This window comes from Carassius auratus, chromosome 12, assembly GCF_003368295.1.
Source record: "Carassius auratus strain Wakin chromosome 12, ASM336829v1, whole genome shotgun sequence".
Lineage (NCBI taxonomy): Eukaryota > Metazoa > Chordata > Actinopteri > Cypriniformes > Cyprinidae > Carassius > Carassius auratus.
Genome location: NC_039254.1, coordinates 2,622,522 through 2,827,608, shown reverse-complemented (window position 1 = coordinate 2,827,608; position 205,087 = coordinate 2,622,522). Strand labels below are relative to the sequence as shown.

Below are 205,087 nucleotides of genomic sequence, written 5' to 3'. Positions count from 1 at the left end.
TATCAACCCTGGATGTTGTAAATATACGAATCGTCTATGATGTCACTATTCCATACCATGAAATATATGGAAGTGTGGATAAACTGAGATGCCATCAATACAACCAAAGACACAGCTTGCTTGTTTTTCATTTCTTTACACATGATGACCAAGTACCACTTAAGAATACCCTGAAATATGGTGCGACATTTTCAATGAATAGTGTGCAGACGTGCAGAGATGCAGCTAGTGTAAGAACAGTCCATTTCTGCATAATCACCCACAAGTTTCCATATATATATATATATATATATATATATATATATATATATATATATATATATATATATATATATATATATATATATATACATAAATATATATATATATTATATCTTGTCTTGTATTCTTATCCACGAAAATGCAGAGTAGAGGCAAAGTAAATCTTCAGCCACTATTCACTAAGATTCGCTCAGGAGTAATTTACAGTAAAGAGCTTTTGCTGTTACCTTGCTCCTCAAGACAGTGTTTTTTTCTCATGCAAAGGCAAATTAGCAAACTTTTCTGGATGCTCATAGTATGTGGTCTCTCTTTTGCCCTGTAGTTTGGTGTATGATTTATTTGTGATATAACTCAGGGGATAAAGCTTTGTGAATATGGCTCCTTGACCATACACAACTAACCTCCACTGGGACAATGTGAGATTTCACCAGATCTGTTGAAGAGCAAAGAGAACGCTAAAGGGGTAGAAAGATTGTGTTATACCAACAAGGTATACTTTAAAGAAAGAAAAAAAGACATTGAAAATGAATGCATAATGTGTCAAAAAATATTCTGTAAATATTATGAAATAAACTGGAACATGCACTGATATGGTGTCCATTTGTCTGATTTGGTGAATATTTCTAAAATTATACACTAATTATGCTTTCACTCAAAATCGGAGGTGCATAAGCAGAGATCAATGAGGCTTACGATCAATAAGCATTAAGAAGAAATGCATAATAAGTTGATAAGAACACTGAATCCAAGATTTGGTAATAATATAACAATGAGGGTAAAAATAAAGGCTGGTCATTTTTTTGACCAGAAATACCAAATCATATAAAGTAAAAATTTTAGCACAGCAAAAGTGTTAAATTGGATTACAGTCAGTATAATCAGATATCAAATAGAAATATTTTGTAACATGTAAATTTTTTTTACATAATTTGTAACATTCATTTCTGCTTGGTGAGCGGAAGATAATTATATATATATATATATATATATATATATATATATATATATATATATATATATATATATATATATATATATATAATCTTAGGGTTAAAAAATGTTGGGGCATTTTGATTTTTCTTTTTATTGATTTGTTCAAAAGTATGTTTTATGATGATCTCTTATAATAGATCTCTCTCTCTCTCTCTCTCTCAATTCATTCAACTTATAGCAACAATAGTTGGTTTTGACAAAAGTGCTGTTTTAAAACTCTCATCTGTTATCCCCTAATTCCCCCACCCCACTTCCGACCCTTTGTGTCTTTTCTCTATCACATGCATACGCTCAGTGAGAGATGCACTTCTCTCAAGTTCACAGGATGGCCCGCCCATCCGCTCAAAACCACATGCTCTCCGTGAAGAGCTCAGTACTCTCTCTTTTCTTTCTCCCCTTCTCTTTTCTCTCTCTCTCTCTCTTTCTTTTTCTTTCTTGACAGACTGACACAAACACACATCACACAGGAAAATGCCTCCACCTCAAACATTTCAGCAGATATGGGTCAAATGTAGGTTTTAGAGAGACTAATTAAAATTTAATCACAAAGGGAAATCAAAGCCAAGTTGATTTATGAATTATAATTAATTTCAAACATTACTGTAAGTACAAACTGTAATGTGTTTATTGATTTGGGGAAGTTAATAAGATTGCCTTAAATAGTTTTACATTTTTGTTGCCATTATTTATGCCTAAATCTATAATAATTAACTGTTGAGAACAGTGGGAAGAATCTATCGTCAAAAAATAAATAAATAAATAAATAAATAAACACATTCAAAGCCTTTTCTCTGACGTTCATGGGAAAAAGCAGAAACAACTTGATAGACCACGATAAGAGTTCAGCGTTAGTGGTTAACACAAATAGATATTTTCTGATGTGCTGCTGCCGTCATCTTCACACTTTTCTTATGGCCTTACACTAAATAACTAAAGTTCTCAAACGTTAACAATTGGATAAATCCTGAAACGTTTTGTGAAGGCGGCTTGGCGTATATATACATTAGTATCTCTATGGATTTAAAAAAAAAAAATCAACATATGCACAATCTTTTCATAACCTAAAATATGTGGAATCCAAAAACCACATCAATAGGTGCTTGTTGAACATTTAATCCCAAAACCACTGGAGTTACTAATGAGTTGGTCCTACCTTTGCTGCTGTATCTTTTCAAACCCTTTTCAAACACAAAAGTTTCAGTGAGGTCCTTGAATCACAGTCAGCATCTAAATTCATCCCAATTCATTCATTGCTGTTCGTGTTTGGGTCTTTTGCAAAATTTTCTTATTTCTTAGGCATATTGTCATAATGGAACAGTAAAAATACACAAAAAGTGATTTATTATATGCTAGTAATGGGGGCTATAATGATGAAACCATTATAACTTCCATGTATGAATGCCTTCAGGTTTTGAACTCAAACTTTGATTTTCTTGCTTGATAATCAAATCCTTTTTAGCAAAATCTAAAAGGTACATCTTTAAGCCTTATTTACCCCTAAATGCTAAATATTATGTAATAACTTAAATGTACATATTAGTACTTTAAAAGTGCATATTAGTACCTAAAGTGTATATACTAACTTTTTAAAGTGTACCACCCCAGTTTTGTACTGTTTTATCTCAGGACATCAATCTCAGAGAAAAAAAAAAAAAACTGGAGTGCCACCTTATCAAAAGGTACTGTCCATAAACTCTGAGTACAAATATGCACCTGTAAGTTACTAGAATGGGCTAAATAAGTTACAAAGGTGTACATTTTGAAAGAGTAGCACCCCAGTGCCAGCTTTTTAAGGGTATTCAAAAAGCTTTGTGTTTCATTCAGTGCTACTTACACTATACAGTAGGCCTAAAAAGAAAAGAAAATTTGAAAATGCATTACAGGAACTATAAAATATGTTGCATGTTTTGTTTTGCCGCTGAGCTTTGACCTGGCAACCCTGGTCAAAAATAAACTGACTGCATGCTGTCTAACAATATCACTATGCAACTATCTGTTTCCTTAATACCATGCAGTTTAACTAGCCAAATAGTTTACGTTAGCAACATACAACATCTCATGCGTTATCCCATTTGCTTCTGTAACCCTGTGTATCCCGCATTTTCCACTAGATGGCCAGGAAGATCACAAGAACAAGCTCTTTCATCATCCATATGTAACACTTTAGGCCAAGGAGTATAGATAGATAGATAGATAGATAGATAGATAGATAGATAGATAGATAGATAGATAGATAGATAGATAGATAGATAGATAGATAGATAGATAGATAGATAGATAGATAGATAGATAGATAGATAGATAGATAGATAGATAGAGATCATATTGTTGTATACTTGTCATAATTGTCATAATTTATAAGCATTTATGAACAACAAAACAATAATTCAAACACCAAATATGTAATTGGTAGCATTATTCTTATACTATTCAAACAACAAGTACATTGGATTTCCCCTGTAAGTGCCCATATTTCTTGCATTTAAAACAAAATGATTTTGATAGTACACCCCAGGATCAAACAGAGCATGGATCAAACAGTGAGAAGCAGAAGTCAATCTGTTTGTGCAATGAACCAATCAGAGCAGAGAAGGACATCAACGTGAAGCATGAAGTTGTGACCTGCTTTTGAACTGCTGACCTGTGTAACTCACTCCTATTGATGACGGGACGTGCACTACCACACTTACAACATAACGCTTCAGCAAGCACAGTTAGGCCCCGGGGGGAGAGGGACGGAGAGGGGGGCAATGGGAAAGGAAAGGGCAACAGTGTAGTGTTTGTAAGGATGTTTTTTGTAGTGTTTTACACTGAGATGAAGCCAAGTCACTCTTCTCTGCATTTCTGGCCTGGCCTGTGTGGTAAGAAATATTAACAAAAATATATATATATAAAGGAAAAGATAATGTGTAGCGTTGATGACGAGGCATCTGTTATTGATAAGTGAGTCAATTATTTTCAGGATCAGTTATTCATCCATGACTGATGTTCCTTTGACCTCAATTATACAACTAAACACATCAGTGGGGAGAGGGGTGTTTAAAGATTTCCGGCCATTTCCTGGTTTGCTCAAAATAAATGACAAAATATTCTCTGTACATCTTGTACTACATTTTCATTTTGTTTTCCAAAATACCTGACTTCATTTTGCTTCTCAAATAAATATTTATTGATTTAAGAACATTTATTTGTACTGGAAAACAAGACAAAAACAATGAATAAGAAAAGCACTTTCTGCACATAATATGCCGGAAATGTTGCACAATGCACTTGTATAAAAGAAACCTCCTCATGCTCAAACCTTTACCCAGGTGACCCCATTTTTCTACCAACAATATGACCTCATCAAAGACATATATATTGTAGCATGCGTGCCTCTTATTTGCAATATCCACAAATCACACAACAAGAAACAAACATCGTATCACATTAACGTGTCAGCTGCACAATTTCTAAATCTAAAACGTTGGTTTCTGAAGCAGATTAGAGGTCTGGTCCATAGATGAAATCAATATCTGTAGAAACCATAGTGTTTTCATTAGGCTTTGCGGTGGCACATTGCAGGCTCTGTGGTTTTTTCACAAACCCCCTTTTCTTGTTGGTGACACACTAGCATGCGTAGAGTTAGAGTTAGTGTGACCATGAGTTTGTTTCCACTAACAGGAAGACTGACTCACAGTCCCAAGTCATGACTGAAAAAAAAAATGTGTTGCAAACTGAACTATTACATATTTTTCTCTAACATTTCTCTAGTTTAAAAAACTTTTAGCATTCAGCCAGGTGTTTTTGTAAGTTGGCTACATTTGTTCTTGTGACCGGTATCGCGGCGGTATCTGTCAGGATGCATTTCAGCTCAGTTTTTGGCAGACATGTAGCACAGTTTAGCAGCGCTCATCATTAGCTGTTGCCGCATGGCAAACGGGTGGCGCAGACCTTTTTTCCATGCGGCAGTATCACAGCTCCGATCTGTCACCCTTTGCTTGCCTTAATGTGTGAAAGTAAGACGTGTTGCGCCTATTAGCACTTTCTGGCAAGGCTGGCATGCTGATCTGTCCTCCCTGGGGAGCCAGGCAATATGGTGGCCCGCACTCTGGGCCTGGCAGACAGGGCGCCCACTGTCACTCCACATCAGCTTGACATTAACTTCCCAGTCAGGCAGCTTTAAACGCACACACACACACAAACATAAAAACCAAAACGGAATTAATTCCTACAAACAATTTCAGTATAATCAAATTATTAGGTTCTAGTGATATAGAAATGGGATTACGTTGTAATTACATTACATTACAATCCCGATAAAAGGGATTGGTTTCTTTTACATTTCTATGAAATTTTCATACAATTTATCAGTACAATATCAGTCAGTAAAAAAAATTTCACATACGGACATCTATATACTATATATCTTGTCATATTGTTTTGTTTGTTTGTTTGTTTATGTTTTTTAAATAGTAAATACTCAGTAAATGTAAAAGAAATAAATATTATGGAAATACACTATAAGTTTATTCTTTGAATTTAGTTAAGAGGTCAATGTGACATGTCATGATCATGGCTGTGCTGTACTAATTCACTACAAAAAAAAAAAATTGTTTCAATTTTGATTTAATCGTGGTCATGATTTAACTAATCACAGCCTTGAGTAAAATAGTAATTGGAACTATTTTACATTTGGCCTCCATATAAAAAAAAAAAAACAAAAAAAAAAACATAATAACATAAAAAAACTTTGAATTGAGTTCTGTTGATTTACTTGTGCAAATAATTCACACATCAATTATTGTGTGAAAATGCTATAGCACTTTTAAGGTCTATGCACTCCAAATCAGAGTTCATGGTGTTTGAGTCAGTGGTGTGAAAAGGTTAAGTACCTGCCAGTGAGGTTAGCAACCCTGAACTCAGCATGCAAGACCTGATCGTGAACTGCTACTGAGCAGAAACACTCAGCAGATCTCCCGTAATTTTACTGGAAAGGTCAAGAGTGGTAAAAACGTCAAATTACATCATCTTCCAACACCATTTGACCTAACGCATCGGGAGTCACTTTAAAAGGCCACAAATATTTTGCGTTTGCTGACAGCACCACACATGCGATTCACAGGTTTGTTTATTAATCACATCGTGGTGCACGCAGACTCTCTAAAAGATCAAAAAATGGAGTCATATGTGGTGATAAAGCGACTCGCAGCTGTAAATAATCCCCACGCTTGTCATGTGTTATTCTGTTAATTTGATGTTACACTTCCTTCCAGTGATCCCCAGTGGGCAGGTGAGGTATCATAGCCTGGTGCCAGGGATCGGTTGGTTTTTGACCTGAAATTAATTTAAGATTAAGCGAGCTAGATAGGTAGCAGGGATGAAGGGATGCTGGGAGCGGAAGTGTGAGGGGGCAGGGCTGTCTGCCGATCTGTCACAGCTCCACGCCTGGATGCTCAAGTTCATATTAGCAGTGACGAGACAAAGGGGTGACACGTCCCAGCCCGCAGGGGCTGGCGCAGACACACACGCGCACAAAACCTCCACAGAGACACAAGCACACAACACAATCCACATAAATCCACCTAAATATCCCTACAGGGTTGAGAGGGTCAATTTCAGGGTACAATTGGGATGAACTGAATCAATTAAATTGACCTTTACTGGACACATTCAATGTTTCAAATCCATTCACACAGATATGTAAAAAAAATCAGGTGGGTGAAGCAGCTGGGACTATGTGTTCAGGAATGAAGGAGCAGTGAGCGCATCGCATACACATAAATGTGCTTACACACAGACACACACATATCATAATGGTTCACAAACAGCTCGGTTGATGGATAGAGGGTGGCAGAAAGCGATGCCTGAGCATGACAAGATTGAACTTTGGGACATCTCAGCACTCGACAGCTTCAACAAGAAGAGGGCAGCAGGCGGTCACCAGGGGCATTGCTGCGGTCACCAGGGAATGACACGGTGTAGGAGAGGGATCTGGAGAAGCAGAGGAGAAACAGAGGGAGGGAATATAGGAGGCATCACAATGTCACTGCACTGCCAGGCCATGTCACTTGCAATCAGCATTGGATGTAATTTTCTGAGCAATTAGAGCACTTATATTCAGAGATCTGGCTGGCAAACAGGAGGTCCTATAGCAGTCATTCAGGCATTAACACAGGCCAGACAGACACACACACACACACACACACACACACATACCATTTACATAGCTATATATTTGGAAGTATTTAAGCAAACTAAAATTTAATTAAATTAAATGACCAATCACAAATGAACCATAATGCAAGCCCTACTTATAAGAAAAATGTAACATTTTTGAAAAAGAAAACAAGAAATAGTATTATTTTAGTGTGTGCACATTCTATATTTAATTCAGTATAGATAGATAGATAGATAGATAGATAGATAGATAGATAGATAGATAGATAGATAGATAGATAGATAGATAGATAGATAGATAGATAGATAGATAGATAGATAGATAGATAGATCAAATCAACCATGTAACATATTTTAGCTTAGTTTTTCTTATCTATCAGACAATCATACATTTCCTTCCATTTTTCACACCTCTGTGTGAAAGCTAATATTTTCATCCGATTTATTTCTCATCTGTCAGTCAATGAAAAGTATGTGAAATCTTATTATGCACTACTTTATAAAACTTTAATTTCTCTAATCTGCTGGTTGTTTGAATTGACCTATATAGAGGGGGTGCTGGTCAGCTGTTAACTGTAACTGTGGGTGTGATCTCTGGAAACACTGAGCAAGGGGGTGAAGGATGTGTTGTAGTGCAGGTTACTGGTTCTGTCACCACAAAAGGTAATTTTTCTCCACCTCCACCCAAGGGGGCTCTTTAGAATGATGGCAACCCCACAGTGTGTCTTGCCCCACTTTCCATAGTTGTTTATTGATGAGTGAAACTTCAAAATGACAGAATTAACAGGCAATGTTCCATCTCTGTCATTACACATTATACAATTGATCAGCTTTTGCTGGGGCAAGAAATAACAACAAATAACTAATCGTTCTTTAATTAATGCACACAATAACTGTTAATCAGCAATAACTATTAAACTATAACCACCTCATTCCAAACATGTTTAGACTTTTTGTCCTCAATACTTGGATATAAAAGAATACAGGTCTGAATTGTGAGATAAAAGTCAGAATGCAAGATTATAGATTACATGAAAAATGTAAAATAACCATTATTTATTTTTTATTTATGTACTTTTTTATTTTGTTGCAAAAGTGGGCTTCCATAGTTACTTGCCATTTTTCTGTAATTATTAGTGAAATTTACTAGCAAGTAATATATATATATATATATATATATATATATATATATATATATATATATATATATATATAAACAATTAAAATGGTTAATTATTGATTAAAAAGTGTTGAAAAATAATTTAGAAATAACAGCAGCATGTGAGAGTGATATATATATCTTTTTTTCTTTTTTTTTACATTGATAATTATGGAATGTTACTGTAATGGTAGATATTTTGAATTTAATTGTCATGCTGAAATTTTTATTTGTAATGAACACTGTGTTTAATTAGATAATAACATAAACAACAAAAATGAACGCAACAGCAAGAAATTCATAACACAGGACAGAATGAGTCACAATGGGTGCAAGGGCAGGAAGGAGTGATATGAAATGAAACAGGAAAGACAATTAAAGTCTGCCAAAAAAGAGACTGTTGGTGAAGGGTGCGAGAGTTCATAAGAAATTAGGTGATTTAAACATCAGATTTCCTTCCTCTGAATATACACTTCCACACCAAACCATGCCACTTTTGTGCTTCCTGCCCGATTGAGTCAGAAGACACCAGCAGGGCAGATCTGGAGATGTCTGCTTTCAGCTGCAATGTCAGCCTCAGCCTCGATCCAGCTGCATTCATTCAGGTTGAGACCTTCATAGAGGCTTAACATCTACTGGACCAGAGGGTGTCGGACCATGTCAGCCCCTGTGTTACTGACACATGTCTTTTCGGGTCCTGGGCTCATATTCCCCACTTCATCTGGCCTGTCTACTCCTGTTGGAAGGACCCACATCAGCAGCTATCCTACTGCCTGAGCCGAGAGCCACTCAGCTGGGGCAAAAGGATTTGTCATATTCAGAGTTAACACTCACATGCACATATAAAAAGATTAAATGACAAGAACACATTAAAGGCCTCAGTCACAGTCACAGATAGGGATACACAGAGAAGTTAGATGCTGCTGTAACCAAACGAATGGCAAACAAGGCAGATTTTTTTATTTATTTAATTATTACAAAATAATAAAAATTTATTTTTTATTCAGCAAAAAAAACAAGAAATTGATCAAAGTGACTCTGACATTGACACAAACAGCTGTTTTTTTTTTTAATTATTTTTTTTTTACTTTCTATTCATTAAATTCAGGAAAAATAAATTCAGGAAAAATAACAAGCTCAAAAGCAACACTTTTCAGTATTGATTTGATTTCAATAATGACTTCTGAAGAATCATGTCATGATGAATGTTTAGCTAGAATATTTAGCTTTGCAGGAATCACAGGAATGACATTCCTGTGTATATGTATATGTATATATGTATATTAAAATAGAAAACATTTATAATTTATTTTTATTTTGATATGTAGCCTTGGTGAGCATAGGAAACTTCCTTCAAACGCAGCAAAACAAACTTTTTATGGGTAGTATTTATTATTATTAATCAAACAAGAATGGAACATATACATATTGTACATACGTAAATGTATGAACACACCACAAATGAAGGAAAGAACTCAAAAGTTTGTTTCGTCTGTCTAGTCACATTGATATCAATAGACACTTTATTCTGTCCCACACCAGCAACCATTGGTCTATTTGTTCAGTTTGTCTATTTTTCTCTCTTTATGTGTCTCTCACTTCCTCTCTGTCCCCAGTGTTTTGTCTTTTGTTCTCATCTTATATGTCCTCCCATCTTCCCCTCTTGCTTTCTATCTTGTCCTCCCTCTCCATCCTCCCATCTGGACTGATAGTGGTTGTGATGGCTGGGGTGTGAGGCGCTGCCTGGGTCCAGTTCCATTCTGGTCTCATCCACACCATGTGTACCATAGGTGCGTGAAGTATAAATACCGTGAGCCCCGTGGCTATGCTCATCCCAGCAGGACCCTCTCTGGCCCTCTACCCCCCTCCCTGCTCCCCTTCAGTTTTTCTGTCCCTAATTAGGATCTTAGGCTCGTTAGGGCCTGAGACCCTCAGGCCTGCTGATACAAAGTTGATTCTATCTGACGTAACAAGTCAATGCTAAGGGGATAGATGCTAATTTTAATTAATAGAATGTAAGGGTCAGTTTGTGCTAAAATGCTAGTGGAGAGTGTAGAGAACAAAATACCAAGAGGTAAACCACAACAACAATCACCATCAAAATGAAATGCCCTGAACAGAGACCAAAATGCATCAGTCCTGGAGTTTGTGACCTTTTGGAAACAGAAGACTTGGAAGAACCTGTTGACAACCCTAAAATTTACCCTTTCAACAAGCTAGCTGTACATAAACTGCACAGTATGTATATATGATTTAAAGTAGAGTTTTCCAAAAGGCAGTTTGTGAATTGATAATGAGACTAAAAATTAATTTTCAATGCAACAATGGGGGCTCTTAGATTGAAGAGTGGCACTGTGTTCATTCACACATGTGCTTCTTATAATAATGTGTTATCAGAGCAGCTTACTTCACAGTAAATGCAGTTTCTCATAAATGTTTCTCATGCAATTCAGTTTTGTGTATGAAACCAATTCAAACTGAAGTCGTTATTTACTTAAAGACGGAATATCCACCCTAATTCTCATAGTTTTCCCTTGCTTACAAGAATTTGCATGCAAACTTTACTGGTTTCAAGTTGTGATACATTTTTCAGAATGTCTCACTAACTAAGGGTGCAGCCTAAAGGTGCCAATGGTGAGTCCTTGTGCAAAAAAAAAAAAAAATTCCGTTGTCTATTGTCAATAGAGGTGTCTGAAGCACAACTCACACAAGACACTTTCGACGCAATCAGCTTTCTGTTTGTAACCACTGCAAATTAATGTGGCCAACTTGAACCCAATGCAAAATCTGCTTAAGGAAATCTTTTGCCCTCAAGCGAAACTGCTGAGATTTCAAGTTTTACCATGAAAACTCAAAAGTATATGTGATAATACCTTATAATACCTTATAATATCCGTGCCATTGAAAACGAAGACAAACGAGTAACATGGAAGTCAAACGAAATATGCATAGTTTTCATTTTTAGGTAGACTGTCCCTTTAAATAGATCTCATGCTGATCATTTAAAGAAACAGTTCGCAAAATTTTTTAGGTAAAAACATTTTTTTAGGTAAACCATTAATTTAAGCATAGTGGTTAACTAATTTTCCCCTTCATGTCCCCAGCTCATGAAACCTGCGTGATGAATGTGAGAAGAAGACTGTTAGTACGCGCTCCTATTAGAGCCAATGTAATAGAGCAGCGAGAGCCAGATGACTGTCTCTGCGTGCGGAGGAACCCAGCTGTGACTTCCTCTAGTGTTCTGCCATAACTGATGATGCCAAATAGAGCCCTTAAACTAATAGTGGTATTGTTTTGTCTCCTGCCTCATCTGTTTTCTCAGTATGAACTGAGATGCTTTATATGTAGCTATATAGCGGGGCTGCAGTTGGTACTGCACACCCACTGCGAAGTAATTTAGGCTTTAGAATTTATAGCGATGTCAATTTATGTATATTTAGTGTATTAGTAAATAAATGTGCCATAAAGGGTTAGGTTTAACCCTCCTCCTCCACCGATTGACCTTTAGCATCTGCTCCTCCTGCACACCATACACCCTACCTGTGTCTTTTTTAAAGTAATGCAAATGCTTAACATTTGCTCTGTGTTCTACTCGCCCTCATCTTCATCACTGTTTCCTCAACATGTCCCTCTGTGCTCTCCAGCATTCATGCATGTAACACCCTCCCCCTCTTTTTTTCTGACCTAGATTTAGCAGTTGCTCCGGACTGGAAGGTTAACCCCTAGAGGGAGCACCTTGTCAGCCCTCCACCCCATCAGTTCACACACAAAGGGCACCCTTTGTCACTTCACATTTCCAGGCTTTCCTTGCCTTACTGTCGGCTCCATTGTAATGGTCAATCTGCCATCAGGCCTCAGTCTCACCTTTGGCCCAAGCGCAGGTATTGAAATCCTCTCAAAATCTTTGGTCCAAAAAAGATACAGAATCTTAAAAATCAAGATTTGAAATAAACGGCCTGTGGTTGAGAGATTAAGGTTAATGTGAAAAAATAAAAATAAAAATAAAAAGAGGCACTTAATTTCTGTCATTACTGCAGACGATTCATAAGGAAATGTTTTTTTTTGTTTGTTTTTTTTTTTGCACAAAATGAAATAACTTCCTCTGAAATAATCTAAAAAGTTATGTTCAAATGCAAATACTTAATTTCTGTGTGTATTGGGAGGTATGAGTTGTAGTGCAATTCTGTGATATCAGTTTTAAATCAGAACCATTAATAAAAAGTTCTAAAGAACACATTTGAATTGAAATGTGTCTTTTTTTGTAACTTTAGAAAGGTTTTTACTGTCACTGTTGATCAATTTAATGCTTTCTTGCTTAATATATTACTGACGCCAAGACAAAATCACGTCAGACAGAAATACCTCAGATATCAAACTCAATCAGGACAATTTCACTATGCATGGTGACAAACAGGTGTTTAGGAAGTATAGCAGTGGCTTCTGTTGCTATTCAGTATAGAAGAAAATAATTCAAAAAGGCCTTTTACCCATGATAACCTACAAAGTTCTGGCTATGGAAATGTTATGAAATCACTGAAATATTTACCTATGCTTGGTTGAATGAGGACTTTTCTGTTCACAACACACAGATCTCTCTCAGCTTTTCACCTCTATTGAACTAGCTTATGGAGCCACTTTCAGAACAGCTTTAAAAAGATCTTGCTTGCCGTGTATGTAACACACAGCATGAGTGAGTGGTGCCAGGGTGTGAGCGCTAGTGACAGGAGGGGAGCTTAGGTTGGTTATGGCCCTCCCAGGGGTCAGCACCCATCATGCACCGGACCCTAATGCTGCTGATGAGAGAAAGACCACCCTGCAGGCCTGCAGTCCCTCGAGGAGTGGGCATTCAGCATCAACATAACCTGAGCCGACAGAAACAAACACACACAAAAGCAAGAACGTGTACACTCACAAACACACGGACATGAATCTGACACATACAGACACACAAGCACAAAGACACACACATATCAAAACACACACTGCAAGATTAGCACAACATTACATGACACAGACACGTAGGTTTCTCACTAAAGAAAGCACAACGGAATTAATGTGGCACACACTGAAAAGTACACTTTAAAATAGTCTTTTATGACTACACACACACACACACATGCACAAACACACATATTTCCATGTTTTAGACATTCCATAGGCATAATGGTTTAAATACTGTACACACTGTATTTTCTATCGCCCTACACTTTAACCCACCCCTCACAGGAATTTTTTGATTTTCAAAAAACTTAATTCTGTATGATTTATAAACTTGTTTCTTCATGGAGACCTTAAAAAATGTCCCCACAAGGTCAAAATTTACTGGTATTACTATCCTTGTGGAGATATTTGGTCCCCATAATGTCATACATTTTTGTCAAAAAAAAAAAAAATACCAGGTACCCACACACACACACACACACACACACACACACACACACCTACACTGACAATTCAATGACATCCCTACTCTTGAATATTTTTCCACATTTAAATGTAACAGAAAATTCATTTAAAACTATGAAATAACACACATAAAAATATAAGAATTACATAGTGACAACATTTTTTACATTTAAATAAGATGTAAGAAGTATAATGAGAAATATGTATTATAATTATTATTATTATTATTATTATTCATGTCATTTTTTGCAACAAAAAACATGCAAAAAGTTTTGCAAATAAATGTCAGTGTATAATAATTATAATAATAATAATTTAAAGATTTGACTAAAATCAATTATTATTATAAAAATATTCCGTTTTGTAAAGACATTTGTAAATCATTATAATAATAATAAATACAGATAAAAGTAAAAGTAATATTTAGTATTATTTTTTATTAATATTATCATTTTAGACTTTACTTTTTACACTTTGTTTTAAAGAAATTTGTACAGTTAATGACATATTTTGAAATATATTTCACTAATTACAGACTTTATGAAAAAGAAATTCAGCCATGTGTGTCCCAATTTCTGACTGGTATTGTGGTATAGAAAGATCATGCTCATCATAAGTAAGACATCAGATTCACTCATGCACTTGTCAGCACTGTCTGTGAACATGCATGGAGCTAGCAGTCTGCGCTCAAGCAAACTAACAGCCCTCAAATTAGCACAGTCTTTCCTCACCTTCCCTCAGCACAGCTGCCGCGTGTTAAGCAGAAGGACGCAGACTCCCTGCCAGCGCCTTCTTCAGGTGTGCTGTACATCTGAGGTGCTGCAAAACACACCTCCGTCGGATTTCCCATGAGGATCTGTAAATATGTCACGTCAAAGCAGCAACAGAACACTTAATTAGACTGATAAGCTCATCAAGTGTGATTAGACCTCATACACATAACTGACATTTACTTTCATAATAATCCATTTGTTTTTGTTTGTTTAACATCTTGTTAACCTCCAATGGATCTTTTAATTGCTAATCGACTGATTTCTCCAGAAACTTCTGACCTAGGAATATGGGTGGTTGCAAAATGCTTTAATATATAACTTATAAACTCTTTTTTCTTTCATAATTATATAATGTATGTTTTATATGTATAATCAGTGGTGTACCATTAAATGATTTATGTTGTACACTATAAAAAGTATTTTTATAAAAAGTTGTAAATAAAACTGATTTTTGGAGAATGTTTTACAAGAACTTCCATAGTCTCCACTTCAGATTTTCATATTTACTTTGATGTATTACTTGCGGTTAATTATTTGAAGAATCAGTCAAAATTGTTTCTGCACCAACATGTTTTCAGTGTAATATAGTTCATAATGCTTTATGAGACAAAATATCAGATTATATTGAGGGGTTTCAAACATTTTTTTTTTCTTTTTTTTTTTACTTTAGGATAACATCTGTAATATGATTAATCTCTGATTTGCTTGGTTCTTTAATCTAAACTCTTAAATGATGGATTTTTTTTATTAATGCCTACAGTATATTGAGAAAATGGATGGAAATACTGAAAAAAATAATGAGGCAACCTATTTGATGAAACCTTCATGGTTGCTGCATTTTCTCATTTTTTATTATTATTATTATTATTATTATTTTTATCAAAATGATCCCCTATATATCACATTTTAGGAGCCATTATAAAGTAAAAGAAGAAATATTTATCCATTTATCATCGTATTATTATTATTTAACAATATAATTATAACTATATATTACATTTTAATTTACAAGTTTAGTTTTGCAAACAGGTTTGTATATATACATTTTATAATCCTAATAATATGAGAATAATATAATTATACTATTATACTAAAATTACAATTATTTTTACTATTATTATTATTCATAACAATACACTTTGTAGCAGGCTGAGTCTTATAGACAGTATTATGGTTAAACCTGCAATACGTGTGACATCAAAGGTCATTCCGTCTGTTATTTCTTCTCAGTATTCATCCATCAGCAATACAATTCCATGATTGCATTACCTTTATTCTTATGAACAACAATGGAGTTCTTGGTAAAGACCGCTCTATAGAGTAATACAATAGTGAAACCTAACCAGTTGACTTGACAAATCAAGCTTCAGCACTGAATATTGACCCAGTATGCCTGTACTCATCACTACCCTGTAGGATCCCTTAACAGGGTCTTGACCCTCTTAATTTACACCCGCTGCCAACAGTCTGCCAGCAGCAAGCATTTTAACCTCCTTAACCCAACATTGCAAGAAATGCATGTTCAGAGCTTTCTCTTAGCCATGATCATATAATCAACAATAAACAAAATTATGAAAATATACAAAATACCGAATTCGACACATATACCTTAACTTGTTTCTTAGTTTTATTTCATGCATTTTATGAGGGCACTAAAAATAACCCTCTAAAAATGTCATAAATGTGTGTACGTGGTGGTTATTGATCATAACACGCACTAAGGCGTCTATGGAAAATTGGCCGCAGCACTATTACAACCTTAATTAGGCTTGCTTACGAGACAAGAAAGGCAAGCATGTGTGTTTGTGTGTTGTAAAGCAGAGTAGCTGAAGGGGTTAGCAGGCAGGGGAGCTGAAAGGAAACACCGTCGTGTTGATCTTTAGGAATGCAGCATGCCAGAGGCCTGGCTCGGCTGGCACCAAACCCAAATACCTTGCCCGCCCCTCTTCCTGTGCCTGTTCCCTTTCTTCCTCGTCTCTCCAGAGAGCCAGTGCTACACTCCTTCTCCCAAACTGCTGCCCCCCACCCCTTGTGAAATGGGAGAGCCCTCGTCTCCACTTCCTCCGAACGGCAACCACCCTCCCCCCCAGCTGCATTCGTGCCCTGGCGTTGCTGTTGCTGGCCGGCTGTCACAACTGGCCGGCCAGAATAGCTCTGTGACGTCTGCTGAGTTACTAGAAAATTGAACTCTCCCAAGAACCCCGGGAACAAGGATACGTAAACGGACAAAATGTATCTGTCCACTTGTGGCCGAGCAGTCTCTGACACAGACACAGCTGTTCAGGTGCACTAGGGTCAAAATATACACAGAGACACACATGCATAGTGTTACGTGATGATTCGGTGGCGTTTCTACTTTAATTAGAGAAGAAGGTTATGCGTTTAGTGGTGGCAACCTAAATATCTATGTATGAGTACAACATACATGAACAAGACTGTGATGACGCATTCAGCATCATAAATCCTCAAAAGATTTTTTTTTTAAATGTATGTACATTTATAACACTAAACTATGTATTATATTACCTTTGCATCATATTATGAAAAACTAGTTAATATTAATGCAAGGGTTTTTCTAATGCAGCGTCTATGGGAGGGATGGTAAATTTGGCATCGTTCTCTCTTCTGACTGCCGTTATGAGATAATAGGAATGCTAAAAATATTTATATTTTTAGGGTATTTGCTCATTAACTGCCGTCGAAGTTTGCCCAACTGCTGAAAAACCCGGAAATGTGAAAAAGTTTGATGCCATGTTTTAACAAGAGGATAATATAAATACCAAATTATGAAACAAAATTATAAGGTCTGTGATTCCTACAAACTGTAAATGTTTGTTGTTGTTCTTTAGAATGACAAATAATAGCTCCTGTAAGCAAAAGGGATCTGGTTTCATCAGCCATGTTTTGCTGTGCAATTAATGACAATGAATGTTAATAATAATAATTATAATACATTTATTACATAATAACACATGTACAAAAATAATATGCTTTTTGTGTATTTTAATGAGTGTGAATTTTATGTATGTATGTATGTATGTACAGAGAGAGATTTTTTGATGTTATATTATTGTGTTTACTTTTAATAAACACTGTAACAAATATTGGTGTATGTTTTACAAGAAAATATTATTTTAGTCTTTCTACATCCAGATTTCTTGTTTATTGCAGTGCATAAATGGCCAATTCTTTGTAATTAATTGTGAAATTTATTAACAATTTTTGAGTGTAAATTGTTTCTACAATATATATTTTTTGTTTTAGTGTTGCCTACGCTAAGAACTGACCAGGGACTAACTTACGGCTGACAATTAGCCTTTAAGGTTAAATCGGACATCGAGATATCAAAGAGTTTAATATCTCACGCATGTATGCATGATAGCACATAGACAGTCCACAGAGACATTTAATTGCTATCTGATTGTTGATAAATCTGGAAAACAAATGTTTGCAAGTTAACAAATGTAACTATAGACGGACTGATGCAGCATGTTTGCTTACCTGTCTATCATCTGCAAAAAAAGTTTGTAGAATAAGCAGTAGTGCAGCCGTTTTGTCAGTGTGATTGATTGATTACTGATCAGCTCAACATGAAGTAGGATCAAAGTTCTAACCATCTTCATAAGTTTCTGTAACTCTCAAGGCCATATGACCTAAAATGGCCTATGTGACTGAGTTTTATAAAACATCAAGTCGCTCTCTACAAAAACACTTCAACAGACCGTCTGATAAACATTCACTTTCCACTTCGAAAGTACATTCTGACACAAGGAATCCAAAATACGGCCTGACCTCAACACGCTTCACATAAAGATCCTCACAACAAAAGTGAAAACGCTCTTTTAGAGCGTCTGAGGGAGCGTGACACCGCAGCTCAGCTCTGTGTCAGAAGGAATGATGCATGTTGACTGTAGCCCTGCGTTTGTCAGACGAGGTGTCTGTCGTAAAATTGCCAAAGCCGGCAGATTGACACTCATTAGCAGGCCGCTGCGAGCCATTGCCCGGGGAAGCAGCGCAGAGACCATATCCCACTAAAAATAAATGATTCAAATGATTGGTACTGATAAAACCGGACGAATTGGAAATAGAAGACAGCTCAGGCAAGACCTCTGGTTGGCAAGCTGTTGTCACATGAAAGGCCGCTTAAAGCCTCCATGACACCCACCACCCCCAGCCTCTTAGCGCTGGTGTCGGCCACCCTTAAGCTGAGCCCGCTCTTCCTGCTGCCACTCACAGGCACACAAATACTGTAAATTATGCACGCCCACACACACACACATACACATCAATGTCTGCTTCATGCCACAGCTTAAAAGCAGGAGTGACCAATGCCAAATCCTGGAGGGTGAACTGAGTAACACACCCCCTCGTACACGCATTTGCCTTCGCACTCCAAGCATACGCCATCATGAACGTCCTGCCCCGGTCTTTATGCCTAAGTCCTTTGCACTTTATATGGCTTCACAGGCAGAAAGGGCACCTGTCCATCACTGCATTTGCTCACCATCCCTAAATTAAGTCATTCATCATTATGCATGTCTTAGTCTGTCAATCATTCAATCAATTGGAAGATTATTACAGTAATTTAAGAATCAGGGCCTCCAGCACAGAAAGAAGAAAGAGATGAAAGAAACTTTGAAACTTTTTGTGAATGGTATTATTTTGCATATGTTTGTATATATATATTTAATCAATTGTTTATTGTTTTTATTATGCATATTTATGTATATTGTTTTTTGTTTACAGCATTTACTTGGGTAGAGATTCAAAATCAATAATTTATTTGTTCAGCTTGGTATTCCTCAACTCAACATTTCACTAGTTAGCAATATTTAATTTTATTTATTTGTATAACATCCCCAAAATTACATTTTGAAAGGTTTTGAATTCAATTAAATTAAAAATTTAATTTATGCATTTAGCAGATGCTTTTATCCAAAGCGACTTACAGTGCATTCAGGCTATCAATTTTTGTCTGATTTATTGCACTTCTGGATACATATGTATGTATATGTAAAGTTCAATTGAATATGTATAATTAAATATAATTGTAGACTAACTCAGAAATACAGCAAGACTAAATAATGTGTTGAACAAATCACAAAAGCAACTCAAAGAAAAGGCAGAGGAGAAAGAATAGAAGACGACACATGTTTCGTTACAGGATATGCTCCCTTTTTCTGAGCCCCTAAATGCATCTGTGTGCTCTCTGAAGGTCCGTTTTCCCACAGTGATCCTTCCTGGATGTGGACTAAATATCCTGCACCCACCCTGCCAAAGTGTTTCTGATCCAGTCCAAATGTGGCAGGCTTCAAACCTGTGCCAAGTGTGTCACCATCAAAGGTCAGTATTCAGAAGCTACACTGAAACTAAAGTCCAGTGTCACAACAGGAAAACAACAACCGCTGCCACCCTCAGTTGCTCATAAATCTGTCAAAATTTGTAATGATTTTAGGAGTAAAAAAAAAAAAAAAATTCAGTAACATTACATTGACATTTGTACTTTTTCACATTCTGAGATTTGGAGGCCGATAGTCTTAAACCTTTTATCATGTATAAATTATTATAACAATTATAAAGGCATGGATTTTTTTTTTTTTATGGAATATTTCTTACATAAATTCTTGCAGCCATACTCTTTAATAGCCTTTGTTTATACAGTTAATAAATAGCTAACAAACCAATAGCTATGAAAAATGTCTGTCAAATTACAGTAAACTGTCTTTATCGGTCAAATCATTCCTGTGAATTTTTCATTCCATTTACGACTCCCCTTTAACCTGTCACAAGACTGTCAAAGCAGAGAGAGTGAGACGTATTTCACTTTAACCATCCGTGTTGCCCACTCAGCTGCTAGCCAAGTAAATCTTCCTATATGGATATTGTATATGCATATTATGTGAAATTAATATATTCTTTAAAAAACTTTACAATAAGTGCAATATGCATATATTGTGCAATACAATATTAATATAATCACAGTGATGATAATAATATTTCATAAAGTGAAGCAAATAGGTGATGAGAAGAAAATGCCAAGAAACCAGATGCGTTAGCCTTGTTTGTGTGTGTGTGTGTGTGTTCCTCAGATATAAAAATATTAATTTTATTGAAAAATGTTATGACTATCATGAGGTGGAAAATGATTAAATGTTAACTGAATGGTAGGAAAGATGCATCAGAAGAATCTTTTTTTTTAAACCAATCTGCTTTTATTTGCCTAAGAGCTTGTATTAATCAGATTTCCCAATTTCCACTTTTTATGTGCCTTTAGTTCTGTCCTTCCCTACGTTTGCTTGCACATTGCCCAGCAACAATCCATTTCTGCTCTGTCTTTTTCCACACTATCTCTATGTCCTGTTTCCCTCCTGTCACTCCCTCCCAGCATGTATTAAGATACAAAACTCTTCCTGCTCATATTGCCTTGTTACAGTCCACATACCAAAGTGGATTTAATGGGCTTTTGCAGTGATTTATGGCTGTCACGGCTCACCAACGCAAATGAGACTTGACACTGGCCCACATACTTTTTCCAGGCTACGAGCCAACTGATACAGACAGAGACACACTATTGCTCATTCATGATTTCAGTCAGAGGAGACGCGGTGGGGCACGTTAGATCTCTTATGCGGTTTTTAACATCTTTAAGAGTCAGCTTTCTCCAAGTGGCCCTGCTGGTCGATTCCCAAGAGGCTGCTGATTCTGCATTACATGCGATGACCCCTGTCTGACAGTAGACATGACAGTGGTGATGATTTCTTAATGTTCGCCAAGTGGGCGGCAGTGGGGGGCCCGTTTTTGACATTGAGGAGTGATGGAGTGGAAAGCAGATTGTACGGTTCTTTGGCCAATAAGAGGAACCCATGCTTTGGTGGGGGGGGTGATCATTTGGGGCCTGCGAAGCAAGCCAGAGGAATGCGGGAGAACACAGCTGTCTTCTTCTGTCAAACGCAGACCCTAAACTGTCTGAAGAATAGATAAGCTTGGCATTTCGTCTGCAGGACCCCTCCTCACCTTCTCAGGCCAGACTGGTGGGCCGCATACTACAGTTCTACATGTTCAGGGTGTGCTAAGCATTTCCCATCATTCACTGGAGCAACATTCCTGATGAAATGCTTAAATGACATGAAAATGTGCCTTCATTTCCTTTAAGTCAGTGCAATTTGCATTTAAAAATATATTTTACTTTTATAATCTAACAGAATTTTGAGTGAAGTAGAGCCAGATTGAATACATTCTGGATAAAAGCTCTCTAAACAGCTATTTGGCTATTGCTTAACTCAGTAACTCATTCAGTAGCCTGCATGTGTAGGAGGAAGAATTCATTTTGAAGAAAGTTACTTTAATAGAGGAAAAAAAATCATTTTAAGTTATTAAATTCTGAATATTTATTTAAATTTAAATAAAGTTATTGCATTTCAATTTTAGATAAAAAAAAAATTATAAAGACAAATAACATTTAATCATTCACAATAAAGAATATGCACACAAAAATAGCGATAGTTTGCACAAAAATTAAGGTTCTTTCATCAAAACGGAATTATTATTTTTTTAAGAAAATAAAATAAAATAGTATAACATTTACTGTATACACAAACACAGAGAGAAAGATAGCATTTTTTTCAGTATAGAATATAAATAGAATAAAATAAAATGTTACTTTATTTGTATTTATTATTTATTTAAAAAAATTAAGCAACTAAAATAACCATTTGTTCTTGACGGTTAGAACTGATACACACACAGACACACACACACACACACACATAAAGTATTTTTATTAAGACTTCTCAGCTTTTTTTATCTTCAAGAAGACTTGCAGTAGGAAAGGTCATGTCTGGAGCCCTTGATACGTCTCCATGTGGTTCGCTCCCTTCCATGTTTAACCATGTACAACTTAGCGCCTCAAGCTTGCACTCGGTCACTGCGTTTATGGAGGTGACACAGGGTTCAGAGGCTGCTTGCAGAATGCCAACCCCAAAACAAGAGCAGATGCGCATTCAAAAATGAATGTGCACGTGGAAAATCCCTTTTGATGGATGATGCCGTCTTTATTGTTATGTTAAAAAAGTAGGTCTCAACTCTCATTTTTAATGCAACGATCCACCACACGTGTCCTGGAAGACTTAAGGACATAAATCGCAAAACTTCTGATTGAAACACCTTATGGACATTGACAAGTCTTCTCCCCTTTCCAAGAGACTCAGCATTGATTACCAGCTAATTATAAACGAAGGAAGTGGCAGCTTGTTTGTTTCTAGGGTTGCAGTGGAATACATTTGCACTTCTGCAGGAGATCATGTGATATCAAGTGAGAATTCCGCAGAGCACTAAGTGCTACCTTCTCCGCTCCCTTCTTCTCCTTCACTCTAGTTGTCTGTCTCTCACTCATCTAACGCTCTCTCTCTACACCTTTTAATTCTGCCGCCTTTCCAACGACCCCCCTGCCCGCGTTCACAGCCCCTGTAGGTGGTGCCTCCCAAAAGCCTTCTTTCACACCCAAAGTGGGGTTTCAAATAAACATATGTTGCGTTAATTAGGTCCCCGTGCCTGACAGGAAGGCCTAGTGTAAGGGCTGACTTGAAGAAACATATGCTGCTAAGTCTCTCTAATCAGAGCTATTCACACGGTGATTATTAGACATGTTATACTCATGTCCTCATCCAGCTCCCCGTATTCACCTACAATGAACACCAGTCAAACTATGTATTCTCTTTGGAGTTCATGATAAAATCACATATTAAAGTATCACTATCTGAAAGTGTATAGTGTGATATTGCTAATGAGATGATATGGAATTAATTTTTTTTTAACAAGATTAAGTGAAAATATACATATTTGTGCGTACTTTTAGACGTTGCAAATGGTCAACATTTTTTTATTTTTTACAAGTTCATTTAAATAGTCCTACGATGTGACAATGAATCTTTTAAAAATAGAAGTATATCACACCATAGGACTATTTTGACACAGCAGCAAAACACAGAAGTCAAGTTTGAACTAATTATATGCTTATTAATCGGGAAATTCCTCTTTCTATTATGTGGATGTGTCATACTGCAAGAACGAAGGCATTTAAACATAAATATTACAAAATGAATTAGTGGTAGGATGCAAAGCTCAAGCTTGAAAATATTTCATTTACTTCCTGTTGGGGTCCTGATGAGCAACTTTTGCGAGGATCCCCAAGAGATTGCCTATTTAGAAGTGGATATTGTGAGTAAATCCAGAAGTCTTAATAATCTGAAACAAATTGATTCATGTATTTTTTAGGTTTATTCAGCGATATGAAATTCAATGGTTACTTATTTTAAAGAATTGTCCAAAAATAGATAATGCTAATGTTTTTAAATCCACATTTATCATTTTGAAACACTTCTGAATATCAGTGTTCTTAATGGCAATGGTCATAATTTAAATTTCTAAAGTACACTAAGAATAGATCATTTAATAAACAAAATGTGTGTTCTTTGCTTTCAAAAATAAAAATAAAAAATAAAAACAAATCAGAAAAAGCATTTTTTTTTTATACAATGAAATTACAAAATAAAACAGGCACATTTAGGCTTGCAATGTTAATTATTTGTTGTAAAAAAATTAGAGTAAAGTTCAAAATGAAGTAAATAGGAAAAGGAAGTGAGACTTGACATTTTACAAGAGCTGCTCTGACAACAAGGGTACCACATATCATGACTGACGGAGGGCAGGCATGGTCTGAGAACATCAGCGCATTAGGCACACTCAGGTTTCCGTGGGGCCTTCAACTAGCCCCTATGTCCTCCTCCTTCCTCCGTAACACTGAGACAAGAGTCATACGCTGTTGTGGAAAGAAAGAGCACGCACTGAAACTAACACAGCTGCATGTAGCATGTAAGGTATATTACTTAACAGATCATCGTTACTGATGGAAAATCTCAAAAGTATAGATAAAACATTAGCACAGGATGAGTCAGAATAACATCTCATTACACTAACCCACCACATGAAAACTCTCAACCCATGAAACTGCAGCAAGGAGAAGTGTGATTAAGAAATCCAATCTTTCACATCACTCTCTGTTTGATCGTCAACTGAAAAGACATGATTTTAGGAGAGCTTGACTTTCAAAACCAAACATATCTCACCAAATCTAAAAGGAAGTCGGATCACATCGTACATCTGTCACTCTGACCACAGAGATGAATATGACCTCATAAAATTCTGCTGCAAGCGTTTACGCCTTGTACAATAGATAACCGAGTGAACACCAACGCACAATTCAGAAAAGAAGAAATGAATAATTATTGCTACAATAAAAATGCAGCTTTTGCATATAGAGCTACATATAGAAACTTCTCCAAAGAAGAGCCGAGCTAATATAAAATCTCTCCTCCCACATACTGTGAACAGAGAACTGCCATCCACCTGTGACAACTGCGCCAACTAGATTTGAGAATGCGTGGCATTCAAAGCCGCTGCGTAAATGCTTAAAAGGCTGCCAGGCAGCGTGTTGCATGTGAAGTGTGATTTATTTAATTGCTGATACAATAGATGAGGGGTGTTTGTGCGTACCATTTGTCTTCCAGTCGTGGTGAACATCGCCTGTGGGAGATCAGCTTAACTAAGGCCTAAAAGGTACCTGTCATCCCCCACAGGGCAGGTGGAGAGTATAACCGCTCGGCCTTGTGGACATGTCACTGGGGACAATACGCTATCATCCGGGGTGTCAACACCAATGAGTTCAGCTGCTGACCTTGTGAGTTCACCTTGCTAGGAGAGACACAGGAAGTTGAATTAGAGAAATGACAGTGTGGAAAGGCAATTGTGTCATACCTACACTGGGGGACACTGAGTAAGTGTGTGTGCATGTGTGTGTGTGTGTGTGTGTGTGTGAATGTGGGTGTTATATTTGGTTGAATGTTGGCTGAATGGGGAATTGTGATTTTCTTTGTTTACTATTTCACACTTTTCTATGAATGCACACTATTTTGTGCAAATGATATGTACAGTGTGACTTCAGTGCAACTGAACTAATAAATTAGAAAAAAAGACTGTCAACACAAGACTAACATTTTCACATTCCAAGTAAAGTGAGACAACTAAAACATTTTTTAACTGTAAATTGCTCATACAATAAAAAAAAAAAAAACATTTAACAGGACAATAAATATGATTTTATTATTTTTTTATTTAATTGTTTTTTTATATATATATAATAGAATGAAATTAAGCCACTACATATTCTTTCAAATAATGTTTTTTAAGTAAAAATATTGCTTTTGTAGTTTATTAAAAGATGCATTCCCAGAATACCCTGAACATACCATAACATTTTGGAATCTATTAAAAAAAGTTTGTTTATTTTCATTTTTATTTTTTTATTATTATTTCTTAAATTCTCATCTTCAAAAGTCGTACATAATTCGTATTGTATGTGGCATTTTACATTATTTGTATTTACTGCATTATTTTATTGTCATGTGTTTTATGTTGATGTTCTTTTGTGTTTATTTTTATAAATATTGCAAGTTGTTGGAAAGTTTGCAGCAGTTGTTGGAAAATACACTTGTAGTGTAATTTAAGGCATCGTGTGTGCAGTTACTAAAATGTCATATAATAATGCTGGTAACATCATCATATAACTTAATTTTGTATATTTACAATGGAATGGTTAATACAAATAAACAAATTAATTAATTTTAAAAACCAGTGCACTTATTTACAGTGATGTATTTTTTCATATGTAAAACTTCAGTAAAATGCTCTCATAGTGGACACACACACACACACACACACACACACAAAAACTGTTTCCGTGAGTGGAATTGATTGTTATAAACGTAAGTTTTAAAAAGAAAAATAATACTATTGCAATAGTATTCCACATATTATTTATCAACACATGCAAACAAATCTAATGAGTTATCCTTTGAAATTAGTATAATACAGCTCTGCTTTTTAGTTAGTTGAAGGCTAATTGTTTACATTAAAAACTAATACAAAATACATGATTCACAACACTTACCGACACAAATACCTTTATAGGCGCCTACAAATTACTTTTTAAAATTAGTACACTCTGTGAATATACATTATAAAGACTGTTCAGTTCTATTAAGCGAATATCAAACTGAAGCCCCCGTAAACAGGGGAAGGCCCGTGCTCGCGTATCGAGCCTATCACGCCCATTCTGAGTGTAAAGACCACCTCCTGACCAATTACCATTCGAGATATGGATATATCATAGAGTCTTATCATGTGTTTGAAGTCCGATTCCTATTCCAAAAACATAGTGGCAATGTCTTCAACATATTAAGATAAATCAAAGTGAAGATTTCCCTAGAAGTTTACAACTAGATTAGGATTCGCTTTGCAGACAAGCTCCACAACTTGCAGTCTATAAAGAGTTTGTGTTGGAGTCTTAATTTAAATGTTAACGCATACGGACGCTGAACTTATGACACCTCTAGTGAGCTCGAACCGGTGCTGCAGATGGGCGGCATAAGCAGGAATTTGTATCTCAATATGTTGAATGGAACAGAGGCGCAAAGTTTTGCCAAAGACCCTGAATTGAACAGCCACCTTCACCGAAACCGCGACTTACCGGACTTCAAAATGGGCATCCAAGACACGAGGTTTTACTACCAGGACTCGATTCCAAACGGACAGGACAGTTTGACGTTGCCGTTCCACGCTGAACACCACCAAAGCGCCGGAGCGCAGGCAGGGAGGTTTTACGCACCGGCTCCGCTCGGCAGCTGTCACTTCACCAGCCGGAGCGGGACGGGACATACTTACGTTCCAGCCGGAGCCGATGCGTATTCTTCAGCCAACGGTAAAGACGTGTTTCCGAGCAGCGCAGACGGCTACCCGGCGTCTTTTCAGCACGGGTATCCACGAGCACCGATGTACTCTTTACCTGGTCTACAGGTGTCTGGGAAGACTCAAGTGCTCCTCAACAACTACCCGCTGTGGGCAAAGTTCCACAAGTACCAGACAGAGATGATCATAACGAAACAAGGACGGTAAGGAGCATAAAGGATTGCCACTATTTATTATCGCATTAGCCTTAACCTCGTTATCGTGGTAAAGTTTTTTGTACGAGATAACAGCATGGATCATAATAAGAAACTGAATGTTATGTAGGCTACTTATCTAAATTCCAGCTGTGCCAGCCAGGGCAGGTGGGTATGGAAAGTGTTTTAAATTTAGAAGCCTAATTACAGAGATCTTTTGTTCAGATTTTTTTTTTCTCCAGACCGCGACCTGGTTTCAGTTATTGTCAAAAGTAAACAAATACTGCAATTTGTCAAATTTTTCTCACTGTACCTAGACGCACTCTGACAAATCTTTGAAAGTGAAATGCCTCACTGTCTTGAACCATTCTGAAAGGACTTTTCGAATTCTGATGATGTTTTGGATACGTTATTTTTAAATCCTGAGAATAATGACGACAGTGTTATGAAAGAACGTGACGATCAAACTTAGTTATCATGTTTATAGTGCGAGTAATAATAATACAAATAAGAAATAAAATAAAAATACGCACTTGTTCATTTAAAATGTGCTTTATAAACCGCTGGTGGTGTTCCCTAGGGACCCCAGAGAGGGAGGAAAATGCTTTTAGGGACGTTTGGCAGGTCACCCAGCATTAATATCTTAACATGTCTCTGATGATTATAATCTACAGATGTGCAACACTTCCATTTTAGAATTGCTTTCAAGACATACTTTAGATAGTCATTGCATAATACAGATTTAAAATGTTGATAGAGACAGCTACATAATTGTTTCTAAGTAGGCCCTCATAAGTCAGTTTGATGAAAATATTTATCACAGATTCTTAAATATGTTCTAATGAATAACACTTAAAACGGTTGCACTGACCTATAATATCTAAGCTGCTAACACCTGTCACCATAAAAAGGATTCCTGTTAAAATATATGAGAATTGACAGCAGGTGAAACACTTAATAACAAGCAGGGAGGGGGTGTTGAGGGGGGGGGTTAACATGTTAAATGCATAGAAAGAGTAATTTAAAAATTATTCACAAAAAGACAAAATGTTACCCTTGTAGTCTGGAATTTATTTAGCATTCTAAGTATGCATATATGATATATATTAATTTAGATTTTAAGAAATACTATTTTAAATTTGGTATTGGAAGCAGGCGTATCCTTGAAATGGAAAATTCACTTAATGTTTTTTCTCTCAATGTTTTAGCTACTAACTGAGTTTCACAAAATACTTCTACACCGATATTATATTTTATCTTATAGCAGTAAAATCCTGACCACGATATTGCCTTTGAAATTCCCACTGATGTCATGGTCATCACTTATAACTTTCATTATTTTATTTGGCACTGTACTGTACTGTATGCACCATCTAAAACTAATCCTTCAAGTCTACATACATAGTTATGTATTTATTTTTTTCTTAATATTATTATTATTTTTAAATTGGTAGCTTTTCCGCAGATATGCGTGAATCTGTGTACAGTACATTTGTTTGTGCGGGTGTTCGTGTGTGAATGCACGCTTTTGTAACCTGTAACCTACTGACAGGTGCCTTTGCCTTTTGCAAAGCGTCTATACAGCGGTGTTCAACGCATTCAGAATAAATACATTCAGAAAGAATGAAATTCAACGGTGCAAGTATTATGTTGTAGATTAATGGTATACATTAATCTAATATCAAAGATGTAACATATACAATACTTCTATTCACCTGTATGTGCCAGTAACAATTAAACTGACTATTTGTGAGATTTAATCGTTAACTTACTCAAGAAAACCTTGTTCGTTTTGAATCAGCATATTGATGATTAATTCTTGGCCTCTGAATCCTGGTTGTATCTAATCTAATGAAGTAATGTTCTCACATGCTTCAGATTGCATCGGTTTGAGTCAGTTTATTTAAATACACAATATATTGTTTTTGTGAATTATTTTTTACATTCTGGTTTGTACGATCTACAACATGAGGGTTATTTTTATTGGTTCTCATTGCAAGTGAGTGTCAGAGCTCAGGTAATTCTGCCCAAGACAGGAAGTGGAAAAGTAAGGAGGTGGGGGTGGTACGTTTGGGGGTAAAGCTGGTGAGCACCGCTGAGACTCTGATGGCCATACACATCAGTGAAGGCAGCTTTGAAGTGCAGGAAATGAAGGAAGGCACTTTCTTCCTCTCTCTCGCTCTCTATCTCGCTTTTTCTTTGCTCTCTCTCCTCTGGTCTGGTACCTTGTGAGCGCAGTGATGCACGTTTCCTCAGAAGTCGAGGTGTAGTCCGAGTCGAGGCTTTGAAATGCACCGTAAGGCCCATAGCTTGAGACGAGAGCAGAGGTCTTCGGCCCTTTTCAAGTCGAACTCTAAAACTAGCCCCTAACCTCACCCCTGCCACCAGGTTTCACAAACTTAAACAGGCATGGGGCCACGAGCTCTAAACATAGATTTGTTTAGTTGAGCGTTGTCTTGCTTTTATGCTAGTCTGCGATCCAAATAAGGGAACAAGCACCTGTCAGACTAATAACTGGAATGAAATTCATGAAAGATGTTGTTTCACAGAAAGTCAGTGGGAGAGATATGAAACCACAGGTAATCCATTCCACTGCATGCTCCGTGGCTGATAATGTCTTGTCAATGCCTCTGCAACATGCCTGAAAAGAGGAACTAGGGTTTCTTGCTGTCATTATAAAAGTCAAAGATAAAAGATATATTCTGGTCTCAGGTGCTTGTATAGGAGATGTGAATCAGTAGGTTCTTCGTAAGCTTGGTGGAAGAGTCATGGGTCAATGCATTACATGTAAATTTCTGCTTCAGTGGATTCACATGTCTCATATTTAACACCACAAAAGCTAGAAACTTTTCAAGCATTTGCTTATGCCTATGAAGTCTAAAATTGTTTGGTGAAACTCTTAGGAACTTCTTTACACTTTTTATCTTCACACACATCATGGTATAGCGAAATATACGGCATAATGAAATCATGCAGCAAAGCAACAAGTTGGACATAATTTATCTGGCATTCATTTTCCCTCCCTTAAATTGGTTACTAGCATTTTTCAAAATATCTTTTTTGTGTGTTCTGCAGAAGGAATAAAGAATTACATTTTGGGGTGAACTATCCTTTTAACAATGCATTAATTGCATTAATTGAATTGCCTACACTGTAAAAATTATTTTTCGCAGTGGTAAATAAAGATTATTGGAGTGCATTTTACAGGAAAATCATATTTCAGTTGTTTCACTTTAACATTTAGTCCATTACCATTTATTTTGTAATTATCTGTGAAATGCATTTGCATTTTCTGAGGGAAAATGCTTTCAAAGTAAAAAAAAAAATCTAGTGTACAATAAAAAAAAGGATAGCAAAACCAAGTGGCATCTGCAAACACTCAGAACTAGCTTTTTTTCTGGACAAATTTTCTTTCTTTACATTTTTCAATTACTAACAGATGTCAAGGTGATTTTAGTAGATTTAAAACGTTCACTAAAATCCCATAACAGAGTAATACCCGATCACATGACCCAAGTTCCAGCAAAAAGTGTTCAAAAAATGATTTAGTGTTAATATAAAACTTAACAATGTTTTTGTTTGTTTTGAGCTTGAAAAGTGCTATATTTCTTAAAAAACGCTAAAGATAAAATGCTTACAATATTATTATATAATAATACATTTTAAGGTGCGCTACTTTTGGGGGCCACTTTGTATATGCATTTGTAAAGATTTGCAGCTAGAGCAACCCGTGCAATAATTTTATTAATATTCTTGAGGTCTTCCAGGCTCTGCATAAAATGCAATCTCTCCCCCTGCACCACTCGATGTCTCTCTGCCTGTAGCCTTTGAGCTTTCTGTCTTTCTTTTTTTTTTCAACTAGCAATCACTTCCTGTTCAGCTGTATATGGTAGCATGGAGTGTGCAGTTTTGCTGCAAAAAGCCAGACCTCAGAAGCAGCAAACTTGTTGAATCGTCTTTGCTCACTGCAGGACAGACCTATGGCTGTGTACATGATTCCAGCAGAATCCCATCAAGCAGCTCTGACAGAAACAGATGAGCTGTGACAGTAGCACATCAGTAGAACGCCATCAAGATCAAAGGGATCGCATGTAACTGTGGTTGCTGGCTGCTCCATTTCCAGCCGCTGTTTTTCAGCAGCCGTGCTACAAACTCATCACTACAGCTATGACGGTTCTCCAACATCAGCAAATATATAGTGGTTTCTGAAAGTAACCACATTCGCATAATAGCATACAATAACCACGTAAACACGCCGTACTTACTGTACATCTCAATTTGCTTGTGTCATGTTTGATATTTTACCTTTACGTGTAAAAAAAAAAGTGAGCTAGCAGCCGCAGACTGGCATGTTTTTAGAAGACTAGGAGGATGACATAAACTGGACTTGAACTTCTGTCCTGGCGAATTAGTGACCACCAGTCGATATCCAGACAGTTTGTTTTTTTTGGGGGGGTGTCCCTTCCTGTCTTTCATACTGAGCAATGTTGCCTTGATCACATCAAGCAGTTCTTCTGCTTAGGGGAAACACATGTATGGAAAACTGTACCTTCCTAAAGTCCTAGACAGCAGAGGAGGCACTTTTCTTTGGCAACCACCTACTAGCGTGTTCACGGCTCCATCACTGAGTCAAGGAGTGGCAGATAAGTTTCCAAAGGTTAACCTCTAACTTTTTGTCGTAAACCCTAACCTCCCACTCATGCAAAACATTCCTCTCAGTGGCAAACCCACTGGTTTCCCCCTCTCCAGGTACTGATTTCTTATAAATGTCTCGTTTTAAATAAGTATGACAATTTCTGAGGCTCAGTCAGAAGAGGAAAGTGACTGCTACAGGCGGTATGGTTATAACTCAGTGCGAGGAGGCAGCAGTATGAGCGTTGAATGATACAAAGACGATTCTGGTTTCTGTTTTCACTTATATTGACAACTGATGTGGAAGAAGAAACCCTTCACCTGCTCGGTCTCTTCACCACCACAAGGCCCCACAATGCCAGGGGTACATCTGAGAATGATGATTGATTACAGCTGCCCGTGGGTGGGCAGTCCATCCGCTTGTGCTATGCCGTCCTGTAGCAAACGAGCGTCATCATCGCCCTCGTCCTCTGATCCTCGATAGGTGTCCTTTACCCTACTTGAAAAGAGAAATTGTGAAACTGAGCTTATTTCAGGTCAAAATATCTCTTAATTCTCTCTTTCAAAGCAGTCATTTTCTTTTTTTATTCTCTTTCCACTTGCTGAAGTAAAATAAGATATTTAGTAGAATGTGCAAACTGCACTTTAGAATAAAACAAAAGTAAACTATGGCTATAAGTTGTTTAATGTCAAAACATTTTAAAAAGTACAGACAATGTAATGTAAGTTACTTAAAAAATATAAATATTTTAAATATAATATTTTTGTATCAGTGTAAAAGGTTTTTCTGCCACTTTTGATCACAATTTAATGCGTCCTTGCTGAATTAAAGTATTCATTTATTTATTTTTTATAAATAGATTTTATACAATCTTAAAAATAAAGGTCCTTTATTGGCATCAACGGTTCCACAAAGCACCTTTACCTTTTTCATTCCACAAAAGGTTCATTAGATTATAAAAATGATCTTCACACTAAGAAAAAAAATGGTTCTTTTAAGAACTGTTCAGTTAAAGGTTCTTTTGGGAACCAAAACTGGTTCTTCTATGGCATCTCTGTGAAAATCCCATTTTGGATCCTTTATTTTTAAAAGTGTACATGTACGTTATTTTACTATAAAAAATGCTAAGTTAAATACAATACACTATAACTTAAAAATGACTATATTTCCTGCTTAAAATATACCCAAAATAGGTTGTAAATTAACATTTATTAATATGTAAAATAAAAGATTTTTTTTAATAAGTTTAATAAACAATAATTAAATAATTAAAAATTGTTAAATGTCCTTTTGATTATTGCTGAAGTCTCTAGTAATTAATTTTGGGTTAATTATAAGTCTGCCAAATAGTACATTTTTAAACAATAGTTGAAATAAAACCACCCAGAAGATTGGGATTTATATATATATATATATATATATATATATATATATATATATATATATATATATATATATATATATATATATATATATATATATATATATATATATATATATATATATATATATATATATATATATATATATATATAAAGCCGGACTTATTCTAAAAATCTGCCCCTCATATGCTCTCAAAGGTGTACAGTTTCGCTCAGCAAGCTCACAAGCACAGGAGACAGAACAAGATAGAGAGTGAGAGATTTTTTATAAACATACTCACAACCTAAATCCATTCTGAGCCATATACAAATTATTTGGTTTGTATCCAATTCATGGAATTGATACAAGACACAGATATGAGCAGACAACTGCACTCGAGTGTCACCTGACAGGAGCATCCTGCTGAGGGGAAACATGCGAGCTTGAGCAGTAGCCTGCAACTGTTGAATCTATTGAATGAGAGGCAGCCGTGTGGCATAGACGTCATCTCTGGAGTGTATCAGTGAGACCGAAAGCGTCATAGTATTGGGTGAGGTTGAGTTAAAGCCAGCATGCCTTATGTCAGAGGTTTGTTTTAACACAACAAGTGGTGCCAAGGCAGGATGGCACAGAAAAACAGAAGCTGCACATTTCATACGGGGTCTATTGAGTCTTAAGTCACATTTTTGTAAACTTCACTCTGCCATGGGACACAGTGACCTCCCAGTTACCTCCTCTCCATCTCTGTACCGTGATCAAAATCTGTCTAGCAAGGAAAACTACAGCAATCAAGCAGATGCATCTCCCGGCATGTTTTATTAATTTTCATATTAAAGATTCACACACAGCCTGCTCCCAGTTGCCTTTCTATCATAATGTCTGTGCCTTCATAACTATTGCTTACCACAGAATACTACCGGCCTTCAAATGAGCATGTCGAAATGCATGATTTATTGGGATCATATCAAATGAATTACATTTATTGTATCCAATGATTTTTGACATTTGTTTTAAAGCATTTCTGCATATCTTTAGATTGCAATCATCTAGCATGACCTTAGCATAAAGGATACCGTAAAATTGTGGCATATTAAATGAATATTTGACAAAAAAATACATCACATGAATTAATACATATTACAGTATTACATTGTTAAAGTTACCTCATTTAGTAATATTTTCATTATATACTAAAGAAAAAATATTCAAAATACTATTCTAGCCTAGTGTTTCTTTATCTAAACCACTTGCTTTTCATTTCCTAAATATGGCACTTATACCATTCTAATATAATAAAATATATAAAATAACAAAATAAAATTTATTACAATACAAAATATAAAAAATGTTAACAAATACATAAATAAATAAATAATATATTTAAAAAATTAACATTGCATTAAAAATTTATAATCAGTAATTTTTTTTTATTTTATTTTTTTTAGGAAATACATTTTTTAACAAGCAAAAATGCATTAAATTGTAGCATCATTGCACCCCTAATAATGTGATCTTATCTTGTGTTTTCTGATCTGTCTGTCAACAGGAGGATGTTCCCTTTCCTCAGCTTCAACATTAGCTCATTGGACCCCTCGGCTCATTATAACATATACGTGGATGTGGTTCTTGCAGACCAGCATCACTGGAGGTACCAAGGAGGCAAATGGGTCCAGTGCGGCAAGGCAGAAGGCAACATGCCAGGTACCCAACAGTCACACAGTGCCCTTTTCTGCCCACTATCTACTTTTAAACCCTACAAACAAGATAAATGTCTTTATCTGCATTGTGGTTTTCACAGTGTGTGTCTTTTCTGAGAAAGTGCAGAAAACTTCACATGCCAATAGCTCTTGTCTTTTTGTGGCTAGAAATGCATGAGTTTTTTGATACCACTGTATGCCACAATCAGAGGAACCTAAGCATGTGGCCCACCACAACAGCAACAGCACTGCAACTGCTGTTCAAGGCAGGCGGCACGGTAGTGCGAGTGTGAAACATTTGACATTGACATTTGACATTGCACTCTTAATTGGCTCGTACCAATCAGTTTACAAAGTGCATTTAAATACTCATACTTCTGCCTGACTCAACCTAGTTTTTCTCTACCTAAACTCCTGACCTGTCCTTACCTAAATATGTATAATTATAATAATTATATAATATAATGAAATGTATAAAATATACCAATACTGTATAATTGTTAATAATAATTAACAAAAAAAATACACTACCCTTAACATTTTGGGGTCAGTAAATGTTTTTAAATATATATTTTAACTAATCAAGGATGCATTAAATTGATCAAAAGTGACAGTAAAGACTGCTAATAAGAAAATTGCTACAAAACTTTTTTGTTTCAAATATTTAAAAAAATGAAGCCTTGGTGAGCATAAGAGACTTCTTTCAAAAACATTAGAATATCATACTGACCCCAAACCTAAATGCTATTTTAAATGGTGTATATCAATAAAATACTGTGTCGTTGACAGTAAAATATGGTTTAAAGACATGAATATTTAAACTGCATTCAGTACCTATATATTTATGCTTAAGTGATTAATTTTTTATTTTCATTTTTACAGGAAACAGAATGTATATGCACCCAGACTCTCCCAACACTGGGAATCATTGGATGAGACAGGAAGTTTCCTTTGGCAAACTGAAACTCACCAATAACAAAGGCAGCTCTAACAATGTAGCACAGGTAATTGAATATAATAATAAACTCCTACATTAAAGCCGACTTACTGCAACATACCCAAACCTGAGTCATCTCTGTCAACATTGGTTGTAGTCAAAAAGAGATTATGGTTATCATTTAGGTATCACCATAGCAAATCTGCACTATTTCTCTAACAATTACATTGCTTGGAATACAGATGATAGTGCTGCAGTCGCTCCATAAATACCAACCACGTCTTCACATCGTGGAGGTGAAAGAGGATGGAACAGAGGACCCCTTTCTGACCTCGAAAACTCAGACGTTAGTCTTCCCTGAGACTCAGTTCATTGCCGTCACTGCCTACCAGAATGCAGATGTAAGTCACGTCATCTGAATGCATCATGCTGTGGGATATTTTCTTATTAATCAGATTGCAACTGCCACATAACCACTGCTTACAGCAAACAAAAATAGATGTCATCACAGTGTGGAATGACCCAGATCAGAGAGTTGTGTTATGTTCGCACTTTGAGTCTGTGATGTTTGTAAAGTGTTGTGTATTTGCAGAAGATGTTCAGTCTGACTGTAGGAAAAAGTATGGGTGTAATTCATGAATTATTTCATAATGGCAGTGATCTACCAGTCTGCCTGACTAAGCTTCCTGTACCCATGTGACTTTACTCTTACCCTCTCTCTCTCTCTCTCTGCCCTTTCTCCAACCTCTTCCTCTGCCATTTCTTTCACAGATCACTCAGCTGAAAATAGATCATAACCCTTTTGCTAAAGGTTTCCGGGACAATTATGACACGTAAGTAAGCCTGAAGTAAATTAAATACATGACTACTTGTCATTTACATCCATCCATCCATCTATCTATCTATCTATCTATCTATCTATCTATCTATCTATCTATCTATCTATCTATCTATCTATCTATCTATCTATCTATCTATCTATCTATCTATCTTCAATCCTGTAAACCTTCAAACTTCAAGCCTTTTAATTCATTTTTTTATAATAAAAAAGGACTGTCAAACCAACATTCAATTCTGCATTTTGTTTGCTACAGAAATTCGAATAAAATTCAGGAACTTCATTCTAAGTTTAATTAATGGTGCAACATTATTAACACTACCGTTTTTCTCAATAGATCTGACATATTTCTGCAAACTCAGTTCACTGTTCTCCAAACGGTAAACACTGTGAGCTGCACACTTTGTAACAGTCCTGACCAGATTGTACATTTTCCTTTATTTCATACAAATTACAAATCATGCCAATAATTTTCTGAAAACACTGTGAACAAAATGTTCAAATGTTTTCATAATGGTTAGTAAAACCAACCAATACTTTAAAATATCTGAAAAAAATTATTACACAAGTCACAAAGACTTTTGTACCATTTGTCCAAACAACAAACAAAACATGTAATTTGTCATATCATCAAATGCACAATGGTATATTTTCAGTTTCCCCCCAAACTAATAACTGCTCACTTAATAACGCACAGCACAGTAAACACAGTTTTTCAAATTTTTTACACATTTATCATAAATGCTTTGACTGTAAATGAGAAAAGGAGAGAAAGAATATGCAAACAAACAAACAAATAAATAAATGAATAAATAATGGTCAGTATGTATAGTATGTATGTATATATATACATATGTATTAGTTTTTCACGTGGGTTCACATGGGTTTTGGAATTAGATAAAAAAAAAAATTATTTTGTTTAGATATACACAGTATATATAAAACAAAACTCGCTTTTAAAGAATTGCAAAAAACATGAATTTTCATTAGTGTATTTAGGCATACAGCAGACTATGTTTCATTACCATTAGAGAACAAACATATAGCTTTGATGTAAATATTTACTTAATTTCTATAAAATTATTTTTATATATTTATATATATATTTATTATTTATAATATTATATTATTATATTTATTCATAATGTGTTCCTGTAGCTCAAGTGGTAGAGTATTGCGTTAGCAAGCGCAAGGTTGGGGGTTCGATTCCCCAGGAACACATGATAGGTAAAAATTGATAGCCTGTGTCTGCTAAATGCATAAATTCAATTTTTTATTTAATTGTAATATCTAATTAACGCATTACTAGAAAAAATACCAGTGCTTCATTTGGTGGTAAAATGTAACTGTTTGGATAAGATAAGTTTGTGCTTAGATTGCTGTAATAACTGTTTTGAGAACAATTACATTACATTGGAGAAAAGTTTCAAATCTATGGAGAAAAACTGTAACATATTAACATTTCAGAAGGGGTTGTCTCTGTTGAAGATGACCTTTGATCCATTTTATTTTCTCATGTAGGCTCTATGCACCTCCTGACTCAGACCGCCTTACGCCTTCCCCAACCGAGAGCCAGCAGCTCCTCCCAGGCAGTTGTTACCCTCACCAGCCATACCTGTCTGATCAATACATGAGCCCCATGCCTCAGAGTCGTTTCTACAGCCGCGAGCCGGTCAGCATGACCCAGCAGTGCCCCAAAGACCCTGCCGCCAGCCCTCACAGCCGCTTTTACCTGCCCAGCCAGCAGGGGGTGCCACCGAACCGCCTCGACTTTAACGCATACGAGAGCGAATACACTTCCAACAACCTCTACAAGCCGTTTCCAATTCAGACGTCCCCACACCACCCTCTGGGCTACTACTCTGACAGCCACTTCGCTTCCGGGCCGGTTTCTGGCGCCAGCGCAGGAGCATGGAGCTCCGGACGGCCCTCAACACAGTACCTTAATCACCCACACCACAGTAAACCCGGGTCTAGTCTCGGCTGGTTCCGAACCATCTCGACCCCAGCCGCGTCTTCATCTCCCTCAGCGGTGAACTCACGCTTCCATTCCTCCCCATCGCTCCTGGATCTCCAGCGCCAGCCGCTGCTCCAAGACAAGTCCAAAGAGTCCGGGGAGGACACCTGGATGGAAGCCCCCTCGGTTAAATCAGTGGACTCAGCTGACTCAGGTTTGTTCGAGGGAGGAGAGAGCAAGAAGAGGCGCGTGTCGCCCTACACGTCCAGCACAGAAAATTCCCCTCCCAACCGCAGTGCAGAGGCTTGCGAAAAGGACAATTGCAGTGACGCGGGCTACTACGGCTTCTACACCCACTGAAGACTAGCACTCAGACTGTGCTCCTGCTGTCTTCCACCCACCATCTGTCTGCATGGCCCGAGACGCAGGGATTGAGCTCTCTGTGATAGTAGCCACAGTGCCATGTGTTAGGTGGCCCCTCTGTGCTTTGTGTTCCCTGTGTTAGATGTTTGGGGGTCATGTGGAGGTGTTCTGAAGGTCACTGTCACACAAAAGCAGAAAGACGATGTGACTGCGCTGAGACACTGGCCTGGAGACACACAGACAGACAGACCTGTGTGACTTTAGCAGCTTAAGATTTCACAGCACACCTGCTGACACTCCCCCAAAGGAACTGTCTCTGTCCCCCTCGTCAGCCACAGACATGAAAACACCTCACGCACCACAAGCACACTCAAACAAACAATCAAATCGTTTTGATCAGATTCACATCTATCTTGAAAAAATTGACTTAGAGGTATAGTCTGTTATTAACTCTCTGTATGCATAACTTCAAAAACAACTGGATTGTTGCACACAAATCCTTTCATTGGTCTCTAAATGCCATGAAATCGACTTGCTTAAGATGTGATGCTGTGGACCTGTAAGCATGTGCTGATATAACATCTTCAGATCAGTTGCTCTGACATAGTTGTTATTTGATGGATGATCTCATTGGAAAACACATCAGCAATTTACATATTAAGCAGATGATTTATATTTAAACAAAGCAATGTTGCATGCACTTGAGTGCTACATAAAAAATTTGCACAATACAAATGTAATACATTGCGCATTTGAATGTGAGCCTTTATTACAGTGCAACATTTCTATGTCCATTCAATCCTAAAATGCACTCCTACAGGGAGCACAACCAATAAGCACATTAAAGTCCAGGCCACTCAGACAACACATGCTGGAAATAAAATAGCTATGATGTCTAACAGATCATGGCTATATGCACCAGCTGGAATTCCATCCTTTAATAGATAGACATAATAAAGCTTGACAGAATGCTTGACAATTATTAAATATTATAAGTATAAATAAAACAAATGGGGGACTAATATATCAATCATAAGACTCGTACCATTGTTACAAAATTATTTATTAAAATTAATTATCATTATTATTTTAAAATTTCTATTGTTGTTTTCACAAAAATATTAAGCTGTTTTCAACATGATAAGAACAGTCAAGCAGCAAATCATCAAATTAGAATGATTTCTAAAGGAGTTTGAGACACTGAAGACTGAAGTATGGCTTCTAAGAAATTAAAAACAAAATATGATCAGGTTTATGATCAAATAAATGCAGCCTTCATGACTATAAAGAATTATTTTCGAAATATTGCAAAAGTCTTTAAAACAAAAAATGCACTGCTTCAGATATACACAACAACACACAGGTGAAGGTTAATAAATGTTACATTTAAAATGCAAAACTGAGACATGTAGTAATTATATCCTGATTACTCTAAAGTTTTATGATTCTGAAAGAGAGAAAGAAAAAAAAATGTTTTACTTTTCATACTGTAGACTGGCAACTTATGTTATGGCGATTGTTTGAGACAGGGCCTTCTCAGGTTTCATTTAGCTAAAGTCCACGAGTTAAGATAAACACACCAGTGTCAAGCTGATGACCTGTAACAGGACATACTTAAACCAACAGCATCATGTCTTGAGGCGTCGCACATGACGGTATACAGATAGACAGGGTGGAAAAATGGACACCTGGCAGGGGCTTCAGACTGACTATACATCATCTTTATTCAAACAACAGAGTAACATGCAGACAGCCCACACACAGACATCAGTGACACAGAGGAAGAATGAGCCTTCAGTCTAAGCCTATCAGGCACCGCTGGCATTCAAAGGTGAGAATGACCTCAGACAGATAAGTGGGTGACAAGATGTCACTGCAGAAGACACACACAGACTTCTGGAACAAACCGGAAACCTGTGAACTGTCCATTTATAGAAGCTTCCTGCATCTTCTGATCACAAATATGCACACAGACATAGGCATATGGTCTGTGTTCTAATATGAAACCATTGTAAAATAAAACCATTAAAAATGATGACTATTCGTTAAAATGCATTGCCATCTGTGTTCAAAGAAGTTTTCGAGAAATTGTAAAGTGCTGCAAAAACCAACATGGCATCAATATTCTGTGGCCACACTGTGGTCACAGGATTTTTTTTTTTTGTTTTTTGTTTCTAAGTCAGCAAATTTTTCATACATGTATTTTGATGCGAAAGCAAATGAAACAAGAGTAATATGGTTAAGACTACATTATTTTAAAATGCCATTACTGTATTAGAAACTCATTTTCAGATACCATGCTTAGTTATTTAGCATATACCATGCAATTTAGATGCTGGGAAATTTGTAATATTTTACAAATGTAATTCATTAATTTGCTTATGGGTTTATTAAGGTTAGTTATTGGGAATTTGTCAATGATAAACAAAAAAACATAAATGATAAACAAAAAAATATTTAACTGACAATCAACATTAAAGAACAAATTAGTATTTTAAAGTGCAATTAAAGTGTTTCTATGTTAATTTAATGTAATGTTTATGTTTGGTTTCTTTTTATACACTGAAATGCACTGAGAAGTTTGTTACTGTTGATGTGAACTGAAAATAATGAACAAATTGTCTGTTGTTGTCATATTAGCAGTCAATCCATGTTTTGGCTGACCCCTGGTGGACATTATGCTCCTCATATCTTAGAGTGTCAATAGCAGGGACCTATTTAGGTTATTCTCTCAGACTGGCACCATCCTTGTCTATCAATTTAAGTAATGTTACTAATAATAAAAGAGGTGCTTCTGTAGTAAGTTTCCTCAGCCAAGCAAACTGAGCCTCAGATACAGCTGTCAAAACACTGTATATAATATTAAATGATGTTTTTGATTCATTCTAAATGTAATAAAGACTGAACTATACAATTTTTTTTTTTTATTATTCTTTAATATTGTACATGTTATTGCGGTTTTAAATAACTATACAAGTGATGACTTGAAAGTTGTACTGTACACTGATTTTTGTTTTATCCAAGCCTACACAAAATGCTCCTTTAGACTGAAACTGTGAGATTAATTCATACTTAAATCGCAATAAATACAATACCATTGCCTAAAATCAAAATATGACATTTAGTTCATAAAAAAAAAAAAAAAAAAAGTGCAATATAAAAGTGATGTGGCCAAGTTTCAGAAACCACCTTCAGCACAAGTCAACAAGGGCCCAAATTACAGTTAATGCTCAATCCTGCTCAGGTTGAGACATGGGAAACTGATGAGTTTATGGAAGAAAAAGTTAGTTAATATTCCTCTGAATATTACACATGATCAAATAATAATTTCCACCGGTCACGTAAGTACTTACATAAAGTGAAAGTAACTCAAAAATTGTCCATAGAAATGTGCGTGTGTGTAATTGTTAAAACTAAACATCTCCAGAACTTGCATACATTCTTGTTTACCTTTTGGCTTGTATTTTTTCCAAAGTGGAAGACAAGGTCAAACTGTCCACCAAGTTTTGGTGTCGTTAACCATAAATTAAACAGAAATGCTCAAAATGTATCCGTCCTCTTGCTGTTTGGTAAAAGCATCATCCTTGCTCAGTGGATTTGGTTTAGTACGAAAACCTTTGGCAATTCATCGTTGCTCCCAAAAGCTCCAAGTCGTTCAAAAACTGTATGCAAACTGAATTTATCACAGGCATTCAGTGTCCACAGTGTTGCAGCAATCTGCCTTCTTCACCATAATTCCAGGTTTTTAATATTGGCAAAACCAGGATTATCCCTGATCTTCCAATATGTTCCGTTGTAAATCCAAACTTCCCTTCCAGCATCATCCAAAGTTTTCCTTTAAGATGGGAATATTTTAACATTCCAACTCTAATTCATATGAAGAAATCACTTGTAGGGTTGATGTCAACTCACCTGAAGAAGCGAGGGATATGCTCCTCTCCTTTCTTGGCTAGAATTTTCCTCCTTTCTCTTTGCTTTTCCTCCACTTCATCCTTCTTTTTATCGGTCTCCTCTATTTTCCCCTCCTCAAGAAGCCTAACAACACCAACACAGAGCAAACTTTAAACAGACAATCTAAAAAAAGCATTTCATGGCCTTTCATGGACATGGAGAGAATCCATTTATCTAATACTCTTAGATCCTTCTGGCTCAAACATCTGTCTATGTATCATTGTCTATTAAGAAGGTCTCACTTTTGGTCAGGGCGCAAGCGTGTATCTGTAGGGGGCAGCAGGGGCTTAAGGTCAGGGGTCAGCTCATTCATCTCCATTGCAAAGCTAGAGAAGCCATAGTAAATCAAGTAGTTCTTGGGCTGTGGGTCTGTAAGGAAGCACAGATATTCTGACAACATCTGCCAATACAAAGATACATCTTTCATTTATTTGTTTTGTCAGACACACCAGTGACAAAATAAAAAATGATCCCATTCAGCATTGACTCAATACATTCCTGGTCTTCTTGTGAACAATGAACCTATTTCACAGTGATGACATTTTTCCAGATATTAACATTGTAAATCTATTTTTTTATATGTTTTCGGTTTAACAAATTTAATGTTCATTTATAACTATACTTTGTGTTTTTTAACTTGGCATTCATTTACAGAAAACTAGTAAATGCTACTGTGTGACTGTTTCTAATAAAACAGCTGAGGGAGTTCCTGAGGGCTGATCATTGACTTAAATATAAATAAATCAGTATTCAATAAAACGAATGAAAGATGACTACTCACTTGGCTTCCAGATACACTGTGGATTTGGAAGGGTGTCACAGAAGATGCCTTCATGCCAAAATCCACCAAAACGATGAATGACATTACCAGTCTGGTCTAGAACTTGACCCTGCACTTCGTTTTTGGAACCATCTGAACCCCAGTAACGTGACTGAGAGGGGAAAAAATTCAGCATTTGTACAAAGACTTCATCTATATATACTCAAATGAACAAAATTTGCTATCAAAATCAAACACACCTTGACAAATGTGATCTTACAGGTGCAGACCGAACTTTTCAGGTTGCGAATAATGACTTCGCCATAGTGCTCAAGGTATCGCTGCTGAGTGAGGACATTGTGGATGCACGTCACCACTTTGTTCCATTCGTAGTGGTCTCCGTATCTACAATTAAAGAAAATCAAACATCAGAATTCTTCAGAATTAAGATTCCACTCCACCGACACCGAAGCAGATACTTGCTTTTTTAGAGTCACATTCACCATCCCTGTTGGCATAATCTCCAAAGATTTGCCCCAAAACTTGTTCTTCCATCTCTGGTCTGCTCTCAGCATGTAGAATACAAAAAAAAAAAAAGGAAAGAATGAGATTCAAATTCAAACAGACAGTACATTAAGACATCATCACATAGGCCTTAAAACATACCCTGCCAGAAGTTGAAATTGTTTGACTCTGCATGACACGCAGATATTGGAGGATGATGGGAAACCTGAGGGCAAATAAAACCACAGAATAAACAACTGCTTTATCGCAATTTATCTGATATATAATTAAATGTGATTATTAATTACCTGTTCACTGATGTAGCGGAAGCCTCGGTCTTCTCTGAGACACTCAAATGTCTCTCCCAGAACTGGATTAAAAGGTTTGTAACGGTTGCGATACTGAGCTGTGGCATAGCCAGATATGGCAAAAGCAGCAATATAAACCTTTATAAAGGACAAAAACAGAATTTTCTAAATATAAAGAAGTTCACTACTGTTCAAAAATTTGGTGTGTTATGTGTGTGTGGGGGGGGGCTGTTTTTGTGACATATCAGGACCCAACTCTGTATAATCACATGGGTATGACACAGGTATTACAAGGAGAGGGTGACTTATGAGGACATAACCCATGTCCCCATTTTTCAAAACGCTTATAAACCATACAGAAAGAGTTTTTTGAGAAAGTAAAAATGCACAAAGTTTCCTGTGAGGGTTAGGGTTAGGTGTAGGGTTGGTGTAGGGCCATAGAATATACAGTTTGTACAGTATAAAAACTATTACGCCTATGGGATGTCCCCACTTTTCACAAAAACAATTGTGTGTGTGTGTGTGTGCGTGCGTGTGTGTGTGTGTGTGTGTGTTTTTTTTTACTTAAATCAGCACCAAATCAGCTTATTAGATTGATTTCTGAAGGATCATGTGACACTGAAGACTGGATTAATGGCTGCTGAAAAAAAAAGCTTTTCCATCACGGGATTAAATTACAATGGAAAATAGATTCATATAGAAAAAAAAAACATTTTAAATTGCAATAATATTTCACAATATTATTGTTTTTGGTTGGATCAATTAAAAGCAGCCTTCTTTAAAAAAAAAAAACTTTATAGTATACAGATAAATTAATAGTTAACTATATCATTTATACACTTCTAAATTAATCATTCCTTTTGTGATCATTCGGACATATACAGTTTTGCTGAAGTTTCTGTAATTATTACCATCCTCTGGTAGGGGTCATCGGTATGATTGGCAGTGTCTAGTAGGTCAGAGTATTCCAGCTCCTCACAGAGTCTCTGCAGCAGGCACACTGGCTCATTCAGAGCTGCTGGCATGGAGACACGGGAAAGATCCTTCCCTATGTTGTTGTAGAGGATAGTCATCAATCCGACGTGGCTGTTGTCAGGGCAGACTGCAGGCAGAGTGGTACGACGTCCGGTGTTCTTTACGCTGTTCAATTTTGGCGCTGCCTTTGAAAGGCTGGCCCTGTACTTGCGTGAAGCCATTGCTGTTGAGTTCATGAGAAAAAGATAATGTTGTAACACAATGTAATAGATTTACATGAACAGAACTAAATTACAATTAAAAAAGAAATTGGGGTTGATACAGTTTTTTGTCTCTTAAGCTGCAATAGTTTGATCAAGAATAAACCACAGACAAATACTGTGAAATAATAATTTTTACATTTGTAATTTATTCCTGGCATGCTAAAAAAATTAATTTTCAGCAGCCATTACTCCAGTATTCAGTGTCACATGATCCTTTAAAAATAATAAATGAACTGAGCACAAACTTTAGAGTGGTAATAAATATGGACACCTAAACACCACACACATACTATATGTGCCTACAAAGAATTTATAATTTTACTAACCACGAGCCTCATCAGGCTCTGAATTACTGGATCCATCACTCAAACCGGACTCGTCGGACATCTCAGAAGAGCTGGCACACATAAGCTCATCACATGCGTCAAAATACTCTGCCGCTGAGTCAGCCACCGAGGGTGCACGGAAAGACAAACTACGGCCTGAGCCAGACTGAGTGAAACAGAGACAGACATGTAGGTAGTCAGAAACTGTAAGCTTTATTCTACCATACTGCTATGACAATAAAAATATGAGATGACGAAAGAGCCTGGCGGCATATGAAGTAGGTGAAACCCATCAACCTATATACAGAATTAAGAAAGCAGAGGGTGGAGGAGAGAAAGAAAGAGTTGAAAATTGGAACAGGATGAGTAGGTTCTGGGCAGAAAGAGACACACCTTCCTTTGTAGCACAGTACGGAAGGACTCTTCTGAGGAGTCGGAGGACACTGACAGTTTGTGGATTTTGGTGTGACGGGACTTAACATCTAACTGAAGATACACATACACACACACACATCTATGCAGTAAAACATAACATGTAATGCACTGAAAATAAACTATTAAACCAGTGGTTCTCAACCATTTGGATTTAAAGGCCCCTCATTGTCCACAACGACATTCAAAGACCCCATAACTTGTGAAAATCAGCCACAAACTGTTCCAAATCTGTGCAAGTTTCTTTTTTCTGACAAACATAAAAGAAGATATTTTGAAAGATATGGGTAACCAAACAGCTTTTGGTCCCCATTGATTTCCATGATATGGAAAAAGTACTTGTTAATGGGGACCAGTGACTGTTTGATCACCAGCATTCTTCAAAATACCTTCTCAAAAAGAAACCCAAACAGGTTTGGAAAAACTTAAGGGTGAGTAAAAGATCACAGAATATTTATTTTTGGATGAACTACTCCTTAATAACTATGAAATAATCAGCAAATCAGTTATTTATTTAGCATATTTTAATGCTTGTTTTAAATCATTTCAAATCATCTTGAACTTTTTTAGAAATCTGTTGAGGCCCCTGATTAAGAACCACTTTATTAAAGCATTTACTAGCAGGGGAGTTTGTTTTTAAGCTCTATAAGCTTAAAGCATCTTTAATAACAAGATAAGCTATAGTAAATCTATTCTCTTGAGAAAATTTCAAGGCAATACTGCAGCACTTTGTGCTTTTCAATAAATAATATAAGTCCGTGTCACCTCAGCCAGGCTGCAGAGGTTGTTGATCTGGGCAGAGGTGGTCTGGTGAAGCTCCCTGCTGGACCAGGTCTCCTGCAGCCTTTGGCGCTCCTGAGCAAGTGCCTCATGTGCAGTACGCAAAGAGGCATGGACTATAAAGAAAAAAAAGACACAGTTCTGACCTTATATAACTAATACAGCAATAAGCATAAACTGGGTTTAATTTCAACTGTAAAAACATGAAGGTGTTATCCTTCCATACCTTTCAAGGACATGGAGCAGATGTCTTGGTGGAGTTTCTTGCTTTCTGCTGAGGTGGAGGCTGGTGGGGTTGCCTGGGTGGAGACATAATCAGGGATTGAAGGGACAGAGGTTCCCAGGTGGGCAGAACTGGACAGGTGGCTTGATGATAGCTACATTAAAAAAGTGGGTAGAAAAAAAATAGGTAACATTCAGAAGCTATAGTACATGTACTAAAATACAATTTAGACTACCATTCAGTGAATTAATTTTATGTAGAAAGGATGTATTCGATTGATCAAAAGTGAGAGAGAGACAAATAATAAAAATTTCAAATAAATGCTGTTCTTTTGAACTTTCTATTTATCAAAAAATCTTGATTTTTTTATTATTATTTTTAATTGCAATGATATTTAACAATAAGTAAGAGACTTAGAAAAATAAACAATTTTGTGGAAATATACAATATGAGAAAGGCAATAGAACCACCATTTGGTGTAAAGCTTTTTGCTACTTGGTATGTGTCGAAAGTTACAAGGAATTTACAATCAGTGTTTCTTGTGCTGACTTACCGATTTAGTAATCCCGCGAAATGGCTTCAAGTAAAAAAGGAGTTGACTAAATTAATGGCGGTTTTGTAGCTCTAATGCTCACTATAGAGTAGCACAACACAAATGCCTGACTGCGGTATGCAAAAATAAAATGAAATAAAAAATACACAGAGATCTTTGGGATGACACTGCACAAGAATATGGAATAAATTGCATTATGGTTTCCAAACCTTTGTGGAAAACATGAAATAATCCCAATGGCAGGGTGATCCCTATAGGCAAAGATTCAAATTGCTTCCAAGGCTTTATCTCAGATATCCTAATATCAAGTAGAAGAACATGTAAACTGAGCATCCTCACCGTTCCAAGAGCCTCAACTCGAGACAGAGTGCGTGAATGACCCCAAATCTTTCCACTCTTCTTTTTGTGCTTGTCGAGAAGGAGATTCTATGGGTCAAACACATGTGGAAACAGTTACTTGCAAGTTATTTTAGTAAAGGCCTGTCTTCACCCTGCTGCTTTTACTAACTTGCATGCTGATCATTCTCTGGAGATCTCCGTTATCGACCGTTTGGCCAGACTCAAGAGAGTGCAACTTTTGGACCAGCCGTTGCAGCTCATTCATCTCCATTTGACAACGGGTAAGCTCTGGAAAACAACCCACAGCGGTGCATCTTATTCTGTGCTCATGCATCCGTTTATTACAGTTTCACTAGTCTTTAAAAGCAGAGCTGTACCTTGTGCACAGATGTCAGGTTCTTGGGTCTGTAGCCAAGCTGACACTTTCCCATTAACGGCACGATTGACACATGGCAGAGGTTCACCCACATAAGACGTGCCCTAGAATTGTTCATAAGACATTCATTTGTAACTTCCCTCAGACAAATAAACAATTACATCACCGACGCATCTATTAGTGTACATTTACAGATAAAACCACCATCTGGGACACTGAGATCTAATCACTAATTCATCTTGTACTTAAACTGTGAGGACACATTCTCCTAATCCCTGGTGATTTAGAGGGCAGCAGGAAGTCAATGTAGAAACCACTTTACTCACCATGTCCTGCATGGGACTGTTTTTGTGAGATAAATGACTGCTCTGGGACAGGGCCTGGAGGAAGCCATTGTGAACGTGTGCAGCCTCGTTTTTCTTATACATCCTGTGGGCACTCAGCTTGGTGACCCATAAGTAATATAAATCTGGAGTCTTGGCCTAGTTAGAAAAGTAAATTACTTTTTTGACAGTGAATTTATTTGTTAACTTGATTAAATAATAGCATAATTTGTTGGATGAAGGAAAGGTAGTCACATGACATGCAGGTAAACAAATGAAAAACTTAATCCTTTTTAGAATGTTTTATTTTGATTGTTTTTATTTTCAAATGATGGATTTAGCTCTTCATAAACTCTTGAACCCACTGCATTTCCTTTAAAAACCTTAAGGGTTTTGTGAACCCCAGTTTGGATGATCCTGGACTAGTGCTTAAGAATTCATCTTATGGAAGCCCATTTTAGTCAAAGAATTAAAAATAATAATAATTCATTGCAACTTCTCAAAAGTTGGATTTTTTTACTTGCAATTATGAGAGGTTAAAATCAGGATTGCAAAATATAAACTGACTTTTATTCTTGCAATTCTGAGTTTAACTCTAATTCTAAGATTGTATCTTACAGTTCTGAAATTATCCCTCAGAATTCAAAGTTTACATCTCAGAATTCTAACTTTATTATTTTATATTGTGTTTACATTTTGCAATCTGTAAAAAGTCTTAATTGTGAGATATGAACTCACATTGTAATTGAGGAAAAAATCTGAACTGTGAAAGTCACATGTACCATTTAATTTTGTTTTTATCCCATGGCAAAAACAAGCTTCCATAAAACCAAAGATCATATTAGCTTTAAAACAAAAATGTATACATTTCATTCAATTAAGGCAAGAAATTTGCAATAACTTACTTTCATGTGATACAGAATGTCTCCAGCATCCAGATCTATGCGCCTTGCTTTTTTGTTCACTGACATAACTGCAAGACTGACATCTAGTGAACCGTGCATTTTCCCTTTGGAAAACTGTAAAAAAAAAAAAAAAAAAAGGCTAGATCCAACATCTGCCGTTTCTGGTAAGGAAAAAGAACATTAGCATACTCACATCATGATGGTTTTTTGAATATCGCAGGATCCCTTTATCCAAGACAAAGTATCTCTGTAAGAAAGTATAACTTTAAAGTTCATTCCATTTTACACTGTTCTACAACTATCTCTACAACTATTAAGAAAAAGATTACATGAAACACATTTTTTTCTCATACCTTATGCCACCCGTTAAGAGGCCACTTTCTCCTCTTCATCAAATAGCCGTCACAGACTCCTGGAGTGTTCGCATCCTGCATGTTTTCTCCAGGGAAGGTCACATCCACAGGAAAGTCATTCATTACTTCCCAATCTTTAATGTTCTATTTGGAACAGAGGGAAAAATGCAATCACAGTTGATGTACAACAGGGCGTCTCTTATTTAAAACATGTAATCCCTGAACGAAACATAACTGTTGAACTTGTCAAGACACATAAACTTGTTGGTTTGGCTTTCACGCCATCTGATTGGACACTTGTTAGGTGTTGAGCAACTGGTTTCAAAAACGCAAAAGGGCAGAACTATTACTGCTAGCTTTTCACATATGTACTTGTAAGGAAAATATTTAGGTGTGTCCAAAAACCAGTTGAAGAAACCAGAGTTTGAGTGTGTTTATGTCTAGCATATGGTACAAACCAGCCGTGAGTGACGTGAGGATGCTGTGCTGCTGCTCCTGGAATGAGTGGGCTTCTGCCAGCTGCTAGACACCTTCTCCACACCACCCAGCTGGGACTGGACGTGGTCCAGTGAAGACCCATGGGAGTCCATTTTGAAAATGTCCTCTTGTGCACTTATTAGTCGAGATTGGTGTGAAAATACACTCTGCTAGAGACTCCTTATCATTGTACACTAAAGCACAATATGTCTGCAAAGCAAGGAGTTTGCATTATTGGATTATTAGAAAGACAAATCATTTATTGGTTAGTCAGACAAGCATGTGTTAGGGTTGCTAAGAAAGTCAATTGTATACCATATTATGCAGAAGGGTTAGGAAAACATTTAGTCATATTGTCGAAAAAATACCATGAAAACACTATAATTTTTTTTATACCGTTTAGATTTTTAGTACAGTGGAACTATAAAAGACAATTACTTAATTTTGAAAATAACGTCTTTGTGATACTGCACTTATTTTTTTTATTCAAACAGTACATGAAAATATAGGTTTGCCTTTGTTTCCGGGCTACTTTTATGGACGTTTTGTACAATTAAATGCCATAATAGCCAGTGCAGTGGGCTAACAGGTACAGTGACAGCAAACAAAAACAGAAGCAAAACAGTGTCCAGAGAACACCTCTAATTTAGTTATCTAACAGCAGGGATCTGCCTTAGCCAACACTTCCTAAGCATGACTTTTTAACTTCTGCCCTTTACTAGATCACATTGGTTCATTGGTCTCATAAAAACTTTAAATGGCTTAATATGAAACACAACAAGATCACAGTGATGCAAATTAAAGAAATCAAAATAATACACTCATAATTACATAACAGTCTAATCATTTAGACCAACGAAACACCTGTATTGCTGTTTATTCTTAATTACATACCGACAGATTATTGAAAAATAAATATTCCTGGATATAATCCGAATGGAATGTCATCAGAAGGGTGTGACAGAAACCAAACATGTTTTCTGGAATCTCGTATCGTCTTGACAACACTGACAAGCTCATACATGCTCATTAAACTGGAATGAGGGCAAATTATATTTTTTGCAAACAGCTGAAATTGCAGTAAAGTAATGAACTATTTGATTACATAATTGGCAGTAAATATCTGTGGTAAAAGCAATTGCCATTTTTTCAATCATTACCAAAAATCATCATTCATCATGTAAGTTTTAAATTGTTTTAGATATCCTTTTTTATGGAAGGCATAATATGTACAGTAACACATGCTTATGGTTCGTAACCTCACAAAGGTAACAGTCCCGGGAGAGGCTTAGCGTCATTGATAATTGGCTTTGAAGAACCCTTTATAGCAGCCCTTAGCTTGAATAGCTTTTCACCGTGAGCATGCTGACAGGTCACAGTAAATATGATGTACAGCATCAGGAAAACACAGTGTGACATACACAAAATAGCATAGAAATATCATCTAGTAATTAACAGTATGGCTTATTCATTTTACTTGACTCTAGATTTCACTGTCAATTATGATTTTAAAAATGTATAATTAAACAGGTTTGGTCAGACAAAGTAGCCATTCCTCATTGTCTAGTATGTGAAGCATCATCAAGCTTGTTGAGAAACTTTATTTTTATTAAACAATATCAATTTACAGACTCAAATGGGGAACAATAAAATGCATGTGACAAAATATGCACTCTTCCAATTACATCTCATTCATATATAAATGTCCATCTGTGTATTACTGAGAAACTAAATAGCCTAGTTTAGCTGAAGACTTGCTCTTTATAATTGAAAGTTAAGATGAACTCTACAGAATAGAAAACTATATTGTACAGTTCCTACTGTACCTATCACCCCATGATCACAAGATGCCGATGCCAATAAAATTAATTAATGTCCATCTAAGAAATGTAACTCTTGGATGTGCTTTAAAACTATCGTGTTTGAACAACTGATATATATATATATATATATATATATATATATATATATATATATATATATATATATAGTTACAGGCAATTCAGGCTTGTGTTTTTGTTACTTCTCCAGTTAGGTTCACCATGCACTTAATACATGCTGCTTTCCATACACATCCGTTTCCAAACAGTAAATATACAAATCCACTTCAAACATATACTTCTACTGCTACCAGCATTTAAAACCACAAAGTTTCTTTAAGTATTGTAACTCAAGCTCTTACCTGAGGTGCCTGCTCTTGGCCAGCAGCGTGTGGTGTATCTCTGAGTGATTCCTTACAAGCACCTGAGTTTGACGTTCCCCCATTTGTATAACTTTGCGTCACTCTACTCTCAGAACAGGAAACCAGTTCAACCACTTTCTACTAAAAATGCATGAATGAAGATTTTTCATGAGCATACCAGACCGATGTATGGCGGACAGCTCACAAACTATCCTCCACTGGTGACTAAACATCCTCCAAATCCATCTGAGGCTCACGTCCAACTCATTATCCGCATTAGTCTCTTAAAAACTGTTGGAATTACAGGCATTTCACTGACAGCCAGCCATTCAGATGCATTACATCTGAAACTATTGAAATGCTCTGCCATTACCTGTTAAGTGAGATGAGATAACCTCCAAATGTAGTCATATTCAACTGGGTAACCCTCTATTGGTTCATATATTACCACACACAGAGCACCTACATTTAATTAATAGAGAGGTTTTACAAATTCACATGATCTTTGTAATTGTAAAACTGGCTTAAAATAAACTCAAAATATGAAGAACAGAAGCACTTCTACACTGAACCCAGAGTTATAACCATAAAGGACTAAATGACCTAGATTAACATAAAGTAATCCAGAGATTAGCACTAATCAGGATCCGTGACCACTAGCTAGTGTTTATTTTGGCAGTACAAACACGTTTCTCTTGGCTTTTTAACTTACAAATCAGTTCAAATACACTTTAAATTGTTTAAATATACAAAGGGGCATAGGTCGCCATGATTTTGCCAGGGAAGACATGTTCCTGGATCAACATTATGGTCCAAAAATATAGACTTAACCCAATCCCTAACCCTACCCATAATTTATTCCTAGAATCAGTGGGAAATGATAGCTGATTAACAAGGGTATAAAACACCTAACCCTAATCGTAAGCCTAAAACGGATATTTTCTGAAAATGTATATCTCAATTCTGATTGGTTGGTTGGAATGTTGTTCCAGGATCAACAAGGTGGTTGATCCAGGAACATGTTGTACTTGGTGAAATCATACTTACCGGGCCTCTACCCTGCTCCAGGAGAGCTACTGTCCCACAGAGTTCAACTCCAGTCCTAACCAAACACACACAAACAAGCAAGCCAAGGTGTTCAGGGTTACCTGAAAATTACAGGTGTACTGGAGCAGGATTGGAATTGAAGTCTGCAGGATTGGAGATCCCTTGCAAAAAAAGAAAAAGAGACAAAAAAAAAAAAAAATAGGCACATTGACATTTGGTGCCAAGCTTTATGGGGTATGTTGTCACAAAGGAACCTGCCATTAAATAGCCTATTAGTGGCTCTTCAGAAACATTTAACAGTAAAACAATTATTAACAAATATACATAGCGAATATTGTTATTCTTAAATTGTATAAGATTACAAAATGTCATTGAAATTTTACTTTGAAAAAATTACAGAATTATTGCTAGTATTATTCTCATTTAATGTTTTTAATTAGTCATTTTAAACCAACATACAAAATCACTGCTAGAGAACACAGCTGAGATGTTGTCTTTATCAAATATAGCCCGTCTTCACATTATGAACAGTCACAAACAAAAAATTCACCTCCAACTATAGCATATACAAGACCAAATAAGAAACTTTAAATAACTCAATTTTATTGTGTGTATTTTATGTCAACCATACACAGCTGTTCATTTATTTTATACAATTCAAGCTGCTGCTTCCTGTATTGTTGAAGTATCTTTATCTGTAACAGCATTTGTGGAGTCCCCAGAGCCTTGCTGTTTGACGTACTGCTGAAGGAGGGCGGAAAGGTGAGCTGGATGGTGACGCAGCATTGAGACAGTCCGTGAAGTCATCATGGTTAGACCACCAACTATCTCACCCTGGATAGTGGTCATAGACGGGAGTCTGGAGTAACTGAGAATGCCTTGATATGAAAGCAATGTGTTCTCTATACAAGCGCCTGAAAGGAAATGGTTCAGAAAGCCTGTGAGACAATACCAACAATTTTTAGAAGATTTTTAAAGGAATAGTTTACTCAGAAATGAAACAAAAATGCTTGATCAGTGCTTATTTTTCTGCCGGTTTAGATGAGACACCTTTTTCACTTTTCACTTGAGAATGCAGTATTATGTGGAATAGAGGACTATTTTAGCACGAAGCAATGATTTGAAGTTAAAAAAAAAAAAAAAAGCATGCTACTTTTTATTCACAAAACATTTATTGCCTAGAGGTCATGTGGATTACTTTTTTTTTATCAGCTGTTTGAATTCTCATTCTGACGAAACTCCTTTACTGCAGAGGATCCATTTTGAGTGAACCATTCCTTTAAGAATGCAAGTTCATGCTTAAGAAACACTCACCTAACAGCACCATCTGAGGACTGTGTTTTAACGCTTGGAGCATCTCTTTAACTTTTGGCTCTTTACTAACAAATATCACAGTCTGGCCAACAAATAGAGGCAACAGGTTACTGTAAATGCTGTTGCTGAGAAAGGACCTTGTCACCTGAAAAGAAACACAAAAAATTGTCACAAAGCAGTAGCGCACATCTCAAAAGCGGTAAGCATCACTATAGTCTGGCATTACCTGGTTTGGGAAGAACTTGACACTGATATTGTGTCTGTTCAGTTTGTGTTTCAGCACCATGAGGTCCTCTGCATTGATTGCATTGTTTTGGACCACAGCAATCATCTTACATTCCTTAAACAAGTTTTCTAGGTCTTTCCTCAACAAAACTGCCAGAGCACTTTCCTAAAAGGAAAGAGAGTATAGATATATCACTTAAACACTTAAAATGATGCACTTGAAGCATTGTAAGATAATGTTTAGTATGTAGGCTATGGCAATGATTGACCTCTTCAGTCTTTCTGACTCGTGGAGCCAAAGCAGCAGGAGGAGCTGCAGGTGTGGGGGGAATGTACTCTGTGACAGCCATCAGCTTCTGCTTCAGAAAGTGTACTGGCTTTCTGTGACGAGTAACAGCTTTGGAGCCATGACGAACACTCTGGCTTAATGGCAGCCATCCTGTAGGTTATAATATATAAATATTAATAAGAATAACATTAATGCTAGAATATACACATTACTATTTAAATAACACTATGAATGTTAAGGATGCCACAAATGATTCACTAATATCAATGAAACCATCACATCTGGTGTTTTAATCATGAAAACAAATACAAGGGCTTGCCGAAAATCCCAAATGCATACATAACAAATGCTAAACATGAAGAGATGTAGCAAATAACATTAAGTACCTCACATATGAATTGTTTATTCTCTGATAGATGATGGTTATGCTGTACAGTACCACAAATAGCAATTTACATGGTTGTAAATGACAGGTATTGTCATTTTATATATGTTATTTACGTATAATATTGCAATGATATCAAACCATACTCTTACCCGATTTCGGGAAAAGCCTGCTACACAAGGTCGCTGCCATCTTGATCCGGATTTGACGTGGGTTTTGTTGAATCGTACTTACAAAATAAAAGTCTTTATGGTTCCGTTAAAAAAATTGATATAGATAGATTTTTTTACTATCTATACCACACAATTATATTTTTATTTAAGGTAATTAAAATCTATATTAATTTAGAATATCAAATTAATGATTGGTTGATTAACTTATTTTTTTCCATATTTTATTCATTCCTAAATTAATTCCAAAAATAAGTGGTTAGTTACAAAACCGACTGCTTTTCATAACATTTTATGTAAGAGCATGAACGTGATGACGCACTTTGGAGTTGCAGGCATGACACGTCTATTGCGCTTCTGCACGTCCAGGATCGTCGGCGATATTGTGAAGTTTATTGAACCCAGTGTTACCCTGAAAGTCCGCCGTACTTCGTTATTTACCTCGTTTTTCTGCAGGAATTTTACTGACAGCGGCACCGACATGGATCTGAGCAACATGAGAAAGAGCTATAAGAGCGATCAGGAGGTGGGATACGTATATTTTAGGTTGTGAGTGTTTTTATTTCAGGTATATGTATGACCATTACCTGAGACCCTATTCAAAGGACATATTATACAGAGTATCATTTCATGATTTTTACATCAAAAAGCTAGATATGCAGAGCTGGCATTTTCTGTGTTATTGTATAAAACCTGGTCAGTGTGCTTTTACATTGTTGGTCATTTTTTGTATTATCTGCAGCTAAATTGCATGCTTGCCAAATGCCTTTTCAAAAATCCATGCATTTTCGGTTGACCTTGACTCACATCAATCACTTACTTATTAAGATGATGTAAAAGGAGTCAACACAATTATGAGACAGCCTTTGACCATCAACCATGCTTTCCATATCATTGATGCATGGGTTGGTGTTACCGTAATAGCATACTTGTTAACGATCCTACTGGCTAAACACAGTAACAGCACAGTAAAAGACACTGTAATAGTTCAGCTATGGGGTATTTAAACCTACTTTGCCATATACAGTATGTCACAGAAAGATAAGTAATGCTTAAATGTATTCATTTTCTTATTTATCATTTTCATCCTACAGTGTTTTGAGGAGGATCAGCTTGCTTCTTTAGATCCAATTAAGCAATTCGGCACCTGGTTTGATCAAGCCACTAAATGCCCTGAGGTGGGAGAAGCCAATGCAATGTGTCTTGCAACAGCCACCAAGTAAGAATGGATGTTGTGTGGTTCATCAATAGGCTGCTTGATGAATAAACAGAGCAATTTAAATATATTGCATATACGTACTTAATTTGCTTTCTAAATTTGGCCAAAATATCCCTTTCTCATGTTATCAAAAGGGATGGTCGGCCCTCTGCACGCATGGTTCTTCTAAAAGGCTACAGCGAGGAGGGATTTCGCTTCTTTACCAACTATGAGAGTCGGAAAGGTACAGAGCTGGTGAGTCTTTAAATTAAAACCAGATTTTGTTTAGAAAATGTCCTTGCGTGTTTATCTTCTCATCTTTTTCACATCTTGTATTATTAAAATGAATTTATTTATTTTGCAATCAAATAGGAGAGCAATCCCCATGCCTGTCTTGTGTTTTACTGGGAGCCATTAAACAGACAGGTAAGGGTTTTTTGGGGGGGAGGGGGGAGCTCAACTTCAGCTAATTCTTTGGATAATCTTTTACATATTTCATCTTAAATTGCATTTAATTGAATGTAGTTTTTGACCCCATTGTATTTTGTTGTTGTATCCTAACAGATTCGCATCGAAGGCACTGTAGAGAGAATCCCATATGAGATTTCATGTGATTATTTCCACTCAAGGCCCAAGAGCAGTCAGATCGGTGCTGTTGTTAGCAGGCAGAGCACATTAATACCAAGCCGACAAGTGAGTCTTATCCTTAATTAAAACTATTAAAAAAAAAAAAAAACATTTTTGCTAATTGAAATAAAGCTGAAATAAAGTAATATATAAATATTAAATAAAAACCATAAACTAATTGAACTAATTAAGTTGACTTGAAAACTAACTGAAATATGTTTAAGTACTAAAATTACTAACTGTAAATAAATAATAAAAATAAGTTACATCCAAAAAAAAAAACTAATACAATTGACAAAAGCACATAACAAAAATAAAATTTAAATAAAAATTTAAAATTTAAAAAATAAAAGCTAATTCAAACTGCAAATAAAAATTATATATATATATATATATATATATATATATATATATATATATATATATATATATATATATATATATATATATATATAAAATAATGCAATTAACACAGCCACAAATCAACTTCAGCTTTCAGCTAAACACTCATAATGATAATTATACACAATTAATGTTAATTATTTTCCTGGTTTGGTGCAACACCTGATTTATTAATAAGTTGTTGTGCGTGTCCCTTAAAGTACCTGACAGACAAGAATGCAGAGCTTGAGGAAAAGTATACGAACACTACTGTACCGATGCCAGATTACTGGTGAGTAATTTTTGTTTTATTAATATCAAACCCCTTTGTATGAAGACAGTTATATTTTAGTTTCATTTATTTTTATGGATAAATATATTTTTGCAGGGGTGGATACATTGTGAAACCCCACCTGATTGAGTTCTGGCAGGGTCAGACCAATAGATTACATGACCGAATAGTCTTTTTGCGGCCAAAAGAGGGAGAGACTGAGCTGGGGGATATGCAGCATCAAGCTGAGGGAGGCTGGATATACCAACGCTTATCCCCCTAATAGAGGACATGCTGTGAAATCCACATCATCGTCTGTGACATCAATACATCATCATTACTTGACAGCTACTGTCGCTGATAGTGCCACCAGGGCATCAACTGACTAATGAAGACTTATCTCTCCATATTCGTCCTGCATTCGTATCGTCTTAACCAAAACCAGGAGGGAGATTTATATGTTGATAACTGTATACATGATTTTATGAATATAAATCATATTGCATTACAAAATGGTGCATTGTTGCAGCATTTTTAAATCTTCAAGACTGACTTTAACACATTCTTAATCTATTACTTGTAAGTGCAAAGTCTGATGTTTATTAATTAGACTTTGGACTTCTGTCACAACTAAAAACACCCAACATGTTGCTCTGTTTGATGTTTTGCACATCTTTAAATGTGTTCATGATAAACAACACATATTCTACATGACAAATGTGAAATCTGTTTAGAATGTGTGTTGTAAATGTGCCGGATGTAATGTTGACCTAAAATAACTGTCTGAATTTGGCTGTAATATTGTAAGGGATGGTGAATTTTTCCTGTAAATGTGAAGTAATAAACCCGTTGAATTTTTTGCAGCAGTGCTCATTGTGTTTTTTTGCCAGCAGATGGCAGTGGTGTTCAAAACTCTTTTTGTACTTCTCCACAATTTAACACGTTATCAGCAAGGCGATTAAAAAAAAAAATCTTTATTTTGAATATTTTAACAATAGGGACTGCAGTAAACAAAAGACAAGTACATATTAAACTAGACAAATTTAACTTGTAGTTGTGGAGTTGTGGAGAACCCCTAACGTGCAGTGCCTTTTAACTCTCCTTACCCTAATTGAAACCCTTTTATGATAAATTATCAAATCAGAAATATGCACAACTGAGCGTCCACAACAACAAAAAAACAAAATAAAAAAAACACGTGATCGAGTGCTAAACGGATTTGTGTGATTTATAAATGAAAGTGGATAAGATTTCTGTGCCTTCCTTGTCAGGGTTTTCCCACAGTGATGATAACGCATTTTATGAGCATGACAATATTGTGTTTATGATTTACAGGAAACACTAACTCCTTAATAATCATCTTGGGGTTGCTTTTCAATTAAAGTATGGCTGGTAAAAAATAATTTTCTGTTCCAGTATCTTCGCTGCGTCAATAGTAACTCAATCAACATGAAGACTTTCAAATAATAATGAGTCAAAATTAGTTTGTATTTAGGCTGCAAACGATGTGCTTCGTCTGGAAGTTATTTTTCCACATGGTTTTTGTCAGTCCGAGCAGGTTCGGGGAAAAGGCTTGGATTTTCTGCCAGAGTCGCGCGAATCTTCTTCTTCTCTTTAAACCGACCAGAATGGGAGACTTTTACATGACGGCCCTTGGTGGCAGATTTATCCACTATTTTTTCCAGTCTGGCGTCTAAATTGCTGTCTGCGTTGTCGTTGCCCAGGTCTTTATTCGCATTGTTGGTGCTGAAGTCGGGTGGTATTTCATACAGGACCTTTGGCTCTGACTTCTTTTTCTTCAGGAAGGTGATCTTCCACCAGGCAGGGTCGGCCATGACAGCTGCGAAGGGAAGATAGCAAAGTAGACCTGCAACACGAATGCAGATTTGTTAGGGAGATGAAAGACACTTAGCAATGTTTCAAAATACAGATTCCAACTCCTAATTTAACAGTGCATCTGCAAGCTGCTTATAAAGGCTCATTTGCATACTTAAGCACATTGTAAGCAGCAACACTAGTTCTCTGTGTCTCTCCTCATTAGAATAACAAGAGAACACCTGACTCCTGCTCAGCTGTTTAATTAATGAACAGCACCACTGGATCCCCTGTCACTCACTTGAGATCTGATATGCACCGAAATAACATTGTGTGAACCAAGACACTTGAACATCTTCTTGATGGATAACTTAGTATTTCGACCTACTCTGATAGAGTATCGTTTGTTATGTAATATTGGCCAGAGTGTATAGCTATTGTACACATCACAAAGGCTGTACAATGATTTGCCCATGTGATAGCAACCAGTGTAAACACTGAAGACTCACACACCTAGTAATGATAATGTGTCATCTGGTACCTTGTCATAGTCATCTCTAAATGGAATTTATCAGTGAACATGTGATGGGTCATCCAGCATATGCAGCAGGTTTTATAGCATGGTGTGCGATAAGATTTTAAGTATCAGACCTGAAGTGATCTTTAGAAAGTTCTAGTAAACCCACCCTTCACTTGGCCGGTGCCACCCAATATACTTTAAACTTTCTGGTAGGGTTTGTGAAACAAGAAGGATCTCCATGTGAATATACTTTTTATGGCGAATTTCACTAAAACGTGACAAGCTCCTTTTCTGATTTCTGGGTGCAATTCATTTTTGGCACAATAAAGAAACTGGATTTAGATCTAGAGATCAGGCCAAAAATATTAGATGAGTTTTAGCTATCTATCTATCTATCTGTCTGTCTGTCTGTCTGTCTGTCTGTCTGTCTGTCTGTCTGTCTGTCTGTCTGTCTATCTGAATATTTAATATATGCTATGTAAGTGTAAATATTTTTATTTTATTTTAAAATAATTGTTTAAAATAATCGTTTGTACTTTGTATCTTTCTATATTGCTTATTGTGAGTTGTAAGTTTTGTCTCTGCAATACTACTTTGGAACAATATTTATTGTGTAAAATGCAAACACCTGGCATTATCTGGGTAGAAAAAAATATATATATTTAAAATTTGAAATATTTTTGTCATCAGTAAAATATCAGTATTAAAAGCCAGTTTTTAAAACTTTGCAAAAGATGTTTTTACAAAGGAAAAACAACATTCTTACTCATTTTTATTATTTATTTAGTTTTTTTTTTTTTTTTTTTTCACAATAGGAGGTCACTTGCATGGAGATTATCATATTTGGAGGACATTGAAACCACTGCCAGAAATGTTCTGAGACAAAAACAACAGCCTTAATGCAACACATCAAACGTTTTCATGTAATGTTGCAGTGTTTAGAAGATAAGAAGGCATTTCTAACACAAGAGAATATGGCCATTTTATGGGGAAACAGAGACTCTCCAGTCTCCACTGGATTTGTCACTGATCTTCTGCAATTACATAATGACAGGATTCAGTCGCTTTTTGAAGCAGCTACTACTCTTTCACCTTAATTGCACTCTGAAAAAGACTGTAAAGTTTAATCCTGGGAGAGTCAGGTGCTTTCCTCAGCTTGGGTGGTATGAAGGTTCATTTAATGGTTTTATTGTTCATGTTTATTGATTATGACTTGTTTATGCTGAATTGTGAGTCACAGCCTCATACTGAAATGTGCCAGACTGGATGTGCTTTACAGACCAGCTAGGGAAAAAATTAAATATTAATTTCTGAGATATTAAAATGCAATAAAATAATTTTCATATATTGAATTATTATTCTGAAATATATATATATATATATATATATATATATATATATATATATATATATATATATACACATACATACATACATACATACATATATATATATATATATATATATATATATATATATATATATATATATATATATATATATATATATATATATATATCTTTATCTTTTGCAGCAGTTTCTTGAAAGTCACCTGACCTTCTACAAGACGTTCTGATACTCAGAAGGTATCCTTAGAGCTAGATAATAAGTTACTTTATTTTCCTCCTTGTGTGACTAAGCATCACTAAGAACTTAAAAGATCACAGGGAGAGTACACTGTGCCTGTCTAAACCTAGGAAATCACTAACCAAGTTCAAAGCCTTCCCGGTGATATAAATGTTTGAGGAGAGGAGAGGTTAACTCAAGGGCAGCCAGGCCCTGCCGTATTCAGAGGCCTGGACATCATACTGCTGCCGTTTGTGTCCTAAATGTTATTCTCTCTCTTCTGGGCCTGTAACACAGCATATCAAGCTTCCCAGGTGGCCTTCAGTCTCTCAAGGCCTTCATAGAGCATTTGTTCATAACGGGCTCTGTTAGGAGAATTCATGATTTATGAACACAAGTGCATATTCCTCTCATCTGCGTTCAAAACTATACATGTTTGTTCATTTGACTTTAAATTCATTGCTCATTAGAGCAGTGTTACTACTTTAGTATCACATCATTATAGTTTTTATATATACACATATTTTATTATATATTCAGCTTTCATGTAAATTTCAGTTTAATTTGAGTAATTTTGTTGTGCATTTTTGTCATTTTTTATTAGGACTTTTTTTTAAATGTCTATATAGTTTTCATCATTTAATGTTTTTCTATACATTATAAGGTTTCTATATTTTATGATTTTCTGAGACTTCTTGAAATATTTCATTTTATACTTTTGGCTGACTTTACATTCATTTTATATTTTGTTTAATCTAATTCATTTTATTTTTATTTTATCTTATTTTAGATAATGTTTTATGCATTTAATTTAAGTTTAAAATATCCTCATGCTTTTTTATTTTTTTAACTAAATCGGCTAAAAATTAAGAATGTGAACTCTAATGTTCTTAAATATGCACACACACAAAAGAAAATACACATTCACAAACACTATTTTAACAAATTCACTTCAAAACACAAAAAGGAGCAATTGATCAGTTCTCACCTGACAAGCTGTGTTCACTTCTTTCAAAAGTGCTCTTGGTTCAGAAGAACAGGTGTCCAGAAGAAGTTAAACCATTGTCGCGTTGACAGCCTTGCCCCCTGTGTTCACTTAGTAACTTCACTTTACCGCTCAAGTTCAGTTAGCTGAGAGCTGCTAATACCTTCTCACCTTTTTGCTTCCCCTTCTCTTAATTAATCTCTCTACTGAATGTCTGCTTTGAGTGCAGTGTCTCATGCTACAGGTGTTCTCTCTTGGTCCCTCCCTTACTCCCTCTCTCTTTATCAGTCTCGTTTTATCTCCCTCTCCTGCTCAGACAGCAGCCTAACCTCACACAAACACACTGTTTCACTCCAAGCTGAACATTAGGTCCAACCCAATGCAACATGAGTAAATGTTACAGCCATGTGATCGAAAGAGGGAGGGCAAACCGATTGAACAAACTCATGGGAGCGTGAAGTTGGTTTAACATTTGCATGGTCAATCAAATAGGTGCTCACCTTACCAAATCAAGATAGATTGCAGAGAAACTTTATCAGTAAATAAATGGAGCCTATGTTTTTTATCTATATATTTATCTATCTAACTATCTGTCTAGAGCATTGAATGCAAAGTAAAAAAAAAATAAAAAAATTATTTTCTATGACAATTAAAGGCTATATGAGATATTATATGGGTCAGTAGAGTTTTGTGAATTTTTACTTTACATTCTCAAATAAATGTCTAGACTTAAATCTTTTGACAAAGAAAATATAATTGTTCATATGTTTGCTCTGGTTTAGTTTAATACTGCAAATGCAAAAGTCAGTGGTTTGTGTTCACACATAGTTTGCATTCTTGAATATGGTTTTATAAAGGATTTTTTTCGGATTGTAGGGGGTTTTAACAACAGAAGGATGCTTTCCACCTGAGCTTGTTCACAATTTTGCCTCTGATGTTTAATTTCGCAAGGCTGCCGGACAGATGATGCCCACATTTGCATAATGTGGGGAAATCACAGACAGACACTGGATCCCCAGCTGAGATAGGAGCAGGTCTGAATGTCATTCAAAAATATGAAAATAAAGCATTGCCTATATGGCTCCCTTTAACTGTTACAGCCATTGTGCTTCACAAGACTATAAAAGAGCTTATCCGATTCAGGATTAAAATTCTGATTCCTGCTCTCAGCAAGGGTGCTGAAATGGTCTTTGGAGTGATTAAAAGTTCTCTGTTTGGAGTACAATGCAAGTTTCTTTTCAAAGGCCTCTTCTGTGTAAGCTGGTTATTAAGTGTAGTGTTACTAGAGTTGCCCAAGATATCCAAACTTTAAGAAACAGAACTACAATGCTATCTTTGATTTTAACATTGCATAATAGTATCATACTGACCTTTATTTCAAAGTTTCTGCTTTGTTTCTTTGCTGATTTTAGATTTTTCTGTCAACTGTATACGGGAGGAGTTTGATGGAAACACCTGAGACACCTGCAGTCATATTAACAGTCAAAGTCCCAATGGCAGGCACTTTAGATAAGGAGTGCTGTGATCTGGCAAACAGAAGAATCTTTAAACCACTTTGTTCAAATAAAACTGAGAAAAGAGCAGGATATTTACCATAAATTCATGTCCACATAAAGTGCGTGTTCAAGTATTTTAAGAATTATGCAAGCAGCTCAATAGAAAGGAAGCACAAATGCAATGCATGTGGTATTATAAAACGCAAAATTACTATTTAATGTTGTTAGTGCCAGCCCTGTTTATAAGTAAGAAAAACTGTAATATGTCACGCTATTTTTTTAAAGGAAATCGCGCCATCTAGTGGACATACCGTTTCTGCTGTTTGTCACTCAAAGGAAAGCGAATAGCTTATTTGACGTAATAAAACCATATGCGTTTACCTTTTGAAAAGTGAGCAAATTAATATATCTTCTTCTTCCTTTGTATATATACGAAAATGACCATGATAAGAAAAATAAATAGGCTACAAATGATCAAACACCATTTAACAGTTTGATATTTGCCGTTGCATTGAAGGAACTTTTCTGAATAATAATAATAATAATAATAATATGTTGAATTTACAGCTTTTTGAATATTATTTAAATAACCTGATATAAATAACCTTTTATTGCCAGATTCGTAATTATGGAAAACAGTGTGATAAAATGCAAAGTATTAAGAGATAATGATCAGGTAATAATAAAAACTTATTATTAATTGATATATATATGATTATTACATGGATATACTTAAAATGAATAATTAAATAATTAATAATTGACATTTTTTTAACCATCTTAATTTGATGAAATAAAATTAGTTGAATATCCACAACATCTGAAAACGTGTATTAAGATTCCCGTACATTTGTAGACTTTAAGAAAAAATTCAATTTACAGTCAATTTCAGATATGTTTGGGTTCACGGAAAATCCATAAAAGCTATTTCTAGTGACTTTTATTTTGACTTTACAAGGAAGTGATTAACGGTTCTTCTATTCTTGTAGTTCATTGGTCTTTCAGCAGGCTGCGCGTGAGACCCAGCAGTGTCGCGTGTGCTGACTGGTCGGTTGTGCATGTACGTGTCAGTGGAAATTGTAAACTTGAGCCATATCTCATCGGTTTGATTTACAGGCATGGAGTAGCTTTAGATTTTATTTTATCAAAATAACGACAACCACGATTGAAATGGAGGTAAAACAAAACATTCTTTGGTTAAATTAAGTGTCACTGTTTTTTATGTCTTGCTCTCTTTGTGTAAAGAAACGTTAGCATGCTTATTGACATTGATCAAAATCCATTTCAAATAGTATTATTGTGCATCATCAATGCATACTTATGTGTTTCTATTAATATAAAGCCTGAATTATTATTAACTTGGCTTAAAAATTTTCATTGCCTATACATTAAGATTATAAGACTTTAATAATGTGCAAAAGGTTTACGTGAGTGTTATTACAGTGTGTATAATTTACCTTTGTAATAAAAATCTGATTTAGCAGAACATCCAGAATGTCCCAATTGACATCCAAACCAGTAAACTCTTAGGTAAGACAGTTTTACAGTCATTTATGCATACACCATTCTTAAACATATGGTTTGAAGTGATGTAGCTTGACTTCTACACACTGTAGTTTAGATCTTGAAAAAAAAAATCTATTTTATATTGTGCTTTTGTCTCTATCATTCAGACTGGCTGGTGGACCGGAGACACTGCACGCTGAAATGGCAAAGTGCAGTGATGATAATTAGAGAGAAAATCAATGCCGCCATTCAGGATATGCCGGAGAATGAGGAGATCAAACAACTGCTCTCAGGCTCATGTAAAACATTATAATAATGCAAACATACTTATTTTTGTTTGAATTTGATTACTCATACATTGTTCCGTTTGCAGATATCCACTATTTCCATTGCTTGCGTATAATCGAAATATTAAAAGGAACAGAAGCGTCCACCAAAAATATTTTTGGCAGATATTCATCACAAAGGATGAAGGTGAGGATGCATCTCTCTGCTGTTAATTATTCTTTGAATGTAGTAAAAAATAATACGCTATGTTAATTTTTTTCAACAGGATTGGCAAGAAATAGTGTCCTTGTATGAAAAAGACAATGTCTACTTAGGTAAATAATCATCATTTAATAATTTAAGCCTTTTACACAAACACAATGACATGATTATGTGTATGTGTGTTTTTAACCCTAGCTGAAGTGGCCAGTATATTGATTCGTAGTGTAAGCTATGAAGGTCCTGCTCTGAGGAAACAGGTGTCTAAAGCGCAGCAGCTGCAGCAGGAGTTGAGCCGAAGAGAACTGGAGTGTCAGAGCGGGGCCACCGACATGAGGGAACGCTATTATGCTGCCTGTAAACAGTATGGGATACAGGTCAGACAACAAAAAATTACAACATATTTTACATCGTTCGATGCTGATTACCGATACTAACCTATAATATTTCACAGGGGGAAAATGTGGCAAGGGAGTTACAAGCACTCGTTAAGGATCTGCCTGTAGTTTTAGAAAAAACTGGTAAAAAAGCAGCCTGTCTGGATGAAGCTATAAACTTTTATGCAGCCTTCATAAACTTTGTTAGTGATTGGTGAGTGCGACTTCTTGTTGTTTCTAATGCTGCATTGATTAGATTTCTGAAATCATGCCTGTGATTGAACTCCAACATAACCCTTACATGATGTTCGCCTAAGTTCAATTTTTTTTTTTTTTCTTTAGGTCTGGAGAAGTCCTGCCCACTCTAACATTTGTCCAGAGGAAAGGAAACACAACTGTATATGAGTGGAAGACAGGAAATGTGCCCACAGTTGTAGAGAAACCTGTAATGGAGGAAGCCCCACCTGATGTTGTCACAGAGGAGACTGTAAGTGTGATAAGACTCCATGATTTGAGTTTTAAGCATCTGTCTGTTATCTATCTATCATTCTTGTTTTGTGCAGATTGACTGGGGTAACCTTGGTGTTGGTGCTGATACTGAAGAGGTGAATTTTGGGATTTCTGTTGAGGATGGTGTCGACTTGGGTATTAGTCTCGAGTCTGGCACAGAGGTAAGAGACTTAATATTTAGTACAACTATAAAGTCTTTGGATATCTCATTTTGAGACAGAATTAAAACAGTCTACCAATCAACTTCAGGAAACCAGTGCTGGTGGTATTGACTGGGGAGGCTCTGAACCTGTGGAAATTGAAATTGTGGATGATGGCACAGACTGTAAGTGTGTAGGGATTTACTGAAATATATATATATATATATATAAGAAGCACTGTTTTTAAGAGTGATTACCAAAGGACCATGACACAACAAAAAAAGATTGGTGCACCACAAAAAATTTACATTTTATAATATATAAAAATAGAAAACTTATTTAAAGGCTTACTTTAAAAGCATTAAAAAAAAAAAAGATTACCGTATTTTTTGGACTATAAGTCACACCTGAGTATAAGTAGCATCAGTCCAAAAATACGTCATGGTGAGAAAAAAAAAAACATATATAAGTTGTACTGGACTATAAGTCGCATTTATTTAGAACCAAGAACCAAGAGAAAACATTACCGTCTACAGCCGCGAGAGGGCGCTCTATTCTGCTCAGTGTAGACTACAGGAGCACTGAGCAGCATAGAGCGCCCTCTCCCAGCTGGAGACGGTAATGTTTTCTATTGGTTCATTTCTCTCGGTTCATTTCTCTTGGTTCATGTCAAATTAATTTTGATAAATAAGTCGCACCTGACTATAAGTCGCAGGACCAACCAAACTATGAATAAAAGTGTGACTTATAGTCCGTAAAATACGGTAATCAAAAAGATCACCTAGAGCTAATTTGGTAAAATGATAGAATTACACACAGGCACACACAATCCTATTTAAAACACATTTATATATGCTGAATAATTGTACTTTTGCAGGTCCTGATGGTGTTGCCAGAGGTGAAGATGCGCTTTCACTTCTAGAAAACTCACAGACACGTGGCGAGTTCATCAATGAGCTGAAGGAGGTACAACAGTTAATATTTTAAGACTGTTAGATAGAATCTTTAGTCCTCATCCAAACCAAACTCTTTTTCTGTGTTTCTTTGGGTCAGTTGGAAATGTTCCTGTGTCAGCGGCTCAGTGAGATGCGTGAAGAAGGCGACTTGGTGACCATGAGTCAGTTCCAGCTCGCTCCCTCAATGATTCAGGCCCAGACTCCCGGGCGTGTGGAGGCCATGCTGGCAGACGTGCGTGACCTGCTAAACGGGCTCACTTCAGTACGAATGCAGCACCTCTTCATGATCCAGGCATCACCACGGTAACTACAAACTCATACCTTTCATATGAAGAAATGCATTTTATATCTGTCATATATCATCATATCTGAAATTGTTCACCCAAAAATGAAAATCCACTGAAAGTGTACTCACCTTCCAGTCATCCAAGATGTAGATGAGTTTCTTCAATTGAAAAGAAATCCATCACTGAATTGTTTTTAATAGAGATAATTCACCCAAAAATGAAAATTCAGTCATTAAGTACTCACACTCATGTCGTTCCAAAAACGTAAGGCCTTCATTCTTCTTTAAAACACAAATTAAGATATTTTTGATGAAATCCGAGAGCTTTCTGACCTGTATAGACAGCAACACAACCGAAATGTGCCCAGGCCCAGAAAAGGTAAGTGGAAAAAAAAACAAAAATAATGATTTAATTCTAAAAATTTTCTCCTCAAAATCACATCTTCCGCCATTATCGAGAGTAACTCTGCACGGAAACAATGCATGTGTCTTGGTACTCTCCATAATGGCACCTAGGGTGTCGCAAAGGAGAAAAATTGTTGAATAAGTTGTTTAGTTTTCTTTTCAGACAAAATTTTTCTCATAGCTTTATAAAATTGCGGTTCATTAATACTGCCACACTGAGTATTTTACCAAAGTCCTTAGTACGTTTCTGGGTCTGGGAACATTTCAGTTGCATTGCTGTCTATGCAGGGTCAGAAATGTGTGTTCTGATATTGATCTAACAGTATTATGGCTTATGGATTAATTGATGGACTGGAGTTGAGTGGATAATTGTGATTTTCCTTTTTTATTTACCATTCCTTGAAGCTATTAGCCACATAAAAAAACACTTAACAGTTATCTATAGTTGTAATGTTGATGTAGCTGAAATCTTGTAGTAATAATGATAAATCTGGTGTTGTCTCTCAGCTACGTGGAGCGTGTTTCAGAGTTACTGCGGCAGAAACTCAAGCAGGCTGATATCTTGGTGTTAAAGCGTGGCACACTGGCTGAAAAACGACAAGAGGCTCTGGAAGAACAGGCCAGGCTGGAGCCCCGCATTGATCTGCTGGCTGCTCGCACCAAGGAGCTCCAGAAACTGGTACAGTAAACCTGTTATAATGATGTGTCTGTGTTGTCTCTCTGCAAAAGTGAAACTGGCACCTTAGCAAACCTTTAAATTCCTGTTCACACGCATCCCCTATTTGCAAAAAGAGCCAATGCTTGGCAGTATTAAATTTAAAAAGAGATGAGGTTAATAGAGCAAAAAAGCTGGACTAAGGTTGTTAAATGGTGGTGGACATAACTTTTATTGAAAAGTAAATTGTGTATTGGCGGAGAATATGAAAAAAAGCTTCCTCTTTATCTCTCTCTCTCAAAAACAGATTGAAGCTGACATCTCCAAAAGATACAACAACCGGCCTGTCAACCTCATGGGAGTAAATGTGTGACCAAGAGTATTTACATGCTGCACAGATGTATCATTTCATAAATATATTTTTTTCCACGGTGATTCCTTTTTATGGTGGAATAAAATTGTTGCAGTCACAGTGCTTTGAATATTCAAAGAAGGCTGTAAATAACTTGCGCACAGCTGGCCTCATTAGACTGAAGTGCTGAATTCAGTGAACGAACTGTCTTAAGAGGCCAACATTTAAATATACAATTGCTAACCCTAATTTCTGTAAAGAAAAGCATGAGGCATTTTCCATGGATAGGATATCAGAACTCGAAAGAAAAAAGAAACGGTCAGAAAAATATTTTTATTAAAATATTATTTTCATTTGTTTTTTGAAGAGTTCAGTGCGAAACCCTCTAAATGCCATTTGAAATTCTTTTAAAATCGTTTTTTTTTTTCAGTGTCCTATGTGTCTGTTCAGTAATTTTACTTTAATGACAATATGCAGATTATTTTCATTGCCATTAAGGTGAAGATAAACGTAGAAGCCTGATAAAAATGCTAATTTTAGAATAAAATTTTAGATCGCAGTTAGAGGCTCTTGCAACTGAACTCTTTATATCTAACTAGGGTTACTAGTTTTAAGACTGAGTTTGATGCCCTCAAAAATTGCATAACAGCTTATTAGATTTTTAAATGATTTTTTGTTTTACTACAATAAAATGAATGTTGTCAACAGATCATCATGATTTCAGTTGAAACAGTAGTCTGAGGTGGAATATGCAAACAACACCATTTCAAGGGGGAGATACAGACAGATGATGCATTTTACTCTTATTTGTTGTGATGTTTACAAAAAAAACTGTTTTTAAAATGTGTGGGGTCATGTAAAATAGAAATTTCTTTCAGCAAGGAGACATTAAACTGATTAAAAGTGACAGTAAAGACTTTACATTGTCCAAAAAATCCCGAAAAATATAATGGTTTCCACAAAGGTATTAAATAGCATAACTGTTTTTAAAGGGATAGTTCACCCAAAAATTTACATTTGATGTTTATCTGCTTACCCCCATGGCATCCAAGATGTATGATCAAGTGAACCAATTACACATCAATGTATCATCACGAGCCGCATGGTTTAACTTAGTTTTGTTTGTGTAAGCTTTTTTTATTGTAGATTTAGCATTGATTCCCGTTCACCTCCATCATGAGACTGACAGACTGCAACAGTTTGTTTTAAAAATCTCAGTTAGTGTTCTACTTTAGAAACAAAGTCACCTACATCTTTGATGCCCTTGGGTTAAGCAGATAAACATCAGTTTTTAATTTTGAGGTGAACTACCCCTTTAACACTGATTAAAGTACACAAGCTCTTACTTTCAATTACTACATTACAATCACATCAAATGTATTGTTTAATTTATTAAAATTTATTCATGTGATGCAAAGCTGAGTTATATATATATTAAATAATGTAATGACATTTGATTCCAGACCTGAACTTGTGTACATTACATTAAAAGCTGATGTATTCCATTAATGTATTCTATAGTAAACTTATATTGAAATATAATTACTTTATAACATGATTATCATAGGAACTGCAGCTCAACTCATCTAAAACTCAAGCCATACATCTCCCCTGATGTTTCATCACTGTGTTGTCTCTGTTTTGCCCTGGGGCAGCTGGTATAATCACATGGCAAAAACACATTATGCTCACAAGATTGAGGATCTAATGAAGATGATTTTTGCACACCCCCTACATCTAAGGCAAGGAACAGTGAAGCATTACAGCTCAATTTCAGACCCAAGTTTTATACCATATTGGTATTGTAGACTTTGTGTCGTCGATCATGGCGACATTTAACCAAGATATTATCTGTGGCGCATTCTCACGTCATTGGTTTGCAAAATGCACACGCATCCATTTTTTCTTTTGTCTGTCTCTGCCTTTCCCCCCACTGTCTCTGATGAAGCTATGATAAGTAGAGGGTTGTGCTCGGCCCAATCATCGCCTGTGCCATCAATCAGGCCAGACAGGCCCGTTTACTGATACAGAAGCTCTAAAGAACAGCCATTACAAAACACTTTGTTTTCCGCCCAGTCGACAAGAGCAGAAAAACAATACGAAGGTCTGAGCATTTATCAAATATTCCACCATAACATCATAGTGATGATCAAACGAAGACTGCCACTGGGTGACAGACCTAATCTCTTTTTGGGCCCTAAAAGCTTTTTGCCTTTCATTTGTTTGTCAAAAATCCCCCTCATCCCTGCAGCGGGCAGATGCTCGGAGGCGATGGCCAGGGTGAGACCCAGACTGCTGTGGCCCAGAAGACTGAGGTTGCCAAGACAACTGGCCCAGCACCCCTGCTGTTGTCACTCTGCCTGTGTCGCTCAGTCATTGATTCTCTCCATCTCACCAGCTCTCCACATGCAGCTTGCATTGTTCTCAATGGCCCTCATTGAGAAGCCATTGTACACGATAATACACCTACCAACTCTCCCACATCCATTTCATCGTGTCACATTAACAACCAAAAATCATATTGAATAAAAAACTGAAAAGCTAATACCAATAAGCAGACCTGCGTTTTCAGCATTTAATAACAAAAAAAACTACATACATAAAGCTGTTGTCATATAGACCAAAAAACATCATCAAATAAGAAATACATTGAAAATACAATGTAAATAATGGTCACACCCTATTACGCTCTGCGCACAATGGTACATCTTGAAATCCTACATCTGTTAAATACAAAGTATTAAAAAAACAGACGTTCACAGAGACACACCATTAATTCATTAATATCTAAACATCTCGATATCTAAGCGTCGACTGTGCTCGATGCAGCCAGAGGCTTTCGTGAATGCAACATTTGGACTTCGCTAATTTGCATTTTCACATCAGAGACGCCAGAACTGTCAAGCGCTGAATGGCAGCTGCAAGACATCTTTGTGGCTTTCTTTGAAGACTATTATCAACGCACATCAATTTCACTTGAGTCCAGGACTTTAATTGTAAGTAACACCGAATAAAGCTAATTTAATGGAGTACACGCAATTAATATCCACGTTTCAATTCTGGTCGATCGTATCTAACGGTACATTGAAACCTCTACAGCTCAGCCTGGACCCTGATTCGGCCATTGCCCATTCACAATGGCCGGAGGAGAACGCACATCTGGTATCAAAGCATCTGCCTCGGTGGGTGCCTGCGCCGTGCCTTGAGAATCTGGGGTAGCAAGAGAGGTCCCATTGTTCCCATTTGACCACATCTGGGTCTTCTCAATCGTATCTAACGGTACATTGAAACCTCTAGACTCATATTGGTCTGAGAGTGAAGGTTTCTTCCTCAGCCTCTTGGCTTCGTTTTGCAGTTTTTGTCGGATGTAGCCCTTGATCTCTGCGTCAGTCTTGCCAGGAAAGAAATACTGAACGGTTCCTGCACAGGAATATTTCCGGAAATTAGGTGGAATAGATTCAAATGAGTGTAAATTTTGACAATCTTCAAAATGACAGAACACCGTCTTACTCAGGATTGCCTGGACCTCTTCAGTGGGGAGAGCAGGCTTTGGTTGGCCTCTCTTGTTGAACATGACTCCAGATATAGAGTGGGAAGCCAGGCATTCCCTCTCGTAGAGTCCACGGAGCAGGTCGTTGGTCAGTTTTTGGGGAGTGGTGCCTGTGTTACACCTCTCCAAGAGTTCAGGAGTGATAAACTGATAAAACAACAAATAAATTAAATACACAAAATGAATACTGATGCTATCTATTAGAACTTGAGAAATATAATATAATATAATATAATATATATATATATATATATAGCTTGATAAGACTTGACATGTTCTTCTTTCATGCATGTTAGAAGTGGCTGATATGACAAAAATACTGTAGCAATTTTTAAGACAAGTTCACAATGTCTTATGGCAATCTTATGGCAATTCTTGTTTATACTTGATACTTGTTTATAAGACTTTTTTTTTTTGCAATTTACTGAGCAGTACTGAAAACCACTCTAATTGCCCTATTAAAAAATAAATCAAAAATCAAAATCAAGGTAACAACAAAAAAATAATAAAGATAAACCATTTATGCATTGCAAAGCATAAAACAATCGTAAAAAACAAACATGTACACTGAAAAAAAAATTATGTAAGATTACTTTTAAATTATAATAATTACTTTTTTTATTTACTTTTAAACAAAAATTGCTAATACATTTAACAAATAATTACAAATAATCATCAAGTAGCACACTAAATTTAACCATTTTTTTTAGGTAAAAATACTTACATACAGATATGTTTTATTTACAACTTTGGAAAAATCATTTTGACAGTGTAATACAAAGACTTCAATATGACCAAGAGAAGTCATATTGAAAATACGGAGTGCTACAACATAAGGATGAAAAGATGATTATTTGTTGTGCAACCATGTCTAACTAACTTTTATAGACTACCTCTGTGAAGAGCCCGTCCCTTAGAGCATTCTGAGTGGCCTCATGAGGTTTCTGTGGTCCTGGACCCTGATTCAGCCATTGCCCATTCACAATGGCCGGAGGAGAACGCACATCTGGTATCACAGCATCTGCCTCGGTGGGTGCCTGCGCCGTACCTTGAGAATCTGGGGTCCCGAGAGAGGTCCCATTGTTCCCATTTGACCACATCTGGGTCTTCTCAATCAGCATTTCCAGGTTTCTTGCCAGCTTTCCACATGCTGAAGGGTGTACATCACATGTGAAGATTTGATTTATGCAATTCGATAAATCAAAACACCTAACAGAATCAAACAATATTGACCTGTAAGGCACCTAAGTTGTTCCTTCAAGTTGTCCATTTCCTTCTGCATGCACAAGACCATGGTAATAAGCTCCTTCTTCGAATAGGACTGTAAATAATGAGCCTCCTGCCACCACAAAAGTACACAAGCTTAGGTCTGGAATCAAATGTCTCGCAAGCAAACAAGAACATCAACAAGCAAATGTCCCAAACGCTGAACACAAATGACTCCCATCCTACCTGAGACTCAGAAGCAGGAGGACTGTCAGTGTAGAGGTCTGCGGAAGAACAATCCAGCTCATTAACCTGTCATGACAAGAAAGAGTCCTAATATTTTCTATTTACTCAGTCAGTTGTCATTGATAATTGTACAACAGTTCATTTCAGCAGTCAAATCTGATCACATTGTCTCTCCCCACATCCAGATTGAGGTTTCTCTCACACTTTCTCCAAGCACAGATGTGATTTTGTGTGTTGCTTGATTGATAAATAAAGAAAATTAAAGAAATATTAGTTTTAAACTGCATAAACTTCCATTAATGATGATTACTGACTGTTTGAATACACTTTTTTATTATATTTTGGGTGAATAAACTATTTTCTTTGGGAAGCTGTTTATATAGTTTGATAAAGTATGACTTGTTTTTTTTTTTTTTTGATGTTCAAACTAAGACAGGATGTGATGCAGAGAACAGAGTATCCTGGCCAGAAAACAACTGTTGTTTTTCAAGTTATTATGCTCTTCATATATATTTGATCTATATATGACGTAATGTTTATTCTACTCAAATAGTTATTATACTGTATGCTGTTTTTGCATACTAAAGAGTTATAAAAGCTGATGCTTGGACAATAAACTTTGAAGAAGCTTGACCAAAACAGAACTTTGCATTGGTGAATGAAACGATAAAAGTATTTGACAGTACTGAGAAATACAGGAATAATCTAGCAACAGTCAAAGGGGGAAAAAGTATATAAATAGGCTAATTTTCTCAGAAATGTGTTATTAAGTATATCCAAATCACAGCCGTGCTGATATGGACAACAACAGTAGCTTTAATACCGCATAACCCTAACCCTGCATTGACGAGGTTGATACCTTGTTTACACCTAGTGGAAAAATGGTTCAGTGTGACTTCCAATTCTGCCTAGGTCTCCAAAACCCATCTAAAACCACTGAAGAGGCCAGCATGGGGGGACAGAAGACCGGCAAAACATCCTAAGATGGTTCAAGATGTTTGTCAGCAAAGGTAGCCACTTCTGTCATGCAAAAGCAAAGCTAATGAATGCTTCTTAAAACTCTTTCAATGAGAACCGATATTGTGGCCTCGCACACAACAATGCTGGTGTTTTCCATGAGGGGAAGTACCATGGTAATTTTTTATAAGGGTACCAACAAAACAACTTGAAAAGAAGAGCTTGTTTCAAACTTTCTAAAGTTTCGGATTTCAAAACTTTTAACCCTCTGGTGAGGTTGTACTTGGAGGGAAATGAGTACAGGGCTTTAGTTGGGCGCGCGCCTGGTGGGGTTTCGGTTAAATGGTGTATTGTACCATGCTTTACCCCATTGTTCTCCATTAGCGGCCAGGCATGGCCGCCTGCCCTGCCTGCCTGCCTCACACCACTGCTGCAGGAAAGGAAAGCATCAAATCTATTGCTACACGGTGCGAAAAGTGCAGTAGTAAACCAACAACAGTAAATTATGGGGGAATTGTTGCGTAAAATGCTGCAAATATCCGACGTGGAACAACTGTTAGAATCAAAACAGAAAGGTTTTGCTGTCCGTCCTCTCTGTCAAAAATGCATCCAAACATCGATTAAACACCGATAATGAGAAAAAGACCAAACCTTGATGTCTAACTTCTGAAACCCGGCGTCGGATGAGCAATTTTCTTCTGCTTTCTCGTTGGAAGAAAACAGTTTTCTTCGTTTCTGTGCACCGTTCTGCTGGACAGTCGGGTTGACATGATACTAATTATTCTTTTGGGATCAGACATATGCCATTAACAGTTACAAACAAACAATGAGGCATTAAACACTCAAAAACACGTTTCCATCAGTCATCTTACACTGAAGCAGTCCGGTTTTTGTTCCTCTTCCTCATCCTCTTCATTTTCGTAGTCAAGAATTCGCTGCGCTTTTGTTTTCCTTCTCATTTCTCTCCCATTATTTTATTTGCGAGCGAGAAAAAGGGCTCCACTCTGCATAATGCAGTTACGCTCTATTGGACTAAAATAACACTGTTCCTCTCTTTCTGAGATTTAGACGCTACAGATACCGACAACTGTGCTCCTTGCGATTATTCTACTTCAGCTCAAATACTTGAGTGAATCCATGGAAGGACAGCACTTTACCGAGAAATGACAGGGAGCACATTTGAGGCTAACGCACCGTAGCGTAACGTGGCACGAGCTCGAGTCCCGTCTAGATTCAATCTAATGGCAGATCCTCACAACAACAGGAAATCCTTTGCAAATATTTTACCATGGTAACCCTAGTTTCCGCCGAAATACCCTAGTTACAACTGTAAAACCGTAATAAATCATTACAAATTCTCTTTCAAACAGTTAAAGAAGCTTTCAGTATCTCGGTTTATTTTATTGAATGCACTGTCACCGAATACCAAGTTAACGTTTCCTCAGTTGTTTTGTAGTAACAGTAACTGCAGTAATTATGGTATGTCGGCAGAAACAATGGTTACCACGGTAAATATTTAAAAGGTACCATATTGTATATGCGCTCATAAAAGAACAGTGTATTTCCAGCGACAGTCTAGTTTACACGTGTTTAGCCTGACAATTGATAAAGTTAGATTCGTCATGCAGTTTTACGAAAGATTTCCCGAGGCGTCAACAAAATAACTTGAGCCTTATTTTGCGATTGTAATACGTCTTTTCCTGTGAGGAAGATCAGTTAATATTAATATCAGACTGTTTACAAAACAGATGTACCAGTGTCAGTTACCCCTAAAATACCGTATAGTTAAGTGACCACTTTAAAATTGTATTAGACATCACTAAAATAATGTTTGGACTGTGTAGGAGATCCTGTATTATGATTTATGTGTTAATTTCAAGAGCAAAATTGGGCGTTGTTTTGTATAAAGTGACAATTTCAGTTTAGGTCAATGACAGCTTTCTGCTTTTGTAATTATTGGAAACCTAGACACAAAGATGTTTCTTAAAATTATTTGTTTAAAGTCTTGAAGAGCCTTCAGTAAACGTGAATACATCAATTTATAAGGGGAAGGAAGAAACAATACTACTATTTAGGTTAAATGCAGTCACACAGACTAATTTCCAAGTATCAGATGTGTTTTCTAGAAAAAACACATTCTCTGAAATGTTTCCTGACTGATCCAGTGATAAGCATAAATTGGAGCTTGACATCTTGAATGGCAATAGATGTTTACTGCCTCCAAATTACATTTCCAAGATTTTGTCCTCAGTAATCAATTGTTATGCTTTTATATTTTCTTCAGTAACTCCTGACTTGTGCAGCATAGCAGCATTTTATGAACAACAATTTTGAGATGAACTATGGTCTATTTAATAGTTCTAACATACTTGAGCATTCAATGAGGCCTCAAGAAATTGCAGTGCAACCAAGTACTATCAGAACTCTTATATATAACTCTCCTTACTGTATATATAATATTTTTTTAAATCTGAATTTATCAATGCATGCCTCCGAGAGAAAGTGAGTTAGAGAGAAACATAAAAACTTGGAGGCATTCAGTTCTTTTTCCCACTGCCTCTCAAGGCTGACTGACGCAAGCATCTGACACAAAGAGCCATGTTTAATGTAGATATCTATTCAAAATATTTAAAGATCAAAATATCTGTAATTAAAAATTCATCAAACAAAATAATATAATGTTATGACTGATGAGGGTAGTTACTTAATCTTGAACCCTAGAACACGCGACCTCTGGCCTAAAAACGCTCAATGAGCGCCATCTAGTGGCTATAAGTAGCTAAACGCATTTTTTTAGAGTATTTTATTGAGTCAAGTTGTCCAAAGTGATATAATTTAATACAATGAACTATTGTTGCTATTATGTGTGTTTTAATGTTGAAATGTTGATAAAAGGCCTATAACATTCTATTTATTTAATGGCTGATGAAATTGTATTGTGACAGCGACAGCGAGAATTATGGTCAATAAATTGAATTTTTCTAAATGTCGTCAGAAAAGTTTTTGTAGCCTAGATAATGGAAAATTGACTTTCAAAGATAAGCATACGCTAAGAAATATTCATTGGAGTAAAAAGTGTGTCAACTAACCCCATATGACAATACATTACTCTTTTGGCATAAAGCATTTTCCATTAATTAGTCTCAGTATCCGATTATATCTAGCCAGTGTTTTGTCAGTAATTGTCAATAATTTTGTAACTATATCGCCAACATTGTATTCCCACGGAGCTCACCAAGAAAGGGAAGAAAAAATAAAGGCGGGACAACCAAGTTAAATAGATAGCAGACAGATAACAGTTTTAAAAAAAATATTAAAAAAGTCTCATTTATAGGTTTGTATACAACGGGGAATTTTGATGAATGATCTCATCCCGTACGTGCACTAGAATATTCTACGCGTGCGCAGTGGCAGCATGTTTCAGAGCCTCAGTTCAGCCAAGTTGTCGGCAAGAGGAAATTCTGCAAGTCATGGTGGCCCATTCAAAGCGAGAGGGGAGTGACAACCACACAGAGATCTGAGGGAATAAGTGTGTAGTTAGTTGGAAGTGACTGATGACAGTGGCTGTGTATGCACGTAGAGCCATTCGGAGTCATTTGTCAGTAAACTCTTCCTGAGTAAGTATGAAAACGGACTATTTTGATGCTATGCTACCGGGCTAAGTTAGCTATAGCTTTCGAAATTACGAATGTTGGAGTGTGTGTCAGTGCGGCTGCTGCAAACGCACAATACAGCTTTGCGTGAACTGAAGGAACCGTTTTGAACGGTTAGGGTTAACCAGTTGACAAGAACTGGGTATTTAATAAAAGTTGTTTTTAGTAATTCATGTCCCCGGTAGAACCCCTTTAAGGCCCGCCTCCTTATTGGCTGTAGCGCGGAGAGGAAATAAATGACAGGCTTCTTAGCCAATCAGAGGCTGTTGCGCCACTTGTTGCTAACGGCTGTGATAGCGGAAGTGTAAGAGGTCAGTACTTCACAGTGCTTGGACAAGTAAATTGTTCTTAGACGAGATTTTAGATGAAAGTAGGCATAGAATGACATTAGGCCGAATCACAGTGGATCTGGAATTTATTGGTAACGAATATGCGCGATTTCGTTGCGACTTTTGGTTATTAGAGGGTTACAGGGATGGATGGATTGATGTGGGTGTGATAGTGAGGTGGGTGTATGTGGTGGGAGGTCATTCATATTTTATAATAACAGTTTCATAGTAAGACTGTAAATTGTCAATGTATTATTTTAATTAGGTTGTTAAAATACTTTGTTGTGATATATGATGTACTTTTATAAATCTGAATGTTAACATTTAGAATTTTGAAATGTAATTAGTGTATTATACTACATTATAATGCAAGGACCTTTGATGATTTTTAACTGATTAAGCTTTAATTGCAGTTCACTTGCATTTGAAAAATGTGCAATTCAATTGCTAATTCCATAATAACGGCTTCATTTTTGTCTTCTCTTTCTATGCAGGCTTGGTGAACTTTGAAAGTGTATGCTTACAAATATATAAGCTGGATATAATTTGGGTGAAAAAAAAACATTCTTCAAAGACAACAAAAGAGGATTTCTCTTCACCTTTAGTCCTGTTTTATTAGAAGCACATGACTGTGAAACAGAGCGAGCATCCTTTTATATTGTGTCTGCTTTTGATTTTCTATCGTATACAAGGCTGACCAAAATCTTAACTGGGTTTGACATTTGTTCGTGTGTATTTTTTGTTTTTGTTTTTGCTTTTTAATTCCTTTTTGAGTTTTTTTCTTTTTTGTTCCTGTGCAAAGAAATGCTTTACTTGAAAAAGTACTTCACAGAGGGTCTTATTCAGTTCACTATCCTCCTGAGTCTAATTGGGGTACGGCTGGACTTGGACACTTATTTAAACAATCAGCTCCCCCCACTCCATGAGATCATCCTGGGCCCCAGCTCGGCCTACACCCAGACGCAGTTCCACAATCTCCGTAACACCCTGGACGGCTATGGCATCCATCCTAAAAGTGTGGACCTGGACCATTTTTTCGCCACTCGTCGGCTTCTGAACCAGGTGCGCTCCCTGGATCATCTGCGTGTGCCCAGCACCGAGTTGAGTGCCTGGCTGGTGCATCGTGACCCAGAGACTGTGGTTTCGGCAACCAGTCAGTCCGGCCCCAGTATTGCCCTGGACAATGGGGGCAGCCTGGAGGACGTGAACAACTCTGACGCCTCGGCCATGAGAGGGGCTGGCAGTGCTTCTGAGACCACTTACAGCCTCAGCGGAGAGGACAGCCTGGGAGCCGTGGCCCCTGAGGACAGTCAGGAGCAAGGGGAGAGAGAGAGCAGCGACGACCTCTCCAAAGAGGTACAGTAGCTGTGTGTTTTTAGATTAGCCTACAGTAATTAGATTGACATTGGTTCGTATTTGATTTCTTCGAAGAGAGAACCGTCTTATGCTATTATCTCTAGCTATTAGATTAAGAGGATTGCATAGTGGCTATTAAGAACATTGTATGTGAGCTGGTAGTATTCTTATTCTACATTATGAGCCTTACAATAGTGGCTGGACAGGGTGTGGTCTCATCGAAAGAGCTCTGTACCTCTTAAAACTTGGTAGTTGTGCTAATGTTAAGGTTTTGGACTAATAGTAATATAAATATTACATTTTCTAGCAATGTCACAGCTTTGACATGTGAAATAAAAACTGCCCTGAATCAAATGGAGATTTTAGTAGTAGTAGTAGAGGCCATCTACACTTGTGGCTATCAGGATAGTATATATATATATATATATATATATATATATATATATATATATATATATATATATATATGTAGCATTTCGTTTTTTTGAGAGAGATGTGGTTTCTTTGTAGATTATTTAGGAATATATGCTTGGAATAGTTAGCCAAATAAGAGCTGACAAATCCCTTCATTAAATGTAATTATCTGATGATGTCCTGTAATCTTGGACCTTTTATGACACTCCCCTTTAATGAATATATTTCTAGGACATTGACCTCATAGACATCCTATGGAGGCAGGATATTGACCTTGGTGCTGGCCGAGAAGTGTTTAACTATAGCAGTCGGCAGAAGGAAAGTGAGGCTGATAAACCTAATGAAGAGAACGAGGAGGCAGGTGGAAGAGAGGAAAGCTGGAGAAATGGACTTAATCTCCAAGCAGTGCAGAGCCTAACTCATGTTGATGGAGAGACAGGAGAGAGCATACCTACGGAGGTATGTGCTGTATTATGCTAGGATTAAAGGAAGGTGTGAGGAGCACAGCAAGGTTTTGGTTAAAAATGCTTTTTTTTGCAAAAAAGCTGGTGAGCTGTAGATGTCAAGTGAATTTCAGTCAGCCTTGGAATTACATGGATTTTTCTTGTTGTATTTCCTAGCTTACCAGTCTCGGTGCTCAGACTTCATTATCCATGCAGGAATGTCTGAGGCTTCTGGAGGCCACCTTTCCGTTTGGAGAAGAGCCAGAGGTAGCGACAGTGAAATTCATGCTACATTACGGATTAAAACTTGGCCGTTTTTTTGTTTGTCATTTTACATTCTTTTTTTACTCTTTAGTTCCAGGCCACTGGACCCACCTCACAGCTGAGAGATTCAACCGAGGAAACACCTACAACATCACAAGGGATCGCTCTACAAGCCACTCTGTCACAGTCTGATACACCACTAGACCTGGAGCAGCAGTGGCAGGACATAATGTCAATAATGGAACTGCAGGTTTGCCCATTTATTGCATTCAAAATTAAAGAAGAGAATATATAGTAGTGGTGGGCATAGATAAATTTTTTTAATCTACATTAATCTCACTGTGATCTTGAAATTAATCTAGATTAATCTAGATTAAAATGGCTCATTCGAATTCTGCCGACGGCATTCAGAATATGTGTGTTGCCCAAATAAAATTGACAAACAGTTAGTCTTTGAGAAGGGGTTTATCAAGCTAGGTGGTGCATTAGAAAAGGGGCTCATCTCCTGTTTCCAAAATGCATCACAAAGTGCTTGAAAAATTCCACATTGCACAAGGTGCAAACAAACTTACGCCTGTTTCACACCAATGTTTAAGTTTTTTTTCAAGTTTGTAGGTGTCAAGGTACAGACACCAAATAATTAAATGTAAAATAGCACTGGATAGTCTTCAATGTAAAAATGAAATAAACAATCAAACCTACATTTATTCAGACACCTTCAACATTTCTCACATTATTACAGTTTTGATATATATATAAAAAACTATATCTGGTGTCTGAATAATTTTTGGTTTGAATGTTAAAACTACAAAGTAATTCAGTCAAGAGCAGTGAGTGATTTTCATTTTCATTTTCTTGGATTAACATTACAGCAGCCAGTAGCTAAATTAGGCGCTGTCACTTTAAGAGACGATGAACGCATCCAATATAATCACATCCCATTTTTTTTTTTAACATATCATATTTTTTTTTATCGCCCGATAAGAGTCTCGCGTTAACGCAGCACGTTAACGCCGATAACGGCCCACCACTAATATATAGACATTAATTAAAGCTTATTGGAAGTGGTCGTAATAGTGTCAAATTAAAAGTCATTTTAAAAGGACATTGAAATATGCTTTTGGGTTTTGTAGCATTTCCAATTTTTTGTTCCATCGGATAAAAAGTAATAACAAATTTTTCTTTAACCATGAATACATATAAATAAATAAATAATAGGGGTGTAATGGTACACAAACATGATGGTTCGTTTTGGCGTCAAGGTCCGATATGGTTTGGATACAGGAGGAAAAAACCTAAACACCTATATTTCTAACTAAACAATGGTTTACTGAACAAATTGCTTTTTCCTTGAATTGCAATTCCCTGCAATTCTCTATAAATTCTAAGAGACTAATTGACCTTGACACCATATCATGAGGTTGTGTAGGGATCTTAAATATATAAGATATAATTTCCTGTTGTATGTTGTTTTACTGTATGTTGGTCTTACAGTACGACTTGGACTTGGCAGACAAAAGTTTTTCAAATATGACGCCCCCCCCCCCCATTTTTTTTATTATCCAAGTGTATCCAGGTCATTGTTTGTGTGAAATGAAATTAAATATTGTTTAGTTAATAAATAGATAGGGCTTTAGTAATGAGCATCACACCTATAAACTCTAAAATCTAATATCCATTACGTCTTTTTTTAGGACATGGAGGTCAATACAGCAGAAAATGTCACCATGAATGATGACCCCAATAACAACAATGCCAGCACCACTGAATCAGCCACAATAGGAAGTTTTGAACTCCCACAGTCCACTCTCATTAACCAGGATGTTAGTCTCCACCAGGCTTCGCTTCCAAGTTGCAGCCAGGACTTTCCCACACTCTTCAACCCCGAGCTGGATTCCACCGTGGGACAGCAGCCTACCCTAGTCAGGCTCTCTTCTAGCAACTCCTCCAATATCAATTCAACATTTGGAGCTACTAACTTGACCGGCCTCTTTCTTCCACCACCTCTAAACAGTACTACAAACCTAACCACCACGCCGGTGCTGCCAGATCCATTTTCCAGTCTGTTGGAAGAGTCTATGCTGGATGAAATTAGCCTGCTAGACCTGGCGATGGAAGAGGGTTTCAGCCAAGACCAGGCTTCTCAGCTCAAGGATGAGCTCGATTCCGACTCAGGTCTTTCACTGGACTCTAGCCATAGCCCAGCCTCACCTAGCAACTCCGAGACATCCTGCTCATCAGCCGCATCATCTTCATCAACCTCTGCTACCTTCTCGGAGGAAGGTGCTGTGGGCTACAGCACCGATTCAGAGGCGGCCGCAGCAGAAGCGGAGGAAGGAGCTGTCGGGGGCTACCAACCGGAGTATAGCAAGCTGTGCCGCATGAGCTACCAAGATCCCTCTCAGTTCCATGGCATTCCGCAGCTGGAAAATGTCAATCACAACCACACCTACAACCTACCACTGCCATCGTCCTACTCTGAGCGTTCTCAGCTGTCCGCATCCTGCAGCAAGAAAGGCAGAGACAAGCAAATGCAGCAGACGAAGCTCCAGCCACCACAAGACTGCATGGACAGGCAGTCTAGCCGTGATGAACGCAGAGCGAGGGCCATGGACATCCCATTCTCCAATGACAAGATCATTAACCTCCCCGTCGAGGAGTTCAACGAGCTTCTGGCCAAGCACCATCTCAACGAGGACCAGCTCGCGCTCATTCGTGACATCCGCCGCCGTGGAAAGAACAAAATGGCAGCACAAAACTGCCGTAAACGCAAGCTAGACACCATCATGAAACTCGAGCAGGGCGTGCAAGACCTGCAACGCGAAAAAGCTCATTTGCTGAAGGAGAAGATGGAGTACTGTAAGTGCATCAGACAGACGAAGCAGAAGGTTCAAAGCCTTTCGCAGGAATTGTTTGCACAGCTGCGGGACGAGGAAGGCAGACCCTACTCGGCCAGCGAATACTTTTTGCAGTACGGCCCCGATGGCGTTCTTCTCATGCCTCGTAACATGAGCACAGAACAAAGCAACAAGCCCGAGAAGAAGCAGAAGGACAAAAAGAAGTGAGGAACTCCCAACTGTTGCCCTTTTATTTTTCGCAAAGGCACGACCATACAAAGTATTTCGAAAGGCAAAGGAAGCCTTTTTCTTTGAGATGATTCTAGCGAGGAGAAGAAAATTGCATCATTGATTTCTCTTCCTGCATTGGGTTTTCTTTGTTCCTTTTTGGTTCCGAAGTTTTCTCCTGAAAGCGGCATTAAAGCAGACGTGCTTTATGTAGTACTGATTTCTCATCGATGTACAGAAAGATGCAAGCGAACGGGATACTTTCAGATGCCAACTGAAAGAACTGTCCAGAACCTGAGGTCATGGAGGACACCAACAGAATGTTCTTAATTTGAAGAACTGTTTGGTAATGCTCCCAAAAATGTAGTCGATGACAATAATACACCATATTAAGATGACGTTGACCACGAGGATGCAAAAATTGTTTGAGCATTAGCCCATGCTGTGTGTTTGTGGGTACCCTGGGATTTCATTGGTGGCTGAGAAGCAGAACCCCTGAGAGCCGGTAGAAGAAGAGTCTACTGAATGCTAGAAGTGAAGCCAAAATAAACTACAGGCATGCCAATACTAACCAAAGGTTGTGTTGTTTCCATAACAAATCATTCAGGTCACTCTGTGGATCCAAATTCACGTTTTCACTTAAACAAAAAAACAAAAAATGCAAAAGAACAAATTTGTTAGTCCCATTGGACAGCAAACCCACCTGAAAATTCTCCGGAGGTCAGTGCCATTTACCAAGGAACTTGGACGGTTAAATGAATAGCGCTAATGAGTGAGTTTGAATTTAGCTTTGGCTTGAACATTGGAGGTACAGATGGAGGATGGATACACTGCATTATTACTAATAAATCGTCTTCTGTACCCTTTACAGCACTGTAAATCAACACTGTAGCTTATTGCCTATAAGCTTTTTTCCTCTTCTGCTGGGGAAAAGGTCTCTAAGGCCTTTCTGTCAGCTTTTAATGTAACTCTCACATGTGCAAAAACTTTTTAATAAGCCATCAGACATGGACTCCTGAGTGGCATCGGTGCAGTTAGCTCCTGAATCATGTGATTGAGTCTGGTGGTGTGTCTTGATATACAGGATTAATTTAAACGAACCGAGTCGTTTGCTTTTAAAGTTCATAATGTTTAGCCTTTGTTGCAGGTCAAAATGCTCTATTGCTACTGCAACTCATGCTAGTGGCTTTTGTCTGGTGCAGTGGAGGAACGTTAAGAGATGCTCTTGTTACCGTTGTATTGTCATTTGAAAAAGGAATACAATTCTCACCGAAATATATGAATAGTAGCAGACATAGGTCGTTATTACATTTAAACTACAACTTCTCATTAGCTGGGTCAGTGTCTTAGCTTTGATGTGATGTGACTTCTTTTCTTCTACCAAATACACTACTTTTAGTAAAAGTACCTTCATTGCTAATTGAGTGAAGCCATGAATGGTCTCCTGGCAAATTAAAGCAGTTAAGCTTATGCCATTAACCAACTGGATCGTGCTTTACTGCAGCCTGAGGATACAGCTGACCTTATACACTGACATATCAATGAATGGGTAGAAAAAATAACAGTACCACTGGTGTGAATGTCTAATTTACATCTTCATCCTTTTCTGTCAGTCTCTGTCGTTTCTATCTACACTGTTCATATAGCACCATTAGACACAGTAAGTGTCCGTTTTGGTGTGACATGAAGAAATATGCAAGACATGGTAATTTTTTGTCTCGGAAATGGAAAGGACACAATCTTTATGTTACTGGTTTTCAAATACTTAGCATAGTTGGGGTAGAGATAAGTGATGAGTAAAGATGAGTGATTCGTTCTCTTAGATGAACTTTGAATCCCTGTTACACTGTCATATCTACTTGCCATTAAGCACTGTTGTGTTTCGTTCGTCTTGTTCGGTTTGTAAATATTTTTGTGTTCTGTACGTCTCTTGTCCTAATTGCTTGGTTTAGCCAGGCCTTTTTGCACCTTCTTTGGATTTGCCTGTTCAGAGTATTCCTATATGAATTATGTTGAGAGATTTGCTGGCAATCTGGAATTGTTCTTTTATTAATTATAATAAACATTTGTTTCATTTCCTTGGTTTTTTCTTTCTTTTTTTTTTTAAGAAAAAAAAAGCTTTGTGATTTATAGTATATGAATGGCAAAATAAATTGGATTAAAAAATAAAAATGTCAGAGGATTTGGTTATACTGTAAAAACTCTCCTGATAGTTATATAAATATGAATTATGTTGTCTTTATTGGTTTTGCTTATATCAGCTTCAGTGTGCTGCTCACCTCGCAGTGTTTGGTAAAATGGTACTCTTATGGGGTAACACTAAATTCAGCTTAATTTGTGATTTGTTTTCAATTAATATTTTTTGACATGTTAACATTAACAAATTTTTGTTTTTACATCAATAATCTAGGTTAATATAAATTAACATACTATTAATAAACCCGTTTTCACTGTTTATTTATGTTTAATGTTTGAAAGTGTAATTTCACACCAAACGAAAATTTAATTACTCGCGCGAGTAGATTACGTACAAAGTCAATTGCAAAGACTTGAACAGGGATGCGAAATGCGCTACAAATTTGTCGCGAAAGTGCTGTGTAATATTTTAAGAGAATATAATGAATATAGTTCAAAACAACAGCATTTATTTGAGACAGAAATCCTTGGTAATATTCTAAATGCCTTTAATTTGACTTTTGATTAACTAATCTTACAAATTTACAAATTTTGAGTACTGTATAAGTATTGACCATTGACCTTACTATGGACCTTACTTACTGGAGAAGCATAAATAAGTGTGACCAGTTTTGACAGAAATACAACAAAGATCTTTATTTTTGAAAATGGTATTTCATTAATATGCTATAATAATAATATGGTTAAACAAAACTAGCATACAATCATTAAAGCTCAGAACATAAAAACATACTACAGGAGAACAAATGTTACAGTTCTTCTACTTTGTCATGTGAAAGTGATAAGTCAAAGAGTTATCAAAGTAAAAACCAATCTTCGGCTGACTGTACACAGTGATACTGATGTGCTAGGAAATGGCAAACCTATTTACAAACACAAATGTCAAGACCACGTCAAGAAAGACTGGTAATATCCAATGGGCCTTCTCACAAATAGCACCTATGGGGAGACCAAACACGCCGTGGGCAAACAAACACTGAAGAGTAACAGCTGCTGGCATTTCTTTATAAAACCAATCGTATCAAAGCCAGTTCCAAACGTCAAATAAGGCCTATATCTTACACTTCTTTTACCATGGGGCTAGATACAGTCATGCGTTAATTAACCACCTGCATTGACAGATGTATAAAATTGTCATTTTCTTAATAATCTGTTAAGGCAGTAATATTTTAACATTAGTTATATATATATACATAAAATTAAGAATCGTGGAATAAATCAGGGCAGTTTTTTTTGAGACAGCTACAGCATCAAGCAAAACCGACTCTGTATGATAGACTAAACACTGTAATCTACACAGGGTGGGTTGTTCGACATTTCTAACATGTAAAGAACACTATTTCACATGTATGAATATCAGACGATGATTCTCCTTCAAAACATGATCTGAATGTTTCCGTCAATAGAAAGCATGAAGAGTACATTAATGTGCAAAGTCACCTGTCAAGCACACTGAGACAGCAGTGTTCGATTTGCTTCATCTATGGCAACGGTGCCCAAACTAAAATACACTGAAACCTATGTAGATTACTGTTTATACTGTCGCTACTTACAAATATTTCTGACTGTTTTCCTTTGCCATCTTAAAAAATAAGAAGAAGAGGAACAAAACAAGCATACCAATGGCCATGACTGATATTGACTGTCCCTAACATCTTTTTTTTGTGTGTGTGTGTGTGTGTCTAGTTTTTGTCATCCTTCTTCTCTTCCTCTTCAGTGGGGTATGAATGCCAGGTGAGACGTTCCTCGTAAAAGGAGATGACCACTTGTGGACACTTTACATTTGCCTCCTTGGCTGGTACTAGATCAGCTTCATCAGAGTTTTTCCTGTAATATAAAAATACAAAAGAAGACGTTAACGGCTATTTCTCATCCAAGAAGGTATCTTTAAAGAAAACTGAGGGGAATTGTAATATTCACATTTCTTTCAACTCACAGACAACTCAAAATACACCAAGCCATCTGTTGGTATAAGTGCCAAAAATAACAGCTTTGGTAAGTCTAATATTAATATTGTATATCAAAGTTACACATAACTTCACAATTGTCCCCGTTGTGGAGGTGAATGCAGGGGTGCTACCCCAGTTCAAGCATGTGAAACGGATTTGGTCCTGGCAATGAAGTTTGCCAACAGGATATGATTTCATCTGTTTTTAATAAATAATAAATCTTTTAATAGCTTGCCCTCAACACTGCAAATCATACGGCTGTATGAATGTGCAGGTCAGAGTTCACCAAATTTTAACTTTAGAATCCAGAGGAAAATGAAGCTTGCATTTCCACTCTGGCGTTCACATGCATATGAATTAAGTCTTATGTGCTGCACTTAAAAGGGATAGATCTCACTAAACCTCCTTTTGTGTTCCACATTACATGAAGGGGAGTAAATGACGGAATTTTTCTTTTTAGACTAAATACCCCTTTAACAGTGAATGGGGGCAATTGTAATGCTTTGAAAATATTTTTTTTTTATAGCAAGTAGTAATGGCGAGATTAATAAATGAATCTGTAATGCTGCATAAACTATATATACCTTAAATATACTGTTTGCTTGCATATTTAACATACTGTATATTTATGTCTCATGCACACCAAGGCAGCATTTATTTAATGAAAAATACAGTAAAAAGAAATTGGTGCCTTCAATTTTAATTTTTATTCTATTTTAACATTTTAAAATTATCTTCATTTTTTTTATCATGTAATTTATTCCTATGATGGTAAAGCTGAATTTGCAGCAGCAAATTACTTGATTGATTTGGTGCTCAAAAACATTTCTTCTTATTATTAATATTGAAAATATTGGACGTTTCAAAGACCATCATTTATTTCAAATAGTAATCTTTTGTCTTTACTGAACAAAAGTAATACTTTCTTTCATCAAAAATTAATAAATGTTACTGACCCCAAACATTTCAACAATAGTAAAATAACATTTCGTAAAAATTTTAAATGTTCAGTGTAGTGTCACAATCACACCAACCTGAGAAGTGATAAATTCTGGATAAAGTCGTTGAATAGTAGCTACCAGTTAAAATGTTGACATTTCTCATTAACTTGTAACCAGTAGATAAATATTAGTTTCAATATGAAGGCATCAAAACTTTAGGAAGCAAAAGACAAAAAATAAATAAATAAATAAATAATTCACAGTGATACAAATCATGCTTTTTTTTATTTTCTTTTTTTCTAAAGAAGAGCAATAATTGTGGTTTGTAGAAATTTGGAGTGTTACAATTGCCCTCAGTCTCTCCTAATGCTGCTCAGGAACTGTCTCTCTAATCCAAAACTGTGTTTTTTTTTTTTTTTTGTTTTTTTTACGGGTAACAATTTCTATACAAACCATTTCATGAGGAACATGAGTTCTCCACTTGAGTCTGTAGCACCAATAATCCTCTCAGGATCCAAACCACGTGCAAAACCTCTGAGTTTCTCAGGCTAAATTAAGAGAGATGGCATGTAAGACACTGTTTAGCCCATTCAATTTCTTTTGGTTTTCTAATGTTTTAAAGACACTTCCTGACCAGCTTATAGACATGGAATGATGTAGACATCTCAGATTCTCAGATCTTCATGGCTCTTACCTCATCCTTGCGCTTTTTGGTCTCCTTTCCATCTCCGTCTGACTCGGCCCGCCTCTTGCCTCCAGATTCAGCCGTTTTCTGCGACTTAAGGAATTCTGCTATGAGGTCAGGACAGTCTAGGTTTTCCTCTGGTTCCCAGGTGTTGTCCTCGCTGGGGAAAATAAATAAATAAATAAACAAACACCAGGATTTTCACATAGAATCAAGATGACATCTAACTGCGGCTACTCACTCAGAAAAGCCTTTCCACTTGAGGAAATACTCCACTCTTCCCTTCACCACACGCCGATCCAGGACCTTCTCCACAACATACTCCTCTTCTTCCTCCTCCACCACTTCTTCCACTTTCTTTTTGTTCTGTTTCTTCCCTGCTGTTGATTGCTTGGTTTCAGATTGAGTGACTGGAGCTGGACACATGAATGGTGGGTGGAAAATACAGAGATAAACATACAAGTTGACCTAAATCATTTAGCATTGTTTGTGTCAAAATACCACAGTTATTGTTTCTACAGCAAAATATGGGTAACATGATACCAGCAACTACTGCCATAAAAATAAAAAAAATATAAAAAATTAAAGGGACTGTTCACTCAAAACAAATCTTCAGCCATTATTTACACACAAAATGTGATGTTGGGAAGAAAGTTAGAGGCTGTCCACATCATTCGCTTTCATCTAATATTTTTCCATACAATAAAAATGAAGGTGGCTGTCGTCCTCCATAACCATTCATTTTGTGTTCCACAGAAGAAAATAAGCCATACCTGTTTGAAACAACATGAGGGTGAATAAATAAAGGGCAGTGCTGGGTAGTCACATGTCATTTGGCTTCACAAAAATCTGAATCCAAAAATTGTATTTGTAAATAGATTCAATTACATTTTAAAAAGCTTATAATCAAATTAATCTTGAATGACTTTTTTATGGATTACATATTATTCACACACTATTTAAAGTATAATTTAAATAGACCCCCTGTGATTTAAAGTTAATATTTCAATATCAATATTATTAATATTTAATATAATTAATATTTCAATAAGTTTTTTGAGGTCAGTCAGTCAATGTCAACACATTGCAATGCAGGTAATTAAATAAATATATATATTAAATTAAATTTACATTTTGATTCTTCCATAAATGAGCTTTTCATCTGCTCACAAACCCCTTGCAGTTCCTCCACTATATATATATATATATATATATTTTTTTTTTTTTTTTCTTCTTTCTACAACATGGTACAAAACAGTCCCATTCAAACATATGTGATAAACGATAGTAATCTAAAAGTAAACATAAATTAATAAAACTACATTATTTTCAGGTAATCTGTAGTCAGTAAAGAACTACAATTTGCAAGCAGTCTACACAGCACTGAAACAGGTGTACTGTCCCTTTAAAAAAAGAACTCTTATTTGTTCGGATGAGATGTCATATCAATTTACTATGGTTTTATAGCAAATTATAACTGTAACTATGGTATTTTGACGAATTTTGTTCGTTTCCATTGCAGACTAACACACACACAAAAAAAGAATTCCAAACCTTCAGTCACAGCTGCATCGGCTGAAGGCTCTGGCGTCTGGCTCATTATTCCAAGGGCTCTTAACAGCTGGAAATATATATATATAGATCCTTATAAATACAGATAAAACAAATGTAAAATATTTTCTGAGATATATCGATCACATATTTCGTATGCACACCACATTCTGCATTTCATCTGAACGTGTGTTGGTTTACCTAATGGATGCAGCTGTACTACACATCTGCATGCATAATATGACAAACATTGTGATGCATTTGCGACGGCAGGCCAGCGCGAGCGAAAAAAACCCATTCTGAATAAATGCATTGCATGCTTCACGTGCTGTGCTTGATGAGATGGATAGAGCAGGACGCCACTGTTTTGCTGTATTTTATTCCTCCATGTTGTTTAAGTGAGGGTGAGCACGCTATTCGATGTCTGCTGTGGTCAAAACAGCTTGCATCCTTGCCGCAGCACGCTTGATCACTGCTATTTTACCACAACAAACACTATGTGCACGAGCCCGTAAAACAAACGCACTTACGTGTATCTCGCGGAGATAAAGATGAAATAAAGCTGATCTACATGTATTTAAATCCGAGATGAATAGGTTGCAGTGATTAATTACAGACGTCCACTGTGCTGTGATGCTGCTGAATGTGGCTGTTATTCACGCCCACTTCCGTGTTGGAAAGGACACAAAACGGTGACTTCCGGTGCAATTATCTCTATGGTGTCTTTTACCATAAACGTGAATTTGCTTTATTAGATATTCTGGAGGATGGAATTATGACTGGTGTAATGAAATAGGCTACTGGTCTTACAGCCTAATATCTACTACTTTCTCCATTGAAATCCTCCTCTCCTCTTAGTCCTTTCTCCCATGTTGCTTCAAGCAGATGAGCCATCTTTACACAGCCGAGATGCAGCAGCATCTGTCCTGGTTTTGCAGATGTTCTAGCTTTCTTTCATGAATTTCAGAAGGGAATGTGTGAAAATGTGGGCTTCACACTTAAAACAGACATGCATCACCATACAATGAAATATGATGCATTTAAGCCATGCTAAAATGCAGCTCTGATGCGGCTTTCCTTCCAGGTGAATTATGCAGCGTTGAAACTTAAAGGGTTAGTTCACAGAAAAATTCAAATTATGTCATTCATGACTCACCCTCACGTCGTTCCAAACCCGTAAGACCTCTGTTCATCCTCGGAACACAGTTTAAGATATTTTAGATTAGTCCGAGAGCTTTCTGTCCCTCCATTGAAAGTGTGTGTGGTATACTGTCAATGGTTAGAAAGGTAATAAAAACATCTTCAAAGTAGTCCATGTGACATCGGAGAATGAGTCAATCATTCGTTTGTTTTCTGGCTCGGCTCAGTGTTCATCTTCAGTTCTCTCTTCACAGCAGTTCAGTCAGTCTACTGTTTGAGTAAATGAATTACTCTGGGATATTGGTTTGTTTTAACTCAGAGGGAGTTTCAGCCAGATTAAAAAAGTTAACAGTTTAAGTCACTTGTGGATTAATGCTTATTGGAGACACAAACTGTTTCAAACGATTCAGTTCAATTTGGTGAACTGGTTCAAGAAGATCTGGTTACATCGAATGATTCATTCATGAACTGGATATCACTAAACTGCAGTGTTTTGAACTCTCTCACAACAGACATGGAAGAGAAGACAATGCTGAATAAAGTGGTAGTTTTTGCTATTTTTGCACCAAAATGTATTTTCGGTGCTTCAAAAAATTCCAACTGACCCTCTGATGTCACATGGACTACTTTGAAGATGTTCTTATTACATTTCTAACCACACACAGTTTCAACGGAGGGACTGAAAGCTCTTGGACTAAATCTAAAATATCTTAAACTCTGTTCTGAAGATGAACGGTGGTCTTACGTGTTTGGAACGACATGAGGGTGAGTAATTAATGACATCATTTTAATTTAATTTATCCCTTTAATTGTTGCCAGTATCAAGTTTCAATGTCCATAACATCTGTTTGTGTATGCAAATTCACTTTTTTATGGTATATATTGAGCTTCTGTCTAGTATTTGTAAAGGTCATAAACAAATACAAAAATATGTCCAGGTCAGGGGTCTACTTGTTATTTTCTCTGTCAATCAAAAGTAAGTAAATAAATAAACTTCTGAAAAGACAATGTTGTGTAGGTTATTTCAAGCTCACTGATATGAGTGTGCTGCCCATAGTAAGCCCAGCATAGTGACAGAACAAGAACAACCATTGAGAGAATGAAAGGCACATCCTTAGAAACAAGGCCCCAATCTGTCCATAGGCTTTGCACTTTGATTGGCACTGTTTATATATTGTTGCTGTTTATATCAATTATTATTAAATTAAATTAATTAATATTTAAATTATTGATGATATTAATTAGTGTATTTCCTTTGGCTGATTTTGCATTAATTGTCTATCAATAGTACTATTTAGTTAGGAGCATTTGCATTTTGCACTGAGGCTAATCAACGACTTGCTAACGACCTGAATGAGTTTTATTGCAGATTTGAAACCCCCAACACCCATTCTGACCATCTCCCTACACAACCATTAACACATCCTGCAATCCCACCCTCCACACCTCCTGCTCTTCAAATCTGTGAAGATGATGTGCGCCAGGTCTTCAAGAAGAACAAAAGCACCAGGCCCAGATGGTGTTACACCAGCCTGTCTGAAAATCTGTGCTGACCAGCTGGCCCCCATCTTTTCACAGATCTTCAACAGATCCCTGGAGTTGTGTGAAGTGCCTTCCTGCTTCAAACGCTCCACCATCATCCCCATCCCAAAGAAACCCAAGATAGCAGAACTTAACGACTACAGACCTGTGGCTGTAACGTCTGTCGTCATGAAGTCGTTTGAAAAACTGGTTCTGGCTTATCTGAAGGACATCACTGGACCCTTACTGGACCCCCTCCAGTTTGCTTACCGAGCAAACAGGTCCGTGGATGATGCAATCAACATGGGATTGCACTTCATCCTGCAACATCTGGACAAAACAGGGACTTATGTGAGGATCCTATTTGTGGACTTTAGTTCGGCATTCAACACCATCATCCCAACAGCCCTTCAGACCAAACTGACCCAGCTCTCTGTTCCTAGCTCTATCTGTCAGTGGATCACCAGCTTTCTGACAGATAGGCAACAGTTAGTGAGACTGGCGAAATTTACATCAAACAGCTGCTCCACTAACATTGGTGCCCCTCAGGGATGTGTTCTCTCCCCTCTGCTTTTCTCCCTGTACACCAACGACTGCACCTCTAAAGACCCCTCTGTCAAGCTCATAAAGTTTGCAGACGACACTACAGTCATCGGCCTCATCCAGGACGGTGATGAGTCTGCTTACAGACAAGAGGTTGAGCAGCTGGCTGTCTGGTGCAGTCTTAACAACCTGGAGCTGAACACGCTCACAACAGTGGAGATGATCGTGGACTTTAGGAGAAACCCACCTGCACTTTCCCCACTCACCATCATGAACAGCACTGTGACTGCAGTGGAGTCATTCAGATTCCTGGGAACCACCATCTCTCAGGACCTGAAGTGGGACAATCACATTGACTCCATTGTTAAAAAGGCCCAGCAAAGGTTGTATTTCCTTCGCCAGCTGAGGAAGTTTAACTTGCCACAGGAGCTGCTGAAACAGTACTCGGCCGTCATTGAGTATGTCCTCTGTACTTCAATAATTGTCTGGTTTGGTTCAGCAACAAAATCAGACATCAGAAGACTACAGAGAACTGTTCGGACTGCTGAAAGGATTAATGGTGCTCCCCTGCCCACCCTTCAAGAACTGTATACATCCAGAGTGAGGAAAAGGGCTCAGAAAATCACACTGGATCTCTCACATCCAAGTCACCCCATCTTTGAACTTTTGCCATCTGGCCGGCGCCTCAGAGCCGCAAACACCAGAACAGCAAGGCACAAGAACAGTTTCTTCCCCCAGGCAATCTACCTCATGAACAGTTAAATGTTCCCTACTTATGCTTATAAACGTGCAATATCCTTATATTTATTTGTTAACCCTCCATCCTAGAACATTCCTGCATCTCACTCAATCCTATTCCATTATCATTTATAGCACAATTGTTTATACACTTATTTATTTGCCAATTTGTAAAATATATATATTTTTTTTTCTCGGTGTGTTGTTGTCTCTGTGTACTGGAAGCTTATGTCACTAAAACAAATTCCTTGTATGCGTAAGCATACTTGGCAATAAAGCTCTTTCTGATTCTGATTCTGATTCTGATTTTTAATTGACCGAAGTGTTCAAAAAGCAGCTGATGTCGGAGGAGGACCATAAGTTGTATTCAGATGGTCATCATGGGATCTTATTATGGCAGGCCCAATGAAGTGACCAGCTTTATGTAAAATAAAACAGCTTTTTTTTGGCTGAGCATATTTTTCAAAATTATGATTCCGGTTTTATATGTAAAAACTTTTTGTTGTATATATGTTTCCACAACTTTTCAATAAACATTTCCTTTGGTAAAACCATTGTTATGAAGTCAATGGGTAAACCTAGAAGGAAGAAATGACGCAATAAATAGGTTGTGCAAGTACCCGCTCCATCCTGTAGGTGGCAGTGACGCACAACGACAGTACAGCATCTGTGCTTTACAAGACAGAGAAGTGCGAGTCTACAGGGTGTTGTTGACATTCCCCGGAACCTTACAAAAGTTTTCTGCAGTGTTATGGCAGTATTGTCAGTGGCTTCAAATACATGTTTCCAACCGGACAGTTGAAAACACTGAGCCGTCAGATGATCGGTTGATTTTGTTGAAGTGGTTGTGAGTACACTTTCGGCTTTTCTGGGTTGGGACAGGAACAGCATACGAGGTCATTGATCGCAACAGCTCATTTCTCAGAACAGACTGTTTTCTGTTATTGCTACTCTGTGCTGTTATTTCACGTAAGTGGGTATTACGCTTATCAGTCTGCGAGCATGTGGTTTAACCTTTCTATGCACCTTTCTATGCTTTCTATTAACATTTCTATTCAATAATTAAACAATTGTTTCAATTGCTTCAGAACAAAAAATAAATAAAATAAAATTCAAATTATAGTATATATCATATTATATGACTTCTTCTCATATTAGATGCTTCAGTGCTTTGCTTTCAGATCATGTTGAGTTTTTGCCATTATAATGGGTATTATATTTGTAGAATAGAATTTTTCAGCTTCAAGTAAACAGCTGTGGTGGTTTAGATGTAATATCACACCCTGGAATGGCTTTTAAAGATCTGTAGAGTGTAGTGGGACATTGTGCATTAGAGGAACATGATAGCACAAGCATGACTGATTGATTGGTTGATTGGGCAATCAATATATGTAATACACAAGAAGAAAACAAGAATATCTTCTCTTCACTCATTCAAATCAAAGTAAATAAATGTGTCTGGTTAACAGGTTATCAGTATGACTCGCGATATCATTCTTGGAGATGAACTGCCCGACTGGGTTGGGGCGAAAGAGTTTTATCAGAAGTATGATCCCAAAGAGGTGATTGGGAGGTGAGTTTTTGTTCGATTCAGCAAGTGTTTTGGTGTCACTTTTTGAGATATTCTGTAACTGAACTGTCCCCCGTGCAGAGGTGTGAGCAGTGTGGTGCGCAGATGTGTACACAAACACACAGGGCAGGAGTTTGCAGTGAAGATCATTGAGATCACTGCAGAGAAAATGACAGAACAGCAGTTAGAGGAGGTGAAGAGCTCCACACTGAAGGAGATCCATGTGCTCAATGTGGTGAAGGGCCACCCGTCCATCAGTGAGTCTCAAATGCACTGCTAACGTTTAAACATCTGTTCAAACCTTTCTGAATAGCAACTGACCTTATCTGTGCTCCTTTTTCAGTCACACTTATTGATTCTTATGAGTCAACAACCTTCATATTTTTGGTATTTGACCTGTAAGTATATATATATTAATAATTTATTATGTTAAATTATTATGAAAAGTTTGGGCTCAGTAAGATTTTTTTTTAGATATATAAAAAAATAAAAGGATATTAATACTTCTATTCATCAAGTATGTATTCAATTGATCAAAAGTGACAGTAAAAACAATTATAATGTTACAGAATTTTGCATTTTAAATAAATGTTCCATGAACATCCGAATCCTGAAAAAAAAAATCTGACAGTTTCTTCAAAGATACACTGAAAATAAGAATATTAGAATTCTTTCTGAAGGATCGTGTGATACTGAAGACTGGAGTTATGGCTGTTCACAATTCAACTTTGCCATCATAAAAATAAATTAAAATTTATTAAGCTAGAACATTGTCATTCTAAATTGTAATAATTTTAAACTATATTAAAATGTTTTTACTGTATTTTTGATCAAATAAGAGTCATATTAAGTATCTTAGCAAGCCCAAACTTTTAAACAGTAGTGTACCGTATTTTCGGACTATAAGTCACACCTGAGTATAAGTCAGATCAGTCCAAAAATACATCATGATGAGGAAAAAACATATATAAGTCGCACTGGACTACAAGTCGCATTCATTTAGAACCAAGCCAAGTCTACAGCCATGAGAGGGTGCTCTATGTTTTCAGTGTAGACTACAGGAGCACTGAGCAGCATAGAGCGCCCTCTCGCGGCTGGAGACGGTAATGTTTTCTATTGGTTCATTTCTCTTGGTTCATTTCTCTCGGTTCATGTCAAATTAATTTTGATAAGTCTCACCTGACTATAAGTCGCAGGACCAGCCAAACTATGAAAAAAGTGCGACTTATAGTCCGGAAAATACGGTATACGTTGTAATTTCACACACATCTTCTAATACAGAATGAGGAGAGGAGAGCTATTCGATTACTTGACTGAAAAAGTCACCCTCAGTGAAAAGGAAACCAGGTTAGATTTCAATTTATTTTCAGATCTTGTTACAAGTTTCTATGGTAGCAAATGGTTCTCCTCATACCATAATTAACCAAAAATATTTCCTGCAAACCTTTTTCGCTTTTAGGAGCATAATGCGTGCTCTTCTGGAGGCTGTCCAGTATCTGCATTCTCTAAATATTGTACATCGTGACCTCAAACCTGAAAATGTTCTGTTGGACGACCAGGGACACATCAAACTTTCTGACTTTGGCTTTTCAGTCCAGCTGGGGCCTGATGAAAAACTAAGAGGTGAGAAAATCAACCCTGTCCTTCCACAGTGGCAATTTATAACAGATTCTCTGATTTTTTTGCAGCTGAACAACACACAATGTTTTTACACTGGTCTTTGTCAATTTCCTTTGTTAGAGTTGTGTGGAACACCAGGGTATCTGGCACCAGAGATTCTGAAGTGCTCCATGGATGAGACACATGAGGGATATGGGAAAGAGGTTGACCTGTGAGTAAATAGGTTTTGCTATTAAACCTTAATAAACCTTTCTTGTGGTCACATAAACTTTGTACAGCATTTTCTCCACGTGTTTCCACAGGTGGGCTTGTGGTGTGATCATGTTCACGCTTCTTGCTGGTTCTCCCCCATTCTGGCATCGCAAACAGCTGCTGATGCTGAGACTGATCATGGAAGGCCGGTACCAGTTTAGCTCTCCAGAGTGGGACGACCGGTCTGACACCGTCAAAGACTTGGTGAGATTCTTTTAGCATTCTCTTAACCTGTAGCATTTAGGTGTATATGTAACCATATGTGCATTCTCTTAAATACAGAGGCGGATAAAGTGTACGACTCCATTACTTGAGTGAAAGTACAGATACTGCAGATTTTTTTTAAAGTAAAAGTTCTTAGTTTCTTTTTTTTTTTTTTTTTATCTCAATGCACTGTTTTATTATTGTTGTATGTAATACTTGCAATGCTTTATGCCTCATAAGCAACTTACAATATATTAGACCTGGATACACTGACTAACCAGTAGTGTCTATGGATGTATAGCTTTTAGAAATGTATAACGTTAGAAATGAAACAAGTTGAAAAAGAAAAAACTATTTTATTTAACAAAAGCAGCATGGTCGTGGTCTCATACATCATAGCTCTAGGTGCGTGCACACATCTACATGTAGCCATTCATCCACATTTGAACTGAGCTGACAGTGAAATTGTAGTAAATACAGACTGGTAAGAAAAAACATTACACCTGCATTAAAACCCAACAAAACAGCTGCAGCTGTATACCTTTACAAAAGCAACACTGCTTTTTGCAAAAAAAGAAAACAGCCAGATTTATTTGACATCATCACTCTCGCAGTACTTTGATGTCATACACAGAACAGTCTGTGTGCACAGCTACTTCAAGTCAAACACCTACTGTACTTTCTTAGGAGACACACAACAGTTGTTATGTGGATTTATAGGTAATCTTTTCATTTATCAATACAAAATTGTGTCAAGTATATACCACAATATTAACAACTTCTTATTGAATTGTTATTAAATTAATATCACATGTGCAACTAGTCACTGTTCAAAAATGCTGGAAAATCACTTCACGTAACCTCGATAGAAATCAAGGACCTTAATAGAAATGTAGTGGAGTAAAAAGTACGATATTTGTTTTTCAAATGTAGTCAAGTTAAAGTCATAGTTTCCAGAAGAAATCATACTCAAGTAAAGTACAGATACTCAAAAAGTGTACGTAAGTACATTACTCAAGCAGATGTACTTCATTACTGTCCACCTCTGTTAAATACTCTTAGATCTCCAGGCTTTTAGTGTTGGAACCCACACTTCGTCTAACAGCTGAGCAAGCTTTAGCTCATCCTTTCTTCCGTCAGTACCTAAAGGAAGAAGTGCGGCTCTTTAGCCCCAGGAAGACATTTAAGGTGTGTGTTTGTTTGTTTTTTCATTTATATAAACTACCACTCAGATTTTGGTGTTGGAAAGATTTTTTTAATGTTTTAATGCTAACCAAAACTGCATTTATTTGGGAAATTAAAAGAACTGATTAATATTTTAAAATGAAATTTACATTTTCAGCAGCCATCTTGGTGCTCAAGAAACACTTTTTAATATTATCAATGTTGGAAAACATATTTTTGAAAAAAAAAAAGACACTTTTCTCAGGATCTTTGATGAAATTTATTTGAAATGAAAATCTTTTCTAACATGTTAAATGTTTTACAGTCATTTTTGAAAAATTTAATGCATCCTTGCTGAATAAAAGTATTAATTACTTTGTTTCCACTTTTCTTTACAGGGTTTTCTAAAGTACTAAAGAATATCTAAATTTAAAAAACATAGCTTCTTTATGTTTTTTTTTTTTTTGTACACAACAGAAACAAATTCAAAATTGTTCTTTGCATTTTCAGGCCCTGATCTTGACCGTGTTAGCTTGTATACGAATGCAGTGCCGCTACTACCGAGCCAGACCATTAACAAAGGAGCTCCTAGCAAGAGACCCTTACTCCATCCGCGGTGTGCGCAAGCTGATCGACGGCTGTGCTTTCCGCATCTATGGACACTGGGTCAAGAAAGGGGAGCAACAGAACCGAGCTGCTCTATTCCAGAACACGTCTAAAATCATTCTGATGGGCCTTGAAGAGCTTGAAAACTAAAGGTCATATTCTTGTTTCTAAAGATATCACTCATCTGTCAATTAACAGTTTATTGTTTATGTCTTTAGGTAAGGGTCTGTAGCCTGCCTGTCCAAGAGGCACACAAACACAATTATTTATAGATGTTTTTTTCGTCTTTAGAGATGGATGGTGCTTTTGATTTTTTAGCAGCAGGCCATGTGAACTCATTTTAATCACTCACTGTGGATTTTATGTTTTTTATTTTACTTATTATATAGACCAAAAAAAAAAAAAAACTTGTATTCACAATTACTTAACAGAGCTTGTGTCCTATTCAAGCTTTCTAGCCTTTGACAGTTTTTGCCACGAAGCAGATTGTATTTGAATTTATTATCATTCTTATGCTTCGAAAACAATTCCAGGTTGTTGAAGACTAAACCATAGATGCACAGGGAATATTTAACAGCGTGGAGTGGACTTCAAGACTTTCAATACAAATAATAGCATACTTGAAACATAGCATTACAGTAACAAAACCCTACTGAGTTTTTTTTTTTTAGTTTATTAGACATTGTGCATTCATCATCAAGGTACTGTACTAATTCTAAACAGGTATACATATATGAATAATATATATAATTACTGTATTTTTTCCAAAACCAAAGAAGTGGGACATATTTTCTTACTTCTTAACTTGAATGTTGGTCTCCAGTTTACTAATGGCATTATTAAGCTGATCAGCACTGTCCTGGAGCCGTTGCTGTAACTGAGCACTCAAACGCATCACTTCATCCCTCACTTCCTTTTGAACAATGGTCCTCAGCTCAGACTTTGGAGAAGACCCTTGTGTGAGGAAAAAAAAAAACATAATATAAACATAAGCACATACATTTGTTTTAATTGTTGTATGTAGTGATTATAAAATTAAAGCATGCAGTCTGGCATTCAATAATATATAATCACTTTTTTTTTTAAATCTCTTCCACTAGTCTTTACAGGTTTTCTAAATTACTAAAATAAATTCTAAATAAAAAAAATAAAAAAACTTTTTTTGTGTTTTGTGGAAACTGGGCATACATGTATAATATTTAATTTAAATTTTGCTCATTTTCATTTCAATTTTATTTAAGATGTAATTTAATTTTTTTTTAAAGCAAATAATAAATTAAAAACATAAATTATAACATTCTTCATTAATATTAATTTGTCAGATGGGAGTTGGAAGAACTTATTCATTGATTTGTATTCACAAAAATATATATTTTAGAGCTAATGTCTTGTACAAGCTTGCAAATTAGTTTTTTGGAGTTGTCTTATTTACTTAAACTTCAGTTAAACCTGTTGTAAACCTGTCAATAAACTTTAATATATTAGTACCTTGTTCAAGACTGTCTGTCGCTGTAGCCTTCATTTCAAGTGCAGCACTTTGTTGAACTTCTCCATCCATTTCTGTCTCCCTTTCACTTTCTCTTATGCCACCTGCAACACTTTCTTTAAACAACAATTAACCGTGTATGCTTTTAATTAATCAAATCTTGTGTGCTACATGTATATTTGTTTTCATCAGATGTGCATTACTGTACCAGACTGGGCAGTTTCCTCAATATCTGTGTCCTCCGGTATTCCAATATATGACAAAGCTATATCCAGCTGTACCTTTACCATGCAAAAGAAAGTGGTCATAAAGTTCATCATTAATTTTCCTGTTAACATAAATTAATACTTAATTTACGCATAGTATTTGGCCTAACAAATTCACAGCCTCATACATACCTCTGGGGTAAAAATGTATTTGTATAAAAAATAATGTCTCATATACATGTTGATGAAATGGGACAAAATTTGTGTCACTTGCTCCGAGCTGAAAAGGTCAATACTGAAAGGAGGCCTCTGTGTTTAATGGGGAAAATAATAAAAGTGGTTTGAGCACAAAAATGTTTGTTATATGAGGTTTCCAAAATGTATGTCTATGCAAATATAAGATCTACACTACTGTTCAAACTGAAACAGAATGCTTTGTAACTTTATGAATGTGTTTACTGTCATTTTTGATCAATTTAATTCAAATATGTCCTTGCCGAATAGAAGTATTAATTTCAAACTAAATCTTACTGACCCTAAATGTCTGAACAGTAGTATATATACATACCCTGACTGAATGGCAAAGCAGAAGTTCACTGCAATAGGTCAGACAGTGATCTGTGTTATTGAGGGGTGTTTCTAAAAGGTTGACAAGAAAGAGTGTTCATATTTTCTTGTACACAATTCTATACAGTTAACTCTTTATTAAGTAATTGGTTAAGCAAGTTATGAGTACTATGGGTGCATTACCTGTGTTAAACTGATGTACATTTTTGATAATAGAGATAAGTACAGAAGTCTGTTCCCTATTAAAATGTTGGTCTTTGCAGAACAACACTAGATTTGTGTACAGCTCAAGTAGTACTCTCTGTTTGGGCTGGGGCACATCAGAGGCCAACATTGCACGGCACAAAATCCTAGAGAGAAAGCAGACAATGTACATATATGCAATTTCCTGAACATCATGCATCAATTATTATCAGGGTAGCATTTCTATAAAAGGGTCTAACAGATTGTGCTTAAGCATTTAAACTAATTCATTATAATTTATTTACTCAGTTGCAATATAAAATTGTTTATTCCGTTACAATGCAAAAATAGCAGGCTGCCTAGTAATATATCAATAAAGAATATACAGCCACTGCTCGGTAATGTATATAGAAATATTTAAAGAGGGTGTTTTTAACTGTTACATTTTATAATGTGACCGTCACACTGATTTATACATGATGGACTGTTTAAAACAACAAATTAGGATATAATGTTTAAATAAACAATTTACAACAGCAACATAAAGTTTATAATGTAAAGGTAAACCTTTCGATCTCTGGTATGGAATTGCTCTTCTCAATCTCTCCCATGTCACTGTGTTTCAGATCAGCCCTAGAAATGCAATCAACAAGAGTTTTAGGATGTTTGTGTGTCTGAATATGGGCAAACTGAACTGGATTCATAATTGTGAGACCTACCATAACAGCACCCGTGATCTTGGAGGTTGAGAAACCTAAATAATAATAATAAAAAAAGATGAAGACAAATGTATAAAACGGATAAAATATTGATTAAATTAGCATTTACTACTGAAAAAAGTAAGGCGTTTACCCTGATGTTCTCTAAATGCCTCATTTCTCCCCCTGGCAGTCTGAAAAGCTGCTCTATAAAATATTGATCTAAACCACCTGTGTATACAGTATGTTGCATCGTATCCTAGCAACGGATTTTTTTCTTCTTCTGAAAAAACAACAACAACAAAACTTAAAACCCAAAACGAAAATGAACGAAAACTTCACACGAAGGATCAAGCTATTAATCATTTACATATATATTAAATTACAAAAATAAAAACGGGGGGCGGGGGTCTAAAATTCTAATTTACGAACTTTTATTTTCACCGTCCGACTTCGGGGAAGTGACGTAATGCATCAAGTCAGCACGAAAAAGTCCCCAACCATACGTTATTCAAATCGCTTACATCGAGCAAACACATCAGAGATTACAACAAATGTCCAAAAAGGTACGAATGCTACAAACAAAGACGTTTCAACAATCGCTAGGGCCTGTCTATGCCTGCTCACTTTTATTTTGATAGACAAGTCGTTTTCCTGTAGTGTCAGTGTTCACATATTCTACTGTTCTTCCTGTTTGCCGACCGGAGCGGAGGTTTGTTTCTGGGTGTAAAGAAAATCACTTACACAAATATATTTTAATATTAATTTATTACGGTAGCTAAAACGTTGTCGCACGACAAACTCCGTATAGTTGTACCACAATGTAATTTATAATGTAAAAAGGCCCATGTATTGACGATTGTAGCTTGCTTGCTAAGCTTTAGCTAGCATCGAAGCTAACCTCACTCAAAACGCCATGGTTGCCTAAAATTAATGCAGAAAATAATATTTTACTCTGATAATTATATATTGTGACTAAGATGATTGTTATAGTTTCTTTATTGTTTGCTTCACTATAAAATAAATTCAAATATAGATCCCCGTCTTTAGCCAGCATCAATATAACAGAAAATATCATATTCGTGTATAAAGCGACAGTTGCTTTTGATATCGTACATCATAGTTTTGCATATTAATATCTTGCCTATTTAAAGCCTATTTTATGCCAGTTATGTTAATTTTATTTATGCAAAATCTCTTTACAAGCGTCTTTGTTTAAAATTATTAGAATTATTATTATAATAAAAAATAATTATGTGTGTGTGTTTGTGTGTGTGTGTATATATATATATATATATATATATATATATATATATATATATATATATATTCTTTTTTTTTATATAAAATAGTTCACTCCTTAAAAAAATTATCAATCAGTTACTCAGCCTAATGTTATTCCAAATCCACATGACTTGCTTTTCTGTAGAACACAAAAAGGAGGTGTTGTGTAAAATTGATTAGAAGTGGCAGCTTCAGCCATCATTCACTTTTTTTCTGCACTATTAAGTTGAATGATGCCTGAGGCTGATATTCTTCCTAACACCTCCTTTCCTGTTCCACAAAAGTCAGGCATGCAGGTTTGGAATAACATGAGGGTGATTAAAATGATGGCAGGTTGTACTAGACCGTTTAATAAGCCTACCTCTGAAATTGATGAGTACCCTTTAATTTTCCTGTGATGTAGTATTAAATGATATTATAATAAAAAATATTTTCAAAATGATGTGTAACACAGTGTGAATTTTGTAGGGAAGCATGTCTGGCGCAGGGGGTGGGAAGCGCCCCACAGGAGGGGATAGTCCCCCTGGCCCACCTGAAAAAAAGCTGAAGAAAGAGGAGAAGACCACCACCACTCTCATCGAGCCCATCCGCATTGGAGGAGTTTCTTCTACGGTTGGTTTCATGCTGCTATCAAAACAAAATGCATTGTAGCTGTCAGATGCAGATGACATGGAATATTTTGTGTGTTTGGAATTGGGATTTTTAACATAAACATAAAAAATCACTCAAGTTGAACCTCATACACTACCTTTAAAAATGTCATATAGATGTTTGTGTTGTTGAGTCTCTTCTACCCACAAAGTTTGCATTTATTTGATCAAAAGTGCAGTAAAATGTGAAACATTATTATTACTGTTTAAAATAACTTTATTTAAATATATTTTAAAATGTAAGTTATTCCTTTGATGGCAAAGCTGAAATTTCAGCAGCTCTTACTTCAGTCTTCACTGTCGCATGATTCTTCAGAGATCATTCTAATATGCTGATTTGGTGCTGAAGAAACATTTTTTATTATCATCAATGTTGAATAGAATTGAGCTGGGTTATATTTTTATGGAAAAAGTGATCTCTTTTTTTTTTTTGATGAATCAAAGAGACATTTATATTTGAAAAATAAAACTTTTGTATCATTCTAAATGTCTTTACTGTCACAGTTTTGATCAATTTATTACATCCTTGCTGAATAAAATCATTAATTTATTTTAGAAAACCTTTAAAACCTTTGTAGACAATATAGACTTGTTGAAGCTTTTGTAATTTTGCCCCAAATTGGCCTTTGCAGGAGGAGATGGACATGAAGGTCATTCAGTTTAAGAACAAGAAGCTCTGCGAACGGCTTGAACAGAGGCAGGCTTTGGAGGATGAGTTGAGAGAGAAGATTGAGAAGTTGGAGAAAAGGCAGGCAACTGATGACACCACCCTGCTTATTGTCAACCGCTGCTGGACTCAGGTTCCACACTCTTCTCTTCTTCCAATGCTGTACTCATTCTCCTCTTATTTACATTTTTAAGCCAGGAAATTAAAAACTCTTGATATTTAAATATCATTTACAAGAGGGTCCTCTATCACAGACCTCAACATTAAGCTTTTCCAGTAAAATGTATAACTTATTGTTTTTAATACTATATCTTTAGCATACAGAAATGAGTAGAAAAACTGCCTCATTTGAACTCTGTTCTCACAGCTTGAGGAAAATATCCATGAACTGCTGCAACGTGTGGAGCCTAAGGATGCCCCAGCACCTGTCCAGACCCCTGCCACCCCTCCCGTTCCAGACATCCCAGTTCCTGCTGCAGCCCCATCATCTGCTCCCGAACCTTCTGCTCCTATGCCAGCTCGAATTGAAGGTGAGGACGGCCTCCCCCAGCCTCCACCTTCAGCTGAGGTGCTGGATGAAGAACAGCAACAGTCAGTGCAAGAAAAGCAACAGACGCAGCAACAAGAGCAGCAACAGCAGCTTCCTGACTCTGTGGAGAAGTCAGCTGAGGAACCAGTGCAGGATGGAATTCCTGGTAAACATGCAAGGAGTTAGACTCCAATACACTGTATATCTACAAATATGTAAACTAATGCATTTTTTAAATCGTGCATAAAGGCCTTTTACATGATAACAAAATAAACCATCAATTAGACAACAAAAGCATGTTGTAGATCAAGTGCAACAGATTTATCGGCAAGTACTTGAATTGTGCACCAAACACTTGGAATATATTAGTATTGGAGTGGGACTCATTATCGGCAGATAATATCAGTTTTATCTGATGACAGATCAACAAAGTAGCAAGGTAGTCTAATACCCAAAACCCGTTAACAGCAAGTCTTTTCTGTTACCCAAAATACACAAAAATCTATTATCTTGTATCAGCCAAGAAGTTGAGTGAGGAAAAAGCCAATAAAGAGCAGGAGATGAAGCAATAATAATGAGCCATTTACTAAATAGTCTTATTTTTGTATGTTTCATTCAGTGTCCAGACTTCGTCTGACTAGCACAAATTCCACAATTAATATTATACCAAACTGATTCACAACAACATCCCATAAACCTTGAGTTTCTATAAACATTCCCTCTTATCTCTTATTCATGAGGACAAACAGCTCTTGAAACCACACAGTCATAAAACTATGATGGAACGTAGAACAAGACAGCAATGGAAAAACAATATAAAAAACTATAATATAATATAAATGACTAATCAATTAATGAGTCAGTGAAATGGGTGTATAAATGACTATAAAGATTATTATAAATTATTATGATTAAATTGAATAATAAAATGATTAAATGATAAATGATTATAAAAAATAAATGAAAAAATGAATATAAATGCAAGTAAATCACAGCACAAATGTATGATTGCTCTCTTGAAGTAAAACACAAACAGTTTGCATTCTGAGGATCCTCAGATCCCCCCCCCCCCCCCCCTTAATCATATGAAACCATTTGATTGCATTGACTGTTTAAATGCAAGTAAACTTCCATAATCATAATCTTAAAACATATTTGTAAAGTTCGGGCGATCTGGCCGTACTCTTCCCTTCTACATGTTCAGAAAACAGGTCACTTCTATCATACCGTTTACCAGCATCAATTAGGGGAAATGTATGTCTCTGACTGTTGTCATACAACAGTTAACAGTAATCTGACAAAGCAAATCAACACTATTATGTCAGTGTACAAGAGTAAAATGATAAATTCTCCTGAAACCTTAACTAAAGCACTTAAATGATTCCAAATTGGCCCTAATATTGATTCAGTATTGATCCAAACATAATCCTTAGTCAAGTTAAGATACTTGTTCATGCAGAAATTATAGACTGCATTTCCAGTATTATCTAAAAGATATGAACAACATTCAGTTGCAATTACTTTACATGTTTGTGTTTAAACCTGGAATTTGGTACAATTGGATTTTCCAAAAACTTAAATAAAAACATTTCATACTGCATGCGTTTTTACCTTTGGCCATTTGTCATCTTTAGCATCTCAGCATAAGGATTTATTTGCCCTAGTATTTAGTAATGTTTGTCTGGCAGGTTTTCAATTTGTAACTAGAATTGCCAATTGGAGTGCACCAGTTAAAATCAAATCAGAGAGTTGTAATACACGTGCATACAAATTCCATTATAAATTATATGTACTGAGGAAAAAAAAAAACTTAAGGTTTGACCAAAATTACATCACTATGTCATTCTAGACATGGATATATTGTTGAATCCACATGTTATTTTTGGTCACATCTTCCAGCATAATTAAAAAACAAACCATAATTGGCCTGATTAAAGTTGTATGATAAATATATGACTTAAAATACCCCTGTATGTTAAAAACTAAAGCACAAAATTTAAAACAGTTAGTGTCTGACTAACTTAAGTTTGAAGATTGCAAAAAAGTTTTTTTTTTTTTTAATATATATTTTTATTGGAAACCAGCATTCACAAGCATCAATACAGTACTTAATTATGCTACAGCTGTTTTCCAGCCTTTTTCTTTTTTATGTGGTACATTAGAACAGAGAACCAAAAAAAAAAAGGAAACATCTCCCAAGAACAGAGGGGAGAGAGGAAAAATACAATAATAAAAAACATGGATAAAAAATATGAATAATAATAATACATAAACTAAGAAAAATCAATTAAAAAATAATTAGTTAGGTGAAGATAAATCAGAGAAGATTGCAAAGTTACATTTCTCTGTCTGATGTTCATGTTATTCTGTTAGCCGTGTTGTCGACATGATAAGGTTTCAACCTCTCAATGAGTTTCTCAAAGGTTGCCGACAGACATTGATCTGTAAAAACACAAAAACAAGCGAACGAAAAACAGACTGCTCTTTTTGAAAAACAAGATTGTTTACACTTTGTTGGAATTATTTTGACTCCATTATAACTTTGATAGATAAACTAAGCCCATAGAGACCATTTGGCTGGCAACTGATCTGTAGTCCGGTAAAAGCTAATCATTTGGCCCCCACTCGACATATCTTCATGAGGTTGGCCTCCCAAGTCACTTAGTGTGCTTTCATACCTGGTTCACTTGCCTGGTCCGAACCCGAGTTCGGTTGCTCCCCCTGCCCCCGCTGGACTTTGTTTATAATATAATATTTGAGTCTGAACCACCGTTCGCTTGCATCATCAAGCCAGCAGCTGTTTACCCCGTTGCTTGGTAACGACAGCACAGGAGAAGGCGGCAAATGCATAACATTACTCTCAGGAGTTTTATGCATTAAGTTTTTGAACTATTCGTTTTGTTTATAAAGCTTCGGTACATAACGGCACTTGCGTCTGTCTTACGAATGTACTGAAAATGCTCTAAAGAATGTTGAAGGCGAACATAGATGAGATGTTCAGCTCTCTGCTTGCAGTTTGTCAGTCACGCTCATTACACGCTCATTACACACAAACACACATTTTCATCAAATAATTTGTCATTAAAAGCGGTTCACTTCCGTGATTTGGTACGATTGCGTTCACATAAGCAGCAAACCGTACCAGAGTTCACATGAAGCGTACCCCAGACCACCGTTTTTAAGCAGACTCTGGTACGGTTCGTGGGTTCGTATCCGAGTATGGAAGACAGCCTTCACATCATCCAAACGAACCAAACTCTGACATCAATCGAACCCGGATGTGCACCAAAAGTGCTAGTGTGAAAGCACTCTAAAAGACAAGGTTCTTCCTCATGATTCCATCCTACAGCATTTCGCCAGATCTCATTCAAAATTAAGTATGAGCTAATTCACAATGTCTAATGTGCTGTATCATTCTTAAATTGGCCTCCTATATCTAAAAGGGGTAGCTAATGATAAAACTGTTTATTTTGGCACAAATTGAATTTCCGCCCCCCCCTTTGGAGGCTATTTTCAAATGATGACTGTCATTGTTGGTGCTATGAAAATCCAATGAAGTCCACAGTCTACCCAACATATCTTACTATTAAAGTGTGTTCTCCAATCATAATCAGTAGTGCATAATTAGATAGCAGGGCCTATTAATAGTAAAGATTTTGCCAACTATAATCAAAAAACATCCCAAAAAACCTGGCATTTCATAAAGAGTTAAAATCACAAATTCACAAACTAAATAGAATAGGGTTGCCAAATTGTGTTTTGACACCACACATCCGTAAACTTCTTCCTGTGTATCTGTGTGACCAGAAAATGAAACAAGTCTATTATCCATCTGATAATTTAGACTCAATCAAATCCACAGATTTGCATCTTATCATTATCAGCAGAAATATTACAACCTCTACCATATTTTGAATATCAGCTTCCATGGTGGCATCGACAGCAACAATACTACAGCAAGAAAAAAAGTTATGCCATCTTTCTTTGCGTAAACATTTGGGTGGTGTTATGTCAATCTTCCCACACAATGACGTAGATCTGTGGGTGCGTGTTTGAATGAGACATTTTGGGAAGGCGTGGTTGAGTGTTAAGTTTTAGTAAAAATATTTTTTGGGGGTTTGAGACTTTAATCTTTAATCTCTCAAAAATATCTAATTTCACATGTCAAGGAACTTTGTAAAAATAACCTGATGAAATCACTCTTTCTCTATATTGATATTTTTCCACTCAGCTATTGTTTTTCAAGCTGATAAAAACAAAGGGTGCAAGATTTCAACTCCCCAAAGTATAATTTACAGATATTATTATAAATGTAAGTTATACATATTTATATAATTTTTTTAGACTATAAATCAAGATTCACACTTTGAGGCTAGCTCTCTCTCTCTCTGTTCATGCTACATCTTTAGCAGCAATCATAATTTAACAGTGAGATTAGTGTTGGCATTGCTTCTAAACCCTTAACATTTAAAAGTTTTTCTCCTACCGTTATTGATGTGCTTTTAACACAAAATCAGACATCCTAAAGCTTTGTTCAAACTCTTCCCCACAGTGAAAAATACCCAACTATTCTACTACTTCATCCCCTACTTACTTCAGCCACAATAAACCAAACAATTAGAGATCCCTTTTTGCTTTCTTTGCACACATTCTCTTTACCTTCACAGCACTTACTTTAGCCTTCTGATAAATATCTTTCAAAACTTTTAAAAACATTTTAAACCCCTTCAGATTGTCTATTGTCATTAGGTTAAGATGAGAACACCTTTCTATACTGCTTATATTTAGCAGCTATTAACCAAGTTTTACTGCTTGTGCTTATTGATCTTGTGAAATTATTTAATCTAGCTTAACTTCTAACCACTCCATAACTGTAGAAATTATATCATCTGACACAGTAGCTTAGCTATCCCCATGGTATCTACTGAATTTCTATGAAATGTCAAACAGAACACACTCACTCTGTCTAGTTTATTTATTTATTAGCAAAAAAGGCCATTTGTACAATTCAACAATGTCCTCTTTCAGGTAGTCTTTTTGCCATGAAATTTGTAATCATTTTTACGAACTAAATGTTAGAATAACTTTTATATTGTTGGTAATATTTCAAGATGAACACTTGGACTAAAGCAACTTTTTCTAGAATTTTGTTTTGTAGTCATTTATTTATTTTATTTTTTTGCTTGGTTTGGGCATCTTTTTTTCATCCTTGAGTATGAATTCATTATTCTCATATCATATTTTAAATGTCTAACGTATCAGATCTGCTACTCAAGAAACAGCGCCTATGCAAATTATTTTAGATTTAAAGAAAAGATTCGATTTTTCTGTCTATAGCAGCTTTTATCATGCAAATTCATATTGTTATTTGTATTTTTTTAAAGCCCCTCCCACTCCACCGTCTCTCAGTGAAAGCGCAAAGTCTTTCCTGGCTACTCTGGATAACAGCAGTGAGGAGGAGCTCACGCTGCAGCTACAGGACAGGATGCAGTTCAGCAAGGGCGCTGTGGCCTGTATGGTCTGCATATTTGACCGTCTGCATACCACCATTGATGAGCTGTGTACCAGAGTGCAGTCGGCTGGTAAAATAAAAATTCATGTGGTGTGATTCTCAAAGTACAAACAGTTTATTACAGAAAAAAGCATCCCTAGAAGTTTTAGTTGAATCACTTTGTGAACAAATGCTAAACTTACGCACCTTGTTCTTATCAGTATGTGGGGATGACAGTCAGCGAGAGATAATTGCTACAAACTGCACACTTCTAGAGGAACATAATCGACTTCAAGATCTTGCTTACTCCCTTCAAGGGAAACACCACAAAATGTCATTGGAGGTATCTCTCTCTTCTAGTTTTGTTTGACTTTATTCTATTCATATTTATTAAAGTTGCATTACCTTTCAGAAGTTTGGGATCAGTATGTTTTGAAGAGAAAAATTGAAATGATTATTTTGCAAGGACACATTCAATTACCAACCCCAAACATTTGAATAGGAGTGTATATAATAACTTTTTTTCTAAGCATCAGTATAAAACTGCCAATCACATTTTTAAAGATGTGTATTTTGTACCCTGAGCTGTCCTTAAGACCAGTCTTTGCTTCTACAGTATAATGAACTGATTGACAAAGTTACAAGTTCTGAGACTAAAGTGTCTGAGATGGAAACAGCTGTCGAGGATCTGCAATGGGACATTGAAAAACTTCGAAAGAGAGAGCAGAAGCTGAATAAACATCTAGCAGAAGCTCTGGAGCAGGTCAGCTTTTCCTACATCTCAGAAATAAAACAATATATTGCATGCTTTTGAAATTCATTACCATCATAGTAGGCGTGTGTTATTTGTATATCTATCAATACTTCCTTTGATAAAGGAAATTGTACTGCAGGATATTATACTTAAAATCTTGCTGCATCATTTACAGTTGACACATTGTACCAGTGAAACATACAGTAACTTGACATGATATTATGATGCAGTGATGTTAATCTGTTTGTGGTTTAAATTAGGGGGTGTTACTAATGGAGGGAATTACTAACAATTTTTATGTTTTGTTTTTTTCCCGAATCAGCTTAATTCCGGTTACCATGCCACTGGCAGTTCAGGTGGATTACCCGGTGGTCAAATCACACTAAGTATACAGAAGGTAGTAGTTCAAAATGTTTTACCTAAAACCATGTTTAATCATTTCTTTATATAGTTTTACAAAACTATAATTAAAATATTTGTATATCGCAATGGTGTAGACATTATTCCAGTCTGTCACTGTATGTCAGTTTGTCTAATATGTATTTATTTACTCTTAGTTTGAGTCTTTGAATGCTGAACTGGAGCAGAACCAAGAACTTGCCAACAGCCGCATGGCAGAGCTTGAGAAACTGCAGCAAGAGCTACAGGAAGCTGTTCGGGAGAGCGAGAAACTAAAGGTAGTAGAGTTTACTGAGAATACAACACCAGCTCAAAATTTCCAGTGCATTATTTGATGACAACAGCTTTTATTCATGACTCAATGTATTTCCTGTTGAAGCTGGAAGCTTTTGTTTTTCAGGTCATATTACTGATCTCTGTATCCCTTTGTAGATGGATCTGAGGAATATACCAGAGGAAGTGTTGAAGGATACACCAGAGTACAAGTGCCTCCAATCACAGTTCTCTCTGCTGTACAATGAGTCTCTGAGTGTGAAAACCCAGCTGGATGAGGCCAGAGCTCTGCTGCTTACCGCCAAAAACGCTCACCTGCGGCAGATAGAGCACATGGAGGTAAGAGAGCTGATGGGACACAAATGATTGCTCATAATTATATCGGAGTATGTTTTTTTTTTTTTTCACTGATGGTTTGAATATCATTCTCTCTGTTTGTAGAGTGATGAGTTGTCTCTTCAGAAAAAGTTACGCACTGAGGTCATTCAGCTAGAGGACACACTGGCCCAGGTGCGCAAGGAGTACGAAATGCTACGGATCGAGTTCGAACAGAATCTTGCAGCCAATGAGCAAGCAGGTAACGTCACTCATACAAGAGATTTTATTTGATCCCTTTTGCTTTAGGTTTAGGAGGAATTCCTGTGGTGAATTTCCCAACGCCAATTTGTTTTAAATTAACCATGGTTACGGCGAGGAAATGGGAGCGGTGTATCCTGTCAACCCTTCTCTCATTGTTCATTGTTTTGGTTGGGGTTTAACTAAGCATCATTAACCGAAACGTATGTCATTGTGCTATCTGAATGACTATCAGCATCTCAATCTCTCTCTTTCAATATTAACTCATTTATTCATTCCAGGGCCAATAAACAGAGAAATGAGACACTTAATCAGCAGTCTTCAAAACCATAATCATCAGCTGAAAGGTGATGTGCAGAGATATAAGAGGAAACTTCGTGAGAGACAGATGGAAATAAACAAGGTATTGCTCATGCTGGTCTCCTTTGACAGTTTTTTTTTTTATTTCCTATGATACCAGAATTTTCAGATTGGAACTTTTTTTACATTTTACTTGCTAATTTACCATTAACTTCACATCTGTTTATTGCATATGTGGGCTGTTTCTTTCTTGAAATTGGTTGAATTTTAACTAAATATTTTTCACTTTGAAATATCACTCCTTTTCAGTTGAAGTGCCAGAGTGGAGAGGCAGGTGCCCTGATGTTGGAAGAAAGTGTGGGTGACGGAGGACTGGAGGTTAAGAAAGAGGAAGATGATGAGCAGGAGGAGGAGGAAGAAAGGAGGAGAGAGCTGGAAAGGCAACGGGCACGGGAGAGAGAGAGGGAGGCAGAGAGAGAGAGGGAACGCGAAAGAGAGCGGGAGAGACAGCGAAGTGAGGAGCTGAAGAGGAAGGACTCTGACACACTGAAGATGCTTAGAGGAGAGCTTAAGTACGTCTCAGCCTACAACATGATTCTCAGTGCTACTTGACTTCCTATAAAAATGTCTGCTCTTTTCTCGATCATGCTTAGTCTAAATGTGTGATCATAGTTAATCTGCCTTGGCCCTAAACATATTTGGATACTTTGAAGTCCTGCCTTATAATTCACTGCATTACATAAACTTTCAAAGTGGCATTTTTATTAAAGTAAATATATAAGTTATTATAAATAGTAAGCACAGTAAGCACATTCAATAAATGCACAGCTAAAAAGATCAGTTTTGAGTCTAGATTTAAATGTGGCTGTTGTTTTAGCACATATTATCACTTCTGGAAGCTGGTTACAACTGTGCGCGATCAATGCCATCAAAACTATTAATTTTTTGTTTGTTTGCTGAACACAAAGTACAAAGTAGATGACGAAAACTAGGAAGCTGGGTCTATTCAAAGCAGTGCCATTACTGTCTAGGGAGCGTGGAATGGTGCTCTTTGATTGGTTGAGCGGATGTATTGTATTATGCAGAGAAGGGAGACCGATATTTGTCACGGTTTGGAAAGATAGGGAGAAAATATGACAGAATAACACTGTGGATATCGCATTTTGCGTAAAATTAACAATTGACACTTCAATACCGACCAGATACAGTATTGATTTTGGGGGGAACTCAGTTAAAAAAAAAAATAATTTTATATATATATATATATATATATATATATATATATATATGTGTGTGTGTGAGGGTGGGTGGGTGGTTGTTTTTTTCTGAAATTCAATGTTTCTAAAAAAAAATAAACACAAAAATGGGAAAATACTGCCAAGGATCACGAATTCCAATAATAAGAACACACTAATGATTACTTAGGATTAATGAGCTGCTGGATTCATGAATGTTAATCAGGTTTTGTGCATTCGCTTTAACTGATTTGCTGAAATCAAAACAGGGACGATAATAGGTGAGCGCCAGCCAATGAGATTGCCGTTTGCGCATTAACACCACCCACTACCGGAAAACTCGACTGCTCTTAAAAGCTGAAGAGTCAATTCACTCTCTCTCAGTCTCTGCGTGTGTGTGAGAGAAAGCGACGGTGATGTGTGCGCCTTCACACTAGAGTTTACACTACAATCAAATACAGGTGCGCTGTGCATCCATTGAGATGAACTGAGAAATATCACAGATCGCTTGACGGAAAGTGAAACTCTGAAGTGCTCCGTCAGAGTCAGAGTGTTTGCGAGTGATAATATATCTGTGCTGAACTTATACTTAGCCTCCATCTCACATACTGGCAAGTAAAATCTGAGAATTTATTAGCCATTGGCTAATATTAGACTTCATTTAGTCGCCAGAATGAAGATTTAGTCGAATTTGCGAGTGATTAACTCGCAATGTAGAGGGTTGGGTTGACAAGATATGGATAGCTGTCTCTTCGTTTCTGTCACGAACGTGTAAGCGCAAGGCAACACTGTGTGCATGTAATACTCATGGGAGTTGTGGCGTCGTAGTGTCACACTGCAATATGGCTTATTTCAGATGCCTTTTAAAAACACTACAGTTATTCAACCCGCCAAAGTGGCTAGTTGGAGTCACTGTGTTACCCGCCACGAGCAAAATCCACCCGCATTTGGCGTGTTGGCGGGTGTTAATGTCAAGCCCTGTATATATATAAAACTATATCACCCCATATTGTTTAGCATTTAATGAACTTCATATCTGAGTCACCTCTCCCACACATCATTTGTGTCATGCAGAAAAGCACAGGAGTCACAGAAGGAAATGAAACTACTGCTAGACATGTACAAATCAGCCCCAAAGGAGCAGCGAGATAAAGTGCAACTTATGGCAGCAGAAAAGAAGTCCAAAGCAGAAGTATGTTAACCCACAAAAATTTGCTGTATTTCTCTTTGGCAAAACCATTAACATGCGATTCACTTGGGGTGGTCATTCTTTTAATGCTGAAGTCAACATTGTCTGGCAGGTGGAAGAGGTGAGGCAGCGAGTGCGGGAACTGGAGGAAAGGGAAAGAAAGGAAAGCAAAAAACTGGCAGATGAAGACGCTCTCCGCAAGATCCGTGTGGCTGAGGAGACCATTGAACACTTGCAGAAAAAGCTGGCTGCTACTAAACAGGTGTGTCTAGTTGAACAGAATTGTTGTCAACATTTGTGTCAGAATCAGTCTAGATCAATAGGCTCTGTAGCAGATTAACTAATAATTAAAAACTGATCAACCTTTCAGGAGGAAGAGGCTCTGTTGAGTGAGATGGATGTGACGGGACAGGCTTTTGAAGACATGCAGGAGCAGAACAGCAGACTCATGCAGCAGCTCAGAGAGAAAGATGATGCCAATTTCAAACTAATGAGTGAGAGGATCAAATCCAACCAGATTTACAAGCTTCTGCGGGAGGAGAAAGAGGAATTGGCAGATCAAGTGCTTACTTTCAAAACCCAGGTGCACACACACACACAAAAAACATTTCTCACACAGTCACCACACACCCACACGTAAATTTATGAATGTGCAAAACAAACATTTTCATAATCTACTGGTCAGTGGGTTCTAGTTGACTGGCTACACCTGAAAGGTTAGGCTAACTTGTTGCTTCACCATCCAATCTGACAGTGACTTTGCGGGCAGCGTTTGCACACAAATGTACCTCACAAAACTGATTTTGGACAGGCTTCTATGGCAGCATAATGGTATTTATGATTGGTATTTTAATGATCTGCAACAAAATAGAGAGTGCTAGTGCTGTCAAAATGGCTGTAAAACTAAATTAGAATTTTGTACTTTAAATGAAAATGATCAATATTCAAATTATAATCTAATTTAAAATGCATAATTTCATAATTTTAGGGTGAAAAAAGTTTTTGGCTCATCTCCTGTGTCCACTAGAGAGAGCATTGAGCAAAATATTACTAATGCACGTTTATTTAAAGCAAGAAAATAACGACTATCTGTGAAAATTATAAACCAATTATAATGAATAAAGTAACTTAGCTGTAAACAAAACAGCATCATGTTTTTATGCATAGTTTAATACAAAGCGCTGAAAGCCAATCACATAGAGTACTTTTTTCATTTAAAAACATGGGATGCAGTGGGATAGGGGAAGAAACCTGTTATAAAGTATCGAGATGTTTTTTCAAAGTTGAACTTGCATTCATTTTTACATGGCTTTCTAAACATGAGGCTCTTTTGTGCAGGATGCGAGTGCAACGGTGATCGATGTCCCTCTAGAAAATGCACAAAATATGAATTCTGTGTGAACAGCTTGGTTTCAGTTTTGACGAAAAACAAGATCTTCTCCCCCATTGATGTTCTCTTTTTTTTTTTTTTTACACAATATTTTTAAAAAAACAATGAAGCATTGCCGCATCTAGTGGCTTTAACTGGACAGGATAACAAATACAGCGTGTCAACAAATGTCAGCTCCAGTGATAAAGCTGCCTCCTTAATGCACACCTAAAATACGAATGCAACATTTTTGCATTCAAATGTAGATTATTTGAAATTCAACAAATATTTTAAATTCTAAAAGATTAACAGCACTAGAGAGTGCTTTGGTCATAATTTGTATAATAGTAATTTCTTGCTGGATATGAAATCCAAAGTTAAAAACTTTAGCTGTTGTGGTATTGTATACACACAGTAGTGGGATATCATACGCAGCAAAGAATACATCGAAGCTGCCTTTAAAAGTTGTTTAGATGGCGGTATCTAAGTAGACAGGATGTAACAAGATCATAGGGGTCTCAAATTTTTCTCCCACTGTTTATAACATAACATGATAATATATAAATGGCAACATATAATATGCCATCTTTACTCAAATATTTGTAACTTAATTCACAAACCTAATCTTCAAAAAAAAAAAATCCTTAAAAATGGAAGCCAACAGAAATCAGCTAAGTGTCCTAATTGATTACATTTAAAGTATCGCCACTAAAAATAGTTAAAATTGGACAAAAACTGGATAATATAATTAACTAGTTGGTTGATAGACAATCAGTCAGCCCCATCCCTGTAAAATGATGGACCTCTCAATTTTGAGGCATAAAATCTGCACATAATAATGTGTTTTATAACTGTTTTTTATAAAAAGAAATAATACTAATGTCGTTGAATCATGTGCTCCCTAACTGTCCCTCCCAGGTGGACGCTCAGCTGCTGGTGGTGCAGAAACTAGAAGAGAAGGAGGGTGTCCTGCAGAGCACACTGGCCGCTCTGGAGAAAGAGCTGACGCTGCGCACTCAAGCCCTGGAGCTCAACAAGCGCAAGGTAAAATTGGAAGGATCACAGACGCCCACCTCTGTTCTCATGTCCATGACAACTATGACTCAGCTTAGCCAACCATTAGCATACATTTCCAGATGTGTGTTTGATGCTCATCTTTTTGCACGATGGTTCAGGCAGTGGAGGCGGCCCAGTTGGCCGAGGACCTTAAAGTGCAGCTGGAACACACTCAGACCAAGTTGAGGGAAATCCAAGCCTCAGTACTAGACAACCGCACTGCCCGTGAGAGGGAGAGTGTCAACCTCAAGAAAGCACAGGTACACTGGCATGTGTGCTGTAGAAAAGTTTGGGATACAAATGAGTGGGAACAATGTGTGTGAAACTCTTCTACTGTGCTGTTCTTTTCAGGAGGACTTGTCCAGACTGCGGCGTAAGCTGGAGAAACAGAAGAAAGTTGAGGTGTACACAGATGCTGATGAGATTCTACAAGAAGAAATTAATCAGTATAAGGTCAGTCAAAATTTCAGACATGTTACCTAGTAATTTGTTTATTAGGGTAACTTTTTTAAAGACATAAGTACTTTTGTTCAGGAAATGCATTAAATGGATCAATAGTGACATTAAAGGCAGTATAGCATTACAGATTTTTTGTTTTAAATAAATGCTGTTCTTTTAAACATTATAGTCACCAAAAGAGTCTTGAATAAAAAGGTGTCACAGTTTTCCCAAGAATATTGAGCAGCAATTATTTTTATTTTTTTTCTTGAGCATAAATGAAATTTTTTTTTTGAAGGATCATCGACATTGAAGGCTGGATTAATGTCTGCAGAAAATGTATATGCATTACTAACCTTGTAAAATGTATTCAAATAGAAAACAGTTATTTAAATTGTAATATTTCATTTACAGTATTACTGTTTTTTTTTTACTGGACGTTTGATCAAATAAATCCAGCCTTTGGAACATTTAGAAAGATTTGTGATCCTGAACCACAAGTCGCTGGGGTATATTTTTAGCAATAGCAAAATATTCAATGTATGGGTCAAAATTATTGATATTTCTTTTATGCCAACAATCATTAGGGTAATAAGTAAAGATCATGAAGATAATTTGTTAATTTCATTGGGATAATAAGTAAAGATCATGAAGATATTTTGTTAATTTATATATATATATATATATATATATATATATATATATATATATAGATACATACATACACACATATTGCTGGGCAACGTTTTTTTTTTTTTATCGCATTATTATTCGCAATTAATTGCATTATGCACAAAACAAATAATTTATTCAAAAGTAGTGTACTCAGATACCAGATTTTCAAATAAGTTGTATCTCGGCCAAATATTGTCCTATCCTAAAAAAACATGACATCAATGGAAATATTTTTTTATTCAGCTTTCAGGTGATGTATAAATCTAAATTAAAAAAAATTGCCCCATATGACTGGTTTTGTGGTCCAGAATCACATTTTTAGAAAAACAAATCTCACCTCAAACTTAGATATGTACCGTAAGTAAATATATTATTTAAAATGATTAGATAAATAAATATTTGTAAAACTTTACAATAATAATGAAGTCATCAAAGTTATGAAAATACAAATGGAAGAATGAGAAACATGCTGTGACCAAAATAGGTTAAACTATCATATAATTTTAGCTTCTTCAAAGTAGCCACACTTTGTGTAGATTACACACTGTGGGTATTCTTCCAGCCAACATCTTGAGGACTCCAACTGGGTTGTTTTTTTCCCATGTGTGCGGGCCGCTAGTTGGCTGCTTTTCCTGTACTATTTGGTCCTCCTCATACTTTAAAAAAATCTTCTGTATATTAATGTATCTGACATTTAATGACTGGTAGATTAGCTTAATACTGTATAATTTGTGGCTGACCTTATCTGTTGTCTCCTTTCTAGGCTAAATTACGTTGTCCCTGTTGTAATACCCGGGATAAGGAGACGGTCCTCACCAAGTGTTTCCATGTCTTCTGCTATGAATGCTTGAAGACTCGCTACGACACTCGCCAGAGGAAGTGCCCCAAATGCAATGCTGCATTCGGAGCAAACGACTTCCACCGCATCTACATCACCTAATTTAGTGTGGGCTTTTTGATGAACTGAATACAGTAGATGAGAAACGAAGGGATGAAAGTTGTGTTGAAGAACCGGATTACCATAATATGGTATTTTTAAGATGCTCTAAAGGGCCACTTTCAGTCCCATCTGTGATAGGTGTTGCTAGTGACCAAACATACAATGACAGAATGGAAACGGTTGTGAAGTAGTCATGGTCTACAGCACACAAGCAGTGCTTATTCATTGCAGAAAAATCTATTGAATTTCGTCTCTTAGTTTCTTGTGTTGTTTAAAGTACTGCAATGATTTTTTTTTTACCTGCATTTTGTTGAATGACCATGAAACAGAGGAAAGACTGTATCTGCTCAAATATCAATATATCATAGATGTCATAACTCCACAGAATACGAGTGACGTCTAAAGTTTGCAGAAACTGTTTTGTTTTGACAATTATGGCCTTATCCGTTTGAGTCATACAGTAACTATCTAGTAATGTGCTTAGTCAGTTTCTATGGTAACAATGTGTTTTGAACCCCTTGAAGTAATAAATGAACAGATGTGATGGATACTGGGTGGAAAAAAAGAGTGCTGCAGAATTAGAAGCGTAGATGGGTGGTGCAGTGATCTTAAAAAGACAAAACATGAACAATTTTTCAGTAGGTACCATATACCCAACCATTCTGTGATATCACCAACGTATGTCAATACCTATTGCACCGATTCCTTAAAAAAATAAACATCAAAAACTGGATAAAGTTATTTGTGAACTCGGCTCTCTGCTTTGATGTCAATCTAGACAAAACATGTAGAGACATTATCTGGGTTTTCATTTTAATCGTGATGTTATTGTTATACTTGGTGGAAAAGGATGACTCGAAACTGTACTTTCCAAATGCAATATTGAAGTCCATATGCTGTCTGCCAATACAATCCTATTTGCACAATGCATGTGTCTTTAGTAACTTCAGATGGTTTAGATAGATATGCATAGTTGCATACTATTAGAAGAGGATCACAGGGAAAGCAGTCCTGGGGAGAATATAAAACCTACCTCGTGGTTTTTTTGTACTTGCAAATGTTTGCCCGGAATCTACATGTAAATGTTTTTCGTTATATTGCACAATTTACCTTATGTTATTCCCCGCACCCAGGTTTTGCTGTTCTTGATCGTATTCATAACTGTCGTACTGCTTTTCCTCTCAGTCTGCGCTGTGTGTCTGCCAAACACTGAACTGTTGTTTGCTCCCTTGGACCAGAGACAGTGAATTACGTAGTTGGGTGGGGTGACTTTAATGTGACTATTTTGCTCCAACATACTTCGTGCGCGGAGACTGGGGTCTCTAGTTTGTTCTCTTACAAAAAAAAAAAAAAAAAGTACTTATTTTCGCAAATTGTCGTTTGTTCGTTTAAACCTTTCTTGATTTGCGTAGTTATCTTACAGATCTGACCATAATAATTGCGTCAACAAGACCATACGTATTATACTGACTGATATTTCCTAATGATAGAGAACTGGTTTCTTTTTCACGTAAATGTAGCTCTTGAAAGCAAAAATGAAAGTGTTGTCAGCGAACAGGCTGTGTTTGTTCCTCTACCATCATCATTGACGGTTGACTCGTAGTGCTTTGTCGTGCTGTGATTACTGAGATTCTAGGGCCGTGTTTCAAATCCTAGTGAGTTGGCTGCCTAGACATCACAATAAAAATTAACGATTCCGCTTCCTCTTTACGATTTCGAACGGTTAGACTTACGGTTATTTTAGTACTGTTGAGGAAGAAGTGCTTTGAAATTCATAGTAGACATTTCACAAGCAGTCGCCGAATGTTACATGCAGGCTATTCATTCAGATTAATTCAGTAACAACACCGAATGATTCACAACTGGTTTGACTCACGAAGAAATTTTATTTATGTATTTGCATAAATAGACCTGGGCTGCGTTTCTCGAAACCATCGTAAGCCTGAATTGATCGTAGATTTACTGATGACATTGGTTCTACGATCAATTTAGGCTCATTATGTTGAAACGCAGCCCTGGTCAGTTACTCTGATTTTGAATTACTAAAACGAATCTGTTCGGTATCATAGTTCAGCAACTGGACGCACTGTATGACATTTTAAACGGTCTATTTGTATGACTCACTAACATGAAGCGGCTCATAAAAATCGAGTACCAGCAGGGATTACCGGAGTGAAGCGAGATGCTTTTGTTTCACAAAAAAGAACAGGTACAAGATTGTAATGGAAATGGTCGCAACTCAAGAACCGTTACCACCAAAGGTCACGATTAAATACGATATTGTTTATTCTAAAAGGAAACGTTCTCAGAAAGTTCGAAAAAACATTTCGCCCATTAACATTAATAGAATGTTTGTTTAAATATCTTTAATGACTCTCAAAAAAAAAAAAAACATTTATACTTCGTTTATGGAACTTTTTTCTAAAGCATTTTAGTTGGACATTGTTTAGAGAGCATTTAAACAATTGCGCATAATGTTTACAAAATCGTATAACCACGATAAAAAAAAATCATAAAAAAAAAGTTCATAAAACATCCAGAAATAACGTTATCATGACTTATTGGGAATGTTATTGAACGTTCTAGAACATATTTTTGTTAGCTGAGAAATTATTGGTGGAAATGTTGGTTCTCAGCTTTTATTGTAAGTCTCGCGGATGACCTAAACGCTGTCTACTTAGACAGCCTCCAAGCTTTTGAGATACGGCCACAGAATCTCAGTACAGTACATAGGAAATGACTCATAGAGGAGTTGAATCCAGCGCGTGGGTGTGGGCGCTATTAAAACAAGACTGAAAGTTTGGGGTGGGTCATTCACATGCGCTGCTTTTGCTATGCTTGAAACCCATTTGTGGCTTTTAATCTTTTGAAATCGCTGTGGGATTTCAATATATACTAAGTTCAATGGATTCCGGTGCTATGTTGCGTTGCCTCTATTGGATTACTATATTGATCGCCACGCTTATTCATGGAGTAAACGCGGATAAAAGTAAGAAAATTAACATTTACTTGCTTAATGTCCTCATGTTATAACATAGAGCGTATGTGTGACGTTTGTTATGTTTTTGTGTGTTGGTGAGGAAAGTTCCAACCTTATGTCTCATTTGTCCTCTTGCTATGAATATGGAGAAACGTGGAGTCAGTGGAGTTAATGACGATGAACTGCCTCATTCGTAATAGCTTCCTTTACCAGTTACAGTTCCCACCGGTTCCGCATTCCAATGCTCTTATTTCACTCCCGCCCGCTCCCGGGGTTGTATTGTGCCCAGCTGAGAACAGTGCAGCACAAGAGGCTTCGGCTTTCCATGAGGAACATGTAGTGCCTTTGTTACTTTGGCATGTGTATGTTACTGCTGGAACAGTTTAATTGTAAAAACACTTGCAGGAATGAACAAAAGTGCATTGCCTATGGAAAAGTGTTAGGCAATGTCTTGGAAAGTGCACATATGCCCTTGTTAAATCCAGAGGCTTTAGTTAAGCAGTGATTTAATACAGACAGAAAACTGATTCATGTCATGTCACAAAATTACTTTATAACGAGGAAATTAGATTTAAAGTCTTATGGATTCAATCATGCACATCAAAACACGCTTAGACCATCAATATACTGTACTGGTTCTCTACAGGGGGGCTTAGAAAAACGTCCATGGTGGCTGTAAAGCATTTTCATATTATGTATAATTGTTCAAATAATAAAAAAAAATAGAAAATTCAAGACTTGACTCACTGCTGAGTTTACAGCAGATTTGGTCTTACCTTTTCCAAACGAAACTGTCACATTTAGTCCAGAATTATTTCCTTTTTTTATTATTTGATTATATTAGGCTGTTTTTCTTTAAAAATGTTTGGTAACAACTTTTCCACCATCAATCAAAGAAGAAAAAGCCTTGTCAGTTAATTGTTTTACCATTAAAAAAAAATGTAAAATAATGCACCTCATCATTTTAGCAGAAGTACAAAAGGAAGACCCCCTAGGCTACACAGACAATAGGGGTCCTTGGATTCCAAAAACTGAGAACTACAGACACTGAGGGGCTGAAATCCAAGCTGATGTTTGCTGATCTTTAGGCTTGCTTGGGTGTGCATGATAAAACATGTAAGAGTTTGATATTTTACTATTGCACAAAGGTGACATGGGGACAGAGCAGGACTGTGATTTCAGTATCTCTAGTTCCAGGATTAACCTTTAGTTGAGCAGCCCACATTCAAACAACCTCAGCCATCAGATAAGAATACTGAGGTCTGATTTATTACTTTCTGAAGAGATAACTTCTTTTAAATGTGCTTTAATATACATGACAAAAAAGATATGCAGATCTTTACGTTATGTGTACTTTTTAATGCAGTTTATATAATGCATCCTCGAAAGTCTCCATACAGGATCAATATCAAATTATATGTCAATCTGAGCAGTGCACATTTTTCTGTTAAATCGCACTACTTGTCAAGAAAAGATTTGACTCTCAGTATGCACTTTCACTCATTTTAATTAAGTTGCACTGGCTAACATTTGATACTGATAAATGCAGAGAAACCCACAAGGATTGGATGTCAAGTGTCATTTGTAAGAAAGCAAGTCTTCATGAAAATCTGCCGTTGTTCTCGAAGTCACGTCATATAGTACTGCGGGTGATATTAGCTTGCAGATGTTTGTCATCTGTAGACCGCAGCTGTTCATGTGAAAGACTTTCAGTGGTACCTGCCTCACCGCTTTTTCCTTCATGCACCTCCCCTGATTCCAAGCATGTGCGCGAGAGAAAGCCTAAGCCATGCAGCTTTCACTGATGACTCTTTCGTCAACCCATTAGTTCTCTTATATTCACTTTTCCATGTCCTCAGTTCTCATGGGACACTTTGCATGAACTCAGGGGTCGCATCATAGTCTGGCTGTGAGCTTAGACTTGCTTACGCACACAGAGCATGAGTAATATCGTTTCCCCGCGAGTGAACCACCACATCACTGCAACGGAATTTCCCATCTCATTTCACATGAAAAAGAGGCAGAGCAAAGAAAGCTCTTGGATCTTCTTTTTCAGTAGTAAAACATCAAATTTTACCCATGTGCAAAACCTCTAACCCACTCAGAGTTATCAGGAAATGTGTGCAGAGATGTTGTTTTTGTCAGTTTCGCTGTAATCTGCAACCGCTATTTGACACCTTATTGTGTTTGCTTCTTTGTTCAATTTTGTCAGGTTCAGCCCGTTGTTTGAAATCCGAATTCTGGAATGGAGATGTTGCACAATGTGTACCTTGTCAAATATGCAAACAGTACCCGAAAACTCCATCATGTGACACATGTGAGTATATTCAATCAAAATTAACATTATAATTGGTCTGAATAGTAGTAATGGCTCATAAATGAACATTCAAAGAAAAAGAAAAGGTACAAAAACTAAAGGTAGCCTACATCTTTGTACTTTATTTGCCCCTATTAGTAGGTTTACTTGGCTACCATAAGGTACACATTAGTTGGCATACTTTAAAAGTACATATTATTAGCCTACCTGCAGTAGGATATACATATTTTGAAAGGGCAACCCATTTACAGCTTTGTCTTTTTTTTCTTTCTTTTTTTCAAGTTGCAGTAGCGACTGGGGAGGTAAATAGGCCTAATCATTATCATTGGTTTATGGAAGCCTGTTTCCACCATAGAATGAAAAGTAATTGCGAGTTTTTTCTCACTTTTTGTAAACAAGAAACAAAGTCTGAATTGTGAGATATAAACTCAGAACTGCGAGAAACAATTTACAAATTCTGAGATCTAATCTCAGAATTGCGAGATAAAGTTGCAAACATCTTTTATTTATATAGTTTCGTGGTGGAAGCAGGGTCGCATTAAAATTTCCTTATTTCTACTATTTAAAAAAAAATTGGGAATTTCGCTACTGACAAATTGTTATATTAAATAAATGAGATAAATTAAAGTTACTTTGAACAAGATACAAAGATCCAAGTGATTTAAATGGTCCGATATTCCCAAAATGAATAAGGTTAAACACTCAGGGGAATGCATTGCAAGTGGATTCCTTTGCAGTAGGTCAAAGCTTACGTGCAGAGAAGAAGTGGCCAGATTCTTTCTGTATGATCAGTCAAGCTGGAGGTCTTCCAGTAACATTGTCCTGTGTCTTTAAGGCCCACCCATAGAGCCTTCGGATTCCTGGAGGGTGGCAGCAATTACCAGTTTATCTGTCCTGGCAGCCGTGGTTGTTTGCGGAGCCTTGCTCATAGGCATTCTAGTACATCAAGTCAGGTCCAAGAGGACTTTACGGGGTAAGAAATTAACATTACAGCACATTTTTAACAACAAACATTCTCCTTCAGTGCAGGGCTCAAAACTAACTCAACTTTTTCTGTCCATAATTCAGAACCGATTGAAGAGACAACAGGACCCCTTTATCAAGTATAGGATCTCCATAAGGTAAGAGTTGAAAAATACAGCACTTCTTAAGATGCTTCGAAATGCGTTAAGGATTAGTTTTGTTCATATGCAATCTTTTAAATGTTTGCAGCTCATGGAACTCAAGGTGACAGAAATGAAAATGGACTGTTACTCCAGTGAATTAATGCTCCAGTTGGTAAACGCTGGCTGGTACCTCAACCACAGAGTGTTCTATGAGTAGCATCTGATTTGTCTAATTTATGACATTAGTAGGCTATGTCATGCATAGCATATGGTTATGCACAAAAGCTGCACTGAGACCTTCCTTATCACTCACTGTGCAGAATAGGTTTCCAAGCCTTGGTGCTAAGTGACATCCTATGGACAGCATGATAGCATATATTATATATTCCTTTTTTTGGAACCCTTAAAATGCTTTAGTGAGAGGTCTTGTTACACTGTTTTTGCAGAGATTTGAGGCCATTCATGTTGCACTTAAGAGTGCATTGTAGATGCATTCCCACTTGAATATTCCTTGTTAGATTTTTGAAAACGATAAACAAATAACCACAAACCGTTTTAATATAGTAGACTTAGAGATCGACTTTTTTACACAAATATGCCTCCCTAAACTGATTTAGTATGGCACAGCCATTTGAATGTACTTGTTATCATTGTTTGTATAGTTTAATTATCTATTTTTATAGTGTTGGAATATTACGCACTGTATAGATGTAGCCCTTTGTATAACAATGTTCTGACACTGACTGGCTCAGCAGCCTGTCTATGGCATTGATGAACATTCTGGAGACACTGAAAATCAGCGAAGCATCAGAAGCCAATTTCCTGAAGACCAGAGTCGCCAGCTTACGTTAACAAACTCTCTGAGAAAGAGTCGCAGGTGTCAGATTCCATCTTAGTTTTGCTGCCTTTATACGCATAAGAGATTAGATAGTTTAGAGTGATATTTACATACATGTATTGCAATACATTTAATCTCTCATGTTTTATCATTTCAGCTTACTAAAATGTTTTCAAAGGATAAAACCCAACAGTTTTAGGTGTGTGTAGCCAGCTATGGGCATTAGGGAATGTATATATTTATATACAGCAGATGCTAAGGAGTAAGTAACTTGTTTGAATGACTTAAAGCATGTTTAGCAAGAGGTTACCTGTGAAAACCTGTGAAGAGCATGTATGAGTAACAACCCAGAATCAAAAGATATAAGAAATTATATTTTTAGAATTTGATGCATTGTTTTCAAGAAAACCAAGCACATTTTATACCCCAGTTCCTAAGAATACTGTATGTACCTCATTGTGAATCACTGCCATGTTTGTCAGAAATCTAGAAACATCAAGAAGCTAGTCCAGAATCTTGATGAACATAAACCTGTGAAGCATGCACAGCGCTGTCACAGTCTCGAGTAAAGTTGGTTGTGTATTTCTGCCTTTACTCATAAACAATTACTCCACAGACTGCAGAGGAAACTATGCATTTCAATACAATAAAGAGAAAACTAATGTACTGTATATTGTGTTTTATTTTTGATTCCTTAATGTGTTTTTTTAAGTGTCTAATTTGCAGTCATCACAGTTTTAAGACACAATGTGACAGCAGTATGATAAACCCACTGACTTATTTCTCATTTGCATATTCTAAAATACTCATGTAATGCACTGCAACTGCAAAGAATTCAAGTGTTAAAACAAAGATAAAGATAAAGGAACGCTCAAAGAAAAAGCCAGAACAAACTGCTATATTGGTTTTATTCAGTTCAAGAAAGTGAGGGCATCAACACCTACAAATAAACATCATCTGCTTATTAAGGTCGCTACTTGAGAAAGAGAAACATTGATCATGTGAACAAAAATAAATATTTTGTATTTAAGATATATGCAACTGATTCTCAGTTGTCAGTTTAAGTTTTCTCAAATGCAATGAATCCATTAATACATGAAAGTTTGCAAATTCTACTCTTAAATAATCAGTAAGCACTGATCTATAGGCTTAAAAGGAAACCATTTTACAAATAATTTAATCCAAGTAGGGTGGTCATATGAAATGGCACGTTGAAATTCAATCTGGCATCAAAGACAAACACAGAAGCATTGATGCAAGAAGCATCAAGCTAAATGTATTTTCTAACATTGCGTCTAGTAAATTGTGAGACCTGAGCATTTAAAAAAAAAAAAAAAAAAAAAAAAAGTGAAAAGAGTTTAGTCTGTGAATTCCTGCCCTAATAGAGCCCGACCGATCATGAATTCTTTTTTTTTTTTTTGGGTCCATTAATTTTTTGTGCTCCAAAATCTTGAATGTTCTTCCACTTCATAAAACATTTACTAGAAAAGTATGCGCTGAGAAAACTGAAATACTTCTGCTGTACTTTCAAATACACTGTTGTGAATGCTTTTAAAGAGGTATTTCTTAAGTGTTTACAACCATTATCTAGAAATCCTACATAATCGACCTAGCATTTATCACATTTAATACCATGCATAATGTGTACCACATTTAACAGTATTAAAGACAAGAAATATGCTTACATTTCAAATATTAATGTAAGGTATAAATAGTTCCATTTAAATAAATAAATATCTTTGAGATTTTCTACGAGACAGGCCTTAGTGAAGGTTGCTGTTTAACAGACTTACCAGTGTCATCCATTATGGTCTTAATGAGACTATGATTACAGCACATCTACCATGAGCAGTACAATAACCTGAAAATATGGAAGCACTTAATACAAACATAATGAGAAGGATAGCATGTATCCTTTTATTCCCATAATACCTTTCAAAAAAAGACCATAACAACTTGTTTTGTTCCCCCTCCGATTACGCCAAATAATCGGTCAGGCTCTTGAAGGCAGCACTAGGTAAGAGTCAGAAAATACTCATCCAAGCTCTCAGTCTGAGACCTATCATAGTACCAAACAATTTGTGCACTGTGTGGGACACAAAACAAATGAACTAAAATAAAATAACCTAAAATGGTTTTGACAGGCACTGTCACTTATTCTAAAATGTCTACAGTATTACTGTCCCTACCAGAGGTAGTATCTTATCAATGCCAGTCTTAAGTGTCCATTAAAGAACAACATTTGAAAACACAACAGTAAAGGAGGCAAGTCTTGCCAAGATTAGCATCTGTGTGCGACACCATCTGGACAAGTACAGCCGAAAACCTGATGTTGTACGATTATTGGCATTGGGCCTTGGGTGGAGAAAGAGGCTTGTAATAGAACATTGTTTTGAAATCTTCCCTTGAAGCGGCAAGACTGGAGTGTGGCCTTAGAGGAAAGGGTCCACACCCAGTCCCATGAATGCATTATCATCCATGTTGAAGGACGACTCATAAGTCTGTTGGGTATTCTGATGCATCTTCTGATGGTGCCGAAGGTTGGACTTGCTAGAAAAATGCTTGTCGCAAAGGAGGCAGGAGAAAGGCTTCTCTTTGGTGTGGATGCGCCTGTGGCAGATTAGCTGGGTGGAGACCCGGAAGGCCTTGCCACACTCCAGGCACTGATAGCGTTTGGGTTCTGTGTGAATGCGACGGTGATTCTTCAGCGCCATGAGATTGGTGAACTCCTTTTGGCAGACCGAGCAAAAGAAGGAGCCGGTCTTGTGGCTGTTCTTATGGTTGAGCAGTGAACCAGCATGGCGGTAAGTGCGCCCACAGTGCTCGCACACATGAGTTTTCTCTTCCCTACCATATCCCTCGCTTATTTCCTGCTGGTCTTGCGGCTCAGGGAATCCGTGCACTCGGCTAAAGGCTGAATCGATCTTAGGAAGGCTCTGAATTCCTACCTGCTGGTCTAGTGCCGAGTCCCAGCCTAAATCCTGCTGCATCTGCATACCTTCCTCATGGTGTGACTGCCCCTGCAAGCCACCATGGAGCTCCTGGTGCTGCTGAAAACTAACCAGGTTTGGGAAATTCTGTTGACATATGTTGCAGTAATAGGGGAGTCCCTTACTATGGACCTCCATGTGGCTCTGCAGGTGTGCAAACTCACAGAAGGTTTTCCCGCAATCTGGGCAGCAGTGGCGAGCCATTTGAGAATGGCTCTCTAAATCCAGAGGGTCAGTGAATGTTTTTAGGCAGAGAGTGCAGTGGAGGAGGTCAGTGGAATGAGTCTTCTTGTGGTTAAGAAGGGAACCGGCATGTCTATAAGAGCGTCCACACTGATCACACCTGTAACAAACGAAAAGTTTGGCATCAGATGACGGAAAGGCAAGGTGCTCAAATAGCATAAAAAAAAATAAAAATAAAATAAAACTCACGTATAGCACTTGTCTAAACCTTCTTGATTTATAGTAGAGTTTGGATTGCCATTTCGGTAACAGCGATGTCTCTTAAGCCCAGACTTTCCCTGGAATCTTTTGCCACATGTTTGGCAGCTGTAATGAGTTGCTCCCCGTGCATGAATTTTTTGATGATTGTACAGGATACTGGAGAGACGGAAAGCTTTACCACAAGTAGGACAGACATACTTTTTCTTCTGCGTGTGAATGCGTGTGTGGTTCCGTAACGCCATAGGATTGGAAAAGGGCTTGGCACAGAAGGTGCAGGTGAAATGGCCTGTTTTGTGAGTGTTCTTATGGTTCAACAAGCTACCAGCGTGACGGTAACTGCGACTACAAATGTTGCACTTGAATGGTCGTTCTTCTTTTTCTAGGTCTGCACCAGAGTTGTCACTATCCACATCTCCTTGGGGGACCGAATCAGGGGCAGTCTCTCTGCTACAGGTGTGTCCTTCAAGTAGTTCAGTATCTGGAAATACAAGACGGCATTTCTTGCAAGTCAAATTATTTTCTCGTTTGCGGCCCCTGACTTTTCGTCTTGCTGCTGAATTTCTTTTATTGGTCAAACACGTGTGGTTGAGTAACTGTTTGTTTCCCCTAAAGGCCTTTCCACAGTCTTGGCAGCAGTGTCTTTTGACGGCAAAGTGTATTCGCAAATGGTTCTTCATTGCTAGCTGGTTGGAGTAAGTGTTGTTGCACAACGAGCAGTAATATTCACCTGTCTTGTGCGAGTGTTTGTGGTTGACCAAGCTTCCTGCATGTCGATAGCTTCGCCCACACTGATCACAGACAAAAGGGCGAGGGTCTCTGGGATCTCCCATCTGGCCCTCTATTTCTTGGTTAGAGTGATCACTGTTAGAGGTCTGCCGTTGCTTGTGGCGTCTGCTCATTCTCTTTCTGCTTGAATTAAGTGCCTGCATTCCACTCCCTGAAGCATTCCCACTCATCTGCATGAGTGTCTGAATTTGTTTGTTGAGCTCTTCAATCTTAGCCTTGTTTTCTTGATGTACCCTCTGGTGGTTCAACAGTTGTTTATAGATTTTGAATGCTTTCCCACATTCTGTGCATCTATGCCTGGTAGAAAAAGAAAAAGATCACATTAAAAAAAGAACTTGGCTGTAGAACAATATAGTTGAAGTATGACCTAAACAATAACTTTTTTCAAAGCAATCCAATTCTGAGGTTCAATTTATAGATATTTTTTTTTTTGAAATACTTACTTTTTAACATCAAAGTGTGTCCTCTGGTGATTCTTGAGAGCCAGCAAATTATAAAAACGCTTTTGGCAAACAAAGCAGCGAAACACTCCAGTTTTGTGAGACTTCTTATGATTGAGTAATGATCCAGCATGTCTGTACGAACGACCACATTGGTCACACTTGTACTGGCGCTCTCCATCATGTGGACTCTCCTGCAAATGTTCTCGTTGAAATGTACTTTTAAGAAGCGGATTCTCCCCACATTTTTCCTCCACTTGTCCATCTTGTTGTCCTGTGCAGTTGTGGTTATTGAGGTGATAAATATCATTGCAGCTTACGCCACATTTTCCGCAAATAATACTTTCCATTTCCACTTTTGGTTTGAGCTCATTCTGGTGGTTGGTTACAAATTGTTCTTGTGGATTACCTTCTATATTGCTATGCAAGAGCTGGTGGGCTTGTAGGTCTTGTTTCTTTGTAAAGCTCTCTCCACAAGTGCTGCAGATAATCAGACTGCAGTCACCCTGCTGATTTTCACTCTGTTCATCTTTCTTAACCTCTAGACAAGACAACGATGATGGGCTACATGCTGAAGTTGAACCATGAATTTGAGTATGTCCTCTGAGATGGCTTCGCAGTGCACGCATGCTAGTATAGTGATTCCCACACACTGAGCACTGATACATCTCTCCATCATCCTCTTCTTCATTGTCTTCACATTCAGCTTTAGCTTCACTGTCACTCATCTCACCATGAATGTTGTCATGAAAGGTCTGCTGTCTAAAATAGGCCTCTGCTGCACTAGCGTTGTGTCCCTCAAAACCAACATCTTCGCCTGACTCTCCTAAAAAATGGTGATGCTTTGTGTTGTGAAAGTCCATGTGTCCAGGTGAGCCATTCATCATGGTCTGATACTGCTGATTTAGGAGGGGACAAATGTGTGACTTGATTCCTGCAATATCAGTAAATGTTTTTCCACAGTCAGCACACATGTGCCTCTCCATGAGGAGTTCCTCTTGAGGTAGGTGCTCATCTGAGAAGGAATCGTCAAACTGCTCATGAAATTCAGTAGCATTCATCTCATTCACATGCTCCTCGTCGGATTTATGCTGCACAGAGTCTACCAGGTCGTGAGGAAGGCCTAATATTCCACTAACATCTTCCTCATGTGATGGAAAACAGTTCTGCTGGTTCTCGTGTGTCAAGGGCTCTGAGGAAAGCCAGTCACCCTCAGAACTAGTAGGCAAAGATGCAGGCCTTCCCTTATGAATGCGAAGGTGGCTTCGCAGAGCCGCCAAATGTGGGTAGTTCTTGCGGCAGATGGAACATTGAAAGATCCCAGTTTGATGGGACCGTTTGTGATTTATAAGACTGCCTGCATGCCTGTAGCTTTTGCCACAAATGTGGCACTTAAATCTGCGATCAGAATTGTCAACATCTTCTACTTTGATGTTATCAGTACCCTGTGCTGAATAATCAGGGTTGAGGTTTTCTGATTGTAGGGCCATTGGCTGTCCCTGAGCATGTAGAGTCAATGGATTTTCATCTAAAGTGTTGGGTAGATAAATATGACCATTTTCTAATGGCCCATTTGCATGGGAATATTCAATTGCTTTATCGAGTAACGGTGGCAATGGTGGAGTGTCACTAGAAGGGGGATATGGATTAGATTCTGGGGAATGAGTAACACTATCACTGTAAGAAAAATCATGCTCCTCTGACAAGTTAGTAGGGAGCTCAAATGACACGGAGGAGGAGTTATGCAACAGAATGTGATTTTGAAACTCATCATCATTAGCAAAAGCAACCTGACAAAGGTGACAAAAATGTATATTATCATCACCATTCTGTGGCATTACATGAGGTTCAAGTTCTTGCTTGCACTCTGTGAGGGCAGCTTTAGAGGTTTGCACACTGAGACGACCTCGGGTTTTACTGTGGATTCGCTGGTGACTATTAAGTGCGGCAAGATTACAGAACTGTTTAAAACAGACTGGACACTCAAATAACCCCATCTGATGAGTTTTCTTGTGATTTATTAGGCTGCCATGATGCCTGTATGTCTTGTCACACAATTCACATTTGAAAGGCCTGTCTCCAGCATCATCTTCAGCTGCCATGTCACTTTCTGTGGTGGTGTTTGAAATGTGTTCCGACACGGCGCCATTACTAAGGCTGTTCATTGGAGCAATATTTAGCTTCATGTCTGACTGCAAATCTGGTATCATGTCAAATTCCATCTCGTCTAGATGCAGCAGCTCATCATCTTTATAATCACTTTCGATAAGACTATTTGCAGAATCCTTTGTCCTGATTTGAGACTCTTTATTGCGATGGACCTTTTGATGGGTGACCAGCTGTGTTGCAAGGCGAAAAGCCTTTCCGCATTCTGTGCAAGAATATTTCTTTCTAGATGTGTGGATGCGCAGGTGGCTTTTGAGAGCCAGTGCATTAGAGAGCTTCCTGGAGCATATATGACACTGAAAAGAGCCAACCTCATGTGTTTTTCTGTGGTTAGCCAAGCTCCCAGCATGTCTGTAGCCTCGTCCACATTCATCACATTTGAACTTCCTTTCCTCTTCAGACTGATGAAAAGTTTGTGTATGCTCCAAAAGACTAGGCATGCTTGCACATACTACACCACAATGTCTACACGAAAAGCCTTTGGTCCGGCCTGGCTCTTGCATAGCTATAATGGTATAATATAATCATAAGAAACATCAACAAGAGCCAGTTTGAATGACTGTGAGGGACAAACCTGTCCTTGCTATTATAAAATTGCCTTGTTTGAAGAGGTGTAAAGGCAACATTCAAAAAATTAACTGAGAATACAGTCTGTTCCATTCCATTGGAAAAAATGTCACTGAGATGATGCTGCAAGCGCTGGCACTAGATGAAATCTGTAACAGGAAAACCCATACATTATTACTTATTAAGTTCACACAGGACAGTTGCATAACAAGAAAACCAATCATGATGAAAAAATAAAATTACCATTGCTTTCTAATGTGACCAAGTCTTGACAAAAAGCTCAGAGTTTACATAACCCATAAGTAATTGAATAAAAGCTAGTATTCTAACATTCCTGTAAAATAAAATTAAAATCGCACTGTTTTATAAGGGAAATTCATGCAAATCACTGTTATTGTATGGATTTAAAAAAATTTGACTGAAGCTGTCAATCTGCCAGAAATCTTTGTTAATGCTGTTAACAGTTTAAAGGGTTGGAATGTCATGAGGGTGAGTAAATAGGAATTTGGGATAAGGTAAACCGATTCCTCTAAAAGGTCAAAGGTCTCTACTATTGTTACCAAATTAATCAATTATAAATGTATTAAATTATTTCAAAATTAATTAAAACAGAAAAAGAACTTGGGACAAAATAAGATTGATTGCATTGGATAAACAGTGACTTTTCTGGGTAAACTGTCCCTTTTATAAAATCTTTTTATATGTTCTCATTAAAAAGTGTTCATTAAACATACACACACAAAACAACAAAAAAACACTTTTTTTATACTAGCAATGAATAAACCAACTTGCACGTTATATATACAAAACCAAAGTACATGCAGGGTTTTTAACATCCATTAAGAAGTTATTTACCATCAATCATGAAGCCTTTAGTCAGCTAAAGTCTTTATTCTTCTTTATATCTTATTCTAAAACACTATCCAACAAAATAACGCTGATACAGTTTATCTGTCTGGATCTGACAGCATCACTGATGGATACCTAATGGATTTTTTTAGGTAGAATTTATACAGATGAGCGGACGGCTTGAAGGATCAACTCCAGCAGTTAGGAGACAGATTGCCTCACACAATGGAGCTCTGTTGACACAGTAAACACTTGCGGAGTTACATTAGCCTTACAGCTAGCAACACATGTACAATTATGATAGGTTTAATAGTCTTATAATCGTTGTCTAAATTAATATAGTAGACAAACTGCCCTTGAGTTGAACGATAAAATATTTATCTGGGAGAGGCAGTAGCATCCCATCCCGTTGCGCGAGCTAGTTAGCATTTGGCGGCTAGAAACTACGGCTAAAAATAACCCACTGATACGGTAAAAAGACGATAGGAATATACATACTGAATGTTGCAGTCTCCTATTGCGATGTTGGTGCATGTAATGTTGGCACTCCGTTCACTTTATTTTAGTTTCAGGACGGGCGTGTTCGCCCCCCTTTCTACCAATTGTCTTTTCCCCCATCCCACTCGACTCACTTCCTGCTCTTGTTGCTAGGAAACAGGAAATGTGCAACAGCGAAAAACGTCCGTACAGTGTTTCCTTTAACAATAAAGGTTCATGCGAACACTTATTATACCTGTCTTGATATCATTTCTACTCTCTACGCCAGTTCACATTGGAATAATTTAATAGCAGTGAACTACATTAAGTTTAGAACCCGCTTTTCCTAAAACGTTCGCTCACTAGTGACAATGAATGTTTTATTTTTGTTATATATAACCACAAACGTGTGCAAACACAGCAACTGGCATTCTTACATTATATGTATATAATTAAATGTTATACAGAGAACTTCTAGAAATTCAACATGATCCACCATTAACCTATATTATATTTTCGAAGCACCATTTTTGTTGGTTCGTTTCATTATTTAATGTTGTCACTGATGTTAAAAACAACTTGTATTATTAAAAATACACAATTCTACGGTATTTTTAAACTCTTAAAATAAATATATTGCAATACAGTTAATAGAATCCCAGTTAACCGAACTATATTTTTTATGTTTTGTTTTGTAGCTTTATATGCACAACTGCACATCCATTGAAGTGAGCATACATGATTTCCCCTCCCACTGACTCTCTTCTCACCTCATTATCCCACTCACCATACACTGTAGTCCATAGAAAAACAGTAACAAGAACACCAAAATAGCAGAGGCATGAGTGCGTTTTAATTTAAGAGAAATTCACCTAATTTTAGTAGACTTTCCCCAGGCGGTGAGTGAGGAAGTCATGAAGGCTCACATCTCTGCGTTCAGCGGATAATGTCGTCGTGGTCCTAAAGCCGCCGATCTTCTCCTGAGATTGAGCGATTTACAATTCATTGTCAAAGACACACGTCTCTCTGGAGAGCACAAAAGGTACGTAACGTACATCACATTTTGTAATCATACTAAAGGGATAAAAAAACGATACCTTTTTTTATTACGCAGTGATTATAATTAAAAGTGACAAAGCGTCCGACTGCAAATTGTGTGATGCATGTCTAGCGGTCCTAAAGCCAGCCATTTTGTGTTGTGGTGTAAGTTAAAAGAGCAGTTGTATGCTGTAAAGACATGTTCATTAGCTCATTTTATTACAATGGTATTGTCTTCGCATTGCTTCTATTTGGTCATGGTCGTTATGTTAATTTTCTGTTAACATCGAAATGCAATTCAGTTTTGTACACAAGTAGCTCAGATGGCAAATTCCTTTGAGAACGAGAGCGCCTTTCCTAATTGTCCCTGAGGTCCTAATGCCGGCCAGTTGTTCCGCGTGCACCATCCCAGCATATGTAAATTTCTAACCTGATGTCCACCGTGGTTTCTGCCAAATATTACATACTAGTTTTATTTATGTACGTTACACCCTATACTTAATACTAAGTATAGGATGCAAAGTCTGTCATCAGTTACTACCTTCACGTTGTTCCAAACAAGTAAGACCTTTGTTCATCTACAGAACACAAATTAGGATATTTTTGATGAAGTCTGAGAGCTTTCTGACCCTGCATAGGCCGCAACACAACTGGAATGTTCCTAGAAACTGTGAACTAACTAACCATTTAAACTGCCTTCATTGTCATAAGATATAAACTATAAATGACAGAGAAAATGCATTTTTAAAAGAAAATTAACAAGAAATGTAGTATTTATTTAATATGTCTTTCCTAAAAAAAATTAAGTTGGAAGTTGGAACAAAGAGTAACTTTTAACAGCAAATGATATAAGTGACAGTGAATTAAAGTATAAATGAATCGGTCAAATTTAGGTAAAGTTAACAAAATAAAGAAATTAACTCTAAATTAAATTATAACACAAATTCAAGGCACGCATTGTGTATTTTGTTGTTCTCTCTAGCATCATCAGGATGGCTTCACCCCAATCAGGAAGCCCACCAACCACAGAGCAGTATACACCACTGCCTTCTGACACAGAGCCCAACAAAGAACTAGACAACTCATCAGAGAAACCTACGAGAAGAAGAGGCAAAGGGAGACCGACAAAAACTTTGCACACTTTTAAATGTTCGACCTGTCAGGAGGTCTTTACCAGCCCTTCAGCTCTACAAAGCCACAAGCTGTCAGTACATGGTAAAGACAAACAGCAGTACACCTGCGGCAAGTGCACAAAGACGTTCTCCAGCCAGGCCCAGTTTTCCAAGCATCAGCGTTCCCATTCTGCTCAGCGTCCGTTCCAGTGCCCACACTGCCATAAGGCTTACAAGACTCCAACGGAGTTACGCAACCACAGCCGTTCACACACAGGAGAAAAACCGTTTGTTTGTTTTGATTGTGGCAAGGCATTTATGCAGGCCATTTGCCTGCGTATCCACATGACACAGCACAGTGGCGAAAGGCCACACTCTTGCCCTAATTGCTCTAAGAGTTATCCCACACTATCCAAACTCAAAGTGCACCAACGATCACACACAGGGGAGAAGCCTTACTTTTGTTCCGAGTGTGGGAAGAGTTTCGCCGACCCTTCGGTGTACCGCAAGCATCGGCGCAATCACCAAGGCCACCGGCCGTATTCTTGCAGCCAGTGTGTCAAAACGTACACGGAGCTGAAGGACTTGAAAAACCATGAGCGTTCGCACACGGGCGAGAAGCCTTACCTGTGCTCGGACTGTGGCAAAGCTTTCTCTCGGTCATCCTCTTTGGCGTGCCACTTGCGAATCCACTCCAAGAGCAAGCCGTATCAGTGTGAACAGTGCAGCAAAGGTTTTACTCAGCTGTCCTCGTACCAGTCCCATCTTCGTACCCACTCGGGTGAAAAACCCTTCTTGTGTCCACAGTGTGGAAAGATGTTCTCCGATCCCTCTAGCTTCCACCGACATCAGCGGGCGCATCAAGGATTCAAGCCATACCCTTGTGACAAGTGCACTAAGAGGTTTCAGCAACCTGCGGACCTTGCTGTGCATCAGCGTGTGCACTCTGGTCAGCGGCCCTACAAATGCCAACACTGCGATAAAGCCTTCGTCGCTTCTTGGGATCTGCGACGCCACATGTTGGTTCACTCTGGCCTGCGGCCTTTTTCTTGCTCGGAATGTTGCAAGACCTTTACGGAGCGCTCTAGTCTGAACAAGCACAGAAGGGTGCATTCAGGGGAGCGTCCTTACAAATGCCAGCTGTGCCTCAAGTCGTTTGTTGTGTCATCCAGTTTGCGCAAGCATGAGAGGACACACTTGTCTGAGAGGCCGTTACAGGTCCAGGCCGCTCCTGAAACAACTCCGATGTTTCCCACCACCCTGCCCCAGTTCTCCTGCTCTCACTGTGATATGATATTTGGAACATGGGAGGAAGTGCAGGCCCATTCCAGCCTACACACTGTCTCTCCCCCGTCTGATTCTACAGTTTCGGCTTTACCTATTAGCCCTTATGTTTGTGTGACCTGTCAGACAGAGTTTGTTCAGCTGGCTGATATGCAGGCACACGAGAAACTGCACCCCAAGCCACGACCTCACGTTTGTGACCAGTGCGGTAAGGGTTTCCTGAATAAAGCTGGGCTTCGTAAACACCAGCGCATTCACTCGGCCACTTATTTAAATATTTTTTTCTCCATCAAAAGACTATACAAGTTTATACTGTATTTTATTTGTCTGATGTTTAAACAGTTATTATTTGAGTGTTGTTGTTTTTTTTTTAAGGCAACAAGCTGGTGTATGTGGTGGTAAATATGACAGTAATTACTTTTTGTACACAATATAATGCTTTTATGCTGTCCAGCTAAACAATATTGCCTCTTGTTCTTCTTTATATGTCCTAAAGCAAAACTGTACTTAATGGATTTTTGACTGTTTGGTGTAGTTCAACATTTGTGACTTGAAAAAGGTCTAATTTATAATGCCAGTCACAATTTTGGACACATTTGAGTAAAGGTGTGTTTTCTATGATCTTAAAAATGTTTAAACTAGTTTTGTAGACTCAAAGATATGACTTTCTTTTCAATATATTTTTGTCATTAAATAGGTGACTATGCCTAGATAGTGAAAGAAAGAAGCAGACAGTTTGAATTTCATAGTTTTGATGACTTTATTGTTTTTAATTTATTATTGTGTAAAATAGTAATTCAACTAGTGTAAGCAAAAGTAATAATAATAATAATTGGCCGTTGTCAACCAAATCTTAACTAGTGGCCATTAAACTAACATGTCATTTAAATTCAGTTTATAAAATCATCTAAAGAAGGGATGAGCAGTGAACATAAAAATAGATATTTATTTTTAACATAAGACAAATACTGACTAAAACTACAAGTTGAGAAAAATGACTGTGGATAAATGTGCGAAGCCATTTTTGATGACACGTACAGTTATAGGCTATATATTGAGTGAAGCTCAAAATTCTCAACAACTCCCATAAGCTCAACAACTTCAGCACTGGGCAAACACACAAAACCTTTGATCGCTATAAAAAGGTAAGTTTGGTTCATATTGTTTAAATGAAATAATTACTGCCTTTTGAAATCATGTTGATGTTGTTTCTCACAATTTACCAAAAATATTAAGCAGATACCAAATATCTGTAATATAACCGTAATTGAACATTTACATTTTTTTTTGTACAGATACGTTCTTTATTCCCATAAAGGAGACAAATCTACAGAGAGCGATGGCAGCAATAGTTACCGGGCTTATCCCAATCCTCCGCACTGCGGTGGACTCCACTGCCACCTATAAAGGTCGCACCATGTGGTTCGGTTTGCTCTGCATCCGCCTTGTGACCGTCTTTCTGGCTCAGTTTCCATGGAAAACCGTAAATGATGATTTCCACTGTAACACCACTAGCTCCTACTGCATTAAAGCTTGTTTTAATGAATACTTTGACAATTCTGTAGTGATGGCGTGGCATTTCCTCTTTATTCTTCTTGTGCTCTCGGTCCTTCTCATGGAGCTGTTTTCCTCCCATCTTCGGTCTTCATTCCAGAAGAAGAAGGAGAGAGAAATGGAATCTCAAAGCAAGCAGGAAGCTGTCTCTGATCCCACCATGACTGTTGGTGGTAGGATGATGATAGACTTCCACAAAAGCAAAAGTAGTGTGATGGTGTACCTGTTCAGCATCGTGCTGCGAATTGCAGTGGAGGTTTTGTTTGTGTACGTCTTGCTCTCCTGGGTACTACCTAGACTGCGTGACACGTTTTTCGTTTGCAATGGACAAGCTTTTGATTGTCCAGCTGGTCTGAAATGTGTGGTCCGAGGGGCGGCAGAAAAGAGAATGTCTGTCTATGCATTACTGTTTATATCTGCCCTGGTTATTTTAACAAGTGGTCTGTTCTGTCTCTACTCAATAGGCCACTATCTCTGTAATGGTTAACAAAAGGATTACATTGAACACAAGCATATTAAGTAGCTTTAATGCATCTGTATATAATTTTTTTTTAAATAAAAAATATAATTCTTTTTTAAGGCTTACTGATGAATATTGTCAACTGTATTGACTGTATTGTAATTCAGTTTAAATGTAACTTTGCAATAATCTAAGAAAAAAAAAGTAGTTAAGGAGATGCTTTTTGGCTTTGTGTGGTGTTTCTGCGTCTGCATTTTTTGTGTTTTGTCTGGGTGAGAAGTCATTTTTTGTGTGTGTTAATGCTGACTGTGCTCTACCTCTGACTATGTACAAGAAGATAAAATGTTTTAGAAAACACAAAGAATCGTCATTGTTTTTTTGCTTCGCTGGCCAGATTTTATTTCTTTATATTATTCTCTTCTAACATTTACATATATTAAATTAAAGTCAGTGATTTTAAATCAGTGATAAATAAATTTTATGCAGCATGAGATAAAAACTGAACATTGTAAAATATATTTGGCTGATGGAGCAGATCAGTTGCAGAGATCTGTGTTGCAGCACACTTTCTCCACCTGAGGAGGTACCTGAGCATCACACTCAACAGTTTTGCCACATCTGCGTACCTCACCGTCTACAAAAAGAAATGCAGAATAGCTTTCACAAATTAAATAATACTCACTATGAATCAATGCACTCCATCAATTGATGCAACTCAGTTTACACATGCAATAGAACGTAAAAAAGGAACTATCATATTTTCATCAGTTTCAACATCAGGAAAAATGTATGGTCAACTCACAGGCTGGATGATGCATTTTAATTTTAATGCACTTGTCAAAACCACTGCTGCAATCTTTCTCCTCTATCTCATTACATCTGGGGTTGGCTCTGTCAATCTTCACGCAGTAGTTGCACCTCAGTGCCTGGGCAACTAATGAGATCAAAATCTTGAATGCATCATTTGGACAAATTTAAGGGCAAATTTCTCAATTTTTTGAAAAATTTTTTTTTGCACCCTTAAATCCTAGATTTTCCAATAGTTGTATCGGGGCTAAATAAATTCCTATCCTAACAAACCATATAAAAAGTCAAAATTGTTTCCCACTTACCACAGAGGGCACTTAAAAACATGATCAGAACCAATGTGCGGGATCCCATCTTTGTGTCTTTATCAAACTGACAGTAATAAATAAATAATTCATGTTAATGAGTGTGTGTATGTATATATGTATGTATAAGAACAGTAAAAATAGTCTGACAATATCCTTCTTACCTTCTTAGTCTGTAGTGTTGCTCTGGAATTAATGAGGGAGATGATCACAGCATGTATATATATACGATACCTGATAACAAGTGTGCTGTCCTCCTCCCTGCCCTAACAATAACTTGCAATGGGGTATTACATGTCCCATGTACCATTTAGATCCTCAGTTTAATAGACACATAAATGCATTCATTATGATCAAAACAAAAATAACTTTATAACGTATTTTTTATTATTATTTTCCATTTAGCAACAGCAGTTTTATTACAATTACCCTGTTTTACAAAGTGTGTTACACAATTCACTTTAAAGATTCAATTCAAAAGATAAAATTTTTTTAAAAGCCACATGCTATACTACTTGTCACCTTACATAAAAAAAAAAATATATATATATATATATATATATATATATATATATATATATATTGAAGGAAAATTTGAGTTCTAATATTTTACATGTAGAATACATGTTATGTGAACAGTATCACACTCATTGCCTCAGTATTGATGTTATCTGCTTTGTGTGCACAACAATGGTGAAATATTATACTGCCTCACCCTAACGTTTTTCTCACCCACTGGCTAAACTGAACAAATGAGAACATTCTTGGTCACATGCAACATGTTCTGAGAATTAAGAAATAAAAGCTTATATCCTTTAAATATTATTTCAACAGGTTCAAATTATTTGTACTTTTCCCTAAACAGATAAAAACACATAGCATCGGAATAACAAGGAAAACATCATACATCAAAAACATCATACAAATGAATGACAGAAAGCAAATGCTTGACTTTTCCCCCCTCACTCACTGATCTTGGTCATCTTAGTAGAAAATTGTGTTGTACTCCACAGAACCCTCTTTATACAGACACATCGAAAGGATCATACCACATATCTGCAAAGAGGATGAAAGATAATTTTCAGAAATTAATCATCCATGGTTCAAGCTCAGTAAACCATTAATAATCTACCTTTAGCAATGTACTAAATTGACTATTCTGGTCAAACACTGCCAATGGATGAATCTTCACACCACACTATAGGCTACTATTATAACAGCACAATAAATCTACCTTGCCAGTATTCCACAGTGAAATCTCTGTGAGGGAAGATATAATTAAAAGTAACTACAGAGGCCTTTGTACAATCAGATTTTGTGACTCCAAACAATACACTCACAGAGTTAGAAAAGTTAAAAGAAAAGGTACAACTAATACAGCAAATGTCTAATCCCAGAAACAATATTATGGAAATAGTAGTCCACACCAAGTAGTATCATGCATTAATATTACTTGTTACACATCGCTCTAGAATATTTCCTTCTGATTGGTCAATTGTAGCAGTCAGAAGTCAAAGGATCTTTTTGGCCCATAAAATTTTTTCGCTTACTGTATTTTTCAGACTATAAGTCGCACCTAAGTATAAATCGCATCAGTCCAAAAATACGCCATGACGAGGAAAAAAACCAAGAGAAAACATTACCGTCTACATCTGCGAGAGGGCGCTCTATGTTTACAGTGTAGAGTACAGGAGCACTGAGCAGCACTGTCAAATTAATTTTGATAAGTTGCACCTCACTATAAGTCGCAGGACCAGCCAAACTATGAAAAAAAGTGTGACTAATAGTCCGGAAAATACGGTATTTGACTGCTCTCTCTTGTTTTAAACAAATGCAACTATTGCAATCTTACATCTCAATTGCTGATTGTAATAGAAATGGAGAACCTCAATTTTAATGTTCTTTTTACCACTAGACCGACAGATTAACAATTGACTTGTAAATCTGTGTAATAAGTAATGTCTACTCAATATTTCAAAATCAGTTCCTTAAGGCTGCAATACAATAGTGTCTCGTATTTTAGTAGTGTGTGGTCCTCATTCATTAAAGCTGCAGTAGGTAACTTTTGTAAAAATATATTTTTTACATATATGTTAAACCTGTCATTATGTCCTGACAGTAGAATATGAGACAGATAATCTGTGAAAAAATCAAGCTCCTCTGGCTCCTCCCAGTGCTCCTATTGCCATTTGCAGAAAATCCATCGCTCCTGGTAAGAAACAACCAATCAGAGCTGCGGTCCGTAACTTTGTTTGTGTTCAAAATGTAGAAAAATTTATATAATAAGCGAGTACACCATTAATCCATTTTCCAAACCGTGTTTTTGGCTTGTCCTGAATCACTAGGGTGCACCTATAATAAGTGTTTATATTCGGACTATTTTAGATTGCTTTGGGGGTACCGCGGCGGAGTAACTCAGTACCTTTGTGATTCTTCATAGACATAAACAGAGAGAAGTAGTTCCGGCTACGATGTTCTTCCGCAAGACGCAAGCAGTTCTGTTTATTAACCGCTAGAGCGTCAAAAGTTACCTACCGCAGCTTTAAGTGTATTATGTTTTTCAGTTATTCTCTGTAACTGTACAAAGTTGGCAAGTGTATGATGCCTGTAGTGTTTAAAAATCTGTTCAAATTTAAAATCTGTGTAGTGTATTCCAGCCTTTAAGGACAACACAAGACTGACATTATTTCAGCATGCAACAATGAGGCACTCAGACACACTACGCTAGTCACAAACTGAGACCTGGACAGCTGAATATGGCTGCTGTGTGACTCTCTAGGACAGCAACGGTGTGTACGATTAAGGCAACAGTAAGATACAAGGCATATCCACTGAAGACACTATGAGACAGAACACCATTTTACTTTGTTTGTTCTCATTAACTCTAGGACAGTAAAGGGTTATAGTTATCTGGATTTTCTGAATTGGGTCTAAATTGTTTGGTGACAGCTTGCTTACCTCCACCACACAAATGGCCAAAATAAACACCAAAATTAAGAGAAGATTTTCATCCAGCCATGTCTTTATTTTCTCACCGCAACCCTTTGAGAGAGAGAAAAAAATGAATGTGATGCGTGATGTTGGAACACATTTTACCCAAAAATAACTACAGGGCAGAACTGAAACCATACCTCATAATGAATCCCATCTGAACAGGAACTATTTGAGGAACACGTGAAACATTTTGGATCTTTTATTTCATATGTCGCATTGACAGTAGCATTGACGTAGCAAGAACAGGGTATAGATTTACCCCAGTCTTTTATTCCATTCCAACCACAGCATTTGGCCTGCGGAGATGTAATGGTGGAGGTGATAGCCTGTTTCAAACTTTACAAAGTAACTGTCAAAGATATTCTAATGATATCATACCAGGGGACAACTATGTCAGAAATAAGAGCTTTTTATTGTATAACTTTTTATTGTAAATCTTTTTAGCCGTGTTGCTTCTTTTTTCAATTTATATTTAAAATGAGCTAAAGCAACGCAACTAAATTTATAGCCTCATTTAAATATATGTAAAATACATTTGTGCTTGCATGACATTAACCATTTTTGTGGCATTAAACTGAAACTAAATGCAAACAATTGCCTTAAAATAAAAAAAATATGTATTTTGATCATTTGTGGATTTTTTTTAATTCTATGTGTGCAATTTACTTGGGAAATGTAATTGCAAACAAAAACTTAGCTTTTTTTGTGTTGTTTACTCTTGTGTGCTGTGAATCTCACCTTCTTCTGAATATCCAGTAGAGTTGTTTCAAAACTCTTGAAACTGGAATTATTTTGTCCAAATGAGTTTATTAGTTTAACAGTTTGATCCTGTAGTGAAACAGCCAGCTGATTAAGAGTGAGGAAAAAAACAAGTCGAAGATGTTTTAGTCATGATTGCATCTGAAGCTTTATAGGCATATAGCTTTCAATAAGAGAAATCAATCAAACTGATTTAAATCTTGACACCAAATTAATTAAGTCATGTGCTGGATCGTTCTAAAAAGCCCAGCACTAACTGGGTGGGACTGCTGATCCACACGCTTGGGTTACCTCAGTCTTCTGGGTGTAGAAAAGAACCGCACCCACTATCTGAGCCGCGAGAAGAATCGTGAGCAGGATAAAATACTGCAGATAAATAAAGCTTATTTTAACACACTGTTACAGTTCAATGGAGCAGATAAACGTACTGATGCATTACAAACACTTGCACCAAAAGCAAGCACAATTCCCAAGAGGTTGGTGACTACTACTAAGCTCTTAAAATTTTAACAGTATTTTTTATAGTTAAAGTGTATCTCCGATGGCATACATCTCAAATCAGTCACACAAATGGCATATAAATCCATAAAGTTTTGGTTTTCTGAAAACTCACAGTTGCCAGCAGGCATTTGACAGTCTTCAGAGAACCTAGACATCCTAAGAAGCCTAATGACATGGTCACAGAGCCACTGATGATCAACAAGTAAGACAAGAGATGGATGGAAATGTAGGGAGGAGGAGGCACTTCAAAAATCTCTGCAAAAAAAAAAAAAAAAATTTAATAGTTCACAACATGTAATGATTAATAGACAAAGAACCAGAATACACAGTTAATTCCACACTCAAATAAAGGTAACACTTACTGAACATTTTATCCTCTGAAAGTAGTATCCATAGTCCCATAGATAGGAGGAGAGATCCTAAGAGCTAAATGAGACAGTTTCTGTTGAAAAATCACAGTCCAACAGCAGTCCGACATCTACATTGTAAGAATGTGAACATTTGGCCTTGCTGAGACCAAAAAGTTATATTACTGTAAGAAAATTATCTCATTGCTGTTTAATGTACCAGAGGGTATTGTAATGTATGTATTTTATGATTTTGGTAGACTATATTATAAATTGGTTAACTGTGTCTTAAGACTCATTTTCAACTTACAAAGAATATCAAGTTGAAGAGAAAGAGGAAGTATTTGGTGAGACTGAGACAGCACTCAGATGCCATATCTGTAAGCACAAAATAAATAAATATTAAAATAATCTTATAAGAACCAGTGAAAATTGTAAAAGATTTACAAAAAAAAAAAAAACACTTTTTATTATCAGTAGCAGGCTGAGAAGCAGAAAATATGCCATATTGTTCAACTTTCTAAGTGTTCACAGAACCAAGCTGGTTTCACAGTTTTTCTTTAAGAATAGCATGTGTGCTACATTTGTTTTCGTATGTGTTTATAAGAATTTGCTGCCTAGAAAGATAATACAAAATAACCCTCACTCCTTTTCTCTAGCACAAAAACAGAAGAGGGCACAGGAAGTGTCTTGTAGTCTCGTATTTCCTTGCCTATGGTAACGAAACCAAAGCTATCATTTTACACATGCATGTCATTAACTATTCAAGTACTAGCACTGGGAAAAAAGTACTTTGTTTGCTGTTATGAAAATTGGAGAGTACATCCTTCTGTGATTATATCAATTTAGATTTTTTAGGGCTACACCCTGTATGATGGTTAAAACAGATTATTATGTATCCTCTTATTATGTAACTTTTTTGATAACAAACGGTGTCTCAGATAAACAATGTTTCTATATAATCAACATCTAACTGGCATATCTTAGAACATTTTCATAATTTGACTGATTCCTTATAATGTTTTCTAGAGTCAATTGTTTTACAAAAGAAATAAAATGAACTTACCTTAAACTGGGCAAAGTCGGTGAGGTTACACGGAGGGTAAATGAAACGTGGTGGCTTCACATGAGATCATGTAAAACTACATTTTGCATATATAAAATTCTTAATTCTGATTCGTTCTATTGCTTGAGAGTTCCTGTCTGTAAGCAAAGCATCTTCAGCGGAAGGCAAGTGTACAGAACACCCACCATAAATAAAATATCAGCCCTATAGTCACAGACTCTTACAGCTTTTAGACCCATATACTCCCTTTTTACTCCTCTGAATTAGCAGCATTTGACTTTAAATTCAAGCAAATTATTTTCATGATATGACATTTTGTGATCTTTTCATGTTATTCACAGGCTGCAGGATTTAGAACAATTAATAGATTTGACATTTATAAGTTTTAAGTAAAATAGTTTGATCTGTTTCCATCTAACTATTTCCACAATTCCTATGATTTCAACTGCTGCCCAAAACCTCAGGATATCGATTTCTGAGAGGGGAAAAAAGAAATTACCTCAGGTATAAGAGCTGACCTGCTCTTAGCAGAAGATGAGTGCATAAAAATGAAACACGGGGGCAAAGATCGGGGTTAATTCATCTAAGGTCACTATTATGCCTCCCACAGGAGTCTGAAATTTCAGCTCTCATTCCCTGTTTCAACACGCTTCCTTGTCGGCCTGTATCCCTCACCCCCGCCACAAATGCAGCTTTAGCACAATTAGTTGCAGATAATTAGGTGGAGTGTTTTAGGGCTTCCCTGTTAATGGATAGAAAGGAGCGGTAGGTGCTGTAATTATATCCAGGGCAAAGTGCTGTTATTAAATGGAGAAAAGCATCATGGATTGAACTGGATTTCAGTATTGCCTCATGTGAATCCAATGGATAGATAGATAGATAGATAGATAGATAGATAGATAGATAGATAGATAGATAGATAGATAGATAGATAGATAGATAGATAGATAGATAGATAGATAGATAGATAGATAGATAGATAGATAGATAGATAGATAGATAGATAGATAGATAGATAGATAGATAGATCTACACTATATGTATGTTTTGTTGTTTTTGGGACTATTCCTCCTCCTGTCCTGTACCGCGTAACCTTGCTTACTGTCTGATTAATTCTGTATCATCATTCTCTGTCCTTCCTCTCTCTCCCGTCTCTGTAAACAGCACCAGTAATTATGAGAAATGAACAAATGAACGTTGTACTAATAGAGTTTCATTATGTTAATATGCTGTATGCCGCTGGGTGTATAAAAGACAGACTGTCCCTCATTCAGACGCACACCTGCAGCAAACCTGTTGTTTGAAGGTTACAGACTGTCTCTGTTTTTTTTTCTGGAATCCGTTTTTTTAAAATAAATATTTATAAACAGCAACTGTTCTCTTATAAGGTAAGTATTATCTTTGTTGTGTTTAACGTTTTAACCACTTTAATATTTTTTTGAATTGTGCCTGTGAAGTTACAGCTTGAGGAAAAACATCAACGATACAATTGATTTAATTCAATGATAACAATACAAATATGCATGCACTCTAAAAATAAAGGGTGCAAAAGGATGTTTTAGCAGCAGTGACATAGAAAGACCATTTTAGGTTTCCCAAAGATCTGTTCTTTTCTTGGCGTGAAGAACATTTTAATAATCCGAAGAAGCTTCTTTTTTACTAAATAATGTTTTGTGCAATGGAAAGATACCACGGATGCTAAAGGTTTTCCATGGAACCATAGATCAATCTTTATCATATTTGTTGAATATTATAATAATTCACTGATGTTTTATTGAAATTTGGGGAGGAAAGGGCTAACAAATAGGATATTTCAGATGAAATGGCTTTCAACAATTTTGGAAAGAAAAAAATCTTGATCTTTTATTTAGATATTTAAATAAAAAAGTAATCTCAGTCTTGCTGTTTCACATTCGTGAGTTTTATATATTTCTTTATAAATACGGATTAATTTCTAACGTCATCCTTTAGTATTAATGGGATCTGGTAAACCTAACCTAACACAACCTACAAATACAACAGCAATAATAATAATAATAATAAAAAGACTGAATATGGATTGTTTTTTTCACAGATGCAGACGAGTTGTGCTTTATTTTGTATCTCGCTCTGTGTCATTACTGCACATCTGTCAAGGATCCATGGCATGACCCTCACGGTACACCTTCTATTACCTCTTCTGAAGCTCAGCAAGATGATTGTTTTTTGTTTTTTTTCGTCATCTCTTTTATGAGTCTCTTTGTTAATCCCACAGAATCCAGAGAAAAAGGGATGGACTCTGAACAGTGCTGGGTACCTGCTAGGACCTTGTAAGTTCATTGCATTCATATAATTAGACAATAACTTGAAAATATTGTATACAGTACATTTGTATTTCAAGTACATTTAATATTGGTTTTATTGTGATAATTTCGTGGCTGTCCTCTTGCAGATGCTCACAGAAGTCTTAATGTAAGACACAGAGCTACGGGCAAAAGAGACATGTGGAATGAAAGTTCAAACTTACCAGCATCTTCATACAGTCAGTTCTTAAAGCTTTTTTTTTTAATGAAATTTCTTCTTATTAATATTATTATAGAAAACCTTAAAGCTAAATAGTCTGTTTTCATATTCCACAGATGATTCCTATTTTCTCTCATTACTGGGTCATCTTGCATACCTGCGATTAAAAGGTGAATTACATAACAGTTGATTTGTTTCATTACATTTCTAGTAATTGAATCTTGACATGTGAAAGTACTATTTTTCTCTTTCAGAAATGGGAATGACTGAAGATTTCAGTGGATCTTTAATGAGTGGCCATATCAAGCAATGACAAAATATCAGTTGCCCTCTAATACTGTTTTGCATTTGATCATTTTTTTATTCATCATTTAAAATGTATTAACAATGGTAAAATGCGTAGATTAATATCCCACGAATCATGCTGATTTGACTCATCTCACCACTTTATTATTCAACCATTGTGGGTGCATAATTGTCTGCTTCAGAGTTCAATAAAGCACTTCATGACAAATGTTTAAAAAAACCTTTTACGTGTATTCATTATAAAAGCAATTTGAGGTAATCAGAGTGCAGCATTTTGTTGAATCAGATGTGAAAACTTGCTGGTTTCACTATTGCCATTTACAAATACACATTTTAAATAAATAGCAAAATAATAATCCGTTGATTCCAAAAGCAATTATTATGACTAACACAGCAACAGAATAATTAAAAAAAATATGGCCAAAGTGGTGGAAGTGTATATGGTTATTAAGTGAATCTGCACTGTAGTGTAATAAAATTTAAATTCATTTCATAGCAGATTTCTTGATTACTAATGCGTCCAGAGCACTCAGGCTGTTTTGGAAATCCTTCCTTCTGATGTCAAATGCAGACTATTCTGTAATGAGGAGTAAAGATTTAGCATATGGCGCCATCTAACGGGAGATGGAGGAAACGTCATCCTCGTAAAAATGATGCTGTGTTAAATGACATAAGTTTATTTAAGTTTCACAAAAGATTTGGATAAAGCAAAAAAAAAAAAAAAAAAAAATATGTAAAAAAAATTAACAAATATTAATTGAATAATGTATGGTCTAAATCTTTTAAAAAATGTAATACCAAAGCACAGCTGCTGAGACAGGTTGAAGAAAACATGCAACCTGGAATCTGCTGACCTTTGCCATTTCTAACAGCCAGACAAAGACAGTTGAGAGGGAACCTTTATGCTTTACCACTTACTGATCATGCTCCACTGTTTGAGATGATTCATTGTCTAACAAGACAATAATCTAAATTCAAACCAAATAGTCCAGATAACCCAATTAATCTAAATAAGGAATGCCAAATATTAGTTCATCAATACGTACAAGTCGATACATGTTTTGTGCCCCACAATACTCTGAAGTAACTGACGTACAACAAATCTTTTTTTTTTTTAGCAAAATCTAAATTTTAGCTTAAATTTTATAGGGATCAATAAGGAAAAGTATATTTTTTTTAGGTCTGTACATTTTTCACTGTCATGGTCAATATTGGGGGAAGTTACTTTTAAAAATAATGCATTAAAATATTGTGTTACTCCATAAAAAAAGTAACTAATTGCATCACTTAGTTAATTTTTATGGAAAGTAATGTGTTATGCTATTTCTGCCTTACTTTTGTCACCCAAACCAGCCTTGCCTATTTGTTTTTAATAATAAAACCCCCAAAAGTTATATTTTTGGTGACTGTAAAGACCCTTTCACACCAAAAGTATATGTAAGATAAGCCTCAGGCTGAAGGAAGTGCTTCTGTCTCGCATTACTTGTAATAATTCTTTACCCCAAACACTGGTCTTTAGTTTTATTTAAAAAATGTAGTGTGGTATAAATCACTTTTTAAAAGTATTAATATAATCTCGCAAATAAAACATTTTAAGCGTATAACACTTAAAATAATAAATACTGTCAACAATAGATGTAGTGTAGATGCAGAACAGCATATCACAACAAAGTGAAAAACCAACACTACCAAGTGTTTCATAGATTGTAATGTATATTTTTATGTTTAAATTAGCTTTAGCCATTTCTTAAGTTAACTTGGGTGTCTAGATACAGAGAGACATTGGAAGAAAGCTGGGGGCAGAAGAAGCAGATGGGAAGGGGCGATTTAGGGCTTGGGGGGGCAGATGGGGTCCCTGGAAGGATGGCTGCCTATTTCCGCATGGTAATTATAACAACATCTGAGCTCTAAACATTTTTCCAAGAACTATTTCAAACATTCCATCTGTGCTAAATATACCCCCATCCTATCAATCCATTTATCCTCAGTCTGAACTGCTCATCATGAATGGAGTTAAAAATAGCTCCTTGTATCACACCTTCTGGTCAAAGAAATAATCGCTTTCCTGATTGGTTTGTATCCGTTTATTAAGTCAACAGGAATTCACAAGATGATAAGATTCCAATCAATCGTCTTCCTGGAAGATGGGTTGACATTTTTCGTCTTCATGGCAGAAAGGCCAACCAACTATGGATTGAATGTGTAATGATTCAGTAGTGGAAAAGGTTGACTGACAATCACTGTGTTTACAGAAATTCTTGCACTCAGCTCGCTCATAGCTTCTATACGCTTTCTGCTAAATAAATGTTGCTTGGATTTGTAAAGGTTACATTAGACTTGTGCTTCACTTGTTGTCTAACACTTCTATTGGTGTTAGACAACATGTTTCAGGACCTACTCATTGTCGAAATCATACTCTAGATTTAATACTGTCACATGGAATTGATGTTGATAGTGTTGAAATTATTCAGCCAAGTGATGATATCTCAGATCATTATTTAGTTCTGTGTAAACTTCATATAGCCAAAATTGTAAATTCTACTTCTTGTTACAAGTATCGAAGAACCATCACTTCTACCACAAAAGACTGCTTTTTAAGTTATCTTCCTGATGTATCCGAATTCCTTAGCATATCCAAAACCTCAGAACAACTTGATGATGTAACAGAAACTATGGACTCTCTCTTTTCTAGCACTTTAAATACAGTTGCTCCTTTACGCTTAAGGAAGGTTAAGGAAAACAGTTTGACACCATGGTATAATGAGCATACTCGCACCCTAAAGAGAGCAGCCCTAAAAATGGAGCGCAGCTGGAGGAAAACAAAACTAGAGGTATTTCGTATTGCTTGGCGGGAAAGTAGCATATCCTATAGAAAAGCATTAAAAACTGCTAGATCTGATTACTTTTCTTCTCTTTTAGAAGAAAACAAACATAACCCCAGGTATTTATTCAATACAGTGGCTAAATTAACGAAAAATAAAGCCTCAACAAGTGTTGACATTTCCCAACACCACAACAGTAATGACTTTATGAACTACTTTACTTCTAAAATCGATACTATTAGAGATAAAATTGCAACCATTCAGCCGTCAGCTACCGTATCATATCAGACAGTGCACTATAGACCCCCTGAGGAACAGTTCCACTCATTCTCTACTATAGGAGAGGAAGAATTGTATAAACTTGTTAAATCATCTAAACCAACAACATGTATGTTAGACCCTATACCATCTAAGCTCCTAAAAGAGGTGCTTCCAGAAGTCATAGGTCCTCTTCTGACTATTATTAATTCCTCATTGTCATTAGGATATGTCCCCAAAACCTTCAAACTGGCTGTTATTAAGCCTCTCATAAAAAAGCCACAACTTGACCCCAGAGAACTTGTTAATTATAGACCAATCTCGAATCTCCCTTTTCTGTCCAAGATACTAGAAAAGGTGGTATCCTCACAATTATATTCCTTCTTAGAGAATAATGGTATATGTGAGGATTTCCAGTCAGGATTTAGACCGTATCATAGTACTGAGACTGTTCTCCTTAGAGTTACAAATGATCTGCTCTTATCATCTGATCGTGGGTGTATCTCTCTATTAGTTTTATTGGATCTTAGTGCTGCGTTTGACACAATTGACCACAACATTCTTTTGCATAGACTTGAACACTTTGTTGGCATCAGTGGAAGTGCATTAGCATGGTTTAAATCGTACTTATATGACCGCCATCAGTTCGTAGCAGTGAATGAAGATGTATCATATAGATTACAAGTGCAGTATGGAGTACCTCAAGGCTCAGTACTAGGGCCGCTACTCTTCACGCTTTATATGTTACCCTTGGGAGATATCATCAGGAAACATGGTGTTAGTTTTCACTGTTATGCTGATGATACGCAGCTCTATATTTCCTCGCAGCCTGGTGAAACACACCAATTTGAAAAACTAATGGAATGCATAGTCGATATAAAAAATTGGATGACGAGTAATTTCTTACTGCTAAATTCAGAAAAAACAGAGGTGTTAATCATAGGGCCTAAAAACTCTGCTTATAATAAACTAGAACACTGTCTAAGACTTGATGGTTGCTCTGTCAATTCTTCGTCATCAGTTAGGAACCTAGGTGTGCTACTTGATCGCAATCTTTCCTTAGAAAGCCACGTTTCTAGCATTTGTAAAACTGCATTTTTCCATCTCAAAAATATATCTAAATTACGGCCTATGCTCTCAATGTCAAATGCAGAAATGTTAATCCATGCATTTATGACTTCAAGGTTAGACTATTGTAATGCTTTATTGGGTGGTTGTTCTGCACGCTTGGTAAACAAACTACAGCTAGTCCAAAATGCAGCAGCAAGAGTTCTTACTAGAACCAGGAAGTATGACCATATTAGCCCGGTCCTGTCCACACTGCACTGGCTCCCTATCAAACATCGTATAGATTTTAAAATATTGCTTATTACTTATAAAGCCCTGAATGGTTTAGCACCTCAGTATTTGAATGAGCTCCTTTTACATTATACTCCTCTACGTCCACTACGTTCTCAAAACTCAGGCAATTTGATAATACCTAGAATATCAAAATCAACTGCGGGCGGCAGATCCTTTTCCTATTTGGCGCCTAAACTCTGGAATAACCTACCTAACATTGTTCGGGAGGCAGACACACTCTTGCAGTTTAAATCTAGATTAAAGACCCATCTCTTTAACCTGGCATACACATAACTTACTAATATGCTTTTAATATCCAAATCCGTTAAAGGATTTTTAGGCTGCATTAATTAGGTAAACCGGAACCGGAAACACTTCACATAACACCGTACTTTCTACATCATTAGAAGAATGGCATCTACGCTAACATTTGTCTGTTTCTCTCTTGTTCCGAGGACACCGTGGCCACGAGATCCAGTCTGTGTCCAGATCAGAGGGTCACTGCAGTCACCCGGATCCAGTACGTATCCAGACCAGATGGTGGATCAGCACCTAGAAAGGACCTCTACTGCCCTGAAAGACAGCGGAGACCAGGACAACTAGAGCCCCAGATACAGATCCCCTGTAAAGACCTTGTCTCAGAGGAGCACCAGGACAAGACCACAGGAAACGGGTGATTCTTCTGCACAATCTGACTTTGCTGCAGCCTGGAATTGAACTACTGGTTTTCGTCTGGTCAGAGGAGAACTGACCCCCCAACTGAGCCTGGTTTCTCCCAAGGTTTTTTTCTCCATTCTGTCACCGATGGAGTTTCGGTTCCTTGCCGCTGTCGCCTCTGGCTTGCTTAGTTGGGGTCACTTCATCTACAGCGATATCATTGACTTGATTGCAAATAAAAGCAGACACTATTTCAACTGAACAGAGATGACATAACTGAATTCAATGATGAACTGCCTTTAACTATCATTTTGCATTATTGAGACACTGTTTTCCAAATGAATGTTGTTCAGTGCTTTGACGCAATGTATTTTGTTTAAAGCACTATATAAATAAAGGTGATTGATTGATTGATTGATTGTGCAGTACCATTGGGCTACAATTGTTTTGTTGGTTTTATGCGACAATTGCAAAGCTATAAAATTAGCAGACCTCTTGTCATAAAAAATGCCACCACAAAAAAAAAAAGAAAAAAAAGGTAAAAACATAAAAGAAAAGAAGTGAGTTATAAATCACTCGGGCCAATTCCAGACATCACAATAATCCATTAACCAGAGCATCATGTTAAGGCTATGATTTAAAAGTGCTGGTGTTAATTAGGTTTTGCTTATATGATGGAGAGCCTGTCATCTACTACGGTGAGCCAGAGTCAGAATACTGATAAGAGGGTCCGAGGTAAATGATAATGTTTAACTTCTAAGCAGGACTAGGGTCATTTTAATGCCACCGCTACCAAGAATTTGCAGCCGTGCGAAAAAATCAGACAGCTTTCTTGATGTGTCCCATTATGTGTTAAAAGGTCCAGAGACACGTATGACTCAATTGGGCACGTCACTAATCGACTAGGCACGGATTTAAATTAGTATCCCTGGAATCAAAAAAGTAGATGACTGTGACACATACACACACAAACATAATTTATCATCAAAGAAGAAGACCTTGCACTACTTAGATGGACCTTACACAAATTAATTAAATTTGCTCATAATCAATAAACCCTTTCTTTACAGTAAAATAGCAATTAGTCTAACCAGTTATACACCTTTATTTTCCTGTCATGCCTGTGGTTGCAGGTAAATCTCACATGCTATAGTGTTGATCAATCCTCATAGGTTTTAATAAATTGTTTACATATGCAAGGGCTGTGGCAATGTGTTTCTAAGCATCTCAATAGGAATGACAGAAAGAAATGTTACAGACAAGACACTTGTGTATTGGATATGATCTCAGTTTTTTTGCATTTTCCTACTTTTCCTTCATTATTTCTTTCTAGGAAATCTGCAATGCTAATTATACGGTTTAATCTTGTAGCAGATAAATCACTCCTGGTATTTTCACTCTTGTCAGTTTGAGGCAGGAAAAGGAGGCATTTCAGACATTATCTATGGTAGAAGATCATTTTGTGCATACTTTCATCAAATAATCTCTCATGTCAAAATATTCAGCAGATCAAAAATATGCAGTTAATTTTTAAAACTGGTAGTTTTTACTAAGGCAAACTTTGCACAACAATTAAAATTTGTTGAACATTTACTCACTCTCAGGCCATCCAAGATGTAGATGAGTTTTTTTCTTCATCAGAGCAGATTTGTAGAAATTACATCACTTGCTCACCAGTGGATCCTCTGCAGTGAATGGGTGCCGTCAGAATGAGAGCCCAAACAGCTGGCAAAGACATCACAATAATCCACAAGTAATCCACACATCTCCAAACCATCAGTTAACATCTTGCGAAGAGAAAAGATGTGTGTTTGTAAAAAACAAATCCATTAGTGAGACATTTCAAACCTTTGCTTGAGATTAATATTGCAGTGAAAACGTCTTGTCTGAATCAGAAAAGAAGTATGCATACAGCAGGTACCATTTACAACGAAAATGGCTAAAACCATTGAGTGAGTGGACAACATGGGATAGACTTTTTCCACCAGAGGAAGGACTATTATGGAGAATGTACTTGTATTTTGGCCAGAGACTATGGATTAAACTTAAAACACCTTAATGATTTAATGGATTTGTTTCTTACACGAATCATTTTACTTTACACAGCATTAATTGATGGAATGCAGTTATGTGGATTATTGTGTTGTTTTTATCATCTGTTTGTACTCTCATTCTGACGGCACCCATTCACTGCAGAGGATCCATTGGTGAGCAAGTGATGTAATGCTAAATGGTCCCAAATCTATTCTGATGAAGAAACAAACTCAACTACATCTTAAATGGCCTGAGGGTGGGTAAATTGCTACAGCAAATTTCTATATTTGAGTGAACTATTCTTTTAAAACTATAATCAATAATAAGGAAGAACTCTATAGTGTTTTGTAGACTGAGAAGGAGCCTGCCGTTCCTGTTGGATTGATTTTGAGTTGCCCTTGCACTCCTATGAGGTGCATATATTACTTACCGCATTTTTGCACCTAACTGGTCATTTGATATGAATTATGAAGATACTCATTAGAGGGCAACCTGCTCCACATAGCTTTACCTATTTTTTTTTAGCTTTTTTTTTTTTTTAGCTTTTTTAGAAGAGTGGTATGCCTGGAAACTTCATCTCAAGGTGAGTTTTTCAAAGGTAACCTACTGTATGTATAAAACTTTTTCATTAGCAAAAACGACTGCATGCACCTTTAAGAGAGCAAAGCGCGTGACGCCCCTCTGAAATGTCTCGGTAAACTTGGGAAAGGACTTTTCTCATTACCTCGAGGGATTGAGATGGCCATGCTGACGGGCTGCATATATAAAGGAGAACAGCTTGAACATGCTTATGCTCAACTGTGGAAGCAAAGCGCGCGGACCTGTGGCATTTAATTGCAACCTTTACGCAAAGGCGCTCTTCTGGACTTTCCTCCTCAATTGGATTGGTTTACTAGAAAATAAATATTTCTAAAATTAAAAATAAATAAATAATAAGTAAACGTATGCAACACACATAAATGTTACACTTACTTATGTGTGTGTGTTTGTTTGAATTAATATAATTATTTTTGCAGTACGCACATTCTAAAAACACCTGTCTTGGATTTTCAAGAAGCGCCCTAATGATGATTTGAAGAATTTTTCCTGATCTTTTTCATCCCAATGCCCGCCCTAATCGCTGTCATGGAATCGATGGGGTCTTCGGTCACCGAGTCTACCGACATCACCACACCGGAGGATCCGTTCTCGGGTCCCCTCAAGTCTGTTGCGCCCTGGAATTACACTTTCCTCGCCTGTCTGATGTTCATAGTGACTTCACTGTCTATAACAGAGAACTTCACCGTTATGCTTGTGACGTTTAGATTCAAACAGTTAAGGAAACCGCTGAATTACATCATTGTTAATTTATCTGTTGCTGATTTTCTAGTTTCGCTTACAGGAGGCACTATAAGTTTTCTAACTAATGCACGAGGTTACTTCTTCCTGGGCGTCTGGGCGTGTGTGCTGGAGGGATTCGCTGTCACTTTTTTCGGTGAGTTATTAGGCAGTATAACTATACCAAGACGTGTAACATTTATTACTTTAAACTAAATATCACATGTTAAGTTAATAATAAAATGTATAGTGTTTCTTTATTAGTACTCACTGTTTTGCTACCAGCCACTCCCTTGACAATTCTATTGTTATTGGTAACAAATTGCACATTTTACCATTCTTTTTTGTTGTGGTATGTATTCCACTTGTTGCTGGTGTATTTTATAGTTGTATTCGTTAAAAATTAGTTTTATTTCTTATTTACCAGTAATTATACCTCTATATTTCTTAGTTACATTCAATATGTCACCAGTACTTGTTTATTGACTAGTAACAAAGGAAAAATTTGTAAAAAAAAAAAAAAAAAAAAAAAAAAACTAATATTTATAATATTAAAAAAAATTTTTTTTGGCTGAATATTTCTAATTTATTTATTTTTTCTACAAATATAATGGTTACAATTTGGTGACTATAGTAAAACAATGGTAAATTTCTGGTAACAATAGTTATTGTAGTAGACCAATTATATAAATAAATATATCATATATTATATATTATATATAATATATATATATATTTATATATATATATATATATATATATATATATATATATATATATATATATATATATATATATATATATATATATAAATACATTAGATAAATATAGAAATAAATTTCAATCTATTTTCATCCATCCGTTCATTTTTCAAACAACAGGGTTTTAGTTTTACTGGATCCAATCCCAGCATTTTAGGCCATAGGCAGGGAGACACCCTGGACAGATGGCCAGTGGTAAATTGTCATAAGTATAGTATGCAATTCAATTTGAATAATTAAAAAGTAATTAAAGAGTACTAGTAACCTAATGAAGATACTATTTAGTTTTACTGATGAATGTTAAAACAAAGCCCTGATTACAAGCATATTGTCTTTGTTTTACTAATCAGCCCATTTCTTCTGTTGCTTTGCTAAATTATAATTATGGCATAACAAGTAGAAATTCTGAAATGCAATATCATACTTGTGAGATATAAAGTTGAAATTATGACTAAAGTCAACTTTTCATCTCATCATTAAGATGTTTTATCTTCACCAGAGCATGATTCTTTTTTTTCTCAAGTGGCTTCCATATGCAATATGCAAAGTAATGATGGTGTACTTTCTTGGTTTCTAGGGATTGTGGCTCTGTGGTCTTTAGCAATCTTGGCATTTGAGCGTTATTTTGTGATCTGTCGTCCTCTGAAAAATGTCCGGCTGGGAGTCAAGCATGCAGCTTTGGGTCTTATTTTCGTTTGGACCTTCTCCTTCATCTGTACCATCCCACCAGTTTTTGGCTGGAACAGTTATACAGTCAGCAAAATTGGTACCACCTGTGAACCCAACTGGTGAGCTCAAAATACTCTTTCGCTTAATCTGCCTACCTTCATGTCTTCATTCACTCTCTCTGTTTACCTATTATTTGTTCCTCTCTCGCTCACAATCTTTTAATCTCTGTCTCTGTTTGTCTGTCATGGACATGTATGAAGAGAGCAACATCCACAATATGACGTTATTGATGAATACTAATGTGCCTTGCACATGTTTCTTAAAGTGGCATCATTTGGAATCAGACATGGAGTTAAAGTCAAGGCTCCTTTCTGTGTGTTATGTTGTGACAGAAAAAAGGAAACCACTTATAAACCCAAGGCTGATGCCATGCAGCCATCAGTTGAAAAATTGCTTTCAAGAGACTGGTACAAAATATTTGTGCCTGTGGCTATGGTTTGGCCTTGGCCTTGGAACGCAAACAGTGCACAAACAATTGAATAGGGAATGCACACTGACACAGAGAAGACCAAGGATGGGGAATATATTTACTGTTGTGGTGCATAGTTGCATCCATGTTGATGTTCAATAGAGTAGTTTCTGCAGGTGAGAACTCTGACAGCTAAACAGTTAATGTAAGTTGGTAAATTTTGGTTTCTGTTCACTCTTAGTGATCCAGATTTTGACACTGCCTTGAGCTTGCAGGTGCTTATTACTCAGTTATGTTGCAATGCTTGTTTGGACCAAACAAAGCACTTCACTAAGCATATCATGCAATTGTAAAACATGCACATATGCTCTTAATTTTAAAGATTTGTGAACAACTTATTATTATCCACACTAATTGTTTTGCTCAGATGGTGTGTTCAAGTCCTCCTGGGAAGTTTGTATTTATTAGTTGGGAAGTCGTAATTTTTGAAGTCAAGTGCATTCAAGTCACTTTAGTCAGAGGAAGATTGTCATGTACCTAAAAATGTTTTTCACTTCTAATGCAACTTCGTGGTGCAATTCATGTGCATTCAACTCGTAAATATGATCTTTTTCTGACATGACTTGAACACACCAAATGTACCTGTTAGATGACATATAGGAAAAATCTAAAGGTCTAGAGGTCTAAAGTCTCTGTTTTTTTTAAGGTACTCAACTGATTACTACGACCACACCTACATCATCACCTTTTTCGTTACGTGTTTTATAGTTCCTCTTGGTGTTATCATTATCTCCTATGGCAAACTTATGCAGAAACTCAGAAAGGTTGGTAATATACTCTTATGTTGATTTTCACATTTGTGTTGTTTTATAAGATATATAAATTCAAGTAAATAATTAAATGACTAAAGAGGGGGAATAACTTGTTAACACTTTACAATAAGGTTTCCATTTGTTAACATTCAGTAATTAACATAATCTAACAATGAAACATTTTTCCAATTGTTCCAACATTTACTAATACATTTTTAAGTATTTTAAGTCCATTAAGGTTATTTAATGGACCTGTGCTAACATGGACTTGCAGTGGACAGTATTGTTATTAACTAACTATAACAAAGAGGAATAAATACCTTTAACAATATATTATTCATTGTTAGTTTATGTGAGTTAATACATTAAATATAGTTAAAAATGTACAGTATTACCAAAAACTGAATAGAACTGGCTAAACAACAAAGAAGCTTTTGAGGTTCTGTCTGGTGTACCTAATGTACATTAACATTTGATGTTAACTTACTCTTGGAATGCATTTAACCTTAGAACTCTAATTTGTTTAATAGGTGTCGAACACTCATGGAAGGCTGGGTAATGCGCGTAAGCCTGACCGAGAGGTGGTGAGGATGGTCATTGTTATGATAGTTGCATACATGGTTGGATGGACACCATATGCAGCATTCTCAATTACTGTCACAGCCTGTCCCACAATCCATATTGATCCTCGCCTGGGCTCAATACCGGCCTTCTTCTCAAAGACTGCAGCTGTGTACAATCCCATCATCTATGTCTTCATGAATAAGCAGGTACGTCTTTACTGTTTGTTGTCCTTATCTGGCATTTTCGGATCACATACACATTTTATTAAAAAAGTTTAGGCTGCCATGCTGAGAAAAAAATCGTTATATATTAAGAATCAATTTGTAGTGTTTTTATGTTTTTATGTGATCAATCAATAAAAGACAGAAAGCAACAAGTACCAGAGACAATAAATCTGACATGACATATATAGCGTACAAAATTAAACAACAAACCTAAACACATAAGTATTATTATTACTTTTTTAAATAAAATGTGAATAGAAAATATTTATAAAAAACATATTTTTTCTTTTTCTTTTTGTAGTAAACATCATTCAGTAATTATTGCACCATGGGAAATGGTTATTTTAGCTGTCTTGTCAGAATTGACTGTGCTTTCCTAGAAAAGCCATCGCGTGAGCAGGTGGTGTGAACTTCTACACTTTTTTTCTTGCATCATATGTCAGCGACAAATCACAGACATCTGATGCTCTTTACTCTGACAGTTTTGGTTGAGGAGATTCCATTTTTCTTAGTTGAAAGGTGTGTTATGTATTCAAAGTTAATGTTAAAATTCACATTGGTATTATGCTCCATATTTTCCCATTGAAAACTGTTGTACATCTCTTGAGTTATAAACCGTTCTCAGGAAATGTCCGGGTTCCTATAGCATTCCTAAGGTCTTAGGTCCTACATTTCAATTGCTTTGTTGTCCGGGGTAAACAATGGTTTGAACCTCTGACTATTTTCATTTTTAAAGATGTTCTGTATTCTCAGAGGAGTGAGTGATACAGTTGGCACAGTTGCTCCATGATATCTTTTTTTTTGTTTGTTTATTTGTTTTTTACATATACACTAAGCTTGTAGAGGGCAATTTCTTCTCAGTGTCCCTGTAGTGTGCCGTTTGATGTAAAGGGCGAAGCAGTGATCTTTTGTAGTCATATGACTCTGATGACCACCCCTAGGATGTGGGTCCCAGGTGGTTTGGAGCGGAGGCTGTTGGACCCCTTGAGCTGTGCACATCTTCCAGAACTAACCCAATTCCTTCCCAGCTGTTCCCAGAATAAATTCAGGTCAAGGGTCACTGGGTTGCAAATTTCTCTGATGTGAGAGAGAGAGACAGACTACATTATGGAGACATGAGAACAAACATTCAAGAGAGAGAATAGTGATGGTTTATATAGCATCAGTAATGCTGCATTGTGTTTGTTTGGATATCGCAAGAGCTCTTGAGCATATGGAGAATCCTACGAAAATTGAACATATAGCATATAGGCTATGTATAAAGGCATGTTTTTTATTGAAGTTTGCTGTGATTTGGTGTATTCAATAAGAATGCAAAGTTGATATGGCTAGATTTTATTGTTGTCATTTTCAGTTGTCCTGGTATAATATCAAATATAATGCTCAGTTTCAAGTGTTAGTTATTATGCATAAGGTAACATGAATTAACAATAAACAATATTTTTTTCATGTTTTTTTACATTTACTGCTTGTGTTATTCTGTGTATGTGTACCGACCATAGTGTTTCTCTGCATTACAAATTTGACCAAGAGAGTAGCTGGTATTATAATTACCCATGGTACCTCATTTTCATCCAGTCCAACCAAAACCTTGAGGAAATGAATATATTTCCTTCTCATGACCTTATCTGCTTTAATTAAGGTCAAAATGTCCTTGTTTTTACATAGAATACATCTTGCTTAATGACCTTTTCCTCGTTTCAATGCAGAAGTTGTGCAAAGGTCTAACTGCTGAAAACAAATCTCTACATGATGGCACAGAGACTGGAAATATTAATCAAAGCGTCTTGAGTTCATAACAAGCATAATTAATAGCATAATTAAAATGACGCCTTTTATTTGTATGTGTGTGTGTGATTCGTTTGATATGGAGAGACCATGATCCTTATTTACATTGAATCCAACACTCTTTCTCTCAGTTCAGGAAGTGTCTGATGCAGATGTTTAAAGGAAATGTCGCCAATCTGGACTCCACCAATCTGAACCAGACATCAGACAAAGGGGCCATCACTGCCACAGCAGAGAGTCACCTTGGAGAGATGTCCACCATTGCAGCTCGTGTGCCCATGTCCATGTGCAACATGGAGAAGAGTGAGGATGAAGAGGAAGAGTCGGGGGATGAAGGCCCAAAGCAGCTCCCTTTATCGGATAGTCAAGTGTGTCCTTTGTAGAGAAGGACTAGTCTGTCTGTATAAATGTATACCTTAAATCTAACCTGTTGTCTAACTAAAGCATAAATCCTACAGTCGTTACCTCTATTGAAATGCATATGTTAGAGTGTATTGTTTGTGTTTTCACATGTTCCTTCTTTGTTGTTCGTATTTCTTTATGCTGTGGCGATCTGCAGTCTTGGCGTACTGTGTACTTGTCGGTATAGCGATATTACCTTACATAAACATGAAGGAGGCAGGCAATACATTTCCATACAGTCCTCTGAACGAACGCTATTTGTTTTTCTGATCTATCTCCTCTCACTATGGTATATTGCTGATTGCACACTAGTACAAGTGGGGATGTTTTGTTTGTTTGTTTTAATGGAAATTGAAATGAAAGACCATAATATTGTATATCATAATATATCTCTTTCAGTTCATAATACTGACTATCATTTTATAATCATTAATAGTCTACTTAAAAAAGTTATTTGTTCAAAAACCAAAGGAGAAAGTGATCATTCATGGTTAAGCTAAATCAAAGTTCAAAATACTGTTCTTGAAAGTATGAAATAATCACTCAGCTTGTGATGTTTGCTTCTCCCCCAGTGTCTTCGGGTTGGACCGCTGTTTTAAAACAGACATTGATGAGCTGCTCTGTATCACAGACTCTAAACCTGACCAAAGACGGTGATTCTAGTGCTTGTTTACATAGAAAAACTAATTTAACATAAAAGCTTATCTACACATTTCAGCACAAACTGCTGTTTGGTACCGTAACAGTTCATTAAGTGAACTAACGGGTCAGACAGGTTTGGCAGGGTATCTGCTTTGCAATATAGTAATAAACCATGCAATAAACATCCACATCTGGCAGTTCAGTTTCTTGTCTATTGTTGTATTTGCAGTCTTGTTTTGAAAGGTTTAATGAAGCAAGAGTGTTTATCAAATTGTATTTATTTAGTAGCCTATGTACACATTTGTATATGATTGCTTGTGAGATTGAATGTCTTATTAGGCCATAATGTTCGTTGTTTGCTCACAATTTCTGTCCAAACTGAATACTGATATTGATGTTTGTCTGTGGCATGCCAAGTAATGTTTTACTGATGTATTGTTTTTCAATGTCTTGGAGTCATTTAGATTTGGTGTCTTATTTCAATGAACATGTTTTTTTTTTATTATTATTAATTTTTAAAACATGTCAATGTTGTAAAACCCTAATAAAACAACCTGCAATAACTTACCAGAGTGGTCACTTCTTATTATAATGCAACACAGAGGTATATATATATATATATATATATTTATTAATGTGGCAAATCAAATGTGTTCATTCATATTTTTATAACACAGAGAACCTGAAATAACACAGAATCTTTGAGATGAGTGTTGAGTGCTGTAGGTTCCCTTAAGCTCAGAAGCTCTTTCATCATCAGACTGGTAAATGAAAACATCTGAATTCAATTTCTCCTGGCCATGGTTTGTTATCACCCTGGGTAGTGAGAGTAACCAGGTGTCAGAGCACAGAAGATTTATCAACAGAGGGCCACCATGCTTGTTCTCACTCATGAAGTAAAAAGACAGAGGAGGTGAAGAAATTTGGCCCGGAATCTTAAAGGAACAGATTAATGCTGAAACCGTACCCTCAGACCATCAAATATGTTTAGCATTACATCACTTCTGCAGTGAATGGGTGCCGTCAGAATGAGAGTCCAGACAGCTGATAAAAGCATCACAATGATCCACAATCCACACTGCTCCAGTCCATTACAGTCCATTATTAACTTCTTCTGAAATGGAAAGCTGCATGTTTGTAATAAACAACTCCATAATTTTAATGACAAACTGTCACTTCTGGCCAAAAGTCCAGTCTATAATCCATAATAACACTTCCTTAAGTAAAAAATTCCATCCCCTTTTGTCCTATCGCATCAAATCCACCTTAGCTGTTCAGCACTGTTTTGGACTGTTTGACCCATGGATATTTCTCCCCTGATTCAGACGAGACAACTTTTTCACTGGAGAAAGCAATGATTAGAGGACTCATATTTAGGCAGAAGCAACAGTTTGAAGTTAATAATACCTTAATAATGGATTTGTTAATAATGTGGATTTGAGTCATGGAAATTATTTGTGGATTATTGTAATGTTTTTATCAGCTGTTTGAACCTCAGCTGTTCTGATGGCACCCATTTACTACAGAGGATCCTCTGCTGTAATGCTAAATATTTTTAAAATCTGTTTCAAGATCATACACATATTGGACGGCCTGAGGCTGATTAAATTTCTAGCAGATTTTGGGTGAACCATTCCTGTACATCCTATGTAACCTATATCAGCAACAAAGACAACAATGTTTTCTTCAAACTCAGAGCTTATGGTAAAATAAGGAAGGTGGTTTATTAATAGATTTGAATTAAGATAAACATATTCATTAAATGTATTTCATCCTTGAAGTTTTCTAATTCAATGGATATTACATCATACAGCAGATGAAAGTGGGCATGAACAAAGACGTCTTCTGAACAAAGGTACCTTTCCCCTAAAGCATTAGCAGACATTCCAAGGCATTCGACTGGACTTATGAATTTCAAATATTATTCCTAGTATGTCACACAATTCTGTGTGATCATTGACAATTACAAAGACCTCAAGATTAAAGTAGATGGGTTTAAAAGATGACATTTTTGCAGTGCTTTTGAGCCCTTGATGTGTATCAGTGATATAGCCATTAAAACAGCTCATGCTGTGAGAATACATCATGCCCTATAGCACATACATTTTTTATGTGACATATACATCATAAACATTCATGGGGATAGTTTGTGTGTGTGTGTGTTAAAAATTGATAGTAAGAGACAGAAGATATATATATCCACCTAGGTTATTTTTTATTTTTTAAATTTGTTTTGTAATGCTGTGCAATCAAAAATGATAAATCTCTGTTAACAGTCTAGATAGCATTTTACAAAAGACTTCAGACTTTATTGCTGCTTTATCAAATTAAACAAAACTGTTAAAATAAAAACTGCCTAATAAGCAATTAAATGGGAATAGGATTTGTAGTCTTATGATGTAATTAGCTCTCAAAGCAGAACAAATAAGATTTTTTAAACTAAAGACTAAGAACATCTTGTGTGCTCAGAAACAGCCCTTGGGGTCCCCATATGAGGAAAACCACATCTGTCCTATATAAACACACTTTTAAATCTGTGCAGGAATGTCTTATATGAGGTAAAATTAAACTTCAGCAGCATTTATCATGTAAATTTCCTGTTTTAACGTCATTGAACTTTGCTGAGGAAGTCGCAGAGGACATTGTTAGTGCTGTCATCAACTCAATTACTTCTTATCATAGCTAAAAAAAGAAAGAAAAAGACACACGGTGACGATAGGCTAATTAATCCAATAATGACAGTACGTGTTGAAATGTGACCCAAATGGATGATGATGTGATAAGAAATTAATGCATACTGACACCAGCATGTATTTATTTTTTTATTTTTATTTTTTTACATGATTTACTCAGTAATGAATCCATTCTCTGCTTCAAAAGGAATATAATTTACATAGCTGGTGTTTTTATTTTCTCTGTGCAATCCTCTGTTGGTCTTTCCTACAAGGGACTTAAAAATCTTCCCCTCCTACTCACAATCTGGCCATTCCACTGTGGGATAATTAGTGCCAAATTGTGTACTTTAAAAATGTAGAAAGAAATGGGATGAGAATCCCGTGGAGATACAAGCATGTATTGTAATGAGGTTAGCTGGGATGTGGATCAGCATTGGCATGCAGAGATCTGTTAATGAATGTCGACGTGAGCCTGTGGTGGTGATGGTGCATATATCAACACCATCATGACTGAAGAGGTCAAAAGATAGTCTTGGCTTCAAAAATGGCTCATAAATAAATAAACATTTAAAAGTAGCCTTAAGGTGCGGACATCTAAAGTAAAGGTTGACATTTCGGTATGTTTCCTGACCTGGCATCGGTGATTTGGCAACTTGTTTGTAGTATCTGAAAGTCAGTGGCAGACCAAAGGGTGAGAGAACAACAAACACCCGTGGGATCAAAGCTAATCCTTCAAAGTGTGTTGGTCGCGAGGAAATTAGTCTGGGACGGAAAGATAACTTCATATTATGTCTGTTCATTACTCACTGCCTGCCCAGTCCTTACATAATTGCAAATTCTACCATTGACTTTTGATTCATATTGATGCGTGTATTTTAGTGGGTCTGGGGTTCATTTAGAATATCTATAACCCACCCCCTTACATTTTTTTTTTAATGTAGTATTGCGTGTTTTTGCAGTAATTCTGGTTGTCAACCATTCTGACTGGATTCCAGAGACCAAAGAGGTTAAAGGGGTAATCCAATGCCCATTTTCCACAAGTTGATATGATTTTAATGAAAAGTCTGTATCATAGTTTGATTCAAATTTCCCAATATTGTGAAAAACACACACCTTTTTTATGTTTACAACAGCTCTTTTCAGAGAAAGCCGTTTTGCAGAATTTTCCTTTAAATGTTAATGAGCTCTGCTGACCCCGCCCCTCTCTTCCAAGCTGCTTTCTGAGGGAATGTTTACTTTAGCTGCTTTCATCATGTAACTTGCTAATTAGCAGATTATTAGGAAAGACAATTTGCAAAGATTCAAAAACCTTATACTCACTTCTTCTGTAGATGAAGCTGGATCACGAATGATTCGCAAGAACATAGACGCATTTATGTTAATGGGGGACACATTCTCTTAAAAAACAAACATTATCCACTGCGTCTTCAGCGGCTTAGTTGTTGGGAGTAAATGAAGACTGCTATGTTCATTATTACATCCAACAACAGAACACCTCAATCGCTTAGGCTGCTCCTGTGGTGAAACAATGGCAGACTGATGACAGCTCACTCAGGGAAGGTAAGACACCAGTCAAGTCTGGTTGAGATGCTACTGTCAATCAAACTATAGTGGGAGGGGCCTGTCTTTGTGACGATAAAACAGACAGTCATCTGAGATTGGCTCAATTTGAGAAAGAGGTAAAGGTTTTAGTAAATTAAAAAACAAAAACAATGGGTGGATTTAAAAAAAAAATATATATTTTAGGGTGGTTGTGTACACACGCTACCAACACACATTTCAGTTCAACCAACTTGTCAAAGAGCACGTAGCATCGGATGACCCCTTTAAAATTGGATTCTTGACCTCAACAAAAGATTTTTAGAAAATGTTTTATCAGACTGTTTTATCAAACAAACTTACGTCATAAACTCACAAAGCCATATAAAACAAGGACAGCTAAAAGATATTTCACCATACATCAAATTTGTGTAAATATGTTTCTGACATCCTAAGCAACAGATTTAGCTGCAAAGCTTCATATTAGACATTAGAGTAAAAAAAACATCTTTAATAAAAAGCATCTTTCCATTTAATTGGATTTTTGTGTATATGTCATTGTTTCAGTGCAACATTTATTATTATGTTTAGTTTTGGTTAGTTATAATTGTCATTAAATATTATTGCCAAAAATAGTGCTTTATGGGATTAAGAAATTATATAATACACACACACACACACACACACACACACACACAATTTTGATTATATTACAATGAAATATAATAAAACTATTATAATATTATTAAATAATAGTATTTAATATTAGATTATAAAATCTAACTACAGCAATAATAGTAATGGTGGCAAGTAAAATTATTTTTAATTAAGGCTGTTTGAATATAAATCAGGCACAAATAGTGGTTTGTGGCACTCATCTCAACAAAACCCTGCAAATATTTCATTTTGATTATAAGAATTTATTTAATTGTATTAATTAAATCATCTTTAATATTAATGTTAGTATTCAGAATTGCTAAGTAATATATTCAAATCATTTAAGGGTGTGTGAATGTGGCCTTTTTCTTGTTTCACTTCCTCGGTGTCCACTAGAGGGCACTGTTACATCACACTCACTGTATCTGTTTCAGCTTCATTCTGCAGCATGTCATAGTTTCACTGACTATCGTCTCAAAATTGAATGAAAAATTACAGATCTCTTGCTCCTATTTGCCTCAGATGTTTATTATGAAACAATTGGGCATTACATGTCTGCACACAAAGCACAACATTTTCAATTTCAATAACCACACGCTGACTCCTTCTGTATAATGAATGCATCATGAGTCACTGAATCATGAAATCAAAGCGTTTCACTGCCTGCAGAATAAAGGCTTGCTCAATACCTCACCATGCCCACAGTGAGATTCAGCTGCAGTTACCATTATATTTCTTTTCTACCTTCTTTTTTGAAAAATCCCTACTGAAAAAGCAATGCTCAAGTGTATATTCGGCACGTAATAAAAAAGTGAGAAAATCCAACAGCATTTTACATCTAACAATCTACACTACTGTGATAAATAATTCACAGATTAGAATCAAAGACAGTGACAAACTTTGATGCCCTAAATGAACATGAACAGATTCTGACAGTCAGTATTAAGAGAGTAAAGATAAGTTTTTCTCAGTTGGTTAGAGTCTCTGATTCACCTGTTTTGAAAATCTGACCTAGCTGCTCATGATACCAGCAGCTGCAAACTGTCATTGTTACATGTTTGTGATAAAAACATATTGTCATGCAGGACCTACTCATTAAGATGTCCTTACCCTCAAATCAAAGGATGTGTAGGCCCTATGTAGTGTGGGTATACTAACTAGGTTTTCAGTACACCTTGTCTGTGTATTTTGTGTGTCAGTGTGAAAGTGAAAATGTAGAACAGGAGTGGGTGGCAGGGGCGACACAGGCTCAAGATTCATGGATTCGAGTCAAAATGCTGTGCCCTCAGGGATAGAACGGCCTCTCATGCCTATGTGGTGCTGCTTTATCTATGCTCAGCTCGTTCATAAGCCAACGTGCTGCAGGGTCACATGGTGCGGATGACCAAACATGTCCCTTATGGTTCACATTAACTTCACAACTATGGTTGTTTTTCTTGATAGCATGATTGAGCACATTTTAATACATAGTGTAAAGCTGTTACCCAGTACCAAAATTGTTTCTACACTAATTGAATGATTTTATGCAGGTTAAGCAAAACATACTGTATTTTCATGTCACATTTTTAAAGCTTTTGGCAAAAATCAATCCATACGGATTGATTCCATTTACAACATGTCAACACAAAATATTGATGTTCAGCCCACAGACTTGCCTTGAGGCATTATTATGCTTAACATTTTTTGTTCTACCTGCAGAATATGTAACTTAGTAGCGTAGCTTGAAACCATGGGATTTTCATAATACCATAATATTGCTGACATAATTGATCCAAACAAACACTGATAAAGTGACTGTCAGGAAGGATTCAACCTTTATTAAAAATGTGATTTGTGCAGACAGTAGCAGCAAAGTGCTGCAAACTGTTAATAATGTTCATTAAGTGCAACAGCACTTAGCAGGAAAAGGTAGAGTCACATTTAAAGACAATCACATGCTCATTTGAGCAGAATGATCACAAATTGCACTTTGATTGTATATTTTACTCTGTTGTCTCCATTTTATGTGTTGGGCTTAGAAATGGTCTAATTAGGAAAACAACAACAACAACAAAAAATAAAAATAAAAAAATAATAAAAACATGAATTGGTGAGGCAGTCATCATCTTCATTAAAAAAAATAAAATAAAGAAAGATACATTTAATTTACAGTGTACAGAGTATACACCTGGTGTAAAAATACAGTATATAATTTCTTCAAATTATATATATTTTTTTAATTTATTAATATCCATTTAAACAAACAGGAGTCAAGAAAGCTACCTGGTTTCATGGCATAAACATCTGGGGGCACTTTTTAGCAAGACGCGAAAAACATATCAATAAGTACAAATCACTGCAGTTTCCAAAAGAAATGAATACTTGAAACGGTGCTGCACAAAAAGTACACAAAGGTACGCATTTCTGTGAGACCATGTTGCTTAAAAGGATGGGAAACAGTATATCTACTGTTTTTTTTTTATATATATCTGCTGTAATGATCTGTTTGTGTTTGTGTGCAGGCTTTTTAACACAGGCTTGCTACATTACCAGGAACAACGGAAACAACTGGTTTCAGCACCTGTAACAGCAACTTCTTGCTAGGGGATATTTTCATTCATAGCAAATAATGAGCTTACTTGACACAATACTTCCTTCACTTTATAATGAAGCAAAAAAAAAAAAAAAAAAAAAAAAAATCTAAATCCACTTTAGACCAGATAGATGTGATGTGACTAGCAGATAGCACTTCCAGCTTCTTGAGTGGATCATAATCCTGCTTCCTGAAATGGCACTTAGACAGGCCCAGTCACACCGCATGTGTATTATCCAGACTTATGAGACATCCTCTTCACTGCACTGGAAGAATGTGGCCCACAGTTTTAGATAAAGACCCTGGATGGTAGGAACAGACAGCATGAGGAATCATTTAATGAGGTGGGAGTAGAAGCATATACATCGATCAAGTCTACACACATTAGCCTTATCAGGAGTAAAGGTCTGAAGTTCTCCACTGGGAACGTGAGAGAAAAAAATGGCTTGAGGATGTAATGAGGAGGACGAGAACTAACAGAAACTGTATACAGCAAACATGAACAAATAACACATAATTGGGAACAGTTTGAGATCATTAAATCAGTCATTATTCCAAATCTCAATAGTACAGGGATAATAACCTCAGGTGTTGAGACAGTAGCACTTTTTGAAAGTGGTGTGGTTCATATTTACGAAACTCTTTAATATATAAAAAAAATTTGGTCAACAGTAGCTTTAGTTTTACAAGAGATGTGCCCGAGGGAAATGTGGTTTATGGTCTGGAATAAGAATGAGATGGAACTTTACTGCAGTGTGACGAGTCTCCTGAATTTCTACAGACAATCTTAAACAGTCTAACTGTGCAAGAATTATTACATACTTTTAATTGAGCGCTATATCCAGAACAAACCATTTATCCTGCTTATTCGTTACATTAGATATTCATAAAATGTTATTCATCTATCAAAGCTAAATTGACTCCACAAACAATTTAAAGTGTCTCTTTTTCTAACTGATTACCATCTAATCCGATTACACTAATTCTCTTATAAAAATACTGCTAAAAGCATTAGCGAACGCTTGAATTTATGATTTGCCAAGCTGATATAACAGAGATGTTATACCAGTTCAGTCACTCCCTCCCTATAAAAATTCTGAGCAGATGCATAAATCTGTTTGAAATTAAATCAAAAGGCTTGGATGGGTGCCAGATCACGCTATTGCGCTGATGGTCTCATTAGACATGTAATTGTTGAGAAGACTATTCTCTTATAGGCTGGTTCACAGTGCTCTAAAAAAGGGTTAACACACCAATCAAAACCTAAAAATAGGCTAAAAAGGATATACATACACATATCAGGGGTGCTTTCTTGATGGAGGCGATGGAGGCAGTGCCTATTCAAATTTTTGGATGAAAAAAAAAAGTAGAACAATGCAATAAATTATAAAACAACACAAATATTACAATAATATAACAGTAAAAGTGTACAAATCACTTGTTAGTTACTAAAGAAGCACTGGACAACAGTGACACCAGCAGGTAAAGTTACAGCGGGAGTCTGTGTCTCTCTTGACTCCCCCGAGCCCATTGAGTTTTAACAGAGCCCCTCTTAATCTTGCAGTGAGTTTAATTGGGAGTGGGGGTTAGTTAAGAATGAATGGAGAACAGTCATGTGAGAAGAGGCAGCATCTCCATTGCAATATTATTGGATATGACAGGTTATGTTTGGCTGTGATTAGTTCATAATCACACCTCTTGAGTTTGTGCATGTTCCGTGTTCGCAAATCGGTCTGAATGAACAATATAATGGCATTAATGGGAATGCTAATTTAAAACAAATAAACAAGGCACACACACTGTTACATTAATAACATTGTTACATCAAAATAAGGCTTGAAGTGGTCTGAAAACATGATCTGTGCAGGTTTTCAGTGAGTAAACAACTTGGTGAAATCTACTGTAAATCTCTGTGTCTGTAACCAATATTTACTGAGCTTTGATTACTGATGATCTGAAAACATCAAAAATAGTTAAAAGTTAACTATTAAAAAGAATAGCTGAACATATGTTCAAGGATAAAATATATTGTTTAAATTGTTGCTTTCGAGTATTCGCGAATAAATTTAAAATGCTTAAAAACACTAACGTGATTCATACTTAGCTTTAATAAATAGAATATTGATTACACTGTTAATGTAAAAATATCAAATTGAACTTTTTTTTTCTTTCTTCTTTTTCTGATAGTGTAAGTAATGTTTGTTTAACCAAGAAAATTGAACACATGAATTTACATTTGATTAAAAAAATCTTTGAAGACTTTCCCTTTTCTTATTTCACACAACATACATATGTAATATAAAACTATTAATATATATATATATATATATATATATATATATATATATATATATATATATATATATATATATATATATATATATATATATATATTTTTTTTTTTTTTTTTTTTTTTTTTTTTTCAAATAGGCCCAACAATAAAATAAAAATGACATGTACATATATATAAAAAAAGAAGATGTAAATAAGTTGTTGTGCACAAAGAATTCTGATTTATAGGCATGGTTTGACTAGCCACAAACATGTACATGCTCATCATTTAGAATAACCCAGATTAATCAACATTAAAATGAAGGTAAATACAAATGTATCTGTGCATTCATACTACTTGTTATAAGCCCTACAGAAATGTTGTGCAAAAACTTTTACTGTGCACATATATCCACAGACTGCTGAAAGACCTGTTTCAAACGGTTTTTCCCTTTCATCTGCCATTGGTCAGACAAAAAGATAGTCCCTCTCGGGCTTACTCCATTGGTTAAACTTGTATTGCTTGGTTAGGTTGTGATATCACATGTTGCAATAAAGCCGCAGAGACACAGTGTTTATACTGTCTTTTCCGGAGAAAACAACCTGCAAATGGCTTACTTATAGCTGCCTCTGCCTATTAAGCTGACATAGGAGAAAATATTTTAGCATCGAAAAAATCACACACTTCAGCTCTTACAAACCTCTGCTCTTGGGGCCATCCAAATGTCTTCAGCAATAAGAGGTGTGAAAAGTGATGACACAGTAGATGTGAGACTGGATAAATCTCACCCTGTGGCTGATGTAAACTTCATCTCTCAGAAGAAAATGCGCTGCACTGTGAAATCATCATCAAGAAATGCTCTGCTACACTATAATAGGTTGTGAAAGCAATCATTGCCCTTTAGCATTAAACTCAGGTTATCACATAGGAAGTATGAGGGAGGGAATGCTGACTCGACAGCTTAGAATGAATTAGGGCCCGTTAGCTCTGTGGAAACCACTGAACTGAATGTGATAACTTTTCTTTTGCTAATTTATAGCCCGGGAACAGGCTAAACTCAACCCAGGACTTAAGAAGTTAATGGGCCAGGCTAAAATCTGCCAGTGGGAAATCTGCCCTGTAAGTGTTAATTCTTTTGAATCAGAATTCCAAAGATATATCAGTAAACCCTTAGGCAGAAGTCTTCAACCCCCTCCTGGGAGCTAAACTCTGCAGGACAAGGTCCGGTTAGTGTGGGCTCCATTCTGTAACTACAACTTTAAATGTTCTGAAGTCAGAATATGACTCACAAATATTTTATTATAGTAGGTGCTCTATCAGTTTTTTTTTTTTTTGGTTTTACCTTGTCTATGTTTGATATCAGAGGACATTTCTTAAAACCAACCAATCAAAATTTTTCTTAAACTATTAAATTATTTCTAGAATGCACTCCAAAATTGTGTTTCTCTGTCTTTATATCATGAATATATCATGTGTTTCTTACAGCAGTTCTGCTTGTGGTCAGACGAGAAGAAGGAATGATTTCTGTCGCACACAACCTTTTAATAACACCAAAATTGATTCACTAGTCTCTAAAGAGAGAGATAGATGTATTTATTGATTTAAATGGACAGTTTATTTTGTCAGTCATTGATCAGATCAATGAAACCAAGTTTTTATACTTCAAAAATATGTTGACTTTTTGGTGTAGAAAAATGAAAAACAGAATGTCTCAAAAATGACAGCCAAGACGTTTATAACATAACAAAATATTAATATTTTAATTAAATTCTGTTCTTCTGAACTTTCTATTCATCATAGCATCCGGAAAAGTGTGTCAAGGTTTAGACAAAAATATTAAACAGCATGTCAGTATTACAAATTATTACAAATATATTTAGCTATCCTTGTATTGTATGGACTATAGTGATGACCTTTAATGTGCTAATAAGGTGCTGTTGATGTTTATTGAAGCTGTTTAATCATTCTAAAACCATTTTGTTGTAAGCGAGAGTATAGGACAGCATCCACATTATGTGCTTTTTTTTTTAGATTGTACAGTAATTGCTGTCACCTGTCATTGAGCTTTCCTGTCTTTTGCTGTGAGTTTCTTTCATGCTGAACTATACACCCCCACCCCCTGCTTTGGAGACATTGTTCCTCACCGTTTAATGACAGAATGAGGAGAAACATTTCCAAGCATCGATCCTGACAACATATCACATCAGCTTCCCTTTTCAGATGAGTTTTTTGTTGTGAAGAATTTGTGGAGCCAGTTGTATGTGAAGCGCTTCATGAGCTCATCCCTCCTGGGTGCTGCCCAGGGAATGAGGCCGGGTTCGTACATGCTGTCATCGGGCACTGCGGCAGCGTTGGGTGGCACACAGCTCGACACTCAGGGCACTGCTGCCAGTCAACACTTGACTGTCCTGAAACCTCCTGCTCTCTCCTGATTCACATTACTCAGAGGCTCAAGCGAGAGCCCTCGCTCTGTCACATACTTACGTAAGTCCTGAGGTTTTTTTTACCCCATACATGTCAGAATTGGGCTTGAGGCTTTACCATATGGTGCTCATCTACGGGCTCAGAGCGCCAAAACTTCAACCTTCACAGGAACTCCTGTCCCCCACAATGAAGGAAACTGCCCTTTTTGGTACGGGCAGACAGACAGCAACAGGAATGCTGCTGACATTTTTTCAAGAGAATGGCGCAGCACCGAGTGTATGGCACGGTCTCCAGGCTTTCCAAGAACCTGCCAGGACGGGAGTGGGCGGCACTAGATTGCAAAGTGCCTGACAACTTACTTTCAAGCCTCCTGTGAGCTTATAATGTTAGAGACCGGTCTTGCCTTGTCGAGATGATGGCATCTGGAGCGCTGTAGGTGTTGATCGGGCAATGTTAGCCAACCTGGGCAGAGATTTAAACGCCATTTCTCTCCCTCATCTACTTCACTTTTTTCTTGACAGATCTCAAACAGGGGTAGTTAATAATTCATGCAGTTGTTTGGCCCAGTTTCTTTTTGCTATTACAGTTACACCCCACTTAATTTACTGTGGCTCATCGTTTTCCACCTATTCCCTAAATGTGTCTTCACAGGAAATGACCTCAGCTCTTGCACAAGCTAAACAATTTGCATATTTTAGTCGATTTAAAATGGGTACTTCTTGCCCTTTAACTTTTTCTTCAGCTAAATTATTCAGATAATGTGTGCAATTGAAGTGCAATCAGTGAAAAAAAAAAAAAAACAATTTAAAAAAAGTACTTGAGTATTTACATGTTTTATATAATTGTATAAAATGTAAAATTTATTATTCATGCTTGCAATAATTAGTTATAATTAGGTCCAGGTTCAACAGAAGGCAAGGGTTCCTACAATTAAAGATTTATCAAGCAAAATGAGGAAGTGTCCCAGTGGATTACTTGCAGGCAATTAAAACTCAAAAAGCAGTGAGTAGTCTGACATCTGGCAGCAATGCAAGAGGCATTTAAATAAAACGTTTATTGTAAATGTCTTTTTTAGTCCCATTTAGAAGTGGAGCTGACAGCTTGTCTCTCCCCAGAAAGTGCAGTAAATATTAATTTATTCAAATATGTATTTTTGCTTTTTCACTGTTTTCATTAATTTAAACAAATGTGCTTACTTTTATGGTCTTTGCTGGTCAGTCACTGCTTAGATCAGCAACCTTAACAGCATATTAAGCACTGTGCAAACCCAAAATGCACTGTTTTTCTATATAACTTACAGTAAAAAATATATAATCTACAATTTTCAAGAAGTAAAAGGGTTTATGATAATTTTACAATAATAATAATATAAGTGATCTTGTTTGTTAAACATATAACCTGATTTTTCTACATTAATTTTCTGTTATACTGTATAGATGTAATGGTGAATTTTGTTCTGTATGGTAATTTGTCAGAACAATTGTCTTAGTTTATTTTGCCATCCATTCAATTTACATGATTAATGTCTTGCCTCTTTTAATGTGGTGTAGTTTTTGTCCCAAGTCACGCTTCATACTGAATAATAAATTGAATCCCTCGTGGGTTCACAATTCGCAGTTCTGTTCTCATGGGGTGATACACTAAAGGACATATTTAAATGTCTTGAGTGGGAGTGTTGCGAGAAGCCTTCACCACTTGTATTTGCATGAGCGAGCAGAGAACTTTTTGGACAGGAACAGCATAGCGTTTGGCATGAAACCCTGAAACAATTTTTATTCTGCAGCATTGTGGGAGGATCCTATTTGAATGCATCTTGTGTAATGTTTGATCTGACAGGCAACATGCTGATGTGCATGGATATGAAGTCAATTAGCTTTGGCACCAACGGACTTGCAGGTGCTTGATGAAGATAGATCAGAGAAGACATGCTGTTTTTAACCACAAATAAGTTCTGGGCTTTTTTTTTTTAAATAGCTAGTTAACTTACCTTCTCAAAACTTTAATAGCCTACAGCCAAACGTACAATGATCTGCACACATTTTCAGCTCTGAAATATACCATGAAAACATCCATCAGTTTCAAAAGGAAATCTCTTACAATCAGATCTATGTGCCTGTTGGCAGTAAGATGTTGGAGAGCAGCAGTAAGCGGGTTTATTATGAAGACCTGCCAGTTCCGTGGGTGCTGGAACTGGAGCTTCCCCCAAAATTGCAGTATCCAGCCTCTAACAACCCACTAAAGAAATTAATGCATTTCTGCACTCGATACCACATTATTCCCTAGAGTGCTCTGGTATAATCCATATTTGATGCAATGTCAAACATTTCTTATTTGCCAGGGGTAAGTGGGAGAGCATGTGAAAATACAATTTCATGCCTCAAAGGAAATAACCTCTTGGTCAAAGTGACATGACATATAAAGAAAGAGATGACAGACATGTGGCATAAATAGCCCATGGGGATTAGTAGTATGATGTGCATATGTGATAATTACATGCCACTGCGATTCAGTGTATATTTTCCAAACATGTGAGATGCTACTTTCCAAGTCTGTTCCCTCCAATCACCACTGAATCATCTCTGACAGGTTCTTCTCCTATGAGCACAGCGCAGAATGTGTGCTTGGGATGCAACCAGTAGTTTAGAGGGACTGCTGTGAAGTAGTTGCGCATCACTGACGGATTCCAGCGCACTGAAAACCGCTGAAAGTCACGTTTTTTTTTTCTTTTCAAAGAACTAAATGGCTCGGACTTACAACCGATACAACATATGTAGATGAGTGATTCGATATTCTAAGCGTTTGGGAAATGCAAACGATTGCCCGGCTGTAAATGTAAGTACGCAGTGAGTCATATGTGATATAATGTACGTTTATGAATTTCAATTCAATATTCTGACATGTGAAAACATGCAAAGCTGGGTCTGTAAGATAGATTGCACGGTTATGTTTAACATATCGTTTACTAAAAAAGCGAAAGAATGTTTGTTGTTCAAATCATTCGATTTTGAAAACTGTTAAGACGCTAAACAGTTTGAAACCAGCTTCTTTTGTATTACAGAGGATGGTTTGTGTTGCTATGATAAATGAAAATTGCGTTTTTTAACTAATGTGAATAGTTTGAATGTATATTTTGTTTGTGTTTAAAACTGTTCCACTGTGACAGATCAAATTTAACCCTTTCAGTCTTGAACTAAGTTCAAGGGTCACAACAAATATGACCATGCTTTATTTTTACTCTAAATCTTAGTATAAATTATAATTAATAAAAATATCAGTTCATAGTAATGTTTTATAGTTTTTATAGTAAAACTTTGGGTTAGGCTGAATTAATAATTTGAGCATCACAGTACATGCAATTGGTTTTGAATATATATATATATATATATATATATATATATATATATATATATATATATATATATATATGTATGTATATATATATATATATATATATATATATATATATATATATATATATGTATATGTAGATATATGTATATATATATATATATATATATATATATATATATATATATATATATATATGTATGTACGTATATATATATATATATATATATATATATATATATATATATATATATATATATATATAATTTGACAGGTATGGTTTGAAAATACTAAAGATTGCATTAAAACTATAGGTGCATTATAAGTGAAATAATATGTGTCTGTTTTGCCTTTTGCTTGCATGTAGATTCCAGAAAAAATATGACACTCATAGATTGCCTTATTAACATCCAAAAGTTATGTTCACTGGAAAGAATACTGTGTCTTAACAGATTAAGAAGACACAGAGTTACATGAAATCCCTTGAATTGAGATTACATTGATGTCCTCAAGTGACATGAAGGCTTATTGCTAGTGATCCATTTAGCTGTTTGTTGCTATCCATTACTGTAAACTGTGGCCTAAAAAACTATGAGAAATTGTGCAGATTTCCATCTCCTGATTAGCTGAGGGCTTAAGACTAAGCTCTCCATTGGTTTTCATGGTCTCATGTTCTCTGTTGGTAAATGATCAGTTCTGTTGAAATCTGTTTATCTTGGGTGCCATGAGATGCCAGATACTCTTTATCAAAGGCAGGATGATACTATTTACCCTGTACACCCCCCCCCCTCCACATCCATCTTTAATTATTTACAATATTCTGATGAGATGAGATGATTTCACTGTTACATCATACACACAAATAAACAGCAAAAAATAAACAGATGTTTTTTTTTAGTAAATTATATGGCCAATAAAGGCTTTATAAAATAAAATGGTTCACATTATGCTTCTGTTTTGCTTTCATGATTAATTCAGAAGGTTCTCGTGGAGATATTTTTAAGTTAGTCAAAGAACAGTAATTGGACCTTGCCATTGCGAGAAGCAAAATCAGTCATTCACTGACCTAGATTCTCGCTGAGATATATATCTGGTGTTTGAAGTCAATATAGCAAGAAGGTGAGCAATAAAAAATAGCTGGGGCTCCTTGCTTTGTAGATGGATATAGCTTAAAAAGGAAGAAAAAGAAAGGATGTAACATGTGGCCAAGTATGGTGTCCCATACTTGGAATTTGTGCACTGCATTTAACACATCCAAGTGCACACACACAACAGTGACTAGTGAACAAACACACACAAAACACACCTGGAGCAGTGGGCAGCCAGTGCTGTGGTGCCCAGGTAGTTCGGGGTTCAATGCCTTGCTCAAGTGTGGTATTAAGGGTGGAGAGAGTTCTGGATATTTACTCCCCCACCTACAATCCCTGACAGACCTGAGACTACAATCCCTGACAGACCCTGAACCCACAACATTTAGGTTACAAGTCCATCTCTCTATCCATAAGGCCACAACTTCCCCAAATTAGCACTGTCAGACCAGCCCTCAGGTCTCCTAATTATACTACCATTCAAAAGTGAAAAGGAGACAGTAAGATATTTTTTGGAGGAAAATAGAGAATACTTTTATTCAGCAAAGATACGAAAATTAAATATGACAGTAAGGACATTTTAATGTTACTAAGAGTTTATATTTTAAACAAATGCCGTTCTTTTGAAAGTTTCTGTTCTTTAAAGAATAGAAAAAATGAGGCACAGTTTTAACCAAAAAAAAAGAAAAAAGTTTTCAGCGTTGATAATGATAAGCAATGTTTCTTGTGCAAAAGTTCAGCATGTTTAAATTATTCATGAAGGATCATGTGACACTGAAGACTGGAAAAGTGATTGCTGAAAATTCAACTTTGCCATCACAGGAATGAATTAGATTTTAAAATATTTTAAAATAGAAAACAGTTGGGGTTTTCCAGCCTTGGAGAGTATAGGAATGGAACCTTGAAAGAAATGAAAAAAAAGGCAATTGTGATATTTTATCTAATAATTAAGACTGTAAAGATATAAACTCGGAATTCTGAGTAAAAAGACAATATTGTGAAACATTCTGAAGGAAAAAAGGCAGAATTCCAAGATGCAAACTTAGAATTAGGATAAAGGCTGAATTGTGAGATGTAAATTTAAATTTGCAAGAACAAAAAAAAGAATTCTGGGTTTATATCTTGCAATTATGGATTTTTCCTCTAGAATTCTGAGTTGTGAGAAAAAAGTATGAATTGTGAGATTAAGTCTGTATTACCCTTTTTTTAATAGATTCAAAACATATATATATATATATCAGGCACGTGCACAGGTAGGGCTCAACCTGTGCAGAGCACATGCCCTTTTTGCCCTTACACTCCGAAGTGCCCTTTTTTTGGTGGTGTTTTTTATTTATTATTATTTATTTTTTTTTTTTTATCAATGCTATTGGTCACCTTTACGCCTGTCTGTCTGTTTTACCAAATTAAAGTTCTTAAAACGAGCTTGTGTAAATCTAATTCGATCTTCAAGCGGTCAGTAAGCTGATAACTCCGCCCCCTCTATATTCATCGAATCAACTGAAGTTCCACAGCAGCCGCACAGTAGACAACAGCTGAGCTGAACAGTTTTGCGAAGGGTAAATAAATATCTCTCACTGAATCAGATCACTGAAATCTTTATATTTTATCATGCAGAATGTAATTCATGATTCATTCCAAGGCTTCATTTATTTGATCCAAAATACAGCAAAATCAGTAATATTGTGTAATATTTTTACAATTTTAAATGCTGTTTTCTATTTGAATATATTTTAAAATGTGATTTTATTTTTGTGATCAAAGCTGAATTTTCAGCATCATTACTCCAGTTCAGTACTCTTCAGTGTCACATGATCCTTCAGAAATGCTTTTCACAGCAACTGTACTTTTCACACTATTTTTATGTATTTTTTCATTGCTGGCTTATTTTAGGGAAAGTGTAGTGAATAAGAGACCTTCAAGAGAGCAACATCCCTGGTCCACCACAGTATCAAATTTTTGCCAGATACATGGGTCACAGAAGGTTGCTGTTGTATTACGTTTGAAGAAGCCCTTAAAACCCTGTTTATCTATATTATCTAATTATCTAATATTATTATTATGGTTGTTATTAATCGTGAATAAATCTAAAGCTTTTGAGACTATTATTTTGTGTTATTGAATTTGTCATGAAGATGTGACCATTTCTTCCTTTTATGCAGGCTTACTAAATAATCTTGATATAAAAAGGGGGGGGGGGGGGCTTTTTCAGTTTCAGCACATGCCCCTCAAAAGGTCTGTGCACGGCCCTGATATATATTTTTATCTTACTGATCCCAAACATTGGAATGGTAGTGTACATTAGGCTTAGATTAGAAAGTCAATAGGGCAGAGCACTGTACTGGAGACACAGAACCCATGACCACCACAGCATTCCCAGCTTCAGGCCTTCTGGGGTTTCCTGGAAAGGTTACTAAATATGTCCAGTCTACCCTTCCCGTGGGGTTCTCCATCATGGTCCAAACCTCATGGAAGATGTCATCTGTCACTCTAAATGAGTGACACCTCAGTCTTAAGATCTGGATCCTCCGAGCAGTCACTGACTCACAAACTGCTTGGAACGAGAGAGAAGAGAGCAGCTTTTGCAATGGAGAGAAGAATAAGTGTGTGGGAAGACTGCACTTTTCATGCATGCAGGTACAAATAAATCAGAAAACATCAAGATTTTCTCCAAGTGAGGATGTCAACTTGTGCTTACAAAAATTAAAGGGATCGTTCACCTAAAAATAAGTCTGTCATCATTTACTCATCTTCATGATGTTCCAAACCTGTATGAGTTTCTTTCTTCTGTGGAATATAAAAGAAGATATTTTAAGAGCATTTCTTCTGTGTGGACCTCATTGACTTCTATTAAACAATTCAAAATGTTTTTTTTAGAAAACCTATTTTTTGTTCCTCAGAAGAACATAAGTCATGCAGGTTTGGATTGACATTATTTGGAGTTAAAATATCTCTTTAAAACATTTTCTGTAATTTGTACCTCAGTTTGACTTACAACAAGAAATACAGAATGCACTTGGGGTAACTTGCTTTACCATTTTCAGGAACAGTGGTACTTATTCTGCTACCTGTCTCCATCACAATCCATCATGAAGAGCTGATGAGTAGAAAAGAGACAGGAGTGTTAAAGTAAAAATAAATTAATAAAATGTATGTGGAGCAATCTGGATGTAATAGCACTGGTAGACAATGGAAGAACATCTCAATACATTTTTTGTTTGTGATGGTTTGTTTAAAACATTATTAACATGTTAATCTGGGTCAACAGATTTTTTTCCATGCTAGCTACAACAGTTTTGTGTTTGTTTGGTCATGTCTACATGATGAATCCATGATGATATTAATATACCTAGACTTCTTTCAATAGCACTATCCATGCGATCGAAAATTTAAGTATTTTTGCTTCTTCCAGCACATTGTGTGTTTTATGAACACAGGCTTCAGGGCAGACGTCTGTTGTCTCAAACTCATCGTCACAGCTGCACACAGATTGAAGTGGTGCTGGAAGACTGAGCAAAGAATCACAGACTATTTTTGCCTATCAAGGCTCAAAATAGACATCAAGAAGATAAAAAAGTAGCTCTGAAATATAGGGCCAGCTAAAAGCTGCGTTATTTACAAGCCAAATAGAATGAGGGTATTGAGAATAATTGTAAACCCTAAATACTGCTTATACTGTTGTATCTTGTCGTCTTTGTGTAGTTGGGGATCACATAAGCTAAAGAGGTTTTACATAATTCCCTGGAAATATGCACAGTTTATATCGAGTTTTATGTCACCATCAGTAAATCTGTTGTGAGAGTGAACTGGATTCCAACATTAAAACATTTTTAAGGGATTATTTCACTCGTTGCTCTGGGATTATACATCAGAGTGCACATTTCCAAAGGTTACATTTATACATACAGGTCTGAGGTTAAAGATTTCAGAATGTATCAAAGTTTCAAAATTGAAAATCCTTTTCCATATATTTTCCTATCTCCATTGGTTAAAATGTATCTTAAAATATGTTATGAGCAGTATTAAGCCTTTGTTTTTAAGGGTATGACCTTAAAAATGTAAGTTAGTGGTATCTGTCACAAAACAGTCCCTAGACTGGGTTGATATAACCTGCCCAAATTTTGCCTGGATCAAGCTAAAATGCTGAGTCCTTGTTCTAACTGCGAAATTTGTCAGTAATGCTTAATCTCTGTGTACAAATCTGTTGAATCTCTACATAATCTCTCCATACTTTGTCTCTCATTTCTCAGTCAGACGCTAAACGCTCAAGCAGCCATGCATTTGTGCAGCTCTGTGGGCTCTTTGCTCCTCCTCCTTTTCATCAGCAGGTAAGAAACTCCTGGTGGCTTATAATGAACACACTTTTGCTATCCCTACACTCATTACTGCCATATGGCTAGCTGAATATGACTGCATTCTACACTGTTTATGGCTTTTGTGTAGTTCCCCCTTAATTTATTTGTGTCTCAAAAACTTGTAGAGTGTAGGATGTGCATTCACTTCTGTAGTGACTTTGTAGAGTTGATAAACACGGCGCTTCTCAACGCTCGCAGGAAAGCTGAGGCGGAAAACCCATTTTTGTCAACAAGTTCTCCTGGGTGATAAGCTCTCAGACTGACGTCTTCTCCGAGATGACAAGCTGGTTATAATTTAGGTTTTACTCTTTTGGCAACAAATAAAAGACTATATGCCTTAAGTATCCATTCACACCAGAATATGTGGGCTTGGTGAAAGGAAGGATGGAATTATAGCTAATCCTTTGAGTGAGCCTGAATGAGACTGTCGGAGTCAATGTATGGGTTACAGAATCGAAATAACAGCCCTCATATCGTGTCTCCTCTCTGGAAGCTTATCTTTCCATGCAGCAGTACAGTAGCTGCTATGCTAACGCGATTACTGGTGACAGTGTAGAGACAAGGCACGTCGATTTACTGGAACGGCCACCGCTCAGCCATGTTCAATGAGAGTTCAGGCAGATTCCATTTAATGAGATATGCATCTCATCGTCGATGCTGGTATTCTGGCCTGACCTTTGAAATTTGATGGGAAGATGTAGGACCTGGTCAGAATGACTCAAAAGATCAAAGGAGGATGTTGAGGAAGTGTGCCAACATCAATTCACCTCACCATCTGCTTCCCCCACCCTCTTCCTGTCCTCCTTTCCCCTCCAATCTCTAGTCTCTCTTTCTGGCAAACTGGTAGACTTTAGTGGGTGTACATATAGTTTGGCCAGGAATTCAGCTTCCATCACATAACAAACCACAACAAGAGCCATACGTCATTTTTTGGTTCTTAGAGCTTAGAAGATAAGGATGAAGGCTTAATCTTGCAAAGGGACTTGTAATGTTTTTATTTGTTGAAATCTAAAACTACTGGTTTGAGGTCCATATATAGACCTATTAGTGTTTAGGTGGATTTTAAAGGGCCATACGATAAAAATGTTCCTTGATCTTTTGAGATAAAAGACCTTGAGGTACTGTGAAATCATACTGTAACTTTCAGAACTTAACTCACTTTCCAGCAAAAAACTAACAAAGAAACATTTTTTTTCGATGAAGTATGTTGGGCCAAATTTGGTCCATTGAGGTCATGCAAATTAGTTTTTTGCAACACTAGGCAACCTCAATTATTTGCAGAGATTATGTGTGATATTATATGTAGGGCAAAAACAAAATGTGACCGTTAAGGGAACATTCCATTTTATAGGTTTGCAAATTTTTTTTTACTTTGAATGTTCTCTTAACATTCTGAAACAAGTAACATTTAAATAACGTTATAAGAACATCCAGCTAAAAGTTTTTAGTAATAAAAAATTCCTTAGACGATGCATAACATAACTATAATTTTTGTGCTAACATTTTAAGAACATTAGTAAAAACCATAACTCTTATCGACCCTTCTATCAACATTACCGGAGGAGCGTTTGTTCATACTTTGAGAGTACCTTGCCAAACATTAGCTGAGAATGTTCCTTCTTAGCTGGGATAAAGTGAAAGCATTAAACATAAAATAATTCTAAACTGCATTTACTATATACATAAATAATAAAAACATGTCACATATATGACTGGTCAACCCAATTCAATGACTGTTTCTCTCTCTCTCATTCCTCTCTCACTCACTCTCTCTTGAACACCCTTGTGTATTTTGGAAAAATAAGCCTGTAAAATGCAATCTGCCACTGCCCAAATTTGTTAGTGACTTTATGAAAAACAAGCTCAAAGTCGCTAATAGTAAGCAGACATGGCAATACTGTTAGAGGGTTTAGGATTTGGCAAAGAAAACTTGTGTTTCACATGCCTGTTAAGTTTCAAGATTTGGTGAGAGGCTGAAATGAACAAAAAAAAAAAAAAAAATGTTATTTGGCACGGAAAATGTACTAACATTATAATTGGACCTTAGAGAAAAATATTTATAATATGACCCTTTTAAAAGTTATTTCAACGAAAACTCCCCATGATTAAAGTTTTATTTTATAGGTCAGTTGGCAGAGATCTGTAGAAATATAGTGTAGGGCTGTTTTGTAGATGAGAATCACAGCTGAATGATCTATTTTAAAAGACATATTTAATGCATGAACCCGCAGTACAGTAAGCATTCATTTCTTTGGCACACACTTCTGGGTAAACCAGACTAGATCCAAACCACATGAAGAGATCAGAGTGCTGAATATAATTAGTTCATCATTACTCTTAAATCACTAATTTCAATAAACACATTGCCCGGCAAGCTTTCTTGCATATTTATTTATTTATTTGGTTTATTGCTGTTTCAGACAGTTTCTATCAGTTAAAAAACATTGAAACTTAAATTATTTTCTGCACAAACTTTCTGGGGTTGTTTAATATTTCAGTGCTGGACAAGGTCTCCCAGATACTTTGAAGAGAGAGAGAGGTTGCGATGTTGGGGCTCATATCTCAAATGACCACTGATGTGTGTAGACGGGGAGATGGAGTTGATACAAGCTTGAGAAACTGTCTCTGCGGTCCAGAGCAGAAACAGTTGGGGAGACAGTCCTGCTAGGAGAGCTTTTTCTCCATACACAACACGTCAGTCAGCCTAAACACCAGAGACGTGGCTGGATTTAGTCTCAAGGTTGGCTCAGAAATAACAAAGAAAATGCATAAAGGTTAAAAAAACATCCTAGACACCCTGCCATTTTTTTCATGCAGAAAACTTACTGCCAATTATGATGTTTTTTATTTTTTATTAAAGATTTATTAATCGTATTTATCAAATTAATTGTGTGTCTCAGAAAACTGCAAAATATGATGTAGACTCTACATCATATTTTGCAGTTTTCTGTGAAATGAGAATCAATTTATATTTAATTGAAAGTTTTTAAATTAAACAATACTGTTTATATCACTTGGCAAAAAAAACAACAGCCCTAATCTTAATAAATCCTAATGCTAGTTATTAAAACCAACTTGTAAAACATATTTCCACTAGGTTTACTTGTAACATTTGTAAACATACTTAATTTTCACACTATGAGTTAAATTCAAGTTCTTGGCTCATACAAATCGTAGCCTATACTGTACATGTTGCAGATGAATCGCTGATACAAATCATTATGACTCTGACATGTCAGAAAGAAATGGCTCTTGTTTCACCGAGTCTTTGAACTGTTATCATGGATCATCATGAGAGAGAGAGAGTATGTCCAAATTAGCAGAGAAAAAACTGTCTACCCAGCATTCACAGACCAATAACCCAGCACTCATTCACGCATGACTGGACTTCAGCCTAAAGGGGGCAGCAAACAATGTGTTGCCTCCCAACACTAAAAATGTCTAATCTTACTAAATAGACAAGTCTGGCACATAATGACTCTTTTTATTTGTATCCAGTTCCATTTAGAAGAATTTTGTTTGATTTAAAATTCACACAGCTTAAAATGAAACAACACAAATAGCATTGCTTTGATGATATGGCTTTCTTTTTTTTTACCTGTATTCTAAATACTAAATTCTTTTATAGAATTACTGAACAGCCAAAGGTAAAACTCCATCATGATTTTCTGACTAGCATCGACGACCAAGCTTAAGTGTGTAATTTCTGTGCCACTAGTGTCATACTAGTCTCAGAATTGCAAAGAATATTGCGAAAATAATGACTGTTTGCCATTTGTCAGATTGTCAGATAGTCCCACCCCCAAAGTCACGTCATTGGCTGAGCCAGTGTTTCTGTGTCAGGATGCTTAAACAAACAGAACAATGTTTTGCTAAACCACAGAGACATAGAGTTATAACCTACAAATGGCTTACTTTTAGCTGTCTCTGCTTATTAAGCTGAGATAGGAGAAAATATCATAACATCAAAAAATTGCACACTTCAGCTTTATCGTGTGGCATGTGGAGTCAGACTTCATCTGGAAAAGCATCCTAAAAAACAGACATTCTGAAATGCTAGCTGTGCTTACCAGTGAAAATAGCTATACATCATGTAGAAAATCTTTTCTGGACCAAGTTTGCAGTGATGCAGAACACAATCAGATGTGTCTGAGAGGTGAAAAATGTTTTCCAACAGCCTTATGTGTTTATAGGGGGTAATGTAGGAGGCAGTGACATGCATGGTTCGCTTCTTGTTTAATTTATTAATTTATTTTAGATTTTAGTAACAGTTTAATGAAAGTAATAATAGAGCCATCATGTCAATGACCTAGAGCTCTCCGTCTGTCTTCCAAACTCTCTCTGTGTCTCTCACACTCTCTCACCATCTGTCTCACTTCCCCTCTTTTGATCTTTCCCAGTCTTTTTTCTTCATACAAGTGTGTGTGTGCATTTTTATCATGCATAATTCTGTACATAATATGGGTGAAAATGTCAGAAAAAATGTCTCATAACTGATACAGGTGCATTTGAAGTGTTTCTGGCAAATCATGTTTATATTTTAGGTTTAAGTTAATAGCCTATACAGAATGTTTTTTTTTTCTGATTCCTTTTAATTAATTTATTTATTTCACAAATTATATTTCGGGGTCAGTAAAAATAATGCTCTTTATGTTCACTATGGCTGCAAAAATACAGTAAAAAAATAGCAGCATTGTGAAATATTATTATAATATTTATTAATAAATAATATGACATTATAAATTAATTAATGAATTAAGATTTTTCAGCAGTTTTCAGTGTCACATGATTCTTCGGAAATTATTCTAATAAGATGAAGCTTATTAAGACATTTCTTCTTATTATTCAAATTTCTTATTTCTTTCATATTATTTTCAATGCTGAAAACAGTTGTGCTGCTTAATATTTGTGTGGAAGCAGTGACACCTTTTTATGATGTTCAAAAAACATCATTTATTTGAAACAGAGATCTTTAATAGTACCATTATAAACATCTTTACCATCACTTTTTATCCATTTAATGTATTCTTGCTGAAAAAAGTATTCATTTATAATAAAAAAAAAATACTGTATGACTTTTGAGTACTGTATATTGTGAGCAAAATTAACATGAATTTCATAAGGTTCTAACATTTGATTTGCATCTTTTATTTTGATGACTGCAGCACCACATGTTTGTGAAATCTGATAATTGATTGTTTCAGTATAATTTGTGAATGATCCAAAGAGCATCTTGAGATTCAGTGAAAGCAAACACATTGCATAAATCAGTCACATATAAGTCTACAGTCTACTTTGATTAGAGATCTAAAACTGCTGCTCAAACTTAAATATTTCCAATTCATTTTACATCAGAATGTTTTATTGCTCTAATTGTTTCATTGTTACTCCCTAAACTTTCTATTTATGTCAATTTTGTATCTCAGACATCCCATGTACGCTTTTGGACCTGACAGTATGTATTTATAGAAGAAGATGAATATTGTATTGGGTGATGTCTGAGCGAGCTAAAGAAGGACGGAAGAGATCTGCCACAGTAAAAATCCACCTCCTGCAGTGCTTGGCCCACAGTACTTGTTTCTGTTCATTCTAGAATATTTATAAGGTTATTGTATAGTGTCAACCAAGCAGGTTTTTTTCTTCAGACGTCTCTTGAACTATTTCCTACATGTGCTGCTGTGCTCTGTGCGGTTGTTACTTTGAAGCTGAATAATATCTGAAGCTCATGGGCCTTTTACACTGTAGAAACAGAGGCTTCGCTCTGCGGGAAAGAACACAGTCGCTTCTACTATCGCTGAGGATGTTCAAAACGCACATGCAACAGTCGGCAGCAGTGTTTTAATGAGAAAAAAGATGAAGCCTAAAAATACACAGTGTTTCAAATCTAGGTCATAAATTATTGGCAATTAAGACCACATGATTAAAACATGCCTTGGCTCGGTGGAAGTAACATTGACTTTCTGCTTTTCTGCACTGACTTAAGGGCTTAATGTGTGTGTATTTGTATGTTTTGTGTTCTGCTGTTTTTACAGGAGCATGGATGGCTGTGTCGCCAGCACAGAGGAGATCTTGCCTCCCACCATTCAGAAACTGATGAAGGGATACAACAAGTACCTTAGGCCATTCTTTGGCAGTACGGCGATCAAAGCTTTTACATTTAATCAAACTATTATCTTGCATAAGTGGATTTTTTTTCTTCTATTAAAGTCCTATCATCAACAACAACTACAATTAAAACAAATGTAAACTCAGTGGAAACGCTCCGGGCTTGAGTTGATGCAGTCCAATCTTGTAACACATGTAAATTAAGAACTCTTTTCTGCTGTCTTTCTCTGTTAGCAGTGTTGTCACTCTGTAGTAAATGCAGTGCATGTTGTTGTTGTGTTTTGTTTTTTTAGATGGGCCTGTTACTATCGGAATGAGTCTGGATATCGCCAGCATAGACACCATATCAGAAATCAACATGGTATGATACTCTTACACACCACAAGTATCCAAATATTAAACTAAGGTATCACAAAATATTCAATGTTTCTGTAAATGTTTACTTTAAAGCGTATACAACTAATAAGAAGGCATAATGAGAAAATCTTTATTTGTATCTTGAGGAGATGAAAAGAAGAAATTGTAATAAAAAATTAGTTTATGATGAAAAGTGCTAACTTATTAGAAATATCATTTTAATATTCATGTTGCTTTCATGTGTTTTAAGATTTTTTTTATGTTGACCTTGTAATATTGTACTTAAAATATCATAACTTGATCTCCTGGTAATCAAGTAATAAAATATTTTCCTTATACTTTAAAAACACAACAATTATTATAATTATTTTTAGATTTGAATTATGTAAATTTATGTGTTAACATTTATAATATAATATAATATAATATAATATAATATAATATAATATAATATAATATAATATAATATAATATAATATAATATAATATAATATAATTAAAGAGTATAATATTATATTAAAAAAATGTAAGTTATAGTTTTTAAGCCCCACAAAAACTGTTTTTATGCCTGACGGTCCTGGTATTTGCGGCTCTGAAGTACCGGCCAGATGGCAAAAGTTCAAAGATGGGGTAACTTGGATTCTGGATGTGATTAATCATGATTAATCATTTGACAGCACTAATTTTAATGTATCTTTTTAAAAATCTGAGTAGATAAAACTGAGAGTCACATCATTGACCCATATTTCAAAGAGACTGTTTGATCTTGAGTTGTATAAGCTGAGTGTATGATGTAAAATCTAAGCTTGTGGTGCTCATGGCTGAAATAAGCATCTCTCTTGAACCTCCCCAGGATTACACAGCCACCATCTTTCTTCGTCAGCGCTGGACAGATGAACGCTTGTGTTTTGATGGCAATAAGAGCTTGAGTCTGGATGGGAGACTGGTAGAGCTCCTTTGGGTCCCTGATACGTTCATTGTGGATTCCAAGAAATCTTTCCTGCATGACATCACTGTCGAAAACAGACTGATCCGGATATTCCCCAACGGAACTGTGCTGTATGCCCTGAGGTACTGAGGTGTCATTCACCGGATCTGCTCTACAGTCAGACACTGCTGGGGTCTTGTGAAAGGTTGAGGAAAGTGTTCACTGTTAAAGGACTGACTAGAGAGGATTGATGGAGTGATTAGGGTTTAAGGGAACAACTAGAAAGAGGCAGGGATAATTATGGCCAAGTGGAAGAGTTCACAATAGCAGAAAACAGGGTAAGAATAGAAGCAGTGGCAAGGGACTCAAAGCTTGTGTACAGATGGGCAGCTGGCATAAAAAATTAAGCTCAAAAGTAGCATCCACAGACAGTGAGCTGATTTCCAATGTTATATAAGCAACAACATTATCTCATGCATGTCACTCTTTTTTTTCTCTCTGATTCTGTAGAATTACTACAACGGTGGCCTGCAGTATGGATCTAACCAAATATCCCATGGACAGACAGACGTGCACCCTTCAACTTGAAAGCTGTAGGTCTCAAATAATGTGCTTTTTCTATAGCCAGATTTAAAACAATTTACAGTGGGTTTCATTCACTTTCAATTGCTTAAGTGCATTTATATAGGCCTAGGCTACACATGACTATATTTTTATGAATGACCATATAGATAAATGCACCATATTGTAACGCATCTTTTGTGTTATTCTAAAATACGAAAGACTCATTGCAGAGTTTAAAATTTATTTATAACTTTCCAATATACACAAATATGCTTAATATACTTTTAATTTTAATAATATATACTATAAATGTTATTTTTCATGTTATTTTTTTATGTTAAAAATATAAAAAATATTTATCTCAATTTTAAATATATATTCTAATATAATTTTAATATATACTTTTACTATATTTACAATACTATATAGTAAATTTACTGTATACTATATATTAATGAAGATTTTTTTATCAGTTTACACGTTTTACATGCAAATAAATGTTATTGCAATAGTAAGTGAATGTCTGAATGAGAACGGTGTGTTTTGAGCTGACCTCATTTAGTCTCTTCCTGAATCTGCAGTACAGAATGCGGTGTCCCCACCAAAGTGTGATTTAGTGCACATATGCTGCGTGGCAGGCATAAAACTTTTAAAATATGTGCATGTTTCAAGACTTTTTCTAAATTTGTAAAGTTCCTGTGAAATATTCATTTCACTAATGATGGATGCTCCAGGTGGACACACCAATCTCCCTTAAGTTGTAAAAAATTCATCTGCATACAAGGTATTCTCTATGCTCACTCTCCTGAGACTTCTGTGTGAGTCTTTGCCTTGGCATGTATGAATATTAAAGAGGTTTCATATTATTTAGACACATAAGCATTATGCTGATATGTTGCATTGATTCTGAAGCCACTATAAGATAAGGAAGCAGTCAATCAAAATATTTTAAGGTTTGTCAGCTGGTGTTACAGTACATGTGCTTGATGATTTTGGCCAGTTGAATGGACATTACCCTGCTGAAAAGACTAGTATTATGACTGGTCACCAGCATATGGTGTGTTTTGGATGCTGGATCTTTAACTCGCTTCTACCTTAACAGAGAGACTGCTGTATGTGTTTTTTTTTTTTTGGCAATGCTAGATGGATTACTCACAGAATATGCAGCAGGAGATAAATGAGCCAGCTATTGTAGACCATCACCAAATCAAAAATAAAAACTTGCCTTGGCCAGCATGTTAATTCAATTTTTATTTATTTAAATTTTCAGCAGGACATATAAACAAAGTTAAATTATCGACTCAAGCTATTACCGTGTCACAACTAAAGTTTATTTAGCTAGTATTCACAAATCAGTATGTGCTTCTTGTTTGATTAACTAATTGCTGGGTGGAATCAGGACAACATATTCAAAATGTTTTATGATCTAGATGGAGGAAAAATATTGAATCTGTGCAGCAAGTTATTTTTATGAGATTTGTTTTGCACACTAAACTTTGTGTGACACAGTGCCATCTTGAGGTGCACATTTTGTATTACAACAGAATATAACATGCTGCAATAATAAAGCTGTTTATTTTTCAGTTCTAAAACCCAGAAAATATTTTTTTTTGTTTATGATTAAAAAAAAGTAATTAACATTATTTGAAAACAAATTTCAAAAATGGAAAATGGGGACGTTTCCAAGGACAGTGTATTGAATATTCTATAGGTTTTTTTTTGTTTTGTTTTTTTAACTGCTGTGGATTCCTACTCTGAGGGTGAATACTTTTATTTATTTATTTATTTCAGTTTGTTTGTTTGTCAAATCAACCGTAACTGGATTTAATACAATTCACCAAAAATCCCACCATGAAAACAATCAAATTAGCCATTATAATTAGCTGATCAAGACACTATTATATTTTAACAAAATAATGACTTTACAAGAACACATTGCTTAAATTTGTGAGATGATGAAATTCTATTTAGCTAAAACATTTTCTTGTATCATTGTTTTTTTCAAACTGTAAATACACTGTATACAGTGATTAAACAAGCAGTATAATTGTTGTTGTCAAGCTGATAAAAAACAAAAAGATCAGAAAATGCTAACAAGGATGTGTTTTACAAGCTAACCGAATCAGAAAACTGTTGTAATCCGTAAAGGGAACTCGTGAATTAACTTTCACTGGCCTGCAAATGACTGCATTGCTAATGTTATGGTAATGCCTATATCATAGCGTAATGCTCTAGTAGCATTGCATATAAAATTAGTGGTAATTGAATGCTTTTATTACTCGTATAAGTGTAATTTGGTGGAAATATAGCAGCTCTCAGCAGTGGAATTACTCATTATGTAGTGATAATTGGCTCTTCAGTATATATCCTTTTTTCCGCAGGGGGATATAATGTGAAAGATGTGGTTTTCCATTGGACACGGGGAAACCAGTCAGTTAGCGGTCTTGATGATTTACAGCTGGCTCAGTACACCCTTGAGGATCACTACACCTCTGAATCTGAAGCCGTTTATGAGACTGGTATGTCCACACACACACACACACACACACACACACACTGGAGATTTTATGTGCTGTATTGATGTTTTTACTTTCTCTTTAATAATGTAACAGGTAATTACCCAAAGTTGATCTTCCACTTCAAACTCAAGCGGAGCATTTTATATTTCATTCTGGAGACGTACGTTCCTTCCAGTGCTCTGGTGGTCCTGTCATGGGTCTCATTCTGGATCAGTCAATCTTCAGTACCTGCTCGCATCTGCATAGGTAAAAACAGAAAGCAATCCTTAGATACCACATGAACATGGGACAACACCAGTTTTCTCTTGGTTCATTTTTCTTGGTTCATGTCAAATTCATTTTGATAAATAAGTCGCACCTGACTATGAGTCGCAGGACCAGCCAAACTATGAAAAAAAGTGTGACTTATAGTCCGGAAAATACGGTAACAAACAACCTTTCGTATCAACATATTTAGAGTATTGTTATTTCACACAAAGTAAAACTTAAAAAAGAGGGTATTGGATTCATTAATGTTTTATAACTCAATACTCTTTGTCTTTAACTCATAGGAGTGACCACAGTTTTAACTATGACCACCCTTATGATGGGAGCCCGCACCTCTCTACCCAATGCCAACTGCTTCATCAAAGCCATCGATGTGTATCTGGGCATCTGCTTCAGCTTCATCTTTGGTGCTCTGATTGAGTATGCAGTTGCTCATTTCTGCACATTACACCAGCCAAACGCTGCCAATGCATATATGGTGAGAGTCTTTGTTAAAATAATTATGGCCTATAAAAAATTATGTATGCTGCTTGTTAAATTTACTTATAGCAACACAATTGTCATAGATGTTTACTGTGTTCAGTCCATTTCAGTGTATGAAAGCTTGCATCAGTTTAATCCATTTTTTGTTGCATTAATTTACATATACTGTACTTTAATGAATCAAGTCTCAATGAGAACTGTATATGATGTGCAAATGTCACTGCAGTGACACGCAATCTCCTACTTTTGCTCTTCAACATTAACATTAAGGTCTTTCCATTTACTCAAAATACTGACTTGAATATATTGGAATCTAGTAAATACAACTGAGCTGATATACATAAATAACACTAACTAACTAAAAATGTATGTTTAATATTAAGAATATTAAGACCTTAAAGGAATAGCTCACTCAAAAATGAACATTTTGTGAAAATGAACTCACTGTCAAGCATTCCAAGATGTAAATGAGTTTGTTCCTTAATCAAAATATAAAGAAATTTAGCATTACTTGCTAACCAATGGATCCTCTAGAGTGAATGGGAATGACTGATAAAAACATAACAATAATCCATGACTAATCCACACGACTTGGACAAGTCCAGTCCATCAATTAACAACAAATTTGACTGAAAAAAGCGATATTACGGATAGAGGATGCACATTTTCGCCATAAGCATCGACTAAGTGATGAAGTAAAAAATTTCTTGATGAAACATTTGTTGTTTGGACTCTCATTCTGACGGCACCCATCAACTGCAAAGGATCCATTGGTGAGCAAGTGGTTTAATGCTTTCTGTTCAGAGGGAAAACAAATTAATCTATATCTGTCTGGCCTGAGGGTGAGTACATGTTCAGCAAATTAACATTTTGAGGTGAACTTTAAAAAATATTGAGAAAAATCCAAAAGCATTTTTTTTTAATTGTCCATGAATTTTATAATCGTCACCTTGCAGTATTCATAACTATAAATCAAACACATTTATCTCATCATTGCATCAGTATGGGCAGGAAATGCAGGAGCGTGAGGATGAGATGAACGGCATCGTCACTTCCATCGGCAGTCATGCTTTGCGGGCCCGTAAACGGGAGGAGATGCTGTCCCGGATGGGCAGCACTAGCAACCCCACCCCCAGTGAAAGTAAGGAGGACATCAATACCTCGCAGCCACAAACCCGCTGCACCAAGTGCATGTCGACGGCTCGCCAAATCGTGCGCTGTCTGAACTGCTGCAAAGTGGAAAACCCGCACTACATCGACAACTACTCAAGGTTGACCTTCCCCCTGTCCTTCATCGTCATCAACCTCCTCTACTGGACATACTACTTGTACTTCTAAAGCTCCTGTTGTCTGTGCGTGTGTGTGTGTTGAGGGTCAATAGTGATGTATGTGTGTCCCTTTCTGTGTCACAGTTTACCTAAGGGTTTTTACTCTTACATGTCAGCATGCATTTCAGTTCAACTTGAGTATGACTGACTGTGTTCATGTCACCCAAGTATGCATCATTCCTTGAGGTACGCAGGATTTGAGTGAGTGTGGACTATATACAGATTTGTACCATGTCTACATCTCTGTGTCAGAAATATGTGGCCTTCATTTTCCGATGGAGCTTTAGATTCACTCAAATCCACAACAAAATCGGCCTAGCTGTAAATTGCAATATCTGTACAACAATTAAAAAATTGACATGAATGTAAGTCTAATTACTTGTGTTTTAGCACAAAAAAAGCATGATTTATAAATCACTGTTGACAGAAGTATTAATTGAACTTCAGAATCGTTTCAGCATGTTTGACAGCTATAGTGATCATAACTGAACCAAAGACTTAATGTGTATCTAATGTTCATAACTACAATCTGAATTCATATGAGCACAAGTTATGCATTGTTTTTGGGGCATCTACTGTATGTATTTGCAAATTCAGCAGTCATGTCTTGTTATCAGCTGCCAAACAAATATCAAGCTGGTTTGACTCATTTTCTCCTGGTGTTTTATCTGTGTGAGTTGTATGGAAATATTCTCTTAGGGATAGAAGTCTGATTATGAATGATTCTCTGTTATTTGCATGATCATTTATTTATTCTGCTGTATATTGTTGTATGTATTTATTTATTTATTGTTATTGAAATGCTTTTATCTGATCTAAAGGTCTTTGACCAAGTTAAAGTTGGGCCATTAAAAGAATAGGTGACCCAAAAATGAAAATATGTAGATTTTTTTTCTCATCCCCAGGCGAAATAAGATGTACATTAGTTTGTTTTCGCTGGAACAGATTTGGAGAACTTTGGCATCACATTGCTTGCATCCTCTGCAGTGAATGGGTGCTATCAGAATGAGAGTTCAAACAGCTGCTAAATCTCAGATGAAGAAACTAAATCATCCACATCTTGGATGCCCTGAGGGTGAGTCATTTTCATTTTGGGGAAACTATTCCTTTAAGAACTGCACTACAGTATTTTTGATAGCAGAATATTTTTGTGAAAATGCCAAAACTGAAACAGTGATGTGCAAATTTGCGAATGGCA

General features: G+C 36.4%; 19 protein-coding genes and 1 long non-coding RNA gene across 33 annotated transcripts; 11 read left to right on the top strand and 9 right to left on the bottom strand.

The window, feature by feature from the left end:
• Positions 1-14,557: 14,557 nt before the first annotated feature.
• On the bottom strand, positions 14,558-27,549 carry LOC113111489 (uncharacterized). Its single transcript, XR_003293325.1, has 3 exons — positions 27,335-27,549; positions 25,303-25,500; positions 14,558-14,834 (listed from the first exon to the last, which is right to left on the bottom strand). It is a non-coding gene; the product is annotated as an uncharacterized LOC113111489 (long non-coding RNA).
• tbx21 (T-box transcription factor 21) lies at positions 26,963-42,447 on the top strand. Its single transcript, XM_026276255.1, has 6 exons — positions 26,963-27,755; positions 35,288-35,442; positions 36,321-36,442; positions 36,618-36,776; positions 37,147-37,208; positions 38,735-42,447. Exons 1-6 carry the CDS (start codon positions 27,223-27,225, stop codon positions 39,528-39,530), a joined length of 1,827 nt encoding a protein of 608 aa, XP_026132040.1. The 5' UTR covers positions 26,963-27,222; the 3' UTR covers positions 39,531-42,447.
• A 210-nt stretch (positions 42,448-42,657) lies between these two features.
• osbpl7 (oxysterol binding protein-like 7) lies at positions 42,658-53,918 on the bottom strand. Of its 3 annotated transcripts, XM_026276251.1 has the most exons (23): positions 53,564-53,916; positions 51,363-51,591; positions 50,905-51,048; positions 50,745-50,798; positions 50,552-50,665; positions 49,650-49,805; positions 49,325-49,427; positions 49,117-49,235; positions 48,948-49,034; positions 48,609-48,632; positions 48,059-48,209; positions 47,818-47,948; positions 47,014-47,106; positions 46,621-46,786; positions 45,968-46,254; positions 45,057-45,194; positions 44,911-44,974; positions 44,728-44,806; positions 44,505-44,649; positions 44,266-44,416; positions 43,727-43,853; positions 43,446-43,568; positions 42,658-43,368 (listed from the first exon to the last, which is right to left on the bottom strand). In XM_026276251.1, the coding sequence occupies exons 2-23, from the start codon at positions 51,492-51,494 to the stop codon at positions 43,260-43,262; spliced, it is 2,697 nt and encodes an 898-aa protein (XP_026132036.1). In that variant the 5' UTR covers positions 51,495-51,591; positions 53,564-53,916; the 3' UTR covers positions 42,658-43,259. The 3 variants fall into 3 exon arrangements, with proteins under 3 accessions (XP_026132036.1, XP_026132039.1, XP_026132038.1); XM_026276254.1 differs by lacking the exon at positions 47,014-47,106 and having other exon boundaries at positions 53,564-53,918; XM_026276253.1 differs by lacking the exon at positions 48,609-48,632 and having other exon boundaries at positions 53,564-53,913.
• Positions 53,919-55,190: 1,272 nt separating this feature from the next.
• mrpl10 (mitochondrial ribosomal protein L10) lies at positions 55,191-57,118 on the bottom strand. Its single transcript, XM_026276250.1, has 5 exons — positions 56,976-57,118; positions 56,419-56,588; positions 56,151-56,315; positions 55,925-56,069; positions 55,191-55,524 (listed from the first exon to the last, which is right to left on the bottom strand). Exons 1-5 carry the CDS (start codon positions 57,013-57,015, stop codon positions 55,268-55,270), a joined length of 777 nt encoding a protein of 258 aa, XP_026132035.1. The 5' UTR covers positions 57,016-57,118; the 3' UTR covers positions 55,191-55,267.
• A 169-nt stretch (positions 57,119-57,287) lies between these two features.
• On the top strand, positions 57,288-60,333 carry pnpo (pyridoxamine 5'-phosphate oxidase). The gene is made up of 7 exons (XM_026276249.1): positions 57,288-57,519; positions 58,088-58,212; positions 58,347-58,446; positions 58,564-58,617; positions 58,756-58,884; positions 59,421-59,491; positions 59,588-60,333. Exons 1-7 carry the CDS (start codon positions 57,298-57,300, stop codon positions 59,751-59,753), a joined length of 867 nt encoding a protein of 288 aa, XP_026132034.1. The 5' UTR covers positions 57,288-57,297; the 3' UTR covers positions 59,754-60,333.
• Positions 60,334-60,993: 660 nt separating this feature from the next.
• Positions 60,994-61,305, bottom strand: prr15lb (proline rich 15 like b). The gene has a single exon (XM_026277610.1). It carries the CDS (start codon positions 61,303-61,305, stop codon positions 60,994-60,996), a length of 312 nt encoding a protein of 103 aa, XP_026133395.1.
• Positions 61,306-66,868: 5,563 nt separating this feature from the next.
• cdk5rap3 (CDK5 regulatory subunit associated protein 3) lies at positions 66,869-72,232 on the top strand. Of its 2 annotated transcripts, none has more exons than XM_026276245.1 (14): positions 66,869-67,028; positions 67,334-67,382; positions 67,526-67,657; positions 67,732-67,832; positions 67,912-67,960; positions 68,043-68,221; positions 68,299-68,435; positions 68,564-68,708; positions 68,785-68,892; positions 68,981-69,056; positions 69,749-69,837; positions 69,925-70,130; positions 71,026-71,197; positions 71,481-72,232. In XM_026276245.1, the coding sequence occupies exons 1-14, from the start codon at positions 67,023-67,025 to the stop codon at positions 71,544-71,546; spliced, it is 1,515 nt and encodes a 504-aa protein (XP_026132030.1). In that variant the 5' UTR covers positions 66,869-67,022; the 3' UTR covers positions 71,547-72,232. The 2 variants fall into 2 exon arrangements, with proteins under 2 accessions (XP_026132030.1, XP_026132031.1); XM_026276246.1 differs by having other exon boundaries at positions 66,874-67,028; positions 67,337-67,382.
• Positions 72,233-74,070: 1,838 nt separating this feature from the next.
• Positions 74,071-78,824, bottom strand: LOC113111483 (BEN domain-containing protein 6). Of its 2 annotated transcripts, none has more exons than XM_026276248.1 (7): positions 78,357-78,824; positions 78,136-78,231; positions 76,528-76,593; positions 76,309-76,414; positions 75,969-76,225; positions 75,036-75,222; positions 74,071-74,945 (listed from the first exon to the last, which is right to left on the bottom strand). In XM_026276248.1, exons 1-7 carry the CDS (start codon positions 78,441-78,443, stop codon positions 74,626-74,628), a joined length of 1,119 nt encoding a protein of 372 aa, XP_026132033.1. In that variant the 5' UTR covers positions 78,444-78,824; the 3' UTR covers positions 74,071-74,625. The 2 variants fall into 2 exon arrangements, with proteins under 2 accessions (XP_026132033.1, XP_026132032.1); XM_026276247.1 differs by having other exon boundaries at positions 78,136-78,234; positions 78,357-78,823.
• Positions 78,825-80,890: 2,066 nt separating this feature from the next.
• nfe2l1b (nfe2 like bZIP transcription factor 1b) lies at positions 80,891-89,086 on the top strand. 3 transcript variants are annotated; one of them, XM_026276240.1, is made up of 6 exons: positions 80,892-81,101; positions 81,961-82,822; positions 83,468-83,695; positions 83,857-83,946; positions 84,035-84,193; positions 85,638-89,086. In XM_026276240.1, the coding sequence occupies exons 2-6, from the start codon at positions 82,271-82,273 to the stop codon at positions 87,006-87,008; spliced, it is 2,400 nt and encodes a 799-aa protein (XP_026132025.1). In that variant the 5' UTR covers positions 80,892-81,101; positions 81,961-82,270; the 3' UTR covers positions 87,009-89,086. The 3 variants fall into 3 exon arrangements, with proteins under 3 accessions (XP_026132027.1, XP_026132025.1, XP_026132026.1); XM_026276241.1 differs by lacking the exon at positions 80,892-81,101 and adding an exon at positions 81,469-81,643; XM_026276242.1 differs by lacking the exon at positions 83,468-83,695 and having other exon boundaries at positions 80,891-81,101.
• Positions 89,087-89,813: 727 nt separating this feature from the next.
• Positions 89,814-95,013, bottom strand: cbx1b (chromobox homolog 1b (HP1 beta homolog Drosophila)). 2 transcript variants are annotated; one of them, XM_026276243.1, is made up of 6 exons: positions 94,861-95,013; positions 94,334-94,400; positions 93,021-93,195; positions 92,789-92,939; positions 92,548-92,642; positions 89,814-91,031 (listed from the first exon to the last, which is right to left on the bottom strand). In XM_026276243.1, the coding sequence occupies exons 2-6, from the start codon at positions 94,377-94,379 to the stop codon at positions 90,887-90,889; spliced, it is 612 nt and encodes a 203-aa protein (XP_026132028.1). In that variant the 5' UTR covers positions 94,380-94,400; positions 94,861-95,013; the 3' UTR covers positions 89,814-90,886. The 2 variants fall into 2 exon arrangements, with proteins under 2 accessions (XP_026132028.1, XP_026132029.1); XM_026276244.1 differs by lacking the exon at positions 94,861-95,013 and adding an exon at positions 94,532-94,842.
• A 3,917-nt stretch (positions 95,014-98,930) lies between these two features.
• Positions 98,931-105,822, top strand: phkg2 (phosphorylase kinase, gamma 2 (testis)). Of its 2 annotated transcripts, none has more exons than XM_026276234.1 (10): positions 98,931-99,241; positions 99,742-99,845; positions 99,924-100,099; positions 100,186-100,240; positions 101,124-101,189; positions 101,302-101,465; positions 101,583-101,673; positions 101,765-101,918; positions 102,981-103,106; positions 103,593-105,822. In XM_026276234.1, exons 2-10 carry the CDS (start codon positions 99,751-99,753, stop codon positions 103,836-103,838), a joined length of 1,173 nt encoding a protein of 390 aa, XP_026132019.1. In that variant the 5' UTR covers positions 98,931-99,241; positions 99,742-99,750; the 3' UTR covers positions 103,839-105,822. The 2 variants fall into 2 exon arrangements, with proteins under 2 accessions (XP_026132019.1, XP_026132020.1); XM_026276235.1 differs by having other exon boundaries at positions 98,931-99,119; positions 103,593-103,838.
• cfap119 (cilia and flagella associated protein 119) lies at positions 104,446-107,239 on the bottom strand. Its single transcript, XM_026276236.1, has 9 exons — positions 106,983-107,239; positions 106,850-106,884; positions 106,698-106,763; positions 106,131-106,297; positions 105,949-106,019; positions 105,573-105,689; positions 105,383-105,455; positions 105,177-105,290; positions 104,446-104,642 (listed from the first exon to the last, which is right to left on the bottom strand). The coding sequence occupies exons 1-9, from the start codon at positions 107,079-107,081 to the stop codon at positions 104,482-104,484; spliced, it is 903 nt and encodes a 300-aa protein (XP_026132021.1). The 5' UTR covers positions 107,082-107,239; the 3' UTR covers positions 104,446-104,481.
• A 50-nt stretch (positions 107,240-107,289) lies between these two features.
• rnf40 (ring finger protein 40) lies at positions 107,290-125,394 on the top strand. Of its 2 annotated transcripts, none has more exons than XM_026276232.1 (20): positions 107,290-107,394; positions 108,581-108,724; positions 109,395-109,562; positions 109,797-110,124; positions 115,343-115,540; positions 115,671-115,792; positions 116,066-116,212; positions 116,526-116,600; positions 116,761-116,880; positions 117,035-117,214; positions 117,317-117,452; positions 117,733-117,854; positions 118,061-118,323; positions 120,061-120,178; positions 120,288-120,437; positions 120,546-120,758; positions 122,463-122,588; positions 122,720-122,860; positions 122,952-123,053; positions 124,477-125,394. In XM_026276232.1, the coding sequence occupies exons 1-20, from the start codon at positions 107,383-107,385 to the stop codon at positions 124,651-124,653; spliced, it is 3,042 nt and encodes a 1,013-aa protein (XP_026132017.1). In that variant the 5' UTR covers positions 107,290-107,382; the 3' UTR covers positions 124,654-125,394. The 2 variants fall into 2 exon arrangements, with proteins under 2 accessions (XP_026132017.1, XP_026132018.1); XM_026276233.1 differs by lacking the exon at positions 107,290-107,394 and adding an exon at positions 107,409-107,540.
• A 7,391-nt stretch (positions 125,395-132,785) lies between these two features.
• Positions 132,786-141,611, bottom strand: znf646 (zinc finger protein 646). Of its 5 annotated transcripts, XM_026276231.1 has the most exons (5): positions 140,635-140,799; positions 136,558-139,436; positions 136,056-136,411; positions 135,317-135,806; positions 132,786-135,227 (listed from the first exon to the last, which is right to left on the bottom strand). In XM_026276231.1, the coding sequence occupies exons 2-5, from the start codon at positions 139,221-139,223 to the stop codon at positions 134,327-134,329; spliced, it is 4,413 nt and encodes a 1,470-aa protein (XP_026132016.1). In that variant the 5' UTR covers positions 139,224-139,436; positions 140,635-140,799; the 3' UTR covers positions 132,786-134,326. The 5 variants fall into 5 exon arrangements, with proteins under 5 accessions (XP_026132016.1, XP_026132012.1, XP_026132013.1 ...); XM_026276227.1 differs by lacking the exon at positions 140,635-140,799 and adding an exon at positions 141,486-141,611 and having other exon boundaries at positions 135,317-136,411; XM_026276228.1 differs by lacking the exon at positions 140,635-140,799 and adding an exon at positions 141,401-141,532 and having other exon boundaries at positions 135,317-136,411.
• Positions 141,519-144,586, top strand: LOC113111474 (zinc finger protein 668). Its single transcript, XM_074559941.1, has 2 exons — positions 141,519-141,655; positions 142,634-144,586. The coding sequence occupies exon 2, from the start codon at positions 142,644-142,646 to the stop codon at positions 144,447-144,449; it is 1,806 nt and encodes a 601-aa protein (XP_074416042.1). The 5' UTR covers positions 141,519-141,655; positions 142,634-142,643; the 3' UTR covers positions 144,450-144,586.
• A 56-nt stretch (positions 144,587-144,642) lies between these two features.
• Positions 144,643-146,346, top strand: gjz1 (gap junction protein zeta 1). Its single transcript, XM_026276238.1, has 2 exons — positions 144,643-145,192; positions 145,343-146,346. The coding sequence occupies exon 2, from the start codon at positions 145,387-145,389 to the stop codon at positions 146,086-146,088; it is 702 nt and encodes a 233-aa protein (XP_026132023.1). The 5' UTR covers positions 144,643-145,192; positions 145,343-145,386; the 3' UTR covers positions 146,089-146,346.
• Positions 146,347-147,538: 1,192 nt separating this feature from the next.
• Positions 147,539-152,936, bottom strand: cd37 (CD37 molecule). Its single transcript, XM_026276237.1, has 9 exons — positions 152,841-152,936; positions 152,085-152,152; positions 151,790-151,853; positions 151,540-151,682; positions 151,218-151,292; positions 150,906-151,013; positions 150,305-150,463; positions 150,132-150,215; positions 147,539-148,229 (listed from the first exon to the last, which is right to left on the bottom strand). The coding sequence occupies exons 2-9, from the start codon at positions 152,148-152,150 to the stop codon at positions 148,158-148,160; spliced, it is 771 nt and encodes a 256-aa protein (XP_026132022.1). The 5' UTR covers positions 152,151-152,152; positions 152,841-152,936; the 3' UTR covers positions 147,539-148,157.
• A 1,205-nt stretch (positions 152,937-154,141) lies between these two features.
• Positions 154,142-155,779, top strand: gall (galanin-like). The gene is made up of 6 exons (XM_026277638.1): positions 154,142-154,228; positions 154,915-154,998; positions 155,095-155,149; positions 155,272-155,361; positions 155,459-155,512; positions 155,597-155,779. Exons 2-6 carry the CDS (start codon positions 154,915-154,917, stop codon positions 155,653-155,655), a joined length of 342 nt encoding a protein of 113 aa, XP_026133423.1. The 5' UTR covers positions 154,142-154,228; the 3' UTR covers positions 155,656-155,779.
• A 7,690-nt stretch (positions 155,780-163,469) lies between these two features.
• On the top strand, positions 163,470-170,856 carry valopb (vertebrate ancient long opsin b). Its single transcript, XM_026277637.1, has 5 exons — positions 163,470-164,234; positions 165,416-165,626; positions 166,683-166,800; positions 167,319-167,558; positions 169,496-170,856. The coding sequence occupies exons 1-5, from the start codon at positions 163,865-163,867 to the stop codon at positions 169,745-169,747; spliced, it is 1,191 nt and encodes a 396-aa protein (XP_026133422.1). The 5' UTR covers positions 163,470-163,864; the 3' UTR covers positions 169,748-170,856.
• Positions 170,857-185,078: 14,222 nt separating this feature from the next.
• gabrz (gamma-aminobutyric acid type A receptor subunit zeta) lies at positions 185,079-204,212 on the top strand. The gene is made up of 10 exons (XM_026276225.1): positions 185,079-185,379; positions 191,234-191,311; positions 197,371-197,471; positions 197,737-197,804; positions 198,654-198,871; positions 199,239-199,321; positions 201,674-201,811; positions 201,905-202,057; positions 202,363-202,556; positions 203,564-204,212. Exons 2-10 carry the CDS (start codon positions 191,259-191,261, stop codon positions 203,897-203,899), a joined length of 1,344 nt encoding a protein of 447 aa, XP_026132010.1. The 5' UTR covers positions 185,079-185,379; positions 191,234-191,258; the 3' UTR covers positions 203,900-204,212.
• The last annotated feature ends 875 nt before the right edge of the window (positions 204,213-205,087 follow it).

What these genes read in the sequence shown, in the direction of transcription:
- osbpl7 (XM_026276251.1), bottom strand. Translation starts at nt 51,494, where the DNA reads ATGGACTCCCATGGGTCTTCACTGGACCACGTCCAGTCCCAGCTGGGT. An exon ending in CTGCTCCATGTCCTTGAAAG is followed by an intron (nt 47,949 to 48,058) that starts GTATGGAAGGAT and finishes TTTTCTTTATAG; the next exon opens with TCCATGCCTCTTTGCGTACT. An exon ending in ACCTCTGCAGCCTGGCTGAG is followed by an intron (nt 47,107 to 47,817) that starts GTGACACGGACT and finishes GTGTATCTTCAG; the next exon opens with TTAGATGTTAAGTCCCGTCA.
- gall (XM_026277638.1), top strand. Translation starts at nt 154,915, where the DNA reads ATGCAGACGAGTTGTGCTTTATTTTGTATCTCGCTCTGTGTCATTACT. An exon ending in CTTACCAGCATCTTCATACA is followed by an intron (nt 155,362 to 155,458) that starts GTCAGTTCTTAA and finishes CATATTCCACAG; the next exon opens with ATGATTCCTATTTTCTCTCA. An exon ending in TGCATACCTGCGATTAAAAG is followed by an intron (nt 155,513 to 155,596) that starts GTGAATTACATA and finishes TTTCTCTTTCAG; the next exon opens with AAATGGGAATGACTGAAGAT.
- cfap119 (XM_026276236.1), bottom strand. Translation starts at nt 107,081, where the DNA reads ATGCAACATACTGTATACACAGGTGGTTTAGATCAATATTTTATAGAG. An exon ending in AGATCACGGGTGCTGTTATG is followed by an intron (nt 106,764 to 106,849) that starts GTAGGTCTCACA and finishes TTGCATTTCTAG; the next exon opens with GGCTGATCTGAAACACAGTG. An exon ending in GACAGACAGTCTTGAACAAG is followed by an intron (nt 104,643 to 105,176) that starts GTACTAATATAT and finishes TCCTCACACAAG; the next exon opens with GGTCTTCTCCAAAGTCTGAG.
- gabrz (XM_026276225.1), top strand. Translation starts at nt 191,259, where the DNA reads ATGCATTTGTGCAGCTCTGTGGGCTCTTTGCTCCTCCTCCTTTTCATC. An exon ending in ACCTGCTCGCATCTGCATAG is followed by an intron (nt 202,058 to 202,362) that starts GTAAAAACAGAA and finishes TTTAACTCATAG; the next exon opens with GAGTGACCACAGTTTTAACT. An exon ending in ACGCTGCCAATGCATATATG is followed by an intron (nt 202,557 to 203,563) that starts GTGAGAGTCTTT and finishes TCATTGCATCAG; the next exon opens with TATGGGCAGGAAATGCAGGA.
- nfe2l1b (XM_026276240.1), top strand. Translation starts at nt 82,271, where the DNA reads ATGCTTTACTTGAAAAAGTACTTCACAGAGGGTCTTATTCAGTTCACT. An exon ending in GCGACGACCTCTCCAAAGAG is followed by an intron (nt 82,823 to 83,467) that starts GTACAGTAGCTG and finishes ATATATTTCTAG; the next exon opens with GACATTGACCTCATAGACAT. An exon ending in TGTCAATAATGGAACTGCAG is followed by an intron (nt 84,194 to 85,637) that starts GTTTGCCCATTT and finishes GTCTTTTTTTAG; the next exon opens with GACATGGAGGTCAATACAGC.
- cdk5rap3 (XM_026276245.1), top strand. An exon ending in ACAACTGCTCTCAGGCTCAT is followed by an intron (nt 67,658 to 67,731) that starts GTAAAACATTAT and finishes TTCCGTTTGCAG; the next exon opens with ATATCCACTATTTCCATTGC. An exon ending in GTAAACAGTATGGGATACAG is followed by an intron (nt 68,222 to 68,298) that starts GTCAGACAACAA and finishes AATATTTCACAG; the next exon opens with GGGGAAAATGTGGCAAGGGA.
- znf646 (XM_026276227.1), bottom strand. Translation starts at nt 139,223, where the DNA reads ATGCAAGAGCCAGGCCGGACCAAAGGCTTTTCGTGTAGACATTGTGGT. An exon ending in ACACACTTTGATGTTAAAAA is followed by an intron (nt 136,412 to 136,557) that starts GTAAGTATTTCA and finishes TTTTTCTACCAG; the next exon opens with GCATAGATGCACAGAATGTG. An exon ending in GGTTTAGACAAGTGCTATAC is followed by an intron (nt 135,228 to 135,316) that starts GTGAGTTTTATT and finishes CGTTTGTTACAG; the next exon opens with GTGTGATCAGTGTGGACGCT.
- pnpo (XM_026276249.1), top strand. Translation starts at nt 57,298, where the DNA reads ATGAACGTGATGACGCACTTTGGAGTTGCAGGCATGACACGTCTATTG. An exon ending in GCTATAAGAGCGATCAGGAG is followed by an intron (nt 57,520 to 58,087) that starts GTGGGATACGTA and finishes TTCATCCTACAG; the next exon opens with TGTTTTGAGGAGGATCAGCT. An exon ending in GGGAGCCATTAAACAGACAG is followed by an intron (nt 58,618 to 58,755) that starts GTAAGGGTTTTT and finishes GTATCCTAACAG; the next exon opens with ATTCGCATCGAAGGCACTGT.
- mrpl10 (XM_026276250.1), bottom strand. Translation starts at nt 57,015, where the DNA reads ATGGCAGCGACCTTGTGTAGCAGGCTTTTCCCGAAATCGG. An exon ending in CAGGCTTTTCCCGAAATCGG is followed by an intron (nt 56,589 to 56,975) that starts GTAAGAGTATGG and finishes TATAACCTACAG; the next exon opens with GATGGCTGCCATTAAGCCAG. An exon ending in TCAAGTTCTTCCCAAACCAG is followed by an intron (nt 56,070 to 56,150) that starts GTAATGCCAGAC and finishes GTTTCTTTTCAG; the next exon opens with GTGACAAGGTCCTTTCTCAG.
- prr15lb (XM_026277610.1), bottom strand. Translation starts at nt 61,305, where the DNA reads ATGGCCGACCCTGCCTGGTGGAAGATCACCTTCCTGAAGAAAAAGAAG.
- cd37 (XM_026276237.1), bottom strand. Translation starts at nt 152,150, where the DNA reads ATGGCATCTGAGTGCTGTCTCAGTCTCACCAAATACTTCCTCTTTCTC. An exon ending in TCAAATGCCTGCTGGCAACT is followed by an intron (nt 151,293 to 151,539) that starts GTGAGTTTTCAG and finishes ATTTATCTGCAG; the next exon opens with TATTTTATCCTGCTCACGAT. An exon ending in CAGATGGGATTCATTATGAG is followed by an intron (nt 150,216 to 150,304) that starts GTATGGTTTCAG and finishes TCTCTCTCAAAG; the next exon opens with GGTTGCGGTGAGAAAATAAA.
- valopb (XM_026277637.1), top strand. Translation starts at nt 163,865, where the DNA reads ATGCCCGCCCTAATCGCTGTCATGGAATCGATGGGGTCTTCGGTCACC. An exon ending in ATTCGCTGTCACTTTTTTCG is followed by an intron (nt 164,235 to 165,415) that starts GTGAGTTATTAG and finishes CTTGGTTTCTAG; the next exon opens with GGATTGTGGCTCTGTGGTCT. An exon ending in ATGTCTTCATGAATAAGCAG is followed by an intron (nt 167,559 to 169,495) that starts GTACGTCTTTAC and finishes TCTTTCTCTCAG; the next exon opens with TTCAGGAAGTGTCTGATGCA.
- phkg2 (XM_026276234.1), top strand. Translation starts at nt 99,751, where the DNA reads ATGACTCGCGATATCATTCTTGGAGATGAACTGCCCGACTGGGTTGGG. An exon ending in ATATTTTTGGTATTTGACCT is followed by an intron (nt 100,241 to 101,123) that starts GTAAGTATATAT and finishes CTTCTAATACAG; the next exon opens with AATGAGGAGAGGAGAGCTAT. An exon ending in CTGACACCGTCAAAGACTTG is followed by an intron (nt 101,919 to 102,980) that starts GTGAGATTCTTT and finishes AAATACTCTTAG; the next exon opens with ATCTCCAGGCTTTTAGTGTT.
- LOC113111474 (XM_074559941.1), top strand. Translation starts at nt 142,644, where the DNA reads ATGGCTTCACCCCAATCAGGAAGCCCACCAACCACAGAGCAGTATACA.
- rnf40 (XM_026276232.1), top strand. An exon ending in TCAACCGCTGCTGGACTCAG is followed by an intron (nt 109,563 to 109,796) that starts GTTCCACACTCT and finishes CTGTTCTCACAG; the next exon opens with CTTGAGGAAAATATCCATGA. An exon ending in AGTGCAGGATGGAATTCCTG is followed by an intron (nt 110,125 to 115,342) that starts GTAAACATGCAA and finishes ATTTTTTTAAAG; the next exon opens with CCCCTCCCACTCCACCGTCT.
- tbx21 (XM_026276255.1), top strand. Translation starts at nt 27,223, where the DNA reads ATGGGCGGCATAAGCAGGAATTTGTATCTCAATATGTTGAATGGAACA. An exon ending in GGCAGAAGGCAACATGCCAG is followed by an intron (nt 35,443 to 36,320) that starts GTACCCAACAGT and finishes TCATTTTTACAG; the next exon opens with GAAACAGAATGTATATGCAC. An exon ending in GCTCTAACAATGTAGCACAG is followed by an intron (nt 36,443 to 36,617) that starts GTAATTGAATAT and finishes CTTGGAATACAG; the next exon opens with ATGATAGTGCTGCAGTCGCT.
- gjz1 (XM_026276238.1), top strand. Translation starts at nt 145,387, where the DNA reads ATGGCAGCAATAGTTACCGGGCTTATCCCAATCCTCCGCACTGCGGTG.
- LOC113111483 (XM_026276247.1), bottom strand. Translation starts at nt 78,443, where the DNA reads ATGAGAAGGAAAACAAAAGCGCAGCGAATTCTTGACTACGAAAATGAA. An exon ending in AAAAACCGGACTGCTTCAGT is followed by an intron (nt 78,235 to 78,356) that starts GTAAGATGACTG and finishes CCGACTGTCCAG; the next exon opens with CAGAACGGTGCACAGAAACG. An exon ending in GGGACGGGCTCTTCACAGAG is followed by an intron (nt 75,223 to 75,968) that starts GTAGTCTATAAA and finishes TTGTTTTATCAG; the next exon opens with TTTATCACTCCTGAACTCTT.
- cbx1b (XM_026276243.1), bottom strand. Translation starts at nt 94,379, where the DNA reads ATGAGCCAGACGCCAGAGCCTTCAGCCGATGCAGCTGTGACTGAAG. An exon ending in CGATGCAGCTGTGACTGAAG is followed by an intron (nt 93,196 to 94,333) that starts GTTTGGAATTCT and finishes TCATGTGTCCAG; the next exon opens with CTCCAGTCACTCAATCTGAA. An exon ending in AAGTGGAAAGGCTTTTCTGA is followed by an intron (nt 92,940 to 93,020) that starts GTGAGTAGCCGC and finishes TATTTTCCCCAG; the next exon opens with CGAGGACAACACCTGGGAAC.